We start from the raw sequence: 288,358 nt of genomic DNA, 5'->3' as shown, positions 1-288,358 counted from the left end.
TTCACAAACATCTTCAACGCTTCAGACATCGAGGCTGCTGTCCTCACCAGAGGACATGTATTGAAGGTGAGAGGGGGTAGGTTCAAAGAGGATGTGAGGGATAAGTTTTTTATTCAGAGACTGGTGGATGCCTGGAATACGTTGCCTGGTATGGTGGGAGAGGCAAGTACATTGGAAACTTTTAAGAGATGTTTAGATAGGTACATGAATATGAGACATAGTGTAGGTAGGAGGGATTCGTTTGGGGTTTTTTAAATTTACATTTCAGCTGATTTGGCACAACGTTGTGGGCTGAAGAGCCTGTTCTTTTGCTGTATAGTTCAATGTTCTCTCTGCCTTAAATCAGCCAACATCACCCCTGTACCAAAAAACTCTACACCTTCAGAACTAAACAACCACCACTCAGTGTCCTTGTCGGCAATCGCCGTCTGGTGCTTTGAATGGCTGGTAATATCAAAAACTCCATTCCTGCCACAATGGACACTCACCAATATGCTTACCGATAGACCCACTCTACAACAGATGCCATTACATCTGTCATGCACCAGGCCCTGACACACCCGGAAAACAAGAACACTTATGTCTGAATGCTGTTTCTGGTTTCAGTTTAGCGTTCAACCCTATTGCCTCACAGATCCTGGTGAACAAACTGCTCCTTGTTGGTCTAAATATACCACTGGGTGTTGGACAGACCTCAGTCAGGATGCACATCCGCTTCCCCCTCCCCATCATCCTCAATGTGGGTGCCCCCCAGGGCTGTGTGGCTGAGCCCACTGCTGTACACATGACTGCACGACCAAACACCCGTCATCAATTTCACCGATGGCAAGTCAGTGGTGGGGTTCATCACCAACAGCAATAAGGCATCCTACAGTGGGGAGGTGGAAGAAGTCAAGGCCTGGTGCCAGGCAAATAATCTCTTCCGCAATGTCAAAGGAGATTGTTATCAACCTCAGGAGAACTTACACCACTCACACCTCTCGTTCCATTGGTGGCACAGCAGTAGGGACTGTGAACAGTCTCAAACTCCTGGATGTGCACGATCTTTCATCGTACCAGAACACGTCCAACATGATCAAGAAAACTCACCAACACCTCTGCTTTCTCAGGAGGCTGAAGGGAGCTGGACTATGCACATCAGCACCCACAACCTTCCACAGATGTTCAGCAGAGAGCATCCTAATGTGTTGCATCACTGCGTGGTAACTGCACTGCGGCAGACAGGAAGGCATGACAGTGGGTAGTCAAATCTGCCAAATGCATCTTCAGTAACAGCTTACCCACCACCACATATGCAGATAGGTGCTGGAAAAAAGCCAGCTATATCATGAAGGACTCCCCCACCCCCACCCTGCTCATGGACTGTACGTCTCACTCCCAATAGGGAGAAGGCTGCATAGCATCCATGGCGGGACTGCCCAAGTCGAAAACAGTTACTTTCCCCAAGCAGTAAGGCTGAGCAACGCCTCTTCCCACTCACCCACTCCTCTACAACCCCCACCACCACTACCTTATCATTTCCTGTCCGAGTCACCTTATGTACAGCCACACCTGCACCTAGTGTCACTTTATGGCCATGCAATCAATCTATGTACTGTATATAAACTACCTTCTGCTTTTATATTTATATGTGTTTTTATCGTTATGTTCTTTTTCTTGTGTGCTTTTATATGGAGTAACAATTATGTCATTCTCTTTTGCATTTGTGTACTGGAAATGACATTAAACAATCTTGAATCGTGAATCTACAGTCGCGTGCAGGCCCTTCAGCTCACCGAGAGTGCTGATATTTTAACCTACCCCACAATCAATCTAACACTTTCCTCCCACACGGCCCATCTTTTTCTTTCATCCATGAGCCTATGGAAGAGTTTCTTAAATACCCCTAATGTATCGGCCTCTACAACCACCCGTGACAAGACAGTCCACACTCCCACCATTCTCTGTGTAGAAATGCTACTTCTGATATCCCACCTGAACGTTCCTCCAATCACCTTGAATTATGTCACCTGGTCATCTGGAAACAGGCTGTCCAATCTACCTATGTCAGTGTCGCTGGACTCAGCAGGTCAAGCAGCACCTGTGGAGGCAAATGAACAGTCAACCCTTTGAGCCTAGAACCCTCCTCAGGTTTCAGGAAAAACACTGATCCAAAACCTCGTCTGTGTATTCCTCTCCATAGCTGTGCCTGCCCTGATGAGATCCTCGACATTTCATGTGTATCGATCAAGATTTACAACATCTGTAGAATCTCTTTTGTCTCTGTTGGTGAGAGGTAGGCAACAGTACTACTTGTCAGATCAAGTTTATTGTCATTTAACTGTGTACATGTTATACACATGTATACCCTCTTCTCCGTGGATTGTCACCTTGTCATGGTGGAGAAGCTTGTGTGGTCCTGTGATCCCGAGAGCAATGCCGTCTGGAGCTATGCTCCTGGTTGGGTCACCCATGGCGGTAAGGTCGAGGGTGAGGTCCCTGACAAAGAACAATCCAACCAAGACCTCAACGGTGGAACAGGCGGATGAAGTTACTTCGAACTCAACGGCTGGGAAGGCGGATGAAGGCTGCAACAAATCCATCAGCTCCAATCGTCGTGGTTTCCATGCTATTGGAATAAGTTGGTTGATTTGTGAAGTTTCGTGTGCTTCTTGGAGTGCAACATCAAGTACACGTTAAACAAATACACGCATAGGCATCTTCACTCTGTGGGCCACTTCTCCAGAATGAAGACCATCATCCTCGACCTCGAGAGATAGCCATGACAACCATCAAATGAGACAATGTTTCTCCGGACCAGTGTAAAGCACAGGAGTACAGATAACACACAATAACTTAGGAAAGTGAGAATTAAATCTACAAAATGAATTACGCGTGGGTAGACAAAGTAAAGTGCATAAATTAAATATTGTAGAATACAGTACAAATTATCTGGAAATACTTCACATGCGATGATGCAGGGAGTTCAGAATTCTAATGGCCTGAGGGAAGAATCTGTTTCCCATTCTGACCGTTTTTGTCTTTGTGCATCAGAGTATCCTGCCTGATGGTACAAAGTCAAAGAGGATGCTGGCTGGATGAGTGGGATCCATAATAAAAATAATAATAAAAAGTTGAAAGAGTGTGGAACATGAACAAAGTATATATGGGTAATATCTACAGCTGGTGTCATCCCAAAGGCACTATGCAATTGCATTAAACAATATTTATTCACAAAGCCACCATACTAAACACCACTAGAATAGTGCAAATGTTCCTAACCATCGACAAATCAGAGTGATTGGCTAAGCCCGTACTTCAGGTTTTACCAGCCTGAGCTGAGAAAAAACAAAAATAACAATAATAATATCTTTCTGCAGTCCTTAGTGTTTGTGTACCATAATTGTTTCTGGAGCATAGAGTCAGAGAGAGAAAGGAAAGGATTGAGATTGTGAACCAGTGAATAAATGCTTTTGACTGTACAGTATAAAATGATTATCCACTCTTTATCTAATAGCTGTGTGCAAGCTGCTGTTACAGTTCCCTGTGTTAGAATGAAAGCACTTCACTGGGTTCTATATAAACGCAAATCTATAATCTGACTAGTAACTTATTTCTTTCCTGACAGCCTTTTATGAAAGACTGCAGCTGAATTATCAGACCATTTAACTCCGCAATAAATGACACCTTCTGAAAGGGCCAAGGGCTTAAGGCATTGAAAAGGAATCAATCTGCGAAATTATATATCAAACACGAGTTTACAGGGCTGTTCAGTGGAGTCAGATCCACCCACACACGGCAACTTCGTGACAATTTTTTTCAAAATTGTGACAAAAAGCCTGGTTATAAATATTGTCAGAGTCTGCCTCCATTCCTATCTTTCCTATGATTTGCCTCTTTGACAGAGCCCAATATCAAAGCAGGACTTACAGCAAAACTCTCCTGCTTTGAAACAAGTATTTGCAGGGACCAGGAGCAACAGACAACCTGCTGAGGGGACTCAGAAGTCGAGCAGCCTCTGGTAGAGGGATGGGGAAGTTGGGGGTTGGGGGAGAGGAGCTGTCGATGTTTCAGGTTGAAGCCCCCAACCAGGAACTGCATGCATATAAATTACGAACAGGAAGATACTACTTAGTCCCTCTAGATTGCTCCAGCATCATTGGCTGGTCCAATTGTAATCTCCATTCACATAGTTTAAGAAGCAGCTTTCTCCCCCCTCATGTTTCCTTATGACAGTGAAGCAGGCCATTCAGCCCATCGAGTCAATGCTAGTCCAACAAGTCCACCACTTATTTCTTGGTATCCTGTGATAAGATTATGAGATAGATCGATAGACAGACAGATAGAAAGACAGTAGACAGAATAGATAAATGGATAGATATACAGATAGATAGATAGATAGATGGATAGATAGACAGATAAATAGATGGGTATATAGATAGGTAGATGCATAAGTAGGTAGATAGATTGATAGATGCATAGATAGACAGAGGGATATACAGACAGATATATAAATAGAGAGACTGAGACAGACAGGCAGAATAGATAGATGATGATGATGATAATGATGATGATGATGATTAAGATGATGATGACATCCATCTGTCTCGAAGGACAATGGATAGCAGCACTGGAGAGACTTCTCCAGGGCACAATCCTGGGCAGAGGGTATGGAGATCCTGAGATGCCCAGTTGTCAAGATTCCTTCTTGGCCTTACTGGTGTAGTCCAAATGAAAATGAAGCAATATGTTTGGCACAATCTTGGTTACAGTAGCTGCTGGAAGGATGTTCAGTGATGTCCAGCTGCCTTAGGGGTTCTACTCCAGATTTGCTGTCTGGATTTACTCCTATAGCCTTCGTCTCTCCCATGGCTGCCCACAAGGCAGTGGGGCTACTTACTCACAGCAGGGGATCTAGTTCATGAGCACCAGGGTGTGTCCACACACTGTTGGGCCTGTCTGCTACGTATGTGGGGACTAGAGCTTCTTCCCATCCTCTGAAAGGAGTTCAGTTTCCGTGCGTCCCCAGCAAGGAGGCACTACATGAAGCTGGCTGTAGGAGAGGCTGTGTACTCGCAGGGAGAGACCTACACATTCAGCTGTCCTTTTCACGAGACTGCTAGCCAGTTGTGGAAGCTGAAAGTTAGAGTGACAAGCACTCCCCACTACACTACCACACTAGATGTACCACAACAACTATTTGACACAAGATAGATAGATAGAAAGACTGAGGCGGGAGGCAGAATGGATAGATTGATAGACAGACAAATAGATCGATGGATAGACAGATGGACAGATGGATAGATGGATAGACAGACAGATGGATAGATAGACAGATGGATAGATGCATAGATAGACAGATGAATAGATGTATAGACAGACAGACAGAGCAGCACACAGACAGGCATTCATAGAGTAGACAGCTGGTATCTTTTTTCTAGGGTCAAAACATCTCATCCTAGAGGGCTGCATTTAAAGTGAGAGAGGTTAAGTTCAAAGGAGATGTGTGGGGGAAAAATTTTTACACCAAGAGTACTGGTGGTGGAGGCAGATATGATGGAGAAGTTCAAAAGATTATTAGATGGGCACTCGAAAGTGTAGATTGTGGGGGAATATGGACATTGTCCAGTCAGAAGGCAGTCATACATTCAATTGCAACATTGTGGGCTGTAGGGCCTGTTCATTTGCTGTACTGATCAGTATTCTATGTTTTCCCTCTCAGATTCTACCCCATCACCCACATATTAGGGAAAATTTACAGTAACAATTAAGCCACCAACCCTACATACCACATGCGCACAGGGTGAAAGTTGCAAACTCTGTCCTGTAACAGTGTAGCAACACACAATCTGCTAGAAGAGATGTTCCCAGCCTGGGGTTCATGGATAGCTCGCTTGATGGTAGGGATCCATGGCATAAAGAAGTTTGGGAACCTCTGTGCGAGAGGAACTCAGAAGGTCGATCAGCATTTGTGGGAGGGAAAAGAACTGTCCAGATATTGTGTTGACTGCATCAAAGTTCAAAATTCAAAATTCAAAGTAGGTTTATTATCAAAGACGGTGAGACAGACATGCAGAATAGGTAGATGGATAGATAAACAGATGAATAGATCTGTATACAACCTGAGATTCATTTTCTTGTGGGCATACTCAATAAATCCATAATAGCATAATAACCAAAATAGAATCAATGAAAGATCGCACCAACTGGAATGAGAATGGAGAGGAGAGACTACATGTATAAAGAAGTGAGGGGTAAATTATTATTGACACACATACCAAGGTACAGTGAAAAAGTTTCTTTCGCATGACATCCTTACAGACCACTGCTTACAACAGTGCATCAAGATAGTACAAGTGACCTTACAAACGTGTTCAAAGTGTTAAAAATCACAAAAGGCTTTGATAAGGAGGATGAGAGTCTAAATCTAAGGGGAACTGATTTAGAATGAAAATGGAAAGATTTGAAAGGGATGCAGAGGGTGGTGAGTATGTGGAACGATCTGCCAGAGGAAGTGGTTGAGGCAGGTACATCAGTATTAATGTAAAAAAGCACATGGAAAGACACAGTGGCATGCAAATATTTGGGCTCCCCTGGTCAAAATTTCTGTTACTGTGAATAGCTAAGCGAGTAAAAGATGAACTGATTTCCAAAAGGCATAAAGTTAAAGGTGACACAATTCTTTAATATTTTAAGCAAGAAAACTTTTTTATTTCCATCTTTTACAGTTTCAAAATAACATAAAAGGAAAAGGGCCAGAAGCAAAAGTTTGGGCACCCGGCATGGCAAGTATCACAGCTTGTAAACACTTTTTGTAGTCAGCTAAGAGTCTTTCAATTCTTGTTTGGGGGATTTTCACCCATTCTTCCTTGCAAAAGGCTTCTAATTCGGTGAGATTCTTGGGCCGTCTTGCATGCACTGCTCTTTTGAGGTCTATCCACAGATTCTCGATGATGTTTAGGTCAGGGGACTGTGAGGGCCATGGCAAAACCTTCAGCTTGCGCCTCTTGAGGTAGTCCATTGTGGATTTTGAGGTGTGTTTGGGATCATTATCCTGTTGTAGAAGCCATCCTCTTTTCATCTTCAGCTTTTTTACAGACAGTCTGATGCTTGCTTTCAGAAATTGCTGGTATTTAATTGAATTCATTCTTCCCTCTACCAGTAAATGTTCTCCATGCCATTGGCTGCAACACAAGCCCAAAGCCTGATTGATCCACCCTCGTGCTTAACAGTTGGAGAGAGATTCTTTTCATGAAATTCTGCACCCTTTTTTCTCCAAACATACCTTTGCTCATTGCGGCCAAAAAGTTCTATTCAAAAGGTTCAAAGGAACATCTAAACAAGCCTGATGCATTTTGGAAACAAGTCCTGTGGACTGATGAAGTTAAAATAGAGCTTTTTGGCTGCAAGGTGAGGCCTCACCAGTGCCATATAAAGCCTCAGTATCACATCCCTGCTCTTGTATTCTAGACCTTTTGAAATGAATGCTAACATTGCATTTGCCTTCCTCACCACCAATATTTCTACAAGTGAACCTTTGAGGTGTTCTGCACAAGGACTCCCAAGTCCCTTTGCATCTCAGATTTTTGGATTTTCTCCCCATTTAGAAAATAGTCCGCACATTTATTTCTACTACCAAAGTGCATGACCATGCATTTTCCAACATTGTGTTTCATTTGCCACTGTCTTGTCCATTCTCCTAATCTGTCTAAGTCCTTCTGCAGCCTTCCTGTTTCCTCAACACGACCTGCCCCTTTGTATCATCTGCAGTCTTGGCAACAAAGCCATCTATTCCATCATCTAAATCATTGATATACAACGTAAAACCACGGGATCTAGATTTAAGGTGAGAGGGAAAAGATTCAAAGGGGTTTGAGGAAGTAGATTTTCACACAGAAGGCAGTAGAGATGTGAAATGAGCTGCCAGAGGAAGTGGTAGAACTGGGTATGATTAAAATGTTTAAAAGATATTTGGCCAGGTTCATGGATATGAAATATTTAGAGGCATATGGACAAAAGCAGGGAAAACTAACTAACTAACTTGGGATAGCATGAATAAATTGGGCCAAGGGGCCTGTTGCTGTGCTGTATAACTCAATGACTCAATAACTTGGAATCTGGAGCAATGCACAGAATATTGGAGGAACTCAGCAGGTTAGGCAGTGACTGTGGATGGAAATAGATTGCTGACATTTTGGGCTCAGACTATTCAGTCCAATAGGCTACACAGGTCAATGAGATGGGTAAGTAGGTTTCAGAAATGCGTGCTTTTATTGGTCAAGGCATGAAGTTCAGAAGTCAGTAGGTTATGTTGCAACTTTATAAAACCCTGGTTAGTCCACACCTGGAAGATTGCATACAGTTCTGGTCACCCCACTATAGGAAGGATGTTGAGGCTTTGGAGACAGTGCAGGAGAGGTTTGCCAGGATGCTGCCTGCTTTAGAGGGTATCTGCCATCATGAGAGGCTGAATAAACTTGGGATGTTTCCTCTGGAGCAGCGGAGGCTGAGGGAAGATCTGATGGAGGTTTATAAGATTATGAGAGGTTTAGAGGTTTATAAGGTTGGATAGAGTAGACAGAGAGTATCTTTTTCCCAGTGTGGAATTAAAATGGGTGGCCACTGGGAGATCCCACTAGTTCTGGCCACCCATTTTACTTCCCCTTCCTATTTCTATTCTAATATGTCCATCCGTGGCCTCCTCCACTGTCAGAATAAGGCCACACTTAGGTTGGAGGAACACCTTATATTCCATTTGGGTTGCCTCCAACCTGATGGCATGAACCTCAGTTTCTCAAACTTCCAGCAATGCCCCGCCCCTTCACCATTTCCCATTCCCTTGTTCCTTGCTCTTGTTATCTCCATGCCCACCTATCACCTCCCTTTGGTGCTCCTCCCTCCTCTTTACTTTTACTTCTTTTCCATGTCCTTCTGTCTCTTTCACCAATCAACGTCCTAGCTGTTTGCTTCATTCCTCCCCCTCCAAGATTCATCTATTGCCGGGTATTTCTCTCTCTCCTCCCAGCACCTTTCAGATCTACTCTTCAGCATTTTCTCTCCAGTCCTGCTGAAGGGTTTCGGGCCCAAAACGTCAACTGTACTTTTTTCCCATAGATGGTGCCTGGCCTGCTGAGTTCCTCCTACACTTTGTGTGTGTTGCTCATATTTCCAGCATTTGCAGATTTTCTTTCGATTGTGGGCTGAAGGGGCTGTTTCTGTGCTGTACTGTAAATAAAGGTTGATATGCATAAAGAGGGAAAATTAGCCTATCAGGTAGGATGAGGAGGGAGAGTGGGGCAACGGTCTATGGCTATGTGCTCAGATTCAGAAACTCATTGACAATGTGAAGCAGAGTTAGTTCGCATGCAGAGGAGGGCAAAGGTGGGGCGGGGGGGTGGTATCAGCAGGAAACAGGAGCGGACATGGTCAGGAGCACTGCAGTCATGTTAGGATCAAAGAGATTAGCTGGCCAGCCTGCAGCAGAATGAAATTGACAGGATTAATCAAACTGGAATAAATGGGGAGAAAGAACTGAGGTGAGTCATCGTCTCATATCTCCACACTTCCGTCCCCCTTGAGAACTGAGCAAAGACCAGGAAGGAAGATTAACCATTGAGCAGGATACAACATGAAGGCTCCTCCACAACCACTACCAGCTGCAGGCAGGAGGGTAGGTAGGCTCCAGGAGGTGGAGACTAAACCATCATAGGATACAGGAGCAGAATTAGGCCAGTCAGCCCATTGAGTTTGCTCTATATGCACTCCTGGCTGAATTTTTTAACCCTATTCTCTCCATTATCCTTATCCCCATGACGAGTCAAGAACCTGTCTGTCTCAACCACACTCTGTAGCAACATATTTCACTCATTCACCTTCCTCTAGCTGAAGGAATCCCTCTTCATCTTGGTTCTAATGGGATGTGCCTTTATCCTGAGTCTGTGCCCTCACCCACTGGTGAAAACATCCTCTCCATGTCCTGTCTACCCGGGACTTTCAGTATCAGGTACGTTTCAATTAGGTCCCCCCTCCACCCCCATCCATCTAAACTCAGCAAGTACAGACCCAGAGCCATGAAACATTCTTCAGTTGCTCCTCAATCCCATCACTGGTGCTCTCCTCAAAGCTTTAGGAGCATAAGAATAGGGAGCAGAATGGGGATACTTGGCCCCTTAAGTTTGTCCTCCCTTTCACACGATCAGGACTGATCCTTCACCCTGAACCACTATCCTCAAACCCTGATACCTTTAATGTCCAGAAGTCTACTGATCTTGTCTAAAAGGAAATTTACCAGGATGCTGTCTGGATTAGAGGGCATGATTTCTGAGGATAGGTTGAGCGAGCTAGGGCTTTTCTCTTTGGAGTGAAGGAAGATGAGACAACTTGATAGAGGTGTACAAAATAATGAGAGACATAGATTGAAAGGATAGCCAGAGAAATTTTCCCAGGGTGGAAATGGCTAATATGGGGGGGAGGGGGGACATAATTTTAATTCTCTCCTATGTCTTATGGTCCTATGGTCTTACAGAGACCAATTAACATACCTTTGGGATTTGGGAGAAAACTGAAGGTACCTGGAGCAGATATATGGGGGGTGGGGGGAAGATATCAGTTATTAAAATTTTTACACAAAGAGTGGAAATACCCTGCCAGGGGTGGTGTAGAGGCAGTTACGCTGGGGGCATCTAAGAAACTCTTAGATGGTCGAATAGATGAAAGATAAATGGAGGAATATGAGATGGAAGGGTTAAATTGATCTTAGAATAGGTTAAAGGGTTGGCATAAGATTGCAGAGTGAAGGGCCCGTACTGTGCTGTAATGTTCTGTGTTCTAACAGCTGAACCTCCTCAGTAGAGAATGCCAAAGGATAATCACACTTTCAGTTCAGAAGTGTCTACTGATCTTGGTTGTAAGCAACATACCCCATATTTTGTGTCCCTTGTTCCTAAGCTCTGAAGACAGGGCGGCACCTTCCTGGCATCCTCCCCATTAAACCCTTCAAGAATCTTTTAAAGTTTCAAAGTAGCCTTTCCTCTTATTCTTCTTAAGTCTTGAGAACACATTCCAGGTCCAGGCAATGCTTCCTTGTTGAACATACCCACCATCTCTGGAACCGGTCTTGTGGGTCTCCACTGGTGCTATCTCAAACGCCAATACACCCTTGCTTTGATAAGGACACAAATTCTCAAGGTGTGATCTCACCACCTGCTTTGAAAGTAATTCAGAGAAGGTTTGAAGATTAAGAGTCTTATGAGAGAAGTTTGGAATATGTCCACTGGGGGTTAAAGGAGTCGTGAGGGCTTATTTTGAAGCATTGAGATCCTAAAATGGCAACACATACAAAATGTTGGAGAAATCCAGCAGGTCAGGCAGCATCTATGGAAATAAGTAAGCAGTTGATGTTTTGGGCTGAGACCCTTCTTCATAACTCAAAAGGAAGGAGGAAGATGTCAGAATAAAAAGGTGGGGAGGGGGAAGGTGATAGATGAAGCCAGGTGGGTAGGAACGAGAAAGGACTGGAGAAGAAGGAATCTGATGGGAGAGGAGAGTGGATCTAGCAGCAAAGAAGGGAGGAGGGGATCCAGGAGGAAGTGACACCACGTGAAAAGGGATAGAAAGCCAGAGAAAGAATTGAATAGTGGGGGGGGGGGAATTATTTTACTGGGAGGAGAAGTCAATGTTCATGTCATCAGGTTGGATGTTACCCAGACAGAACAAAAGGTGCTGCTCCTCCACCCTGTGGGTGGCCTCATCGTGGCACAAAAGGAGGCCATGACTGACATGTTGGAATGGGAATGGGAATCGGAATTAAAATGTTTGGCCACCGGGTAAGTTCTGCTTTTAGCAGATGGAGCAGAGGTGGCTGATAAAGAGAACTTTCGTCAGAATCACGAAAATTGGAAAATCCCCTCAAATTCCTAATGAAGTGTAGCTGCTGGCACGCCTTCTTCATGATTGCATCATTATTTTGGGCACAGGTTAGATTTATCCACCTCTAACAGGACCACAACCTTATTGTGGTTTGGAGGCTTGCATGCCTCAGTGACTCAGAGAACTATGTTGCTGGAGTCAGGGCTTTATGCTTCGGCTCTTGGCAGGGTCACCCAGGCCAAACAGGTCAAAGGGCAGAGCTAGACTAAAAGTGGTCTACTGGTCTTCCAGGTGAGGGGTTCAGCTCAGGGCTAACAACCCTGACTGGTAAAATGAAATTGTTATGGAACGAGCAATGAAGAATCCTTCTGTATCTGTGTGTGACAGTATTCCTGAGTCTCTGCCTGGGATTTACATGATGGACAGCAGTGAAAACCAGGATGAAGATACTGGTACAATGAGGAAGCCCTGAAAACCACCAAGACTAAAATTAATTTTGATGGCCAAGGACAGACAGTGATGGAGGACCTTCATTGTTGTCCTAAGTGTAAGTGCCGTAACAGGCAGTAAGTAAGTAAGTAGACTAACCCAACACTGTATGTCATTGGAATGTGGGAAGAAATCAGAGCATCTCATGAAAACCCACATGGTTATAAGGGGGAACATACAATCTCCGTGCCTGCGCGCGCACGCATGCGCACACACACACACGGCATAAGAGGTCAGTCTGAATCAAACCTGTTTCTCAGGAACTGTGAGGCAGTGTCTCTACCTGCTGACCACTGTGCCATGCTCTAGATAGGCAAGGGGTTTAAAGGTTAATGTAAAGACAGGACTGCGGTGTTAAGACTGCAACCAGTTTGGCCACAGCCCAACAATATCAGTGAGCTACTGCTCCTAATCTGAATGTCCAAAGCTTATGCTTTGGTGTGGGGACAGAACCCACAGGGCTCAGAATGGAAATCCTGTTTTGCATGGCCTTGAGTACCTCCATACCATCCACACAAAAAACGGGATCTCCGGGTAGCCACCCATTTCCATTCTACCTCCCATTCCCATTCTGATATGTTAGTCCATGGCCTCTTCTGCTGTCCGGATGAGGCCGCACTCAGGTTGGAGGAGTAACACCTTATATTCTGTCTGGGCAGACTCCACCCTGATGGCATGAACATCGATTTCTCGAAATTCCAATAATTACCCCTCCCTCCTTCGCCATCCCCCCATTCCTGCTTTCCTCTTACACTTTCCCTTCTTACCTGCCTATTATTTTCCTCTGGTTCTGCTCCTCTTTCCCTTTCTTCCATGATCTTCTGTCCTCTCCTGTCAGCTCTCCCCCCTCCAGTCCTTTATCTCTTCCACCAATCAACTTCCCAGCTCTTTACTTCACCCCACTACACCCTCCCCCAACCCGTTTCACCTATCACCTTCTTCCTCCACTCCCGTCTTCTTATTCTGACCTATTCACCTTTTCTCTCCAGTCCTGATGAAGGGTCTTGGCTTGAAACATCGTCTGTTTACTCTTTTCCATAGATGCTGCCTGGCCTGCTGAGTTTCTCCAGCATTTTGTGTGTTGCTTTGGATTTTCAGTATTTGAAAAGTTCTCATGTTTGTAGCTATCAGCCCAAGAGGAGGTTCCTATTACCTGGGTACCTGTAAGGCTGGTAAGTTAGTAACCAACTGCACAAGGCGGCCGAGTTTATATTTAATGCAGCAAATTGTAATCTGGAAGGGTCTGCTGGGAGGAACAGGGAGGTGCATTCAGAAGTTTCTCTCACAGGATACTGGGGAAATTCATTCAAAAGGATACAATAGAATGAACGGCGCGTGGGAGGAAGATGAACTCTGCCTGTCCCTTTAGGCAAAAAAACTACTGGTGTATTTTAGCAGATCTGCTCAGCTTCATAGAAACATAGAAACATAGAAAATAGGTGCAGGAGTAGGCCATTCGGCCCTTCGAGCCTGCTCCGCCATTTATTATGATCATGGCTGATCATCCAACTCAGAACCCCGCCCCAGCCTTCCCTCCATACCCCCTGACCCCCGTAGCCACAAGGGCCATATCTAACTCCCTCTTAAATATAGCCAATGAACCGGCCTCAACTGTTTCCTGTGGCAGAGAATTCCACAGATTCACCACTCTCTGTGTGAAGAAGTTTTTCCTAATCTCAGTCCTAAAAGGCTTCCCCTTTATCCTCAAACTGTGACCCCTCGTTCTGGACTTCCCCAACACCGGGAACAATCTTCCTGCATCTAGCCTGTCCAATCCCTTTAGGATTTTATATGTTTCAATCAGATCCCCCCTCAATCTTCTAAATTCCAACGAGTACAAGCCTAGTTCATCCAGTCTTTCTTCATATGAAAGTCCTGCCATCCCAGGAATCAATCTGGTGAACCTTCTTTGTACTCCCTCTATGGCAAGGATGTCTTTCCTCAGATTAGAGGACCAAAACTGCACACAATACTCCAGGTGTGGTCTCACCAAGGCCTTGTACAACTGCAGTAGTACCTCCCTGCTCCTGTACTCGAATCCTCTCGCTATAAATGCCAGCATACCATTCGCCTTTTTCACCGCCTGCTGTACCTGCATGCCCACTTTCAATGACTGGTGTATAATGACACCCAGGTCTCGTTGCACCTCCCCTTTTCCTAATCGGCCACCATTCAGATAATAATCTGTTTTCCTATTTTTGCCACCAAAGTGGATAACTTCACATTTATCCACATTAAATTGCATCTGCCATGAATTTGCCCACTCACCCAACCTATCCAAGTCACCCTGCATCCTCTTAGCATCCTCTTCACAGCTAACACTGCCGCCCAGCTTCGTGTCATCCGCAAACTTGGAGATGCTGCATTTAATTCCCTCATCCAAGTCATTAATATATATTGTAAACAACTGGGGTCTCAGCACTGAGCCTTGCGGTACCCCACTAGTTCCTGGGCATGTGTTTCTTTTCGCGCCTTGTGGGGCATCAGGTATCATTTTTGCCGTTTCTTTAGCATTTATCTTTTTTGTCACGAGGTCGAGTTGCTAGCTTGACGCTCAATCCAGCATGGATGGAAAGCGTGCAAGGAGCCGGCCGGCTTCGAATTCGAGATTTGTCTCTCAGTCCGGTGCTGATGCCACTACACAATCGGCCGGCTTTCCTGAGGTCCACTGCTCACCCCCAATCTAGATTAGGGCCTTATTATACTGTTATTTATAGGAGGTTTTATTTTGCGCGGTAGACACAGAACGCTGTCTTTGGTCCTGAAGTCAGGACTGTGATCTCCGTTCTCCGTTGCTTTGAATCAAAATTGCTCGTGTCTTTCCTTAAAGATCCTATTATCATCTCGGGGGCCAAGGCTGGAATTGTATCGGCAGTGACGTCAGCGTGTGCGTACGTCCAATTGATCGCAGTTCCTCTGTTCTTTTCAAGGGAGGCTTCAAACCAATAGCTGCAAAGCCAGATTACAACACTGGCCTCTGGTGCCTTTGTAATTTCTCAGCTAGGCATCCTTCGAACCAATTGTGCTCTGAAGTGCTTTGTTTAGCTTGATGTAAAATTAGTTGAATGATCACTTATATGACAAGCCGATGATTGATGTATTGTGTTGAATTTGTAAAAGCCTTTAAGAAATGGTTTTGAACAGAAAAATGCATTGATACCACGCTTTTGAAATGCAATGTGGTGTTTGTAGTGCAGAGCTTTCTGGACGCTGCTCAGCACATCACAGAAGCCAACCTCCCCTCCATGGGTCCTATCTACACTTCCCACTAGCTCCATATAGAGAGATTGGACATGCAGAGGATGTTTCCTACACTGAGGGAGTGTATGCTTCAGAATACAAGGACATCCCTTTAGAACAGAGAGAGAGAGTAATTTCTTTAGCCAGAGGGTGGTGAATCAGTGGAATTCATTGCCAGAGACATCTGTGGAGGCCAAGTCGTTGGATATTTTTAAAGCAGCGGTTGGTAGGTTCTTGGTTAGTAAGGGTGTCAAAGGTTACGGGGAGAACGCCTGGAGAATGGGGTTGAAAGGGAAAATAAGTCAGCCATGATCAAATGGCATAGCAGGCTCGATGGGCCAAATAGCCTGATTCAGCTGCTATGCTTTATGGTCTTATTAGGTTGATGACACGTTGAGTGTTGAGGAAGGCATGAAAAGTAGTATTGAAACACACATTTAATACAGAAATTAGACATATTTTATCGGTTTTGAGTTTTACCCAATGAGAAGAGTCCATTCGGCCAATTAAGACTACACCTGCTTGCAGAGTATACACATTATACAACTGCTGTTTCCTGTAATATATTCTCCCTTTTGGTAGAAGGGATAAAAGCATAGACTGTTTTCTAAGTGGGGGGGGGGGGTTGAATTCAGAAATCTGAGATGCAAAATCTGAGAGTCCTTGTGTAGGATTCCCTAAAAGTTAACTTACAGATTGAGTCAGTAGTAAGAAGGCAAAAGCAATGTTAGCATACATAACGAAAGAAATACAATATTTAAATATTTATTTATTCAATCATCCCTTTATGTATGTAAATATAAATTTGTCTATTTATTTATCTATCCATCTATCTATTTCTATCTATGTATCTGTTTCTTTCTTCCTTCCTTTTAATACAGTGCAGAATAGGCCTTTTCAGCCCTTCAAGCCACGCTGCCACCCAGCAACCCTCGATTTAATCCTAGCCTAATCATGGGACAATTTACAATGACCATTCAACCTACCAACCGGTAAGTCTTTAACATATAAAAGCATAAATGTAATGCCATGGATTTATAAGGATGTTTAAGACAATGATTCTGAGAATGAATCATCCATAACCATACTTTAACCTTTAACAGTTCTTTTACAATGTTAGTTATTCTTTATAATTCTTGAATATTGATGTTTTGTTGCATGTCACGCCCTCACCAACACTCTACAGCAAATGCGTAATACTAGTCAATCTATATGGTGAATAAAGTTGATCCTTTATCCCTGTATTATGCACACATACAGCACACCCACACAAATGCACACAAAGGAAGATGGGAGAGAGGAGGTGGGAGAGAAAGAGAGGGAGAGAGAGAGAAAGAGAGCGAGAGACAGACAGAGAGTGGGGGAGAGAGATATGGAGAAAGAGAGAGGGAGTGTGTGTGTATGTGTGTGGGGGGAGAGAGGAATAGAGATAAAGAGAGAGAGAAATGTGTGTGTGTTTGAGAAAGAGACAGGGAGATAGATAGATAGATAGATAGATAGACAGAGAGAGAGAGAGAGAGAGAGAGAGAGAGAGAGAGAGAGAGAGAGAGAGAGAGAGAGAGTAAACTGAATGCAGAAACCCAAGGAGCCTCATAAGCTTCATGAAGTGTCAAATGATTAATAGTTAGTCATCTCCCAGGCCAGCTGCTGTTACTGAATGTTGATGAAAATCACTGAAGGAGTTGGCTTTCGAGCACGAAAGAGACAACAGGGAGTCGCTGATTGAAAAATCCAAAACAAGCCCAACAGGAATAGGTGAAGATCAGGGAAATAACACAACACCACAGCAACCATTTAAACTATACAATGATTCTTGAAAGACAAATGTGGGTGCATTGCTGTTATGTACAATGAATCCACATTGGTTCCAGAGAAATTGAGTTATTGGGTCTCTCTCTTTCTCTCTCTCTCTCTCTCTCTCACACACACACACACACACACACACACACACACAAACACACACAAACACATACACATGCACGCATGCACACATAGTTTTCTGCCAACGTACCAATGCTGACCATCAAGCAAATATACTGTATATTTTCCAAAACTTGGTCCAGACAGATCAAAGTTCAAAGGTTCAAAGGAAATTTATTATCAAACTATATACATGTCACCAATAGTACCGTATTTAATTTTCTTTCAGGTACTCACAGTAGAACAGAGAAATACAATAGAATCTATTTAAAGAACTACACACAAAGACTGACAAATAACCGATGTGCAAAACGAGACAAACTGTGCAAATAATAAATAAATAAATAAATAACACTGAGAACATGAGTTGTAGAGTCCTTGAATGTGAGTCTCTAGGTTGTGAAGTCAGTCTAGTGTTGTGGTGAGTAAAGTTATCCACACTGTTTCAGTAGCCTGATGGTTGTAGGGTAATAATTGTCCTGAACCTAATGGTGGTGAGGGACCTAAGGCTCCTGTACTTCCTACCCAGTGGCAATAGTGAGAAGAGAAGAGAGCATGGCCTGGATGGTAGGGATCCTTGATAATAGATGCCTAAGGGTTGTGAGAGTCTGTTTCCACCGCTTCTTCAGGCAAACTCTTCCAGATTACAAGCAACTTCTCCCGGTCCCCTCCAAACCTCCTTGCCCTTACACTTGAAGACTGGCTAGAACAAAGGTTTATTGTTCTCATGTGTACCGAGATATAGTGAAAACTCTTGTTTCGTAATCAGATTTTGTCACATGTACACCAGAACGTCGAGTGAAATGCGCCATTTGTGTTAACAACCAACACACCCAAGGATATGCTGCAGGTAGTCCGTAAGTGCCGTCACACAATCCAACACCAGTATGCCAAAGTTCAAAGTTCAAATCAATTTAGTATCTAAGTATGTGTATGTGACCATATACTACCCTGAGATACGTTTTCTTGCAGGCATTCACGGTAGAACAAAGACATACAACAGAATCAATGAACCGTACACACAAAACCCGACAAATCACCAATGTGTAAAAGAAAACAAAACTGTGCAAGTAAATAGATAATCCTGAGTACATGAGTTATAGCATGCCCGCGGTGTTTAACACAACACAAGCAGCAGCACAATAGCAAACAAGTCTCTTTCTCACCTGTCCCACCCTCTTCTCTCATACACACAGGCCTCCAACCAAAGGACAGGCTGCCTTCGGGCCTCTGGTCCCCGGCATCCTAAGCTCACGCTTCCATTCCATTCTGGCAGATCGTGTAATTACAGTGAGGTTGAGGCCTCCGTCGGTCAGGGTCAAACCATTGCATTCAGTCATCCAGATACGCAAGACTGGGCAGTACAATTTGGAGAGCAAGCTATTGCCCACGTAACAAGCTCCTCCTCTCCGCGCATCTGGTGAACCCAAAAGAACGGCATACCCCAATATAGTTTAACACCTGCAACGTCGCAGGAGTTGCCAGTCAGCGTTGAACTCAAAGTAGAGCTGACTAAGAGACTGCAGCTCCAGATTTTTCCCTCGGGGTTTACTCCCGAAGACTTCCCCATGAGTGGATGTAGAGGCAGGGCAGCGGAGATTTGAGAACAGAGTTTTCCTTCTCCAAGATGAGCTGTCAACCACGGCTGACGAGCCCTATCTGCCCAGAGCGATTGGCTGTAAGGCGTCAGTAACCCACCTTTGTACCTTATCCTCAGCAGAAACAGTTTTGCAGGGCTTAGTAGCTAAGCCACGCGTAAATGCCTGGAGCTGGACTGGGTTGTCAAAGGCTATTTGAGGTGCACGCCATTGCGGGTATTTATTAGGTAATGGGAGCTCATCCCCACTACCCCGCCCGGTTTACATCGAGGTAGCAAAAAGAAAACAGAATATAGTGCTGCAGATGCAGAGGAAGTGCAGTGCAGGTAGAGAAATAAATTGTAAGGGCTGTAACGAGCTAGAGTGGGAGATCGAGAGTTCAGCTTTTGGCCTCTAAGAGATCCATTTAAGAGTATGATAACAGTGGAATCAAAGTTTTTAGCCTGGTTGTACATGTTTTCAACGTTTTTGTACCGTCTGTCCGACGGCAGAGGGAAGACGAGAAAATGACTAGGTTGGGAGAGGTCCTTAATTATGTTGGCTACTTTACCGAGGCAGTGGAAAGTGTAAACTCGTGCCCCGTGGTTTTAGACACCTATGCCTTGGATAAAGTTTCTTGCCTCTACTCAGTATTATTCGTGCACCTGACGCTTGTGCCACAAAGGGAAAAATGGATTAGCTAAGGTCTCAAATATAGTTTGTAAAGTATGTGTGTGAGCAATTCATACTAGAGGAGAGAGAATGGGCGGAACATAAAGGGAAATAACATAGCAAACAGGAAATGGGAGAGACCTGAGGGTAGAGAACGAGAAGAGGAGGAGTAAAGGTGAGCTTCAGAGAGAATGAGAAAGAAAACGATGCTGAAAAGAGAGAAAGTGGGCTAAAGCGGAAAGAACAGAAGAGCGAAGGGGAAAGTGAGAAAGAAATGAGGACACGGGAAGAGGGGTAAACTGTATGAGGGGAGGCAAGGAGAGAAATGCAGGCAAAGGAAAAATGAGGAAAACAGAAATAAAAATATAATTGGAGGGACGGTAGAGGCGGGGAGGTGCGACTGGGTAGTATACAGCGGAAGACAAACAGTGGGAAAGAGGTACAGAATGGTGGAGAGGAGAAAACACTGAAAGAAAAAAAGCACGGGAAAGAGGGAGAAAGCGAGAAAGAAATGGGAATAAAATGAGCCGAGGGAGGGGAGAAAAAAGGAGAGAAAACAATGAAGAAATTGTCAGTAGGAGGAAGGGAGTCGAGAGGAGAGACAGAGTGGGGCGGTGTTAACTTGACAGAGGGAAAATTAAGGTGCTGGGATCCACTGTTGCGTGCGGCAGATTAAGCTTAGGGCAAGATCGGAACTCAATTCCTGTTTTAATTTTGTTCAAAAGAAACTTTGCTGATTGCGGCCTCATTTCCGGTTCGAGGTTCATGGACTCCACAAATTGCTTGCATTGTCATCAATTGCTTCTCATTTTGCGTCCAAGAGCTCAAACTGAAGTAGAGTTCATATTTGTGTAATGAAACGTCACATATCATTTTCAAAAAATCTTGATAGGGTGCGTGTTGTGGGGAGGGAGCGAGTGCGGCGGGTGTTGAGGCCAGTGAATTCTGTCTGTGTGTGCCGCCAGTCACTGCGCTCTCCGTGGTGCTGAAATGTCGCTCTCCAAAGAGCCGAAACGGCAGATGCTGGAAATCTGAAATAATATACAGTATACATAATATTTCAGTTTTACGGTATACGACCTGGCCCTCGCTAACCACGGCTCTTTAAAATATGTGGTCGTTTGCCAGAAATCGATCGTCGCCTTTTATTAGCATTGAGGGGAATATATTTTAAAAATCCAACACACCACCACTATTAGTGTTTACAAATTGTTCAGCAAACGAAGCGATGGCATTTCCGAAAAAAATCCTTAAAATACACTCCTTAAGTCAGGGGCTTTCTACGATGGTGAGAACCTCCTAAGAATAAAATTTGTGTGGGTTCTGAAATCGCTGGCAGCCCTTCAAAATGAGATAAAAGGCTCGAAGCAGCACGAAAATAAGTGTGAGATTAACATCCGAGAACCGGTGTGCAATTCGGAAGGAGGTTGCCTGTGCCTTCCAATACAAATGATTTTTAAAAGAATCTAAACAAACGTGAATGGGACCAGGAATATGTCAATCAAATGTTGACGCACATAGTCTGTTTCTCATCCCAAAACGTCCCCCAGACGAGGCGTAGAATCTCTCATTTCCCCAATTTCCCCACACAGTAATTTATAGAACGGTAAAACGATTAATCTTTAAATGTTTACGGGTGGAGAGGTCGATTGAAGTCAAAAATATTGTTTATGCCTGCAAGGGTACTTATGATACGTAGATTATATAGTATGCTTAATATTATTTGTCATATATGAATGTATTAATACATATCGCTACATAGTACCATTATCTACTGTATATAGAACACACACACACACACACACACACACACACAACAAAGAACATATCGGCATATCATTTAAAAATCTTAATTTGTCCTATCTAGGCAGACCCTTCGCCATAATTGCATGCATACATATAAATGTATTTTGTCCATGTATCTTTTTGAATTAATTAGCTCAGACGTGATTAAGACCGTTTACGCATCGAAGTGATCATCGCTCATCGCTAACAATAACCTTCTAGAAACATCACCTATTAATGTTGAAAAATGTCCTTAAGCATCTGAATGTTTTGATGTTTGGATGTATCTGATCAATCTTTCACTTTATTTTTCATAGCGTTGAGTTGTCCAACCATCTATCATTCCCTTCTCTCCAGAACCGGTTTGTACTGAAAATTTAACTTGCATTAAAATTAATGCATGTCAATATATACAAAGCATCTTCCCCAACCCCCACCACTCCCTCCCTCTAAGTGAATGGAGCGGAGTTTCATTCATGAGTTTCTGGACTGCGGTGATTTCCAGAGCAGAGGCTGGGAATGAATGAACCGCTGACGTCAATGCAAGATGACGTCATAGTCACATGGTGCTCCCAGAAAGGCATAAAAGCGTCGGTCGCTGTCCGAGGTGCTGAAAGCGAGAGGCAGTGACAAGCCAGAGAAGAAGGCATCCTCTGGACCCAGACTGCCATCTGTTGTATCCAAGACATCGACGAGTCAGGGTAAGAGAGACCTCAGGCTAACACTACATTAACAGAACAGACTTCAACCTAGTCATTAATTCGTTCAAATTCAGTAGTTTGCCTGTGAGTCGATGTTCATATTTCAACAGCGGTGGTTGAAACGAAGCAGGTTAACATCGTCGGTAGGATCGGAGATACATGAAATTCGCGTCCATTGCGATGCACAATTAATTGTTTGGGCTATCATCGGGGGTTTGTCTGAAACCTTGTAATTTGTTAGTGGTCAAAATTGATATTCATTTGGATTCAGATCTGTGTGTGTGTGTGTGTGTGTGTGTGTGTGTGTGTGTGAACAATTTAAATTAACATATATCCATAGAATAATTAATGAATATATATATCGATATGCATACTATATACTGTCTTAATTAATTATATTAAACCATCATTCGATAATTCATCTTAAGATATTCCAGTTGAAAAACAATGTACAAAATATATAATTATTCGATACCACCACAGGAATGACTATGTAAATGAGGTTCTCGCATAATCACGGTTCATTAAATGTATTATTTAGTATGTTCATATGATTGCATTTTCAAATTAGTTACAATCGTGTCTATAAAGGCGGTGTCAAACCACTGGTAATTCAATGCGGGTTGCAATCTCAGGATCAAAGATGTTTTATTTAACCTGGCACTGTGTTCGTTCCGAGATGCTATTGCCTGTAATCCTACTAACAGTGAATGACAATGAATTGCCTTTACGTCTGCGGAACGAGGAAGGGGGAGATCCCTGGAAGACACATTCCGGTTGAAATAAGCGCAGCGAGACTTGCAAGCAACGCAGATGGGATTTCTCGTTTACAATCAGCTTTGAATTGAAATGCGGTCAAATGCAATTTAGTCCCGTTTTATCCTTAAAATTTCGAACATACGGTAAATAGATGGGGCGGGGGACAGCAGAGAGAGAGAGAGAGAAAGAGAGAGAATAGAGAGAGGGAGAAAGAGAGATGGGGAGAGACAGAGAGACAGAGACGGAGACAGAGACAGATACAGAGAGAGGGGGAGAGACAGACAGAAACAGGTATAGAGATAGAGGCAGAAACAGAGACAGGGACGGAGACAGAGAGACACGCACAGAGAGAGAAACAAAAATACATAGCTGGATAAATAGATGAAAAGAGAAAGATAAGAATGTGGTAGATAAAAAGGAGATATAGATAGATAAAAAAAACGATATACGGATGGACCAATACTGATAGACATAGGGATAGTTAGTTGGTTAGATCGATAGATAGATAGATAAGCAGATAGATAAAGCCAGAAAGACAAAACAGAAAGGCAGCTAAAAGGAGATCAATAAACAGAAATATATCGAAATAAAGAAAGAATGAGCGATAGGGAGGTAGACAGACAGACAATCAGATATAGATAAAAAGCCAGGCAGATGGGTAGCGAGACAAAACCACAACCAATTACAAAAACGAAAGAAGCATTATGATGGCGCTGGACACGTTGCTTGGGCTCAGTGACTGCCCTGAGAGTGCTCCCTCAGTCCTTTTCAAATAATCCCTCGTCCTCCACACCCCCCTCCCGCCCACCCCTCCCTATGCTAACGTGCATTATCCGGAATGAAAGTAACGGGAGCCGCCGTTGTGAGGTGAGTGTCAGAGAGGGATGCGGAAAGCCAGCGCAGTCACCGCTCGGTGTGAGTGCCCTGCCTGTCGGCTGCTGCAGGCGGGAGCCGCCCATCTTACAGTGCAGTTTTGGAACTCTCGGCTCCTACCGCCCCATTCATGAATCCCGGGGTTGCCGTGACAACCTGGGAGCTGCAGACGTGGGCACGAGACTCGAGGCTGCAGCTGAATTAATTGTCATGGTAACAGCTACATCAATTCTGCAGTCGCCACCCCTGGCCACCGCTGTATCGGTCTCCCCACGCAACGCATTAGGACTTCACATTAAACCGCGGGGCTTTCATTAAAAATAAACAAGCCTTATTTTTGCTATTTTTAGACCTCGAGCAGCCGTCCTTTTTTCTGCAACAAGGCGCCCCCGATCCATCTCTGATCGTAGCTGAACACTCCCGTCTATAGCGCAAAGGTTACTGAAGGAATCACGGCCACCCGGCAGAAGTTCTAGTGGTCTCACGGGAAAAGGTGGGGTGGTATATCTATGACTGGACGTGCAGTTAGAGTTGGACTCAATCTCTCTCTCTCTCTCTCTCTCTCTCTCTCTCTCTCTCTCACTCACACACACACACACACACAGGCGAAGACAATCATACACACAGAGACAATCACACTTTCACATAAGCAGATGCCAGCACACAGACCTGCATTCGCCAATGCGCGTCCGTGCACACGCGCGCACTCAAGCGCACGACTCGCGCTATCGTGGACTCAGATGAGCACACAGGGAGACTGATTCACACACAAGCACAGATGAACGCGACACGCACAAATATACCCGTGTAAATACAGGCTCGCGCAAGTACGCGACAGGTACAAATTCATCAACATACACACAGTGATACATGGAAATATATAGTGTATTTTCACGCATGCACACAAGCGCACTAACTACATACATACACGCACATATATGCAAAATGCTCACGCGTGAACACGCGCGCACAAGTACATATGAGCACAGAAGTGAAAACTGATACACACGGGCATACAAATCACGCGCACAAACACACACATAGTGTCTCAACCTCTCACTCTGTCTGTCTCTCTCTCTCCCTCCCTCCCTCCCTCCCTCACACACGCGCGCGCGCGCGTACACACACACATAGATACTAAAGGCAAAAAGACGTGTACTGACGTATTTACACAGAGGAAACCGCGAGAAGAGAGACATGGTCGAGTGTGGAATACGGAAACATAAAGTGATACACCCAGAGATACACACACGCGCAGAAGCACAACGCACAATGCACACACACACACACACACACACACACACACACACACACACACACACACACACACACTGAGGCAGGGTGACGCACCCACTTGGTATGGTTCTAGTTGGGCACATTGGGGCAGAGCAACCGAGAACCCGAGGACAGCGGGCTCTGTCATCGAAGCGAAGATGAGGCGCACACAAAGAAAACCAGACAAGAGAGGCAAGGATTTCATATACGGAAGACAAAACAGGAGATGTGCGTATGGCGAATTAGAGGAGGGGTTGTGTGTGTGTGTCTGTGGGATGGGGGAGATAAAACAAAACATGGAATTCTAGGGAGAATGAATGGACAGCTATCTTGTCCCGCCCATCACATGTCGTTTGTCCCTTTGCTGTTTGTAACTCAGTCCCGTTTACATTACACATCCACTCCTATCATCTGTTAGGTATTTTTACGAGTTTGTCGTCCTCTCGTTTGCTTTAATACTTGTTTCATGCTGTATGTCTCAGCCTCTCAGAGTCCCTCCTACCTCTGGCTGAGTTTGCTTCCGCCTCTCTCTTTCTCCTTCTATCCCTTGTATTATCTACCGCCCCCCCCCCCATCTATAGACCTGCATCGTTCCCACGCTTCCTTTCCTCCTTTCATACCCTCTCTCTCACTATCTCTTGTTCACTTTGCCTCTCTCTCATCTTCGCTCTCTCCACCTTGTTGCCTCCTGTCTATCTCTCTGCTCCTTCTCCCTCCAATTTCCCCCTCTCTCTGTCTCACTTGTTCACTCTCATTCTCTCCCTCTCTTTCTCTCCTTTTGCTATCTCCCTCTCCTACTTTGTTCACTCTCCTTCCCCCCGCACTCTCCTCTCTCTCTCTCTCGCTGCCTCTGTCTTTCTCTTTTACCATCTCCTACTCTCTACCTTTCTCCCTTGCTTGCCCCAGCCTCTCCCTCCCACACCCACTCTCCTCCTCTCTCTCTCCCTCTCTTTCTATCTTTTCTCTCTCCCTCCCCATCTCTCCCTCTCTTTTGCTCTCTTCCTTTCTCTACCTTACTCCCTCTCCCACCCACTTCCTTCCTCTCTATCTTTTGCTCTTTCCCTCTCTCTACATATCTCTGCCAGTCTTTCTCCTCTTTCTGAGCTCACCTGATTACAGTAATGCACCTGGATTCCTTTCTAACTTCAGCCCGCCTTTGACCTTTCCCATTCCCTCAACCCTCCAGTCTCGTTATCTCTGCAATATTTTCCCCACATACCCTCTGCTTCTGCCTCCCTGCTTCCACTTAACTCACCTGTTCATTGTTTTTCCCTTTTTCTTTACCTGTGCACCTCTCTCTTTCTCTTCTTAGTTCTGGCCACCTCTTGATGTTTCTCTCTGTCTCACTGCCATTGCTCTCTAATAATATAAGCTTAACATCTCTACTTTAGCAGCCACAATATCACGATTGTGTTTCCAGTGTTCTGATCTAACAATGGAAGTTCATATCCCACCACAACTACAGTGGCATTTCAATGCACTTAAAACCTGACTGTTGTAAAAACAAACTTAGATTTATAGATTCCCATGGTAAGAAAACAGATCTTTTGACCAAACTGGTCCATGCTGACCCAGACTGCCATCTAAGTTGTTCCAATTTAGCCATGTTTGACTCATATACCTCTAAAGCAGGAGTTTCCAATGTTTTTTTTATGCCATGGACCAATATAATTAAACAAGGGGTCTGTGGACCCCAGTTTGGGAACCTCTGTTCTGAATAATTCCTATCCTCATACCTGTCCAAGTACCTGTTACATGTTGTTAATGTACCTGCTTCAATCACTTCCTCTGGCAGCTCGTTCCATATACTAAACACTCCCTGGCTGAAGAAGTTACCACTCAGCTTCCTATTAAATCTCTCTCTTCTCACCTTAAACCTATGCCCTCTGGTTCTTGATTCCCTGCCCCAGGAAAAGACTGTACGAAGTTTTCCTATAAGTTAAACTCCTCTCCCCTCATTCTCCTGCCCTCCAATGAATAATGTCGCAGTCTGTTCATCCCCTCTTTATAACTCTGTCCCCCAAGTCCTGGCAAAATCTTTGCAAGTCTCTGCGGAGCTTCTTCCACTTTAATGACATCATCATTATGTGCCATGTCATATGACGTAGGCAATCATGGTGACCATGATTGTTCTTGGCATTTTTTTTCTACAGAAGTAGTTTGTCATTGCCTTCTTCGGGGCAGTGTCTTTACAAGACGGGTGACCCCAGCTATTATCATAGATTGTCTCCCTGGCGTCAGTGGTCACATAACCAGGACTTGTGATATACACCGGCTGCTCATATGACCATCCACCACCTGCTCCCATGGCTTCACGTGACCCTGATTGGGGTGGTGGAGTGGGGCTACACAGGAGGCTCGTGGAGGGAAGGAGTGCCTTACACCTCCTCTGGTAGAGATGTATTTCCATCCTGCCACCCCTTTCCTATGACAGGGTGACCGAAATTGAGCACAATATTCCAAATGCAACCTCAACAACCTGGCACATTAAGATAGGTAAATCAATCTTTTGTCAGCTCTAGACCTACATGTTTTTCTTTTAATTGCCCCCCCCCAAGACTTAGCCCTACAAACTACTCTTTTTAGGGGGTAATTAGAAATGGGCAATCAATGCTGGTGTAATCAGTGATGTCCAATTCTTGAAATAGGAATAAATAATACAATAATCTTGCCCCGATTACATATGTACATAATTGGATAGAGCAGAAATATTGGAAATAACCAATGGGTCAGGTAGCATCTGTGAAGAGAGAAACAGTTTACGTTTCAGACACATACTCTTAAATTTCAGAGAAAGAGTGGATTAGTGGAGGAAACAGTCCACACCCAATACATACACCTTTTCTCTCCAGCTTACCATCGCATTCAATGTCTCCGATTCTTTTGTTCACCACAGAGGTTCCTGACCTGCTGAGTATTTCCAGCACTCTCTGATTTCATTTCACTTCTTTGAAATTTCCTCTCATTCTGATGAAAAGAGCTGAAGCATTAACCTTTTCTCTCTCCACAGATGTTGCCGGACCTGCTGAGCCTTTCCAACTGTTTCATTTTTGTTTCTGGTTTCCATCATCTGCAGTTTTTCTTTTGTTTCTTTTCTCTCTGTTCAATTGAAAAACAGAATGATTGGTTGCCAGAAACATCACCAGCTCACTTGCCTGTATCTTTCAAACTTCTGATAGAACAGACATTTGATTGGCTGACCAATTATGACTCTTACTCTGCTTAAAGAGAAGCCACCTTGGGGGAATGGGGACAAGATGCTTGAAAGGTTTTAGTATAGCTGAGTATTTTATAGTCAGCATGGAAGAGGTGTGCTGAAGGGCCTCTTTCTACGCTCCATCATGCTGTATTTAATGAACACCTTTACTCCTCAAGTTGGCGCGGCAGGTAACATCACTTTCTCACAGCCTCAACGACCTGGGTTCAATCCCAACCTCCGTCTCTGCTGCTATGTGTGCAAGAGAGAGCGTTTGTGTGTGTGTGTGTGTGTGTGTGTGTGTGTGTGTGTGTGTGTGTGTGTGTGTGGAGTGTACACATTCTCCCTGTGACCACATCAGTTTTCCCGCCGGTTTTCCAGTTTCCTCCCACATCCCAAAGATGTATGGTTTGTGAGGATAATTGTCCACTGTGAATTACCCATGATGCAGGTGAGTTCTGGGAGGATCCGAATGGAGTGGATGGCCAAGTGAGAGACAATGGGTTTCAGAGAAGTACTTGAGGGAAGTTACTTAATAGTTTTCATTTGAGAGCTAGCATGGATCAGATAAAGTGAATGGCACCTTTACATTCTGTAAGGTAATACTAAAGAATGTATAAAGCCTATTCATCGTGTGTCTCCAATCTGCAATTCTTCACCCGCATTCCTGTTTATACAGAAAATGGAGATCATATAGAAGCATAATAACACTGGTGTTGTCACGAGGGGTGGGGGGCAGAGGCTGGAATCTGGAACAGCATTCAATCTGCTGGAGAAACTCTGTGGGATTGAGCAGTGTTTCCAGGGGGAAAAGAAACTGTCAAAGCTCTGAATCCTGATGCAAGGTTTCGACCCTAAATGCTGACATCTCCTTTCCTCTTGCAGATGCTGTATAATCGACTGAGTTCCTCCAGCAGATGTGTTTGTTAGTGCTGGGAGTTTGATGGACTCAGTGGGCTGGTGGGCCTGGATGCATACAGTAATAGTTTGACAAAGCACAGTGTCATACTGTTATTATAGTAAAACAGAGATAGAACATCTGAATTAGGAATGTAATATAGTATATCTGTGCACAACTCCAATATGTAAGAAATTAACGTGTACACCATAGAGTAACCTTAACAGGAGAAAATATCTTGAAACTTTCCCTTTACAGGTGAAATAATCCATTCATATGTCAATGACAGCTTATTACCGAGGATAATAGCCATAGAGCATAGGGCCAAGAGAGACGGGGCAGAATTAGGTCATTCAGCTCACTGAATCTGCCCTGCCATTCAATCATGGCTGACTCTTCTTTCCAATCTTAGTCCCTCACCTTCTCCCCATAACTCATAATCCCCACTCCCCACCAATTAAGAATCTTTGCCTAAATACGCCCAATGACTGGCTTCCACAGCCTCTGTGGCAATTAATTCCACTGGTTCTCAACCCTATGGCTGAACAAATTCCTCTCCATCTCAGTTCCCTTGATTCTGAGGATGTGCCTTTGGATCCTAGACTCTCCCACTGATGGAGATATCCTCTCCACATCTACTGTATCTGGACCTTTCTGTATCCAGTAGGATTCAGTGAGATCCTCCTCATTCTCTGAATTCCTTTGAATACGGTCCCAGAGAAATCAAATGCTCTCTTATTTCCATGATCATTCTTGTGAACATCCTCTGGACCTCCTCCAATGTCATCACAGTCTGCCTTTGATATGGGGCTGCCAAAGTGCTCACAATATTCCAAACGTGGTCTGGCAAATGCATTACTGGGTAGCACAGTAACGTAGTGGTTAGTGCATTGCTTTACATCAGAGCTCATTTCCTCCGTGGTCTGTAAGCACCTTGTATGTAGTCCCGATGGCTGCATGGATTCCCCCCCCCCCCCCCCCGCCACTCCATCCACACACACATCCCAAAGGCATACAGGTTAGGGTTAGTAAGGTGTGGGCATGCTATGTAGGTGCCAGATTGTGGCAACACTTGTGGGCTGCCCAGCACAATCCTCACTGATTTGACCTGACCAAACAATGCATTTCACTATGTGTTTCTATGTAAATATGACAAATGAAGCAAACCTTTTAATCTTCATAAAGCCTCAGAAGTATGTCCTTGGTACAAAACGTAGTGGACTCGGCCCTGTGCATTACGGTTAAAGGCCTCCCAACTATTGAGCACATCTACATGAAATGCTGTTGCAGGAAAGCGGCATCCATCATTGGAGATGCCCACCACCCAAGCCGTGTCTCTCTTCTCACTGCTGCCATCAGGTAGAAGATAAAAGAACTTCAGGTCTCACACCACCTGGGTCAAGAACAGTTATTACCCTTCAAACTTCAGGCTCTTGAACATAAGAGGATAACTACAGCCATTTACCTCACCATTGAAATCTTCCCACAACCAGTGATCCCACTTAAGGATCTTATCTCATTATCTTGTTCTCTTTATTTATTGCTATGTATTTACATTTGCATTTGCACAGGTTGATCATTCATTGAGCAAGTTATTATTGCTATTCTTTAGATTTATTAAATAATGAATGAATATCACAGTTGTACATAGTGACATATGTGTAGTTTGATGATGAAATTTACTTTGAACTTTGAACTCTTATGTTTCCCTCCTCTAGGAAATGAATGCTAGCATTGTTTTTTGCCTGCTTTAATGATCAGTACACATCTCATCTCTTCTACTTTGTCTTTATCTTTTATCTGCAGTTCCCTCCTTCCCCATCTCCCAAGTCAAGATGATTTGGTCATTTCATTCACCAGCTCTCGTGGTCTTTACCATCACGCTACTATTTCCAAAATCTGCCGATAGCACACCGCTTGCATTAGACAGGCATGAGGAACAGTCACGCCAGGCCAAAGCCCAGGAGGGAGGCCAGATCGCTCACTCCCATCAAGTGCCAAGTGGGGCCATGTCCACAGAAGATGCAGGACTGCCTCAGGGTCAAGTGGAGACTGCAAAAATGTATCAGATTAGGTCGGTGGCTGCGTCACGCCCAGGCACCCCGCGGGACCTGGGTTATGATGAAGATGTCTTCAGGGACATGGATGCCAAGGCATTGGCTACCATTATTCTGCAGGCATTGAAGGTGGATGGGGAGAAGGAGGAGTCTGAAGAATCAGAACATCGGATCTACCAGGGCTTTCCACAGAAGGACAGGGGAAACACTGAGGAGAATGTAAAGAGTAGGACTCGGGTGGCCAAAACCCAAAGGCAGGACAACTCTGATGACAGGGAGTCGGATGAAGACAATGAAGACACGTTGGCTCCTCGGAACCTGGAGAAACTGGAGTCTATGCTACAGGACTTAGAGAAGTACAACTCAGCTACCAAAAGAGAGAGGTCCAATGAAAGTCAAAAACTCCGTGGAGCCAAGAACGAGGATTCCAAAGAGAATGATGTTTTGAGGGAGCTGGATGCATTTGAAAAACTGGTCGAGAGAAAGCAAGGATACTCTGATTATGAGAGCGCAGAAGATGGGAAGAGTAGGACAAGATACCATGGCCAAGACCTGGGTGGTGAAGAGGCTGGAAGGAAGAACAGGGAAGAAGATCAAGCCAAGGAGATGGCATCAGAGTTGCTGCTACAATATCTGTTGAAAGGGGATACCAGTCAAGAGGAGGAGCCTCGCCTGGAGGAAGAGGCAAAGAAGAGTGGGGCAGATTCTGGGCAAGAAGTGGACAGCGCATCCGAGGAGAAGAGGTCGGATGAGGATGATGATGAAGACATCGACCCCCAGACTATAGACAGGCTGATCGAGATCTCCAGCAAGCTTCATCTGCCGGCGGATGATGTCATTGACATCATCAATGATGTTGAGAAGAAAAGGAAAGACTCGATGGAGCGGGTGGAAAGCCGGCACGGGGGATCCAGGCGGAAATTCCGACCCGATTTGCGGGACAACAGCCTGGTGCCCCACTACCGAGAGGACAAACCGAGATACCGCTCTGGCAATGACCTCACCCTGCAAGACCTCCTGAGCGCTGAGAATGCATTGGATTATGATGGCTTGTCCTTTCCCATCCCTAGAAGGTACCGACCCCCGCAAAACTCTTACCCCAATTACATCCGCCCTCGGACATACCAACAACGCCACCGCCCCTACTATTACCTGCCAGTCTTTAAGAATGAAGATTATTATGATGATGACTCCCAGGACAAGGAGGAGGAACTGGAAAATTACATTGAGAAGATCTTGCTTAAACACCCGGAGGTATTCCAGTAACACAACCGCCAGGGTATAAATTGGTGGTCTTTTAACCCCACCCCCTCCTATATTTTTTTTTAATTTTCTTGTCTGAAGTACCTTTTTTTGTTGAGGTTTGTGCATGTCAGGTAATGTGATGACATACCCCCTGACACTGTGTGCATGGAGATCCAATTTGAAACACATGCATCATATCATATGTCGCGTCCTCCCCATTATGTTCTATAAAACAGGAAGGGCAGTCGGTTGCAGAGTCCAAATCTGATATTTTTTGCACCAGATAATATTGGGCAAGTTTCTGTACCATTGCTTGCACCAGATACTGGGGTGACCTTAAAAAGGTGACAGTCTCGTTAGAAGCTGTGGCGATTTATACACTGGCCCAAGCGCAGGTTTCCAGGAGATCAAAGGTTTGCAAACCTTGATGTTATTGGGTCATTAAAGGGGTGACCGGAGTTGGGGGGCACTACTCTTTCCATCTTCCTTACGTCTGAGACTGTCTACTGCCTCTCTCCCTCCCCCTCCTAATGCTCAGAAGTTCTGATCTAGGGTTCCAACTTGCAACTTCCTCCATCCGTCCACCACCCCAGATGCTGCATGACTTGCTGAGTCTTGCTTCATACAGAAGTGACTTGTTGCAACAAGTGACCTTGAAGCCTCTGAGCTCAGTTCAGAAGGAGATGAGGAGATGGGGTGGGGAAATGGGAGAGGAGGGGGAAGAGAGAGCTGGGTATGGAGTGATCCAAATTCCTTGGTCAAGTCCCAACTCCCCAGGAGAGGTTTATTGGATGGAATGGCTTATAGAAGTGACAATTCAGCTAACTAAGAATCCTATATGTCCAGTACTACCAAACTACTCTTAGTTTACCCGAGTACCAAAACCGATGAGGAACAAGTATTATAGGGAGCTGCAGCTCTCGGTGATGTCCTGGAAAACTTGGGAATGGAATGTTAGGTTTTCAGTATCTCCTGAGTCCATTGGCAGTGGACCAGGCATATCAATGAAAGGATAGGCCAACTTGCGTTCACTTTCCCTCTCCCCACAATCTTGCATCAACCCTCATTCCCGGTAAATGTTGGTGAAACCACGTTGCAAGCAATTGGGCTAAATCCTCCCACCCTGCAGTAATATTTTGTTTACAATCATGAGGAAGACCAGGGGTAATACTAGCCATGTTCTGTAGCTGAGCAAAACACTAATTCAACACAAGAGAAACGGACTGGTTACCACCTTCACCCAGGGTGTATGCGTGTTGTCAAAAGGGGATCAAGATGGTCAATTTAGTAAGCAAATTCTAGCTTCTGGGTTTATAACCCCAGATTAGCTTGTATCCTGAAAGTTGTGCCAAAATTGGAACCTATTAACACACACACACACACACACACACACACACACACACACACACACACAGCTTGCACAGGATGGTTGGTAAGAACATAGAACGGAGAGCAGAACAGTACAGTACAGATCCCTGGCCCATGATATCATACCTACCTAACCCATCACCCCCCGCCACCCCCGGAGCATATGTCATTGACCACAGCTGCCCAGAGTCCTCTGCCAAATTGTTCCCAAGTGTAACCCATCTAGGCGAAGATCCTCCCTCTCCTAGGGATGGGGTCTTTAGAATTCCTGATACCATTTCTGTAGCTCTGAGCTTTTAAGGGATGGGGTTTCTGGCCTCATGTCCAGTCCTCCTCCTTTCGCAGCCTGGCTTGGAACCATCCACGGCGAGAGTTTCACGATATTGTGCTGACCTTTTAACCTACTCTAAGATCAGTCTAACCCTTTCCTCCTTCATATCCAATATATGCTTCAGAGGATGCTGAGGGGAGAGCTAAAATGATGAGGGGGATAGATAGGCTGGATGGTTTTAAGAAGGGGCACTGGAGATTTAGAGAAGGGGAGGATTTTTCTCTCCACAGAAGCTGGTTAGAGTTTGGAACTGCAATATTAGCAGCAATATTTTGCTTCAGGTCTCCAATGAAATCACGGTCGTCCTCAATATGTTCAATTTTCACATGAGTCTGGGTCTTCTTGGTAGTCTGCAAACATTTTTCTGATGGCGATTTTGAACTTGGCTTGATCTGTCTCTATTTCCATGAGTTTAGAGGGTGGTTCCTGAAGAAGTTGTGGAGGCAGAGACTGGCATCATTTAAGAAGCATTTGGGCAAGGGCTGAAATCGCTAAGATGTAGAAGGCTCAGATAAATGGCTTACTGGAGATAGGCAGTGTGGGCATTGTGGGTCGAGGGCCCCCTCTCTCTCTCTGTGCCACACAATTCAGTCAATGTATGAACACCTGGAATTCTCTATCCCGGAGGGTTGTGAAGGCGTGCTCACTCAGAGGTGTGTGAAGTGGGGATAAATCAACAGTTGGGAGAACTGGGAATGGGAGTCTCAGAGAACCGGAACACAAGGGGGGGTGAGGCCCGTGGCAGATCAGCCACGGTGGTGGGGCAGGCTTAAGTTGCCGAGTGGCCTACTATTTTCTATGTTCCCTTGTGGCCTGATTATGCGGATAGAGTCCATGAAAGGGTGGGGAAAGGGAGAGCTAATCGTCAACTATATTACATGCTCACTCCCTCATCAGCCCACTGCCCTGACACAGTCCTGTGTAGTAGCTGAATCTACTGTCAGTTGAAAGACGGTCGGTGAAGCTAGGACACAATCACAGCTGGAAGGTGCTATAAAATGACGGAGCAAAGAAAATGTTCGTAAACTTATTTTGATTATGAAATATGAGCCCAGCACAAACTGTGACAAGAAACCCTAAGCCAGAATACAATTCGCATCCTGTTGGGGATCTATCTCAGTGTCATGTACACCGTATGTTTTTATAGGACTGATTCACACAGGGGCTTAGGATGCACTTCTGAGATCCGATCAAGGTGCGGAAAGGGGGGGGGGGCTGAGTATTTGATGCGTCTGAAACAGTTCCGCCGCCGCCTAACCCTAAAGGGGCCAAGTCCAATTTCGCGAGGTTAACTGGAATAAATCGATCCGATGGCTCAGTTTTTGCATCATAGAAGGCAGGAGATTGGGGCTGAGAGGGAAATGGATCAACCACGATGAGATGACGGAGCAGACTCGATGGGCCAAATGGCCTAATTCTGTTCTTATACCTTACGGTCTTCTGGTCTTATGTACCAAACGCCCAGTGACTAAAAGTGCAGGATATTGTGGACGCTGGCATTTGAGTAAAACTCCGTATCTATACAGAGAGAGGGTTAACTTTCAGGTCAAAAGACTTTTCCACCTCTATAATATCGAAGTGCTGTTACGGAAAGAGTTCTTTCGTCAATGACTATGTATTGTACATCGTTCCCTCAGTGGGATGAACCCAGTATGTTTTACTTTTGGAAACTTTGGGACAATGTTTTCTCATGTTTTCTCTCTCTCTCTGAGATGCCCGACCGACTCCCGCTGACGACGCGAAGGGCAAGGCGAACAGGCAGAAGAGGGGAGCTGTTGGGAGCGGGGAGGATTACGCGCGTTCCATTGTAAACCTTTTCAAGTCCGTTTCTTGAAGTGTATTCGAGTCTGTTTAACTATTTGAAGAAAAAAAAATATAGTCTTTTGATGTAGCAGTACCTGATGTCTTTTTCCATTCAAAGTCGATCTTGTAAATAGCACGGCGGGGAGGGCGGGGCGAGAGGTTCAGTACTAGTTTTGCTATGAATAAAAACTCATATTTTATTCAACGGTCCGTCTTTTTCTTGCCGTTCCGACGGAGAGCGATGACGGCAGCTCCCCTTGTCAGCGCGGGACACTGACCGCAATCGCCTCGTACGGTTTGCCGAGCTCTGGTATTGAAATTTCGCCGGAGAATTGATTCAGTTGAGGAAATATCTTATTGCGGAATTAGTATCTAGAGGGACGTCGGGAATTTGTTACATACCGGGTACTTCAGGGCATTCACGGATCCGATACACACACACAAAAAAAATCAAACGCACAACTGTATTTGAACTTGGTGTTGTGGGGCTTCAGGATTCTGTACCTCCCGCACGATGGTGGCTGTGAGAAGATGGTGGAGAGAACTCGATGGGCCGAATGGCCTAATGCTGTCCCTATATTTTAAGCCGTAAATAGAATATCAAAAACGCAAAATACAGGGTTTTATTTATTTATTTATTTATTGACATCCTTCACGGAATAGGCCCTTCGGGCCTTTGAGGCGCGCCGCCAAGCACCCCCCTGATTTAATCCTAACCTAATCACGGGATAATTTACAATGACCAAATAGCCTGCCAGCTGGTACATTTTCGGACTGTGGGAGGAAACCGGAGCACCGCAGGAAACCCACGCGTTCACGGGGAGGGTGTACAAATTTCTTACAGGCAGCTGCGAGAATTAAACCTGGGGCTCAGGTACTGTAAAGCGTTGTGCGAACCACGACGCTACTGTGCCGCCCATTTTAAAGAAACGGACGGAGAAATAGTAGAAAATCTTCGCGACAAGCGATTCTGCCGGTGTTGGAAATCTTGGGCAACACAGCAAGCCCGGTAGCATCTATGGACGGAAATGAGAGAAAAAAGAAGAATGTTTCGGGCCGACTGGATGAAGGGGTCGATCCAAAACGTCGACTGTTCATTTCTCTCCATAGGTGCTGCCCGAACTGCCGAGTCCCTCCGGCAATTTACGTACGGGTGGTATAAAACCACTCATATCAGGAAATGAACATATATTAGCAGTCACATACAGGATCTGGGCATTATTGATCCAGAGAATCGCATTTCCCATCACTGACTCATACGTTCCGAAACTTGTTTTTGCGGCGGTAGTGCAGCGCGAGTAGATAAAATTACTACATAATACAAACATAAATACCTGCAAAATAAATAGATTTCAGGGAAATTGATACTGAAAGGGAGTGCTATTTTGAATCCATTTCGTGGAATAACGGAGGGACATGGAATCTAATTTTACTTATGGACCAGAGGCACAGCGTCAGAATAGAGGGAGGTCCGTTTAGAACGGAGGCGAGAAGGAATTTCTTTAGCCAGAGGGTGCTGAATCTGTGGAATTCATTGCCACAGGCGCCTGAGGAGGCCAAGTCATCGGGTGCAGTATATTTACGGCGGAGATTGATAGATCAGGGCATGAAGGGTTACGGGGACAAGGGAGGAGATTGGGGATGAGAGGGAAATGGATCAGGCGTGATGAAATGGCGGAGCAGACTCGATGGGCCAAATGGCCTAATTCTGCTCCTATGGTCTTGTGGGCATTCAGGAAAGGATACGTCGATTACACGGGGGCTACACACGGAAACAAGGTGTAACAAACAATCTGGGGCAGGAATTCAGTGGAGCTCAGCCCGAATGCGGGAGTTCGACTTGAAACGTCGAAAATTCCCATCTTCCCCAGATGCTGCTCGACCTGCATTGTTCATCCAACAGATTCCTTGTTGCTTCCGATTCCAGCGTCTGCAGTCGCTTGTGTCGCTGTAGCACCATCCGCAGAACTTAAAGAATACTTCACATGCAAGAAAACGAATATGCAATTATCCCACACATACAGGGACAAAGGAAATAGAATCTGATCGACAAGGAAGTGGATTTGGGAGCTGTCACATACAGGGCACTAAGCAGCGAAGAGAGTATTAAGCGCTGATTCCATCGCACGTAATAAATGGAATATTTTGCCACACTGTGAAATTTGTTACATGCAAGGAGATTCTCATATCGGTCGCAAGAGGGGAATGAGCATGATTTTTGTTATAGTTCAGAAATATAGCGCGGCCCAGCGCGACGCACCACCCAGCAACCCACCTATTTAACTCTATCTTAATCACGGCACAATTTACAATGACCAACTAACCTACCAACCGGTAAGTATTTGGACTGTGGGAGGAAACCGGAGCACCCGGAGGGAACTTGCGGTTCACGGAGAGGACGGAATCGAACTCCGAGTAGCAGTACAGCACGGATATAGGCCCTTCGGCCCAACATGTCCATGCCAACCACACTGTCAACTCATCTAGTCCCAATTTCCTGTGTTCGGCTTATAACCTTCAAACCTCCGCCCCTCCACCTACCGATCCAAGTGCTTCTTAACTGACACTGTTGCATCTGCCTCAACCACTTCCAGCAGCCGCTCGTTCCATACACTCGTTATCCTCTGTGTGCAAAAGTTTCCCCTCAGGTCCCCTTTAAATCTTTCCCCTCATGCCCGAGCTTTAGTCTCCCCTATCTGGGGAAAAGAGTGTCACCGCCCACCTTATCTATGCCTCTCGCAATGTCTTATTATTTTTATTTTTATAGATACAGTACAGCAGCAGGCCCTTCTGGCCTATGGGTCTGCAGTTCACAATTGCACCCCATGTCACCAATTCACCTACTAACTGGTATGTCGTTGGACGGTGGGAGGAAACCAGAGCACCCAGAGGAAACCTACATGGTCATAGGAAGAACATACAAATTCCTTACAGATAGCGGTGGAATGAAATCTGGGTCGTTGGCACTGTGATAGCATTATGGCCGCTTCGAGAAGGTCGAACCTCATTCTCCTGTGTTTCAAGACTGGCCAAATTCGCCATATAACGCGGGCCCCGTAGCCCTGGCAACTTCCTTGTAAAGTTTTCCTGCATTCTTTCCAGTTCAGAATCAGGCTTAATATCACCTGCATATGTGGTGAAATTTGTTATGTGGCAGCAGTACATTGCAATACATTATAATGAAAACTGTGAATTACAGTAAGAAGTGTATGGAGTCATGGAGTCATAGAAAAAGCACAGCTCAGAAATAGGTGCTTCAGCCCATCTAGTCCAGGCTGAACCTTTTCAACTGCTTAGTCCCATCAGCCTGCACCCAGACCATAGTCCTCCATACCCTGCCATCCATGTACCTATCCAAACTTCTCCTAAAGGTTGGTTGCACACACCACTTATGCTGGCAGCTCATTCCACACTCTGAAGACCATCTGACTGAAGAAGTTTTCCCTCGTGCTCTCCTTAAACTTTTCACCTTTTGCTCTTAACCCATGACCTCCACCTAACCTCAATGGAAAAAGCCTGCTTGCATTTATCCTATCTACAACCCCCGTGATATATATATTAAAAAGTTAAACTAAATAAATAGTGCAAAAGAGGAAAACAAAGTGGCGAGGTAGTGCTCATAGGCTCAAAGTCCATTAAGAAATCTTATGGCAGAGGGGAAGGAGCTGTTCCTGAATCTCAGAGTGTGTCACCAGGTTCAGACGTGGCCCAAGTGCGGAGTGAGAGACACAGTGGGTCGATATTTCACAGACTTTAATGCAAACAGTGTTGAAGGGAAAAGAAAACAATAAACGCTAGGCCAAACAGGACTTTTAGTTAAAACTGTCAAATGGAAAATGAAGCTTAAACTGCGGCTGAAAAGAACTAAGAATAAAATGAATGCCGCTAGGCTTCAGAGTCAGTTGACCTGACAGTCCAATTTCTCAGGCAAGGTCAAATACAAGCAGGCAGCAAAGCAATGCTGTGTCCAAGTCTCAACCAATACTACAACGGAATGAATGGAGTTAATGAAATAATTAGCTGGCACATGCATATTCACAAGTGTAAATTGTTGTATCTGCTGCGGCACCAAATCTGTAGTTGTGACAGAGTGTGTGCCTTCAGGCTCCTGTACCTCCTCCCTGATAGTAGCAATAGGAAGCGGGCATGTCCTGGGAGATCATCATGATCATCATCATCATCATCAGGTGCCGTGCCCAGTTTGAGCTTTGACCGCCATGGCCCACACACTCCTGTTTCAGGTCAAGTGGATCAATTCATTGGTATTCATTTCCAATTCTCTGGCTGCTGTCTCCATCATCATTTGTCTTTGTCTTCCTCTTGCTTTCTTCCCTTCAATCTTTCCCATGATTACCGTGCATTCTAACTCCTCTTTCCTAATCACATGTCCAATGAAGTTACGTTGCCTTTTCGAGACCTCATACATTATTTCTCTTTTTGTGTTTGCTCTGTTCATGACATCCTCATTAGATATTCGTTTTGTCCTTGATATTCTTTGCATCCTCCTCAGAAACCACATCTCTGCTGCTTCAATTCATTTCCTCATGTTACTAGATATTGTCCACCATTCTGAGCCATATAACATAACTGGGAGTTAGAGGTCCTTAATGACGGATAGCACCTTTCTGAGGCATCGCTCCTTGAAGATGTCCTGGATGCTGGGGAGGCCATTCTGAGTTTACCAGGGTAAGCTGTACATAATCGTCCAAGTGGGACCTCGCCAACGACTTATGCAACTGCAACATAATCACCAGTGTCATTTCTGGAATCAGTAAACATAATTGGTGTTGAAAAACACTCAGCAAGCCAGACAGTGTCTGTGGAGGGAGAATCAGAGAGAGATAATATTTCAGGTTGAAGACAGTGAGAGCAAATGTTTCTAACATTTATTTTTTACATCCAATGGCCTTTTGGGGATTATGCACACTGAATTGATTAAACATAATAAAAATAGGATTTAGGAAATGTCATGCACAAGGGAATGTGTGAGGGTCATGAACGAACTCACCAACTTCAGCAATTAAAATAAAACTAAAGCTTTATTACAGAAATTAACAAGAGAAAAAACTGACAAGATCTCAGTCAAACTGCAGAATCTTGATGAACTGAAGTCACTCCGAATACACAGAAGCACTTGTTCTCAGTGAGTTTTGGATGACAAGGAACTGCAATGACCCAACGAAGAGGGGTTGGCGTGCCTCCACTGAAGTACACCCTGGAGCACATAGGAATTCCCAACATTGACAATACCATGCTGAATAATTATCCCGAATTGAATAAAAGTGATTAATACAGAGCGGGTTTAACAATCCGTAATGATCCTAAATGAGATGCCTGCAAAACAATGTGAAAACCCAGAGCGAGTGCAAAGACAAACAATCCAAGGACAACGCAGACCAATGAGGTGACATTGAGAAAATACAGCTCACATACTAACTGACAAATAAAAACTTTTCTTAAAAATAATCTCTGACTGTGACAGAATAAATATAAGGGATCCTTTAGCACTAGACAATGCTAGTGGGATTGGGAAGTGCGGAGGGATTTAGAGGCTGAGGTAATTAGAGAGACTTTGATGTCAGGCAGGGGTGGTGAACCTATGGCACGCATGCCCAAGATGGCACATGCAAAGATTTTGTTGGCATGTGGCATGTAATGCTGCCCCTCGATTATTTAGATTCCACTAATGATATCAAAAAATCCACACTGATTATCTTTACTGCCAAATGAAGCAGCAAATGGCTTTTTACAAGCCAAGAGCAGTGAGATGGTTTCACAGGAAATGCCCCACACCGGCTAGGGACCAGCTAGATGGTTGCAAGAACATGTTGGATAACACGTTTTGAAATGTTTGCAGACCTGATGTCCACATCGGTATTTGGATGGTGAACAGTTGGGTCAGTTGCCATTGATTTCACTCTGCTGCTCCAGTTCCATCCACAGTCCAAAGACGTACCGGTTAGCTGGTTAATTGGTTATTGTAAATTGCCTTGGGTTAAATTGGGGGATTGCTGGATGGTGTGGCTTGAAGGGCCAGAAGGGCTATTCCACACGGTACCTCAATCAATAAATAAATGAATATTTTTTTCCTTCTGCCGTTTGTGAGTGAACACCGAATATTAAACGATTGTAATAGTAAATACTGCATGTATGTTAGTGTTGTTATGAATATTCATGAGTCATTGTTTTCCTTGTTCTTTTATAAATATGCATCAAAGCTTATAATTTTGTATTCACATTTTTACATTATGTGTGAGGTACAATAACATGACTATTTAGAAATTATGTTATTTTTCAATTGTCTTTTTAAAAGATTAATGTTAATAATTTTTGAACAGGTTCTCTAAAATGTTTCATTTATTTCAATTTGTCTTTGTCATGTTTTTGTTAAGAGTATAACAATGAATACAGGTACTGTAAATAAGCAACAGGACTCCTCCTTTTTTCTTAAAATGTCCATAACATTGTAACTAATTTATTAATTAGTGATAATTTTTGCTCAAAATTACCATGGCATGAAATAGAATTTTTGAGAAGATTATCAGCAATTTGGGTATTTGACTTACTGCCCGTTACGCTGCTGGTATTTATGTCCTCTATCTCTGTCTGTCCATAGCACTGCACACAAATATAGAAGGATTTTTCTTTGCTGCTTCTGTAACAATTTTGTTTTACCAGTCAGGGTTGTTAGCCCTGAGCTGAACCTCTGCACTGGTAGGATCGATGGACCAGTCTTAGTCTGCCCTCTACCTTTTGACCTGTTTGGCATGGGTGACAACCAAATGCCAAACCATAAAGCCCTGACTCCAGTCAACATCACTCTCTGGGTCACTGAGGCACGCAAGCCTCCAAACCCAACGACACGCTTGTGGTCCTCTTGGAGGCAATTTGGGCATAGCCTCGCAGAAAAGGTTCACCACTCTTGACTGGCAGACTTCGCTGTTCCTTTGTGGGTATTGGGCAAATCAATATGGATTGTGCTGTTCATGGCACAATGACCTAGAAAACAGTGCTGTGGCTTCAATCCTAGCCATGGGCATTATCTGCGTGTGTTTCCCCAGTTCTCCATATCACTCACCCCACCTCCACACCTCAAAGTACAAAGTAAATTTTATTATCAAAGTAAATATCTGTCACCATATACAACCCTGAGGTTTGTATTCTTGTGGTTATATCAACAAATCTCTCGAACAGTAACTGTAACAAAATCAGTAAATGACCGCCAAACTAGACCTTTCAACTGGAGTGCAGAAGACAACACTGTGTGCAAATACAAAAATAGTAATTAATAATAAGAACATAATAATAAAACTTAATAATAATACATAAATAAGCAATAAATATTTTAAAACATGAGAGGAAGAATCGTTGAAAGTGAACCCATTTCAATGATGGGGCGATTGGAGTTGCGTGTCATTATCCCCTTTGGTTCAAGAGCCTGATGGCTGAGGGGTAATAACTATTCTTGAACCTGGAGGTACAAGTCCTGAGGCTCTTGTACCTTTATCCTGATGTCAGCACTGAGATGAGAGCATGCCCTGGGTGGTGGGAGATCCCTGATGATGGACGCTGCATTCCTACAACAGTGTTTCATGTAGATGTGCTCAATGGTTGGGAGGGCTTTACCCATGATGGAATGGGCTATATCCATTACGTTTTTGTAGGATTTTCTGTTCAAGGGCATTGGTATAACTATATCGAGCTGTGATGCTAATCAATTTACTCTCCACTACAATATCAACAGAAGTTTGTCGACATAAGGATCATTTGCAAGATATCAATAAGATTGAAAGAGGATAGAGAAAATTTACAAGGATGTTGCCGGAACTTACGGAGCTGAGATATAGGGAAAGAGTAAATAGGTTTGGAATTTATTCCCTGGAGCACAGGAGAATGTGGGGAGAACTTACAGAGGTATACTAATTTATGATGGGTATAGGAGGATGATGGGTGGTGGAGTGGAGATATATCTCTACCAAAGGAGGTGTAAGGCACCCCTTTCCTCTGCTAGACTGCTGGCCACCCTTGGGTGAGGTGTAGCACCTGCTTACACCCCCCGATCAGGGTCACGTGAAGCCATGGGAGCAGGTGGCGGATGGTCGTATGAGCAGCTGGTGCATATCTCAATCCTGGATACACGACCACTGACGTCAGGCAGACAATCTCTGAAGAGTATTGATAATGGCTGGAGTCACCCGTCTTGTAAAGACACTGCCCAGAAGAAGGCAATGGCAAACTACTTCCGTAGAAAAATTTGCCAAGAACAGACATGGTCATGAGACCATGATCACCCATGTCATACAACACATAATGATGACGATGAATTACATTCTATAAATCCACCTTCTTGTTCTTTTGTAATCCCTGTGTGGATCATCTTGTGGCATTTTGTCCTCACCCACCTCCCTGCCCGTGCCCCCCCCCCCACCTCCAACCCTTTGAATCAGAGTGTCCTTTAATTAATAACTTTGTTATCTTCTGGATACAAGTGGAGGTGTTTACCCTGATTGATCAGCAGATGCCAAAATGGTTACAGTGGAGAGGGAGACCATTCAGCCCATTACAACTATGTTTGCTCACTCCTACCTCAATTCCAAAGTTCCATCAACCCCAGTGCTTTCGCCAAAACTTTGTAAAATAACTTCTGGCGATGTCCAATCTACCCTTTAAGGGAAATTTGCCTGCAGCACATCTGCAGGCAATGCCTCTTGGATTTTTTCAATTTATTGAGTTACAGCGCAGATTGGGCTCTTCCGGCCCTTCAAGCTGCACTGCCCAGCGATCCCCTGACTCAATCCTAGCCTAATAATGGGACAACTTACAATGACCAATTAACTTAACAACTGTGGGAGGAAACCAAAGCACCCGGAACAAACCCACGTGGTCGCAGGAAGAACGTACAAGCTCTGTGCAGGCGGCAGTGGGAACTGAACTTGGGTCTCTCTTACTGTAAAGTGCTGTGATTCAAACCCCACACTGCATTAAAAAAAACTTCTTCTCATTCCCATAACCTCCAGTGATCAGTTTCTCCACTTAGTAGTACTGAAACTTGGACACCGTAGTCCGTCCAGAACCAATGCGCAAATTGTGGGACCACTTTGTTGAAGACCTTGGCTCATGGCAGCAGGGATGTCCAGGTGGCCCATCCTTTCAATCCCACTTGATATTCCCACACCGACACAACCGTCCACAGCTTCCTTTACTGCCGGATCAAGGTTAAATGCGAAGTAAAGGGACAGCCCCTCATATCCACCTGCACAGTCTCTAACCTGGCAGTATCAATGTCAAACTCTCAAGTGTCTGGTAACCTCTCCCCTTTTCTTTTCTTTTTGCTCATGATCCAATTGACTCCCCCCACCCATCATCCTCTCCCTCCCCCTCCCCATCATCCTCTCCCTCCCCCTCCCCATCTGCCCATCACCCACATTCCCCTCTTATCGGTCCCTCTCCCTACCTCCCTCCATGCTCCACCTCGCTTCCTATCAGATTCTATCTTCTTCCGCCATTTATCACCTCCACCTATCACCTTTCTGCTTCTGACCTCATTTCAACTATTCCCCTCCCTCATAGCCTGGATCTTCCAATCACCTGGCATATTTATTAATTTAATTGTAATGTAGCGATCTTGCACTGTACTGCCACCACAGAACAACACATTTCGTGGCATCATGTCAGTAATAATAGACCTGATTCATACAGACCATACATATCAGTGCTTTGAGGTAGTACAAGGGCAGAAGGGGATGGATTCCATGGAGGGGATGCAGGTTTTTGTGTTGTGCAGAGCTGTCGCCACAACTCTCTGCAGTTCCTTGTGGAGCTGTTGCCATAGCAATCTATGAATCATTTGGTTATGATGCTTTCTAGGGTGCATTGATAAAATTAGTGCAGGGCAAAGGTCGCATGCTGAATTTCTTTAGCCTCCTGAGGAAGTGGAGCTGCTGGTGTGCTTTCTTGACTGTGCGTCAATGTGGTTGTGCCCATCTAGACTAATTCTGTTTATCAGAACCTGGTACATTGTGTTCTCTGCCTTGGCAATTCAGATCAGAATCAGAATCAGGTTTCTGAATGCAAACATATAATTGTGAAATTTCTTTTGTGCCAGCAGTGCAGTACAAGACATAAAAATCACTACAGAGTAGTAATTTACCGATCAGGGTAGTTCTTATGTGGTGAGCGGTAGGTGTGTGGCAGAACAAAGGGATCTGGGAATACAGATCTATAATTTGATGAATGTGGTGTCACAGGTAGATAGGGTTAAAAAAAATGTTTTTGGCACGTTGGACTTCATAAATCAAAATATTGAGTTCAGGAGATGGCATGTTATGTTGAAGTTGTATAAGATGTTATTGAGACCTAACTTGGAGTATTGTGTGCAGCTTTGGTCACCTGCCAATAAGAGACATGTAAATAAGGTTGAAAGAGGATATTGCCAGGTCTGGAGGACATGAGTTATAAGGAAAGATTGAATACGTTAGGACTCCATTCCTCGGAAGGTAGAAGATTGAGGGAAGATTTGATACAGGTATACAAAATTGTGTGAGGTATAGATAGGGTAAAAGCAAGCAGGTTTTTATCACTGAGGTTGGGTGGGACTACAACCAGAGGTCGTGGGTTAAGGGTGAAAGATGAAAAGTTTAAGGAGAATATGTTTAAGGGTATTCCCTTGGACCTTGAAGGAGACTAGTGTTGAAATTGCAGGGGCCCTGGCAGATATATTTAAAATGTTGGTATCTACAGGTGCGGAGCCGGAGGATTGGAGGATAGCTCATGTTGTTCCGTTATTTTAAGAAGGCTCTAAAAATAATCCAGGAAATTATAGGCCGGTAAATTTGACGTCGGTAGTAGGTAAATTATTGGAAGGAGTACTGAGAGATAGGATCTACAAGTATTTGGATAGACACAACATGGCTTTGTGCGTGGTAGGTCATGTTTAACCAATCTATTAGAGTTTTTCGAGGAGGTTACCAGGAAAGTGGATGAAGGGAAGGCAGTGGATGTTGTCTACATGGACTTCAGTAAGGCCTTTGACAAGGTCCCGCATGGGAGGTTAGTTAGGAAGATTCAGTTGCTAGGTATACATGGAGAGGTAGTAAATTGGATTAGACATTGGCTCAATGGAAGAAGCCAGAGAGTGGTGATAGAGAATTGCTTCTCAGAGTGGAGGCCTGTGACTAGTGGTGTGCCACAGGGATCAGTGCTGGGTCCATTGGTATTTGTCATCTATATCAGTGACTTGGTTGATAATGTGGTAAATTGGATCAGCAAATTTGCTGATGATACAAAGATTGGAGGTGTAGTAGACAGTGAGGAAGGTTTTCAAAGCTTGCAGAGGGATTTGGACCAGCTGGAAAAATGGGCTGAAAAATGGCAGATGGGGTTTAATACAGAAAAGTGTGAGGTATTGCACTTTGGAAGGACAAACCATGTCATAGTGGGGGCATTGGTGGCGGACTTAAATGCAAGACACAGACACTGAATTACTAGGAACTGGAAATGGCTAGAGACTAGAGTAGGGATGTGACTCTATGCAGACTAGGAGCTGGGACAAGAACACAGATTTGAGCTAGGACTTGACTAGGAAAGCGGGACCTGGATGAGGAACTAGGAACCTGGACAAGGACTCCGAGCCAGAGACTGGACAAGGACCCGAAACCTGGGTCTTGACTTGGGCTCAAACCCTGGATCTAGGTGAAGACATGACGAGGCTTGGGTTCCTCGAGGCATGAGGGTACTTCGAGGTTTTGGTATGGACTCCGAGCCAGAGACTGGGCAAGGACCCAGAACCTGGGACTTGACTTGGGCTCAGACTCCAGAACTAGGTGAGGATTAGACATGGCTACAGGATGACAAGAGGCAACAGGACTGGATGTAAGACTCCTGGACAGGACAAGGGAACCCCAGCACAGGACGAGGGAGCCCCAGCACCGGGCTGGGCAAGGTACTCCTGGTCTGGGCGAGACACATGGACAATATGAGAACACAAAGCCATGGCTTGGACAGGACAAAGTTCTTGGATCGTAGCAAGGACTGGATGAGACCCCGAAGCCTTGACTTGGTCGAGGGAGAGACAGGGATGCAGAGCCTTGGTCTTGGCAGAACAAGAACATGGAATACAGAGCCGGGACCCCACCTTGGAAGCAGGACGTAGGGCCGGGACTCATACACAGAACACAGATCCGGGACCCCTCCTTGGCTACAGGACATAGGGCTGGGTCTCATTACACAGAATGCAGAATACGACGAGATGGCTCCCAACACAAGGCAGCGGTAGTCGGCCGGACCTACCTAGTGAAGGTGTGGATACAGACAGTTCCCAACACTAGGTAGCGGCAAACGGCTGGACCTACCTAGTGAAGATACGGACACAGAGACAGTTCCTTATCTTGCTCCGGCAATTGAACTGGAGAGCAGTGCTGGCGAGGGTTACAGGCGAGGCAAGGCTTCAGATGAGGCGAGGCAACAAAAAGAAGGGGAAGGGGAAGGGGAGGGGAAGGGGAGGGGAAGGGATTGGATTGGATTGGATTGGATTTGGACAGGAACAATCTAGCAACCAGAGGCTGAATCCTGAAGCTATTTATGAAGCCAACACAAACGAGAATCAGCTGCCTCAACAGAAACTGGGGAAAACCCGAAAACCTGGAATAAGGAACATAGACCAGACCGTGAACCAGAATGCTGATTCCACGGACCGGACCGTGACAAACCAAGGTAGAACATACAAGGTAAATGGTAGGGCACTGATGAGTGCAGTAGAACAGAAGGATCTGGGAATACAGATACAAAATTCCCTAAAAGTGGTGTCACAGGTAGATAGGGTCATAAAGAGAGCTTTTGGTACATTGGCCTTTATAAATCAAAGTATTGAGTATAAGAGTTGGAATGTTATGGTGAGGTTGTATAAGGCATTGGTGAGGCCGAATTTGGAGTATTGTGTACAGTTTTGGTCACCAAATTACAGGAAGGATATTAATAAGGGTGAAAGAGTGCAGAGAAGGATTACAAGGATGTTGCTGGGACTTGAGAAACTGAGTTACAGAGAATGGTTGAATAGGTTAGGACTTTATTCCCTGGAGCGTAGAAGAATGAGGGGAGATTTGATAGAGGTATATAAAATTATGATGGGTATAGATAGAGTGAATGCAAGCAGGCTTTTTCCACTGAGGCTAGGGGAGAAAAAAACCAGAGGACATGGGTTAAGGGTGAAGGGGGAGAAGTTTAAAGGGAATTTTAGGTGGGGCTTCTTCACACAGAGAGTGGTGGGAGTGTGGAATGAGCTGCCAGATGAAGTGGTAAATGTGGGCTCACTTTTAACATTTAAGAAAAACTTGGACAGGTACATGGATGAGAGGTGTATGGAGGGATATGCAGGTCAGTGGGACTAGGCAGAAAAATGGTTCGGCACAGCCAAGAAGGGCCAAAAGGCCTGTTTCTGTGCTGTAATGTTCTATGGTTCTATGAGGGGAAACCTCTTCACTCAGAGGGTCCTGAGAGTGTGAGACCAGCTGCCAGTGCAAGTGGTGCATGTGAGCTCGATTACAATGTTTAGGAGAAGGTTGGATGGTGAGGGTTTGGAGGGTTATAGTCTGGAAGATTGATGAGACTAGGCCTGTTAAATGGTTTTGCAGAGACTAGATGGGCCAAAGAGCCTGTTTCTGTGCCGTACTTTTCTATAACTCTATAAGTTACAAAAAAAAAAGTTCAAGAGAGGACTAGTGTGTTGGTATTAATGGGCCCATGGACCATTAACACCATTAATCTGATGGCAGAGGTGAAGAAGCTGTTCCTAAATCACTGAGTGTGCACCTTCAGGCCCTTGTACCTCATCCATGATGGTAGTAATGAAAAGAAAGCATGTCCTTAGTGATAGATGCCATTTTCATGAAGGTCAATAATGGATGCTACCTTCTTGAGACGGGTGATGGGGTGGAGATATGTCTCTACCAAAGGAGGTGTAAGGCACTCCTTCCCTCTGCTAGCCTGCAGGTCACCCTTGGGCAAGGTGTAGCACCTGTTTAGCCCCAGATCAGGGTCCTGTGAAGCCATGGGAGCTGGCGGTGGCTGGTCGTACGAGCAGCTGCTGCATATCACAAGTCCTGGTTATGTGACTGCTGATGCCAGGTAGACAATCTCTGAAGAGTATTGATAATGGCTGGGGTCACCCATCTTGTAAAGACACTGCCCAGAAGAAGACAATGGAAACCACTTCTGTAGAACAATTTGCCAAGATCATGGCCATGGATAGAGGACCACGATCATCCACAACATTGAACACGGTGCATAATGATGATGACCTTCTTGAAACACCCACCTTTTGAAGATGTCCTTGATGGTGGGGAGAGTTGTACCTGTGATGGAGATGACTGAGTCTACAACCCTCTGTAGTCCTTTTCGAGCTTGTGCATTGGAGCTTCCATACCAGACAAGATGATGCAACCGCTCAAATCCACTGTACTTCCTTAGAAATTTTCTGGAAGCTTTGGTGGCATGCTAAGTGTCCTCAAACTCTTCATGAAGTACAGCAGCTGATGTTGCTTCTTCATGATTGCATCAATATGTTGGGCTCTGAGATGTTAATGCCCTGGAAACACCTCACCCTTTGCACTGCACACTGACCTAGTGAAATAAATGGGGTGGGGTGGATGAAGGGCTGGAATTGAATTGATGGGATGAATGGACCCTCTTCTATATGGTCCTGAAATATGGACACTGCTTCCCAACCTTTTTATGCCATGGTCTCTTGGGAGCCCCTGTCTTAAATGCTCTGAGAGTCTTTGCTTCCATCAGCCCCTCAGTGTCTTACAGGCTTCAATCATCTTCCATTTGAAAATAAAAGAAATCTTCAAATCCCCCCCTAAATATCATATTCCTCACTCTAAACCAGGGGATCCCAACCTGTGGTTCATGGACCCTGAGGTTAATGGAATAAAAATGGTTAGGAACTCCTGCTCTGAACAAAGCCAGCTTGTTTTAGACATCTCTGTTAGAGGGAAAAGTTTCTCATGATCCACCCTACAAATGCCCCTCGTAGGTTTGTACAGCTCGGTCAGGTCCTCTGTCAGCCACCGTGGAAGATGTCCAGCCTATCCACTCTCTCTTCATACTTGGTTCATCCTGGTAAATCTTAATGTTCAGAGTGGGGCCCCTACTCTTAATAATTTTAGTTTTTCGTTTCTTCGTTATGTGCCATGTCATATGACGTGGGCAATCATGGTCTTTCCATGACCCTGATTGTTCTTGGCAAATTTTTCTGCAGAAGTGGTTTGCCATTTCCTTCTTCTGGGCAGTGTCTTTACAAGAGGGGTGGCCCCAGCCATTATCAATACTCTTCAGAAACTATCCGCCTGGAGTCAGTGGTCGCGTAACCAGGACTTGTGATATGTACCGGCTGCTAATACGACCATCCACCACCTGATCCCATGGCTTCACGTGACCCTGATCGGGGTGGGAAGGCTGAGCAGAAGCTATTATTTACTTACTTAGAAATTCAACACTGTAAAAGGCCCTTCCATCCCAGCAAGCTGGGTCACCAATGACACCCATGTGACCAACTACCCTACTAACCTGCTTGTCTTCAGTGTGTGGCAGGAAACCAAAGCAGTCAGAACCTTCAGAAGCAGTAGACTTGAACCCATGTTGCTGGTGCTGTAATCGTGCTATGCTATCCACTACACTACCGAACCACCCTATCTTGAAGTCACTGCTATAGTTTGGGGAAATGTGGCAGTCAGATGTGCACAGCGAGGTCCCACAAAGGCAAGCTGAAGTTTATTGTCACGGGTACAAACGTCATAAAGTTTGCAGCAGCAATACAGTACACTATAAACATAAATCAACATAAAACTTAAATTTACATAAATGATTGATAACTTTTACAATAAAATAAACATACAGACACTAGGTCAACTTGAGAGAGGAAAAGAAATGCAGTCCGAAGTAGTGAGACCCAGGTAATGATAGGGCTTTCCAGGTTGGTTCAAGAACCTGTGGTGGTGGGGAAGAAGCTGGTATTGTACCTGGAGATGTGGGTCTTCAGGCTCTTGTATGTCCTGCCACTCAAGGGAATGGAAGAATGTGCAGGCAGAAGAGATTTTGTCTAATTTGGCGTTGTGTTTAGCACAGACATTATGAGTGGAAAGTTCTATTTCTGTGCAGTACTGTTGTATGTTTGTTGAATTGCCTTCCAGAAGCACCAGCCTTGAGAGATTTCTCTCCACTCTCCAGCAGAACACGTACCTACCCTTTCGCCTTGTTCACCCTCAGTGGTTTCCCTTTCCCTTCTTGTCTTCAATAAAGTATTGATCAAAATTCATTCCCACGGACTTTAACTGGAACTGCCCCTTAACATGACCATAAGAAACTGCAGAGTTGTGGTCACAGTTCAACACTTCACAGAAACCAATCTCCCCTCAGTGGACTCTGTCTACACTTCTCACTGCCTCAGTAAAGCAGCCAACATAATCAAAGACCCCTCCATTATCCCTGGCCATTCTCATGTCTCCCCTCTCCAACTGGGCAAAAGATACAATGGTGCAATGAGTACTTCAGGGCTGATGGGGGTGTCAGAGAGCGTGGGTGCCAAGAACAGCTGAACTGGTTAAGTGTTGTTTAATGACAGTCGTTAATCGTTTAGAGTTCATTCTGTTTTTCCCAAGCAACTCAGTCTTTGTAATGTGGTCTCCTGGTGCTTTCTAATAAGCCTGTTAAAGGATTCTGCATTACTTGTATTAATTAAGTGGATGCCTGATTAGTGCGAATCACTGGTTTCTAGTTTTGAGAACGTTACTTCTTGCAGTGTTGGGCAGCCGAGCCATTGGTGTTCTTTTGGAATTATTATGAAAATTGCCGTTTCTACAACAAGAAACTTTCCTCTGCACCTGGGTTCTGATATTGTCACGCACACCGTGACACAAAAACCTAAAAGCACATTCCACTAGGCTCAGGGACAGCTTCTACCCTACTGTTATAAGACTATTAAATAGTTTAATGGCATGATTAGATGCACTCTTGACTTCACAATCTACCTCATTATGATCTTGCACTTCGTTGTGTACTTGCACTGCACCGTAGCTGTTACACTTTATTCTGCATTTTGCTATTGTTTTACCTTGTTCTACCTCAGTGCACTGTATAATGATTTCATCTGCATGAACAGTATGTGAAACAAGTTTTTCAATGTATCACTATATCAAAGAAGGCATGACAGCAGATATATTTCGTTAGGAATTTGTAGGGGTTTGATATGTCACCAAAGACTCTTGAAAATTTCTACAGATGTACCTTGGAGAGCATTCTATACACACAAAATGCTGGAAGAACTCAGCAGGCCAGGCAGCATCTATGGAGAAAACAGTCGACATTTCAGGCTGAAACCCTTCCAGCATCTGCAGATTTTCTCTTGTTGGAGAGCATTCTAACTGGTTGCATCACTGTCTGGTATAATGAAACCTCTTTACAGGACTGGAAAAAGCTGCAGAAAGTTGTAAAATAAGTCATCTCCATCATGGGTCGAGCCTCCATAGTATCCAAGACATCTTCAAGGAGTGACACCTTAAAAAGATGGCATCCGTCATTAAGGACCCCCATCACCCAGGACATGCCCTGTTCTCATTATGACCATGAGGAAGGAGGTATTGGAGCCTGAAGCCACACACTCAGCAATTCAGGTACAACATCTTCCCCTCTACAATCTGATTTCTGAATGGATGTTTAACCCATGAACTCTACCTCAGTATTTTTTTTCTCTTTTTCCACTACTTATTTAATTAAACTTTTTAAATACATATACACACACACAATTCTCACTGTAATTTACAGTTTTCATTTTTATGTACTGTATTACTATATACTGCTGCCGTATAACAACAAAGTTCACGATACATGCTAGTGAAATTAAATCTGATTCTGATTCTAATAACAAATCAATTCCAATTCCAGTTTCATTAGCTTATTTGGTCTCGCCCTATCGAGGATATTCCCATTGTGCTACCCATCCCTCCTCCCACTCTCAGTGCAATTTAAAACTAATTTACTTTCTCATGTTTCCAGTCCTGACAGAGGGTCCCTAACCTGGAATATCAGCCGTTTTCACTCTCCACAGTTGCTGCCCAACTTGTTGGATGTTTCTAACATTATCTTTTAGCCAATATCCCACCTAATATGTGATATATAACACATGTCAACCACAACAGGTTGACCCGTCCTGATGAAGGGTCTCGACCCAAAATCTTGACCATTTATTCTCATCCATAGTTGCTGCCTGACCCGCTGAGCCCCCCCCCCCCACAACACTGTGTGTATTCTTCTCCCTCTATAAATAAGCCAGCTTTATTCAGGAGGTCCAGTTGAGTGCACAGGGCAAGATTTCTTGCACTCTCTTCTGTTCCAGTACACTTCACTCTGTTTGCACATTCTCCCTGTGACCATGAGGGTTTCCCCTGGGTTCTCCAGTTTCCTCCCACACCCCACCAATGTCCACATTCGTAGGTTAAATGATCCCCATTGGAAGGAAGTGATGAAGAGTCTTGTCCTGAAACATCAGCTGTTCATTTCCCTCTATAGATGCTGCCTGGCATGCTGAGTTTCTTTAATTTGTATTTTTTATTCAGTTACAGTGTGGAATAGGCCTTTCTGGATCTTTGAGCTGGACCTCCCAAGCAACCTCGGACTATTGCAGTTTAACCCGAACCTTATCACGGGACAATTTACAATGACCAATTAACCTAAACTGTGTGCCATTGGACTGTGGGAAAACCCACACATTCCACAGCAAGGACATATTGAGTCTCCTTACAGAGGACACTGGAATTGAACTCCTAACTCCAATGCCCCGATCTATAATAGTGTCACATTAACCACTATTTTATTTATTAATTTATTGAGATGAGTGCGGAACAAGTCCTTCCAGCCCTAATGTACACCAACCCACCAATTTAATCCTAGCCTAACCACAGGACAATTTACAATGACCAATTAACCTGCCAACTGGTACGTCTTTAGACTGTGGGAGGAAACCCAAGCTCCTGGAGGAAACCCACACGGTCACAGGGAGAATGTACAAACTCCTTGCAGGTAGTGTTAGGAATTGAACCCTGGGTCGCAGACACTGTAAAGCGTTGTGCTAACCACTATGCTGCCACGCCACCTCATGGTACAATGGTGTCCATCGTTTTGTGTGTGGGTGGGACGCAGATCCAAAATAAGAGGGGAAAGGTTTAAAAGAGATCTGAAAGGTAACTTCTTCACACAGAGGGTAATAATTTCTTCAGACTAAGGGTGTGGCTATGGGAACTCAGCTACGTCTGCCTCTTCGTTGGTTATGTGGAACAGTCTGTGCTCCAAACCTATTCTGGTACTGCCTGACGACTACATTGGTGCTGCTTCCTGCACCCATGCTGAGCTCGTCAATTTCATCGACTTTACTTCAAACTTCCACCCAGCCCTCAAATTCACTTGGTCTATCTCTGACACTTCTCTCCCCTTTCTCGATGTCTCGGTCTCCATCTCTGGAGACAGACTGTCCACTGACATCTTCTACAAGCCCACTGACTCTCATAACTACCTCAACTAAACCTCTTCCCACACTGCCACATGCAAAAATGCCATTCCCTATTCCCAGTTCTTCCGTCTCCGCCACATCTGTTCCCAGGATGAGGCTTTCCGTTCCAGGACATCTCAAAAGTTCTCTTCCTTTAAGGATCGTGGTTTCCCTTCTACGGTGATCAATGATGCCCTCACCCGCATCTCCTCCATTTCCCGCACTTCAGCCCTCACCCCATCTTCCCGCCACCACAACAGGGACAGAGTTCCCCTTGTCCTCACCTACCACCCCACCAGCCTCCGAATCCAGCACATTATCCTCCGCAACTTCCGCCACCTTCAACAGGATCCCACCACTAAGCACATCTTTCCCTCTCCACCCCTCTCCGCTTTCCGCAGGGATCGATCCCTCCGCGACTCACTTATCCGCACGTCCATTCCCACGGATCTCCCACCCGGCACTTATCCCTGTAAGCGTAAGTGCTACACCTGTCCCTACACCTCCTCTCTTGCCACCATTCAGGGCCCCAAACAGCCCTTCCAGGTGAGGCAACACTTCACTTGTGAATCTGTTGGGGTCATCTATTGCATCCGGTGCTCCCGGTGCGGCCTCCTCTACATCGGTGAAACCCGACGCAGATTGGGGGACCGCTTCGTCGAGCACCTCTGCTCCATCCGCCACAACAGACAGGATCTCCCGGTAGCCACCCAGTTCAACTCTGCTTCCCACTCCCATTCAGATATGTCCATACATGGCCTCCTCTACTGCCATGATGAGGCTAAACTCAGGTTGGAGGAGCAACACCTCATATACTGTCTAGGTAGTCTCCAGCCCCTTGGTATGAACGTAGAATTCTCCAACTTGTGGTAATTCCCTCCCCCCGCCATCCCTATTTCACATCACCTCCCTCATAGTTCTGCCTCCTTCTACTACTTCGCATTGTTCTCCTGCCAATCACCTCCCTGCTTCCCCTCCCCCACCCCTTTGCCTTTAAAATTACTGTCTTTTTCAACTACCAGCATTCTTCAAACCCTCCCCAAAGCTCTTCCTTCAGTCCTGATGAAGGGTTTTGGCCCGAAACGTCGACTAATCTTTTCAACTGATGCTGACTGACCTGCTGAGTTCCTCCAGCGCGTTGTGAATGATTACTTACTGTGCTGCCAGAGGAAGTGGCCAAGCAGGTACAATTGAAACATTTAAGAGGCATTTAGATAGGTACGTGCAGGAGGGAGGCTTGGAGGGTTATGTTTCGATCATGGGCAAGTGGACCTTGCAGGGGTGGATGGTGTGGTCAGTGAGGACCAGTGGGGTGGTGTTACTCTATGACAAAATAATCTGCCATCCTTATCTGGTTTGGTCTATGAAAGAATTGAGACCTGTCAATGTAACTGGCTCTTAATTGTTTCTTCTCAGTGGCTCAAGTGCCATCAATGAAAAGTTGCAATGATACACAATGACGCATTAACAAGGCTTTTGAAAAAGATGCAGAAACCTTTCAGGGGGATATAGAGAGGCTAAGTGAAAGGGCAAGAACATGGATCAAGTATAATAAATCCAAGCTTGCAAATGATTCCTGAGTCACTGCTCTGAGAGAAGAGTGCAGACATGCAGGACATCCAATCTATAGTTCATGTAATTCCATATGGTGTAGAAGCAGAATATCTTGCCCCCTGACTCTGTGTACTGGTAATCAGGGCTACAATGAGGTTGTATAGAGATATAGATCATCTAGGTCAGGGGTTCTGAAGCTGGGGTCCATGAACCCCTTGCTTAATGGTATCAAGTCCATGGCAGAAAAAAGGTTGGGAGCTCCTTGTCTAAGTGAACATATCCTTATATGGTGGCGAATAATACTATAATAATAATATAAATATATGAAATGCAGTGGAGAGAGAGAGGGAGAGAAAGAGAAAGAAGAGACTTGAGGAGTGGGTCTACAGGCTCCTGTACCTCCTGCCACTTGAAGGAATGGAAGGGTATGGGCTGTGTGCAGGCAGAAGAGATTTAATTTAATTTGGCATCGTGCTTGGCACAAACATTCTGGATGGAAAGGTCTATTCCGGTGTTGTACTGTTCTATGTTTGATGAAACCCCTTCCAGAAATGCCAACCTTCAAAAATGATCCTCCACTCTCCAGCAGAACATCCTCCTACCCTCTAGCCTGGTTTGCCCTCAGTGGTTTCCCTCTCCTTCCTCGCCTTCGATAAGGTATTGACCAAAGCTCGTTTCCACAAACTTTAACTGCCTCTGCCCCTTAACGTGACTGCAAGAATCTGCAGAGTTGTGGACACAGCTCAGTACTTCATGGGAACCAGCCTCCCCTCTATGGATTTTGTCTACATTTCTTGCTGCCTCAGTAAATCAAGCAGCATAATCAAACACTCTTCCCAATCGGACATTCTCTCTTCTCCCCCTTTCCATTAGGAAGAAGCCTGAAAGCACATACATTTTGTTCAAGGACAGTTTCTACCCCATGTACCACCAGGTCAAGGACAGCTTCCACCTCACTGTTATAAGACTATTGAACGGTTTCCTAGTATGATGGACTTCACAATCTACCTCATATGATCTTGCATCTTATTGCCCACCTGCACTGCACTTTTTTTGCAGCTGTTATGCTTTATTCTGTGTTATTATTGTCTGACTTTGTCCTACCTCACCGTACTGTTGATGATTTGATCTGTATGAAGAGTATATGTGACGAGAGGCCTAGGCGAGGATGGTAAGGACCCAAGTGCTGGAGTATCCGAGACTAGAATTGAGACGCAATATTGAGACTAAGACGAGAACAAGGTTCTTGACTAGATTCTAGACAGAAACCTGACTAGACTAGCTGAAAATACAAATGAGACAAAAATTCTAAATGCATTCACAGACCAAGCCAAAGTTGAGCTGACGATTGAGCCCCGAATCTGAGTTCAAGTGCTCTTTAAATCTTGGTGCCAAAACATGGCCGCCAATTAGTGGAATAGGCCAGAATCTTTAAGGGGACTGTTCCAGCTATCATTGGAGCACCTAAACCCTGGAGGCTGGCACAGTAGGGTGCATACCATAACTGTATACAAGACAAGCTTTTCATTGTATCTCAATATATGTTATAATACTCAGCCAATTCCAATTTCATTAGCTTATTTGGTTTCACCCTATCGAGGATATTCCCATTGTGCTTTCCATTCCTCCTCCCACTCTCAGTGCAATTTAAAACTATCTTGTTTTCTCTCATTCCCAGTCTTGGCAGAGAGTCTCTGATCAGAAACATCGACCTTTTATCTCTCTCTCCATAGATGTTATTTGACCTGTTGAATATTTATAACATTTTTAAAACTAATATCCCACCAATTGTATGACACATCCGAAGCAGCAGTTGGTATTGCAGTAGGCAGGGATTTAATTGTTTTCTGGGATTGCTTTTTACAAGGATGGTGACAATGTGTAAAAGCAGGGTGTGAATGTAACCAGTTCATATTTAGCTGAGCATACTTGGCAACAAGGGATCATCCTCTGTAGCTACAAAAAACTGGTCAGGATTTCAAATCCATGGATCCACCTCCACCCAACCCTTGTCTCTATAAATAAGTCAACTTTATTCAGGTGGTGCAGTTGAGTGCGCAGGGCAAGACCTTCTCAAGGGCAGCTAGGGATGGGCAATAAATGCTGGCTGAGCTGGTGATGTCCACATCCCGTAAACGAACGAATGAATGAATGAATGAATAAATAGATAGATAGATAGATAGAAACATACATACATACATACATAGCATGCTTTCTTGCACTCTGTTCTACTCCAGGACACTTCACTGTGTTTGGACATTGCTCTGACCACATTGGTGGGATGTGGGAAAAAAATTAAGGCATCTGTTAGTCTTGTGAGACCATGGATCTGCGCCTGGAAAGTCTTCACTCTCCAGGGTGCAGGCCTGGGCAAGGTTGTATGGAAGACCAGCAGTTGCCCATGCTGCAAGTCTCCCCTCTCCATGACACCAATGTTGTCCAAGGGAAGGTCATTAGGACCCATACAGCTTGGCACCAGTGTCATCGCAGAGCAATGTGTGATTAAGTGCCTTGCCCAAGGACACAACACGTTCCCTCGGCTGGGGATCGAACTCACAACCTTCAGGTAGCTAGTCCAATGCCTTAACCACTTGGCCACGTGCTCACATAGGGATGTGGGAAGAAACTAGAGATCCTGGGGGAAATCAGTGTTCATGTTGGTAGACTAACTTCTGTTGTAAATTACCCCGAGGGGAAGGAGGTGATGAGGAGTCCAGGCCTGAATCATCTGCCTTTCTTTGTCTCTATAGATGCTGCCTTACAGTGAGTTCCCCCAAGCAGTTTTTTTTCCTGTGGGGCACAGATACAAGTGTAGAAGGGAGAGATTTTAAACAGATCTGAAAGGTCACTTCTTTACAGAAAAGCTAGTGTGTTCTGTGTTCCTTAAGGTTGTTATAGCCAGGAGTGATAGTGAGGGTAAACTCCAACTACCTATTAAATGCTCCCAATGGTGTGCGACTCAAATAGCCTCTGACAACCAAGTCCAGCTCCCAGCCCTTATGTCTGGCCACAAAGCCCAGCAGAACCATTTCTACTGACAGGAGAAGGGAAAAGGCAGGCTACTGGTACCTTAAAACCAGTTGCTTCAGGCAGATGGGGCTTGTCAGCCATGGTAGACAGTTCATCTAGGAGAAAGAAAGCTCTGATCTTAAACCTCTGCTGCCTTGCAGCTGTACCCACTCATGGGGAATACTTCAAGAGTAAACCCCAAGGGAAAATTCCAGAGCTGGAGTCCCTAAGGCAGTCTTATGTTGAGTTCAATGCTGACCGACAACTCCTGTGATGCTGCTGATGCCAAACTGTATCAGTATCCACTGTTCCTTTGAGTTCATCAGATGCATGGTGGGGTGGGGGGGCTTGCTACATGAGCAACAGCTTGTTCTCCGTATTTTACTGCCCTGGCTTGCGCATCTAGACAGCTGAGACGCAACATTGACCAACCCTGACCAACGGAAGCCTCAATGTGTCCTGGAGTGAACGGTCAGAGGAAGTGGTTGTGGCAGGTACTGATGCCATATTTAAAATACATTTGGATAAGCACATGGAGAGAAAGGGCTTGGATGGTTTTGGTCACCAAATTACAGGAAGGATATAAATAAGGTTGAAAGAGTGCAGAGAAGGTTTACAAGGATGTTGCCGGGACTTGAGAAACTCAGTTACAGAGAAAGTTTGAATAGGTTGGGACTTTATTTCCTGGAGCGTAGAAGAATGAGGGGAGATTTCATAGAGGTATATAAAATTATGATGGATATAGATAGAGTGAATGCAAGCAGGCTTTTTCCACTGAGGCAAGGGGAGAAAAAAAACCAGAGGACATGGGTTTAGGGTGAGGGGGGAAAAGTTTAAAGGGAATATTAGCGGGGGGCTTCTTCACACAGAGCGTGGTGGGAGTATGGAATGAGCTGCCAGACGAGGTGGGAAATGCGGGATCTTTTTTAACAATTAAGAATAAATTGGACAGATACATGGATGGGAGGTGTATGGAGGGATATGGTCCGTGTGCAGGTCAGTGGGACTAGGCAGAAATGGTTCGGCACAGCCAAGAAGGGCCAAAAGGCCTGTTTCTGTGCTGTGGTTTCTATGGTTACCGGCTGAAAGCAGGTAACTGGAACCAGCAGGGGAAATGTTGTGGTTGGCATGGCCCAGTTGGGCTGAAGGGCCTGTTTCCATACAGTATCACTGTATGACAGGATAATCCACCTTCCTTATCTGGTATGGGATATGAATGAAGTCAGACCCATCAATGTAATTGGCTCTTAACTGCGTCTTGGGACTTGTTCCGATGGGACGGGTTGCACCTGAACCGAAGGGGGACTAACATCCTTGCGGGAAGGTTTGCTAATGCTGTTCCGGGGGCACGGTGGCGGGGGGGGGGGGGCTAAACTAGATCTGCAGGGGGAGGGGAACCAGAGTGTTTGAGCAGATAGTGAGGAGGAGGAGGATAATAGTCATGCAAGAACTGCAAGTATAGTGTATGGAGTAAAGCCAGATCTAACACACAGAGGGGCTTTGAGGAAAGAGAAGCAGAATAAACGGTGTAAAGACAGTAAGGTAGAAGGGCTGAAATGTGTGTACCTCAATGCAAGAAGCATCAGGAACAAAGGTGATGAACTGAGAGCTTGGATACATACATGGAATTATGATGTAGTGGACATTACAGAGACTTGGCAGGCACCAGGGCGGGAATGGATTCTCAGTATTCCTGGATTTCAATGCTTTAAAAGGGATGGGGGGGGAAGGGGAGGAGGGGTGGCATTACTGGTCAGGGATACTATTACAGCTACAGAGAGGGTGGGTAATGTAGCAGGATCCTCTTTTGAGTCAGTATGGGTGGAAGTCAGGAACAGGAAGGGAGCAGTTACTCTATTGGGGGTATTCTATAGGCCCCCGGGCAGCAGCAGAGATACAGAGCAGCAGATTGGGAGGCAGATTTTAGAAAGGTGCAAAAATAACAACGTTGTTATAATGGGTGACTTTAACTTCCCTAATATTGATTGGCACCTGATTAGTTCCAATGGTTTAGACTGGGCAGAGTTTGTTAAGTGTGTCCAGGATGGATTCTTGTCACAGTATGTTGACAGGCCAACTTGGGGGAATGCCATACTAGATCTGGTATTAGGTAATGAACTGGGTCAGGTCACAGGTCTCTCAGTGGGTGAGCATCTGGGGGACAGTGACCACCGCTCCCTGGCCTTCAGCATTATCACGGAAAAGGATAGAATCAGAGAGGACAGGAAAACTTTTAATTGGGGAAGGGCAAATAATGAGGCTATAAGGCTAGAACTTGCGGGAGTGAATTGGGATGATGTTTTTGCAGGGAAATGTACTATGGTCATGTGGTCGATGTGAGGGATAAATTTGTCCTGGTGAGGAAGATAAAGGATGGTAGGGTGAAGGAACCATGGGTGACAAGTGAGGTGGAAAATCTAGTCAGGTGGAAGAAGACAGCATACATGAGGTTTAGGGAGCAAGGATCAGATGGGTCTATTGAGGAATATAGGGAAGCAAGAAAGGAGCTTAAGAAGGGGCTGAGGGGAGCAAGAAGGGGACATGAGGAGCCTTGGCGTGTAGGGTAAAGGACAACCCCCAAGGCATTCTTCAATTATGTGAAGAAAAAAAGGATGACAGGAGTGAAGGTAGGACCGATTAGAGATAAAGATGGGAAGATATGCCTGGAGGCTGTGGAAGTGAGCGAGGTCCTCAATGAATACTTCTCTTTGGTATTCACCAATGAGAGGTAACTTGATGATGTTGAGGACAATATGAGTGAGGTTGATGTTCTGGGGCATGTTGATATTAAGGGAGAGGAGGTGTTGGAGTTGTTAAAATACATTAGGATGGATAAGTCCCCAGGGCCTGACGGAATATTCCCCAGGCTGCTGCATGAGGTGAGGGAAGAGATTGCTGAGCCTCTGGCTAGGATCTTTATGTCCTCGTTGTCCACGGGAATGGTACCGGAGGATTGGAGGGAGGCGAATGTTGTCCCCTTGTTCAAAAAAGGTTGTAGGGATAGTCTGGGTAATTATAGACCAGTGAGCCTTATGTCTGTGGTGGAAAAGCTGTTGGAAAAGATTCTTAGAGATAGGATCTTTGGGCATTTAGAGATTCATGGTCTGATCAGAGACAGTCAGCATGGCTTTGTGAAGGGCAGATCGTGTCTAACAAGCCTGATAGATTTCTTTGAGGAGGTGACCAGGCATATAGATGAGGGTAGTGCGGTGGATGTGATCTACATGGATTTTAGTAAGGAATTTGACAAGGTTCCACACAATAGGCTTATTCAGAAAGTCAGAAGGCATGGGATCCAGGGAAGTATGGCCAGGTGGATTCAGAATTGGCTTGCTTTCAGAAGACAGAGGGTCGTGGTGGAGGGAGTACATTCGAATAGGAGGGTTGTGACTAGTGGTGTCCCACAAGGATCGGTTCTGGGACCTCAACTTATTGTGATTTTTATTAACAACCTGGATGTGGGGGTAGAAGGATGGGTTGGCAAATTTGCAGACGACACAAAGGTTGGTGGTGTTGTAGGTAGTGTTGAGGATTGTCAAAGATTGTGGAGAGACATTGGTAGGATGCAGAAGTGAGCTGAGAAGTGGCAGATGGTGTTCAACCCAGAGAAGTGTGAGGTGGTACACTTTGGAAGGATAAACTCCAAGGCAGAGTACAAAGTAAATGGCAGGATACTTGGTAGTGTGAAGGAGCAGAGGGATCTGGGGGTACATGTCCACAGATACCTGAAAGTTGCCTCACAGGTAGATAGGGTAGTTAAGAAAGATTATGGAGTGTTAGCTTTTATAAGTCGACGGACAGAGTTTAAGAGTCATGGGGTAATGATGCAGCTCTATAAAACTCTGGTGAGGCCACACTTGGAGTACTGTGTCCAGTTCTGGTTGCCTCACTATAGGAAGGCTGTGGAAGCATTGGAAAGGGTACAGAGGAGATTTACCAGGATGCTGCCTGGTTTAGAGAGTATGCATTATGATCAGAGATTAAGGGAGCTAGGGCTTTACTCTCTGGAGAGAAGGAGGATGAGAGGAGACATGATAGAGGTATACAAGATATTAAGAGGAATAGATAGAGTGGACAGCCAGAACCTCTTCCCCAGGGCACCACTGCTCAATACAAGAGAACATGGCTTTAAGGTAAGGGGTGGGAAGTTCAAGGGGGATATTAGAGGAAGGTTTTTTACTCAGAGAGTGGTTGACGTGTGGAATGCGCTGCCTGAGTCAGTGGTGGAGGCAGATGCACTAGTGAAATTTAAGAAACTACTAGACAGGTATATGGAGGAATTTAAGTTGGGGGGGATATAAGGGAGGCAGGGTTTAAGGGTCGGCACAACATTGTGGGCCGAAGGGCCTGTACTGTGCTGTACTATTCTATGTTCTATGTTCTAATTAACCTATGAAGCCATGCATCTTTGGAACGTGGGAGGAAATCAGAGCACCTGGAGGAAACCCAAGAAGAAGATAAAAGCTGTTCACTGACAAGACAACGGTGCGAATTGAACCCTGGTCACTGGTGCTGAAATAATGTTACACTAACTGCTACAATACTGTGTTGGCCCATAAAACAATTTAATTTAATATTTAGTGAGGTAAGAGGAAAATTTAGAGAAACCCACACAGTTACAGGAAGAACGTGCAAAGTCCACAGTATTGGGGTCAGGATTGAGTCCAGGTTTTTGATGCACGGAGACAGCAATCCTAGCAGTTGCGCCACTGCGGTGCCTGAATATCTTGCCCGTTGACACTACGGAGTGGTACTGACTTACTGACAGTCCATTACGCTGCTGGTGTTTAGAGCAACGATGAAGCTCCTCCATCTCTGACGATGATCAGAGCTTCCTTCATCATGTCAGAAGCTTCCTTTCAGTTTTCATTACTGTCGGTCACACAAGTCCCAGGTGAAGACTCAGGAATATCGTCACACTCAGATATAGAAGGATTCTTCATTGCTGTTTCCATAACAGTTTTGTTTTACCAGCCAGGGATGTTAGCCCTGAGCTGAACCTCCGAACCTGGAGGACCAGTGTATCACTCTACCCTTTGACCTGTTTGGCGTGGGTGACCCTACCAAGAGCCAAAGCTGACTCCAGGCAACATAGCTCTCTGGGTTACTGAGGCTTGCAAGCTTCCAAATGCTATGAAAAGGTTGTGGATGCAGCAGTAATGGGGGCTAAAATGAGGTTGTAGAGCAGGAGTTCCCAACCTGGGGTGGCCACAGACCCCTCAGGTAATGGTAAGACTCGATGGAATAAAAAAGAATTGAATTGACTTTATTTCTTACATCCTTCAAATACATTAGGGGTAAAAATCTTTACGTTCAAATGTGCAACATGCAATTACAGTGATTTATAATAAATATTATGTACAACAGGATAGTCAATATAACATAGAAATACAGTAGCGTCAGTATGAATTAAGCAGCCTGATGGCCTGGTGGAAGAAGCTGTCCCGGAGCTTGTTGGTCCTGGCTTTTATGCTGCGGTACCATTTCCCAGATGGTAGCTACTGGAACAGTTTGTGTTTGTGGTGGCTCAGGTCTCCAATGGTCCTTCAGGCCCTTTTTACACACTTGTCTGTGAATGCGGTGAATGGTGAGAAGTTCACATCTACCAGATGCACTGGGCTGTCTGCACCACTCTCTGCAGAGCCCTGCGATTGAAGGAAGTACAGTTCCCATACCAGGCAGTGATGCAGCCAGTCAGGATGCTTTCAATCAGGTCCCTGTAGAAAATTCTAAGAATTTGGGGGGGGGGGCCATACCAAACTTCTTCAACTGTCTGAGGTGAAAGAGGTGCTGTTGTGCCTTTTTCACCACACAGCTCGTGTGTACAGACCACGTGAGATCCTTGGTGATGTTTATGCTGAGGAACTTAAAGCTGCTCACCCTCTCATCCCCAGATCCAGTGATGTCTATAGGGGTTAGCCTGTCTCCATTCCTCCTGTAATCCACAACCAACTCCTTTGCTTTTGCGATGTAGCAGGGTCCAGGCCTCAGAGCATATCATAGCAATTGAACTGGAAGTTTGGATGTTGATTTAGGCGCCCAGCCACAATGAAAAGCTCAGGGTGTCAGGGCCTAAGGTGAGGGATGGGCCAGTTCAGCTCGCTGCCACACGAAGAATACTCAGCTCTACACTGAACTATGGGACTCTTTTTGTGGATTTCAGCTCAGAATGCTATCTGCTTGTATTTTTGTTTACATTATCTGTTTTATTCTCTCTACACATTGGGTGTTCAATGGGCCTCTTTTTTTGTGTTCCTTTGTGTTTCTTTGTTTCATAGCTGCCTTTAAGGAAATAAATCTCAAGGTTGTATAATGTATACATTTTGTTTTGTGTGCCATACTCTGCCAGAGCCTAGGCGACTGCTTTTTCAAGTGGTTGTCTTCGAGGAAAGATACATACTTTGAGAATAAACATGCTTTGAACTTTGAAAGGTGTTGGAGAAACTCAGCAAGTTAGGCAGGATCTATGGAGAGAAATGAACAGTCAATCTGTTGGGTCGAGATCTTCATCAGGACTGCAATTAGAACAAAAATAAACTCCAGCTGCATGCAGTCTGCATTTTCTATGTGAGATTTATACCATCTAAAAAATATGTGCTGGTTAGGAAATTAATTAGCCATTCTAGTCTTATGTCAGCTGTGTAGGTGTGTGGAGGTATATGGGAAGAATTGATGGGAATATGGAGAGAGTCAGAATCAGATTTATTACCACTGACATACACTCAGTGGCCACTTTATTAGGTACACCTGCTCATTAATGCAAATATCTAATTAGCCAATCAAGTCAATGCATAAAAGCATGCAAATATGGTCAAAAGGTTCAGTTATTTTTCAGACCAAACATCAGAATGGGGAAGAAATGTGATCTAAGTGGCTTTGACAGTGGAATGATTGTTGGTGCCAGATGGGGTCGTTTGAGTACCTCAGTGATTGCTGAACTCCTGGGATTTTCACACACAACGGTCTCTAGAGTTTACAGAGGATGGTGTGAAAAACAAAACTAAAAATCCAGTGAGCAGCAGTTCTGTGGGTGCAAACACTTTGTTACTGGGAGAGATCAGTGGAGAATGGCCAGATTGGTTTTAAGCTGACAGGAAGGCGATAGTAACTCAAATAACCACACATTACAACAGTGGTGTGCAGAAGAGCGTCTCTGAATGCACAACATGCCAAACCTTGAACTGGACGGGCTGCAGCAGCAGAAAGCCACACTGGATTCCACTCCAGTACCATCATGAAGAAAGGACAACAGCACCTCTAATTTCATCGAAGTTTGTGAAGATTTGGCATATCAAATGGATGGGTTACAGCAAGAGAGGACCTTGAACACTTCGTTGCCACTTCATTAGGTACAGGAGGTACCCAATAAAGTAGACACTAGTGTGTGCAGTGAAATATGTTGTTTGGTGCACAGTACAGTGCAAGATATAAACATTGATAAGTTACAGAAACAGTGTAAATAACAAATAACCATGTATTCTTTATGGGTCATGCACTGTTCTTTCCATAAGTCTGATGATGGAGATAGGAGATGTGATGGATACAGATACGGTTTTACTATGTGTTCTGGCAGAGACATGGGGGCAAAGTGATCTGCTTCTACATCTGAGGAAATACATGAAACTTACAATGCATGTGCAAGATCATCACCTTACGCCATTGAATTCTTCTGGTCATCTCCTCCTCACGAGAACAGTCAGAGCTAACACTGAGAGAGGTGGGGCATACTTTGAGTTCGAGTTGCACACAGTTACCAGGCCAAAACTTGAAACTGAGTCATACATTTGTGATATTGGGACGAGTAGTCAATGTTGTGCTGTATGGTGTGGGTGATTATGGTCTTTATGACCATGACTGTTCTTGGTAAATTTTTCTGCAGAAGTGGCTTGCCATTGCCTTCTTCTGGGTAGTGACTTTAAAGATGGGTGACCCTAGCCATTAACAATTCTCTTCAGAAGGTGTTGCTCTGTTGGTAAAAAATTAAATCAAATCATTAGAAAGAGGTGACATAGGGTGGGAAGGTGTTGAATCATTGTGGATGGGGCTAAGGAACTGCAAGGGTAAAAAGACCCTGATGGGAGATAGAAAATTCAGGCCAAAAGTGTGATCTTACAATTGTCGAGGGGGATTTCAATATGCAGGTAGATTAGGAAAATCAGTTTGGTGCTGGATCTCAAGGGGGTAATTTCTAGAGTGCCTACAAGATGCATTTTTTGACCAGCTCATGGTTAAGCCCACTAGGGGCTCAGCTATTCTGGATTGGGTGTTGTGCAATGAACCAGAATTGATTAGAGAGCTTAAGGTAAAAGAACCCTTAGGGACGAGTGACCACCCTGAAATTTGAGAAGGAGAAGCTAAAGTCAGATGCAGCAGTATTACAATGGAATAAAGGGAATAATAGAGGCATGAGAGGAGAAGTTGCCCAGCATTGATCGGAAAAGAACACTGGCAGGGATGATGGCAGAGCAGCAATGGCTGGAATTTCTGGAAACAATTCGGAAGGCACAGGATATATACATCCCAAAGAGGAAGAAGTATTCTAAAGGCAAGATGACACAACCATGGCTAACAAGGAAAGTCAAAGCCAACATAAAAGCCAAAGAGAGGGCATATAACAGAGCAAAAATTTGTCAGAAGTTAGGGGATTAGTAATCTTTTAAATACCAGAGGGCAACTAAAAAAGTCATTAAGACAGTAAAGATTGAATACAAGAGTAAGCTAGCCAATAATATTTAAGAGGTTACCTAAAGATTCTTTAGTTACATAAAGTGTAAAAGAGAGCTGAGAGTGGATATCAGACTGCTAGAAAACAATACTGAAGAGTTACTAAGGGAGACAAGGAACTGGCAGAAGAACTGAATAAGTATTTTGCATCAGTCTTCAATGTGGAAGACACTAGCAGTATGGTGGATACTCCAAGTGTCAGTGGTCATGAAGTGTGTGAAGTTTCCATTCCCAGGAGAAGGTTCTTAAGAAACTGAAAGGTCTGAAGGTATGTAAGTCACCTGGATTCGATGGTGTGCATCCCAGGCTTCTGAAAGAGGTGGCTGAAGAGATTGTAGAGGCTCTAGCAATAAACTTTAAAGAATCACTCAATTCTGGAATGGTTCTGGAAGACTGGAAAATTGACAATGTCACTTTCCTCTTCGAGAAGGGAGAGAGGCAGAAGGAAGGTAATTATAGGCCAGTTAGTCTGACCTCAGTAGTTGGGAAGACATTGGAATCAATTGTAACGGATGTAGATTCAGGGTACTTGAAGGCACATGATAAAATAGGACGTAGTCAGCATGGTTTCCTCTAGGGAAAATCTTGCCTGACATATCTGTTGGAATTTTTTGAATAAATAAACAGCAAGATAGACAAAGTTGATGTTGTGAACTTGGATTTTCAGAAGGCCATTGACAAACTGCCATGCATAAAGCTGCTTAACCTGGTACATACCCTTGGTTTTACGGGGAACATTGTAGCATGGATAAAGCAGTGGCTGATTGGCAGAAGGCAAAGAGTGGGAATAAAGGGAACCTTTTCTGGTTGGCTGCCAGTGACTAGTGGTGTTCCACAAGGGTCCATGTTGCAACAGATTATTTTCATGTTATATGTCAATGATTTGGATGATGGAATTGATGGTGTTGTTGCAAAGTTTGCAGGTGATACAAAGATAAGTGGAGGGGCAGTGAGCTTTGAAGAAGTAGAGAGGCTACAGAAGGAGTTAGATTAGGAGAATGGACAAAGAAGTGGCAGATGGAATACAGTGTAAGGAATTGTACTTTGGTAGAAGAAATGAAAGGGTTGACTATTTTCTAGATGGAGAGTAAATACAAAAATTGAGATGCAAAGGAACTTGGGCGTCCTTGTGCAAGATTCCTCAAAGGTTAATTTGCAGGTTGAGTCTGTGGTGAGGAGGGCAAATGTGATGTCAGCATTCATGTCAAGAGGACTAGAATATAAAAGCAGGGATTTAAGGTAGAGCCTTTACAAAACACTGGTGAGGCCTCACTTGGAGTATTGTGAGCAGTTTTGGGTGACTAATCTTAGAAAATATGTGCTGAAGCTGGAGAGGCTTCAAAGGAGGTACAGGAAAATGGTTGTAGGATTAAACGGCTTGTCATATGAAGTGTGCTTGAGGGCTCTGGGCCTGTATTCACTGGAATTCAGAGGAATGAGAGGTGACTTCATTGAAACCTATTGAATGGTGAAAGGCCTTGATAGAGTGGATGTGGAGAGGATCTTTCCTATAATGGGAGTATCTAAGACCAGAGGACCCAACTTCAAAACAGAGGGACATCCTTTGAGAATGGAAATGGGGAGGAATTTCTTTAGCCAGGGAATGGTGCATCTGTGGAATTCCTTGCCAGCTGTGGAGGTCAAGCCTTTATCTATATTTAAAACAGAGGTTGATAGATTCTTGATTGATCAGGGCATGAAGGGATATGGGTAGGGGGGAGAAGGCAGGAGGTTCGAGCTGAGAGGAAAGATCTATCAGCCAAGATGAAATGGTGGAGCAGACTCGATGAGCCTAATGACCTAATTCTGCTGCTATATCTTATGGTCTAAACCTTGTGTAATAGCATGGAACCACTTACCTAAACATTGTGTGGAATCTAAATGTTGTGTAGTATCATGGGATCATTTAACTAAACGTTGTGTGGGGCCATTTTTCTAATCATTACTTGAGACCTAAACATTGTGTAGTACCTTGGGATCATTTACCTACCTACCTACCTAAACATGCCAGCATAGAGTGCCCACAACTCATACATCTTTGGAATGTGGGAAGAAACTGAAGCACTCCGAGGAAACCCGAGGTCACGGGGAGAACACACAATCTCTGTAAATCCAAGGACATAATTCTGCCCAAAGGAGGAAATTAGGCCAATCGGACCATCAAGTCTGCTCCACTATTTAATTATGGCTGATATATTATCTCTCTCAACCACATTATCTTGCCTTCTCCCTGTAGCTTTCCTTCCAGACAGTAGCGGGAATGAACTTTGTGTTCGCTGGTGGTGGAAATGCTGTCCTTTAGGGAAGAGATTACAATTACACAGGCAGACAGCGGTCAGAACTGGAGCTACCCAGGGATCTCAGAAGGTGGCAGAACGTAACAGAGATGCTACATCAGAAACATCAGCTGACACCGACTTCCCCGCAGGGATCTTAATGTTACAAAGGTCGCTTTCAAATAATCAAACATAGTTAATGAGAGCACGCCCCACTGGTTGGATTTCAGAGTGACACCAACTCCCATGGTGTGTGGATATTATTTATCAGATTGAATGATGTTCCTGCAAGCTTGTAGGGGCCCAACCTCTCGCAGGCAGGCTGCCGTGAGGAAGACACCAGACTACCAGGCACACACTCTCAAGTGCTGCTGTTGGAAATACACTCAGCGGCCATTTTATTAGGTACACCTGCTCGTTAATGAAATTATCTAATCAGCCAATCATGTGGCAGCAATGCAAGGCATAAAAGTGTACAGACATAGTCAAGAGGTTCAGTTGTTGTCCAGACCAAGCATCAGAATGGTGAAGAAATGTGATCTAAGTGACATTGATCATGGAATGTTTGTTGCTGCCAGATGGGGTGGTTTGAGTATCTCAGAAACTGCTGATCTCCTAGGATTTTCACACACAACAATCTCTAGAGTGAAAACACAAAAAAAAACACATGCAGTAAGTGGCAGGTCTGTGGGTGAAAACAGTTTGTTAATGAGAGAGGTCAGAGAGAATGGCCAAACTGGTTCAAAGTACATTTATTAGCAAAGTGTGATTACATTATATTATACAACCATGAGGTTTGTTTCCTTACAGGCAGCCACAAAACAAAGAAAACTGAAAGAGCCCATAAAAAAAAACTGTCAAACACCCAATGTGCAGAGAGAGAAAGAAAAACAAATTGTGCAAACGATAGAAGTAAGCAAATAGCATTCAGAACAAAAGTGAGTTCATAGACATGCAGCCCAGAGTAGCGGGAGCAGGCCACAGCCTCAGCTTCAGTTCAACGCAGAGCCAAGTAAGAATTGGCCCAACCCTCTCCTGTGGTCCTGATACCCTGCCTTTTCAATCCATCTGGCCCGGCGTTTAAATTATCCTAACACTGGGTCATTTCTCACCTTAAAACATGGGCCCTGTCACATCAATACACTCTGGGCCTAGACCTGGAATCTGCTGCCACGTTTCGGCCTGTACCCAACCTTTCCAAATCAGACTGGTGCTTAGATCGATCAAACTTTACTCTCGGTTTAGGTGAACGGGCCTAGAATCTGCCTCTCCTCTGCTCTGTCCGTTCATCCCGACTTTGCCTCGCACCTGCACACTTCGTCCCCTGACTCAGCTTCACCTTCATTAACCTCTCCATTGTTTGTGGTGATTGTTTACTGTAAAATTTTACCAGAAAAAAAGTTATTAATGAAGTATTTACAAACATCATATTCTTTGTTTTGTTTGCCACCGATAAGTAGTCGCTGGGCTTCAGCAGCACAATCTTAAAGTGGAAGCTGACAGTAAGGTGAGATCAACTCCAATAACCACACATTACCGCAGTGCTGTGTAGAAAAGTATCTCTGAATACACAAAATGTTGATCCTTGAAGTAGACAAGCAACAGCAGTGGAGGACCACAGACCCACACTCAGTGGCCACTTTATTAGGTACGTACCTCCTGTACCTAATAGAGACTATGAGTGGATGAACAATTAATTCCTCTCACAGTATCAAAGCAGTGCCCAGCCTGTCAAGTCTTGGAGGAAGTGCAGCAGCCATTTTGCACACAGCAAGCTCCCGTAGCAGAAATGACTGGCTGACTGTTTCAGGTGATACGCGAGCGTCGTCGAACAACAGCAGAACAATTCTGCCAAGGCCGCACTCTCCCAGTACCACACCAGGAGTGAAATTATGCACCAATTATGCAACAGGAATGTAGCGTCCATCATCAAATACTCTCACCATTCTGGCTATGCTCTTTTTTACCAATACCTTTGGGCAGGAGGTACAGAAGCCACCAGGTTTAAGAACAGTTATTACCCTACAACTACCAGGTTCCAGGGCTGGTGTGGATAACTTCACTCACCTCCACTCTGAACTAATCCACGACCAACAGACTCACTTACAAGGACTCTTTACAACATCATATTCTTTTATTTGCAGTTTATTTTCTTGATTTATTTTGCACATTGAATTTTTTTGACAGTCTTGATTCGTTTATGTATCATTTTTTTGTAAATTCCATTATACTTATTTTTCCTTGTAAATGCCTGTAAGAAAGTGAATCTTAGGGCTGTATATGGTGACATACGTATAGTTTGATAAATGAATTTACTTTGAGCTTTGAACAGTAGTTCTGGAGCAGGAACTGAAGTTTAAAACAGAGTGCATCACTGGTTACATCAACTTCTGTGTGGACTGCAATGTTCTGACAAGAACTGTCCTTTGTTATTCAAATAACAAGCCATGGGTGACAAAGGGCATTAAGGACATCCTGAACGCTAAGAAGAGGGCGTTTAGAGATGGAAATAGGGAGGAGCTGATGGCAATACAGAGGGACCTGAAAGCCAGGATCAGGGAGGCTAAAGACAGGTACAGGAGGAAGCTTGAGTGGAAACTCCAGCAGAACAACATGAAAGAGGTCTGGAGGGGGATGAGGACCATCACTGGGTTCCAACAAAGGAGCAACAGAGGAGCTGAAGGCAGTGTAGACAGGGCCAGTTTAACCTGTTCTTTAACAGATTTGACATTGTGGCCCTTGTCCATCCCCCACATGATTCATCTGTTGTCGGTCCCCAACCAACACATATTCCACTCTCCCCTCCTACCCCTCCTCACAGTCCCCCACCCTGCTCTTATGACTATACCCCTTCCCCACACGAAACCACCACGGTGGGCTTTCACTGCTGAACGGGTGAGAAGACAGCTGAAACGTCTCAACCCAAGCAAGGCGGCAGGCCTGGATGGTGTCAGTACCAGGGTGCTCAAAGCCTGTGCCCCTCAGCTATGTGGAGTACTTTGCCGTGTCTTCAACCTGAGCCTGAGTCTCCAGAGGGTTCCTGTGCTGTGGAAGACGTCCTGCCTCGTCCCTGTGCCAAAGACGCCGAGCCCCAGCGGCCTCAATGACTACAGACCGGTGGCATTGACCTCCCACATCATGAAGACCCTGGAGAGACTTGCTCTGGAGCTGCTCTGGGCTATGGTTAGGCCACACTTAGATCCCCTCCAGTTCGCCTACCAGCCCCGACTAGGAGTTGAGGATGCCATCGTCTACCTGCTGAACTGTGTCTACGCCCACCCTAGACAAGCCAGCGAGCACTGTGAGGGTCATGTTTTTTGACTTCTCCAGTGCGTTTCACACCATCTGCCCTGCTCGGCTGGGGGAGAAGCTGACAGCGATGCAGGTGGATGCTTTCCTGGTGTCATGGATTCTCGATTACCTGACTGGCAGACCACAACATGTGCTTGCAACACTGTGTGTCCGACAGAGTGATCAGCAGCACTGGGGCTCCACAGGGGCCTGTATTGTCTCCCTTTCTCTTCACCATTTACAGCTCGGACTTCAACGACTGCCAGAGTCTTGTCATCGTCAGAAGTTTTCTGATGACTCTGCCATAGTTGGATGCATCAGCAAGGGAGATGAGGCTGAGTACAGGGCTACGGTAGGAAACTTTGTCACATGGTGTGAGCAGAATTTTCTGCAGCTTAATGTGAAAAAGACTAAGGAGCTGATGGTAGACCTGAGGAGGGCTAAGGCACCAGTGACCCGTTTCCATCCAGGGGGTCAGTGTGGACATGGTGGAGGATTACAAATACCTGTGGATACGAATTGACAATAAACTGGACTGGTCAAAGAACACTGAGGCTGTCTACAAGAAGGGTCGGAGCCGTCTCTATTTCCTGAGGAGACTGAGGTCCTTTAACATCTGTCGGACGATGCTGAGGATGTTCTACGAGTCTGTGGTGGCCAGTGCGATCATGTTTGCTGTTGTGTGCAGGGGCAGCAGGCTGAGAATAGCAGACACCAACAGAATCAACAATCTCATTCGTAAGGCCAGTGATGTTGTGGGGGTGGAACTGGACTCTCTGACGATGGTGTCTGAAAAGAGGATGCTGTCCAAGTTGCATGCCATCTTGGACAATGTCTCCCATCCACTACATAATGTACTGGTTGGGCACAGGAGTACATTCAGCCAGAGACTCATTCCACCGAGATGCAACACAGAGCGTCATAGGAAGTCATTCCTGCCTGTGGCCATCAAACTTTACAACTCCTCCCTTGGAGGGTCAGACACCCTGAGCCAATAGGCTGGTCCTGGACTTATTTCATGGCATAATTTACATATTATTATTTAATTATTTATGGCTTTATTACTATTTATTTATGGTGCAACTGTAACGAAAACCAACATTCTGAGCCATATAACAAAACTGGATAAACGTAATATTTCAGTACTCTAAGGCAGATTGTCATGCCTAATTTAGTATCTGTCAGTTATACTCTTCATTCTCATAAGGGTGTCTTTTGCCATCCCGATTCTTTTTTTAATGTCCAAGTTGCACCTGCCATCTGATGTCACCCAGCTTCCTAAGTAGCAGAAGTTCTGCACTTGTTTTATGTCTTCCCTGTTTATTCTCAGCCTGCAGATAGGATTCTCCTTCTTTTTAGATATCACCATACATTGTCTTTTTGCAATTGATAGATAGACCCATTTTTGCACTTTCTTCAACAATTATATCAATTAAGTTTTGTAGTTCTTCCTCCATACTTGCAATTAACAGTGTTATCTGCATATCTGAAATTATTGATGTTTTCACCGCCAACTTTGATTCCCAAGATGTCTCTTATTTTTTGTAATATTGTTTCACTGTACACATTAAATAAATCAGGGGAGAAAACACACCCTTGTCTGACGCCTCTCTTGATTTTCGTAAACTGACTCACTTCTCTATCTATTCTTACAGCGGCAGTTTGCTCCCAGAACAGATTTCTGATTAGGTGGAGGTCTTTCGAATCTAGATCTAGAGTTTCCTGTAATGTTTCAAATAACTTATTGTGTTTCACTTTATCAAATGCTTTTGTGTAGTTGATAAAACAAACAAATCTTTTTGCACTTGAATAGCTCGTTCTGATAGTATTCTTAACAGCAATATTGCATTTCTTGTACCTTTGTCTTTCACAAAGGTACATACACATTGTTACATATTTTGATAATAAATGTACTTTGAACTTTGACATGAAGGTAAGGAGAAGGGAGATATTCTCATTTTTCTGTCCATTCTTCTCCCCATCTTCATAGCAACTTGAAACTAACTCCTTTTGGAAATGGAATATTAACTGTCTTATGCATCTAGATAGAGTTTTAAAAAAACTTCTTGTATGCCATCCCTACAGATCATTTCATTACAACTGTGTATTGAGGTAGCTCAAGGGCAAAGAATAACAATGCAGAATAAAGTGTTATAGAGAATGTGCAGTGAGGGCAGATAATAAGGTGCAGGATCATAACAAGGTAGATTGTGAGGTCAAGAATCCACCTTATCGTCCTACTTAATCATCTTATGGGGTGGTGGGGGAGGGGTTGGAATAAGAAGTGTCTTTGAGCCTTGTGATACACATTTTCAGGTTTGTTTCTTCTACTTGATGAGAGAAGCATGTGGAAAGAGGGCAGGCCTTTGGGATGTAGTCCAATGTCCTTGTAGGACCAAAAATGATTAGATGGACCCTGTTTCAGAGCCACAATTATAATGGAGGGAGTGCTATGAGTTATCCACAGAGACCTCAAAGCCACTGAAACTTGGCACTGTAATAGACTCAAACAACAGGAATTCTGCAGATGCTGGAAATTCAAGCAACACACATCAAAGTTGCTGGTGAACGCAGCAGGCCAAGCAGCATCTATAGGAAGAGGCGCAGTCGACGTTTCAGGCCGAGACCCTAGACGCCTGTGATCACTCGAGCTGGATATGATGTTCTCCTGAGGGGTTGTTTATTGGTGGGTTTTCTGGTGGCTGTAAAGGCCGATTATGGCTCCACATGACCCATGTCAAGGGCAGAGGAAGCCTTTGATTATGCAGGCTGTTTTACTAAGGCGGCGAGAAGTATAGATAGAGTCATGGAGGGGAGCCTGGTTCCTGTGATGCACTGCGCTGAATCCCACAACTCTCTGGTTTCTTGCTGTGTTGGGTAGAGCAGTTGCCGCAACAAGCTGCTTCTTCAGTTTTCCAGTTCTGACAAAAGGTCTTCGACCCAAATCATTGGAGGCTTTTATCTCCAGTGTTGCTGTCTCATCTGCTGTGTTTCCAACATTTTTTTTAAATCTCTGGATTTGGACTTCTAGTTAATCTTGGAGATAATGTAGTACCTACAGAGCCTGATTTGAGATCCAAGTCACTTAGCGTCATCTGCACAAGTCCATCAGAATCAGAATCAGGGGTAATATCATTGGCAGAGGTTGTGAAAATTTGTTAACTTTACAGCAGCCGTACAATGTAATACATGATAATATAAGAAAAAAACTGAATTACAGTAAGTATATATACATACATATATTAAATAGTTAAAACAGGTAGTGCAAAACCAGAAATAAAAAAAAAGTGGTGAGGTAGTGTTCATGGGGTCAATGTCCATTCAGAAATCTGATGACAGAAGGGAAGAAGCTGATTCTGAATCACTGAGTGTGTGCCTTTAGGCTACTGTACCTCCTCCATGATGATAACAATGAGAAGAGGGCATGTCCTGGGTGGTGGGGATCCTTATTGATGGACGTCAGTTTTCTGAAGCACCACTCCTTGAAGGTGTCTTGGATACTATGGAGACTAGTACCTGACTGATTTTACAACTCTCTGCAGCTTATTGTGATGCTGTGCAGAAGCTCCGCCACCTCCCCCGCGGGCCCCCCCCCCATATCAGACGATGATGCAGCCAGTGAGAATGCTCCCCAGGGTATATCTGTGGAAGTTTGAGTGTTTTAGGTGACAAACCACATTTCTCAAACTCCTAATGAAATATAGCTGTTGTCTTGCCTTCTTTATATCTGCATCAATATATTGGGACCAGCTTAGGTCCTCAGAGACATGTCCATGTATGCACAGGTGCAATGAAAAACTTACTTGCAGCAGCACCACAGGCAGATAGCAGCATTCACGAGAAAACAATTATTTTTACAGGAAAGAACACAACTAGAACAAAATAAAGATTACCACATGTACATCAAAACATATAGTGAAATGCATTACTTGCATCAGCAACCAACATAGTGTGACAATATGCTGGGGGAAGCCTGGATGTTCTACCATGCTTAAGACACCAATATAGCATGCCTAAAACTCACAAACCCTTACTAACCTATATGTGTTTGGCATGTGGGAGGAAACTGGGGCACCAGGAGGAAACCCATGCAGTCACGAGGAGAACGTACAAACTCCTTACAGACAGTGGCGGGAATTGAACCCAAATTGCTGGTGCTGTAAGGTGTAATATTAACCACTGCGCTACCATGTCGTAAAAAAAGTGGTCAGTGTTGCTAAACAGTAGTGATTGTCATTTGTCAGTTGGTTCAAGAACCAATTAGTTGAAGGGAAGTAGTTACCCTTCAGCCTGGTGTGGAACGTCAGACTTTTGTACCTCCCGCTCAACGTTACTGAAGATGGCATAGCCTGGATGGTATCATCCTCACATCTGAACCTGCCCTGCAATAGTCTGAGGGAATTTGATGGGGCAGTATTGAAGGAGCTTTACTTTCTTTGTCTAACCTGTTTGTGAAGTGTGTTTGGTGGGGCACTGGAGAGCCTAAGGCAATGTTGAGGATCCTTACCGCTCATCCCCCAATCTCATTGACACACTACCGTCAGGAAGGAGGTGCAGGAGCATCAGGACTAGGACTAGGTCTGCCAGACTAGTTTCTTCCTGCAGGCTCTGAGACTAATGCATACTCGCCACCACCAAGGTCTCAACAGGAGAATGAGCTGTTTACTGTTTACCTGTGCAGCACACTACATGCATTTTGGATATACATATATTATTTTGTTTTAAATTCTGTGTGAGATATATAACTGTATGCTCACTGTGCTCTGCAGCATATTGTTGTGCTTGGTTGCATATACTGTACATACAGTCAGACGACTAGAAACTTGAACAAGTGGAAATACCATTAAGTTAGTTCAAGTTAAGTCAAGTTAAGTAAGTTGTGAACTTAGCTCTATCATGGACACTTACCTCTACAGTATCCAGGATCTCTTCAAGGAGCGGTGCCTCAAGAGGGTAGCATCCATCATGAAGGATCCCCCCCATCACTCAGGACATGCCCTCTTCTCATTGTTACAATCAGGGAAGAAATACAGGAGCCTGAAGGCACACACTCATGATTGAAGGAGAGCTTCTTCCCCTCTACCGTCAGATTTCTGAATGGATATTGAAACCATGAACACTACCTCACTACTTTCTGATTTTCATTTTCGATGGCTCAACGGTTCTATTTAATTATCCGAGAATGTCTACAGCATTCAACCTAAAATTCTTACTCTTCGCAGACATCCACAAAACAGAAGAAAACCCCAAAAGAATGAATGACAGCAAACATTAGAACCCGAAAGCTCCCTCCCCTGCACAAGCAGCAGCAAAGCAACAACCCTTTCCCGGCCCCCTCCTCCTCATTCCAGCAGGAAGCATCAGTGCCCACCATCCTTCAAGCAAGCAACAGCAAAGCCCCGAAGAGAGACCATAATCTGCAGTCGAACTGTACACCCAACAGTTCAACATGCCACAGGCTCTCTCTCTCTTCCACTTTTGCACTACCTACTTAATATGTATATATTTACTTACTGTAATTCAGTTTTTTCTCTCTTTTATTATGTATTGCATTGTACCTCTGCTGCAAAGACAAATTTCATAGCATATGCTGATGATATTAAACCCAATTCTGAAGATGGCACCCAGCTGTGGTATCTGTCAAAGTGGTTTATTTATTTATTTTTTAAAGGCTTTTTAGATTCATTGGGATAGTTATGGGGTCAGAGAGGGTGTTAGGTGTCTGATTCTGGTTTAGCGACAGTGATTTGGGGGAATCAGAGAATGGGCTGGAATCTAAGAGTCCATTCCGTGTTCATAGATGTGGGATGCTGGGCTGACAGAACAGCAAGTTTAATGCTTGGTGCTCCCGCCATCCCCACCCCACACAGGTGAGCGAGTTGTCAGCGTGTTCTGGGATGGGAACTCCTTCTGGATAGGGCTGGTGACCTCCTAGGTATGCGAGTTGGAGAGACAGGAGCTGAGGCCTAGTATCTTGGGTCCCATCATCGGGGAGTCGAGAGTTCAGGTCCTCACTCATCATTGTCAATGAGTCCTACAATGATACTGAAGCCTGAAGTTTGACTAGAAGGCAAAAAGTTGTGGCCTGATTGGCAGAGCCCTGATTCTGTAAATCTCTGCTGGGGAAGCCAATGGTGTAATGTCTGCATATCCACGAGTCAGTTGGAGCCTAAAGGCTGAACATGGCCTGTCCTGGGCTTAGAGACTGTGTACGATGGTGGGTGGGAGGCAGGAACAGGGCTTGTTTTGTTGGTTGAGATCTGTGTTATTCTGCTGAGTACCGTGGACATGGTATGTTGACGACTCCTCCAAGAGGACCACAGCCTTGACTTGGTTTGGAGGTTTGTGTGCCTCAAATGGCCCAGAGAGCTAGCTTGGCTGGAGTCACCGCTTTACGTTTTGTCTCTTGGTAGGGTCACCCATGCCAAACAGATCAAAGGATTGAGGTCAGACTAAGAGTGGTCCACCGGTCCTCCAGGTTTGGGGGTTCAGCAGAGGGCTAACGACTCTGACTGGACAAACAGAATTGTTACGGAAACAGCAATGAAGAATCCTTATACATCTGAGTGCAACGGTATTCCTGAGTCTCCATGACTGACAGTAGTGAAAACCAAGAGGAAGCTACTGCCGCGATGAAGAAAGCCCTGAACATCGCTAGAGATGGAGATGCTGCCCTCAACACCAGTGGTGTAACGGGCAGTAAGGAGTAAGAGGATGTTGACGTCAGAATGTGGCAACACTTGTGGCCCGCCTCCAGCACATCCATCGGTGTGCTGGTTGTTAACGCAAACAACGCATTTCACTGTATGTTTCGATGTACATGTGATAAATTTGCCAAACACATTTCATTAAATTAAGAAGACACGATGGTTAAATAGGAATAAGAACACTGATGCATGAGCTGTACCTGTTTAATGTTTAATAAATAAAACATCAAATTTCACAGATATACTGTACATGAATATCTTCACTCCACAATAGTCCAAAAATAAACATTCAAAATTCCAGATAGAAGAGAGGTATGGATTGATTAATCTGAAATCTGACATCAATCTGACTGCAAAGTCAGTGGTAGTTAAGTGTGCAACATGCAGTTGCCTGCACTGAGCTCTCATTAAGTCACTTCCAAGATCTGGCTACACTGGCTTCAGTGAAATTAACTGTCAGAAAGAGTGTACAAAATCATGACAAATTTCAAATCTAGTTACTCTCCTCTGCCTCAATTTCTTATTTAAGGCAGTCCACAGAACCTTTCCAGCACAGGAGGCATTCCTGTTAAGTTCTGCCCCCTCAGCATCCTCCCACCACCTATGAAGTCTCATGATCCAGGGTAGCTAGTTCAAAGCCCACCACGGCATCTGGGTAGCTTAAACTTAGTTAATTAAACTACCAATCATTAAAACCTACATGATTTACCAATGTTGCTTAGGGAAGGGAATTTGCTCCCCTTACCCGATACAGGCTCTGAACCCACAGACGTATGGACATTGTTCCATCAGTCAATGAGATCATGGCTGTTTTGGCCTTTGTCCCAACTGCACTGTGCAGTTTGATCCTGACCAGCCCTGCAGCCCAAAAGCCCTTCTCTCCCTTGAATTAACCTGCTGCTGCTTGGGTGGAGAAAGTCCACAGGCTTTACAGTCCCTTGAAGAAATTTCCCACTCCTGTCTAAAATAGGCAACTCATCATCCTCAAATTACCTCCTCCCAAGGGGAATCAATCCTCTGGGATTCGTCCTCCCATGTCTTTCATTCCCCTTAAAGTCCAATGAATGGGCTCTGCTAAGTAATGAACAAGCTCAGTCTTCTAGTTAATTTTGTTCACAAGTCAGACTCGACACAAAAATCTCTCAACATGGTAACTGGAACTCCCCTTGTATTGAACGGTACCAAAGCACACAAGACTGATAAGAAAGACCTAACAATGAAGACAGGCAAGAAACTAATTCAGCCATCGGGCTTTTGAATTTAATATAATGGGAGTTCATTTGGATGTCCATATTCATAGCCTGAAGATGGCCTATAATCAAGTTATTTCCTCCTCAGGCAACCCCTTTATTTCAACAATGCCCCTGATTCTTAGATGTCCCTTAAACAGAGCAGTAAGCTCAAAAGTCCTATGCCATTTAGGAAGGCACCCATCTCTCTCAAATGAATAAAAGGAGATGCAGTCGCCAGAATGAGACATCAAACCAGCATAAGGTGGTCAACACAAAGGGATTTCGTCATATCCTAGACCGGAGGTTCCCAACATTTTTATGCCATCGACCCCTACTGTGAACTGAGGCGTCTGTGGACCCCGGGTTGGAAACCCCCGTCCTGGACCTCAGTGATGTGGGATTTCAGGTAAAACAAAAAAAAAATGCAAGCTCTCTTCTTAAATGGATGTGGCATCAGGTTTAGTATTTTTTTTACAAAAACAGGAATGTGAGTTGTACAAAATGTCAGTTTTCTTTAAAATGAAGGGACATCAGTTTTGAAAGGTCACATAGTGCTAGTCATGTGATTTCATAACTTCTTTTGCTGTTATTGTTGACTGGCTAATGTCAGGTTGGATGAGGAGAGGAGAGGACAACCTTGTGGCATGGGAAGGGACAATTCCTAAGTGTGTGCCTCTGGAGATATCCGAGAGGTCACGGAGGAAGTGGATTTTGCCTCTCTTGAATCCAAAGGGTGACTTGCAAAACACACAAGATGGTTTGTCCTAAAGTGAGTTATGGGAAGTTTGAAAGGAGCAGATGCTCTCCGATGGGTGGGCAGGACTTAACCTTCTGATAGCTACACCCATGTGCTCTGTCTACTGATCTGTCTGTGGCTGAAGGTCAAAGGATGTACTCTGTGGTGTAACTGCAAGGACACTGTAAAAATGCTGGTAGGCTGTGCAAGCACACAGCTGGGAGAGCATACCTGCCGAGTTGGAGGCCTTTATCGATATGTGATTACAAGCAAAACTAACAGAAAAAAATGCACTCTCTCATCTTAAGTGGACATGCCAGCAGAAGTGTAGAATTTTTACAAAAAAGGAGCATCAGGTAATCTGGATCAAATTACTTTATACACTGAGCAGCCAAGATGGTCCCAGCAAAGGACAAGATGTGGCTTCAATGGGTGGCAAATGCACGAGTTTGCAACAGTGTAGGGGAGACCCTGATTCAGTTTTAGACAAAAGATACAAGGTGAAAGCAGAGCCTGTGAAAGGAAACTTGATGGACACTGACTAATGTAGGGCTTCAATAAAAGAACTGAGGAGATTGCTGAGGTATTCAATGGGCCAAGTGGTCTCTTCCTGTGTTTTTACCATTCTCAGACCATTCTATCCCTGCCAAATGTAGTGTTGTTGTAACCTACAAAACATGGTAGCCAGGTAGTGCTGGAACAGACAAATGTAACAATGAATGATCTAATGAGAATGGTTCAAGCAGCTCCGCCCATGCAGTGAGAACAAAACCCCATCCAGCTCACTCAAAGTATTTAAGCCATCTTCAGATGATGTTACACTGTAGTCCCTCTCACCCTCTCATACACACAAAGATAGACACAGACAGACACAGAGACACACAGGGGGAGGGAGAATGACACCCTCATCATTAAAAAAAAAGCAAAACCAAATCCCACATAAATCAACTGGAAGATCCCCAATTGAGCATCTCACCAACTGTTCAAACTACAGTAATTATTTGATCCTCGATTTTCTGTCTCCATGCGCTTAAAGAGTAAATATTATGTCTCCCTTCCCCTTTCTGGTGATATAGATCCCAGCAAAAAGTTCTACCTAAAGGTTTGTCAAAAATATTTCGCATAGATATACAGTCCTGATTGGCACAGTGTTTGGCCAGACTCTTGTCAATTATTTTGCCATTAACATGCCGGTATACTGGTCAGTTCTGCTCAACAACAGAACTCCCTTCCCCATCCCATACAGCCACTCCATTATCTTCACCCCACCCACCCCGGATCAGTTCTCTCCATTAATACTAGTCAGAGAGAAACACAAGGAAATGGGCCCTTCAGCCCATCCAGTTTACACACTCAACCAATTAATTCTACATTAATTTTAATATTTATTCTCCCCACATTCCAATCAATGCCCCCCACCCCAGACTCTACACCTCATCTACACACTGTGGGAAATTTACCAAGGTGAATTAACCTTTCGACCTGCACATCTCTGCGATGGGGGAAGCCCACATGCTTATGGGGAGAACGTGCAAACTCCACACAGACAGCAACAGAGGTCAGGATTGAACCCAAGGTCTCTGGCGCTGTGAGACATCATTCTATCTGCCACTGTGGAATGTAGCGGGTGGCTCCTGTATTACTGACAGACGGAGAAAGGGAATGGGAACGTCATTCCTCACACCTTCTATAGGATTCCCATGCCCACAGGCAAACACTTCAGAAACACTGTTGAGGCTAGTCAGTGGAAGTGAAATCAAGGAAGTGTGAAAACCCCTTCCATTGTTTTTTTTTGTCACACTCTGGAAAATGTATACAAGAAAATAAATTGGCTTTAGCATTAGCCTCTTCACTTATGGAGTACTTGAGCAAGGATTGAAAATCCTGTGTATGGATCTGTAATAAAACCTCCAGTCCTGGTTTTACATTCCCCAAATCATCTCTCCCACTGATCCAGTTCGGGATTTGCATCATTCCCCAATTAACTTCTCCCAGTGATCCATTTCTGGTTTTACATATTCCCCAATTGACCTCTCCAACTGATCCAATTCAGATTGCACATCATTCCGCAATAAACCTCTCCCACTGATCCAGTTCTGGTTTTGCATCATTCCCCAAATCACCTCTCCCACTAAGAATCCAGTTCTCCTTTTGTGTCAGACTCTAAACAGCTTGACCTACTAGAGAATCCAGCTAGGTTTCAACACCTTCCCAAATGAAGGGCCTCAACCTGAAACACTGATTGTCCATTTCTCCCCATTGATGTTGCCTGACCTGCTGAGTTCCTCCAGCGTTTTACGTTTTGCTCCAGATTTCAGCATCTGTAGTCTCTAGTAACTCCAACACTTTCCCCACCTGCTTAATCCCACTACAGATCCGATCCTGGTTATGTGGCATCCCCCAAATACACCTGCTCGTTAATAGCACCAACACCTTCTCCAACGTCCTCTGCTCCGGTCCTGGTTTTGTACTATCCCTTCCCACTAATGACAATAACCCCAGTTTGCCCCCACCCCAGTCTTGGCTGCCGCATTTTCTCCAGCTGTGGGTGCAGAGCAGATCGCTGGCTCCAGGTTCTCACTATCTGGAGAGCTGGATGAAACCAGAGGTTGGGCGAGAGGGTATTTGGGGGTGCAGATTTCGATCATTTATTTCAGACAGACAGCGACGCCAGACAGTCCAGATTACGCAGTGTTTAGTGTTTTTTTCCCCTTTGCCTCCCCCCACCCTAACTGAGCAAGATGTCCCTTTTAAAGTCCGCAGCGAGCTAAGCCAAGCCCATCTCCTCCAGAACACTGCGAGGCGACTCATCGTCCTACAGACAGAAATAGAGATCAGATTAAAATCCAATTTAACACAACCAGTAAAGTGCCATTTGTAATTCAGATTCATTTATATACTATATCATGTACACACTGAAACATATAATGAAATGCATCATTTGCATTAACAGCCAGCACAATGTAAGGATATGCTGGCAGCAGCCCACATGTATCACAACCAATATAATAATTAGTATCATTATGTGATGTACTGTATGACGAGGGTGATCATGGTCTCATGACCATGATTGCTCTTGGCAAAGTTTTCTACAGGAGTGGTTTGCCATTGCCTTCTTCTGGTCTGTGTCTTTAAAAGCCAGGTGACTCCAGCCGTTATTAAAATCAGAACCTACTGAAGGGTCTCGGCCCAAAACATTCCTCCAGTATTTTGTGTGTGTTGCCACAACTTATGGTCTCACTTTCCAGAACTCTACAACACACACTAAGTGTGAGAGGAACTCAGCAGGTCAGGCAGCATCTATGGAGAGGAATAACGCATCAATGTTTCAGGCTGAGACCCTTCTTCAGGCTGAAATGTTGATTCTTTATTCCCTGGATCTCCAGCACCTGCAGAATCCCTTTTCTTTACCTCTTCAACTCTTGTTCTCAGTATGTTTTTTCACACAGTTTGTCAACTTTTGCAGATTGATTGTCTATCAGTCTTTGTTTATGTATAGTTTTTCATAAATTCTATTGTATTTCTTTATTTCCCTCTAAATGCCTGCAAGAAAATGAATCTCAGGCTAGTATATGGTGACTTATGTGTACTTGGGTAATAAATTTACCTTTGACTTTTGAAAACTTGTTTAATACTGAAACTACCTTGTTTTGATCTTGTACTTTATTGTTTACCTGCACTGCACTTTCTCTGTAGCTGTTACACTTTATTCTGCAATTGTTTAACCTTGTTCTATCTCAATGCACTGTCTATGAAGCAAATGCGATGTTAGCATCCATTTTGAGAGAACTAGAATATAAACGCAGGGATGTAACGCTGAGACTTTATAAGGCACTGGTGAGGCTTCACCTGGTATATTGTGAGTTCCTTATCTAAGAAAGGGTGTGCTGTCATTGGAGAGGGTTCAACGGAGGCTCATGAAAATGATTCCAGGATTGAAAGGCATATTATATGAGGAACAATTACTGGCTCTGGGTCTGTAGTCACTGGAATTCAGAAGAACGATGGGTGACCTCACTGAAACCTTTTGAATGTTGAGGTTAGCATTCATTTCGATATAGTGGATGTGGAAATGATGTTTCCTGAGGTGGGGGAGTCTAAGACTAGAGGACACAGCCCCAGAATAGAAGGGCGTCCTTTTAGAATGGAGATGAGGAGGAATTTGATTATCCAGAGAGTGGTGAATCTGTAGAAATCGTTGCAACCAGCAGCTGTAGAGGCCAAGTCATTGGGTAAATTTAAGGTTGAGGTTGATTGATTCTTGATTGGTCAGGGCATGAAGGGATATGGGGAGAAGGCAGAAGATTGGGGATGAGAGGGAAAATGGATCAGCCATGAAGAATATGGCAGAGTCAATGGTCTAATACTGCTCCTACCGTACATCTTATGGTCTCATAGTCTAATGACTTGATCTGTATGAACAGTATGCAAGACAATCTTTTTATTTCAGTACACGTGACAATTGTATAGGAAAATAAGCTATCTGTGATCTTATTGGTGTTCTGGATAAGAAGTATAAGGCAATGATAGCAAGTTTGCAGATAACACTAATTTAAGTGGTGTCAATGACAGTGAAGTTGGTTATCAGGATTCATGGAGGGATCTTGACTTGCTGATTAAGTGGGTCAAGAAATGACAAATGGAGTTTAATTTGACCAAGTGTGAGGTGCTGCTTTTTGCCAAAGACAAATGACTGGAGAGCGTTCACAGTGAACGGTGGGGTTCTGCGATCTGTTTCTACAACAGAGGAACCTAGGACTACAGGTATATGGTTCCCTGAAGCTGCATCACAGGTGGACAGGGTGGTGAAGAAGACCACTGGCACAATGGTCTTCAACACTGAGTATAAAAGTTGGGAGGTTATATTGAAGCAAGACGCTGGAGGAATACACCAGGTCAGGCAGCATCTATAGAAATTAATAAACAGTCAACGTTTCAGGATGAGACTCTTCTCTAGAACTGAGCAGGAAGGGGGAGGATGCCAGAGTAAAAAGGTTGGGGGTGGGGGGGAAGGAGGATAGCTATAAGGTGATAGGTCAGGTGGGTGGGGAAGGTCAATGGCTGGAGAAGAAATCTGATAGGACAGGAGAGTGAAGGGAAGGAGGGGACTCAGGGAGAAGTAGTAGGTAGGAGAGAAGAAGTAGGGCAGAGTGGCGAATAGAGGAAGGGGCGGGGGGGGCGGGGAAGAGGTGATTTTTTTTTACCTGAAGGAGAAATCAATATTCATGCCATCAAGTTGGAGGCTACCCAGACAGAATATAAGGTGTTGCTCCTTTACCCTGAGGGTGGCCTCATCTTGGCACAAGAGGAGGCCATAGACCAACATGTCAGAACGGGAATGGGAATGGGAATTAAAATCTTTGGCCACAGGGAAATTCCGCTTGTGACATATAGAATGGAGGTGCTCGATGAAGCGGTCCCCCAATTTACGACAGGTCTCACCAATGTAGAAGAGTCTGCATCAGGAGCACCAGGCACAATAGATGACCCCAGCAGATTTGCAGGTGAAGTGTTGAATGGAAGTTGTACAAGATGGTAGTGAGGCCGCATTTGAAATGTTGCATTCAGTTTTGATTACCCTGCTGTTAGAAGAATGCCATTAAACTGGAAAGAGTTCAGAGAACATTTACGAGGATGTTGCTGGGACTTAATGGAGAGAGGTTAAGCTTCAGTAAACTTAGTTGGTAATTTAGTCAAAGAATTCCTATATAGATCTGCAAACCATACAAGACAGTGCATGATCCTTCATTAAAACCCAAGGCAGGTATCTTCTCTATGGTGCTAACACACTGCTACATATCCTCACCATTCTGTTTACCATCACAATTATGATCAAGGTAAAGGAACCATGAAAGAGCTGATTTTGTAGAAAGGCATCATCCACATTCTCATTAAGACGAAGACTGTGTAGGCACTGTAATTTAATTGGTGGTGACTGAATGTCTTGGACCCAATTTGTACTGTAATTCTATTGTAATAATATTTAACTTTTAACTGTCTCCTTGCCTTTAAAGAAAAAAGAAAAATAGTCTTTGTGTGTGAGAGAGAGAGAATAAGGGAGAGTGTGAGGATGAGAGTGTGGAAGGAGGGTGGGGAGTGGAGGGGTGGCGCAAGGGGTTTGAGAGACTTTTTTTTTTCCAGTTGTTGTTGCCGTTAATTGTGTGGTGACACTTGCAGGCTGCCTCAGCACATCCTTGGGCTTGTTGAAATGAACAGCATAGCATAGTATAGGTCCTTTGGTCCACGATGTTATGCTGACCTTTTAACCTACTCTAAGATCAACCTAAACCTTTTCTCCCACACAGCCTTCCATTTTTCTTTCATCCATGTGCCTACCTAAGAGTTTCTTAAATGCTCCCAATCTATTTGCCTCTGCCAATAACCCTGGCAGAGCTGGTGGTGGTAGCCCTGTTTGTTGAAGCAAACAATGCAATTTATTATATGTTTCAATGTACAGGTAATAAATAAATCTGAATCTGAATCTGAATCTGCTCTGAGGTGGATCACATGCCCAGAGGCAATGCCTCAGCAGTGCAAAATGGGCTTCACATCGTTCTGACAGTCTCCAACCTCTGGCAGCAGCCGGACTGACCAGCATTTCCAGCATCCCTGTTCCCTCACCTCCCCACTGGCGCCACGACCACACTTACCTCCTGCATGAGATCAGCCTGCTCGATGGCCTTCAAGACATTCTTCTTCGAAGTATCCTGAATCTCTCCACCCATGATAAATTCATCCAGAATGAAGTAGGCCTTCTCAAAGTTGAAGATTATATCCAGTTCACACACCTGGAAAGTGACAAGTGTATGGCAGCAAGGTGAGACTAGTATTCCAGGTGAGGGGCATTACCCCTGCCATCAGGAGTTCAAATCCCACCACGACATCTAGGGCAACTAAGTAATTAAAAAAAAGCTTTATTTGTTCAATGGTTCATGGGTTCAATTCTTCAATTTATTATCAAAGTATGTCTGCAGAATACAACTCTGAGATTTCTCTTCTCCAGGTAGCCATAAAATATGGAAAACCATAGAAGTAGTTGAAAGAAAGACATCAAACCCGCCTGCATGAAAAGAAAAAGAAACAAAAACTTGCAAACTCCAAACCCGCCCCCCCCCCCACAACACTTCCCTCGCACAAAAACTAACAGATCACCCATATGGAGAAACAAGATCAAACCCCTAACCCCCCAGTCCGCTAATTGGCAGCATGAAAAAGAGCATTGAACTGAAAGAGGTCAATATGAACTACAGTCCAATCTACAAATCTCAGAATTTTGATAACATCTCTGAGAGCATCATGACCCGGCGGCCTCTCCGAGGGCAGTGACTCGAATTAGTACCTCTCCAAGTGAAGTGACTAGAACCAGCAGCCCTTCATGTCACATGTACTTTGAAATATACAGTGAAATGTATTATTTGTGCCAACGACCACCAGATACTGAGGATGTGCTGTGGGCAGCCTGCATGTGTCATCTTGCTTCTGGCACCATTGTAGCACGCCCACAACATATTAATGCTAACCCAAACGTTTTTGGAATGTGGGAGGTAAATGAAGCACCTGGAGCCCATGTGGTCGCAGGGAGAATACACAAACTCCTTACAGACATCAGCAGGAATTGAACAAAATCACTGTCCTTTAAAGCATTACACTAAGCACTATGCTGATGTGCCACGCTTTCTGGGAAGGACCAATGACTCCAGACCCACAGCTGTGAAGTTTGGAGACCACCATAATCACCTTCTCCAAGTCACCATGGGAAGGGACAACACATACTGGCTTCATGCAGGACAGATACATTCAGTCAGTGAATACAGAAAACATACAAGTTAGGGGCGGTGAAATACTGGGGACCTCAGTTTCTCCACGCAACTAACCCCTGACAGCTACCAGACACAGCATGGGAAAGTACATGGAACTATGATGCTATGGCTATTACTGAGGCTTGGCTGTTACACGGCCAAGTATGGCTTCTAGATGTTCTGGGGTTTAGATGTTTCAAAAAGGGACAGGGAGGGAGGTGAAAGATAAGGGGAGTAGGGTTGCTAACTCAGAAAGGAAGGACATTGTGGAGGGATTGCCTACTGAGTCAGTGTGGGTAAAAGTCAGAAATAAGAAGGGAGAAATCACTCTATTGGGACTGTTCTATAGACCCCACAACAGCAACGGAGGCACCGGAGAGCAGATCGAGAGACAGATTTTGGAGAGGTGCTTAAATAATAGGGTTGTTGATATGGGAGGCTTCAACTTCCCTAATATTGATTGGCACCTCCTTTGTGCAAAGGTTTGGATGGGCAGAATTTGTTATGTGTGTCCAGGAAGGATTGCTATCACAATATGTAGACAGGCTGACAAAAGGAGAGGCCATTCTGGATCTGGTGCTAGGTATTGAACTAGGTTAGATGTCAGATCCCTTGGTGAGTGAGCATCTTGGAGACTCTAACCACAATTCTCTGACCCTTACTATAACCATGGAGAGGGATAGGAGCGGATGGTATGGGGAAGTTTTTAAATTGGAGGGAGGAGATTTATGATGTTGTTAGGTGTGAACTTGAGAGCATGAAATGGAAATCGATGCACTCAGGGAAGTTCACAACAGAAAACGTGGAGGTTGTTTAGGGAGCATTTGCATGGGAGCATCCAGATAGGTTTGTCCCACTGAGGCAGGGAAAAGATGGCAGCGTGGAGGAACCATGGTTGATAAGAGATGTGGGACCTCTAGTCAAGAGGAATAAAGAAGCTTACTTAAGGTTTAGAAAGCAAGGATTAGATGGAGCAGACTCTTGAGAGTTAAAAGGTAGCCAGGATGGAGCTTAAGAATGGACTTAGGAGAGCTAGAAGGGAGCATGAAATGGCCTTGATGAGTTAGATTAGGGAAGAACAGGAGGATGACTACAGTGAGGGTAGGACTGATCAGGGATAGTAAAGGGACCATGTGCCTGGTGTTAGATGAGGTAGAGGAGACCCTTAATGAAAACTTTGCTTCAGTATTCATCAGTGAGAAGGACCTTAACATTTGAGAGGACAGCATAAAGCAGTCTGATATGTTGGAACATACCGACGTTAAGCAAGAGGATGTGCGGGAACTTTTAAAAAACATTAGGATAGACAAGTTCCCGGGGCTGGACAGGGTATACTCAGGTTACTGTGGGAAGCAAGGGAAAAGATTGCTGAGCTTTGACAATGACCTTTGCATCCTCACTGGCCAAAGGAGCAGATTGGAGAGAGGCAAATGGTATTCCTTCCTTCAAGAAAAGAAGCATAACCCTGGGAATTATAGACCACCAAGTCAAACTTGAGTTGTGGGCAAACTATTGGAGAAGATTCAGAGATAGGATTATGAGAGGCAGGTCATGCCTAATGAGCTTGATTTAATTCTTTGAGGATGTGATAAAGCACACTGATGAAGGCAGAACAATAGATGTGATGCATAAGGTGTTTGATAAGGTTCCCCATAGTAAACTCATTCAGAAAGTTGTGAGGCATGGGATCTAGGTAAAGTTGGCAGGGTGGATACAGAACTGGCTTGTTCATAGAAGACAGAGTGTGGTAGTAGATGGAATGTATTCTGCCTGGATGTTGGTGACCAGTGGTGTCCTGCAGGGACCCCTGCTCTTTGTGACTTTTGCGATTGACTCAGATTACGAAGTGGAAGGGCGGGTTAATAAGTTTGCAGTTGACACGAAGGTTGTGGCATTGTGGATAGTGTAGGAGTTTGTCGCTGGTTACAATAGGACATTGACAAGATGCAGAGCTGAGCTGAGAAGTGATAGGTGGAGTTCAAGCTGGAAAAGTGTGAAGTAATTCATTTTAGAAAGTCAAATTACAAGGTTAATGGCAAGAGTCTTAGTGGTTTTGAGGAACAAAGGGATCCCTTAAAGTTTCTGTGCAAGTTGATAGGGTTGTGAAGAAGGCATATGGTGTATTGGCCTGCATTAGCCGAGGGATCAGGTCCAAGAGCTGCGAATAATCTGGCAGCTCAATCAACCCTGGTTAGACCACACTTGGAATTTTGTGTTCAGTTTTGGTCACCTTATTATAGGAAGGATGTGGAAGCTTCAGAGATAGTGAAGAGGATATTTACCAGGATGCTGCCCAGATGACAGAACATGGCTAATGAGGAAAAAATGAGTGTATTAGGGCTTTTCTCTTTGGAGTGAAGGAGGATGAGAGGTGACTTAATAGAGGTGTACAGGATGATAAGAGGCATAGACTGAGCAGATAGCCAGATATTTTCCTCAGGGTGGGAACAGCTAATATCAGAGGGCACAGAGGGCATAATTTTAAAGTGATTGGAGGAAAGTTCAGGGGAAGGAGTTCGTCAGAGGTAAGATTTTTTTACACTAGAAGTAGTAGGTGCATGGTACACCCGACAGTGTTCGAGATAGAGTCAGATATGTTAGAGATGTTTAAGAATCTTTTAGATAGGCACAGGGGTGATACAAAAATAAAAGGGAGGAGTGGCTATGCAGGAAGGAACAGGTTAGATTGAGCTTAGAGTAGGTTAAAAGATTGGCATCATGTGCCGAAGGGCCTGTACTGTGCTGTAATGTTCTATATTCTATAAACCAGTACGTTGAAGCAGAGTACGTTACAGTACCGAGTTTCGCTGACTTTGAAGTCTCTCAGGACACCCCAATTCAGTCCCTCCATTATAATTATGGCTCTGAAACAGGTGATTTTGGTCCTACATAGTCACTGGACTACAACCCAATCACCTGCAATCTTTTCACATGATCGTCCCTCCCATCAGGCTGTTGCTGTTGTTCCTTTCCACACCTTGGGTGGCAGCCTTGCAGTTTCTTTAGCATTTTTATCTGTTTTTTACGAGGCCGAGTTGCCAGCTCAATGCTCAACCCAGCAGGGATGGAAAGTGTGCAAGAAGCCGGCTGGGTGCAAACCTGGGACCAATCGCCTAGAAGTCTGGTGGAGATGCCACTACACCACTGGCCATCAGGTAGAATGTATAAAAGCCTGAAAGCACGTACCGTCAGGCTCCAGACAGCTTCTGTCCTGCTGTTATAAGACTATTGAATAGTTCCCTAGTATGATAAAATGGACTCTTGATCTCAATCTATCTCATTATGGCCTTGTGCCTTATTGTCTGCTTGAATTGCATATTCTCTGTAACTAACACTTTATTCTGCATTCTGCTATTGTTTTTTTCCCTTGTACTACTCAATGCATTGTTGTAATGAAATCATCATGTGCAAAACTTGGTGAACTGGTTTATTATTGCCACGCACCAATCTAGGGCGGCAAGGTGGAGATACATCTCTAACAAAGAAGGTGTAAGGCACCTTGTCAATGTCCCATTGTAACCAACGACAAACTTCTACACTATCCACAATGTCACATACAATTCCACTGTATGTGTGTGTGTGTTTAGGAACGGAGCTTTTCTTGCTGGTGTAGTTTTGTGGCTTGTTGTATTCTGTGTTGTTCTGCTGAGCATTGTAGGTATACTATGCTGGCACTGGAATGTGTGGCAACACTTGCAGGCTGCCTCCATCACACCCTGGGGTGTGTTGGTTGTTAATGTAAACAACACATTCAATTGTATATTTCAATGTAAAGGTGAAACATAAAAATGAATCTGAAATCAGTACTCTACTTTTCTATGTTCTCTACTGAGTAACTGTGTCCCTTTGTACCGGCTCCTGTAGTACAGCTAACTGAGTCAGCAGCACCCACTCCAAGCGGTAGAACAACAGACACAGAACTACTTACACTGCCGAAATATTTGTCTAGAAGCTCCACGTAACGGTGGATGAGCTCCAAGGTCAGGAGTTCATTGTCTTGATCTTCAATTGCACAACAGAAGTACAGACTAGCATACCTGGACAAAAAATGTCAATATTTAGTCATAGTCATACTTTATTGATCCCGGGGGAAATCGTTTTTTGTTACAGTTGCACCATAAATAATAAATAATAATAAAACCATAAATAGTTAAATAGTAATATGTAAATTATGCCAGTAAATTATGAAACAAGTCCAGGACCAGCCTATTGGCTCAGGGTGTCTGACCCTCCAAGGGAGGAGTTGTAAAGTTTGATGGCCACAGGCAGGAATGACTTCCTATGATGCTCAGTGCTGCATCTCGGTGGAATGAGTCTCTGGCTGAATGTACTCCTGTGCCCAACCAGTACATTATATAGTGGATGGGAGACATTGTCCAAGATGGCATGCAACTTAGACAGCATCCTCTTTTCAGACACCACCGTCAGAGAGTCCATTTCCATCCCCACAACATTACTGGCTTTACGAATGAGTTTGTTGATTCTGTTGGTGTCTGCTACCCTCAGCCAGCTGCCCCAGCACACAACAGCAAACATGATCGCACTGGCCACCACAGACTCGTAGAACATCCTCAGCATCTTCCGGCAGATGTTAAAGGACCTCAGTCTCCTCAGGAAATAGAGACGGCTCTGACCCTTCTTGTAGACAGCCTCAGTGTTCCTTGACCAGTCATTTAATCATTTATGAAGCATTTCTAAAGAGAAATATCTTTATTGTCATTGTTGTGGAGCAATGAAACACAGTTTAGCGGCTCAACGTTTGCAGCATGACAAAGAATATATTCATAAAATAAACTCTAAAACCTCAGGAGTGCAGTCCAAAATTAATAATATATGGATGGTGGGGTAGGACTATTGCACACCTGCCATTCCTGGAAGTGTGATGCATTTAGCTGCCGCTGTCTTAGGAGGGGGGCAGGAGAAGGGAAGGGGGTGTTTTACATTTCACTGCTTGTGGGTAGAAGCTGTTAAGGAGTCTCCTTGTTTTCATCCCTAATGCTCTGTATCTCTTCCCAGAAGGTAGAGGGGAAAACAGGTGATGTCCAGGATGAGTGGGATCCTTTGAAATACAAGTAGCCTTCTTTTGAAGTCTGCCAGTATAAATGTCTCTGAGGGAGGATAATGTGCCAATAACCCGCTCTGCTACCTTCACCACCCGCTGCAAGTCCTTCCTGTTCTGTGCAGCTGGCAAACCACACTGCACAGCGATACGTCAGGAGGCTCTATAGTTGTCCAATAGAAGTTGATCAGCAGGTGATGAGGGAGGAGAGCGTGCTTTAGCTTCCTTAGGAAGTAGAGCCTCTGTTGGGCCTTCCCCACCTGATAAGAGATATGGGTAGTCCAGGTGAGGTCAGCCGAGATGTGGACGCCGAGGAACTTGAAACTCTCTACTCTCTCCACCTCTTTCCCGTATATGTGCAGAGCAGAATGCTCGACGCGCTTTGATTTCCTGAAGTCTACTATCAGCTCCTTGGTTTTTGTGATGTTCAAGTCCAGGTTATTATGACAACACCATTCTGTCAAATGCTGTACGTCCTCCCTATAGGCTGTCTCATCACAGTCTGATATGATACCTATTAGGGTGGTATCGTCAGCAAATTTGACAATGGTGTTGGTGGAGTGAATGGTAGAGCAGTTATGGGTGAAAAAAGAATAGAGGATGGGGCTGAGAACACACCCCTGCTGTGTACCGGTGTTCCATCTCTTTTTTCCCCCACTTTCTTACATACAATCATTACAAATCTATGTGCCTATTTGTACGGACATATATATAAATGCATACACATTCATTTTTTGGTTTTTGAGGAGGATGCAAAGAATATCATGGACATCTAACAAGGATGTCATAAACAGAACAAACACAAAAAGAGAAATAATGTATGAGATCATGAAAAGGCAACGTAACTTCATTGGACATGTGATTAGGAAAGAGGAGTTAGAATGCACGGTAATTATGGGAAAGATTGAAGGGAAGAAAGCATAAGGAAGACAAAGACAAATGATGATGGAGACAGCAGCCAGAGAATTGAAAATGAATACCAATGAATTGATCCACTCGACCCGAAACAGGAGTGTGTGGGCCAAGGCAGTCAAAGCTCAAACTGGGCATGGCACCTGATGATGATGATGATGATGATACACATGAAACTAGGTGTGTATAGATAGTCATACCTGCACATAACATACAAGAAAATATACACTTGCACATACATGTGCATTCTTATACTTTTGCCTCTACATACACTTGTATTCCTCCAAGAGGACCACAACCTGTTGTTGGGTTTGGAGGCTTGCATGCCTCAATGATATGGAGAACTAAGCCGGCTGGAGTCAGGGCTTTATGCTTTGGCTCTTGGTAGCGTCACCACTACCAAAGAGGCCAGACTAAGAGTCGTCCTTTGGTCCTCCAGGTTCAGGGATTCAGCTCAGGGCTAAGAACCCCGAATAGTCAAAAAAAACTGTTATGGAACCAGCAGTAAAGAATCCTTCTATCTTGACAGTGTAGACAGACAGAGAAGGAGGACCTTCACTGCTGCCCTAAACACCAGCGGTGTAACAGGCAGCAAGTTAGTTAAGTAAATACACTTGTGTTGTGGATTGTGGACTCTCACATTTCTGATGAGTTCTAGTTTTCTGGTCGCTCCTATTTTTGATGCTAGTTTGAGTGATTCTGAATCGGGGTGACTTGCTGAGCTGAACTCAAATATGCCTTTTGACTATGTCTTTCCTATTCTGTGTTTCCACTCATTTGTTTTGTTGCCATTTGCACAATTTGTGTTTCTTTTAGTGTGTGGGAGGTGGGGTTGATGCTTTTCTTTAAACTGGTTCCCTGGTTGTCCATGGGGAAGATGGGTCTTGGTTGTACACTGCATACACACTTTGATAATAAACGTACATTGAACTTGAATTGGACACTTTCTCCCTTTGGTTAGATTTCATATATATATATTTTTTTGAACTTAGGAGATCAGTATAAACTGTGTAGTCTGAGTTGTGAGGTAGGAAACATCAATTAAAAAGGAGAAAGGGTACTTGCAAATGGCCGGCATGAAATGGTAACAATTGTAGATGGCCAGAATAAGACAAAAAGAAAACACAAACCAATCCTCCTGAATTATACAGCAAGAAATTGTCCTTGCAATTTATTCTTCAGTAACTGGAATTACTCAGTGGTCAGAATAAGCCTTGCACAAAATAAAATTACTCAAAACATTGTAAACACAAGAAAATCTGCAGATGCTGGAAACCAAAGCAACTCACACAAAATGCTGGAAGAACTCAGCAGGTCAGGCTGCATGTATAGAAAGAGTAAAAAGTCAACATTTCAGGCTGAGACCTTTCTTCTCATCATGGATTGATGATTGGTTATCCATCATATCTGATGACGACAGGAAACCCGTGTGGCAGTGTTTTGTTTAAAGCGGAAAAGCCATTGCACTGGGGCAGTTTCACTCTCTCGGCCATGGAAGTCTGGGTCCGATGCTACAAGTAGTCATCACATCTGGGGGCTTCAGTGGTTGACCATGACGTCTTCTGTGCCTTGCCATGCTCTTCACTCTCCACGATCCTTTGCAGAACTGCCTTCCTGGCCGTTGAATCTCACTGTTAATAGCACTGGATGCCTAATGCCCTTGCTAACAAGAAATGTAACCAGACTTCCTAAGTAGGCAGAAACAGGAGTGCTGCAACTTAGAGCAACAAACAAAACGCTAAAGGAACTCAGTCAGGTCAGGCATTACCTATGGACAGCAGGGAATAAATGTGCCGATAAAGGGTCTCAACCTACATGTTGATTGCCCCCTTCCCTCCATGATAGTCCTGCTGAGTTCCTCCAGTGCTTTGTGCATTGGACCAGAATCTGACCTACTGAGCTCCTCCAGCATTTTGTGTGTGTTGCTCAAAAATTTCTACTAACTTTATTGTGAGCATTCAATTGCTCTACACTGCTGCACCAAGCTACTTGATCCCTGGCAGAGAAACCGATAGATTTCAGTGTTCCGGAGTTAAGCCTGGTTTATACTTCTGCGTTAACTGGACGCCATAACCTACGCAAGTGGCCTACGCACGTTGTGAGCATTTATACTTGTGCGTTGGTGTGTCTGCGTCGCTCTGCAATTCGCGCACGTCACGCATGCAGACACACCTGCCCGTGCAAGGCTTCATGGTCATAGTAGTCTTTCTCGGGGTAAACAAGGAGCGAGCATCTTTTTTCGTAAAAACGAAATGTGTCCTCCATAATTTCAGAGGTCTGTAAAGCTTTATGGAAAGCATTGCAGCCAGAGTTCCTTCCCTGCCCTTCAGTCGCCCAATGGGAAGCTACTGCAGCGTAGGAGGAAATGCGATGCTATCAAGTGGACCAATTACAGTTCTTACGGTCTGTGTTGCCACGACGTGCGGTTACATTTTGGGAGAGGTGCGCGTTGCAGCAACGCAGGCTCTCCCATAGAGATATGCGTCGGCTTTGCGTAAGGTTTGCGGCAACGCAGTACCTATGGCGATGCGTTGAAGCAGAAGTAAAAATCAGGCTTTAGTGAGGAAGAAAGTTAAAATCAGTCAGTATAATGGTTTTTCACTTTTTTGAGGCCCAACATGAAAATGAGTCAGTGCTGAATAGCTTTGGCAGTCAAGGTTACAGTGTTATAAGTTAAGATTAGCTTTATTTGTCACATGTACAGTACTTGTACAAAAGTCTTTAGCACATACATATACTATATAGCTAGGGCGCCTAAGACTTTTGCACAGTATCATACATGGAGCAGAGAGTGAATTTGTAAATCTGGCGGGAGCAAAGGATGTTGCGAATGGCAAGGGTGGAGCACTGCGGGACAGGTATGGAACAGGTGGCAGAGAAGGAGTGCCAGGGGCAGGGAGGTGGTGGCACAGGTACAGGCACACCCAGCCCTAAGACACCAGGGAAGGTCATTTGAATCCAAAAATGGTTTATTGATCATTACAGAATGTCCCTCTGGTTCTTCCCATTCCCTCCCCCTTTTCCCAACTATGATTCTCCTCTCCCTGCTGCCTTCCCTCTCTCAGTCCACAACAGAGACCCATATCAGAATCAGATTTTTCATCACTCACATATGTCATGAAATTTGTTTGGCTTTTGGCAGCAGTACAGTGCAAAACATAAAATTATCACAGTAATAGCTAAATATATGTGCCTAAGACTTTTGCACAGTACATGTACATCAAAACCTACAGCGAAATATGTTGTTTGCATCAAATCAAATCAGCTAGGATTGTGCTGGGCAGCTGCCAAGTGTTGCCATGCTTCCAGTACCAACACAGCATGCCCAGAAATTATTAACTCTAGCCATCTTTTGGATATAGGAGAAAACTGAAGCACCCAGAGGAAGCCCACATGGTCACAGGGTAAACTTACAAACTGGTACTGTAATAGCGTTACGCTAGCTGTTACTACCATGTTGCCTCACAATGTTGAGAGTGGATATCTGGTTTGTGCAGTATTGAGAGGGCATTCCATGGAGTTACAGAGGAAGAGATGAAGTCCTGGGATCAGAGGAAGAGAGATTAAAGATTTATTTATCACCGATATTGCAAAACTCTTCACAGCATTTAAATTGTTGTAGAACTTGCCATAGCCAAACAACTACCTGCCCTTCTTTGGTCTATCACTTGTCACCACTCCCTAGTGCACCAATCACCTCAGACCCCCAACTCACTACTACCCAATCTCCTCATTGTACTGGCCATTGCCCCTCTCCAGTCTTAGTCCTGATGCAGCGATTTGGAAAGAGAATACGCCAGCAAACAACATGACCAAGGGCGACATCCTCAAGACAGTTCACAGAACGCCTTCTTTCACTTCTTGTATGTCATGGTTCTGCTGCTGTTGGAATCTGTGATATCCATTTTGGTGGTGCGTTTTTGGGCTGATTGAGCGATCTGGCACTTTGCTGTCTCTGAGAGGGCTTTGAGCAGCCTGAAGCCAAGAAGCCTGGAAATGGGGCATGAGGCTTTGAGCAACTCCATTTTTTGCCAATCTTGCCCATTAGAGTGTCAAGGAACATTGAAATTACTGAGGTGAGTGCAGAAGGTGAGCAGGTGTTCAGCGCCATCTACCAGCCTCTCGCTTGCTGCTGCCCAAGGAAGGTGTCTGCGTACGATGTTCTCTCTCTCTTTCTCACTCACTGCTCCTGAAGGAAAGTCCCTGCGTCCAAATGGTCTCTCTCCCTCAATGCAGTTGAAGGATGTGCCGGACCTCTGGGTCTTGGCTAAGGTTTAATTGACATGGTGTGTGGATTGGACTCTGTAGTTCACATTATGATGTGCCTCTGGTTGCCCCTTTTTTGTTGCTATTTTGGGGGGGATTTTGTTCGTGGCAGCCTGCAGATAATGAACTGAGCTGAACTGAATATGCACTCTTTGATTTTGTGTTTTATATTCTGTGTTATTTGCTAATATTTTTTGTTGCCATTTTGTGCAATTTTTTGCGCAGGGGGGGGTCTGATACTTTTCTTTGAGCGGGTTTCATGGTTTTTCTTTGTTTCATTGCTGTCTGTGGGAAGGCGAATCTCAGGGTTGTATACTGCATACACTCCTGTCAACCAGGAGCAGTAGCAATTCCTTTTCTCCCATAGGTAATGCTTGACCCTTAGTCGATGCTTAGTAAGGGTGACAAAGGTTACGGGGAGAAGGCAGAAGAATGGGGTTGAGAGGGATAATAAATCAGCCATAATCGAATCGGTTGAATGGCCTAATTTTGCTCCTCTGTCTCCTGGTCTTATCAGATTGTGTTGATTCAGAATGCCATTTGCTTGGATGAATCTCTCCAATATTCCTGCTGGAATCAGCCACCTTCTACCCAAGGGAAGGGGCAGAGCGGGGCTTCAGATTCCTGTTGCCCTAGAAAGACAGCACCTCGGACAGCACAGTGCTTGCTCGATGCTGTTCTGAGAGCTCAGATTGGGCTGTGCAGTGGAGTGTTTGTACAGGGGCACAAACCCACGAACCTGAGGAGGAACAAGACCACAAAGGGGTGCAAAAGAAGACGAGGAGTGGTGGGTGGAGCACAGGAGCTCTGTGCTACAAGTTGAGCACACTGAACGCTCAGCCTGTGAAAGCTCTGCCAAAGTACAACTTAAAATGAAATGCAGAAATCAATGCTAGTGGAGCAATTAGGATGTACTTCCCATCTCTGTCAAGCTTTGCTGCTTCCCTTCAAATCCCCTGCTGGGACAGAAAAGCGCCACAGGCAGAGATAGATATCACTGTCTGATCAATAATTGCTGGAAAGATGTGGTTAGAATTTCCTAACTGCTGCACAGCAAAGCCAAACCTCCCATCTCGCTCTGACATAGATCCAGACCAAGGCTGTTGTCTCCTGGAGATGGGTACACAACCAGGCTGGGGCCGAACAACCCCTCGAGGACCTGGCTGAATTGCATCTTAACTTCAGCTACCCACCTGCCAGTTTAATACCCCCAACTCCCCAGGTCTATTTGCTTGATTTCAGATTGTCACAACCCACTGGATGAAGAGCAGCTTCCTGACATCTGGTGTGACACAGTGGCAGTGTGGCTAAAACTACTGCCTCATAGCTCCAGTGATCTGGATTCAATCCAGACTTCTGAAGCTTTGTGTGGATGTGTGAGTGCATGGACCAACAGGTTCAAGAAAAGAGAGAGTGAGAAAGAATGAGTCAGTGAGAGAGTATTTTAGAGCGAGAGAGACGGGGGGGGGCAGAGAGCACATGCACAAGAGAGGGACGGGGGGGACGGACAGCAGTTTCAGAGTGTAAGAGAGAGAATTTGTTGAATGACTACGAGATGGCTTTTTATAGCAGCTTGTGCTCGAGCCTACTTGGGGAAAAGGCCATCTTAGATTGGGGGTTGTGTAATAACTCAGATCTTATTAGGGAGCTTCATGTAAAGGAACCCCTAGGAGGCAGTGATCTTAATATGATTGAATTCATACTGCAATTTGAGAGGGAGAAGCGTAAGTCATATGTATCAGTTTTGCAATGGAATATAAGGAATTACAGAGGCATGAAAGAGGAGCTTGTCCAGGTGGATTGGAGGGGGATACTGGCAGGGATGAAGTTTCTGGGAATATCTCACAAGGTGCAGGATAGATATGTCCCATAGAAGTAGTTCTCAAATGGCATGGCTAAGCAACCGTGGCTGACACGGGAAGCTAAGAACTGCATAAAAGCCAAGGAAACAGCACATAATGTGGCAAGAGTGAGTGGGAAGTTCGATGATTGGGAAGTTTTTAAAATCCAACAAAAGGCAACTGAAAAAGCTATGAGAAGGGAAAAGATGAAATATGAGGGCAAACTAGCCGATAATATAAAGCAGGATACTAAAAATGTTCTAAAGTTATATAGAGAATAAAAGGGAGGCAAGAGCTGAAATTGGACCACTGGAAAATTATGTTGGCGAAGTAGTACTGGGGGACAAAGAAAATGCAGATGAACTTAGTAAGTACTTTGCTTCAGTCTTTACTGTAGAATACACTAGCTGCAAGCCAGAGGCCCGTGAGTGCCAGGGAGCAGGAGTGAGTGCCATTGTATTACAAAGGAAAACGTACCAGGCAAACTGAAAGGTCTTAAGGTGGATAAGTCATCTGGACCAGGTGGACTGCATCCCAGAATCCTGCAAGAAGTTGCTGAAGAGATAACAGATGCATTGGTCATGATCTTTCAAGAATTTCTTAATCCTGGCATGGTCCCAGAGATATGGAAAATTGCAAATGTCACTCCACACTTTAAGAAGGGAGGAAGACAAAAGAGAGGAAATTATAGGCCAGTTAGCCTAACCTCAGTAGTTGGGAAATTGTTGAAGCCCATTATTAAGGGGAATCCTGCCTGACAATCCATTGGAATTCTTCGAAGAAGTAACAAGCAAGGTGGACAAAGGAGAGGCAGTGGATATCATCTACTTAGATTGTCAGAAGGCATTTGATAAGGTGCCTCGCATGAGGCTACTTAACAAGATAAAACCCTACAGTGTTACAGGAAATGGCTGATGCAGGACACAGAGAATGGAAATAAAGGGGGCCTTTCCTGGTTGGCTGCCAGTGACTAGTGGTGTTCCTTAGGGTTCAGTATTGGGACTGCTACTTTTCACATTGCTTGTCAATGAGTTAGATAATGAAATTGATGGCTTTGTGGCAATGTTTGCAGATGATACAAAGATAGGTGGAGGGGTAGGTTGTGCTGAGGAATCAATGTGATTGCAGCAGGACTTAAGACAAATTAGAAGACTGGGCAAAAAAGTACCAGATGGAATACAGTGTTGGGAAATGTATGATAATACATTTTGGTAAAAGGAAAAGTATAGACTATTATCTAAATGGGGAGAAAATTCAAACATCAGAGGTGCAAAGGGACTTAGGGGTCCTTGTGCAAGACTTCCAGAAGGTTAATTTACTAGCTGAGTCTGTGGTAACAAAGGCAAATGCAATGTTGGCATTTATTTCAAGGGGAATAGAATATAAATGCAAGGACATAATGCTGAGTCCTTATAACACACTAGTCAGGCAGCAGTTGGAGTATCATCAACAGTTTTGGAATGTTTCCTCTGGGGGGGGCATGCAGAACTAGAGAGCACAGCCTCAAAATTGAGGGATGACCTTTTAGAACAGAATAAGGAGGAATTTTTTTAGCCAAAGAGAGCTGACTCTGTGGAATGCTCTGCCACAGACTGTGGGTATATTCCTGATTGGTTGGAGCATCAAGGGATATGGTGAGAGGGCAGGTGTATGGGGTTGAATGGAATCTGTGATCAGTCGTGATGAAATGGCGGAGAGACTCGATGGACTGAATGGCTAATTCTGCTCCTATGCCTTATGGTCTATTACTCTGAGTTAAAGAAAACAACATCTCTCCTTCTGCCATTCACTTTTAAAAGCATGTCCTCTGGTATTAACCACTGCCGTCCTAGGAAAAAGGTGCTGGCTATCCATTCCACCTAAGTATGCTTCTTATAATCCAAGGGACCTCTATTCAGTCACTTCCCATGCTCCTTCACTCCAAAGAGCAAAGCCTAAGCTTGCTCAACTTTTTCCTCATAAGATGTGCTCTCTAATCCAAGCAGCATCCCGAAGGAGGATCTTGGCCTGAAACGTCAACTGTTTACTCTTTTCCATATATGCTACCTGACCTGCTGATTGCCTCCAAAATTTTGTGTGTGCTGCTTTGGATTTCCAGCATCTACAGAATTCCTGTTTTTAAGCATCCTGGTAAATCTCCTCTGCACGCTCTCCAAAACTTCCACATCCTTCCTATAACACGGCAACCAGAACAGAACATAATATTCCAAGTGTGGCATAACAAGAATTTTAAAGACCTGCAACTTTCTTGTAAAGATTGTGTTTAATTTAAACATTATTAGATACACCTGTACACTCACTCACAATACAAATATCTAATCAGCCAATCATGTGGCAGCAACTCAATGCATAAAAGCATGCAGACATGGTCAAGAGGTTCAGTTGTTGTTCAAACCAAACATCAGAATGGGGAAAGAAAGTGATCTAAGTGACTTTGACTGTGGAACAATTTTGGTGCCAGAAAGGGTGGTTTGAGTATCTCAGAAATTGCTGATCATCTGGGATTCTCATGCTCAACCGTATCTGGAGTTTACAGTGACTGGTGCAAGAAACAAACAAAAAAAAAAATCCAATGAGCGGCAGTTCTGTGAGCAAAAATGCCTTGTTAATGAAAGAGGTTAGAGGAGAACGGCCAAACTGGTTCAAGCTGACGGGAAGGCGACAGTAATTCAAATAACCCACACGTTACAACAGCAGTATGCAGAAGAGCATCTCTGAATGCACAACATGTCAACTCTTGAAATGGATAGGCTACAGCAGGAGAAGACCATGAACATATACTCAGAGACCACTGGATTTGGGGGGGGGGGGAGAGAAACTTCATCTAGTAGTCATCTGTGCCTCCTTGTGGAACCTTCATACCTCTGACTGCTACACCATCTTACTCATAAATTGGATGCTCCAAAAATGATCTCCGGGACTTGATGTTGGCCTCCCTTCACTGAAGCCTCTTCTGCCAAAACCTCCATTCTCCACTCCAATTCTGTCCAGTCACACAATGGCTGCTCTGCTTATACCTGACTTTACTGGCCTTTGCCAATTGACGAATCATTCAATCTGATCTCAAACTGAGCAGAAATTCTGACAGGCCCCATTTGCTTTTTAATTCTAGGGCTACTCATACAGGTAACGACACCTGTGATCTCAAACTGAGGAGGAAAGTCTGATCTCAAACTGAGTGAAAAATCTCTTTGTGAAATACAGTTGCTGCCTCTCCTCAGAGCCTGACACTTCTCAACCAGTAGAAGGAGTCTCTCAGCAGTTTCCCTTAATAATGGTACAAGTTTCAAATAAATCTGCTGTGTACATGTAACTCGGTTGAAAGCAGTACAGTTGTCCCTCGGTATCTGCGGGGGATTGGTTCCAGGACCTCCCGCGGATACCAAAATCCGCGGATGTTAAGTCCCTTATATAAAATGGCGTAGTATTTGCATATAACCTACACACATCCTCCCGTATACTTTAAATCATCTCTAGATGACTTATAATATCTAATACAATGTAAATGCTATGTAAATAGTTGTTATAATGTATTGTTTAGGGAATAATGACAAGGAAAAAAAGTCTGTACATTTTCAGTACAGACACAACCATCGTAGCTCTTCTGGGAACGCTGATACTGCCTCAGCATCAGCCGATGCCAATTCTCCCGTGATCTTTAAGTTCTTTAGGCTATAGCGCTTTACATAGCTGGCCAGCCATCCCTTACTAGCCTTAAACTCCTTCCTCTCGCTCACAACACAAGTAGCGAACGAACGAGTCGCGAGGCAAACAATGCTCAAACAATGAGTGCTGGAGAGAGACTGAGCATCTGTGAAATGGCGGGAGGCTACAGCAGGGTATGCCTACACATCACTTCATTCGTGTGGATTCAGCATAGTGCTCGGCACGCAGCAAATTCAAGTTTTGCTTTTTGGAACTTTCTGGAACTTCTTTTTTCCGAATATTTTCAATCTACCATTGGTTGAATCCGTGGATGTGGAACCCGCAGATACGGAGGGCTTACTGTACTGAAGTCACAGGTTTTAAGAGGAACATTAGGTGAGCTATTGGATGTGTAAATATTGACTAATCATGCAGAGAAAGAAGTTGAAACCTAACATTGGGTGACGAGAAATTTCAATTTGGTTCATTAGTGCCTTTCAGGGTCTGAAATCCACCATCCCTATTTCGTGCAATCAATACAGGACTCCAGATCTGTCAACTTGTTAACCCCACATTTGCAATGGACCATAATTGCTGTTACTGCCACTAAAATAGATCTGCTGAAAATAGGTTCCTTAAGGTTCTTATTGCCAAGGGTGATAATGGGGATAAGCTCCCACCACCTATTAAATGCTCCCAACAGCGTGCACCTCAAATAGCCTCTGACAACCAAGTCCAGCTCCTGACCTTCATGTGTGGCTTAGCTACTAGGCCCAGTGGAACTGTTTCTACTGACAGAAGAAGGGGCAAAGGTGGGTTACTGGCATCTTAAAACCAGTCGCTCCAGGCAGATGGGACTCATCAGCTGTGATTGGCAGCTCACCTAGAAGGAAAGCATTCCAAGAGAAAGCTTTGGGAGTAAAACCCAAGGGAAAAAGATCCAGAGCTGGAGTCCCTAAGGCCGAGTTCAACACTGACTGGCAACTCCTGCGATGCTGTTGATGCCAAACTGTGTTGGTCTCTGCCGTGTCTTTGGGTTCACCATATGCAAGGAGAGCAGAAGCTTGCTACATGGGCAACAGTTTGCTCTCCATGTTGTATTACCCTGGCTTGTGTATCTAGACAGCTAGGTCAGAACATCTAAGGTCGACACTGACCAACAGAGGTCTCTTAAAATCAACATCCAACCCATGAATAAACTAGGAACTTTACAATACAGGAACAGGACTTTTGCCAATAACATCTGTGCCAAGCATGACACCAAATTGAACTAATCCCTTCTGCTTGCATACCCCTCCATTCCACTATATTAACATGCCCATTTAAAAATTTCTTGAACGCCACTGTTACAGCTGCTTCCACCGTCATGTCGATGGCCAATTCCAATGTAGTGCAACACTTATAGCTCCAGCGATAACTGATTTGAGTTCCGGGTGAGGTTCCTCCAGGTGCTCCAGTTTCCTTGCACATTCCAAATGACGTATGGTGAGGGTTCATAAACACGAGAAACTCTGAAGATGCTGGAAATCCAAAGCAACACACACAGAATGCTGAAAATCAGCAGGTCAGGCAGCATCTATGGAAATGAATGAACAGTCAATGTTTTGGACAATTTAAATCCCCGACCAGTTAGATTGAAAAGGCATGACCAGAGATGCGGGTCAGACCAATTCTGCTCGCTACTCCGCAACATTTACTGGGCCCTGTGCTGAACTGAGGCTGAGGCTGAGACCTGCTCCGGGCTCCACTATCTAGGTACTCCAGGCAGTTTACCGGGCTCTGTGCTGAACTGAGGTTGACACTGTTGTCTGCTCCGGATGCCCTGGGCTTCATGTCTGGAGACTCACTTTCACTGTGAATGCCATTTGCTTACTTTTATTGGATTTGTTCGTCTGCACATTGGGTGCTTGACGGTTTTTTTAAATGGGTTATTTTGGGTTTCTTTGCTTTGTAAGGAGATGAATATCAAGGCTGTATACTTCATACATTCTTTGATAGCAAATGCACTTTGAACTTTGAAATGACTGAACAGTTATCCAAGTGGTTCATTCACTAATATTCATTGGGAAGTACCGATGAAGGGTCTCAGCCTAAAACATTGACTGTTTTTTTCCCTTCCATAGATGCTACCTAACCCCAAGTTTCAAAAGCAGTTTTTCTGTGCGTTACTCTGAATTTCCAGTATCTGCAGAATCTTTGTATTTATATCTTGCTCTGATATTCTAGCTCCATCAAAATGAATGGGGATTAGGAGGTTAAAGTCGGGCGAGGGTCGATGTTCCCTCTAAATTTTAGTAGTCAGTGTGCGCAAAAATCTTATGTTGTGCAAATTTTTTTCCTGTGACAAAAGTATGTGCACACTGAATGCACACATGGGACAATTTATGTAGGTTTACAAAATATTTGACATAAAACTGCACAGAATAACAACAAAATAACATACATATTTAAGTCACACACACAAAATGTGCTGGTGAACACAGCAGGCCAGGCAGCATCTGTAGGAGGAGGTACAGTCGACGTTTCGGGCCGAGACCCTTCGTCAGGACTAACTCAAAGAAGAGATAGTAAGAGATTTGGGAGGGCGAGATCCGAAATGATAGGAGAAGACAAGAGGGGGAGGGATGGAGCTAAGAGCTAGAAAGTTGATTTGCAAAAGGAATATGAGGCTGGAGAAGTGAGAGGATCATGGGATGGGAGGCCTAGGGAGAAAGGAGGAGGGGGAAGCCCAGAGGATGGGTAAGGAGTTATAGTGAGAGGGACAGAGGGAGAAAAAAAGAGGAAAAAAAGGGGAAAGAAAAAAAATCTAAATAAATAAATAAAGGATGGGGTACGAAGGAGAGGAGGGGCATTAACGGAAGTTAGAGAAGTCAATGTTCATGCCATCAGGTTGGAGATAATTAATTTTTATCATATTTAAGTCAGTCCATTATTTTTTCTCTCCTGTCTTTGGCATTTACCCATTCTTTGTAAACTCTTTCTTGACTAATAGAACTTCTATCCCATTGATAGCTTTGATTCTCATTAACATATCCAAATGACATTCACCTAAATGGTTTCTCAGCTTGTTTTTGAGTTGATTTATTAGGCTAAAACCTTGTTCACAGTCCGCGCTAGATGCAAGAAAGGTTCCCCCAATGTCCATCAACTGTGCAAGGTCGCAAAACTGTTCATTTTGAAGTACAAATGCCACCATTTGAGCAAAGTTTGAAATCGGTTTGGATTTAATTTTTTCTTGCACGGAAAATTTGAAATCATTAAACTGTCAAACTATTACAATATTTTCAGCTAGAAAATGTTGATATTTTAGACATAAGGCATTAACTTGTTCATCACCAAATGTGAAGTCACAATCTACAATTGCTGAGAAATCAAAAGCTGGCAATTCTTGTACCTTAACTTTGATCTCTTCTGGGTTTGATAGTTTTCGCTCTCGCTCATCTGCACTCAACCGTAACATGTGTAGCACTCCTGTAACGGGTAATGACGGGTTCTGTTGCCTGAGCTTTTGTACACCATCCAAATGCGATTTACTTGCCAAATGACGCTTCAAAAAGTCAAGTTTCCAAATATCATCCCACTTCTTTCCACTAGCAAATTTTCCAGCAACTTTTGCATCACGACAATACAAACAGATAACTCCAGTTTCCAAATCATACATAAATATGTCTCATAGCTGAACGTTCATGACCTCATGAGCTTTTGGTATAACAGTTTCTACTATTTTGTTAAGCCATTCAACTTTAAACAAATTTGCAGTTCTTTTGAATTCGACATAGTGAGTCAATATTTTTTCCTATAAAAACTTAGTAAGCGATCTACAGGATTTGAAACAGATCTTTGCAAACTTTATGATATGAACACTGTCCGCCAAACATGGCTGCTGCCGTGATGCAGCTGTACAAACCGGAACAGGATAGGTGAGGTGACGTAAATTAGTGACGTGCATTGTGGTATTTGAAAAACCGACTAACTAGTTAACAGAAACAGTTAGCTAAAAGATATTTTTAATAAGTATAATTATTAACTACTACATTATTTTAGGTAACTAACCTTTTGTGCACACATTAATTTCTTTTGTGCGCTGGTTGAAAAACGTGTGTGTGCGCACACGCGCGCAGCTTAGAGTGAACTATGGTGGGGGTTCAATCAGTTTTTAGCCTACTATCCAAAAATATGCTGCATGACCTGCTGAGTTCCTCCAGTATTCTTTGGATTTCCAGAGTCACTTGAGTTCATGAACCACTATCCCTACCTTACCCGAACACAGCTTCTCACGTACAATTCAGGCATTGAACTCAAGATCCTCACCACCCAGTCAGTGACTCCAGACCCAAAAAGGTAGTCAATTTCCCACCTCCAAAACGGCCTACTAGGTTGCTGAGCACACGGACAAATAAACACTGGCAATAAATGCAACGACGCCCACTGCTCATGAATGAGTTATTGTAGCAACAAAAAAAATTCTGCCTAAATTTAGTACCACTGACATACGTTGTGAAATTTGTTTTTTTGTAGCAGCAAATACATAAAGCTATAAGCTACAAGAAGAAATAAAAAAAAACAGTACAAAATCAGTGCAAAATAATGAGGTAGTGTTACTAGATCATTCAGAAATCTAATGCCGGAGGGGAAGAAGCTATTCCCAATCTGCGCCTTCAGGCTCCTGTACCTCTTCCCGAATGGTAGTAATGAGAAGAGGTGGTGGGAGTCCTTAATGATGGATGTCACTCATTCAGGTATTGGCTTTTGAAGATTGTCCTTGATGGTGTAAGTTCAGCCAGCTCCATCATGAGTACTAGCCTTTACAGTGTCGAGGACATTTTCAAAAGGTGATGCCTCTAAAAGGCGGCATCCATCATTAAGGACCCTTACCACCCAGGACATGCCCTCTTCTGATTGGCACTGTCAGAGAGGAAGTACAAGAAACTGAAGACACTCATTCAATTCTTTAGGAACATCTTCGTTCCCTCTGATCAGACGAAGGAACAGTCCATGAACACTATCTCACTACTTTTTCTCTCTACTTGCACTAGTTATTTAATATTGTAACATATTTCTTATTGTAATTTATAGTATTTTCATGTATTGCACTGTACTGCTGCTGCAAAACAACAAATTTCACGAAATATGTAGGTGATATTAAACCTGATTCTGCTGCTAAAGGTGGGGAGGCCAGTGCCCATGATGGAGCTGGATGAGCTTACAACCTTTGGCTTTTTCTGAGCGGCCCTTGCAATGACCAGTGTTGCTTGGCAACCCAAATTTAACACCGCAAGACACAGGACCACAATTAGACCATTTGCCCATTGAGTCTGCTCTGCCATTCCACCATGGCTGATCCATTTCCCTCTCAGCCTCAACCTCCTGCCTTCTCTCCGTATCCCTTCATGCTCCGACTAATCAAGAATCTATCAAACTCTGCCTTAAATATACCCAATACCTTGTCCTCCACAGCCACCTGTGGCAACGAATTCCTCAGATTCACCACTCTCAGATTAGAAAGAATTTCTTTCGCCAATGTTCTAAATGGATGTCCCTCTATCTGAGGCTGTGTCCTCTGGTCTGAAGACTCCTCTACTATGGAAAACATCCTCTCCACATCCACTCTATTGAGGCCTTTCAGCATTCGATAGGTTTCAATGAGGTCCCACTCTTTCTTTGGAATTCCAGTGAGTAGAAGCCCGGAGCTATCAAATGTTCCTCATACGAAAAGCCTTTCAATCCCGGAATCATTTCTGTGAACCTCCTTTGAACATTCTCCTGTACTGTATCAGCACACCCTTTCTTAGGCAAGGGGCCCAAAAAGGAAACGGGAGGAGAAGATGGCGGCGCGACGCAGCTCACAGCAGCCACTCTGGTGGTGATGTCTGTTATTTGTCAAGCAGGGTGCCGTGCACAATCCTGATTTGATGGAGACGGACGTGATAGCACGGAGGAACATCTGGTGAAACTTCTGAAATGCCTGCTTCACTGCTGCTACCACTGTGTGGTCCAGAATCTCCGGAGAAGAAGGTCCCAAGTCCTTGGCTTTGCTTGTTGCTCGGTGGCCGGGGCAGGGTGGAAGCGCTCGGCAGAGGATGGTGCTCGGAGAGGCTGTGTCGGAGGGGCTGGTCGGTAGCTCGGAGTTTTCGGACGGACTCAGAGTCCACTGCGGTGGGTGCTTCCAATGGTGCTACATCGGCAAGTTTGCGGCGCTTGGAGGTTCGTGGCAGGGAGAGTTTCTCCCTTCTGCTGCCTGCGTGAGATGATGAGTCTATCGGGACTTTGAGATTTTTTTTTACAGTGCCCATGGTCCGTTCTTTATCAAATTATGGTATTGCTTTGCACTGTTATAACTATATGTTATAATTATGTGGTTTTGTCGGTTTTAGTCTTGGCTTGTCCTGTGTTTTCTTGTGATATCAATCTGGAGGAACGTTGTATCATTTTTTAATGCATGCATTTCTAAATGACAATAAATGAGGACTGAGTGTCCTCATAATCTAAAAAAAAACTTCTCATAATACGCCAAGTGAGGCCTCAACAGTGCTTTAAAAAGCCTCAACATTACATCCTTGGTTTTATATTCTAGTCCTCTCAAAATGAATGCCAACATTGCATTTGCTTTCCTCACCACAGATTCAACCTGAAAATTAACCTTAAGGGAAACCTCCACAAGACCTCCCAAGTCCCTTTGCACCTCAGATTTTTGAATTTTCTCTCCATTTAGAAAATAGTCTACGCTTTTATTTCTTCTACCAAATGCACAACTGCCAAAGGCTAAATAAGTAATCTGAAGCTGAGATTGCAAATTAATTTACTGTGTCAGTTTACACTTTACTCCACATTGTGCCCAGGAAGCATTACAGAAAATCAAGAGGATTCACTAACAGAAAGCTTGCACAACGTAATCCATTTACCGAATGCATCCAAGCAAAGCCAAGCTTTCTTTCTGGCCATTAATGTACGAGTTTACAAAGCAGTAACCTTACTACCGACATTCATATTGGGCTCAGTGTGAGGCAGGTTTTAATTTCAATTGCAGGAAGAATGCTGTAGGGGTGAGGGGGAAAGAATGGAACGTGAGTGAGAAAGGTAAGGAGTTTTACAGGGATGGTTCAGGGGCAGGTGGAAACAGAGGTCACAAGAGGAGCAGGGGGGTGGTAGATGAGGTAGAAATCTTTTGTGGGAAGGAAGAGAATTTTTTTTAAACTATGAGAAGCATATTTAGGATAGACAGATGGTATCTTTTCTCCCAAATTCGGGCATGCTTTTGAGATGAGACGAGGAAAGTTCAAAGTTGTAGGGCTTCGTGTCTGTGAGCTCCGTGACGTTTACTCCGCTATGCATTGAATTGAGGCCAAGGCTGTGGGCCTGCTCTGGCTGTTCTGGGCTTTGCGTCTGATGTCTCACTTTCGTTCTAAATGTTCTATGTTTACTTTCATTGTTTGCATAATTGCTTTTTTTCCTCTCTCTGCACATTGGGTGTTCATCGGTCCTTTTTTTAATGTTTTGTTTGGGTTTCTTGTTTTGTGGCTGCCTGTAAGGAGATGAATCACAAGGTTGTATAATGTAAAAATATTTTGATAATAAATGTGCTTTGAACTTTGACGTGTGTGGCAACTGTTTTTTTTAAACAGAAAGTGCTAGGTTCCTCAAATGCAGGGATGGTAATGGAGGCAACCAAGACAGTGTCATGTTAATGGGAATTTATTTTTCCCCCTGGAGTGGTAAAGGCTAAGGGGAGACCAGATGGAGGTAGAAAAGTTATGGGGGAAAAGAGGAGAAACGTTTATAAAATTATGAAAGGCAAAGTAGAACACTGGCAAAGTGGTTTAGTGTAATGCTGTTACAGCACCAGTGACCCAGGTTCAATTTCACCACTGGCAGTAAGGAGTTTGCATGTTATACTCATGACTGTGTGGGTTTCCTCCAGTTTCTTCCCACATTCCCACAGATGGTTAATTGGGCACACGGGTGTAATTGGGCACTGCAGGCCCATTGGAAGGGGCCAAGTCTCTAAATAAATAAAGATAAAGATAGCTCACATCTCTCCCCAACCCCCAGGGTTGAAACGTCTAATATGACATGGTATGCAAATAAGGAGAGGGGGTTAAGTTCAAAGGAGGTGTGTGGGACAAGGTTTGCTTTATGCAGAGAGTGGAGGCTGTATATAGAACGCATTGCCAGGGGTGTTGGTGAAGACAGATTATGATAGAGGTGTGTAAGAGGCTCTTAGATATGGACAGGAATATGCAGAGCATTGAGGGATAGAGACCATGCGCAGCCAGAAAGGATTAGTGTGACTGCCTAAATACTTCTTAAATGCTGCTATTGTGTCTGCTTCCACTATCTCTCCTGACAGCACGTTCCATTCTCTGTGAAAAGACTTGTTTTGCAAATTTCTGTTAAAAATGTTCCCCCCTCACATTAAACCTCTGCTTTCTAGTATCTGATACTTCCATCCTGGGGTGGGGTGGGGGGGTGGGTGGGCAAACTCTTGACTACAGTCAGTGGTCACTGTATTAGGTATCTCCTGCACCTCATAAAGTGGCCACTGAGTGCATGCTCATGGTCTCCTGCTGCTGTAGCCCATCCACTTCAAGATGCGATGTGCTGTGCATTAAGAGATGCTCTGCTGCACGCCAATTTCATAACCTGTTATTATTTGAGTTATTGTCACCTTCCTGTCAGCTTGAACCAGTCTGACCTCTCTCATTAATAAGGCATTCTCGCCCACGGAACTGCCGCTCTCTGGATGCTTTTTTGCTTTCACACTACTCTCTGTAAACTCTAGAGACTGTTGTGTGTGAAAATCCCAGAAGATCAGCAGTGTCCGAGATACTCAAATCTACCCATCTGGCACCAACAATCACTCCACGGTCAAAGACACTTTGATCACATTTCTTCCCCATTCTGATGTTTGGTCTGAACAACAACTGAACCTCTTGACTATGTCTGCATGCTCTTATGCATTGATTTGCTGCCATGATTAGCTGATTAGATATTTGCATTAACGAGCAGGTATACAAGTGCACCTAATAAAGTGGCCGCTGAGTGTATCCACTTTGTCAATGCCTCGTAGAATTTTTAAAGAACTTCTTTCAGATCTCCCCCACCCTCTGATGCTCCAGAGCAAACAATCCAAGTTTGCGCAGCCTTTTAATAGTTAATTCTCTCTCCTCCAGGCATGTCCTGAGGTGAATGAGGCAATGGATACAGAAGCTTTAATCATTTAGCTGCCTACTTCCAGGCAAGCAGGGAGAATTTCATCAGACTTCCAACCTGTGGATGGAGTTAGGAAGTGAGTCACTCACCACAGGGTAACCCAGCTTCTCATTTCCTCTTGTAATCCAAGCAATAACGTACCTTGTATTCAATAGTGACCATCTCCTCCTCCGCAGAACACTAATCGATGTTGGCAGGCTGAGTGATTCAGATGATGCTGAGCTACATCCTAGGATGAGCTTGGACACATGAGCAGTGATACAACCTGGGATCATCAAGTGTTTTGGGTCTTTCAACATCAGACACCCACTCCCAGGTGACTCAACCAGAGCTGATTAAGGCCTGGCTTGCGTCCCAGCAGCATTGGTCCACGAGTCACACCTCTTGATCCACAGCCATCTGGAGGCTTGCTCATCAGCTTCTGTGCTGGTCTTGATGGCTCTTCTCTTTGCAGCCCCTGTTATGCCAAGGTGAGAGTAGGTTCTGCAGTGCAAGCAACCAGCAAAACCCCTAGACCCCACCTCTATAGGCTCGCATTGTGCCCTCTACCCCTGCCCCTGGCACTGTTCTACAAGCTCCTGGTAAATGGCTTTCTTACACTCAAACACCTCCTCAATCAGACTTCCCAAAGAACAGTCAGTATTACCATGACCACCTGCTTCAAGGTTTCTGACAGAATCACCATGTCAGGCCTCAGGGATGATGATGTGATGAAGTCAGGGAACTTGTATAGAATGAAAGAGAAAGAGGGTCAAGGATGGAAAAGATCATTTTAAAGAAGGGAATTCAGCCTTTTGATCACTTGTATCTACTCCATCATTCAGAATTTGAATCATGTTTATAATCACTGACATACATCATGAAATTTGTTGTTTTGTGGCAGCACTACAGTGCAATACATTTAAAAAATGATGTTACAATAAGAAACACTAAAGAAATAAATAAGTAGTGCGAAAAGAGGGCAAAATAGTGAGGTAGTGTTCATGGACCGTTCTGAACTCTGATGGCAGTGGGAAAAATGCTGTTCCTAAACTGTGAGTGTGTATCTTCAGGCTCCTGTACCTCCTCCCTGATTGTAGTAACTAGAAGGCATGTCCTGGGTGGTGCGATTCCTTAATGATGGATGTCGCCTTTTTGTGGCATCGCCTTTCTGAAGACGTCCTCAGTGGTAGGGGAAGCTGGTGCCAAGATGGAGCAGATTGAGCTTATAAACCTCCACAGCCTCTTTTAATCCCGTGCAGTGACCCATCCATAACATACAATGCAATCCGTCAGAATGATCTCCAAGGCACGTCCGTAGAAATTTGCTGAAGTCATTGGTGACATACCAAATCTCCTCAAATCCTAACGAAGTATTGTCGCTGGTGTGCATTCTTCATAATTACATCAATGTGCTGGGTTCAGGACAGTGCCTACCATTTAATAGGATTGTGGTTCATTGTTAACTTTCATGTCACTTCCCTGCACTACCCCTCTATTCCTTAAATATCTGAAAATCTATCAGTCTCTGTCTCGAACAGACTGACCCTGTGTATCCTTTTGGGTGAAGATTTCCAATGGCTCTGAATTGCCAATACTGTTTTTCGATTTGTTTTCAAAAGATCACTATTCGTTCTTGCCAATTCAAAAGTCATGTAGATTTCATTTACTTCATCTTCAGTATTGCCCTCAGCATTATCAAGCAACCTCCCATCCGTCCCACAATCTCTCTGACCTCCTACCATCAGGCAGAAGGTACTGCAGTATAAGATAAGGACTCTTATGCTAGGAAATAGCTTCTTCCCCCAGGCTGTGAGACTTCTGAACATCCAGCTATTGCTCGGTACACATTATTATGATGGCGCCAGTAGCATTATATGATCAGACATAATACAACCTCCTATAGGAGGTTGAATTAAGCCATTCAGCCCATCGAGTCTGCTCCACCATTTCCTCATGGCTGATCCATAGCCCTCTGAATCCCGTTCTCATGTCTTTCCCCTTTCACGCCCTGGTTAATCAAGAACCCATCAACCTTTGCCTTAAATGTACCCAGTGACCTGGCCTCCACAGCTGCCTGTGGCAACAAATTGCACGGATTTATCACCATCTGTCTGAGGAAATTCTTCCTCATATCCAAAAATGTGCTATTGTATATGGTATTATACACAAAAGTATATGATAGTAAACACAGTATTGTATATTTAACATGTTGTACATATATATGCACTTTGTCAACTTGTACATCTACAATTTTTTTATTAACTGTTAATTTTATTTTATGTGCTGTATGTGCTATTTGTACTGTGCTTTGCACCTTGGCCCAGAGGAATGTTGTTTTGTTTAGCTATATACAAGTATACAGTTGAATGACAATAAACTTGAACTTGATCTTGCCCTGTACAACAAACCAAGGAATCAATCCAATTAAGATTTACTGTTTTCCCTCTATCCTTCCTTCGGCAGAGAGAACTGATATACAGGACACACCATATGCAGTTGCACCAGGCTTCTACAATAGCTACAGAAACTATTCTTAGAGTCAAACAGCAAAGAAATATGTTCGAAACATAGAAAACCTACAGCACAATACGGGCTCTTCGGCCCACAAAGCTGTGCTGAACATGTCCTTGCCTTAGAACTACCTAGGCTTATCCATAGCCCTCTATTTTTCCCAGCTCCATGTACCTATCCACAGTCTCTTAAAAGACCCTATTGTTTCCACCTCCACTGCCGCCGCCAGTAGCCCATTCCATGCACTCATCACTCTCTGCGTAAAAACTCTTATCCCTGACATCACCTCTGTACCTACTTCCAAGCACCTTAAAACTATATCCTTTCATGCTAGCCATTTCAGCCCAGGGAAAAAGCCTCTGACTATCCGCACGATCAATGCCTCTCATTATCTTGTACACCTCAATCAGGTCACCTCTCATCCTTCATCACTCCAAGGAGAAAAGGCCGAGTTCACTCAACCTATTCTCATAAGGCATGCTCCCCAATCCAGGTAACATCCTTATAAATCTCCCCTGCACCCTTTCCACATCCTTCTTGTAGTAAGGCGACCAGAATTGAGCACAATACTCCAAGTGTGGTCTGACCGGGGTCCTATATAGCTGCAACATTACCTCTCGGCTCTTAAACTCAATCCCACGGTTGATGAAGGCCAATACACCATATGCCTTCATAACCACAGAGTCAACCTGCGTAGCAGCTTTGAGTGTCCTATAGACTCGGACCCCAAGATCCCTCTGATCCTCCACACTGCTAAGAGTCTTATCATTAATACTATATTCTGCCATCATATTTAACCTAACTAAAATGAACCACCTCACACTTATCTGGGTTGAACTCCACCCCGTCACTTCTCAGCCCAGTTTTGCATTCTATCAATGTCCCGCTGCAACCTCTGACAGCCCTCCACACTATTCACAACACCCCTAACCTTTGTGTCATCAGCAAATTTACTGACCCATCCCTCCTTTTCCTCATCCAGGTCATTTATAAAAATCACGAAGAGTAGGGGTCCCAGAACAGCTCCCTGAGGCACACCACTGGTCACTGACCTCATGCAGAATATGATCCACCTACAACCACTCTTTGCCTTCTGTGGGCAAGCCAGTTCTGAGATAGAATTGTGCTCACTGTCTCCAAAATGCTTTCCCACTGAGAGACCTGACACTTGACCAGGTTCATTTCCCAATACCAGCTCAAGCACAGCCTCTCCTCTTGTAGACATCTGCATATTGTGTCAGGAAACCTTCCTGAACACACCAAACAAACTCCACCCCATCTAAACCCCTCGCTCTAGGGAGATGCCAATCAATATCTGGGAAGTTAAAATCTCCCACCACAACAACCCTGTTATTATTACACCTTTGCAGAATCTGTCTCCTTATCTGCTCCTCCTGTTACTAGTTACTATTAGGTGGTTTGTGAAAAACACACAGTAGAATTATCGACTGCTTCCTATTCCTAACTTCCACCCACAGAGACTCTGTAGACAACCCCTCCATAACTTCCTCCTTTTCTGCAACCATGACACTATCCCTGATCAACAGTCCCACTCCTCCACCTGTTTTGCCTCCTTCCCTGTACTTTCTGAAACATCTCAACCCTGGCACTTGAAGTAGCCATTCCTACCCCTGCACCATCCAAGTCTCTGTAATGGCCACAGAGACTTCAGCAGAACTGATCCATGCTAACCCAGATGCACAAAGCTAGTCCCATTTGCCCATATTTGGCCCTTTGCTATTCATGTACCTGCCCCATTGTCTGTTAAAAGTCATTATTGTACCTTCCTTAGCCATTTCTTCTAGCAGCTCTTTCCACACCCTTTCTCTTAAATGTTTCCCTTTCACCTTAAAGCTCTGCCTTATAGTTCCTGATTTCTCAACGCTGGGAAAATAGTCTGTGTTCCTTCTCCCTTGTTACCTGGGAGGGGGGGGCATGGTACCAGAGCAGTTAGTGTAATGCACCGGCTACAAGTTTGTGGCTCGGTTCCCTCTGCCGTCTATAAGGAGTTTGTACTGCTCGTAATCACGAGGGTTTCCTCTGGGTTCTCCAGTTTCCTCCCACATTCCCAAGACATATAGGTTTGGGGTAGTGAGTCATGGGCATGCTACGCTGGCGTGGATACCTGGTGACATTTGTGGGCTGCCGAGCACAACCCTCACTGATTTAATCTAATGCATGTACATGTGACAAATACAGCTAATCTCTCCATGCCCCTCATGGTTTCATACAGCTCGATAAAATCACCTCTCAGTTGCCTATGTTTCAAGTCCACACCTGGCCAATCTTTCCCTGGAACTCAGTCTCCCCCTCTCAATGAGACCATAAAATATAGGAGTAGAATGAGGCCATTTGGCCCATCAAGTCTGGTCCGCCATTTAATGACGGCTGATCCATTTTCCCTCGCAGTGTTAATCTCCTGTCTTGTCTTCTCCCCATAATCCCTTATGCGCTGACTAATCAAGAAACTATCAAACTTTGCCTTCAATGTAGCCAATGACTTGGCCCCCACTGCTGCCTGTGGCAACAAATCGACAGATTTACCACTCTGTGGCTAAAGAAAATCCTTCTCATCTCCATTCTAAAAGGACTCTTCTCTGCTCTGAGGCTATGTCCTCTGGTCTTAGATTCTCCCACCCCAGGAAACATCCTCTCCACATCCACTCCATCGAGGCCTTTTAACATTTGATAGGTTTCCCCTCATTCTTCTGAATTCCAGTGGGTATAGACCCAGAGCCATCAAATGCTCTTCATATGACAAACCTTTCAATCCCTATGATTCAGTCTTGTACATACCCCTCTTGCAATAAAAGCCAGCTTTCAAACTGCGTGTTGAACTGGTGTATGAAATGATTCATGTGAAAGGACGCCCAGAACTCTCTGAACACTACACATCATTTAAAAAAAGAGTCTGCTTCTATTTTTTCATCTATGTTCGATGACCTCACATTTTTCCATTTTATTTTTCACTTGTCACGTCCTTGTCTATTGAAGCAGATTTTCCTGGAATCTAAACATCTCTCTACACTTTCCCCATAGATCACACTGCCACCTAGCTTTGTATTTTCAGTAAACATGAATCTAATACACTCAAATAAATCATCTGAATATTGATATAGATTGAGAAGAACTGGGGTCAATTGCAGTACCCCATTGAGTCTCCCAACAAATTGGACCCAGTAGTTATTATTCTCCATTTTAGTTATAGAGTCATAGAGGTACAGCATAGAAACAGGCCCTTCAGCCCACCTAGTCAATGCTGAAAAACCATTAAAACTGCCTACTCCCAATGAGCTGCACCGGATATAGCCCTCCATATCCCTACTATCCATGTAACTGTCCAAACATCTCTTAAACGTTGATATCGAGTTCACCTGGACCATTTGCGTTAGCAGTCCATTCCACACTCTCAGGACCCTCTAACTGAAGAAGATTCCCCTCATGTTCCCCTTAAACATTTCACCTTTCACCCTTAAACCATGACCTCTGGTTGTAGTCCCACCCAATCTCAGTGGGAAAAACCTGCTCACACTTACCCTGTCTATACCCCTCATAATTTTATATACCACTATCAAATCTCCTCTCAATCTCCTACTTTTCAAAGAATACAGTCCTAAACTACTTAATCTTTACTAATAACTTACATCCTCCACACCTGGAAACATCCTTATATATTTTCTCTGCACTCTTTCCACCTTGTTCATATCCTTCCTGTAGATGACTAAAACTGCACACAATACTCTAAGTTAGGCATCACCAATGTCTTGTACATCCCATCTCCTGTACTCAATACTTTGATCTATGAAGGCCAACGTGTCAAAAGCCTTCTTTACAACCCTATCAACCTGTGTTACAACTTTCAATGAATTATTGATCTGTATTCCCAGATCCCTTTATTCTATTGCATTCCTCAGGGCCCTACTGTTCATGTGTAAGACCAACTGAAGTGCAAAACCTCACACTTGTCTGTATTAAATTCCATCTGCCTAAATTGCTTTGAGATGTCCTGAAGAGCAAGCCCTTGCAGCCAAGGCAACACCCACCAAATGCTGGAAAAACTCAGCAGGCCAAGCAGCATCTATGGAAAAGAGTAAACAGTTGACATTTTGGGCCGAGACCTTTCTTCAGGACTATAAAGGAAGCAGAGAAGTCAGAGTAAGAAGGTGGGGGAGGGAGAGAGGAGGAAGAAATACAAGGTGGCAGGTGCTAGGTGAAACCAGGAGAGGGCAGAGGGTGGTGAAGTAAAGAGCTGAGAAGTTGATTGGTGAAAGAGGTAAAGGGCTGGAGGAGGGGAAACTGATACGAGAAGATAGAAGACCATGGAAGAAAGGGAAGGTGATGGGCAGGTAAGAAGAGAGAGAAACAGGAATGGGGAACGGTGAAGGCAATTACCGGAAGTACGAGAAATCGATGTTCATGCCACCAGATGGGAGGCTTCCCAGTCGAAATACAAGGTGTTGCTCCTCATCGCAGTAGTCGGAGAGGCCATGGGCTGCTATGTCGGAGTTGGAATGGGAAGTGGATTTGAAATTGGTGGCTATCAGGAGATCCAGTGGAAATGAAATGGCTGGCTACAGAGAGATCCTTACAGTCGAGCAGAATATGTGCAGGGCAATGCAGTGTGTTCTGTCATATACTATGTAGATACAAAAGGCTTCGGGAAATCAGAAGGGGACTCATTTGCCACAAGATACCCAGCTTCTGATCCACTCTGGTAGCTAACAGTATTTAAGTGACTGGTCCATTTCAGCTTCTACTTATAATAACCATCCATATCTGATAGTTTCTTACCACACCTTGACTGAAAGAGAGTGAGGAGGGGAGAACTTCAAGCCAGACTGAAACCCTGGGGAATGAAACTTCCTCTCCCCAGTATCTTGTTAACAAACGTACAGTCACTGAAGAATAAGACTGAGGACCCAAGGACCAAATTGCTATACCAGAGGCAAATGAGGAACTACTGTATTCTGTGTTTCACGGAGACATGGCTCACTCTGGACTTGCCAGATATGGGCTTCGCAACAGAGTAGATGGACCGGACTGCTAATTTGGAGAAGGTTGAAGGTGGAGGTCTGTGTTTCAAGATAAACTCTTTGTAGTGCTCCGATGCAATGGCCCCTTGTCCCTTACCCCTGACCTGGACCATCTAATGATTAAGTGCCAACTGCTCTCCTTACCAAGAGCAGTCTCTGTGATCCTGACCTCAGCTTACATACCACCAAAGGCAGATATTACGCACTTTCAAGATATATTGAGTGCAGCAATTAGCAAGCAAGAAACAGCCTACCCTGACACCTTTCAAATAATAGTCAGAGACTTCAATCAGGCCCGGTGGTTGGGGACCACTGTACTAGATCAGTTCTAACACAGTGCTTTGTCATGAAACATCAACAATTCTTTCCCTCCCATAGATGCTACTCGACCTGTTGAGTTCTTCCAGCAGATTGCTTGTCGGTGATGGTGATGTGAAATACTTGTGGGACATTAACATAAGGAGTATTCATTAATAAATCCATTTGGGAATTCAGGAGAAGATTATTTGCTTTACCCCACCCACTGAGCAGATGTACATGAAACTCTGTTGCAGGAAAGTAGCGTCTATCATCAGAGACCCCCACTACCCAGGACAGGAGCCACAGGACTCACACCACCAGGTTCAGTAACAGTTATTACCCCTCAACCATCAGGCCCTTGACTCAAAGGAGATAACTCACACAACTTCACTTACCCTGTCATTGAAATGCTCCCACAACCTCACTTTCAAGGACTTGTCATCCCCTGTTCTCGATATTTATTTATTATTATTATTATTATTATTTCTTTTTGTATTTGCACAGTTTGTTGTCTTTTGTACACTGGTTGAATGCCCAAGTTGGTACGGTCTTTCATTGATCCTGTTATGGTTATTTTTTGAAATAATTGAGTATGCCTGCAAGAAAATGACTCTCACAGTTGTATATGGTAACATATATGTATTTTGATAATAAATTTACTTTGAACTTTCATAATGTATAGTTCACTCCCTCAGGAACTGATTTATTTGTATGGAGGAAACAATAAACACAATGAAAATGCTGACAATACGCTGAGATGTAAAGGATTGGAGGAGTGAGGAGTTTAAACAATAGGACAGAGAGGCTGAGCCGGATGTTCTGTTCCTGAGGATGTGTGATGATTAGCACAATCGGGACCCACCTCTTGTAAACAATCTTCAGGTCCTTCCACTCTAGAAAGCTGCACATCTTGGGCTTGCGGCCAAGCACTATCTGCATCAGCTCTCGCCCGAGCTTCTTCTTCTCCTTCTCCGACATGGCAATGTACCACTTCTGCAGCCTCAGCTTGCCCTGCCGGCTGAACAGCAGCATGAAGCGCATCTGTGGATCCAGAGCAGGGAGAGAGAAGGTGAGCCAGCGGCGGACACGAAGGTTAAACAAGAATGGGTGGGTAGGGCTAGTTCTCATTTCAAGTTTGAGTTCTGTTTAAACACATATACGCACAGAGGCAATGAAAAACTTAGTTGCAGTAGTAGCATCACAGCAACATATGCCCTTGAATGGAAAATCCTACAAAAGTAGTGGATATGGCCCAGTCCATCACAAGTAAAGCACTCCCAACCACTGAGCCATCTACATGAAATGCTGTCGAAGGAAAACAGCATCCATCATGAGGACCTCCACCACCACCCAGACCATGATCTCTTCTCGCTGCTGCCATCAGGAAGGTGGTACAGGAGCCTCAGGACTCACACCACCAGGTCCAGGAATAGTTACTATCCCCTCAACCATCAGGCTCTTGAACCAAAAGGGAACAACTTCACTTGCCCCATTATTGACATTCTCCCACAACCAATGGATTCACTTTCAAGGATTATTCATCTCATGTTCTCGATATTTATTGCTCATTTATTTATTATCATTATTTCTTTGTTGTGTATTTGCACAATTTGTTGTCTTCTGCTCTCTGGTTGAACGCCCACATTGGGCGGTCTTTCATTGATGTTATGGTTATTATTTTATGGTTTTACTGAGTATGCCCACAAGAAAATGAATCTCAGGTTTGTACTGGTGACATATATGTACTTAGATGATAAATTTACTTTGAACTTTGAACATAACTACGCTTCTTATAAGACCATGTGACAGTATGCAGAAGGAAAACATAAAGTTTTTTTTACAAAATGGATCACAATTAGAACAAAATAAATCCAGCTGAATCCAAAGTGATCAAAATGGTTATAGTCTTGCTAAGCTGTGGTGTTTAAGGTTGTGCTGGTTGGTTCAAGAACCTAGATTTATTTATTTGTTTAGAGATGCAGGCATAGAACAGGCCCTTCCAGCCCAGTGAGCCGCACTGCACAGCAACCCACTGATTTAACACTAGCCTAGTCACAAGACACTTTACAATGACCAATAAACCTGCGAACTGATACGTCTTTGGAGGGTGGGAAGAAACCAGAGCACTGAGAGGAAACCCATGCGATCATGAGGAAAACGTACAAATGTCTTGCAGAGAGCGCTTGAAATTAAACTCCAAACGTCGAGCTGTAATAGCGTCATGCTAACCGCTATGCTACTGTGGCAAATGGAAGTAGCTGTTCTTGAACCTGGTGGTGTGGGACTTCAGACTTTTGTACCTCTGCCCGATTATCATGAGCCCCACTGGCCTTGCACCTGTATTTGTTAATTGTCATCTTATTTAGAGTCATTAAGCCCTTGTGCTTTCTGTTTAAGGTTGTCAATTTTATTTTGACTGGCACGGGTTTTCCACGCCTGTGATTATTTAAAGCGGGCTCCCAATTCGCACTTACAGCTGTCTCTGTACGCACTTTTCAAGAATGATTTGTCTTGCAGTGTCACTCGATCAAACCACCAATGTTCAGTTGGAATTCTGATGAAGAAACTCTTGTCTCTGTCTCAACATGGGAGTTTGTTGTTCCTCTCCACTGTTCTGTCATCTGTCAGTGCACACCAAAGAGATCACATCGCCCAGCTGCTGGCAGTCTTTGATGATGGATATCAAGTGACTCAGGGCCAAAATTTATCCCTCATGCTGGGCTACTAAACACATGTAATAAGCTTTTTTAAAATTCAAAAATGAAACAAATATTTTATTGCATTGAAATACTGCGTGGAATAGGCCCTTTCAGCCCTTCGAGCCACGCTGCCCAGCAACTGCTGATTTAGTCCCAAGTGAATCACAGGACAATTTACAATGATCAATTAACCTAACAACCAGTATGTCTTTAACTTTGGGAGAAAATAGGAGCACCCAGAGGAAACCCATGCGGTCACAGGGAGAACATACAAACTCCTTACAGACAGCACAGGGAATTGAACCCAGATCGCTGATACTTTAAAGTGTTGTGCTAACCACTATGATGCCATGCCATCCCATTGGATAATTATATTGGATATTAATAAACACAAGAGACCCTGCAGATGATATTGGATAACCTGAAATAGGAACAGCATGTTTAATACCTCAGGATGAGCCAAGCAGTTTTACAGAAAATTACCAGGTTGCAATGCAAAGGGGAGAGACTGCAGATTCTGGAGGAAGGGAAAAAAATTAAGTTCAGGAAGAACCCAGTGTGTCGGGCAACATCTGTAAAGGGAAGTGACCATTCAACTAATCTGCATGAAGGGTTTCAACCTGAGACGTCGACTGTCAATTTCCCTCCAGAGATAATGCCTGATTTTGGTTCGGTACTCTCTGTTCCCTCAGAGTTCATCAGGAGACAGTATTGAAGGCAGCATGGTAGCATGGTGGTTAGTAAAAAGCTTTGCAGTAACCAGTTGTCAGAGCGGGGTTCGATTCCTTCCACTGTCTGTAAGGAGTTTGCACATGCATTTCCTCTGGTTTCCAAAGACCTATGATAGAGTTAGTGAGTCTTGGGCATGCTATGCTAGCACTGGAAGCAATGGCAACACCTGTGGGCTGCTCAGCACAATCTTCACTGATTTGATTTCACACAAAATATCACATTTAAGATGTTACATCATAAGATATAGGAGCAGAATTAGATCATCTGCCCATTTCATCGATTTTCCCTCTCAGCCCCAATCTCCTGCCTTCTCCCCATATTCCTTTATGCCCTGACTAATCAAGAATCCATCAATTCTTCAATATATCCAATGATTCGGCCTCCATAGCCGCCACCTGTGGCAACAAATTCCACAGATTCACCATTCTCCAGCAAAATAAATTCCTCCCTATCTCCGTTCTAAAAGGACACCTCTCTACTCTAAGGCTGTGTCCTCTGGTCTTGGACTCCCCTCCACCATAGGAAACATCCTTGCCACCCCTACTCTGTCGACTGTTTTTGGCTGTATGTTTAGATGCACATGTGACAAATAAAGCTAATCTTTCTCTTTAGGCGTGTTACCTTTGTCTCCCTTCCCTGGGAGTGTTTACAAAATACCGCATGAAATACTGTTTACAGCTCTGGTCACAGGATGGAAGTGAGTGCACTGGGAAGAGGGCAGAGGGATTCTCCTGGAGAGGATTTAGAGGACTTCAGTTAGGGGGAGATATTTCATAGACTGTGCTTGTTTTTCCTGGAGCAAAAGAAGCCATGGGACAGGGATTTTTTATGCCATGAACCAATACCATTAAGCAAGGTTGGGCCCCCTGCCATGTGGTGACCTTGATGGAAGCATATATAATTATGAGAAGCGTAGATAGGATCATTATCATTATGAGCCGTGTCATATGACGTGGGCAATCATGACTGTTCTTGGCAAATTTTTCTACAGAAGTGGTTTGCCATTGCCATCTTCTGGGAGTCTTTACAAGACGGGCGACCCCAGCCATTATCAATACTCTTCAGAGATTGCCTGGTGTCAGCTGTCACATAACCAGGACTTGTGATCTGCACCAGCTGCTCATACGACATTCCACCACCTGCTCCCATGGCTTCACATGACCCTGACTGGTGGGGAGCGGGGAGAGCAGGCTACACCTTACCCAAGGGTGACCTACACACTCGTGGAGGGAAAGAGCGCCTTACACCACAACCACATTTGGTAGAAGCATATCTCCACTCTTCTTATTTTCTAAATTCGGCACAAACTAGATGGGACAAAGGGGCTGTTTATGTGCTGTAGTGCTCTACGACCCTATGGCAAAGAGGTCAGTAGGTACACTGTGGACCAAAGGGACTGTGACACTTTGATCAGGATGTACTCCATGCTGAACATGTCCTGTCAGTGCTGACAGGACGGTGGAGAGCGAGCTTCATATTTTTGACGTTAATAACAACACAAGGTACCTTACGTTAAAGACAGGACAATCTCAAAGGTCCTTAACAGAGTCAAATTCATGTCTATTCACAAGGCTCATTACAAGGGAAATATTAACTCGCTGCCTGATCATTTATTGTTGCAGTCAAGTCTTAAAAGTTGTGCTGGGTACAGATAATCAGAAAATCATCCCTGCCCTCCAGGATTTACTGAATCAGTAATGGAATCTGTTCTGTGAAGCTAATATGTAACTCGCTCTGATTGTCACATTTATAAGCTGCAGCAAGTGGAAAACAATTGGACCTCAGGAGGTGGTTATTCAGCCCATCAAGTCTATGCCAGCCCCTAGCAGAGAAATACGTCCTATTTTACATCCCAGTTTCTCACATCAACCTGCCCCCTTTCCCCACATCCCTCATCTGGTTTCAACCATCACCCACCAGCTTCTCAAAGCAATCCTCCCTTCCCCACCCACTCACCTAGTCTCTCCCATCACCCACCAGCTTCTCACAGCAACCCTTCCCTTCCCCAACCCCTCACCTATTACCCACCAGCTTCCCAACCCTTCACCTATCACCCACCAGCTTCTCACAGCAAACCCTCCCTTCCCCACCCTTCACCTATCACCCACCAGCTTCTCACAGCAAACCCTCCCTTCCCCAACCCCTCACCTATCACCCACGAGCCTCTCACAGCAAACCCCTCACCTATCACCCACCAGCTTCTCACAGCAAACCCTCCCTTCCCCAACCCCTCACCTGTCACCCACCAGCTTCTCACAGCAAACCTCCCTTCCCAACCCCTCACCTATCACCTACCAGCTTCTCACAGCAACCCCTCCCTTCCCCAACCCCTCACCTATTACCCACCAGCTTCTCACAGCAACCCCTCCCTTCCCCAACCTCTCACCTATCACCCACCAGCTTCTCACAGCACACCCTCTACTCTGCTTTCACATCCACTCACCTATCACCCATCAGCTTCTCACAGCAACCCCCACCCCTTCCCCTCACCTGGTCTCATCTGTCACTCACCAGCTTCTCACAGCAAACCCATCCCCTTCCCACCCACTCACGTGGTCTCACCTATCGCCTACCAGCTTCTCACAGCAATCCCTCCCTTCCCCACCCACTCATCTTCCCCCTCACATGGTCTCATCTATCACCCACCAGCTTCTCACAGCAACGCCCCCTTTCCCACCCACTCACCTGGTCTTACCACCAACTTATCACCTACCAGTTTCTCACATGAAGACTGCTCCTCCCCTCCCTACTAGTCTCACCCATCACCAGGCAGCTTCTCCTCTCCTCAAACCTTCTTGATCTGGCTTCTGCTCCCTTCCCTTCCAGTCTTGATGAAAGCTCTCAGCCCAGAACTGTTTATTCCCCTCCACAGATGCTGCCTGACCTGCTGATTTTCTCCAGCATATTTGTGCGCGCTGCTCTGTAAATTATTCTCTTTTTAAGATTCTGTCTAATTTGCTTTCAAGTCTCCCATTCCATTTCCCTCCCTCCTACAGGCTGTGAATTCCAGTTCATATCATGCCTTGATATAGAACAAAGTTTTCCTCACATCCTCTTGTATTTTTTGCACTGAATTTTAAATCTGTGCCTCTGGGCTCTCTAACCATCTGCTAATGGGAACGACTGCAAACCAATCATATGCACCTTCATTTTTATTTTACAAAAATACATTACAAATACAAACCACCACAGTATTCTTTTGCTTCAGAGAGATTAGTCAGTTGCTGTGTACAGAAGAGTGAGGTAATTGGAAACACAAGTCCGATTTAAGATGGCACTGGTGAATCTCAGTGGTTTCTGGCTGGTGAGCAATGAACCAAGGAAAACAACCAAATACTTTGTTAATCACTCTTTTTCTGGCAAATGATCATCACAAACAATAAGCCTGTAACTTCCCTTTCGACTTAGAGGCAATTTGATGTGGCAGAACCGTGGCGAGGTGAGCTTGTTGCCAAAAGCGAGGAAGACCCCTCCCACTGACCTTCCCCCTCACCTGGTTTCACTTATCACCCACCAGCTTCTCACAGCAACCTCCCACCTCCCTTTCCCACCTACTCACCCGATTGATTTAAACGCCGGGCCAAATCAGAAAGGTTGGTTACAGGCCGAGTCTAAGCAGCAGGGTCCAGGCATCAGAGTGCATTGAAGCGACTGAACCCAATGTTTGGATGATGATGTAAGCACCGGGTCAGATTGAAAAGGTCAAGGTGTTGGGCCCAAGGCGAGGGATGGGCTGGTTCAGCACACTGCTCCACTCTGCGCTGAACTAAGGGGCTGGGCACGGACTCTTTCTGGATTTCAGTTCAGAATGATATTTGCTTATGCTTATTGTTTTTTTTCTCTCTGCACATCAGGCGTATTGACGGACTTTCTTTTTAATGGGTTCTTTTTGGGTTTCTTTGTTTGGTGACTGCCTGTTAGGAGACAAATCTCAAGGTTGTATTATGTATACATACTTCGATAATAAATGTACTTTGAACCCGCCGCATCATTGATAATGCAACTTATTTCATCATATCACTGTCAGGTTTCTGTCTCTGGTTGGGGAGGGAGGGAGAGAAATAATAAAAAAAAGATCAAGCTTCATGGCACATCTTACTAATGATGTCACATTGTAGTGAAATTTAAACTACCTGTAACACCATATTCAAAGATTTACGGACCTCCGTTCTACACTTTTTACTACACTACCTCAGTACCCCACCATTCACTGTGTAAGACCTACCCTGATTTGCCCACCTAAAGTGCAAAACCTTACACTTGTCTGCATTAAATTCCACCTACCATTTTTTTCAGCCAGTCCAGATCCTGCTGCAAGCTTTCATAGCCTTCTTTGCTGTCCACTATACCCCTGATCTTGGTGTCACCTGCAAATTTGCTGATCAGATTTACCACATTAAGTACTACAGCACAGAACCAGGCCTGTTGCTAGGCCAAACTGCTATTCTTCCCAGTCCCATTGAACCATAGCTAGACCGCAGCCCATCATGTAATTACTCAAAATTCTCTTAAACAAATTGATCCTGCATCCACCATTTTGCTTGCAGCTCGTTCCACACTCACACCACCTTCTAATTAAAGTCCCCCCTCAGGATCTTCTTAAGTATTTCACCTTTCACCCTAAACTTATGACCTCTAGTTCTAGACTCACCAATCTGAGGGGAAGAAGTCTGCATACATTCACCCTGTCAAAACTCTTCATAATTTTGTATACTTCTATCAAATCTCCCTTCATTCTCCTACACTCCAAGGAATAAACTCCTAACATATTCAACCTTACAACTCACATCCTCAAGTCCCAGCAACATCCATGTGAATTTTCTCTGTACTCTTTCCATCTTTTTGATATCTTTTCTGCAGGTAGGTGACCAGAATTACACAAATACTCCAAATTTGGCCTCACCAACATCTTATACTACTTCAACACAACATCCCAACTCCATTACACAATATTTTGGATTTATGAAGGCAAATATGCCAAAAGTTCTCTTTATGACACTATCTACTTGTCACGTCACTTTCAAAGAATTATGGATCTTTATTCACTGTGCAAATCCTACCCTGGATTTTCCTCCCAAAATGCAACACCTCGCACTTGTCTGCATTAAATTCGATCTGCCATTTTTCAGCTCGGTTTTGCAGCTGGTCCAGATCCTGCTTAAGCTTTGACAGCCTTCCTCATTGTCCACTACTCCCCCAATCTTGATGTCATCTGCAAATTTGCTGATTCACTTTACCAGATCATCACCTAAATCATTGATACAGAAAACAAAAAAAAAACAATGGAGCAACATTAGCTATTGTTCAGTCTTCCGGAACCTCTCCAAATGACTAAGGATGTTGTAAATAGCTCTGCCAGGGCCTCTGCAATTTCTGCACTAGCCTCCTACAAAGCTCAAGGAAACACTGTCGGTCTCTGTGGTCTTATCCACCCTAATTTCAAAGTTTAAAGCAAATTTATTATCGAAGTACATATATGTCAACATATACAACACTGAACAACACACATCAAAGTTGCTGGTGAATGCAGCAGGCCAGGCAGCACCTCTAGGAAGAGGTACAGTCGACGTTTCGGGCCGAGACCCTTCGTCAGGACTAACTGAAAGAAGAGATAGTGAGAGATTTGAGAGGGGGAGGGAGAGATCTGAAATGATAGGAGAAGACAGGAGAGGGAGGGATGGAGCCAAGAGTTGGAAAGTAGTTGATTGGCAAAAGGGATATGAGGGTGGAGAAGAGAGAGGATCATGGGACGGGAGGCCTAGGGAGAAAGAAAGGGAGAGAGGGGCCCAGAGGATGGGCAAGAAGGAGAGGGAGAGAGGGGCCCAGAGGATGGGCAAGAAGGAGAGGGAGAGAGGGGGAAGAGGGAAGAAGAAGAAGGAGAGGGAGAGAGGGGGAAGAGGGAAGAAGAAGAAGGAGAGGGAGAGAGGGGGAAGAGGGGAGGAGGAGGAGGAGGAGGAGGAGGAGGAGGAGGAGGAGGAGGAGGAGGAGGAGGAGGAGGAGGAGGAGGAGGAGGAGGAGGAGGAGGAGGAGGAGGAGGAGGAGGAGGAGGAGGAGGAGGAGGAGGAGGAGGAGGAGAAGGAGAAGAAGAAGAAGAAGAAGAAGAAGAAGAAAATAAATAAATAAATAACAGATGGGGAGGTGGGGCATCAACAGAAGTTAGTGAAGTCAATGTTCATGCCATCAGGTTGGAGGCTACCCAGACGGAATATAAGGTGTTGTTCCTCCAACCTGAGTGTGGCTTCATCTTTACAGTAGAGCAGGCCGTGGATAGACATGTCAGAATGGGAATGGGATGTGGAATTAAAATGTGTGCCACTGGGAGATCCTGCTTTCTCTGGCGGACAGAGCGTAGATGTCCAGCAAAGCGGTCTCCCAGTCTGCGTCGGGTCTCGCCAATATATATAGAAGGCCGCATCAGGAGCACCGGACGTAGTATATCACCCCAGCCGACTCACAGGTGAAGTGTCGCCTCACTTGGAAGGACTGTCTGGAGCCCTGAATGGTGGTGAGGGAGGAAGTGTAAGGACATGTGTAGCACTTGTTCTACTTACAAGGATAAGTGCCGGGAGGGAGATTGGTGGGAAGGCATGGGGGGTACGAATAGACAAGGGAGTCGCGTTATGGAGCGATCCCTGCGGAAAGTGGGGTGGGGAGTGGGAGGGAAAGATGTGCTTAGTGGTGGGATCCAGTTGGAGGTGGCGGAAGTTACGGAGAATTATATGTTGGACCCGGAGGCTGGTGGGGTGATAGGTGAAGACAAGGGGAATCCTATTCCTAGTGGGGTGGCGGGAGGATGGGGTGAGAGCAGGTGTGCATGAAATGGGAGGGATGCGTTGGAGAGCAGAGTTGATGGTGGAGGAAGGGAAGTCCCTTTCTTTAAAAAAGGAGGACATCTCCTTCGTCCTGGAACGAAAAGCCTCATCCTGAGAGCAGATGCGGCGGAGATGGAGGAATTGCGAGAAGGGGATGGCATTTTTGCAAGAAACAGGGTGGGAAGAGGAATAGTCCAGGTAGCTGTGAGAGTCCATAGGCTTATAGTAAGCATCAGTAGATAAGCTGTCTCCAGAGATACAGACAGAAAGATCAAGACGGGGGAGGGAGGTGTCAGAAATGGACCAGGTAAACTTGAGGGCAGGGTGGAAGTTGGAGGCAAAGTTAATGAAGTCAATGAGCTCAGCATACGTGCAGGAAGCAGCGCCAATGCAGTCATCGATGTAGCGAAGGAAAAGTAGGGGACAGATACCAGTATAGGCTTGGAACGTGGATTGTTCCACAAAGCCAACAAAAAGGCAGGCATAGCTGGGACCCATATGGGTGCCCATGGCTACACCTTTAGTTTGGAGGAAATGGGAGGAGACAAAGGAGAAATTATTAAGAGCACCAGCCTCCGGGTCTAACATATAATTCTCCGTAACTTCCGCCACCTCCATCGAGATCCCACCACCAAGCACATCTTTCCCTCCGCCCCCTCTCTGCTTTCCGCAGGTATCGCTCCCTATGCGACTCCCTTGTCCATTCGTCCCCCCCATCTCTTCCCACCGATCTCCCTCCCGGTACTTATCCTTGTAAGCAGAACAAGTGCTACACATGCCCTTACACTTCCTCCCTTACCACCATTCAGGGCCCCAGACAGTCCTTCCAGGTGAGGCAACACTTCACCTGTGAGTCGGCTGGGGTGATATACTGCGTCTGGTGCTCCCGATGCGGCCTTCTATATATTGGCGAGACCTGACGCAGGCGGGGAGACTGTTTTGCTGAACAGCTACACTCTGTCCGCCAGAGAAAGCAGGATCTCCCAGTGACCACACATTTTAGTTCCACGTCTCATTCCCATTCTGATATGTCTATTCACGGCCTCCTCTACTGTCAAGATGAAGCACACTCAGGTTAGAGGAACAACACCTTATATTCCGTCTGGGTAGCCTCCAACCTGATGGCATGAACATTGACTTCTCTAACTTCCGTTAATGCCCAACCTTCCCTTCGTACCCCATCCATTATTTATTTATTTTATTATTATTAATGTTCTTTCTCTCTCTCTCTCCTTTTTCTCCCTCTATCCCTCTCACTATACCTCTTGCCCATCCTCTTGTTTTTCACCCCCTCCCCCTTTCTTTCTCCCTAGGCCTCCTGTCCCATGATCCTCTCATATCCCTTTTGCCAATCAACTGTCCAGCTCTTGGCTCCATTCCTCCCCTTCCTGTCTTCTCCTATCATTTCGGATCTCCCCCTCCCCCTCTCGAATCTCTTACTATCTCTTCTTTCAGTTAATCCTGACGAAGGGTCTTGGCCCGAAACGTCGACTGTACCTCTTCCTATAGTTGCTGCCTGGCCTGCTACGCGCACCAGCATTTTTTGTGTGTGTTGCTTGGAATTCCAGCATCTGCAGATTTCCTCATGTTTGTATTTTCAAATTTGCTTTGCTTTACTCCATTGCTTTGCAAGTGGAGGTACCGATTGTACTGTTTCTGAGAACTGGCAAACGCTCAATGATCACCTTATTAGATGCAGGAGTGGTCTTCTGTTGTTGTAGCCCACCCACTTCAAGGTTCAAAGTGTTGTGTGTTCAGAGACATGCTACTGCACATTACTGTTGTAACGCATGGTTATTTAAGCCACTGTCGCCTTCCTGTCAGCTTAAACAGTCTGGCTATTCTTTTATGACCTCTCTAATTAACAAGGTGTTTTCGCACACAGGACTGCCACCCTCTAGCTGTCTTTTGTTTCTTGCACCATTCTCTGTGAACACGAGAGCAGGGATTTTATGCCATGGACCCTTACCATTAACCGAGTAGTCCGTGGACCCCAGATTGGGAATCCCTGCTCTAAAGACTGTTATGCATGAAAATCCCAAGAGATCAGCACTTTCTGAGATACTCAAACCACCATGTCTGGCAAAAACATTCATTCAAAATAACAGATCACATTCCTTCCCCATCCTGATGCTTGATCTGAATAACATCTGAACCTCTTGACCATTTCTGCATGCTTTTATGCACTGAGTTGCTGCCACATGATTAGCTGACAAGATATTTTCATTAACCAGCAGGTGTACAGGTGTACCTAATAAAATGGCCTCTGAGTTTATACTGATTTGGTCTTAACTGGCAGATTTCTTGAACTAACTAGTACAACTCTAATCTCTACCTCAATATAATAACACAGGCCACTTGGCACTTCAAGGGGCTTTTTGTTTTTGTTCTAATTATAAATTGGGGCAGCACGGTGGTGTAGCAGTTTGCACAATCATTTTACAAAGACAGCGATCATTCATTGCGGTTCAATTCCCACTGCTGTCTGTAAGGAGCTGTGTATTCTCTCCAGGACTGTGTGGGTTTCCTCTGGAAGCTCTGGTTCGCTCCCACATTCCAAAGACAACGTTACAGTTAGAGGTAGTGCGTTGTGGACGTGCTATGTTGGCGCCAGAAGCATGGAGACACTTGCAGGCTGCCCTCAGCACAGTTGCTGATTTGATTTGATGCAAACGATGCATTCCATTGTATGTTTCAATGTACACGTCAAAAATAACACTGATTAGAGCCAGGTTTATCATCACTGACACGTCATGAAATGTGTTGGTTTGCACAGTAGTATAATGCAATACATGAAGCACACAATGCATTATAATAAGAAACATATATAAAAGAAATTAAATAAGTCTGGAGTATTGCATACAGTTCTTGTCACCCCACTATAGGAAGGATGTTGAGGTTTTGGAGAGGGTGCAGAAGAGGTTTACCAGGATGCTGCCTGGTTTAGAGGGCATGTGCTGTCATGAGATGCTGGACAAGACTGGGTTGTTTTCTCGGGAGTGGAGGAAGCTGAAGGAAGATCTGATAGAGGTTTATAAGTTTTTTTTAGCGTGTCGCACTGGACAGTCAGCCATTCTTTCTGGCGCATGGTGTCAGGACGGGTCTCCTTTCGGATTAACTGGGTCACGATAGGAACGTTCCTGACTCGACCCTTTTTTTTTCCACGAGGCCGAGTGGCTAGCTCGACACTCAACCCGACACGGATGGAAAGCGTGTTCAGGGGGGGTTGCCCGACTTGGATTCGAACTCGGGAGCCTTCACTCCGGAGTCTGGCGCTGATGCCATTGCGCCACCAGCAGGCTTTATAAGATTATGAAGTAGACAGGAAGTATCCATTCCCAGGTAGAAATGTCTAATATCAGAGGGCATGCATTGAAGGTGAGAGGGGGTAGGTTCAAAGATGTGAGGCATACATTTTTTTTTACTCAGAGAACGGTGGATGCCTGGAATGTACTGCCTGCTACACTGGCAAAGGCAAATACATTAGAGGCTTTTAAGAGATGTTTGGATAGGCACAAGGATGTAAGGAAAGTGGGGGATTATGGACATGGTGTAGATAGGAGGGATTAGTGTTTGGGGTTTTTAAAAATTAACTTTTTAGCTGATTCGGCACAAACCTGTGGGCCAAAGGGCCTGTTCCTGTGCTGTAGCTCATCTGATGCTATGTGCCTGTGAGGCTGATGTAAGTAAATTTTTCACTGCACTTGTACATACATGGACTTATGCAGATGGCAATAAACTCAACTTTGATTTTGATATTATTGAACATTATGTAGTTACTAGGCTACAACAAGTCAAAGGTATATTGTATTTGAGTGAAAATCTTGTTCTGGTTTGGACAAATTAATTTCATGACCTCAATATCCTAGCGTTAATCAGTAACATTTAGTAATTTACCATTGGCAGGAGTTCACTGAACTTGACATTTTTCTCATAGAGGGACTAGAAGTGGAGAGAGTGAGCAATTTCAAGTTCCTGGGTGACAATATGTTTGAGGATCTAAGCAGGATCAATGCCAATACAAAGAAGATTAACCAGTGGCTATATTTTATTGAGAGTTTGAGGAGATTTGCAAATGGAGAGCATTCTAACTGGCTGCATCACAGTCTGGTATGGAGGGGGTGGGGTGGTTGCTACTGCACAGGATTGTAGTAAGCTGCAGAGAGTTGTGAACTTAGCCAGCTCCATCATGGGCACTAGTATCCAGATAATCTTCAAGGAACAATGCCTCAGAAGGAACCCCCATTATTAAGAACCATCAACCAGGACATGCCCTCTTCTCATTACTACCATCAGGAAGAAGGTACAGGAGCCTGAAGCCACATCCTCAATGATTCAGGAAAAGCTTCTTCCATCCCATTCCTGAATGGACATTGAATCCATGAACACTACCCCACAGCTTTCTTTTTGCACTGCTTAATCCAACTATTTAATATACACTGCATGTACTTACTATAATTCACAGTTTTCTTTGTTCTATATTACTGCCGCAAAGTTAACAAATCTCACAACATATGCCATTGATATTAAATCTGATACTGACAATCAAAACATTGGTAACAAGATGGAGAACTCTGAACTTTAAGTGCCATATACTCCACAGAGACAAATCACCTCCAAGGTAACCTGATTCTTACACTGACCTTCCCCAAGGTGAAAGGAAAATGATCAAGGACTCTTGGTTTTGTAACATCCATCCATCCCCTAGGTCAGTGTTGAAAATTTGGTCATTAACAGAATCATGAACAAGGGTACCAACATTAACAAGCAGATGCACTGGCAGTCCTGTGTATTTACAAAGTAATTATAATTACTGCTTGATTATTGTCCCCACAGGTCTACACAGTACAGTGCAAAAGTCTTTGGCACATATATAAAGCTAGGGTGCCTAAGACTTCTGCACCGTACTGTACTTGTCAACTTGGAGCAGAAACCGAGTTTGTAAATTTGGTGGGAGCAAAGGATGTGGGAATGGTGAGACTGAAGTGCTGTGGGAGGTGTGTGGGACAGGTGACAGAGAAAGTGTGCTGGGGCGGGTAGCATGGATGCAGTCAAGGTCAGTTTATTGATCAATACCAGAAGTCTCTCTGGTGTTTCCCACTTCCTCCCCACTCCCTTCCCCTTTTATCAACAATGATTCCCCTCACCCTGCCCCCTGCCCACTCTCAGTCCACAATAGCTATATATGTGCCTAAGACTTTTGCATAGTACTGTACATCGAAACATGCTGCCAATCTACGCTGACTTTTAAAGCTTTGCAATCCTCCAGCTTCTCACTGTTTTAAAACAATATTGTATGCCCTCCTTTTTGTTTTTATGCTTTCTTTGAATTCCCCTGTCAGCCACTGTTGCCTCAACCTCTCTCTAGAATGCTTCTTCTTCTGTTTTGGGATGAACCGATCCCGAATCTTCCAAAGTGATTCCAGAATACACCAGCCATTGCTAATCTGCTGTCATCCCTGCTAGTGTCCCCTTCCAATTAGCTTTGAGCAGCTCCTCCTTCATGTATCTATTGTTATATTTACTGCACTGTACTACCAAAACATCTTATCGTCTCTCTCAAATGTCAGGGTAAATTCTATCATATTATTTTCTAAATGGACAGAAAATTAAAAAATATGAAGTGTGAAGGGACTTGGGAGCCCTTGTGCAGTATTCCCTAAAAGTTATTTTGCAGGTTAAGTCAGTGGTGAGGAAGGCAGCTACATCTGATCCTGCATTTGCAAGTTCCACTCAGATTCTTCTTAAATATTTCACCTTTCACCCTGAACCTAAGCTCACAAACCTGAGGAGAGAAAGCTTACATACATTCATCCTACCCATCATCATCATGTGCTGTGTCATAAGGCATTGGCGATCATGATTGTTCTTAGAAATTTTTTTTTCCCAGAAGTGGTTTGCGATTGCCTTCTTCTGAGCAGATGGGTGAACCCAGCCATTATCAATACTCTTCAGAGATTAACTGAAGGAAGAGTGAGTAAGGGATTTGAAAGCTGGAGGGGGAGGGGGAGATGCAAAATGATAGGAGAAGACAGGAGGGGGAGGGATAGAGCCAAGAGCTGGACAGGTGATAGGCAAAAGGGATACAAGAGGATCTTGGGACTGGAGGTCCGGGAAGAAAGACGGGGGGAGGGTGACCCAGAGGATGGGCAAGAGGTATATTCAGAGGGACAGAGGGAGAAAAAGGAGAGTGAGAGAAAGAATGTGTGTATAAAAATGAGTAACAGATGGGGTACGAGGGGGAGGTGGGACCTTAGCGGAAGTTAGAGAAGTCAATGTTCATGCCATCAGGTTGGAGGCTACCCAGACGGAATATAAGGTGTTGTTCCTCCAACCTGAGTGTGGCTTCATCTTTACAGTAGAGGAGGCAGTGGATAGACATGTCAGAATGGGAATGGGATGTGGAATTAAAATGTGTGGCCACTGGGAGATCCTGCTTTCTCTGGCGGACAGAGAAAGCAGGATTCCATCTGGGTAGCCTCCAACCTGATGGCATGAACATTGACTTCTCTAACTTCCGCTAAGGCCCCACCTACCCCTCGTACCCCATCTGTTACTCATTTTTATGCACACATTCTTTCTCTCACTCTCCTTTTTCTCCCTCTGTCCCTCTGAATATACCTCTTGCCCATCCTCTGGGTCACTTCCCCCCTTGTCTTTCTTCCCGGACCTCCTGTCCCATGATCCTCTTGTATCCCCTTTTGCCTATCACCTGTCCAGCTCTCGGCTCTATCCCTCCCCCTCCTGTCTTCTCCTATCATTTTGGTTCTCCCCCTCCCCCTCCAACTTTCAAATCCCTTACTCACTTTTCCTTCAGTTAGTCCTGACGAAGGGTCTCGGCCTGAAACGTCGACTGCGCCTCTTCCTATAGATGCTGCTTGGCCTGCTGCGTTCACCAGCAACTTTGATGTATGTTGCTTGAATTTCCAGCATCTGCAGAATTCCTGTTGTTTGCTCTTCAGAGATTGTCTGCCTGGCGTCAGATGTCACATAACCAGGACTTGTGATGTGCACCGGCTGCTCATACAACCATCCACCACCCGCTCCCGTGGCTTCACGTCACCCTGACTGAGGGGCTAAGCAGGTGTTACACCTTGCCCAAGGGCAACCTGCAGGCTAGCGGAGGGAAGAGAACCTTACACCTCCTTTGGTGAAGATATATCTCCACCTAGCCACCCAATCTTATTAATTAACTACTTTTTTAAAAACCCTTACATATTCTTACTTGTTAGTCACCTGTGCCTTCTTGCCCAAACCTTTGAAGCAAAAGCCTCAATGTACTTATGTAGTGAAATTATCAATATGGATTTCAGTATTTTGGTACATCCGACAATAATAAGCTAACTCCAGTTCAAACGTTCTTGTTTTTCTTTTTTGCAGTTGAAGATTTAAGTGTTTGAAAGTTATATCCAATTAAATGAAGCATTGTCAACTCAAAGTATTGAAGTAAATGATGTCATTGGGACCACTGAAACTGTATTGAGTTACCATTGATCTTAAGGGGATAAATTGTGACAAACACAAAATGCTGGAGGAACTCAGCAGGCCAGGCAACATCTATGGAGAAGAGTAAACAGTCAATATTTTGGGCCGAGACACTTCATCAGGACTGGAAAGGAAGGGGTGAAGTCAGAGTAAGAAGGTGAGGGAGGGGAGGAAGAAGTGCAAGGTGGCTGGTGAGAGATGAAACTGGAAGAGGAGGAGGGGGTGAAGTTATGAGCTGAGAAATTGATTAGTGAAAGAGATAAACAGCTGAGGGGGGGGGGAGGTAGGCCATACAGAAGGTGTTGCTCCTCTAACCTGAGTGTAGCCTCATCACAACATTAGAAGAGGCCATGGACAGGCATGTCAAAATGGGAATGGGAAGTGGAATTGAAATAGGTGGCCACAGAGAGATCCTGCTTTTTCCTGGTGGAAATGTGATGTACTTTGAGTTTTGGAGGCCTCTTCTCCCAAGAGTGTCTCGAATACGATGTTGGCTTGGGTGCTGAATAAAGACTTGTATATCACCAACTTCAGAGTCTCCTGGTGACTTTTTTCAGTCACAACACATCGGGACCACATTCCTCTATGTTTTTTCCAATTCATTCTCTGTTCAAATGCCTCCTAAACCCACTAATTGTACCTGACTCTACCACCTCCACTGGCAACGTGTTCCAGATATCAACCCCTCACCGTGCAAAAGAACTTTTTCCTCAAATCTCCAATAAAACTCTCTTCTCTTTCCTTAAACTGAGATGGAAACACCAATGCCCAGGAATGGAAAAGGCTGCAGAAAGTGGTGGATAGAGCCCAGTCTATCACAGGCAAAGTCCTCTCGACCATTGAATCCACTTACATGGAGCACCGTCACAAGAAAGCAGTATTCACCACCAGACCCCCACCATCCAGGCCATACTCTCTTCTTTCTGTTACAATAGGGCAGGAGGTGTAAAAACCTGAGGTCCCACACACCAAGTTTAGGAGCAGTTATTCCCCAAAAGCCATCAGGCTCCTGAACTGTGTGAATAACTTCAATTTGGTTCAGATTGCTGTTGCTTGCTTTCTTTGTTTGTGTGACTTGTGTTTTTTTTCCTCATCCTCTGCACATTGGGTGTTGGTCAGTCTTTTATAAATTGGATTCTTTGGGGTTTATTGCTTTGGGGCTGACTGTAGCAGACAAATCTCAAGGTTATGTAAAGTATACATACTCTGATAATATAAGTGCTTTGAACCTTCCAAAGATGTAGGAATAGAATTAGGCCAATTGGCACATTGAGTCTGCTCCACCATTTCATCATGGCTGATCCAATTTTCCTCTCAGCCCCAATCTCCTGCCTTCTCCTCATATCCCTTCAGGCCCTGACCAATCTATCAACCTCTGCCTTAAATATACAGAAAGACAGCTTCCACAGCTGCCTGTGGCAAAGAGTTCCAGAGATTCATCACTCTCTAGTGAAAGAAATTGTCCCACATCTCCATTTTTTTCTTACTATCGGGGTACTTATTGTAGTTTAAATGGCTGTTGTGTGTTCTTCATGCTGGATGGTGGAGTCCTGGGAACCCCAGAGTCTCCTGGGGAACTACATCTGTGTGAAGTACATCCAGCTGCAACTCCTTGAAGACCATTTTAGGGATCTGGAGCAGCACCTGGATGACCTATAGCTTCTACAGGAGTGTGAGGAGATCATCAATCAGAGTTACAGGGAAATAATCACCCTTCAGTTGCAGGAGATGGGTAGCTGGGTGACTGTCAGAAGGAAAGGGAAGGTGAATAAGCAGTTAGAGCAGAGCATCCCTGTGACCATTCTCCTCAATAATAATTATACCATTTTAGTTACCGTTGTGGGGGATGATCTCCCAGAGGAATGCCACAGACTTCAGGTTACTGGCACTGAGCATGGGTCTGTGTTGCAGAGGGAAAGAGGGAGAAGACGGGAGCAGTAGAGATAGGGAACTCAATACTCAGGGGAACAGACAGGAGATTTTGCGGACGTGAATGGGACACGCAGATGGTATGTTGCCTCCCAGGTGCCAGGGTCAGGGATGTCTTGGATCGCGTCCACAACATTTTATAGCAGCCAGATGTCTTGGTACACATCGGTACCAATGACATAGGAAGGAAAACCAAAGAGGTCCTGACGAGAGAATTTAGGGAGCTAGGCAGAAAACTGAGAAGCAGAACTTCCAGAGTAGTAATTTCTGGACTGCTACCTGTGCCACATGCTAGTAAGGGTAGAAACAGGACAATCTGGCAGATAAGTGCATGGCTGAGAAGCTGATGCAAGGGGCAGGGCTTCAGGCTCTTGGATCATTGGGATCTCTTCTGGGGGAGGTATGACCCGCAGAAAAGGGACGAGTTGCACCTGAGGGCGGCCTTTATTTTCATGGGCAAGTTTGTTAGAACTGTTGGGGAGGGTTTAAACTAATTTGGCAAAGGGATGAGAACCAGAGTGAAGGGACACAGGATAGGATATATGATTTTAAAAAAGCAAAGATAGCATGCAGTCAGACTGTCAGAAAGGGCACGTAGATGATAGGACAAAAATGCAGCTAGTAGGTGAATATCAGGGTATTAGGGATGCAGAATCAAAAAGGGTAGCAAATACAAAACTCAAAGTGTCATATCTCAATGCATGGAGTAAAAGAAATAAGGTGGATGATCTTGTTGCACTTTTACAGATTGTTGGGTATAATGTTGCCATCACTGAATTGTGGCTGAAGAATGGTTGTAGTTGGGAGCTGAACGTTCAAGTTTACACATTGTATCAGAGGGATAGGAAGGTAGGCAAAAGGGATGCCATAGCTCTGCTGGTAAAGAATGGCATCAAATCATCAGAAATATGTGACATATGATCAGAAGATGTTGAATCTCTGTGGGTTGAGTTAAGAAACTACAAAGGTAAAAGGACGCTGATAGCAGTCATATACAGGCCTCCAAACAGTAGCTGGGATGCAGACAACAGAATACAACTGGAAATAGAAAAGGCATGTCAAAAGGGAATATTATGATAATCATGGGAGACTTTAACATGCAGGTAGATTGGGAAAATCAGGATGGTAATGGATATCAAGAGAGTGAATTTGTAGAATGCCTATGAGATGCCTTTTTATAGCAGCCTGTCATTGACCCTACTAGGGGAATACTGGACTGCGTGTTATATAACGAACCAGAGGCGATTAGGAAGCTTAAGGTAAAGGAAACCTTAGGAGAGGGTGATCACAATATGATTGAGTTCAACTTGAAATTTGATAGGGAGAAAGTCTCATGGAGCAGTAAGTGGATTAAAGGAAATTACAGTGGTATGAGAGAGGAGTTGGCCAAAGTAAATTGTAAAGAGATGCTGGCAGGGAAGACAGCAGGGCAGCAATGGCCTGAGTTTCAGGGGAAAAAAATGAGGAAGACAAGACATAGGAGCAGAATTAGCCCATCTGGCGCATTGAGTCTGCTCCGCCATTCAATCATGATGATCCTTTTTTTTCTTCTCCTCAACCCCCAGGAACTTCTCCTCATAACCTTTGATGCCATGATGAATCAAAAATCAATCTCTACCTTAAATACACCAAACGACCTGGCCTTCACAGCTGCATGTGGCAACAAATTCCACAAATTCACCACCCTTTGGCTAAAGAAATTTCTCAACATCTCTGTTTTGAAAGGGCGCCCCTCTATCCTGAGGCTGTGCCCTCTTGTCCTAGACTCTCTCATCATGGGAAACATTCTTTCCACATCTACTCTGTCCAGGCCTTTCAACATTCAAAAGGTTTCAATGAGATCCCCTATCATCCTTCTGAATTCCAGCGAGTACAGGCCCAGAGCCATCAAACATTCCTCATATGATAGCCCTTTCATTCCTGGAATCATCCTTGTGAACTTCTCCTGGACCCTCTCCAATGCCAGCACATCTTTTCTAAGATGAGGGGTTCAAAATTGTTCACGATACTCAAGGTGAGGCTTCATCAGTACCTTATAAAGCCTCAGCATCACATCCTTGCTCTTGTATTCTAGACCTCTTGAATTGAATACTAACATGGCATTTGTCTTCATCACCAACTCGACCTACAAGTTAGCCTTTAGGGTATTTTGCACAAGGACTCCCAAGTTCCTTTACATCTCGGATTTTTGGATTTTCCTCCCCGTTTAGAAAACAGTCTGCACATTTATTTCTACTACTAAAGTGCATTTTCCATGCATTTTCCAACATTGTATTTCATTTGCCACTTTCTTGCCCATTCTTCTAAACTGTTTTAAGTCCTTCTGTATCCTACCTGTTTCCTCATCACTACCTGCCTCTTCAAGTGCAGGATAGATATATTCCAAAAACAAAGAAATACTGACATGTCAAAGCAGTACAACCATGGCTGCCAAGAGAAGTCAAAACTAGTGTAAAAGCAAAAGGGAGCATACAAGAAAGCAAAAATTAGCAGGGAGTTAGAGGATGGGGAACCTTTTAAAAAACCTGCAGAAAACAACTAAAAGAATAATTAGGGGAGAAAATATGAAATATGAAAGCAAGCTAGTAAACAATATCAAGGTGGACAGAAAAAGGCTTTTCAAGTATAAAAAATAAAAGACATGAGAGTGGATATGGGACTGTTAGAAAATGAGGCCGGAGATACAAATAATGGGGACAAGGAGATAATAGGCATCCATTAGTCTCATGAGACCATGGATTTGCACCTTGGAAAGTTTCCAGGGCGCAAGCCTGGGCAACATTGTATGGAAGACCAGCAGTTGCCCATGCTGCAAGTCTCCCCTCTCCACGCCACCGATGTTGTCCAAGGGAAGAGCATTAGAATCCATACAGCTTGGCACCGGTGTTGTCGCAGAGCAATGCTCAAAGACACACACACTGCCTCAGCCAAGGGTCGAACTAGCGACCTTCAAATCACTAGACGAACGCCTTAACCACTTGGCCACGCACCAACACACAAGGAGATAGCAGACAAACTAAATGAGTATTTTGCATCAGTCTTCACTGTGGAAGACACTAGCAGTGTGTCAGGTGTTGAAGTATGTGGGAAAGAGAAGTGAGTGCAAGGAAGAAGGTGCTCAAAAAGCTGAAAGACCTAAAGGTGCATAAGTCACCTGGATCAGATGAATGCACCCTAGGGTTCTGAAAGAGGTAGTAGGAGAGATCGTGGAAGCATTAGTAATGATCTTTCAAGAATCACTGGACAATGGTTCCAGAGACTGGAAAATTGCAAATGTCACTCCACTCTTTAAGAAAGGAGGGAGGCAGTAGAAAGGAAATTATAGACCTGTTAGCCTGACCTCAGTGATTGGGAAGATGTTGGAGTCAATTGTTAACGATGAGGTTATGGAGTACTTGGTGACACAGGACAAGATAGGACAAAGTCAGCACGAGTTCCTTAAGGGAAAATCTTGCCTGATGACAAGTAGGATAGATGAAGGGGACATAGTGGATGTTATATATTTGGACTTTCAGAAGGCCTTTGACAAGGTGCCACACATGAGGCTGCTTACCAAGTTAAGAGCCCATAGTATTCCAGGAAAGTTCCTAGCATGGTTAGAGCATTGGCTGATTAGTAGGAGGCAGTGATTGGTGGAGGAGCAGGTCATGTTGAGGAAATAGGAAGGCTGCATAAGGGCTTAGACAGATTAGGAGCATGGGCAAGAAAGTGGCAAATGAAATACAATGTTGGAAAATGCATGGTCATGAACTTTGGTAGAAGAAATGAATGTGTACACTATTTTCTAAACGGGGAGAAAATCCAAAAATCTGAGATGCAAAGGAACTTGGAAGTCCTTGTGCAGAACACCCTAAAGGTTAACTTTCAGGTTGATTTGTGGTAAGGAAGGCAATTGCAATGTTAGCATTCATTTCAAGAGATCAAGAATACAAGAGCAGGGATGTGATGCTGAGTTTTTATAAGGCACTGGTGAGGGTATTGGGTATTGCGAACAGTTCTGTGTTCTTTATCTAAGAAAGGATGTGCTGGCATTGAAGAGGGTTCAAAGGAGGTTCACAACGATGATTCCAGGAATGAATGGGTTAGCATATAGGAACGATTGATGGCTTTTGGCCTGTATTTGCTGGAATTTATAAGGAAAAGAGTAGATGTGGAAAAGACGTTTCCCATGGTGGGGGAGTCTACGGTAAGAGGGCACAGCCTCAGGATAGAGTGCCGTCCATTTAAAACAGAGATGTGGAGAAATTTCTTTAGCCAGAGGGTAGCAAATTTATGGAATTAGTTACTGCAAGCAGCTGTGGAGGCCAGGTTGTTGGGTGTATTTAAGGCACAGATTGACAAGTTTCTTGATTGGCCATGGCATCAAAGCTCATGGGGAGAAGGCCATGGAGTGGGGTGGAGGAGGGAGAGAAAGGATGAGTCATGATTTAATGGCAGAGGAAACTCGATGGACCAACTGCCCTAATACTGCTCCTATGTTTCATCATCTTATGGACACATCTCTATTCTGAGGCTCTCTTCTCTCCTCTAGAATGCTCCCACCATAGGAATCATCCTGCCCACATCCACTCATCAAGGCCCTTTCACCATACGATAGGTTTCAATGAGGTCACCTCTCATTCTTCTGAATTGTAGTAAATACAGGCACAGAACCATCAAACGCTCTTCATATGAGAAGCTATTCAATCCTAGAATCATTTTTGTGAAGCTCCTTTGAACCCTCTCCAGTTTCAGCATATCTTTTTTAAGATAAGAGACCCAAAACTGCTCACAGTACTCCAAGTGAGGCCTTACCAGTGCTTTATAAAGTCTCAACATTACATCCTGCCTTTTATATTCTGGTCCTCTTGAAATGAATGCTAACATTGCATTTGCCTTCCTCACTACTGACTCAATCTGCAAATTAACCTTTAGGGAATCCTGCACAAGCACTCTCAAGTCCTTTTGTGCCTCAGTTTTTTGTATTTTCTATCCATTTAGAAAATTGTCAACCCTTTCATTTCTTCTACTAAAGTGCATGACCATACACTTCCTGACACTGTGTTGCATTTTTTGTCCATTCGTCTAATCTGACCCAAGTCCTTCTGTAGTCTCTCTACTTCCTCAAAACTACCTGCCCCTCCATCTATCTTCATATCATCTGCAAACTTTGCAACAAAGCCATCAATTCCATCATCCAAATCATCGCCATATAACGTAAGAAGAATTGGTCCCAACACAGACACCTGTGGAACACCACTAGTCATCGGCTGCCAATGAGAAAAGAATCCGTTTATTCCCACTCTTTGTCAATCAGCCACTACTATATCTTCGCTAGAATCGTTCCTGTAATACCAGGGACTCATAGCTTGTTAAGCAGCCTCATGTGTGGCATTTCTGAAAATCCAGGTACACAACATATTTTGTTTATCCTGCTTGTTATTTCTTCAAAGAATTCTAACAGATTTGTCAGGCAAGATTTTCTCTTGAGGAAACCATACTGACTTCTGCCTATTTTATCATTTGCCTCCAAAGCTGCTACGCAGGTTGACTCTGTGGTTAAGAAGGCATATGGTGCACTGGCCTTCATCAATCGTGGGATTGAGTTTAGGAGCTGAGAGGTAATGTTGCAGCTATATAGGACCCTGGTCAGACTCTACTTGGAGTACTGTGCTCAATCCTGGTCGTCTCACTACAGGAAAGATGTGGAAACCATAGAAAGGGTGCAGAGGAGATTTACAAGGATGTTGCCTGAATTGGGGAGCATCCCTTATGAGAACAGGTTGAGTGAATTCGGCCTTTTCTCCTTGGAGCGACAGAGGATGAGAGGTGACTTGATAGAGGTATACAAGATAATGAGAGGCATTGATCATGTGGATAGTCAGAGGATTTTCCCCAGGGCTGAATTGGCTAGCACGAGAGGGCATAGTTTTAAGGTGTTTGGAAGTAGGTACAGAGGAGATGTCAGGGGTAAGTTTTTTTTTTTGCACAGAGAGTGGTGAGTGCGTGGAATAGGCTGCCGGCGGCGGTGGTGGAGGTGGAACCGATAGGGTATTTTAAGAGACTCCAGGATGGCTACATGGAGCTTCGAAAAATAGAGGGCTATGGGTAAAGCCTAGGTCGTTCTAAGGTAGGAACATGTTTGGCACATCTTTGTGGGCCAAAGGGCCTGTATTATGCTGTATGTTTTCGATGTTTTTATGTTTGCTGTGAGATCTTATCCTTAATAATCAACTCCAACATCTTCCCAACCACTGAACTCAGATTAACAGGCCTATAGTTTCCTTTCTTCTGCCTCTCTCCCTTCTTGAAGACTAGCGGGACATTTGCTATTTTCCAGTCTTCCAGAACCATTACAGAATATAGTGCCTTTTGAAAAATTATTATTAATCCCTCCACAATCTCTTTAGCCAGCTCTTTCAGAACCATAGGGTGTACACCATTTGGTCCAGGTGACTTATCTACTTTTAGACTTTTCAGTTTCCCAAGAACCTTCTCTCTAGTTATGGTACCTTCACGACCTGACACCTGGAACTTCCACCATATTGCCAGTGTCTTCCAGAGTGAAGAATTTTGCAAAATACTTAGTTAGTCCGTCCACTATTTTGTGGTTCCCCCATTACTACTTCTCCAGCATTGCTTTTCAGTGGTCCAATATCCACTCTCGTCTCTCTTTTACACTTTATGTATCTGAAAATACTTTTGGTAAAATGTACAGGTTAGTTGGTTGATTCGTCACACAGGTGTAATTGGATGGTGGAGGTTCATTGGGTCACAGGACCAGTTATCATGCTGTATCTAAAGGAAATAAAAACGTAAAAGCACAGTGGTGGAAAGTTTGTGGCCCTAGAGCTCTGTGATTGGAGGTGGTCCACAGGGATCCCTACTGTTTGTGATGTATATAAATGACCTTGATGAAACTGTAAAAGGATGGGTTAGTAAGTTTGTAGATGATACCAAAATTTGTGGAGCTGTGAGTAGTGTAGAAGCCAGGCAAATAATACAGCACAATATAGATCAGTTGCAGATATGGGCAGAGAAATGGCAGATGATGTTTAACCCAGATAAATGTGAGGTTTTACACCTTGGTAGGGCAAATGCAAAGAGAAAATACACCGTTAAGTGCAAGATCCTTAACAGTGTTGCTGAGCAAAGAGATCTTGGGATCCAAATTCACAGCTCCTTGAAAGTGGCTACACAGGTCAATAAGGTGGTTAAGGCTTATGGAATGCTTTTATTAGTCGAGGCATTGAGTTCAAAAGCCAAGAGGTTATGTTGCAACTTTATAAAACTCTGTTTAGGCCACAAATGGGAGTATAGCGTACAGTTCTGGTCACCCTACTGTAAGAAGAATGTTGAGGTTTTTCAGAGGATGCAGAAGAGGTTTACCAGGATGCTGCCTGGTTTAGAGTGCGTGTGCTATCATGAGTGGCTGGATAAACTTGAGTTATTTTCTTTGGAGCACTGGAGGCTGAGGGGAAACCTGATAGAGGTTTATTAAATAATGAGAGGCATAGACAGAGTGAACAGGGTTTCTGTCTTTTCCAGGATTGAAATATCTAATACCAGGGTATATGCATTGAAGGTGAAAAAGACTAAGGAGCTGGTGGTGGACCTGAGGAGGGCTAAGGCACCGGTGACCCCTGTTTCCATCCAGGGGGTCAGTGTGGACATGGTGGAGGATTACAAATACCTGGGGATACGAATTGACAATAAACTGGACTGGTCAAAGAACACTGAGGCTGTCTACAGGAAGGGTCAGAGCCGTCTCTATTTCCTGAGGAGACTGAAGTCCTTTAAGATCTGCCGGATGATGCTGAGGATGTTCTACGAGTCTGTGGTGGCCAGTGCGATCATGTTTGCTGCTGTGTGCTGGGGCAGCAGGCTGAGGGTGGCAGACACCAACAGAATCAACAAACTCATTCGTAAAGCCAGTGATGTTGTGGGGATGGAAATGGACTCTCTGAAGGTGGTGTCTGAAAAGAGGATGCTGTCCAAGTTGCATGCCATCTTGGACAATGTCTCCCATCCACTACATAATGGACTGGTTGGGCACAGGAGTACATTCAGCCAGAGACTCATTCCACCGAGATGCAACACAGAGCCTCATAGGAAGTCATTCCTGCCTGTGGTCATCAAACTTCACAACTCCTCCCAATAGGCTGGTCCTGGACTTATTTCCTGGCATAATTTACATATTATTATTTAATTATTTATGGTTTTTATATTGCTATATCTATACTCTATTCTTGGTTGGTGCAACTGTAACGAAACCCAATTTCCCTTGGGATCAATAAAGTATGACTATGGTGAGAGAGGGTAGGTTCAAAGAGGATGTGAGGGGTAAGTTTTTTTTTACTCAGAACGGTGAATGCCTGGAATGCACTGCCCCGTATGGTGGTAGAGACAAACGCACTGGAAGCTTTTTAAAAGATGTTCGGATAGGCACATGGACGCAAGGACATAGACATGGCATAGGTAAGAAGGATTAGTGTTTGGGTGTTTTTGATTTGCTTCTTAGCTGGTTCAGCACAATACTGTGGGCTGATTGCCTGTTTCTGTGCTGTACTGTTCTATGTTCTATCGTCGCTAACAACATCAAAGTTACTCCCTGTCATAACACTTCAGGAAGGACGTGAAGGCTTTGAAGGGATACGAGAAAACTATTCACTAGAATTGTTCCAGAGAAGGAGAATTTCAGTCATAGGCTTACCACATCTACAAGCTCTCTAATACTTTCCTATTGACCAGTAACCAAAACCATGCACATTATTCCAGCTGTGGTTAGCGTTTCAGAACATCCTTGCCAATAAAAACAAGAATTCCATGTGTCTCATTAAATGCTTTACTTCTTGCTTTGCTTGCTATGGTTTGGATTTATTTTGCTTATTCAATTAACTGGAGAGAGAGGCAAAGGGGTTTAGAGTGGGAATCTCAGAGCTCGGGGCCTGTGCATCTGAAGAACACCCACTGACTGTGAACGAATGCATATGGTAATGATCCAGAGGACAGAATTGGAGTTAGAGATATTTTTATTTGCAAGATTAAGGAGACTGGAAATGATTAAAAGTTGGGGGGGGGGGTGCCTTGTTGGGTTTGAAAATGAAAAAATGTAAATTTAAAAATCGAAGTTTGGAGGAAATCAGAGACAGCACCAGTCACAATGTATAAGGGTGGAGGAGAGGAGATTAAATATGTCATAAACACAATGTGCAAGACTGGAAAAGACAGCAGAAATTTGGATGAGCTCAGGTCCATGGAGGATGGAATTGAGGAGTCTCAAGAGTACTTCGGAATAGCCAGACTGCAGAAGGTCTTGAACAAAAAATTTTTAAAGTGTTAAATGTGACTAGGCATGAATATGCAAAGCAGTGCTGGAAATAGTCAGGCTTCCGTCTGTCACATTCTCAACCTTGAAAGTGAACTCGCAGCGTGGTCCGAATAGTGTTAAACAGCCTGACTGCATCACAAGCGCCTCGAGGAACAAGGAACTGGGACAAAGAAACTATTTTTGGTCTCCATCTCACAGGATGCAAGGCTATTTGATTTATTGCTGATGTCACTTATAACCGGAGGAATTCAGCAAATCAGGCAGCATCTATATAAAGGAATGTCTTATGAAAAGTTGATATTTTGGACTGTGAAGTGTCTTGGCCTGAAATATCGACAGCTTATTCATTTCCATGGATGCTGCCTGACCTGCTCAGTTCCTCCAACGTTTTGTGTGCATTATTCTGGATTTCCAATATCTACAGAATCTCTTGTGTTTGTCACTTATAGCTCACTAGTGGGCTCTTTCACTAAAGGAGTCCAATTCATTTGCCCAGTGGCCCAGAGAGTAGACATGACAACCTTGTACTGGCTGAAGCCTCAGGGAGGGAGAATGCCTTTGATTTCAGCCTGTTCTTACAGAGAAGTTCAGGGGAGGGTGGTAGGATGAATGGTTTGCCTATAACATAGGGGAAAGTTTAAACCAGCTCGATATGGGATCCAGAACCTCAAAAGGAATTCAGGAAAAGGAGAAGCAGAAAGGGAAGTTAGAATGGTAGTTGGTGAAATAAACACAATACATACATAAAACTTTGGAGGAACTCAGCAGGTCAGGCAGCATCTATGGAGAGGAATAAAGATCGATGTTCTGGTCTGAGACCCTTCACCAGGACTGGAAAGGAAGGGGGCAGAAGCCAGAATAATTTGAGGGGGAGGAGTACAAGTAGCCAGATGATAGGTGAGACCAGGTGAGGGGGAAGGTTGGTGGATGGAGGGAGGCAGGATGAAGTATGAAACTGGGAGGTGATAGGTGGAAGAGCTGAAGGACTAAAGTAGAATTAATCTGATAGAAAAGGACATTGGACCATGGGAGAAAAGGAATGAGGGGAACGAGAGGGAGGTGACGAGATGGAAAAGGGAAGGGCTAGAGGGGAACCAGAATGGGGAATGGAAAAAGAGAGAAGGAGAAGGAGAAAGTTAGTGAAACTGACAGTTTGAGAGGTGTTGGCTCTCCATCCTGAGTTTGCCTACAACATAACAATAGAGGAGGGCGTAGGAATGCGAATGGAAAGCCAAATTGAAATGGCAGCCACCGAGAGATCCTGCCTTTTTGCAAAGGTTGAAAGTGCTCGAGATAAATGGCAAAATCAAAATCAAGCAAGGAGATGTCAATGAGGGATACAGCAGAGAAACAGGGCCTTCAGCCCGAGTCTCTGGTGACCTTCAATCACCCATTTACTTTCATCCCATCTTACTCCCCTCCTCCCCCATATTCCCATCAACTCTCACCAGGTTCTATTCCTCATGCAAACACCAAGGGACACCTTACAGCGACAAGTGAACCCATCGACCCCACATATCTTTAGGATGCGGCAGAAAACCAGAGTACCTGGCGGAAACCCACCTGGTCGGATTCAGAATCAGAGTCAGGTTTAACATCACTGGCATGTTATGAAATTTGTTGTCTTTGCAGCAATACAATGCAATACATGCTAAAAACAGAAAAAATATATAAAAATTACAGTAAGTATATATTAAATAGTTAAATTAAATAAGTAGTGCAAAAAATGTAATGAGGTGGTGTTCATGGGTTCAATGTCCATTCAGAAATCGATGGCAGAGGGGAAGAAGCTGTTCCTGAATCATCGAGTGTGTGCCTTCAGGCTTCTGTACCTCCTACCTAATGGTAACAATGAGAAAAGGGCATGCCCTGGGTGATGGGGATTCTTACTGATGAATTTTAATGCCACCCTTTTTGAAGCACTGCTCCTTGAAGGTGTCCTGGATACTACAGAGGCTAGTACCCATGATAGAGCTGACTAAGTTTACGGTACAACTCTCAGCACCTTACTTATCCTGTACAGTAGCCCCTTCCCCTCCATCCCAGAGTGTGATGCAGCCAGTTAGAATGCTCTTCATAATACATCGATAGAAATTTGCAGTCTCTTTTGGTGACATACCAAATCTCAAACTCCTAATGAAATGTTGTGCCTTCTTTGTAGCTGCATCCAGATTAGATCTTCAGAGATATTGACACCCAGGAACTTGAAATTGATCACTTTTTTCCGCTCCTAATCCCCCTATGAGGACTGATGTGTATTCCCTCGTCTTCTCCTTTCCGCAGTCCCCAATTCAGTTCATTGGTTTTACTTATACTGTGTGCAAGGTTATTATTGCAACACCACTCTACTAGCTGATATAGCTCACTCCTGTATGTCCTCTGTCACCATCTGAAATTCTGCCAACAATAGTTCATCAACAGTAAATTTTTAGATGGCATTTGAGCTCTACGTAGACTCACAGTTATGGGCACAGAGAGAGAATATGAACAGGGAGAATGTGCAAACTCCACACAGAGACAGAGGTCAGGACTGAACACAGATCACTGGAGCTTTGAGGCAATGGTTCTATTGGCTGTGTTGCACAAGTGGGTTAAGATACAGAAAAACATTTAAAGTGACAGAATTCAAGGAGCAACCATCTAGGCCAGAAATGGTTTGTTAGACTTTATTACAAATAGGACTATTTCCATGAATTGACACAACTTACTGCAATTGATCCAGACCTTGGTGACATCACCATTGTGGTACTAAGTACAGTTCTGTTCTCTTAACCCAAGAAAGGATGTACTTGCGACAGAGGAGTACAGTAGAGAAGCTGTCACCACTGTAGTCAGTAGCAACAAGGAAAATGCTTAGCAACACACACAAAATGCTGGAGGAACTCTGCAAGTCAGGCAGCATCAATGGAGAAAATTGAACAGTGAACTTTCTGGGCCAAGACCCTTCATCAGGACTGAAAGGGGCCCATGATGAAGAGTCTCAGCTGGAAATCCCAACTGTTCATTTTCCTCCATAGATGCTGTCTGACCCAATGAATTCCTCCAGAATTTTAAATGCACTGATTACAAATGACAATGTTACTTAAAACCAACTTAAGCTCTCCTTTGCCAATTCAGACGAAGGACTTTCAAACTGAAACAGTGACTGTTTCTTTTTTCACAGATATTGGCTAACCTGTTGAGCATTTCTCATACCTTCCATTTTAATTTCAGGTTTCTGGTATTGGCAGTTTCGATGGAAGTGAATAAACAGTTCTGTTTAATGCCCTTGAATGGAAAGTCCTACAAACGCAGTGGATACGTTCCAGTTTACCAAGGGTAAAGCCCACCCCAACATTGAACTCATCTACATGAAGCGTTGTTGCAGGAAGGCAGCATCCATCATCAGGGACCCCCACCACCTAGGTCATGCTCTCTTCTCGTTGCTGTCATCAGGAAGAAGGTCCAGGAGCCCCAGGTTCACCAAGTTCAGGAACAATTATTATCCCTGAACCATCAGGCTCTTGAACCAGTGAGGATAACTTCAATCATCTTCACTTGCCCCATCATCGAAACGTTCCCAGAACCTATGGACTCACTTTCAAGCAGACTTCATCTCATATTCTCAATATTTATTGCTTATTTATTTATCGATTTATTATTATCTCTTTCTTACTGTATTTGCAGTTTGTTGTCTTTTGCAGACTGGCTGAACGCCCAAGGTGGTACAGTTTTTCATTGATTCTATTATGGTTATTATTTTATTATGGAATTATTGAGTATGCCAGAAAGAAAATGAATCTCAGGGTTGTATATGGTGACATACTTGTACTTTAATAAATTTACTTTGAACATTAAACAGTCAAAGATCAAGATCCTTAATCAGGACTGGAAAGGAAGGAGGAAGAAGCAAAAATAAGAAGGGGAGGTGGGGTGGTCCTTTTCATCCATCAGCTCCCAGCTTCTTACTTCATCCCCCCTCCCCCACCAACATGACTTCAACCATCACCTTTTAGCTTGTACGCTTTCTCCTTCCCTCACCTTATTCTGCCTTCTTCACAGCCACCACTCACTTTTGCCCACACTGGGCCAGAACATGTGGATCCCGTGTCAGCATCTACAGTTATCTGAGGTCTGCACTATGACTAACATTTTTATAAGAGAACACAGACTGAAGGAAGGCAGCTTTGAGGTTTGGTGAGGGTGGGTGGATATGACAGCTGGAAACAGAATCTCTTCAGAAGGCATGAGAAATAAACTAGGGCATAACAGTAATTCCCACAGCCCTGTCTTAACACAGACAAAGCAACATAATGTGCTTCTAATAACCACAGATTCTTATTTGGTCTCAGCCTACCATAAATACTTCCTTTGTTCTACCCATTCGCTTCTCCAACTCTTAATGAAAACTGATTTTTTCTTTTTTTAAAAACAATTTGGACCCAAAACTCTCTCTCTCTCTCCCCCCCCCTCCCCCTCAGATGCTACCTGATCTCCTGTGTTCTTCATTCAACCTTGGAACAACTGGACAGTGAAGATGCAAACATCAGGATGCTCTCCAATCATTAAAGCTCAGCAAACAATACTATTATCCCCACAAAACTAATCAATAAACTTCAAGACCTTTGCCTTAACACCTCCTTTTGCTACTGGATCTTCAATTTCCTCACTTGCAGACAGTGAATTTATATTGGCAGCAACATTTCCTCCACAATCTCCATCAGCACAGGTGCACCACAAGGCTGTGTGCTTATTCCCCCCACCCCCTGCTCTACCCACTTTCTACTTATGACTGTGAGGCTATGCACAGCCCCAACACCATATTTAAGTTTGCTAATGACACCACTGTTGTTGGCAGACTGAAAGGTGGTGACAAATCAGCATATAGGAGGGAATGAAAATCTGGCTGAGTGATGCCATAACAACTACCTCTTAATGCCAGTAAGACCAAGGAGATGATTATTGACTTTAGGAAATCGGAGGCTCATAGGGCAGTCCTCATCACTGGATCAGAGTTGAAGAAGGTCAGCAATTTTAAATTTCTTGATGTTATCTTTTCAGAGGTTCTGTCCTGCTTCCAGTATGTAATTTCCATCATGAAGTAAGTATATTGTCTGGTGGCATCACAGCTTGGTATGCAAATAAAAATGCGTTTTAATGGAAAATCCTACAAAAAGTAGTGGGCACCTCCCAGTCCAACACTGGTAAAGGCCTCATCACCACTGAGTACATCTACATGGAGTGCTATTGTAGGAAAACAGCATCTAGGACCACACTATCCAGGCCATGCACTCTTCTCACTGCTGCCATCAGGGAGGTGAGCCTCAGGTCTCATACCACCAGGTTCAGGGACAGTTATTACCCCTCAACAATTATGCTCTTGAATCAGTGGGGATAACTTCAATCAACTCCACTTGCCCTATCATTGAAATGTTCTCAGAACCTATGGACTCATTTTCAAGGACTCTTCATCTCATCTTTTCGATATTTATTGCTTTTTTTTAATTATTATTATTTCTTTCTTATTGTATTTGCAGTTTGTTGTCTTCTGCACACTGGTTGAACACCCATGGTGGTGCAGTCTGTCACTGATTCTATTATGGTTATAATTCTATTATAGATTTATTGAGTAGAACATAGAAATCTACAGCACAATACAGGCCCTTCGGCCCACAATGTTGTGCCGACCATGTAACCTACTCTAGAAACTGCCTAGAATTATCCTACCGCATAGCCCTCTATTTTTCTCAGCTCCATTTACCCATTTAAGAGTCTCTTAAAAGACCCTGTTGCATCCGCCTCCACCAGTGTCCGCAGCAGTGCATTCTGCACACCCACTACTCTCTGTGTGAAAATCTTACCCGACATCCCCTCTGTACCTACTTCCAGCACCTTAAAACAACACCCCCTCATGTAAGTTACTTCAGCCCAGGGGAAAAAGTCTCTGGCTACCCACAAGAATAATACCCCTAATCATCTTATACACCTATCAGGTCACCTCTCATCCTCCAAGGAGAAAAGGCCAAGTTTATTCAACCTATTCTCATAAGGCACACTTTTGGGTATCTCAGGGTTGTATATGGTGATATACTTGCACTTTAATAAATTTACTTTGAACTTTAAACAGTCAACATTTCGAATCGAGATCCTTAATCAAGGCTGGAAAGGACGGACAAAAACGACAGAATAAGGAGGTGGTGAGGTTCTTCAACTTATCACCTCCCAGCTTCTTACTTCATCCCCCCTCCCCCACACATCTGACTTCACCAATCAGCTTTTGGCTTGTACTCCTTCTCCTCCCCTCACCTTATTCTACCTTCTTCACAGCCACCACTCACTCTCACCCTCACTGCACAGAATATGTGGGTCCCGTGTTGGCCTCTACAACTACCTGAGGTCTGCACTATGACTAATATCTTTATAAGAGAACACAGACTGAAGGAAGGCAGCTGTGGTGAGGGTGGGCGGATATGGCAGCTGGAAACAGAATCTCTTCAAAAGGGATGAGAAATAAACTAGAGCACAACAGTAGTTCCCACGCCCGTCTTAACACAGACAAAGCAACATAATGCGCTTCTAATGACCACAGTGTCTCAACTGGTCTCAGCCTACCATAAATACTTCCTTTGTTCTACCCCATCTCTTCCCCAATTCTGTTAATGAAAATTAATTTTCTTTTCTTTCTTAAAAACCATCTGGACTCAAATGCTACCATGATCTCCTGAGTTCTTCACTCAAACCTGGAACATCTGGATAGTGTAGATGCAAACATCAGGATGCTCTCCACTCAATGAAGCTCGGCAAACAATACTATCATCCCTCAAAACTAATCAATAAGCTTCAAGACCTTTGCCTTAATACCTCCTTGTGCAACTGGATTCTCAATTCTCTCACTTGCAGACAAGCAGTGAGTTGGATTGACAACATCTCCTCCACAAGGCCATGTGCTTATCCTCCTGCTCTACTCACTTTCTACTTATGATGGTGAGTCCAAGCACAGCTGCAATACACACATCTACATGGAGTGCTGTCGCAGGAAAACAGCGTCTAGGACTACACTATCCAGGCCATGCTCTCTTCTCACTGCTGCCATCAGGGAGGTGATACAGGAGCCCAGGATTTACAACACCAGGTTTAGGGATAGTTATTACCCCTCAAACACCAGGTTCTTGAACCTGAGTGGATAACTTCACTCAGCTTTACTCAGCCGCTCACGAAACGTTCCCACAACCTATGGATTTACTTTCAATGACTCTTCATCTCATGTTCTCAATATTTATTGTTTATTTACTTACTTATTATTATTACTTTTTCTTTCCTTTTTGCACTTGCATAGCTTGTTCTCATGTACATTAGTCGTTTGTCCTGTTGGATGCAGTTTTTTCATTAATTCCAGTGTGTTTCTTGTAATTACTGAGTATGCCCACAAGGAAATGAATATCAGCGTAGTATGTGGTGACTTATATGTACTTTGATAATAAATTTACTTTGAACTTTGAACTCTGACTCTAACATTTTCCGTTTTCAATTCCCGTCCCTCTTCACCTGGACTATGTCAAGAACCCATTTTTATTAACACAGTTACGATGACAGCTTTTATTAATTAGAGCCAAGAGCACTACATCACAGAAACAGGCCCTTCAGCCCAAATAGCTCATGCCAAACTGTTATTCTGCCTAGTCCCATCAAATCGTATAGGCCTTCATACCCCTCCCATCTGTGTACTTAAGTGTTGAAATTGAACCTGCATCTCCTCCTTCTGCTGGCAGCTCATTCTATACTCGCACCACCCACTGAGTGAAGAAGATCCCTCTTACATCTCCCTTAAATATTTCAGCTTTGAGCCTTTACATATGACCTCGTGTTCTAGTCTCACCCAACCTCAGCGGGTAAACTTGCTTGCATTTACCCTGCATAATTTTGTATACCTATATCAAATTACCCCACATCCCCCTTGGGTTACCAGGTGTCAAAGACAGGACTGGCATTTACTGCCCATCTTTAATGGCCTCTTGAGAAGGTGACACTGAGCCAACTTCTTGAACTACTGCATGTATTTGTAGAAAAGACAACAGGGTATTGTAATGTAAATTTATAACAATTTGACTATATTATTGTGTCAAATGGGTCATGTTATACAAAGATCTGAGGAAGCATAGGGTTCAATACATACATACACATATACATATGTACACATACATGTGCAGACACATATGCATATGTACATGTGCATGCACATGTATACATACACACACACTCAGATGGACATATACATATACACAAATATAAATATGATGTATATTGTAGCAGCTACTGGAACAAACCAACACTGCTTAGAGACTAAGTGAGGGGCAGAATTAATCCTGTATGACACACTTTCCAATCCAATAACAAGGCTCCAAAGTCGAAGAATACTTCTATCTTTTATTCGGATACTACCAAAACAAACAATCTTGAAGCAATAAAAACTAATGAAACTAAAACTAGCCACATAAGAAAATAACGCAGACACGAGAAAACTGCAGGTGCTGGAAATTCAAGCAACACACACAAAAAATGCTGGTGGAACGCAGTCCTGATGAAGGGTCCCAGCCCAAATCGTCGACTGTACCTCTTCCTATAGATGCTGCCTGGCCTGCTGCGTTCACCAGCATTTTTTGTGTGTGGTACATAACAAAATAAACAGTTTCAGCATATTAAACGTACTTAAAGCTTTCTTCAACATAATTAAACTAACTTGAGATTTTAAATGTAATTAAGTTGTCAACAAAAAAAACATCACCCATAGCTCACAGAACTAAAGATAAAAGCATGAATACGTAACTAAAACTAGCCGCATCTATCACATCTCCACCCATGTGACTACCATAATAAACTTGCAACACAAAACAAATAGAAAATAGATAGCTCCTAAATATATACAGACATACACACATACACGCACAGATACACACGCATATTCAAATATTATATATTTTTTAAAAATTTATTGAGATACAGGGCTGAATCAGCCCTTCCGGCCCTTTGAGGCACACCGCCCAGCAATCCCCAATTTAATCCCAGCCTAATCAGGACGATTTACAATGACCAATTGGCCTACCATGCTGTAGGTCTTCAGATCGTGGGTGGAAACTGGAGCACCCAGAGCAAACCCCCCACACAGTCACAGGGAGAACATACAAACTCCTTATAGGCAGCAGCGGGATATGAACCCGGGTCACCTGCACTGTAAAGTGTTGTGCTAAGCACTACACTACGAGTTGCCCACATGGTGGATGCCATCTCCCTGGCTCTACATTCAGGAGGATGCCATTTGACCGCTCTTTAGGATTTCAGCCCTCCATCTCTGGAGACTGTTAATATCCCTCTGGAATATCTGCTTGCATCTAATTCTGGCTTCCTGATCATCAGCCATATTTAATTCTCTCACTGAATGCCTGGGTGGAAGGTCAGCTTGGCAGGAATACACTGGTGGGAGAACTTCATCAGGCACTACTTACAAGAATGTGAGCTGGGTGCACGAAAATGGGATTGGCCTGAATAGCCTGAGTCATAGCTTTCTTTCGCTGTCTCCAGTGCTCAAGTGAGTGAAGACAAAAGGACATGGATTAGTAGAAAGAAAGCTCCTTTATTTATGTTCATCAAGCTGTGGGTGTGTGGGTGGGAGGGAGGAACACTGCTTTTTTTCTGCAGCTGTTTAGTTGCTTGCTGTGTTCCATATTGTCCTGCCAAGCATTGTAGGCCTGCTGTGTTGGTCCCAGAATGCATGGCCCCCAGCACGCACCCTATGGTTCTATGTACATGTGATAAATAAATTTGAACCTTGACATGTTTATTGAAAGAATTTAAGATATTCCTGGGGAGTAAAATTAACTACCTTCTCTTTATGGTAATGCTAAATTGGGAAGTTCTCTCCCAAGACATTCCCTAAAACCTCGCCCTTTTACCAAGGTTTCAGCCACTTGTCCCAATATCTCTCTGTGCAGCTGTGTCGAAGCAATTTGCTCAATAATACTCCTGAGAAACACTGGAGTTTTCTGCTACATTGAAGATCTGGATTTTTTTGAAAAACAGTCAACAGTGCATGACATTCATGAGTTACATCAAGGGAATGACAGGCAAAAGTTCTGAAGAGCTTATTAGAACACAGATTAAAGTCAGTTGGAAGACCATGATCGCCCACAACATGTAATGATAATGATGATTTCACCATCATTATTCCAAGGAGAACCTCAGACGTATTTTTAATGCATTTGACGAGTCCAGGCCAGACCCAAGTTTCAAGGCCTGTCTGTGTGTTTGGGTGGGTTGTCGGGAAAGAGGAATGGGTTTGTTTTGCTATTGCTGTCTTTTTGCTTTCCCTTTACTACTCCTTTTCGTTCTGCTTATTTAATTTATTTTTATGTATATTTCACTTTTTTATTACAACTGATAGTGTGATATATAAAAAAAATAATCTAGGGTATCCAAGACTTTTACTGTACTATTTTTGTCAACATTCAACAGAAAGCATTATTGTAAATGTGGTGGGAACAAAGGATATTGGGAATAGCGAGGGTGGAAGGGTGGAGATCCAGTGGAGAGGTGTGGGACAGGCGGCAGAGAATCGCTGAGCATGGGTGGGGCTGACGCGAGTACAGACATCAGGGAAGGTCATTTGATTCCAAACAATTGGCTTATTGACCATTACAGAATATATCTCTGGTGCTTCCCACTCCATCCTTTCAACCTTCCCTTTTCCCAACCATGATTCCCCTTTCCCTGTCCCCTTCTGACTCCCAGTCCACAACAGAGACCCACATCAGAATCAGGTTTATCATCAATCACATACATAATGAAACTCATTTTGTTTTGCAGCAGTACCGCAGTGCAATACATAAAACTACTACAGTACTCTGTAAATGTTTTCGGCACCCTAGCTATACGAGACCTTTCGTAGGAGCAGAATTAGGCAATTCAGCCCATCAAATGTGCTGAAGATTTTTGCACAGTACTGTATGTCAGTGAAAATAAACCTGCTTCTGATTCTGTTTTGTTGCTGTTGTGTTGATCTTGCTGCTGCCGGTGTAATCCCACTGAACACTGAGAGCACGTTCTGTTTACGCTGGAACGTGTGGCGCCACTTGCGCCTCCTTAGGTTGTGTTGGTTGTGTACACAAACGATACACTTCACTGTATATTTTTATGTTCATTCGTTATGTGCCTTTGTCATGTTCTGATGTACATGTGACAAATAAATAGATCAGCGAAAGGCATTGATGGTGCATGTCAGAGAGTGCCACAGAGCAAACTGAGGAAGGCAAAGGGGGAGGGGGTTCAAATTTGTTTTAGATCAAGAAATGATTATCAGATCAAATCCTGCATAAAACAGTTGTGATGAATGATCCTTTTCTGTTCAACAGGCACAATTTAATTCGATGTTACTCAAGAGGAACTAGCATTTAATTCAATTCTGAAGTAAACTGTTTTAATTGTGTTGGGTAATTACTGTAATTAAGCAATTGGTATGTTGCTACTGGTACCTTCTTTTGTAAACAATGCCAAACCAACTAGCACAAGGATATTTTCATGAATTTTTTGCCAATCTACCTTCAAGAGAACCACAAACTTTTCATGACGTTTGAAGGCCTGTGTGCCTCAATGACCCTGGAGAGCTATGTCGGGCTTTATGCTTTGGCTCTCGGTAGGTTCACCTATGCCAAACGTCAAGGGGTAGAGGACAGACCAAGACTGGTCCACCGGTCTTCCAGGCTCGGGGGTTCAGCTCACGGCTAACAACTCTGACTGGTAAAACAAAACTGTTACAGTCCGTGGGAGAATGCTGCTGACTGGCACATTCTGGCTGCAGGAGTACGTGCTGAGGGACGCGCTGAAACTTGGTGCAGCCACCGCAAGGGCCCGGTGGAGAAGGACCACAGGTTAGGGTTCTTCTCCCGCTGGAGTGGGAGGGATCAGGTGGCGGAGAGTATACCCCTCAACAGTGGTGTGGGAAGGTGAACCAACAGATTGCCACGTGAGTGGCTAAAAGTATGGATATGTAGAGACCATAAGGGAAACATATGTAAAGGATTGAGAGTCATTGAATGGTTTATTATATATAATTTTATTTTTGAATAAAGTATATTTTGAGAGGATGCCGGATGGAAGTGTGTTAATAATGCTAAGGGCCCTTAGAAGTTATCCACTTTGGTTCAAGGGCCTGATGGTTGATGGTTAATAACTGTTCCTGAACCTGGAGGTGTGAGCCCTGAGGCGCCAGTAGCTTCTTCCTGATGGCAGTAGTGAGAAGCGAGCATGTCCTGGGTGGCGGGAGGGACCCTGATGATGGATGCTGCTTTCCATCAGCATTTCATGTGGGTGTGCTCATTAACAACCATCACAGTCCGTAGATATGCTGAGGGCAGCCCACAATTGTTGTTGTGCTTTGGGCCTGAACATAGCAAGCCCAGAATTTACTAAACCTAACCCTTAGGTCTTTGGAGCATGGGAGGAAAGCAAAGCACCTGGAGGAAACCAGAGCAGTTATGGAGAGAATGTACAAACCTCTTGCAGTCAGCAGGTGGGAACAGTAGCCCAATCACTGTTTTAGATGTTATTGTCAAATCTATCTCAGTACATGTGACAATGGGTGTATGGGGTGACCAGAGAGGGATTGCACCTCCTGTGTAGGGGCTTGTATGGGTAGCTTGCTCAGCTTTGGTCCTCACCGGACTCTCAACCCTCACCTGCGACAGCAGCTACACCCTGAAACACCGCTTCGCCAGGTGAGGGTAGCTGGCGGCCTCATACCCCGGTGAGTTAGGGACATGCCCGTCCAAGTGTGTGAAATCAGCTCCGGCAGACTGGGCGGATGAGATTTACAGTGAGACCCAATGGCCAGGGAGGCAGTACTGCAACGCCACATGGAGCGTGAAGGGCAGGACAAGGCACAGAAGACATCATGGTCATCCACTGCGACCAAGGAAGACCCCAGTTTGTGACGCTTGCTCATCCAAACATCTGACTTCAGCGGTCAAAAGAGTGGAACTGATCCAGTGCAACAGTATTTCCACTTTAAAAACTCTTCCACACAGGAATGGAGAGTGATGTGGATGTGAAAACTGATGGATCTGGAAGTGGAGCCACTGCTATTGCTTTCCTTCGTTGTCAGGCAACGATTACTGCTGTTCGGCATCTCTCCTCCAGGTTGTTGTGAGCAGTTCTAACCTACACTATACTCTTCCTCTATACTACATTGGGTTATATATACCAGATTCAAGAACAGCTACTTCCCTTCAACCATTCTGTTCTCGAGCCAACCAGTAAACTCTACTTAGCAAAACCATGAATACTTGGATCACTTTGCACTAAAATACACTTTTTTTTGTTTTAGTCATGTTCGTTCTTGTTAAAAAAGTGTATAATTTATGTTTAAAACATATTCTGGAGGAGCTCAGGAGATCAGGCACCATCCATGGAAATGAATAAAAAGTCGATGTTTTGGGTCAAAACCCTTCATCAGGGCTGGAAAGGAAGGGGAACTCTATTATTTTCCATAGATGCTTCCTGAATTGCTGAGTTCCTCCAGCATTTTGTAGGTCACTCTGGATTTCAAGCTGCTGCAGAATCTCTTGAGTTTATAATTAACGTTTAACATGCTTGTTAGGTTTCTTAAGGTTATTATAGCCGAGGGGTGGTAATGTGGACAAGCTCCTACAACCAATTAAAACTCCCATTGGCGTACATCTCAGATAGCCTCTGACAACAAAGTCCAGCCCTTGGCCTTCACGTTTGGCTTAGCTACCAAGCCGGGCAGAACAGTTTCTTCTGACAGGAAAAGGGGCAAAGGCAGGTTACTGACACCTTAAAACCAGTTGCTTAGGGCAGATCGGGCGTGTCGGCCATGGTTGGCAGCTCATCTAGGAGAAAGTAAACTCTGATCTCAAAACTCTGCTACCTTGCGACTCTACTCACTCAAGGCTTTGTGAGTAAGCCCCAATGGAAAAATCCAGAGCTGGAGTCCCTAAGGTAGTCCTACGTTGAGTTCAATGCTGACTGGCAACTCCTGCGATGCTGTTGGTCTCTGCAGTTCTTTTGGATTCATCAGATGTAGGGCAACAGTTTGTTCTCCATATTGTACAGCCCAGGCCTGCATATCTAGATATCTAGAATGCAACGTCCATGGTTGACCCTGACCAACAGCGGCCTCAATTTGTGTTTGTTTCCCTTGTGAATGCTGCTTATCCGATGCTACATGTCTGTGATGCTGCTGCAAGCAAGTTTTTCACTGCACCTATGCACACATGAACTTGTGCAGATGACAATAAACTTGACCTTGACAATACCTAGTAGTAAGCCCAGGGCTAATGTGCTTCCTGTATTTTGAAAGCATCTCATCGAATTAAGAGTTGATGTAGATACAAAACAAATCAAGTGTTTTGGGGCAAAAATCTGCAAGAATCTGTTTGTACAGAAGATTGGGAAGCTGCCAGCATTACTTGAAATCAGGTTGGATGGGTTTTTTTTTGGTTGGGGGGGGGAAGAGGGGAAAGTAGAAGAGAAAGGATTGAGGTGGTGCAGAGATTGATCAAGTGTAATGGAAACAAGTGTACTGTGAGCATTTCTGGGCCCCTTACCTAAGAAAGGATGTGCCTCATTGGATAGGGTCCAAAGAAGGTTCATAAGAATGATTTTGGGAATTCCTTGGTTAATGACAAGGGTCCCTGTCATAAAAAAGGTTGGGAACCCCTGGGTTAGATGAGAAGTGTTTGTTGCATCTGGGCCTGTACTCGCTGGAAATTAGAAGAATGCTGGGAGGAATCTTATTGAAACCTATTGAATATTGAAAGCAACACACACAAAATGCTGGAGGAACTCAGCAGGTAGACAGCATCTATGGAAATGAATAAACAGTCAACTTTTCAGGCCGAGGCCCTTCTTCAGGACTAGAAAGGCCTGCATAGAGTGAACGTGGAATGGATGGATCCTATAGTGGGAAGACTAGAACCAGAGGGCACAGCCTCAGAATACAAGAATGTCCCTTTAGAACAGACACAAGGAAGAATTTCTTTAGCCAGAGGGTGGTGAATCTGTGGAATTCATTGCCACAGACTGGCTGTGGAGGCCAAGTATATTGGATCGATTTAAAGCACAAGTTGATAGGTTCTTGATTAGTAAGGGCATCAAAGATTATAGAATGAAGGCAGGAGAATGACATTGTGAGGGGAAAACAAATCAGTCACAATCAAATGCAGAGTAGACTCTGAGGGCAGAATGGCCTATTCTTCCCCTTTGTCTCATGACGTTAATTCCAAGGCAAGAATATCTTAAAGGAAGGAGGCCAAAAAGGTGTCCAGAACTCCAAGAGTGGCTTTGAGCACCTGTATGAGCTGCACTGACATGATGGCAAGGCAGGTATTTTACCTGAGGGGAAGGGCAGAATCTGATAACGCCGTAACTTAAAAAAATGTAATCCAGCGAAAGACGAGAGGTGCCATTTCCTAATTCAATGTGACACAAAAAAATCCCCAAAGAATTCAGACGTTTCCCTAAATTCAACTGGACCACTAACTGTTCCCTTCACGTGGCCATTAATCAGATACAAGTGGAAGGGACCATTGTACCTTTGCCAGCTCTGTGATAGGGCTGTGTCCATACAACCTTGCTCTATTGTTCCCTATCAATGCAGGTCGGTGATAAGATGCTGACAATCTCCTCAGCACGTCACTGACAATCAACGCAGGTGCACATCAGGGAAGCATGCTTCGCCCACAGCTCTACTCTCTCTCTTTCTCTCTACACTATTGATTCCCCTCCACAGATCCTGCCTGACCTGCTGAATTCCTCCAGCATTCTTACAGCAGAAGATACAGAGTTGAATAGGCCTTCTGGCCCTTTGAGCAGTGCCACCCAGCAACTTTCGATTTAACCCTAGCCTAATCACAGGCATTGACCACAAACTGGTGTACCTTTGAACAGTGGGAGGAAACCAGAGCACCTAGCTGCAACCCACAGTCCCAGGGCGGACGTACAAACTTCTGACAGAATTGAACTCCGAATTCTGACTCCCTAAGCCGTAACAGTGTCGCGCTAACCACTACACTACTGTGGCGCTCCGCTTTGTGTGTGTTGCCCTGGATTTCCAGCACCTACAGAATCTCTTATGTTTATGAGTTGACATATCAAGGCGCTATCCATTCAGACAGAATACCTTCTATGCTGCATCGATAAAAATTGGTAAAAGTCAATGGGGACATGGCAAATTTCTTTAGCCTCCTGAGGAAGTCGAGGCAATATTGCTTTCTCAGGAGTGTGGAGACTGAGGGGACATCTGATAGAAGTTTATAAGATTATGAAATGCAAAAATAGAAGAGAGAGAGAGAGAGTTCAAATAGGGCATGTATTTAAGATGAGAAAGAGTAATTTCAAAGGAGACGTGGGGGCATTTTTTTTAAACACAGAGTGGCAGGTACCTGGAATGCGCTGCTTGTGGTGGTAGTAGAGGCAGACATTAGAAATTTTTAAGAGACATTTAGAACAGCACATGAATGGAGGGGGAGGTTGGAATTAAAGGATATGAGCATCATGCAGGCAGAAGAGATTAGTTTCGTTGGCCATTTGATTACTAATTTAATTGCTTCAGCACAACATTGTCGGTCCGAGGGCCTGTTCCTCTGCTGTACTTGTCAATGTTCCATGATTCAATTGTATTTCTTTACTCTAATGTAAATGCTTGCAAGAAAATCATGACATATACAGTACATTATGTGCAAAAGTCTTGAGCAGATTTTTTTTTTAAATCGGTGAAGATGCTTTCAAAAATAATGAAAAGGTTCTAAGCGTCAAAAAATTTACTATAAAGAACAGTAAACATTACAAAAACTAAATCAAATCAGTATTTGGTGTCACTAGCCTTCGCCTTTAAAACCGCATCAATTTTCTTAGGTGCTCTGTCACTCCATTTTATAAGGAAATTGGCTGGTAGGTTCTTTGAAATTTCTTGGAGAACTTGACAGATTTTGACCATCTGACTTGCAGGGGTCCCCAACCTGGGGTTCTCAGACACCTCAATTAACGGTAGGGGTCCATGGCATAAAATGGTTGCGAACGTCTGCTCGCTTGCTTCTGTCTCTCCAGGTAATCCCAGATGGCCTAGATAATGTTGGGATCAGAGCTCTGTGTAGGGCATACTATCTGAAACCATACAAAAAAAAACCCTAGGTGCCCAAGAATTATGCATGCTGTACATACTTTGAGAATAAATTTACTTCGTACTTAGAAGTTAATAAAGGGAAGGAACTGTTGAATAAGAAGCAAATACCAGTGAGGTTTTGTAAGCTGAGTGCACATAACATGCTCAGACGACAGACTTTAGCAGTAAGAGCTTGCATTGCAAAACTTAAGAGAAACAAATTGCAATAATGGAAACATGGGACTGTAGCAAGATGACCACAACATTGGAAGTGTTTTTGCACAAATTAGCAGCTTACATTTAGTGGCCACTTTATTAGGTACACCTGTTCGTTAATGCAAATATCTAATCTGCCAATCATGTGGCAGCAACTCAGTGCATAAAAGCATGCAGACAGGGTCAAGAAGTTCAGTTGCTGTTCAGACCAAATATCAGAACTGGGAGGAAATGTGATCCAAGTGAATTTGACCTTTGAATGGTTGTTGGTGCCAGACCGGTTGGTTTGAGTATCTCAGAAACTAATGATCTCCTGGAATTTGTATGCACAACCGACTTGGGAGTTTACAGTGAAAAACAAAAAGATATCTAGTGAGTGCAGTTGTATGTGTGAAAATACCTTGTCAGAGAGACGTCACAGGAGAATGGCCAGACTGGTTCAAGCTAACAGAAAGGCAGCAGCAACTCAAATAATCACACGTTACAACAGTGATGTGCAGAAGAGCATCTTCGAATGCACAACATATTGAACCTTTAAGTAGATGGGCTACAGCAGCAGCAGATCAAGGGCATACACTCAGTGGCCATTTTATTAGATACAGGAGGTATCTAATAAAGTGGCTGTTAAGTGTAAAGCAAGGGGTAGAAATAATCTAGAACTCCTGCTTGCAAGAGTCAAATGCAGCCTTCATGAGGTAACTGGATAAGCACTTTATGATAAATATTATAGGGCTGCAAGGAATGAGTAGGAGAATGGGACTTTTCAGGTGCTTGCAAATCTTGAGCAGCATACATAAAATGCTGGAAGAACTGATCAAGTCAAGCAACATCCGAGGAGTCAGTGTTTTGGGCCAAGACCCTTTACTGGGACTTAAAGTGGGAAGAATAAAGAAGCCAGAATAAGGTGGGGGAGAGGATGGGATGTAGTACAAAAATGAAACTGTTTGATTGTCTGTTTGAAAATCAGCAAGGACTCAGTGGGCTGAGTGGCCTCCAGCTTGGCTAAATTCCACAGAGGGAAGTAAAGGAAAAAGTATCTGGCTACTCTCTCTTTTTCTCGCTTCCTCAGTCTCCCTCTCAAAATCCTGGTGTCTCCTTTCTGTCTTCCTTCTCCATTCCCTGAGTCTTCCATACATGACCCTGGGTCATTTTCTCTCCTTTCCCTTTGCCTCCTATCATGTCTCTCCATCTCTGCAATCCAGATGATTCCAAAAAGAGGAATCTTTTATTGAGGAGATAGAAAGCTTAAGACAGAACATCCTTGTCTTCAGGGATTGAGAGCACAAGAGCGACAATGAGACCAAATTTGAGACAGATAATTTACGTATAAATTTTTATCTGAATTTCAGATAAAATTCAGATACTGGAACCTGGAGCAATAATCAGAATGCTGGAAGAATCCAACAGTTCAAGCAGCAACTGTGGGAGGGAAGAGTTTCAACCTAAAACATTGATAATTCCATTTTTCTTCACAGATGTTGCTCAAACCAGAGTTCCTCCAGCATTTCATTTATTGCTCTAAATTTAATCAACGTATTTTGGTTATCCCCTGTGTTCCACTCTTTCCTTATTTGACTGCTTACATTGTTCTGATGAAGAACAACAGAAACTCAAACAGGATCTTATTCTCCACCTAGGCATAGTACAGTGCTTTGAATGCAACAATGCGCTCAGCAACAACTTGCCATTTCAAGCTGCATCAAACCCGGATGGTTCTTCGTGGAACGTGACCAATCTGGAATGTTAACGTATGAGGAATGTTTACGTCTCTGAGTCTTTACTCGATCAAGTTCAGAAGGATGAAGGGGAACCTCATTCAAACAGACTGTTAGGGGGGTGTTCTGAAGTTAGGGTATACAGTATAGCAAATACTAACTTCAGCAACACACATAAAAGTTGCTGGTGAACGCAGCAGGCCAGGCAGCGTCTCTAGGAAGAGGTGCAGTCGACGTTTCAGGCCGAGACCCTTCGTCAGGATTAACGAGACGAAGGGTCTCGGCCTGAAACGTCGACTGCACCTCTTCCTAGAGACGCTGCCTGGCCTGCTGCGTTCACCAGCAACTTTTATGTGTGTTGCTTGAATTTCCAGCATCTGCAGAATTCCTGTTGTTTGCGTTTTTAAACTAACTTCAGCAACCAATTTTGAGACCTGAATATGGATTGTGGATTGAATTCAAAATACAGCTCGGAATAGTAAATTGCAAACCAGGGAGTACACACTTACTGACATATGTCTGCATGTGCATGAATACAATCAACATCCCATTGTATGAATGGGACTCGAGACCACAGTAATAAACACTCATTTTGGGTGTGCTGGTGGGAAGATCCAGGGATTTGAAAACTATGTGCAACTCAAAAGAAGCATACAACAGGAATTCTGCAGATGCTGGAAATTCAAGCAACACACATCAAAGTTGCTGGTGAACGCAGCAGGCCAGGCAGCATCTCTAGGAAGAGGTGCAGTCGACGTTTCAGGCCGAGACCCTTCGTCAGGACTAACTGAAGGAAGAGTGAGTAAGGGATTTGAAAGTTGGAGGGGGAGGGGGAGATACAAAATGATAGGAGAAGACAGGAGGGGGAGGGATAGAGCCAAGAGCTGGACAGGTGATAGGCAAAAGGGGATACGAGAGGATCATAGGACAGGAGGTCCGGAAAGAAAGATAAGGGGGGGGAGACCCAGAGGATGGGCAAGAGGTATATTCAGAGGGATAGGGGGAGAAAAAGGAGAGTGAGAGAAAGAATGTGTGCATAAAAATAAGTAACAGATGGGGTACGAGGGGGAGGTGGGGCATTAGCGGAAGTTAGAGAAGTCAATGTTCATGCCATCAGGTTGGAGGCTACCCAGACGGAATATAAGGTGTTGTTCCTCCAACCTGAGTGTGGCTTCATCTTTACAGTGGAGGAGGCCGAGGATAGACATGTCAGAATGAGAATGGGATGTGGAATTAAAATGTGTGGCCACTGGGAGATCCTGCTTTCTCTGGCGGACATCCCACCACTAAGCACATCTTTCCCTCCCCCCCTCCCCTGCATTCTGCAGGGATCGCTCCCTACGCAACTCCCTTGTCCATTCGTCCCCCCCATCCCTCCCCACTGATCTCCCTCCTGGCACTTATCTGTGTAAGCGGAACAAGTGCTACACATGCCCTTACACTTCCTCCCTTACCACCATTCAGGGCCCCAAACAGTCCTTCCAGGTGAGGCAACACTTCACCTGTGAGTCGACTGGGGTGATATACTGCGTCCGATGCTCCCGATGTGGCCTTTTATATATTGGCGAAACCCGACACAGACTGGGAGACCGCTTTGCTGAACACCTACGGTCTGTCCGCCAGAGAAAGCAGGATCTCCCAGTGGCCACACATTTTAATTCCACATCCCATTCCCATTCTGACATGTCTATCCACGGCCTCCTCTACTGTAAAGATGAAGCCACACTCAGGTTGGAGGAACAACACCTTATATTCCGTCTGGGTAGTCTCCAACCTGATGGCATGAACATCGACTTCTCTAACTTCCGCTAAGGCCCCACCTCCCCCTCGTACCCCATCTGTTACTTATTTTTATACACACATTCTTTCTCTCACTCTCCTTTTTCTCCCTCTGTCCCTCTGAATATACCTCTTGCCCATCCCCTGGGTCCCCCCCACCCTCCTTATCTTTCTTCCCGGACCTCCTGTCCCATGATCCGCTCGTATCCCCTTTTGCCTATCACCTGTCCAGCTCTTGGCTCTATCCCTCCCCCTCCTGTCTTCTCCTATCATTTTGTATCTCCCCCTCCCCCTCCAACTTTCAAACCCTTACTCACTCTTCCTTCAGTTAGTCCTGACGAAGGGTCTCGGCCTGAAACGTCGACTGCACCTCTTCCTAGAGATGCTGCCTGGCCTGCTGCGTTCACCAGCAACTTTGATGTGTGTTGCTCAAAAAAAGCATAATGAGGGCACTGTAACTATAGAACTTGCCCCATTACCTTTGTTCATTAATATAAAAACGTGCTGTAATGTTGCGTCAGATAGTCCCTCCCACTCTCTCTGTCTTGTAACTCCAAAGTTTACGTGTGTGTCCTGACTACTTTATATCTACCAACTGCATCTCTCCTGTGATTTTATTCACGTTACAACACCCACTGAATAGTGAGAAGCCTGGATAGAATGGCCAATGCCCCCTCCAGCATTGGTAGTACCTTTAGCAACTCTGGGCAGTGTGTACGTGGACAGAACGTTTCCATTAGTAGGAGAGTCTAGCATCTGAGGACAGTCAGAATAAAGGGCGTTCCTTAAGAACTGAGATGGGGAGGAATTTCTTCAGCCAGAGCATGGTGAATCTGTGGGATTTGTTGCCACAGAGGACTGTGGAGGCCAGGTCATTGGGAGTATTTAAGGCAGAGACTGATTGTTAAGGAGTGAGGAGTTATGGGGAGAAGCTGGGAGATAAATATCAGCCATGAAAGAATGGTGGAGCAGACTCAATGGGTTGACTGGCCAAATACTGCTCCTGTACTTTGTCTTATGGTTAAATTTGTTTTTCTATCTTTACAGATGCTGTCTGATCTGAGGAGTATTTCCACCATTTCCTTTTTCTTGTGGTACCAAGCAACTGCTGTGTTTCACAAACAAGAGAAAGTCTACAGATGCTGGACATCCAGACCAACAAAATGCTGCAGGAACTCAGCAGGTCAGGCAACATCTAGGGAAATGAATAAACAGTCAATGTTCTGAGCCAAGGCGCTTCTTCAGGACCAAAAAGGAAGGGGGAAGATGCCAGAATAAAAAGGTAGGGGAGGGGATGAAGGTAAAAGGCTGGAGAGAAGGGTGGACCAGAGGAAAAAGGAAAGGAGGAGAGGACCTAGAAAGAAGTGACAGACAAATAAGTAGTAAAAGGCCAGAGTGAGGAATAAAAGAGGGGAGGGAGAGGATTTTGTTTTTAAATCAGAAGGAGAAATCGAACTTCATGCCATCAGGTTGGAGGCTACAACGACAGAATACAAGGTATTGCTCCTCTACCCTGACTTCATCTTGGCACAAGAGGCAGCCGTGGATTGACATGTTAGAATGGGAATGGAAATCAGAAATAAAATGTTTGATCACTGGGAAGTTCTGCTTTTGGTGCATGGAGCGGAAGTGCTCAACAAAGCAGTCCCCCAACGTACAATGGGTCTCACCAACATAGAAGGAGGCTGCATTGGGAGCACTGGACACAGTGGATGATCCCAACAGACTCATAGGTGAAATGTTGCCTCACCTGCAAGGACTGTTTGGAGCCTTGAATAGAGCTGAGGGAGGAGGTAAATGGGAACTGCAGTGCTGCTTTGAATCTTACAGTTCTGACTCCATTATTTTCTTTTCTCCCTTTTCTGTTCTCATTTTGTTTCCTTCTTGCATTTCTTCAAAACGGATTAGTTGTCATTAACAACGTTTCCCACTTGTGTTATTTATTCTGTGTCAAAACCCCACCCTTTCGCAGATAATTCCTTTGTTCCCACTCCACACCTCTCCCTTCTTTACAATTTAAAACATGTTTGCTTTCTAATCTGATCGAGATAGAGCAATATTTGTTTCCCTTTCCACAGGTGCTGCCTAACCTGCCCAGTAGTTCCCGTTTTCTTCATTTTGATTTTAAAGCTATTCCACACAGCATTTTAGCAATAGGTCAGCACAGTGCACCAAACAGCCAGTAGTGCCACCACCTCACAGTCCCAGCAACCCGGGTATAACCCTAACCTCCGCAGCTGTCTGCGCCGAATTTGCACGCTCTCCCTATGGTCACATAGATTTCCTTCCAGGTCCTTTGGTTTCCTCCAACATCCTGAGGATAACTGTATGGTGCCCCAGGTTTGCAGGTGCATGGAAGAAGCAGGCAGGAAATTACTTATTTATTTGGATACAGCGTGGAAGTGGCCCTTCCAGCCACACCACCCAGCAATTGCCCAGTTTAATCTTAGCCTAATCATGGGACAATTTATAATGACCAATTAACCAGCTCACCGGTATGCCTTTGAACTGTGAGACGAAACTGGAGCATCTGGAGGAAACCCACACAGTAGCGGGTAGATTGTACCCGTTACAGGCAGCGGCGGGAATTGAACCTGGGTCACCTGTACTATAAAGTGTTGTGCACTACACTACTGTGCCGCCCCATGAGAAGGTGGCCATAAGACACAGGAGCAGAATGACGACATTTGGCCTGTCAAGTCTGCTCCGCCATGCTATCATGTTGGAGAGGATAATGATTAAAAAATTACATAAATGGGTGTTGGATAGTCCGCACTGATTCAGTGGGCTCAAGGGCTTGTCTCTGTGCTGAGAATATAGAACAGTACAGCAGAGGAACATACCCTTTGGCTCACAATGTTATGCTGAACCAATTAAATTAGTGCTCCAATGGCCAGCTAAATTAATCCCTTCTGTCTACACAAATGTCCAAAACCTTCTAGTTCACTCACATTCATTTGCCCATCTGAAAGTCTGTTAAAAATCCCTAATGCAGCTGCCTCTACCACTACCCCAGGCAGCACATTCCAGGCACCCACCACTCTGTAAAAAAAACACATGAATCTATAAATAGATTAGACTTCACGTGGTTCAATATCAGAGTACATTACAATCACTTACTATCCCTTCATGCAAATCCAATTTAATTTGCAAGGCCAGTTTTTCCTTTTGTAAACTCTGTGCACCCTGAAGCAATTTACAAAACAATTTTCATTTAGAAGTTACATTTAACATTTCTTTTAAAATGTTAAATTATCAAGCAAAGTAGGATACGAGGCCATTTAAGAAAAGCTTGGCAGAAGAGGAATCTTTTATTGAGTTATAAATTCGATGATGAAGAGCTTAAGTGGGTTTCTTTGGCTTCAGGGATTGTCAACAAGACAACAATTGAGTTCAGTTGTTACTAAAAGGCTGGAATTCGAGGTGTGTTGAAACCAGGATCAAAAGTAGGTTTAATACCACTGACATACATCATATAATTTATTTTGTAAACTATAAATTACAATAAACAATATATATCTTTATTAAAACATACACAAAGGAACAACTAACTATATGTGGTGCATCGGGTGGCAACTTTGCCATCTCTTTAGCATTTGTATGTTTACAGTATTACATAGAACATAGAATAGCACAGCAACAGTACAGGCCCTTTGGCCCACAATGTTGTGCCAACCCTCAAACCCTGCCTCCCATATAAGCCCCCACCTTAAATTCCTCCATATACCTGTCTAGTAGTCTCTTAAACTTCACTAGTGTATCTGCCTCCACCACTGACTCAGGCAGTGCATTCCACGCACCAACCACTCTCTGAGTAAAAAACCTTCCTCTAATATCCCCCATTGAACTTCCCTCCCCTTACCTTAAAGCCACGTCCTCTTGTATTGAGCAGTGATGCCCTGGGGAAGAGGCGCTGGCTATCCACTCTATCTATTCCTCTTATTATCTTGTACACCTCTATCATGTCTCCTCTCATCCTCCTTCTCTCCAAAGAGTGAAGCCATAGCTCCCTTAATCTCTGATCTTAATGCATACTCTCTAAACCAGGCAGCATCCTGGTAAATCTCTTCTGTACCCTTTCCAATGCTTCCACATCCTTCCTATAGTGAGGCAACCAGAACTGGACACAGTACCCCAAGTGTGGCCTAACCAGAGTTTTATAGAGCTGCATCATTACATTGCGACTCTTAAACTCTATCCCTCGACTTATGAAAGCTAACATCCCATAAGCTTTCTTAACTAGCCTCTCCACCTGTGAGGCAACTTTCAGGGATCTGTGGACATGTACCCCGAGATCCCTCTGCTCCTCCACACTACCAAGTATCCTGCCATTTACTTTGTACTCTGCCTTGGAGTTTGTCCTTCCAAAGTGTACCACCTCACACTTCTCCCGGTTGAAACTCCATCTGCCACTTCTCAGCCCACTTCTGCATCCTATCAATGTCTCTCTGCAATCTTCGACAATCCTCTACACTATCTACAACACCACCAACCTTTGTGTCATCTGCAAACTTGCCAACCCACCCTTCTACCCCCACATCCAGCTCGTTAAGAAAAAAGATATATATATATATTATATTTTACATAATATGTTTTTATATATTATATATAATATATTATATTTTAATATATATATTAGCAACTTGGCCTCGTAATATATACGTATCCATTAGACCAAAACTCTTGGTTCTGTGCCACAATCAACTTTCTTCAGCTATACACCAGTGAGGAATACTGTCTCTTGAGTAAGAGGTTGTGGCTTAAAGTCCCACTCTTGACCATGCCTGCATGCTTTTTTTGCATTGAGCTGCTGCCACATGATTGGCTGATTAGATACTTGCATTAACATGGTGTACAAGTGTACTCAACAAAGTGACCACTGACTGTGGGTATACTTGTGCATGTGGCAATAAACTTAACTTTAACCCAAACATTCCTCAGACCTCATGACAATAAGCTTGAATTTTGATTTTATCTTCCAGTCATCCATCAGTCAATGCTTTGAATGCAATCAATAACTGAGGTAGAGAATTCTGAAGGTTTACCACCTTCAATGAAGAAACAACTCATTTCAGCCTTGTGTCCTCGTCTTTATTTTGAAACAAAACTTTTTACTCCTCAGTCCAGGGAGAACAATATCCTTACATCTGCCCTGTCAAGCTCTCTTAAGAACTCTCAAAGTACAGTCAAAAATGACTTCCCTTTTATGACCACAAACACAAGAGATTATGCAGATGCCGGAAATCCACAGCAACACACACACACACACAAAATATTGGAGGAACTCAGCAGGTCAGTCAGCATCAATGGCAGAGTTTAGGGCCAAAGGGGACAGCCTCAGAATAGAAGAATGTCTGTTTAGAACTGGGATGAGGAGGAATTCTTCAGCAAGAGAGTGGTGAATCTGAAGTCATTACCACAGACACCAAAAGAGGCCAAATCTTTGGGTATATTTACAGCAGAAGCTCATAGGTTCTAGATTAGTCAAAGGTTAGAGAAAGATAGCAGGAGAATGGAGATACAAGGGATAATAGATCAGCCATAAAGGAATGGAGTAGACCTGACTGGCCAAATGGCCAAATTCTGCTATGTATTATGGTCTATTTTCTTGAGTAATGCCTCCAAGAGGACCACAACCTTGTTGTAGGTTTGCATACCTCGATGACCCAGAGAGGTATGTTGGCTGGAGCCAGGGCTTTATGCTTTGGCTTTTGGTGGGGTCACCCACGGCACACAAGTCAAAGGATAGAGGCCAGACTAAGAGTGGTCCTCCAGGTTCAGGGGTTCAGCTCAGGGCTAGTAATCCTGACCGGTAAAACAAAATTGTTGCAGAAACAACAATGAAGAACCCTTCTACATCTGTATGCAATGGTATAGATAGACAGATATGGAGGACCTTCACTGCTGCCCTGAACGCAACAGCATAATGGGCAGCAAATAAGTCTTGAGCAATGCACAATAAGTGCTGGAGGAACTCAGCACATCAGGAGACATCCATCCCCTATTTTTTCTCCATTTCTGAAACACTGAAGCCACATTTGCTACACTGTAATCCACAGGAAGCATTCCAGAACCATTAGAATTTTTAAAGAATTTACACTCTAAAAATATCTGTCAAAGAAGTCCTATTTCTTTGAAATAGGTCATCAAATAGGCCACCTCTTTCAAAACGCTGGAATAAAAACCACCTTAATAAAGGATGACATTAATATAGCAACTAGGACTGATCTTGATTTGGGATATTGTGGTCAGATGCAGTTGCTTTCCTAATTTGTTACCTTGGCCTTACAATCTATCTTGTTATGGTCTAGCAACCTGCAAAGCACTTTTTCTGTCACTGTAACGCTATTCTGCATTACAGTATTTTCCCTTCCTTTCCAGTTCTGATGAAGGGTGCAAGTCCGAAATGTTGACTGTTTATGCACTTCCATAGACGCAGACTGACCTGCTGATTTCCTCCAGCATTTTGGGTGTATTGCTTTGGATTTCTAGCACCTGCAGACTTTCTCATGTTTACACAGTTTTGAATCAACGACTAACACAGTCGTTGAATCTATCTGCACAGCCCCAACTCTACCACAGCACCGAAACATCAGAGATCACCGCTTCCACTACCATGGATTTCTCTTTGAATGTGTCTTTTACTTTTTGCAGAAAGGTCTTCCTTTGGAATGATATTTGCTGTGATGCTGCTGCAAGCAAGGTTTTATCGCACAATACTTTGCCATAGTTGAAGTATTGTGCAATAAACTCAAAAAACTTAATTGGTATAGAATTAGAAGCAAATTGGGTGGATTGGAGCAGCAAGATGGAGAGAAAATATTGGTACAAGTTTTGTATAGTTCTACGCAATCTATGGAATAGTATGAATTGACACGTTTTGGACTAAGAACCTTCTTCAGGACTGAGAGGGAAGTGGGGGGTGGGATGGCTGCCCAAACTAAAAGGTGGGGGGGGGGATGGGAAAGAGGCTAACTGAAAGGTGATAGGTGAAGCCAGATAGGTGGGAAAGGTCAAGGGCTGGAGAAGAAAGAATCTGATAGGAGAGGAGAGTGGACAATAAGAGAAAGGGAAGGAGGAGGGGACCCAGGGGAAGTAATAGGTAGATGAGAAGTAGTAAAAGGTCAAAGTGGGGAGTACAGGAAGGGGTGGAGGAAATTTTGTTCACCAAAAGGAGAAATCAATATTTATACCATCAGGTTAGAGGGTACCCAGACAGAATATGTGTTGCTCCTCCACCCTGAGGGTGGCCTCATCTTGGCACAGGAGGCCAAGGATCAACAGTTCAGAACGGAAATGGGAATCCTGAGTCCCACTTGTGACAGATGTTGAGGAGGTGCTCAACGAAGCAGTCCCCAATTTACGCGACGGGTCTCACCGACGGAGAGGCCACTGCTTCAGGAGCACCAGACACGACAGACAACCCAGCAGCTTCACAGATGTAATGTCCCCTCACCTGGGAGGACTGTTTGCAGCCCTGAATGGAGGTGAGAGAGGTGGTGTATGGGCAGGTGTAGTACCTAGGCTGCTTGCAGGGATAAGGCTTGGAGGGAGGTTAGTGGAGAGAGGCAAATGGACAAGGGAATCATGGAGAGAGTGGTCCCTGCGGAAAGCTGGGGGTGGGGGTGGGGGGGAGGTAAAAGTATGCTTAGTGGTAGAGTTCCTTTGGAGATTGTGGAAGTTATGGAGAATAATGCGTTCTTCTGGTTATCATAATGTATGACAAGGAAAAGGAAGCAAATTTATGTATATTGTAACAGGGGTAACACCGTGGTCATTTGAAGATTACAATAAACATTACAAAGTAAATTAGTATCTGAAGTGGAGTGGAAAATTTCTGGAATGTATAAGAGTTATGTGGGTGGCGGAGTGGAGATAAATCTCTACCAAAGGTTTAAGGCGCTACTTCCCTCCTCCAGCCTACAGGTCACACCTGGGCAAGGTATAGCATCTGCTTAGTACCCCGCTCCCCTCCTCCGATCAGAGTCACATGAAGCCACGGGAGCAGATGGTGGATGGTCATACGAGCAGATGGTGCATATCACAAGTCCTGGTTATGTGACCACTCACTGACGACAGGCAGACAATCTCTGAAGAGTATTGATAATAATTCAGAAAACGTATAGCTTGGGTTCTTCACTGTTGGGTTGAGCTGTTCTGCCATTTCAGCATACGTGCAAACGTTTCATCACCATACAAGTAGACACCATCAGTGTGTTGTTAATTGTGGTATGTCCTCCGAATACTTGGCCTTTATATACTTATCAATCAGCTGATCGGTAATCCTTTCGGAAACTCAGCTGTGATGTGGGGAGGAAATCTTATTGCTGATTGGTTGTGTGCCAAATTTAATGCCAAGATCGGAGAACAACTCAACCCAGAATTGATAATGGCTGGGGTCACCCGTCTTGTAAAGACACTGCACAGAAGAAGGCAACGGCAAACACTTCTGTAGAAAAATTTACCAAGAGCAATCATGATCATAGACTACGATCACTCACCTTATACGACATGGCACATAATGACGATGATAATTGTTAATAAACCTCATACATAACATAAGGAATATGTATGTAAAATTATAAATTTGGTGCATCTTTTTTTTTAAAAATCAAGAAAATAACACACTACTGTCAGTGAGATCTTTGTTGCTGCACTAACAATGACAACTAGTTTATATCCGGCTTGTATTTGGGTGTTTTGAAAGCTATCACGTAGCAATACTTCCATCGGTCAGTGTACTCCAATAATGCTGGACAACAAAGATTTGGATTTTGGGCTGCTGATCATGAAAATCACTATTAAATTTCTCCATCACACATCATTTTTATGAAATCGTCTCTATTGGTTATTCCAGTTCATAATTCAAGTCAGAATAACTGATGCCAAGATTAAGGAAGGCATTTTTGTTAGCCCACAAATCAAACAAATGACAGGCAATTCAAAGATTGAAAAATCACATGGAAGGCATTCAAGGATGTTGTTGAAAACATTCTTGCCAACTACAGAGCACCAAATTATGTGCAGCTAGTTGACAACATACTTCAAGCATACAAAACCATGAAGTGCAATATGTCACTAAAGATTCATTTTCTGCATTCCCATTTAGTCTTCCTCCCTGCAAATCTTGGCAGTGTCAGTGACAACCATGCTGAAAGGTTTCACCAGGATATTGTGGTCAAGGAAAAACGGTATCAAGGCAACTGAGTACAAACGAAAATCATTGCCAGAACATTTTCAGTTTGGTTGCAGCAAAGAATCAGCACCATTATACAATTAAACACATTATATTCAATAAAAGTTAACTTCTTGTTTCTCCAATTTCCAACATGATACAAACCATCTGAAATTATATTTGTGTCCAGCCTCAAGCAATCCATCATAGACAAAAGAAATTTCTGAGGAAGCAACAGATTTTAAAAAAAGTTGCCAAATATAATCTTGGAAAGAGACCTACTGAAAAAAGTGGCAATAACATGATAGATTTTTATAGTATGTTGAAAAGTGGTGTGTCTAGATCAGAAAACAGGATGTTCAACCTGAATAAAGGAAACCATGAGGGTACAAAGGGCAGGGTGGCCATAGCAGACTGTGAATTTGCATTAAAAAGCTGATGTGGATAGAAAATGGCCAGCACTTAAATTGAAAGTACTTCAATTGCAACAAATATGGGTACATATTCCTTTGAGATACAGAAACACAGCAGGTGAAGTGGTTCAAACATAGATTGCAGGACAAGTTAAAGAAATATCCAATTAAAAGGAAGTTATAACCAAAAACAAGCTTGTGAATTTGGAGCACCTTAGAATTCATCAAAAAACAACCTAGTATAAAGAAAATTTACTAGGATGTTGCTGGGCCCGAAGGACTTGAGTTATAATAAGATTGAATAGATTAGGACTGTATTCCTTGGAATGTAGAAGATTAAGAGGATATTTGATCGAAGTCTACAAAATTATGAGGGGTATAGCATTAATGAATGCAGGATTTTCCTAATGAGGTTGGGTAGGACTACAACCAGAGGTCATGGGTTAAGGGTAAGAGGTGAAAAGTTTAAGGAGAACATGAGGAAATTTCCTCACTCACTATTGAGAATGTGGAATGAGCTACCAGCACAAGTGGTGTAGGTAAGCTCAATTTTAAAATTTAATTGAAGTTTGGATAGGTACATGGATGGCAGGGGTATGGGATATGGTCCTAGTGCAGGTCAATGGAAGAAAGCAGTTTAAATGATTTTGGCATAGGTTAGAAGGGTCAAAGGGCCTGTTTCTGTGCTGTAACCATATAACCATATAATTACAGCACTAAAACAGGCCATCTCGGACCTTCTAGTCCGTGCTGAACTCTTACTCTCACCTAGTCCCACCGACCTGCACTCAGCCCATAACCCTCCATTCCTTTCCTGTCCATATATCTATCCAATTTAACTTTAAATGACAACATCGAACCTGCCTCAACCACTTCTGCTGGAAGCTCGTTCCACACAGCTACCACTCTCTGAGTAAAGAAGTTCTCCCTCATGTTGCCCCTAAACTTTTGCCCTTTCACTCTTAACTCATGTCCTCTTGTTTGAATCTCCCCCATTCTCAATGGAAAAAGCCTATCCACGTCAACTCTATCAATCCCCCTCATAATTTTACTTCTACCAAGTCCCCCCTCAACCTTCTACGCTCCAAAGAATAAAGACCTAAGTTGTTCAATCTTTCTCTGTAATGTAGGAGATGAAACCCAGGCAATATTTTAGTAAACCTCCTCTGTACTCTCTCAATTCTATTGACATCTTTCCTAGAATTCGGTGACCAGAACTGCACACAATACTCCAAATTTGGCCTTACCAATGTCATATACAATTTCAACATTACATCTCACTTCTCTATAAATCTAAAGATGGATAAGGGGAGAAAAACTAAAATACTGGGAAATACAATCATTATACAAAACAGGAAATAATATGAAATAAGTAACAATTGTGGGTCTCTTAAAGACAGAGACCAGATAATTTGTAGCAGGAAATAAAGTGATAGAAGAATTAAATAAATACTCTGTACCTGTCTTCACAAAGGTCATTAAAAAAACTGCCATAAGGGAATAAAAGCTCCAGAGCAGGTGAGGAGATAGATTAGTGAAAACAAAGTGTCTGCAGCACATGCCCACCATAAAATTCACAGCGTTATCCATCTGGACAACTCTGACAGTATCTTCAACAACCACGATCTCTTGTCATTAGAAAAAAAAACACAGGCAGCAGATGCACGAGAACATCATCGCCTACAGATTCGCCTCGCAAATGTCACTACACTGCCTTTTGCCTTTCCTTTATGGCCAGTGAAATCCGGAATCTCCTTCGCCAACAGCGCCGTGGGGGCTTACCACAGGTCGGACCGGGACGGCAACACCTTCTCAAGGGGCATTTAGAGCTCAGAACCAAAAAGCTAACTTTGCAGCCCACAAATTAATAGTCAAAATAAAACAAAAATAGGATTAAAAGGTAAAGGAGATGTTCCGGTCTTAAAACTGGCATCTTCCACTTTCTGACTTCTGCCTTTGAAGCCCAAATTGTCAAAAACAGAGAAATAATTGTAAATAACGCGAAAGCAGGGGCATAGCCAATGCACTGGGTCCAGGTAGTGAGGCACCTGGTGACGTCACGTGCCCTCACCTGGGTTCAGGTGAGCAGAAGCCGGAAAGCGACGGCTGCTCTCTCGCACATCCTCCTTTTTTCCCCCTCATCACGCCCTCACGGTTTAAGGGTTCTTACCATAGTGGCGATGTGCGAACTACTATCTCGACCCTCTGCCTAGCGTTGTCCGTTAAAACCGACCCTAAAACTTGCCCGGTCCTCTGCCGCTCCCGCCGCCTCCTCTCTGGTGTCACTCAGCCATCCTAAGCCGCGCATGCGTTGCGCCATCCTGCCCTCGCCCGGGCTCGGCTCTCTCCGGAAACTGTCGTCAGCTCCGAGTGCTGGACACGAAGAAGCGAAGCTGCGGCTCGGTTCTTTCCGGAGCGTTCGCAAACGTCAGCCACACGGCAAGGAGCGCAGCGCATACGCGCATCACGCCTTTAGACTGTTTCCGAACGCCCCAGCGCGCTTCGACTCGTGGCCTCAGCCGATTGCACGAACCGCTCCTAACAAGGCAGTCACGGCCTTGTTCCTCTGCTCTCCGAGAACGTTTCGGGCTTTTTCGGTTACCTTCGGCTCTTTCCGATCCTCTGGTCCACGGCGTTGGGACGTCGCATGCTGCAGTTCACCGGGAATGGTTGCCGTGGCAACAGCGGGCTACGCTAACAATGAGCACCTCTTTATCTCAAAAAGAAACACAAATATAATATAATTTTCCTGCTTTTGAATAGGTTCCTTCTCTTACCTGACTTTAGCTACATACCTTATGATTGGATGTGTCCAATCTAGTGCAAAGTTGATCCCAATCGAGACTGCCTCTACTGCTCATTGTTTGACCAATACTCATTGGATTTTTCGAGAAAATATCTATTTTTAGGACCTTAGGGTCACCAGGATTTAATTTCTTTATTGCTCCTGAGAAGATGGTGGTGAGATGCCTTGTGCTGTTGGGAAGGAAGTGCCAGTTTTTCAGTTCAGTGACAGAGAACATGGAACAGTACCAACCCTTCAGCTGACGATGTTATATCAACCTTTTAACTAACTCAAGATCAATTTAATGCTTCCCTAACAATTAAACGCTTTCCTAACTTATTTGTCCCTATCCCTCTCCGATGCTATGGTAAAGGAGGTAGAATTGTGATCACTATCTCCAAAATGCTCTCCCACTGAGAGATCTGACACCTGACCAGGTTCATTTCCCAATACCAGATGAAGTACAGCCTCCCCTCTTGTAGGCTTATCAACTATTGTGTCAAGAAACCTTCCTGAACACACCTAACAAACTTCACCCCATCTAAACCCCTTGCTCTAGGGAGATGCCAATCAATATTTGGGAAATTAAAATCTCCCACCATGACAACCCTATTATTACACCTTTCCAGAATCTGTCTCCCCATCTGCTCCTCTATGTCCCTGTTACTATTGGGTGGTCTATAAAAAACACCCTGTAGAGTTATTGACCCCTTCCTGTTTCTAACTTCCATGCACAGAGATTCAGTAAACAATCCCTCCATGACTTCTTCCTTTTGTCTCGGATCGGGTCCTGAATATTCTAAAGGGGGAGGGTGAGCAGCCAGTTGTCGTGGTACATGTTGGTATCAATGACACAGATAGGACAAAGGAGGAGGTCCTGAAGAGAGATTTCCAGGAATTAGGAAGGAAGCTGAGAAGCAGGACCTCCAGGGTAGTAATCTCGGGATTGCTACCTGTGCCACGTGCTAGCGAGGGCAAGAGTAGTCGGATCAGGCAGATGAATGCCTGGCTGAGAGACTGGTGTAGGGGGCAGGGCTTCAGATTCTTGGATAATTGGGATCTCTTCTGGGGGGAAGTAATACCTGTTCAAAAAGGACAGGTTACACCTGAACCCGAAGGGGACCAATATCCTGGCAGGAAAGTTTAATAGAGCTGTTAGGGAGGGTTTAAACTAATTTGGCAGAGGGATGGGAACCGGAATGATAGAGCGGAGGAAGGGGAAAACAGAAATAAATCTAGATAGTGAGCAGTAAAGATGTCAGGAAAGACAGGCAGGTGATGGGGCAAATGTGTATCCATTGGGATGAGTTGCAGTGCAATAAAGTTGCAGTGAAATCAAATCAAAAAGTATCAAATACTGGTCTTAAGGTGTTGTACTTAAATGCACGCAGCATAAGAAATAAGGTGGATGATCTTGTTGTACAGCTACAGATTGGCAGGTATGATATTGTGGCCATCACTGAGACCTGGCTAAAGGATGCATGTCTCTGGGAGCTGAACGTCCAAGGATACACGGTGTATCGGAAGGATAGGAAGGTAGGCAGAAGGGGAGGCGTGGCTTTATTGGTAAGAAATGATATTAAATCATTAGAAAGAGGTGATATAGGATCGGAAGGTGCAGAATCTTTATGGGTTGAGCTAAGGAATAGCAGGGGTAAAAGGACCCTGATGGCAGTTATTTATAGGCCTCCAAACAGCTGCAGGGATGTGGAGTACAAATTACAACTGGAAATAGAAAAGGCTTGTCAGAAGGGCAGTGTTATGATAATTGTGGGGGATTTTAACATGCGAGTAGATTAGAAAAATCAGGTCGGCACAGGATCTCAAGAGAGAGAATTTGTAGAATGTCTGCGAGATGGCTTTTTAGAACAGCTTGTTGTTGAGCCCACTAGGGGATCGGCTGTACTGGATTGGGTATTGTGTAATGAACCGGATGTGATTGGAGAGATTGAGGTGAAGGAACCCTTAGGAGGCAGTGATCATAACATGATTGAGTTCACTGTGAAATTAGGAAAAGAGAAGCTGAAATCTGATGTGCCGGTATTTCAGTGGAGTAAAGGAAATTACAGTGGCATGAGAGAGGAACTGGCCAAAGTTGACTCGAAAGAGACACTGGCGGGAAAGACAGCAGAGCAGCAGTGGCTGGAGTTTATGCGAGAAATGAGGAATGTGCAAGACAGGTATATTCCAAAAAAGAAGAAATTTTCGAGTGGAAAAAGGATGCAACCGTGGTTGACAAGAGAAGTCAAAGCCAAAGTTAAAGCTAAGGAGAGGGCATACAAGGAAGCAAAAATTAGTGGGAAGACAGAGGATTGGGAAGTCTTTAAAACCTTACAAGAGGAAACCAAGAAGGTCATTAAGAGAGAAAAGATTAACTATGAAAGGAAACTAGCAAATAATATCAAAGAGGATACTAAAAGCTTTTTCAAGTATATAAAGAGTAAAAGACAGGTGAGAGTAGATATAGGACCGATAGAAAATGATACTGGAGAAATTGTAATGGGAGATGAGGAGATGGCAGAGGAACTGAACAAGTATTTTGCATTAGTCTTCACTGAGGAAGACAGCGGATACCGGACACTCAAGGGTGGCAGGGAAGAGAAGTGTGCGCAGTCACAATTACGACAGAGAAAGTACTCAGGAAGCTGAATAGGCTAAAGGTCGATAAATCTCCTGGACCAGATGGAATGCACCCTCGTGTTCTGAAGGAAGTAGCTGTGGAGATTGCGGAGGCATTAGCGATGATCTTTCAAAAGTCGATAGATTCTGGCATGGTTCCGGAAGACTGGAAGATTGCAAATGTCACTCCGCTATTTAAGAAGGGGGCAAGGAAGCAAAAAGGAAATTATAAACCTGTTAGCTTGACGTTGGTGGTTGGGAAGTTGTTGGAGTCGATTGTCAAGGATGAGGTTACAGAGTACCTGGAGGCATATGACAAGATAGGCAGAACTCAGCATGGATTCCTTAAAGGAAAATCCTGCCTGACAAACATATTACAATTTTTTGAGGAAATTACCAGTAGGCTAGACAAGGGAGATGCAGTGGATGTTGTATATTTGGATTTTCAGAAGGCCTTTGACAAGGTGCCACACATGAGGCTGCTTAACAAGATAAGAGCCCATGGAATTACAGGAAAGTTACATACGTGGATAGAGCGTTGGCTGATTGGCAGAGAGTGGGAATAAAGGGATCCTATTCTGGTTGGCTGCCGGTTACCAGTGGTGTTCCACAGGGATCAGTGTTGGGGCCGCTTCTTTTTACATTGTACATCAACGATTTGGATTATGGAATAGATGGCTTTATGGCTAAGTTTGCTGACGATACGAAGATAGGTGGAGGGGCCGGTAGTGCTGAGGAAACGGAGAGTCTGCAGAGAGACTTGGATAGATTGGAAGAATGGGCAGAGAAGTGGCAAATGAAGTACAATGTTGGAAAGTGTATGCTTATGCACTTTGGCAGAAAAAATAAACGGGCAGCCTATTATTTAAATGGAGAAAGAATTCAAAGTTCTGAGATGCAACAGGACTTGGGAGTCCTTGTACAGGATTCCCTTAAAGTTAACCTCCAGGTTGAGTCGGTAGTGAAGAAGGTGAATGCAATGTTGGCATTCATTTCTAGAGGAATAGAGTATAGGAGCAGGGATGTGATGTTGAGGCTCTATAAGGCGCTGGTGAGACCTCACTTGGAGTACTGTGAGCAGTTTTGGTCTCCTTATTTAAGAAAGGATGTGCTGACGTTGGAGAGGGTACAGAGAAGATTCACTAGAATGATTCCGGGAATGAGAGGGTTAACACATGAGGATCGTTTATCCGCTCTTGGACTCTATTCCTTGGAGTTTAGAAGAATGAGGGGAGACCTCATAGAAACATTTCGAGTGTTGAAAGGCATGGACAGAGTGGATGTGGCAAAGTTGTTTCCCATGATGGGGGAGTCTAGTACGAGAGGGCATGACTTCAGGATTGAAGGGCACCCTTTCAGAACAGAAATGCGAAAAAATTTTTTTAGTCAGAGGGTGGTGAATCTATGGAATTTGTTGCCACGGGCAGCAGTGGAGGCCAAGTCATTGGGTGTATTTAAGGCAGAGATTGATAGGTATCTGTGTAGCCAGGGCATCAAAGGTTACGGTGAGAAGGCGGGGCAGTGTGACTAAATACGATAAAATGGATCAGCTCATGATAAAATGGCGGAGCAGATTTGATGGGCCGATTGGCCTACTTCTGCTCCTTTGTCTTATGGTCTTATGGTCTTTTCTACAGCCGTGACACTATCTCTGATCAGCAGTGCCATGCCCTCACCTCTTTTGCCTCCCTCCCTGTCCTTTCTGAATCTTCCATAGCCTGGCACTCGGCCCTTCTAGTCCGTGCCGAACGCTTACTCTCACCTAGTCCCACCGACCCGCACTCAGTCCATAACCCTCCATTCCTTTCCTGTCCATATAGCTGTCCAATTTAACTTTAAATGACAACATCAAACCTGCCTCTACCGCTTCTGCTGGAAGCTTGTTCCACACAGCCACCATTCTCTTGAGTAAAGAAGTTCCCCCTCATGTTACCCCTAAACTTTTGCCCTTTAACTCTCAACTCATGTCCTCTTGTTTGAATCTTTCCTACTCTCAAAGGAAAAAGCTTATCCACGTCAACTCTATCTATCCCCCTCATAATTTTAAATACCTCTATCAAGTCCCCCCTCAACCTTCTACGCTCTAAAGAATAAAGACCTAACTTGTTCAACCTTTCTCTGTAACTTAGGTGATGAAACCTACATTCCTGCCCCTGAACTATCCAAGTCTCTGAAATGACCACAACATCATAGTTCCAAGTACTGATCCACGCCCTAAGCTCATCCACTTTGTTCATGATGCTTCTTGCATTAAAATAAACACATCTCAAACCATGGGTCTGAGCACATCCCTTTTCTATCACCTGCCTCCCTCTCGCATTGTCTCCAAGTTTTCTCTGTTTGTGAGCCAACAGCCCCTTCCTCCATCTCTTCAGTTCGGTTCCCACACCCAGGCAATTCAAGTTTAAACTCTCCCTATCTCCCCAATAGCCTTAGCAAACCTCGCTGCCCAGGATGTTCGTCCCCCTTGGATTCAAATGCATCCAATCCTTGTTGTACAGGTCATGCCTGCCCCAAAAGAGGTCCCAGTGATCCAGAAATCTGAATCCCTACTCCCTGCACCAATCCCTCAGCCACACATTTATGCTCCACCTGACTCTATTCCTATACTCAGTTTCGCGTGGCACAGGCAGTAATCCCAAGATTCCTACTTTTGAGGTCCTGCTTCTCAACTTCCAAAGTGTATTACTTCAGATTTTTATGAACTGAACTCCATCTGCCACTTCTCAGCCTAGTCCTGCGTCCTTATCAATGTTTTGTTGTAACTTATGTCAAACTTCTACCTATCCACAAAACTGGCAACCTTTGTGTCACTTGCAAACATAGTGACCCACCCTTCCACTTCTTCATCCAAGTTATTATCTGGTCACCAACCTCCAGGCAGAATACACTCAAAGTTCAGAGTAAATTTAAGCAGCCCGCAACATGTTGCCGTGGTTCATCAGTGCCATCTTGGAAGAGATCGGCATCTGTTTCCAACTCTGCCTTCTGTGAGCAAGCCGTTTCTGATTCCAAGCAGTTTAGTTTCCCTGAATCCCATGCCTCCTGACTTCAAAATTTCAAAGGTTCATTTTAATACCAGAGAATGTATACAGCATACAACCTGAAATTCTTACTCTTCACAGACATCTATAAAACAAGAACCCCAGAGAATGAATGTTAGAAAGATTGAAGCCCTCATCCCCTCCCTTCACACAAGCAGCAGCATTTCTCCTCTATCTTACCAACTAAAGCATCGAGCAAGATTGAATAAGAACAAGAGTGGAAGATGAGTGGGTGAGCAGCACCATCTGCCTACGTTTGATTGGTCTATCCCTCATTCTCACTGGCTGCTGCCAGAGGAAGATGCCTGCATTTGACTAGTCTCTCTCTCTCTCTCTCTCTCTCTCTCCCTCTCTCTCGCTCTCACTCGATGGTGCCGGATTCTTGGGTCTTGGACAAGGTTTAATTGATGTGGTTTGTAGTTTGCACTCTCTAGTTCATGTTGTGATGTGTTTCTGGTTTCTGCTTACACCTTTTTTTATTGCTATTTTGTGCAACTTTGGGGAAGATTGCCTCTGCAACCTATGATGGTGTTAAATGACCTAAACAAAAAATGTGGTTTGATGTTTTACATTCTGTGTTTTTCGCTCATTTTTGCCATTTGTGCCATTTGTATGCACATTGGGTGTACTGTCTGTGGAGAAGACAAATCTCAGGGTTGTATACTGCATACGTACTTTGATGAAAAGTGTACTTTGAACTTTTGAACTGTTGATGTTGTGGGCTGAAACCCTGCATTAGGACTGAGATTGGAGAGGGGAATGGCCAATAAAAGGAGGGAAGGAGAGGGGTGAGGCAAGGGGCAGAAGTGATTGGTGGGATGAAAACTGATGGGTAGGTTACACTTGATAGGGAGGGGATGAAATGGTAGAGGGGGAGAGGGGAAGAAGGGGGACAGTGGTAGGTGGATGACAGATGGAGGCAAAGAGAAAAATATAATAGGAAGATGGAGTGAGGTGGGAGGAGGAGAGAAGTAAATGTTGGAGCTAGCTACTGCAGGGAGATAAGCAAAAGCACTAAGGGTTAAACCAGCATTTCCCAATGCCTCTCTTAGGCATAATATACTTCTCAGCATCCCCATAGTATAGAAACAGGTCTACCATATGCTGACATGAGAAAAATGATTCTGCTTTAAATTTTTATTTGTCTTTTATTCAGCACCTGTGCACTGTACAGCAGCTTCAATATCAATGTGATCCTTGAGCTTGATGGTTTTTAGCAAGAGTTGAAATATCTGGTTCAACTTGTGACAGCAAAAGCCTTAAGTCCCCACACGTAACAATGTCAAGCCGTTTCTGTTTTTTCAGAGTATGTGGTTCACCGAAGCCCCTTTCAACAAGGTAAGAGGATGGAAATGCAATGAAGAGCAGTTTGGATCTTCTCCAAAGACCAGGACATTTTGTACGACAGTGTAGCCACATACCACAAAAGCTGACATTTTTGAGAAGCATTTTTGCTTCTTCATCATTCTGAATTTTGATCATTTCTTCTTGCAAGCTTCCTTCCTGTTCTTCCACCTTACAAAGAAATGGATTAACTACCCAGGCCAGATTTTCCAGATCATTGAAATCTCTTCAGTGACTGCAGGTGTAAGCAGTACTCTTGCAAATCACTGTCTGTGAAAGAGAGTGCCATACTTTCCATGCAGGGAAGCTGTGAGGACATTCTTCTCCCACTGTCTTGCTTATATATTTTCAATTTTCTGATAAAAGTGGACACTGCACTTTTTGCCTGGATTAAATTGAAATTATCACCCTGCGGTTTCATATTTAGTATGTTTATTTTGTCATATAAGACTTCAAACCTACTAGTACTGTGCCCCCTTCCAGCTCTGCTTCCCTCCCTGATGAGCTCAATTACTTCTACGCTCGCTTTGACCGAGAGAACAAGGAGGTCACCCTCAAAGCGGATCTCCCACCTGGTGAACTGCCTCTCTTACTTTCTACCTCTGATGTTTACGCCACCCTGAACAGGGTGAATGTACAGAAGCCAGCTGGAACGGGTGGAATACCTGGCTGTGTGCTCAGAGTCTGCGCGGGGCAATTGAGTGGGGTCTTCACGGACATTTGTAATCTGTCCCTGGCCCAGGCAGTTGTCCCCACAAGCTTCAAGATCGCCACCATCATACCAGTGCTGAAGCATTCCACTGCCACGGGCCTGAATGAATTCTGTCCAGTTGCACTCACCCTTATCATTGCAAAGTGCTTTGAGAGACTGGTTCTATCACATCTGAAATCCTGTCTGCCCTCTACCCTGGACCCCCATCAATTTGCCTATCGCACCAACAGGTCAACAGAGGATGCCATCTCCACGGCACTTCACTCTGCCCTGACCCACCTGGACAGCCCCAACTCTTACTTGTTCATTAACCTTAGTTCGGCATTCAATACTGTGATCCCCTCCAAGCTGATCGCCAAACTTCGCCAGCTTGGTATCAGCTCATCCCTCTGCAATTGGACCTTGGACTTTCTGACTAACAGAGCCCAATCAGTTAAGTTAAACAACCTCTCCTCCTCCACTCTCCCCCTGAACACCGGCGTGCCTCAAGGCTGTGTGCTGAGCCCTCTTCTGTACTCCTTTTTCACCTATGACTGCGTTCCTGTACATGGTTCTAACTTCATAATCAAGTTCGCAGATGACACCACGGTGGTTGGTCTGATCAGAGGGGACGAGGTTCAGCACCTGGCTGCGTGGTGTGCTGACAACAATCTGGCCCTTAACACCCAGAAGACCAAGGAGATCATTGTGGACTTCAGGCATGCCAGAAGTCACACTCATGTCCCCATCTACATCAACGGAACAGTAGTGGAGCATGTATCAAGCTTCAAATTCCTTGGTGTCCACATTTCCGAGGATCTCACCTGGTCCCTGAACTCCTCCATCCTGAACAAAAAGGCGCAACAGCGGCTTTATTTCCTGTGGAGAAAGCTCACCTCTGTCCCAGGACACTGGCGGACTTTTACCGCTGTACCATTGAGAGCGTACTCACCAACTGCATTTCAGTGTGGTATGGCAATTGTTCCGTATCGGACCGCAAAGCACTCCAGCGTGTGGTGAAAACTGCCCAGCGGATTATTGGCACCCAATTGCCCACCATTGAGAACATCTACCACAAACGCTGCCTGGGCAGGGTGAAAAGCATTATTAAGGATGCATCTCACCCTAACCATGGACTTTTTACTCTCCTCCCATCCAGTAGGTGCTACAGGAGCCTCTGCTCCCGCACCAGCAGGCACAGGAAGAGCTTCTTCCCTGAGGCTGTGACACTGCTGAACCTCTCATCACAGCACTAGGCAGTATTGCACCGTATTGTACTGTCTCAGTACTTTTATATTTGTGTGCTGTAGCACTTTTTTTATTCGCAGTTATTTTGTAAATAACACTATTCTTTGCATTTCTGGTCAGATGCTGACTGCATTTCATTGGGTTTTTATCTGTACTTGGCACAATGACAATGAAGTTGAATCTAATCTAATCTAAATTGGCTAGGTATGCCACATCTCCATGTAAAAGTTCAATCTTATTTCCCAAGCACTTGTCAACTTTGAGCAAAAATTCGACCACAGTGTCAAAAAGATCAAAGAAACATTTTAAGCAGCAGCCTTTTCTCGGCCAACGCACTTCAGTGTGAAGAAGCAAGCATTCAAACTCTTCATCATTACCTTGGCATAATTCGATTTAATAGATGAGTTTTGATTTTGTTGATAGCAGATATTACAGGAATCATGCTTGAAAAATGTCATTGGCTGAAGGTTTTGGCTGTGAGATGTTGACGATGCACAATGGATTGCAAACAGGCTTGGAATTTCTTTTTTCATAAATGCCACTAAACCAGCATGGCAACCTGTCATGTATGGTGTTCCATCTGTTGCACAAGAAGCCATGTTCCCAATCAGAATAACTTTACCCTCAATACACATTTTGAACCTGTCATAGATTTTCTGTTGATAATTGTTTTTAACTTTTTACAAAGGAGAATCTCTTCATAAACTTCCATTTTTGGTAAACCATAGAAATGTTAGTAGCAATGCCTCATTGTCTTGCACAGTTGACTCATCCAGTTGTATCCCAAACTCTATTTTTTGTAGCTCTGTGCATAGTTAATACTCAATGTCTTCACTCATTTCATCAATATGATGAGCTACAGAGTTATTACTCAGAGGAATTGATTTTAAAATACTGGTATCCATTTTGAGAACAGTGATGAGCTCTTCTGATACAGCAGGCTTTACTAATCTTTCACCAATTGTATGAGACTTTGCTATCATTTTGGAAATGTTATAAAAAGCAATGGGACCACTATCAAGGTTATTTTTAGCTTTCTTGGCAAATGTCTGGAGTGTGTAACGCTTTACAAAATGCTTCTTTCATCTTCTGGAACTAAATATACCATAAGTAGCCTTTTCAGAGTGTCTTTTACAGAAGCGTTCCTGTAATCTTGCTGGTTTCATGGCTTCATTAGACAGTACAGTATTGCAAATAAGACACATGGGGCATTGCTGATCTGATGGGAACAGAATAAATCCACACTCCAGGTGTGTAACATTGTATTGATACACTTTCTGTAGTTTCTGTTTCTTAGCAGGATTAGAATTCAGGGCTCCACCACTGTCAGACTCACAGAGATCATGTTGTATGTATTTATCCATCATTAACGGGACTAAATTAAAAATTAACACCAACTAGGAATGCCTATCGGATGTTGGTGATGACAGAGAGTTGATATGGTTGAAACAAAGGAACGGCGAGGTGAAGATAAAGATGATGATAACAGCGAAAATCATGTTGACAAGGATTCAACCTGAAATAAATATATACTGTATATATTTAAAAGGTTATATTAAATAAAAAGATTTTAAAAAGTAGTGAGGTAGTATTCATGGGTTTAATGTCCATTCAGAAATTGGATGACAGAGGGGAAGAAACTATTCCTGAATTGTTAGGTGTGTGCTTTCAGGTTCCTGTACCTCCTCCCTGATGGTAGCAATGAGTATCAGGTATGCCCTGGGTAATGCAGGTTCTTAGTGATTGATGCCACCTCCTTGAAGATGTCATGGATACTAGGGAGGCTGATGGAGCTGACTGAGTTCAAATGGTTCTAATTTAATATCAGAGAATATGTACAGTATACAACTTGAAATTCTTACTCTTCACAGACATCCACAAAAAACAGAGGAGAGCCCCAAAAGAATGAGCAACAGAAAAACATTAAAACCCCAAAGCCCCCTCTCTCCCCTCCCCTGCACAAGAAACAGCACAGCATCAACTTAACCCCCCCAACTCATTTTAACGGAAAGCATCAGCGCCCACCACCAGCAAGCAACATCAAAGCTCTCAAAGAGAGATCATGATCTGCTGTCAACAAAAACTATTGCTTACTTGACAGTTTGACATGCCACAGGCTCTGCCTCTCACTAACAAAGGACAGAGAGATGTCATCCATTTCACTGTGAAAGGGGATACCAACAGACAGTTGCTGTTATGGTGTTACAACCTATCACATCACTTTTTATTCCTAGATTCTGCAACTCAAGAATCAGCAGCAAATTCTCCCACCATCTAGGGAAAAAGAAAGAGAGAGCAATTGCTCAACTACAGAGACTTCTGTCCGCAGCATCTGCTACTGTGAAATTCTCCTGTTCCTTCTCCGTCACGTTCCTTCTTTAGTCAGTGGCACTGGCCTGGAACCAGTCACCCACAGGGCCGCACCCCTGAGGCGTGCGTCTTCCAGCCGCTCTTGGAGAATGTCGGGAAACGGCCAGTCATTGAGCTCCAGGAGCAGGAACTCATCTGCCATGGAAAACCGCAGTTTGAATACAGTTGCAGATCATGGACTTCGATGGAATCCCAGCCACATTGAAAAGGAAAAAAGAGACTTTACAGGGAGGAATTTAAGCTGTTTCCATAGATGAGCTCAAAGAGGCATGGTACATCTGTGAAAATTTGCAAGTGTCTTTGGTGCCAGACCAAATCTGCTCAAACTACTAATGAAATATAGCCACTGTTGTGCCTCTTTGTAACTGCATCGCTATGCTGTATCTTTAGAGATATTGGAACTTCCACCAGCATTGTGTGTGTATGTGTGTTGTTCTGGATTTTAAGGCATTTTCAGAAACTGCTGTGTTTAGACAAAGTACTGGAATCTGATAAGTAAGGGAGGTGATAATAGGAACCACTAAGGGAGAAGTGAATAGCAGATAGAGCCAGAATCAGAAATGGTGGGGGGGGGGGGGGCCTGGGTGTAAATTACATGCATGTTTGTGTTTATCTATTTATTTATTTATTTGTTTGTTTGTTTGTTTACTGTGATACAGCATGGAATAGGCTCTTCTGACCCTTCAAGCCTTACCACCCAGTGATCCCCAAATTAATCCTAGCCTAATCACGGGACAATCTACAACGACCATCTAACCTACTAACCAGTATGTCCTTGGACCGTAGGAAGAAACCAGAGAACCCGGAGGATACCTACGTGGTCACGGGAGAACATATAAACTCCTTACAGACAGCAGTGGGAATTGAACCTGGGTTGTGTTGCACTATCTACTATGTAGTGGATGGACAGAGCCATGAGGAGGATGGGAAGTAGATGGGTGATGGGGTGGACTATATCAGGGGGTTTGGAAAGGAGTCATAAACAAAAAGATTGGAAAGAAGGTTGGGGGAATATCTCACCAGAGGGGAGGGTTACCTAACACTGGAAAACTTAATATTCAGGCCATTGGGGTGTAGATGACAAATCCATTCCTACTGTCTCCCTAACATTTGCTCACATGCAGAGACTGTTTGGAAATTGGGCATTCATAGCCTAGGGAGGACCTCTACTGCCACTCCAATAATAAGAACAGAAATTGCTGAAAATACTCAGCTGGTCAAGCAGCGTCTGTGGAGAGAGGGGCTGTTAACATTTCAAGCTGAAGGTCCCTTAATCAGTAAGGGTTAGTGTAACACAATTACAGGTCCAGTTCGGATCCAGCTGGCTCCTTGCATGCTTTCCATCCAGGTTGGGTTGAAATGGCAAGGTTGCTGCCTGATGCCCCACAAGTTGTGGAAGGGAATAAAAACAACTGTAAGGAGTTGATACGTTCTTCCTGTGGTACAGATCCTACCCTCTGTATCGCCCTCCAAAATGCCTGATTTCTCTCGGAATTCTCAGAATTCCTACCCCTTTTCTATTGAACTATGACAGGATAGTCATCACTAGTGACTTCAATGTTCATACCTGATCTGTCAAATTCAAATTCTGTGGGTTTTCGCTGGGTACTCTGATTTCCTCCCACATTCCAAAGACACATGGGTTAGTAGGTTAATTGGTCACATGGGTGTAATTGGGCAGCAAGCAGTGATTTGGTCAGAAGGGCCTGTTACTACTTTCACCTTACTGTCCACCAGTTCTGTAAATGTTACCCATCCTTTTCAGACCATTGTCACTGGAAGAGCCCCCAGATTGAACTATCGTATCAAAGATAACAGAAATAACCTTCTACTCTTAAAATCTATCTCTCTTGTTAAGACCATAAGACATAGGAGCGGAATTAGGCCATTCAGCCCATCGGATCTGCTCCGCCATTCCATCATGGATGAACCCAGACCTCATTCAACCCCATACACCTGCCTTCTCACCATATCCTTTGATGCCCTGACCAATTAGGAAACGATCAACTTCTGCCTTAAATATACACATGGACTTGATATCCACCACAGTCTGTAGCAGAGCATTCCACAGATTTACTATTCTCTGTGGGTTTCAATGAGATCCCCCTGAATGCTTCTAAATTCCAGTGAGTGCAGGCTCAAAGCTGCCAAACTCTCCTCATATGTTAACCCCTTCATTCCCAAAATATTCTGGACTGTCTTCAATGACAACACATCCTTTCTGAGATATGGGGCCCAAAACATCTGACAATACTCTAATTACAACCTGACTAGTGTCTTATAAAGCCACAGCATTATCTCCTTGCTTTTATATTTTATTCTCCTTGAAATTAATGCCAATGTTGCATTTGCCTTCTTTACCACAGACTCACCCAGTAAATTAACCTTCTGGGAGTGTTGCATGAAGTCTCCTAAGTCCCTCTGCACCTCTGATGTTTGAACCTTCTCTCCATTTAGATAATAGGCTGCACTATTGTTCCTTTTACCAAAATGTATTATCATACATTTCCCAACACTATTCCATCTGCCACTTTTTTGCCCACTTTTCCTATCTATCTAAGTCTTGCTTCAATCACATTGCTTCCTCAGCTCTACCTACCCCTCCACATATCTTCAAATCATCTGCAAACTTTGCCACAAAGCCATCAATTCTATTATCTAAATTATTGATAAGCAATATGAAAAGCAATGGTCCTAATACTGACCCCTGAGGAACATCATTAGTCACTGGAAGCCAACCAAAAAGGCTCCTTTTATTCCCACTCGCTGCCTCCTGCCTGTCAGCCATTCCTCTATCCATGCCAGTATCTTTCCGTAACGCTACAGGATTTTATCTTGTTTAGCAGCCTCATGTGTGCACCTTATCAAACACCTTCTGAAAATCCAAGTAAATGATATCTACGCCTCCCCTTTGTCCACCCTGCTTGTTACTTCCTTGAAGAACTCTAATAGATTTGTCAGGCAATATTCCCCTTTGCAGAAACCATGCTCACTTTGACTTATATATCATTAGTCTCCAAGTACCTCGAAACCTCGTCCTTAGCCACTGAGGTTAGGCTAACTGGCCTATAATTTCCTACCTTTTGCCTCCCTCTCTTCTTAGAGTGGAGTGACATTTGCAATCCTCCAGTCCACCAGGACCATGCCAGAATCAAATGATTCTTGAAAGATCATGACCGATGCATCTGTTATCTCTTCAGCAAACTCTCTCAGGACTCTGGGATGTAGTCCATCTGGTCCAGGTGACTTATCCACCTTTAAGTCCTTTGAGTTTGCCTGGCACTTTTTCCTTTGTAATAGCATTGGCACTCACTCCTGTCCCCAACACTCACAGACCTCTGGCACACTACTAGTGTCTTCTACAGTGAAGACAAATGCAAAGTACCCATTAAGTTCATCTGTCATTTCTTTGTCCCCTATTACTACCTCACCAGCATCATTTTCCAGTGGTCCAAAATCAACACTCACCTCCCTTTTACTCTTTATATAACTGAAAAAAACTTATTGTATTCTGCTTTATATTTCTGGCTAGTATACTCTCATAATTCATCTTTTCTTTTCTTATAGTGTTTTTAGTTGCCTTTTCTTGGATTTTAAAAGCTTCCCAATCATCCAACTTCCCACTCACTCTTGCTACCTATATGCCGTTTCCTTGGCTTTTATGCAGTCCTTAACTTCCCTTGTCAGCCACGATTGACTACCCCTGCCATTTCAAAACTCCTTCCTCTTTGGATCGTATCTATTGAACTACTCCCAGAAACTTCAGCCACCTGTGCAATACATAATAATAGAAAATAACCTGTGAGTTACACTAAAAAAATATACAAACCCCACTTCCAGAAAAGTTGGGATATTTTCCAAAATGCAATAAAAGCAAAAATCTCTGCTATGTTAATTCATGTGAACCTTTATTTAACTGACAAAAGTACAAAGAAAAGATTTTCAATAGTTTTACTGACCAACTTAATTGTATTTTGTAAACATACACAAATTTAGAATTTGATGGCTGCAACACACTCAACAAAAGTTGGGACAGAGTTAAAATAAGATTGAAAAGTGCACAGAATATTCAAGTAACACCAGTTTGGAAGACTCCACGTTAAGCAGGCTAATTGGTAGCAGGTGAGGTATCATGACTGGTGTTACATGCTCAAGGAGATCTGGGTTTTTTTGTGAGAATGATGTAATGGTCTTTTGGAGGTCACCTGATGTGATTTTCCCACCAATGTGAGGTCACGTGATGACATGTGCCCCGTGACTATATAAGGGTCGACCCAGGTGACGCAGTTAGTTTTGGAGTTTGTAGATTTCCAGGTAGAACGTGTTGTGCATCCGTTTCTGTTGTGTGTTTGTTTTTGTGACGCAGTTTCATTTTTAAAATGGAAGGTGCGTTCTCTTACAAGATATTGTATTATTGAACTGGAAATTTGTAGCTGGAAGTGCCAATTTACTCAATTCCAAGAGTTTTGAAGGGAGAGTGAAGAATTCATTGAAGTGAAGGATCAAGAGAAGTCAGCATCGTTTGGCAGTTTAATAAAGAATCAACCTTATTGAGTCTTCGTTGGGGAAGTACCTGCATCGAGATAACTCTTGCCAGAAAGAGCGAAGAGTTCATGCAAAAAGGTGCTCTCTCTCTCTATAAAGGAATTTAAGGTCAATCGATTTAAACTGTTTATTTTCAGCATCGGGAATCCTGTGGACAGAACCAGCATTAAAGGTGCGTCTGTGAAGAAATCCTTCCCCAGAAAAGTCTCTCCCAATTGAATGTGTAAATCTGTTGGACTTTTGAAGTTATCGCTTTAAGAACTATATCTGACTGTATCGCTTTAAGAAATGTTTCCGCATTTAACGCTTTAAGAACCAGAGCCGAGTGGAGTTGATGAACGGCTGCATACCTGTTTAACCTCCGGTTAAAGTTTTCCTTTGTTCTTTTTCCCTTATCGTTTATACGTGTTTAATAAATATTTGGTTGTTTTTATAAAGCCTGTCTCGATTAATATTCATTGTTGCCGGTTACGTAACACTGGGTATAAAAGTAGCGTCCATCAAAGGCTCAGTCTTTGCAAGCAAGGATGGGTCATGGCTCACCCCTTTGTGCCAAAATTCGTGAGAGAATTGTTAGTTCAAGAGGAACATTTCTCAACGCAAGATTGCAGGGAATTTAGGTCTTTCAACATTTATAGTACATAATATTGTGAAAAGATTCAGAGAATTCAGAGACATCTCAGTGCATAAAGGGCAAGGTCGGAAACCACTGTTGAATGCGCGTGATCTTCGAGCCCTCAGGCGGCACTGCCTAAGAAACCATCATGCTACCGTGACAATTATAGCCACCTGGGCTCGGAAGTACTTCGGAAAACCATTGTCACTCAACACAGTCCGTCGCTGCATCCAGAAATGCAACTTCAAGCTGTATTACGCCGGGAGGAAGCCATACATCAACTCTATGCAGAAACGCCGGTGAGTTCTCTGGGCCCGAGCTCATCTCAGATGGACCAAAAGACTGTGGAACCATGTGCTGTGGTCAGATGAGTCCACATTTCAGTTAGGAAAAACGGGCGTCGAGTTCTCCGTGCCAAAGATGAAAACGACCATCCAGATTGTTATCAGCGAAAGGTGCAAAAGCCAGCATCTGTGATGGTGTGGGGGTGCATCAGTGCCCATGGCATGGGTGAGTTGCATGTATGTGAAGGTACCATTGACTCTGAGGTGTATATTAGGATTTTAGAGAGACATATGTTGCCATTAAGGCGACGTCTCTTCTCGGGACGTCCATGCTATTTCAGCAGGACAATGCCAGACCACATTCTGCACGGGCTACAACAGTGTGGCTTTGTAGACACAGAGTGCGTGTGCTTGACTGGCCTGCTGCCAGTCCAGATCTATCTCCTATTGAGAATGTATGGCGCTCATGAAGAGGAGAATCAGACAACCGAGACCACGGACTGTTGAGCAGCTGAAGTCTTTTATCAAGCAAGAATGGATAAAATTTTCAATTGCAAATCTACTACAATTAGTATCCTCAGTTCCAAAACGATTAAAAAGTGTTATTAAAAGGAAAAGTGATGTAACACAATGGTAAGCATGCCTCTGCCCCAACTTTTGTTGAGTGTGTTACAGCCGTCAAATTCTAAATTTGTGTATGTTTACAAAATACAATTAAGTTGGTCAGTAAAACTACTGAAGATCTTTTCTTTGTACTTTTGTCAGTTAAATAAAGGTTCACGTGAATTAACATATCACAGATTTTTGTTTTTATTGCATTTTGGAAAATATCCCAACTTTTCTGGAAATGGGGCTTGTATATTAAATAGTTAAATTAAATAAGTAGTGCAAAAATAGAAATAAAAAGGTGGTGAGGTGGTGTTCATGGGTTCAATGTCCATTCAGAAATCTGATGGCAGAGGGGAAGAAGCTGTTCCTGAATTGTTGATTATGTGTCTTCCAGCTTCTTTGCCTCCTTCCTGATGGTAGATGAGAACGCAGTTTGACCTTGTGATCGCTGGTGATTTCAATGTTTATATTAATGATCTGTCAAATGCAAACTTTATGGCAGCTGAATCCATGAACTTTATCTTACCCAGCATGTCACTGAGCTCAACAATCGATTTGGAAATACGCTTGACTTAGTAATGACAGTAATGACAAAAAGGTTAAATATTATTATTAGCCGTCTGATACCACTATATCTGATCGTTTATGATGCCCTCCTGCCTGTAACCAAGACCACAAACGAAATTACAGTTAAAAAATGGTTTCTTGATGCTGCAACACAACTTAAATTCTCTGAGTTGTCTAATTTATCTTAAATTATGAGAACACTCAGTCCTCTTTTATTGTGATTTAGAAATGCATACATGCATTAAGAAATGATACAATGTTCCTCCAGAGTGATATCACAGAAAACAGGACAAACCAAAGACTAACACTGACAGAACCACATAATTATAACATATAGTTACAGCAGTGCAAAGCAATAGCATAATTTGATAAAGAACAGATCGTGGGCACAGTAAAAAAAAAGTCTCAAGTCCCGATCGACTCCCGAGTCCCCGGTAGCAGGCGGCAAAAGGGAGAAGCTCCCTGCCATGAACCTCCAAGGCACCGACAACTGCCGATGCCTTGGAAGCAGCCGACACCAAGTCCGTCCATCCGAAAACTTCAAGCCTTCGACCAGCCCCTCCAATACAGCCTCCTGAGCGCCATCCTCTGCTGAGCACCTTCAACCTAGCCCCGGCCGCCAAAACAAGCAGAGCCGAGGATTCGTGGCCTTCTGCTCCGGAGATTCCGGTTACCACACAGTAGCCGCGGCAGCGAAGCGGGCATTTCAGAAGTTTCTCCAGATGTTCCTCCGTACTCTCACGTCTGTCTCAATCAAATCAGAATTGTGCACAGTCCCCTACTTGACAGATTACAGATATCATTCACCGGAGAGGCAGCGTGCGCCGCCATCTTCTCCTCCTCCTCCCCTACAATCCCTGATCTATACAATCTAAATTACTCAGTAAGTGAAATGGTTGATTCTTTCAACAATAACTTGACATATCTATTAAACTCAGTGGCCCCAGTTAGGGTAAAAGAAATCACTTAGTAAAATGTCACCATGGTGAAACGATTCCATTCACGAACTCAAGAGGTAATGCAGAATAGTCGAGAGAAAATGGAGGAAAACAGGGCTAGAAGTCCACCATAACATTTACAAGGAAAATCTAGCCTCCTTTAATGCTGCTATAGACTCTGCAAAAAGAGCTCAGTCTTCCAAGATTATTACAGAGAATAGCGTCGATTCAAGTATATTGTTCTCATCTATAAACCGATGGTTGAACCCTGCCCCAAACTATAATGTCAAGCATCTATCACAAAATGTGAGGAATTCACAATTTGTTTTAACAACAGTATTACTTCTTGTAGTGACAGTATAGTTACAGGTAACCCCGATAGCCAACTTCATAAAAAGACAGCAACCATGTCAAAATTACAAGCATTTCTGATTCCGAACTCTATAAGATTGTAACAAGGAGTAAACCATCTACTTGCTCATCCCTACACATAGAGGTGTTTTTCGGAATGACCACTTTGATTGTTTGGCCAAAAAAGCTGTTAAAATCCATCTGCGAATATAGACCTTCCACTTAGCAAATCCGAAACTAAGGGATTGGTGGACCTAAGAATTTGGGGATTATGGCAAGTCTAGTGGAATAATGGGCGTAAGGGGAGACACCTTTACAGAATACTTAAAACTGTTGGATTGACGGGAGAAGGAGGTAAGACAAGAGGGAGGAAATTACATTGACTCGACTATGCTTAGTTATTCCTTATATCTTGTGGAAAACATCACCCTGGGGTGTGTAGGTTTTGTCATTATTATGAAACAGTTGAACGTATTCTTTTACAATGTGAAGCATCTAAGGTTGAAAGAAAGCAAATACAGGCTGCACGACTAGCTTCGGGGCTGACAGTTTTCATTTAAAAATCTTACTAAGTTATGGAAGTGACTTTAATTTAATTCACAATATTGTCTTTTGTTATTTAAAATCTATAGGGCTTTTGGGGTAATTTAGTTTTCAGTTGATAAAGAACTAGTAGGGGTTTTATCTCCCAACTCACTACACCACACTCCAGTCCAGTTGGTGATGGTACTGCCCCTTTAAGTTGAACTGCCAACTGCTGTTAAAAATCAGAAGAAGAAGATCTACTTGCTGTCTCAACCCTGTTCTTACCACATTTTTAAGGACTCCTTTAAAAGTGTTTTCTATTCAGTTAGAAAAATTACTAACACATCCCTTGAAACAGAAGTTTTTCCAGGTGCCTTCAAAATTGGAACTGTTAAATCCCTACTTTAAAAAGCCAAATATTGATAGTGAGATACTAGTTAACTATAGGCCTATATCAAATATTCCCCTCCTGGGCAAGGTTCTTGAGAAAGTAATTTTCAACCAACTCAATAACTTTCTAAATGAGAACAACAGTCTAGAAAAGTTTCATTTAGGTTTAAGAGGAAACCACAGCACAGAAATGGCTCTTACCAGAATTGTCAGAGGCCTTAGGCTCAGGACTGATGCCAACAGGGTCTCAGTTCTAATTCTCCAGATGTAGTGCTGCCTTCAACACAATTTACCACAATATTCTCCTAGATCACCTTGACAACTGGGTTTCACTCATATATCTTAGAGAGAATTTTTATTGTCTGTTTGGGAGACCAGTTTTCTAAAAGATACGATGTACCTTTTGATGTCGCTCAGGGAAGCTGTTCTTAGTCCCCCCCCCCCCTTCCCCTTACATGTGCTTCCCTTAGGAGATATCATTAGAGAGCAGGAACTTGATATCCACAGTTATGCAACTGACACACAATCGTATATGCAAATACGAGGAAATCTGCAGATCCTGGAAATTCAAGCAACACGCATAAAAGTTGCTGGTGAACGCAGCAGGCCAGGCAGCATCTCTAGGAAGAGGTACAGTCGACGTTTTGGGCCTAAGTCCTGACGAAGGGTCTCAACCGAAACATCGACTGTACTTCTTCCTAGAGATGCTGGCTGGCCTGCTGCGTTCACCAGCAACTTTTATGTGTGTTGCCACAATTGTATATCTTGGTTGAGCCTGATAATGATAACACCCTATCTTCTCTGCCTTCCAATATGGCGGCAATAAACTATTGTATAAGTAATACTTTTCTAGAACTAAATGAAGATAAAATTGAAATACTTTGGTTAGTCTAAAGCCAAAAGAAATAAGTTCTTGGGCACTTGGCTCCCCTTGAAAATTCAGAAGTAACCAGCCTGAGTATTATCCTTGATGCAAATTTGAATTTTAAATCCCAGATAAACAAAGTGACCAGAGAAGCATATCTATACTTCAGAAATATTGCAAAGGTACATCTGTTTCTGTCACATAATGATGCTGAGAAACTAATTCACGTCCTTATATAGAATACACCAGATTACTGCGATGCACTTTTTACTGGCCTTCCAAACTAGTCTATTGTCAAAATTCAACTGCATTCAGAATTCAGCTGCTCGTCTTTTAACTAAAACCAGGGTAAGGGAGCACTCTGCATTGGAAATGATTGAGAAATTATTTTAAAGTTCTCTTACTTCTTTTTAAAGCTTTCAGTGGTCTGGGACCAGAGCATATCACAGAATTGTTTTCGTTTTATAATCCTGCTCGACAGAGGGAGAAAAAGGAGAGACAGGAAAAGAATGTGTAAATGAATAAATACAGAATGGGGTACGAGGGGGAGGTGGGGCATTAGCGGAAGTTAGAGAAGTCAATGTTCATGCCAATAGGTTGAAGGCTACCCAGATGGAATATAAGGTGTTGTTCTTCCAACCTGAGTGTGGCTTCATCTTGACAGTAGAGGAGGCCGTGGATAGACATATCACTTTCCTTTTTCTTTTTCTCCCTCTGTCCCTCTCACTATACGCCTTGCCCATCCTCTGGGCTTCCCCCCTCCCCCTTTCTTTCTCCCTAGGCCTCCTGTCCCACGATCCTCTCATACCGCTTTTGCCAATCAACTGTCCAGCTCTTGGCTCCATCCCTCCCCCTCCTGTCTTCTCCTATCATTTCGAATCTCCCCCTCCCCCTCCCACTTTCAAATCTCTTACTAGCTCTTCTTTCAGTTAGTCCTGATGAAGGGTCTCGGCCCAAAACGTCGACTGTACCTCTTCCTAGAGATGCTGCCTGGCCTGCTGCATTCACCAGCATCTTTTATGTGTGCTGCTTGAAATTCCAGCATCTGCAGATTTCCTCGTATACATACATATTTTCAAGATTTTCTATTCTTATTTCCTATCTGCAGCATCTGCAATTGTTTTGCTCTTCAATTAGTTTCACCAGGATTCCAAGGATTTTTGAGGTGGTTAGTGAAGTCAAAGGGTGACTTGAAGTTTCTGTCACAGATGGGACAAGATGTGTTTGACAAGACAAGTAGCTGAGGTAAAGGACTGAGGTTCTCACCATCTTCCTGAAAGAGCTTCTGAGGAATTATCATTAGTGAGGAAGGTTTTGCAATACTCTTGTGAAAACCTCAGAGTTCAAAGTTCAAAATAAATATATTATCAAAGTAAGTAAATGACACCATGGCTCCTTAACGTATACCCGGGGCGGGGCGGTGGGAAGGGGTCGAGTGGTAATGACCGTAAGCTCCCATTACCTAATTAATGCTCCCAATATCAAGTACTTCAAATAGGAACAATCAGCAGCCATGGACTCCTCTAAGAAGCTGCCTAATACTATGAAAATTGAAATTATAAAAAAAAAGTACTTCAAATAGCCTCTGACAACTAAGTCCAGCTCCTGGCCTTCATGTGTGGCTTAGCTACTAAGCCCTGTGGAACCATTTCTACTGCTAGAAAAAAAAGTAAAGGCAGGTTACTAGCATCTTAAAGCCAGTCACGTTGGGCAGGTGGGGCTCGTCAGCTGTGGTTGCTGTCTCATCTAGGAGAAGGAAAACTCTGATCTTAAACCTTTACTGCCTTGTGGCTATACCACTCGTAGGAAGGCTTTGGGTGTAAACCCCAAGCGAAAAATCTGGAGCTGGAGTCCGTAAGGCAGTCCTACATTGAGTTTGGCATTGACTGGCAACTCCTGCAATGCTGTTGGTGCTAAACTGTATTGGTCTCTGTTATTCCTTGGGGTTCATCAGATGCATGGAGAGGGTAGGTTTGCTACATGGGCAACAGCTTGCTCTCCATATTGTACTGCCCTGGCTTGCGTATCTAGACAGCTAGGGTGCAATATCTATGGTCGACCCTGACCAACTGAGGCCTCATATGACACACATGTTACCTGAGATTCGTTTTCTTGAAGACATTCACAGTAGAACAAAGAAATACAATAGAACCAATGAAAAATTAGACCCCAACAATGACTTAAAAACAACCAATGTGTAAAAGAAGACGAACTGTGCAATACCAAAAATACAAATAATAATAATAGTTAGATAATACCAAGAACATGAGTTGAAGAGTCCTTGAAAACAAGCCCATAGTTCACGTTCGATGGTCGGTTTAGTGTTGCAGTGAGCGAAATTGTCCACACTGGTTCAGCAGGCTGAAGGTTGAAGGGCAATAACTATTCCTGAGCCTGGTGATATTGGACCTAAGGCTCCTGTACCTCCTTCCCAATGGTCGCAGTGAGAAGACAGCATGGCCTGAATGAACATACAACATAGAAATCTACAGCACATTACAGGCCCTTCAGCCCACACTGTTGTGCCGACCATGTAATCACCTAGAATTTTCCTAGGGCATAGCCCTCTATTTTTCTAAGCTTCATGTACCTATCTAAGAGGCTTTTAAAAGACCCCATTATATCCGCTTCCACCACTGCCGCTGGCAGTGCATTCCGTGAACCCACTACTCCCTGTGTGAGAAACTTACCCCTGACATCCCATCGGTACCTATTTCCAAGCACCTCACGTTAGCCATGTCAGCCTTGGGAAAAACCCTCTGGCTACCCACATGATCAATGCCTCTCATCATCTTATACACCTCTATCAGGTCACCTTTCATCCTCCGTCGCTCCAAGGAGAAAAGGCTAAGTACATTCAACCTATTCTCATAAGGTATGCCCTCCAATCCAGGCAACATCCTTTTAAATCTCCTCTGCCTTCTCTCTATAGAATGGTAGGGTCCTTGATGATGGATGCTTCAATGATGGTGTGGGGGAGGGGGCTTTTCCTGTGATGATTTGGGTTGTATCCACCACTTTTTGTAAGCTTTTCTGTTCAAGAGCATTAGTACTTCCATACCAGGCAAAGATGCAACAAGTCAGGATATTCTCCACCAAATATCTGCAGAAGTTTGTCAAAGTTTTAGATGATATCTTGAATCTGCACAGACTCAGAAGAAAGTAGAGACCTTTTGCCGTGGTTTCTTTGAAATGGCAGTTACATGCTGGTCCCTAGTACACATGGGTCCACAACAACCTATTACATCAACGCCCAGTATGGAAACAACTGTGCTCAGGAATGGATACGGAAAGTGCTGGATACAGCTCATTCCATCACAGCAAAAGCCTTCTCCGCCATTGAGCACATCTACAAGGAGTGCTGCCACTGGAAAGCAGCGTCCATCATCAAAGACCCCCACCATCCAGGCCATCTCCCTTCTTGCTCCTACCATCGGGCAGGAGGTATAGAAGCCTTTAGTTCCACACAGCCAGGTTCAGGGACAGTTATTACCCTATATAACCAACAAGCTCCTGAACTGAAATATTTTAAAGAATTAGCTTCATAAAGGTAAGCTTAATTTGTCGAAACAAACAGTAAAATGCACGTGTCAAGACAAATCGGCGATGATTGTGCTGGACTGACCGCAAGTGTCACCACACATGCGGCACCAACATAGCATGCCCTAACTCACAGGGCTTTAGAAGGTGGGAGGAAACTGGAGCACGTGGAAGAAACTTGCGTGGTAATAGGGAGAATGTAAAAAAATTCTCACAGACAGCGGTGGGAATCGAACAATGATCCTTTAGCTGGAACACCATAAAGCATTGCTCTGAGCAAAACACTACCCAGCCACTCTAAGGAGCTGGGGAATGAGAAGAAATTTCTGATATCAGCAACTTTCAGGGTTCTCCCCAACATTTCTCCATTGACAGAGCTCAGAGCAGAGTGCCTCGTTTAGGAGTTTTACATTTATCCTGCAGGTGATGTGGTTCTCCCATTGGGAACTGGGTGAGTGTGATTAGAGCCTCAATGCTTGGGAATTTGCCACAGGATTGGATAATGCCTGTGATTCACAATGCCATTAGTTCTCCTCTCCAGTTTAAGATGATGTTACAGAAGGTGAGCAACAGCTTACTGGTAGTTTAAAAGGCAAGAAATTTGACTAAAAACATCATTAATAACACCTTTGCTGAAGTAAATTGTGGTAAATTGCCACTGCAAACAACAAAGAGGCAAGCAAATGTGAAACTAAATTGAAGGGATGAGCTGTGCTGGTGTGTTGCAAAACCGAAGCAAAACATGTTCAAGACGGGGTCATGGAAGGAGTTGGAATGAGCAGTTAGAGGAGGAATTGAGATGGAGGAGTTCCTATGCCCATCTAACTAACACAGGTGCGAGGTTGGATTGCTCTAAGCACTGAGATGATGGAATGGTCGAGAATGGCTTCAAGTTAGATGGTGAGGTCTAGGCCCAGAGCATATTGCTGGGCAGTGATGTATAGGCCTGCAGTGGGGCCCTGGTCCTAATGCAAGGCACAATCTGCTGTTTGGACAATTTAAACACCAGCCCAGATAGACCAGAAAGGCAGGGTGTTGGAACTGGAGATAAGGGTTAGGCCAGTTTTATGCTGAGGCTGTGAGACTGCCCCAGCTTCAAGTCTGTGAGCTTCGTGACAATTTGCCGCACTAATACGATGAACTCAGACTGAGGCTTTGGGCCTACTCCGGGCTGCTCCGGATTGAAGGACTCAATTTGGTTCAGAATGCTGTTGCTTGCTTCCATTGTTTGCAAGATTTGTGTTTTTTTTCTCTTTCTCTGCTCACTGTCTGTTTTCTTTTAATTGGGTTCTTTTGGATTTCTTGCTTTGTGGCTGCCTCTAAGCAGACAACTCTCAAGTTTAAATAATTTATTCATGCTTTAGTAATAACTGTACTTCGAATCTCTTACCAATGGATTTACAGCAGGTGTTCCGAACCTGGGGCTCATGAACCCCTCAGTTAATGTTAGGGGTCTATGGCATTAAAAAGGTTGGGAACCCCTGATTTAGAGGATTTCAAAGAACCTGGATTGGTGATAATTGTCTAGTGCTCTGGGATGCCGACTACAGGTAACCTTTGTCTCCGACGATGTGGACTTTATTTCTCAGAGAACAGGATACTGAATGATGACCTTATGGAGATAAGGGGCAGCGGTAGGGTGAATTTTTTTTATTCAAAAAAAGGAAATCAAAACCTAGAAGACATAGGTTTATGGTGAGAGGGGATAGACTTTAGAGAAGATTAACAAGAGAGGTTAGTTTAATTTGCCACATGTACATCGAAACATTGAAGCGAAATGTGTTGCTTGCATCAATGACCAGAAAAATCTGAGGATGTGCTGGGGACAGCCCACAAGGTTGCCTTGCTTCTGGTGCCAACACAGCATGCTCACAACTTGCCAACCTGAACCCTAATGTCTTTGGAATGTGGGAGGAAACTGGAGCACCAGGAGGAAACCCACACAAGCTGCTTACAGACTATGGAGGGAATTGAATGCTGTAATAGTGTTATGCTGACTGCTATATGACCACACAGAGGGTAGTGTGTATAGGAAATGAGCTGCCAGAGGAAAACAGCTACAGTAGCAACATTTCAAAGAGTTTTGGGTAGGTTCATGGATAAGAAAAGTTTAAAGGGATATGCACCAAATGCAGGCAGATGAGAATGCATCTGGGCTCTGGAATGCATCTTGGTCAGCATGAACAAGTTGGGCCAAAGGGCCTGTTTTTGTACTGTAAACTTCTATGACTCCTTCAATTTCTGTTGTGAATTTTCCACTCTACAAACCTAATGTACTGCACACAAAATCCCAGGTTTTATCCTGAGCTTGGGTGTTCTCTGTGTGGAGTTCGCAAGTTCTTCCTTTGACAGCATGGGTTTCTGATGGATGTGCATATTTTGCTTTACATCTCAAAGATGTGCTGGTAGATTCATTGGTTACCAAAAATTAACCCTCTGTGGTAAGAGCAAAGGAACCAGTGGTGAGTTCAAACTTCAAAGTAAACTTATTATCAGAGAATGCATACTGTATGTCACTATATACTACCGTGAGATTCATTTTTTTGCAGGCACTTTCAGCAAAAAATAAAGAAATTCAATAGAATGTATGAAAAACCATACATAAACAAGGACCAACAAAGAACCAAGGAGAAGAACAAGACAAGAAGAGCCATTAAATAATACTGAGAGCCTGAGCTGTAAAGAGCCTGTAAGCTGTGGAATCAGTTTGGAGTTGTGGTCAATGAAGTTATCTATGCCAGTTCAGGAGCCTGATGGTTATATAGAGTAATTACTGCCAAGTGCTGGTGAAGAAGGAATCTGAGAGTGGACCAAGAGAAAGGGAGGGAGGTGGGGACCCAGGGGGAAGTAATAGGCAGGTGAGAAGAAGTGAAAGGTCAGAGTGCGGAATGAGGGGGAGGGGGAGGAATTACTCTTCACTGTGTATCTGTAGAAGTTTGTCAAAGGTTTTGGTGAGGTGCCGAATCTATGTAAACTTCTAAGAAAGTATAGTTGCTGCGGTGCCTTCCTTGTGATGGGATTTCCATGCTGGTCCTTGGATAGATCCTCTGGTATCTTATGTTACGTACCCCGTAACTGGGTTGCCAAACCAGCAGAAATGGATCACTCAGTTGGAGTCTGGATTACTAAAACTAAGGAGGTTTTATTAAAGAAACAAGCAACACAGTACTCTAATCGAAAGGATAATAAATGCAACAGTTCAGCAATGATAAACACACATGTACACAGAATTAAGATAACAGAATCAATCAAGCTCTATCGTTGTCTAGGGGTAAATGACCAGTTTCAAAGTGACGCAAAGTTCAGTTCAATTTAGTTCAGTTCAGTTCGCAGTAATCGCTGCCGTGGCGATGGACAGTGGGGGGAAGGAGAGAGAGCGCAAAACGGATGAATATTCAAACAGCTTCCACACACAGACCTTTGCAGTCAACTTTCGGGCGAGTCCTTTATGATGTCATCTGAGGTCACCGACCGTAACCCCCTCCGTTTCCAGATACAATCGTTTCTCTGCAGTGAACCCGGCACCCAGGCAAGGGTGGACACACACCAGGTTCCCGCCGATCGTGCTTTTCCACCCTGTGCGTCTATGGCCTGGTCCCACAACCGGCCTTCCAAAACTTCCCACCGACTTGTGAGAGACGCACTGCTTCCAGGGTCTCATTACCTCGGGTGTCGTGTGTGTCCTTCCTTAGCGAACCTGTCCCTTTTTATCCCCTTGCTGGGGTATCACCTGTCCATCACTTCAAACAGTTCAGGGTTCAAAGGGGGAGCCGCTCTTGACAGCTCTCCTTCCGTTACTCTCTCCCGTCCCTTCATTAACATCTCCAAATACTGCTCCATTGTTTTCCTTATCTCTCTCTCTCCTGAAGACAGGTGGCAGACCAACTGCTGATCCCATTGGTGCCAGCACCGGACAGCTAACATCTTAATCTATGTGTAGTCTTGTCACAGTTAACACCAAGGTACTTAAAGCTAATGACCCTCTCCGCTTCCCCAAATGAGCTGATGGGCTTGTGAGAGACAATAAGAACTTTGAACTTTGAGTCGCAGGGGACAAAGGAAGGGGGATGCAACGAATGGGATTGCTTTGCTGGGACCCAGCATGTTCTCCTGGGTGGTGTTGTTGTGTGAATGATGTCACCAGAGAGAAGTACTGGCAGTCATGAAACAGTCTCTTTATTTGACAAAATAAGATACAGTACAGCAGGCATCATATTGGAGACCATTTCAGACCAGGGGCTCTGCCTGGCCCAACACTACACGATATGTTATATGCTAAAGATCAAAGGACAATTCAGACTAAGATCAAAGGACAATTCCATATTTACAATGCTTCCTTTGAGATACATGTAACAGTTCCAAATGCCTGGATCTTCACACCATCACATCTCCCCGTTTACATCTATATTGCAGACACCCAAACACACACAAATAACAAATTTACGTAACACACACAAAATGCTAGTGGAACTCAGCAGGCCAGGCAGCATCTATAGGAAGAGGTACAGTCGACGTTTCGGGCCAAGACCTTTCATCAGGACTAACTGAAAGAAGAGATAGTAAGAGATTTGAAAGTGGGAGGGGATGGGGGAGATTTGAAATGATAGGAGAAGACAGGAGGGGGAGGGATGAAGCTAAGAGCTGGAAAGTTGATTGGCAAAAGGGATACAGAGTTGGAGAAGGGGGAGGATAATGGGACAGGAGGCCTAGGGAGAAAGAAATGGAGAGGGGAGCCCAGAGGAAGATGGAGAGAAGGCAAGGAGTGATTGTGAGAGGGACAGACAGAGAAGAAAAAAAGGGGGAAATAAAAATAAATAAGGGATGGGATAAGAAGGGGAGGAGGGGCATTAACAGAAGTTAGAGAAATCAATGTTCATGCCATCAGGTTGGAGGCTACCCAGATGGAATATAAGCTGTTGTTCCTCTAACCTAGAGTATGGCTTCATCTTTACAGCAGAGGAGACCGTGGATCGACATATCAGAATGGGAATGAGACGTGGAATTAAAATATGTGGCCACCAGGAGATCCTGCTTTCTCTGGCAGACAGAGTGTAGATGTTCAGCGAAATGGTCTCCCAGTCTGTGTTGGGTCTCACCAATATATAGAAGGCCGCATTGGGAGCACCGGACGCAGTATATCACACCAGCTGACTCACAGCTGAAGTGTCGCCTCACCTGGAAGGACTGTCTGGGGCCCTGAATGGTGGTGAGGGAGGAAGTTAAGGGCAGGTGTAGCACTTGTTCCACTTACGAGGATAAGTGCCGGGCGGGAGATCGGTGGGGAGGGATGGGGGGGACGAATGGACAAGGGAGTTGCGTAGGGTGCGATCCCCGTGGAAAGCAGAAGGGGGGGGGAAGGAAAGATGTGTTTGGTTGTGGGATCCCATTGGAGGTGGTGGAAGTTACGGAGAATTATATGTTGGAGCCAGAGGCTGGTGGGGTGGTAGGTGAGGACAGGGGGAACCCTATCCTTAGTGGGGTGGTGGGAGGATGGGGTGAGAGCAGATGTGCGTGAAATGGGAGAGATGCGTTTGAGAGCAGAGTTGATGGTGGAGGAGGGGAAACTCCTTTCTTTAAAAAGGAAGACATCTCCTTTGTCCTGGAATGAAAAGCCTCATCCTGAGAGCAGATGCGGCAGAGACGGAGAAATTGCGAGAAGGGGATGGCATTTTTGCAAGAAACAAGGTGGGAAGAGGAATAGTCCAAGTAGCTGTGAGAATCCGTAGGCTTATAGTAGACATCAGTAGATAAACTGTCTCCAGAGATAGAGACAGGAAGATCAAGAAAGGGGAGGGAGGTGTCGGAAATGAACCAGGTAAACTTGAGGGCAGGGTGAAAGTTGGAGGCAATTTAAGTCAGCATTGTCTGTTCTTCCAATTAACTTGGTTCACAGTCCTTAGGAACCCGTTGATCAGAGCTACATTTTAGATTTAATCCAGAGTTCATATTTGAATCTGAAGGCTAGAGGCTGAAGTCAGTTAAAAATATTTGCTGCAGATTTGCTAATCCCAAAAATCACTCTAACTAGTTGCACATCTCAGAGCCGCTGTCCTGGTAGCACCTTCTGAAATCCCTTGCAGCAGAAGTTTTTCGCAGAACGAGGTTTGCCTACAGCATGTTTCTTCCTTTTTGAAATGCAGCGTCAGTTGCCTTCAGCCTGTGCTGTTGTGTGAATGCAAGAATCAGGCTATTTATAACCGTGGTATTTTGGTACTTAACAACTTTTAACTGCTGCATCAAAGATTAGCATGCATCATGGAACAAATAGGTGGACAATACCCTCACCCAAAAAAATCATGAACGTATGTTAAGTTAAGTTTATTCTCATTTAACTGTATATATAGAAACCGTCAAATGAGACAATGTTATTCTGAACCAGGGTGTAAAGCACTGCAGTGTACATAACACATAACACTCATAGCACTTGTGAAAGTAAGGATGAAAGATGCACATAAACAAATTAAAGTGCATAAATTAAATATTGTAAGGTGTAGAACAGATTAACCAGTGACACTTCAAATGCGATGTGTTAGGGAGTTCAGAAGCCTAATGCCCTGAGGGAAGATCCTGACTGTTCTTGTTTTTATGCATCAGAATCTCCTGCCTGATGGTAGGAAGTCAAAGGGGATGCTGGAAGGATGGGTGGGATCCTTGACAATACTAAAGGCAGCGCACCTGATAAATGTCCTCGATGGGTGGTAAGGAGACTCCTGTGATGCTCTCAGACATTTTCACAGTCCTTTACAGGGACTTCCAGTCTGATGCTCGGCTGCTCCCAAACCAGATGGAGATGCAGTTTGTCAGGATGCTTTCAATGGTGCTCCTATAAAATGCAGTTAAAATGGTGGGGGGTGGGGGACGGAGTGCGGGGCTCACTTTTCTCAATCTCCTTAGGAAATGGAGATGTTACTGTGCTTTCTTGTTCAGGGAGGTGATATCGAGGGACTAGGTCATCTGTGATGTGATCTCCCAGGAACTGATGTGAAAGCAACCTCTCAGGCCACACTTCGCCTGTGCTAACAGAAGGAGCGTAGATAGATTTAGCAGGGAGAAGCTATTTATTCTTTGGATGTTCAGTACTTAGAACATAGACAGTACAGCACCTGAACAGGCCCTTTGGCCCATAGTATTTGTGCTGATCAGAATCACAATCAGGGTTAATATCACTGGCATATGTTATGGAATTTGTTGTTACACAGCAGCAGTACATTGTAATGCACAATAATTAGCATCCTCCACAACATCATAGAAATAAAAATTGTAAATTACAGAAAGAAGTATATGTATGCATATATATTTTAAAAGTTAAATTAAATAGGCAGTGCAAAAAGAGAAAAGAAAGTAGTGTTCATGGATTTGATGTCCATTCAGAAAACAGATGGGAGAGGGGAAGAAGCTGTTCCTGAATCGTTGAGTGTGTGTCTTCAGGTTCCTCTACCTCCAAGCATGAAGCCAAATTAAATTAATCCCTTCTGTCTCTATGTGATCCATATCCCTCCATTCCTTGCACATTCATATAAAACATCGGGGCAGACTTAGACCATTCAGTCCATCGAGTCTACTACACCATTCAGTCGTGCCTGATTTATTTTCCTTTCAACCCCACTCTCCTGTCTTCTCTCTATAACCTCTGACACCCTTACTAATCCTATCAACCTCTGCTTTAAATATATCCAATGATATTATTGTTATGTATCTGTGGCAATGAATTCCACAGATTCACCACCCTCTGGCTCTAGAAATTTCTCCTAATCTTCACTCTAAAGGGACATCCTTGTATTTCGAGTCCGTGTCCTCTGGTCCTGGACTCCCTCACAACAGGAAACATCCTCTCCACATCCACTCTATCTAGGGCATTCAGTAGGGGTTCCCCTCAAAAAGGTTAGCTCCGATCCTGCCCTACACTACTGGAATATGTCCTCTCCCCATTTAGGACCCTTCTTTGAGCATCAGCATCATCCCTTTTCTCAGCCATTCCCATAGCTCTTAATTGGCCAAACTCCAGCCAAACTGCAAAGCGTTTTACCCAGCAGCCCTGGCATGTGGTGTTTGGCTAGGCAGAGCCTCTTCAATGCCACTATCATATCTGTTTCCAATACCACTCCTAGCAGGACATTCCAAGCACATACCACACACTGTATAGTGACGTCTCAATAGAGTGGATGTGGAGAGGATGTACCCTATGGTGGGAGAGTCTAAGGTCAGAGGACACAGCCTCGGAATAGAGGGGTGTACTTTTAGAACGGAGATGAGGAGGAATTTCTTCAGCTAGAGCGGAGTGAATCTGTGGATGCCAAGACATTGGGTATATTTACAACAGAGATTGACAGATTTTTGATTAGTCAGGGCATGAAGCGATACAGGGAGAAGGCAGGAGATTGGGGCTGAGAGGGAAAATGGATCAGCCATGATGAAATGGCAGAACAGACTTGACGGGCCAAATAGCCTAATTCTGCTCCTATGGTTTCATGGTATTAAAAAAGCCTCTCTGACATATCCCACCTAAATTTATACCTCACCCCAACCCAAATACGCCTTAAATCCCCTCTAGTCTTCAGCTTTTATATATACCATGGGAGATAGATTCTGGCTACTTCCCCATTCATAGCTTTTATAATTGTATAAATTTCAGTCAGGTCTCCCCTCAGTCTCCAACACAGTCTCCAGAGAAACAATCCAAGTTTGTCTAACCTTAGGCAATTGAAGCATAGCAGAGAGGAAGATGAGATTTTTTAATATTATGTTCTTGCAAGGATATTGAAAGCAGGTTGTGTCTTCAAATTGGATTTGGACAAATACTTGAGAAAAAAATTGTAGGACCACAAGAACAGACAAAATTAGGCTAACTGGTCATTCTCTCTCCCTTCTGCTCCTCACATCTGGCAAAAGGTACAAAAGTCTGAGATACCTACCAGCCAACCTCAAGTCAGCTTTTGTCCGGCTGTTATAGCACTATTGAATGTTTCCCTAGTATGAGAAGATGGACTCTCTTCCTAACTTAAATAACTATATGCTGATTATGGGTGGTGATTTTAATTGTTGTTTAAATCCTTTGATACATAGATCCAAGTTTAATCAAGCACTTCCGAATAAATCGGCTACCCTTATTAACTCTTTTATGACTGACTCTGGAATCTCAGAAATTTGGAGATTCTTATATCCGAATGACAAAGAGTTCTCATTTTTTTCACATGTACATTAGCACTATTCAAGAATTGACTACTTTCTTATTGACTCTCGATTAATTCCTTTTGTTACGGGTTGCGAATATGATTCTATTGCTGTTTCTGACCATGCACCATTGAAATTATTTATTAACTTAAGGGATAAATCTACTAATTCTAGACAACGGCAATTTAATACCACTTTTCTTCAAGATTCAGATTTTGTTAGGTTTATTGATGAACAGATTAAGTTTTTCTTTACAACGAATTCCATGGATGATATTTCCAGTGGGACACTCTGGGATACTTTTAAAGCATATATTCGTAGACAAATTATTTCATACACTGCTGGACTAAAAAAGTGAACTAATAAGGAAATACTTAAACTGGTCGACAAGATTAAAGAAGGTAATAAGAAATATTCTATAGCTCCTAATCAAGAACTTTATAAACAGAGAGTTGAACTTCAATTGGAACATAATCTCTTATTATCATCTTCGGTGAAAGTCATTTAATCAAAACTAAGAGTCAATTTTATATACATGGTGATAAAACTGGGAAACTTTTAGCTAATCAATTGAAATCGGCCTTGGTTAAATGACAGATTCTTAAGATTCGTAAACAAGATGGCACTTTGACAGTTGACCATGAAGAGATTAATAAATCCTTTCAAGAATTTTATACCTCCCTATATCAATCAGAATTTCCTGATACTCCACTATAATGCATGAATTTTTTAAGAAACTGAATATTCCAAAATTATCATCTAATGAACGTTCAAAACTAGATGTACCCATTACAGTAGCGGAAATAAAGAATGCTATTTTTTCAATGAACTCAGGTAAAGCACCTGGTCCAGATGGATTTACAGTAGAATTTTTAAAATTTTTCTCAACTACACTAACTCCTTGGCTATGTAGTGTTTTTAGGGATGCAGTGTCAATAGGTAGATTACCACAATCTTTTTATCGAGCTTCTATTTCCCTAATTCTTAAAAAGGATAAGGATCCTACTGAATGTGCATCTTATAGGCCTATATCTCTGCTGAATGTCGATTCTAAGATTTTTTCTAACATATTGGCAACGAGATTGGAGAATATATTACCCCAAATTATTTCTGCTGATCAAACTGGATTTAGTAAGTGAAGTTGTCACCTTTGGTTTAAGAGCCTGCTGGTTGAGGGGTAGTAACTGTTCTTGGACCTGGTGGTGTGAGTCCTGAGGCTCCTGTACCTTCTTCCTGATGGCAGCAGTGAGAAGAGAGCATGTCCTGGGTAGTGGGGGTCCTGATCATGAATGCTGGTTTCCTGCGGCAGCTTTGTGTCGATGTGCTCAGTGGTGAGGATTGAACAATAAACTGGACTGGTCAAAGAACACTGAGGCTGTCTACAAGAAGGGTCAGAGCTGTCTCTATTTCCTGAGGAGATGAAGGTCCTTTAAGATCTGCCGGACGATGCTGAGGATGTTCTACGAGTCTGTGGTGGCCAGTGCGATCATGTTTGCTGTTGTGTGCTGGGGCAGCAGGCTGAGGGTAGCAGACACCAACAGAATCAACAAACTCATTCGTAAGGCCAGTGATGTTGTGGGGATGGAACTGGACTCTCTGACGGTGGTGTTTGAAAAGAGGATGCTGTCCAAGTTGCATGGCATCTTGGTCAATGTCTCCCATCCACTACATAATGTACTGGTTGGGCACAGGAGTACATTCAGCCAGAGACACATTCCACGGAGATGCAACACAGAGCGTCATAGGAAGTCATTCCTGCCTGTGGCCATCAAACTTTACAACTCCTCCCTTGGAGGGTCAGACACCCTGAGCCAATAGGCTGGTCCTGGACTTATTTCCTGGCATAATTTACATATTACTATTTAACTATTTATGGTTTTATTACTATTTAATTATTTATGGTGCAACTGTAACAAAAACCAATTTCCCCCAGGATCAATAAAGTATGACTATGACTAAATAAACAACATGGAATCCAGAACCTGTAGAGAAAACACTGGTGTTAATGCTTTAAGTGTACCCTTTCATCAGAAATGCTCATGGAATTATAGGAAAGATATTGGAATGGGTGGAGCATTGGTTGATAGGCAGAAAGCAAAGGGTGGGAATAAAAGGATCTTATTCTGATTGGTTGCCGGTTACTAGTGGTGTTCCGCAGGGGTCGGTGTTGGGGCCGCTTCTTTTTACAATGTATATCGATGATTTGAATTATGGATTAAATGGTTTTGTGGCCAAGTTTGTGGGTGACACCAAGGTAGGTGGAGGAGCAGGAAATGTTGAAGAAACGGAAAGGTTGCAGAGAGACTTAGTCAGTTTAGAAGAATGGGCAAAGAAATGGCAGATGAGATACAACGTTGACAAATGTACGGTTGTACATTTCAGAAGAAGAAATAATCGGGCAGATTATTATTTAGATGGGGAGAAAATTCAAAAATCGGAAGTGCAAGGGGACTTGGGGGTCTTCGTGCAGGATACCCTAAAGGTTAACCACCAAGTTGGATTGGCGGTAAGGAAAGCGAATGCTATGTTGGCATTCATTTCAAGAGAAATAGTGTATAAGAGTAAGGAGGTGTTGATGAGGCTCTATGGGACATTAGTGAGACCTCATTTGGAATACTGTGTGCAGTTTTGGGCCCCTTATCTTAGAAAGGATATACTGATGTTGGAGAGAGTTCAGAGAAGATTTACGAGGATGATTCCTGGAATGCAGGGGCTAACATATGAGGAGCGTCTGTCAGCTCTTGCATTGTATTCATTAGAGTATAGAAGAATGAGAGGGGATCTCATAGAAACGTTTTGAATGTTGAAAGGGTTGGACAGAGTAGATGTGGAAAGGTTGTTTCCCTTGGTGGGTGAGTCCAGGACAAGAGGCCATAGTCTTAGAATTAGAGGATACCCAGTTAAAACAGAGATGAGGAGAAATTTTTTTAGCCAGAGGGTCGGGGATTTGTGGATTCGTTGCCACAGATGGCTGTGGAGGCCCGATCATTGAGGGTGTTTAAGGAGGAGATTGACAGGTATCTTACTAGTCAGGGTATCAAGGGATATGGGGAAAAAGCCAGAAATTGGAACTAGATGGGTGAATAGTTTAGCTCATGGGGGAGCTGCGGAGCAGACTCAATGGGCCGAATGGCCTACTTCTGCTCCTTTGTCTTGTGATCTTGTGAATAATTTAATAGTAGTTTTCAACTTGACAGTTCTCTCCAATACTAACATTAAGGTTGATACTCATTCGTTCATTATGTGTTGTGCCTTATGATGTGGACGATCATGGTCTTTCCACATTTTTTTCCACAGAAGTGGTGTACCATTGCCATCTTCTGGTCAGTGTCTTTACAAGCTGGGTGATCCCAGCCATTATCAATACTCTTCAGAGATTGTGTGCCTGGCGTTTGTGGTCGCATAACCAGGAATTGTGATACGCACCGGATGCTCAGATGACCATCCACCACCTGCTCTCATGACTTTGTGTGACCCTGATCCAAGGGTTACCTGCAGGCTAGCGGAGGGAAGGAGTGCCTTACACCTCCTTTGGTAGGGTCATATCTCCACCCCAATGCCCAAAGTTTGATATTGCAATCCGAAAAAAGGCTGTGAATACTAGATGGATGTGTTTACAGTTTCTCTCACTGTTTCTGATGTATCTGGCACATTACCTTGACAACAGCGATGTAAAGAGAGATGACTGCATGCATAAACTCTTGTGAAAAAGCTGTTCTATTTACAAAGGATGCCACAGACAAGAGTAGGATTTTACAGCCTGTGGGAATGGGAAACACATCACTTCGTGTGGCATTTCAGTCTCTACATATTATCTCCGTCTTTATCAGATTCACTTCCTTTCGTTCTGAGCATGATCTGGTAATTTTCAGAACAGACTTATAAACCTCAGCTGTGAAGGAGCTTGGGTTGAGAGGGTAAACAGTTTTAAGTTCCTCAGCATCCACATCACTGAGGACCTCACGTGGTCTGTACACACTAGCTGTGTGATGAAAAAGGCACAACAGCGTTTCTTTCACCTCAAGACGGTTGAGGAAGTTTGGTGCCTTATGATGTGGGCGATCATGGCCATTCCATGACTATGATTGCTCTTGGCAAATTTTTTTCCACAGAAGCCAAATTCTAAGAGCTTTCTACAGGGGCACAGTTGAGAGCATCCTGACTGGCTGTATCACTGCCTGGTATGGGAACTGTACTTCCCTCAATCACAGGACTCTGCAGAGAGTGGTGTGGACAGCCCAGCGCATCTGTAGTTGTGAACTTGCCCTGATTCAAGACATTTACAAGGACCCGTGTGTAAAAAGAGCCTGAAGGATCATTGGGGACCCGAGTCACCTCAACCACAATCTATACCATCCACGAAACGGTACCGCAGCATAAAAGCCAGGACCAACAGGCTCCGGGACAGCTTCTTCCACCAGGCCATCAGACTGATTAACTCACACTGATTTGAGTGTATTTCTATGTTACATTGACTGTTCTATTTGTTATAAATTAATATGATTATATATTGCACATTAAGACAGAGATGTAACGTAAAGAGTTTTACTCCTCATGTACGTGAAGGGTGTAAGAAATAAAGTCAATTCAATTCAAAGTGAAATGATCAGCAGCTACTACACATAGTGGCCACAGTACCTCCTGTACCTAATAAAGTGGCCACTGAGTGTATGTTCGTGGTCTTCTGCTGCTGCAACCCATCCTCTTCAAGGTCTGACGTGTTGTGCATTCAGAGATGCTCTTCTGCACACCACTGTCATAATGTGTGGTTATTTGAGTTACTGTCATCTTTCTGTCAGCTTGAACCAGTCTGGCCATTCTCCTCTGACCTCTCTCATTAACAAGGTGTTTTCACCCACAGAACTGCCACTCACTGGATATTGCAGCATTGCATTGGAACTGCTGTATCAGACCATGATGCAACCGGTCAGGATGCTTTATAGGAGTTCGGCAGAGTGTTCAGTGACATCAACTTTAAAGTCAGCATCTTTAAATTCCTCAGTGTTACTATTTCGGAGGACCTGCTCTGGGCCCAGCACATAAGGGTAATTATGAAGAAAGCACGGCAGCACCTCTACTTCCTTAGGAGTTTGTGAAGATTCAGCATGACATCTAAAACTTTGACAAACTTCTATAGGTGTGTAGTGGAGAGTATATTGGCTGACTGCATCACAGCCTGGTATGGAAACACCAATGCCTTTGAATGGAAAATCCTACTAAAAGTAGTGGACGCGTCCCAGTCCACCATGGGTAAAGCCCTCCCCACCACTGAGCACATCTACACAAAGTGCTGTCACAGGAAAGCAGCATTCATCATCAGGGATTCCCACTACCCAGGACATGCTCTCTTTTCATTGCTGCCACCAGGAAGAAGGTACAGGAGCCTCAGGACTCTTGAACCACTATGTTCAAGAACAGTTACTACCCCTCAACCATCAGGCTCTTGAACCAAAGGGGATAACTTCACTCAACTTCACTTGCCCCATCACTGAAATGTTCCTAAACCTATGTACTCACTTTCAAGGACTCTTCCTCTCATATTCTTGAGATTTATTGCTTATTTATTTATTATTATTAATTCTTTCTTTTTGTATTTGAACAGTTTGGTGTCTTTGACACATTGGTTGAGTGCACAATTTTTTGTGTGGTCTTTCATTAATTCTATTATGGTTATTATTCTATTATGGATTTATTGAGTATGCCTGCAAGAAAATGAATCTCAGGCTTGTAAATGATGACATACACGTACTTTGATAATAATTTGATAATAACTTTATCCTTTGACGTGCCAAACCTCCTTAACCTAAGAAAGAAAGACACTGGTGCACTTGCCTTATGACTGCATCTATGTGCTGGGCCAACACGGGATAGCGTAGCAGTTAGCAAAACACTGTCTCTCTATTTTCCTCTCTTTATTATTTATATTTCTTACTGCAACTTATAGTATTTGTATGTATCGCAATGTACTACAGCCAAACATTAGATTTCACATATATTGGTAATAATGAACCTGATTCTGATTCTGATTACAGTGGCTTCAATTCCCACTAGATCCCAGTGGATGGTAGGGCACTGAGGAATGTGGTAGAACAAAGGGATCTGGGACTATAGGTCCATAATTCATTGAAACTTATTTCACAGGTAGAAAGAGAGCTTTTGACACATTGGCCTTCATAAATCAAAGTACTGAGCTGTTACGTTGAAGTTGCATAAGACGTTGGTGAGGCCTAATTTAGATTAAATTAGATTAGATTATGAAGACACGCAGTCCTCTTTTATTGTCATTTAGTAATGCATACATTAAGAAATGATACAATATTCCTCCGGTGTGATATCACAAAACACAGGACTGAAAAACAGAAACACTGAAACACAGACTGAAAAACTAACAAAAATCACATAATTATAACATATAGTTACAACAGCACCACAATACCATAACTTGATGAAGAACAGGCCATGACACAGTAAAAAAGTTCAAAATCTCTCAAAAGTCCCACATCTCACGCAAACGGGAGAAGGAAGAAAACTCTCCCTGCCATGCCCGACCACAGTCCGACTCTGAGTTGTCCAAAAACTTCGAGCTCTGATCAGCCCTCTGACACTGAGTACCGAGCACCATCTCTATCTGAAAGCTTCAACCTCAGCCTCAGTTGCCAGCAGCAGGCAAAGCCAGTGATTTTGGGGCCTTCCCTCTGGAGATTCTTGATCGCACTGTAGCAGCATTTCAGAAATTGCTCCAGATGTTCCTCTGCTTCTCACGTCTGTCTTCATCAAATCAGAATTGTGCATGGCATTTTACTTACAAATATGATACCATTTCACCGGAGAGGCTACACGTGCTGCGTCGCGTCGCCATCTTCTCCTTCTGCCTCCAATACTGCAGTTCTACCTACAGGAAAGATGTAAATAGGGTTGAAAAAGTACAGAGAAAACATACAAGGACTTTGCTGTGTCTGGAGGACCTGAGTTATAGATTAAATAGGTTAGGAATTTATTCCTTGGGATGTAGAAGATTGAGCGGAGAGTTGATAGAGGTGTACAAAATTATGAGGGGTATAGTTAGGATAAATGCAAGTGGGCTTTTTCCACTGAGATTGAATGGGACTACAACCGGGGGTCTTGGGTTAAGGGTGAAAGGTGAAATGTTTAAGGGGAACATGAGAGAAACTTCTTCACTCAGAGTGGTGCATGCAAGATCGACTTCAATGTTTAAGAGAAGTTTGGATAGGTACATGGATGTCAGGGGTATGGAGGGATATAGTCCGGGTGCAGGTTGATAGGACGAGCAGCTTAAATGGTTTGGTATGGACTAGATCAGCTGAAGGAGCTGTTTCTGTGCTGTACTTTACTCTGACTTTATGACACTGTCTGTCCATTCTGCCCCATACCATGTGAGTTTCCTCCAATATTCTAAAGGACGTGTGATTTAGTAGTTTAATTGGTCACATGGATATAAATGGGCAGTGTGGGCTCGTTAGGCTGGAAGAGCCTGTAATGAATAATGAAAATGAATCAATAGATAGATAAATAACAAGAATTGGGTGACACGGGGCTTGCTGGGCTGGAAGGGCCTGTTTCAGCATTTGGGAGACCGGTCGTATGGATCTCCCGGCTGCTAAAGGGCACATTTCAGCAAGGGAGATGAGGCTGAGTACAGGGCTATGGTAGGAAACTTTGTCACATGGTGTGAGCAGAATCATCTGCAGCTTAATGTGAAAAAGTCTATGGAGCTGGTGGTAGACCTGAGGAGAGCTAAGGCACCGGTGACCCCTGTTTCCATCCAGAGGGTCAGTGTGGACATGGTGGAGGATTACAAATACCTGGGGATACGAATTGACAATAAACTGGACTGGTCAAAGAACACTGAGGTTGCCTACAAGAAGGGTCAGAGCCGTCTCTATTTCCTGAGGAGACTGAGGTCCTTTAACATCTGTCGGACGATGCTGAGGATGTTCTACAAGTCTGTGGTGGCCAGTGCAATTATGTTTGCTGTTGTGTGCTGGGGCAGCAGGCTGAGGGTAGCAGACACCAACAGAATCAACAAACTCACTCGTAAGGCCAGTGATGTTGTGGGGATGGAACTGGACTCTCTGACGATGGTGTCTGAAAAGAGGATGCTGTCTAAGTTGCATGCCATCTTGGACAATGTCTCCCATCCACTACATAACGTATTGGTGGGCACAGGAGTACATTCAGCCAGAGACTCATTCCACCGAGATGCAACACAGAGCATCATAGGAAGTCATTCCTGCCTGTGGCCATCAAACTTTACAACTCCTCCCTTGGAGGGTCAGATACCCTGCGCCAATAGGCTGGTCCTGGACTTATTTCCTGGCATAGTTTACATATTACTATTTAATTATTTATGGTGCAACTGTAACAAAACCAATTTCCCCCGGGATCAATGAAGTATGACTATGACTATGACTATTTTGCTGCCATCTGTGAACTCAGTTCGTGAATGTGTTTAAAGACGGTTGTTCAGATACAACCCTGCCGTAACTTGGCGATGATCTGTACTTCCATACTGAATTTATGTATTTTTATACACTTGCCTTCTTCTAAATTTTGGATTCTATTTGCTTATTAGATTAGATTATGAGGACATGCAGTCCTCTTTTATTGTCATTTAGTAATGCATGCATTAAGAAATGATACAATGTTTTTCCAGAATGATATCACAGAAACACATGACAAACCGAATGAAAAACTGACAAAAACCACATAATTATAACATATAGTTACAACAGTGCAAAGCAAAACCGTAATTTGTTAAGAACAGACTATGGGCACGGTAAAAAAATCTCAAAGTCTTTCGAAAGTCCCATCATCTCACGCAGACGGTAAACCTCCAGTGCTGCAAACTTGCCGATGCAGCACCCTGGAAGCATCTGACCACAGTCCAACTCCGAGTCCGTCCAAAAGCTCTGAGTCTCCGACCAGCTTTCCGACACTGAGCACCGAGCACCATCTCTGCAGAGCGCTTTGACCCCAGCCCCGGCAACAGGCAATAGGCAAAGCCGAGGATTTGGGGCATTCCCCTCCGGAGATTCTCGATCGCACAGTAGCAGCGGCAGCAAAGTGGGCATTTCAGAAGTTTCTCCAGGTGTTCCTCTGTGCTTCTCACGGCTGTCTCCATCAAATCAGGATTGTGCACGGCCCCCTAGTTAACACATACGATATTTATTATATATTGAGATACAGTTCAATATAGTCCCTTACAGCCCTTCAAGCTACGTCACCCAGCAATCCCCCGCTCTAAAGCTAGCCTAATCACAGGACAATTTACTATGACCAATAAATCTAACAACCAGTACATTCTTGGATTGTGGGAGGAAACCGGAGCACCTGGAGGAAACCTATGTGGTTTTGGGGAAAATGTGCAAACTCATTACAGACAGTGGTGGGAATTGAACCCAGATCACTGGTACTGTAATGTGGTGTGCAAACCACTACATTAGTGGGCCACCCATAATGTTAGAATCACAATGTTATAATAGAAATCGGCAATATGCACAAAAATAGAGTGGGCGTTGGAATGTTATTTTAGGAAAATCTTACTTTAGTGTGAATATTTGGAGAACTTCCCAAAAGTCCCCGCAGCAGGCTGGTCCTGACATTTAATTATGGGGGTAGGGCTGTGTGGTTTTAATGGGGGTAGGGCTGTTTTTATGGGGGTAGGTGTGGTTTTATGGGGGTAGGACTGTGTGGTTTTAATTATGGGGGTAGGGCTGTGTGGTTTTGTTTCAGAGGATGTGTTTAATTATCCACTTTGCCACACATTTGTTTTCAGGGTGGAGGAGCTGCGTTTTAATTGTAAGGTAAAAAGAACTGTTTGTTCACAAGAACACAGATGAATAACTTTACCAGAAGCAAGATTTCCTGAAGATTTGCAAAGAAAAGTTAACTGTGCAAACTCTTCTTTGATGTTATGCTTCGTAACTTTTGTTGGCTCTGGTCCTGTACTCGCTGGAGTTTTGAAGAATATGGGGTAAATCTCATTGAAACCTATTGAATACTGAAAGGCTGGATAGAGTAGACATGGAGAGAATGTTTCTTATAGAGGGGGAGTCTAAGACCAGAGGAACAGCCTCTAAATTGAAAGAGGTGCCGTTAGAACAGGGATGAGGAGGAATTTCTTCAGCCAAAGAATTGAATTGAATTGAATGATCTTTATTGTCATTATACATGGGTACAATGAAACTCTGTTTGGCTTCCTCTCAAGCAATTAAATAAAGCAGTAGATAAAAACAAGACAGTAGTAGAAAAACAGTATTAAATAGAGAAGTAACAGAAAATAAGTTGCAGCAGCACCAGAAGATCACAGTAATGCACAAAGTGCCATTAGTGGAAGTATTTGAGTCTTTGGGTGTGCATGTGTGTGCTGACAGTTTCAGTCATTGTTCTGTGGGAGTGGTGTGATGGAGGCCACAGCTCTGGGATAGAAGCTGTTCCTCAGTCTTAATTGTTCTGGCTTTTAGTGTCCTGAACCTTTTGCTGGGCGGCAGCGGGTCAGACAGGGAGTGGCCGGGGTGTGTGGTGTCTCTGGTTATGCTGATTGCTTTCCTCCTGAGTCTGCTGGAATAGATGGTGTCCAGTCCTGGGAGCTGCATCCTGACAATTCGCTGGGCCGCCTTCACCATGCGATGCAGGTCTTGTCGCTCAGCGGCTGTGCAGCTGGCATACCACACTGTGGCGCTGTTGGTCAGGATGGTTTCAATTGAGCTTCTGTAGAAGTTAAGCAACAACTTTTGTTGGAGTTTGGCCTGTTTCAGCTTTCTGAGGAAGAAGAGTCTTTGTTGTGCCTATTTTACAAGCAGCGAGGTGTTGGTGGTCCATGTCAGCTGTTTTGACAACATAACTCCAAGGAACTTTAGGTTTTCCACACTTTCCACTACCTCTCCACGTACATGGAGGGGGGTGTGTACTCTGTCCTTCGATCTCCTGAAGTCAATGATCATCGTTTTTGTTTTAGGAGGGTTAAGGACCAGGTCGTTGTCCTTACACCAATCCGTCAGATGATCCACCTCAAGCCTGTAGGCTGTTTCATCCTCGTCCGAGATCAGGCCGACCACTGTGGTATCGTCCGCAAATTTAATTATGGAGTTGGAGGTGTAGATGGGGGTGCAGTCATGTGTGAAGAGTGTATAGAGCATAGGGCTCAGCACACAGCCCTGCGGGGTGCCTGTTTTTAAGATGAGGGTGGTGGAGGTGTGCTGACCAATTCTGACTTGCTGTGGTCGGTCTGTGAGAAAGTCCATGACCCACGAGCACAGGGGGGAACCAAGGCCAAGAGTGTACAGTTTGCTGACCAGTTTATGGGGGATGATTGTGTTCAGTGCAGAACTGAAGTCCGCAAATAACATCCTCACATAAGCGTTTGGTTCCTCTAAGTGAGTCAGAGCAATATGGAGGGCTGTTGTGATTGCATCCTCTGTGGAGTGGTTTGCCCGGTAGGCAAACTGGTGTTTGTCTGGATCAGGTGGGATTATAGCCCTAATGTGTGAGCGCACAAGTCCCTTCAATCACTTCATGGCTATGGGTGTCAGCGCTACAGGGCGATAGTTATTCAGGCACCTCACAGCTGATTTTTGGGGCACTGGGATGATGGAGGAGGTTTTAAGGCATGTTGGAACAACAGCTTGTTGCAGTGAGAGGTTAAGTATACTTGTAAACACCTCAGCAAGCTGGTCGGCACGTGCTTCCAGTACCCGGCCGGGCACTCCGTCTGGGCCAAAGGGTGACAGGTCTGTGAGATTCATTGCTACAGCTGGTTATGGAGGCCGAAGCATTGGCTTTACTTAAAGCAGACGTTGATAGTAAAGGCACCAAAGGTTCAGTGGAGAGGCGGGAGAATGGGGCTGAGGGAGATAATAAATCGGCCAAGGTGGAATGGCAAAGCAGATAAAATAGGCTGAGTGGCCTAATTTTGTCCTATGTCTTATCGTCTTCTGGTCTTATAATGAGCCAGGCCACTTATTCACTTCTTCTCTAGGACTGCCCGTTGCTGTGTACGTACATTTTTCAAAGCACTAAGTTCAACGTTCGAAGTAAATTTATTATCAGAATACGTTTACGTTATGGCGGCCGGTGGTGTAGTGGCATTGGCACTGAACTTCGCGGAGAGTGGTCCGGTGTTTGAATCTGGCCAGCTCCTTGCAAACTTTCCACCCGTGCTGGATTGAACATCGACGTAACAACTCAGCCTCATAAAAAAATGGACAAAATGCTAAAGAAACGGCAAGGTTTCCACCCGATGCTCCTCAAGGCATGGAGAGGAATAATGCTTATGTCACCATATATGTACTGTCCTGAGATTCATTTTCTTGCAGACATTCACAGCAACACAAAGAAATACAGTAAGAAACTGCATACACACAAAGACTGTTAAACAACCAATGAGCAAAAGACAAACTGTGCAAATATAAAATAATTTTAAAAAAAACAGATAGACAAGACTGACACAGGAATTGTAGAATCCTGGAAAATGAGTCCATAGGTTGTGGGGTCAGTTCTGTGCTGAGGTGAGTGAAGTTATCCACACTGGTTCAGGGTCCTGATGGTTGAAGGGTAGTAACTATTCCTGAACCTGGTGGTGTAGGACCTAAGGCTCCTGTACCTCCTTTCTGATGGCAGCAGTGAGAAGAGAGCATGGCTTGGCTGGTGGGAGTCCCTGATGATGGATACTGCTTCCTTGTGGCAGTGCTCCTTGTAGTTATGCTCAATGATGCCTGTGATGGACAGAGCTCAGCATTTCGCAGTGGTTGGCCAGACTATGGTTGGAGTCTTCAAGAAGATGTGAGCAATGAGGCTGCCTGTTTTTTTCCCAGTTGCATAGCCAGTGTAATTTTACAAAATATCTTAATATCAGACATGATCAGTAATCACTAGCATATAGCAAAGATTGTGATGAAGTATCCATCTAGTGCACTTCCACCAATGTGTTCAGAAATTAAGTGTCATCCCCTGAAGAGTCATCCAGATCCTGATCGACGGTGTGGATCTGTTGCTCTTCATCCTTGTTTGCCTCAAAAATGTGATATTGGGCAAGAACATAAGACAGAGGAACTAAACATGGTAATGCAGTCTTCAGTCCTGTTCCACCATTGAATAAGATTAAGCCTGATCTTATTTTGGCCACAACTCTAAGGCCATAAGACATAGGAGCAGAATTAAGCACTTGGCCCATTGAGTCTGCTCCGCCATTTCCTCATGGCTGATCCATTTCCCTCTCAACCCCATTCTCCTGGTTTCTTCCTGTAACCTTTCATGCCATGACTAAGCAAGAATCTATTAACCTCTGCTTTAAGTACACCCAATGACTTGGCTTCTACAGTCACTTGTGGCAACAAATTCCACAGATCCACCACTCTTTGGCTAAAGGAATCCTTCCTCATCTCCGTTCTAAACGGTCTAATCTGAGGCTGTGCCCTCTGATCCTAGACACCCCCTCCATAGGAAACATCCCCTCCACATCCACTCCACCCAGGCCTTTCAACATTCAATCAATTTCAATAGGATCCCTCCCCATTCTTCTAAATTCCTGTATCTCTAAATAAATAAATATGAGGTGTGTTTGAAGTCTCTGGGCTTGTAACTGCTGAAGAATGATGAGGGATCTCATTGAAACCCATCGAATTTTGAAAGGCTTAGATAGAATGGACATGGAGAGAATGGTTCTTTTAGTGCGAGAGTCTAAGACCAGAGGACACAACCTCAGGATACAAGAATGTCTCTTTAGAACAGAGAGGAGGAGGAATATCTTTCGTCAGACGGAGGTGAATCAGTGAAATTCGTTGCCACAGACGGCTGTGGAGAGCAAGTCATTGGGTATATTTAAAGTGGAGGTTGACAGATTCTTGATAGGTTACAAGGAAACGGCAGGAGAATGTTGAGGAGGATAATAAATCAGCCATGATAGAATGACAGAGCAGCCTCAATGGGCTGAATAACCTAATTCTTCTCCTAAATTATATGGTCTTGAATTCCCTCCCTCTAATTCTCTGCCTCACACATTGCTCCTGCAGGAAGTTCTTCAAACCTCACCTCACTGATTAAACATTCAGTCATCTGCCCTGAAGTCTCTCCCTCTCTGTGGCATGTGTCATATTTTGCAATGATTTTGTTCAATGATGCTCCTGTTAGTTTCCATGGGTTACTTCATTACTTTTAAGGAATCTTTTAAAACTAGCTGCCAATGTTTCAAGAAGGAGCAAACATTTTACTAGTTTAACCATAAGACGATAAGACATTGGAGCAGGTTGAGAAAAACACTTCTCTGTTCTCCAATAACTTTCATGTTTATAAGGGAAGAAAAACAATTATGTTTTTAGAATCAGAATCAGGTTTATTATCATCGACATTTGTTGTGAAGTTTGTTATTTTGTGGTACTGCTGTTAGCACGTGGCCAAGTGGTTAAGGCATTGGACTAGTGATCTGAAGGTCGTGAGTTCGAGCCCCAGCCGAGGCATGTGTTGTGTCCTTGAGCAAGGCCCTTAACCACACAGTGCTCTGCGATGACACCGGTGCCAAGCTGTATTGGCCCTTGCCCTTCCCTTGGACAACATCGGAGTCGTGGAGAGGGGCATGGGCAACTGCCGGTCTTCCATACAACCTTGCCCAGGCCTGCGCCCTGGAGAGTGAAGACTTTCCAGGCGCAGATCCATGGTCTTGCAAAACTAATGAATGCCTTGTTAGCCATGGCAGAATTAAAATATTGCAATGCTCTGGGGTGTGGGAGGGTCGACAGCCCATCCCTGCATTTCTAATGACCAATGCTGTTTATTGTTCTGGCGTTAAAATGCTTTTCTGGGATTATGGTGGGAAGTTCCAGTTCATTTATTGTTAAATTTTTGCTTGAGTTAGACAGTTATTCGCTTGTGTATTTGTGAGTCACCCTAATCGGGTATGAGACTGAGCTGTTCTCTCTCCAGGTCATGGTGTTCAGTCTGTTTTTGTGTTAATCACAAAAAAACTGTTGTTCAGTTTAACGAGCTTCCTCTTTGTCATTATGAACTAAATGCTCGCCGCATTGGTGTCAGGAGTGGGATCCGAAATTGACAACGAGATTGAAGCTACAACATCGAATAGAGTGCCTTAAGACCTGGGGAATAAGACGAGGGACTGAGCAGTATGCCTCCCCTGCACCCCGGGCTCGTGAAGACGCTACCCGGCGGAGGACCTGGGATCCGAGTATCGTGCTTTCCCAAGGAGCCTAGACAGTGCAAGCGTCTCCAGGCTCTCCAATCCGGGGGACACGGCAGAGCACACCACCAGCCTACGTCACGACCTGCGCCAGGGAACCCAAGATCCCATACTCATGAGAGGATGGGCACCATGGCAGATGCCGCTGGAGCAAAAGGGAGACCAATGGGCCTCGACCATTAGCACCACAAAATCCACCCTGAAGCTCTTCAGATACAATGGTACCAGCCGCCTGGAGCCTCATCTGGCGCAAGTCAAACTTGCCGCTTGGCGTAACGGGTGGAGCCCCTTCGCGACAGCAGTGCACCTTCTCCTGGCACTGGAGGGGTATGACCTGCGGGCCCTCCTCACCCTGAGCAGTGTCACTACAGGGCCCTTGTAGTGTCACTGGAGCGGCGTTTCGAGCAGAGGCCGTTGGCGCTAGTAGTGCAGCAGACAGCGGGGTATGGGAGAAAACTTGGGTGCGCTCACAGCAGATCTCCATCACTGTGCTCGGCAAGGCTACCCCCCATTTTCCTCCCATGGCCCAGGACGAGCTTGCCTTCCACGCTTTTGTAAAGTTGCTGACACCGGAGCGCTCTTGGCAGCTTGTTGGCCTGACGTCACCATTATCACTGGCCGAGGCGGAGAGGGCAGAAGTCCCAGCATGCCGCGAGCCCGGGCCTGTGTCACCGAGGCAGAGGAGGGTACAGATGAGGAGGAGCCCATGAGACAGGTCCGATCAGACTGCGCCGCAGGCCGCAAAATGAGCTCTGCTACTGGTGTGTTTTGCAGGCCATCTTTTTCCCAGGACACCACGGCACAGCTCGGTGCAGCACACCCCACAGCGACCCGATGGAACCAGGGGCAAGCAGGAGTGGCGGCTCCTTAGGTGACAGCCGGCGGCAACCTCCCCACCGTGGACACAGCGAGCCGGTGAGCGACCCTGTGCTGGCTCGGGTACAGGGATGGCTGAGTGTGTGACGATGGCCAGAGTGGGCAGAAGCCTTCAGATCCCCACTGCCCTATACTGGCAGTGTGGATTGCTGGAGGGGTGTGATGGGCTGCTGTTCCAGTGGTGGCAGTCACCCGATGGTGACAGACATCTCCTGCAGCGGGGTTCTGCGCCATGCTGCTGCGGCCGGTGTATGGGTGTGTGGGGCCCGGCCATTTCGGGGTTACAGACTTTGGGCAGGCTGCGTGAACCCTTCTACTGGCCTGGGTACGGGCAGGATGTGGAGCTGTTCATGCACTGCTGCAATGCTTGCAAGTCCCAGAAGGGGGCCAGGCTGCCAGTTTAGGATGCCAATGCAGCAGGGGCATTGCGTCTTTCCAGCCACTGGGAGACGTGCTGTACTGCACCTCTGATGTGGTATAGTGGGTGGGATGGTCTGAGTGGCAGCAGACAGTCGTGCTGTGCTGCGACTGGCTGGGACCATGTCAACCCCTGGCCACCTCCGACCCAGTGAGGCTGAAGGAAGAAAGTGGCACTCTGGGTGCCCTGCCTCTTGTCTCAGCAAACTGAGCCTCCCCCTGTGCGGGGAGTCCTCCAGAAACCCCCAGCGCCCCAGCCGGCAGCGTTGACCACCACCAGAACTTTTGGACTTTGTTATGGATTCTGGTTGCGATGAACGGCTGACTTCTCATGTGGGTGCAGTGTGAGGGTCCGGAGGGGGGCCTGGTTGACAGCCTGCCCCGTGCTGTTTATTGTTCTTGAGTTAAAGTGCTTTTGTGGGATTACGGTGGGAAGTTCAAGTTCACTTATTGTTCCATTTTATCTTGGGTTATACAGTTATTTACTTGAGTACTTGTGGGTCACCCTAACTGTAACCAGGGTGCGTGATGATCACCTACGCAGTCTGTATGAGACTGAGCTGTTCTCTCTCTGGGTCATGGTGCCCGGCCTGTTTTTGTGCTTATCACAAGAAAATGGTTGCTGAGTTTAGTGAGCTTCCTCTACTGATATTATGGACCAAATGCTCACCACAATATGGAAGAAATTGGCAAACTCAAATGTTTCAAGGACAGTGGAAGCAGACAAACCAATTATCTTTGTTCTGCCATGTGCTTGGGAATGGAGGCTGCCATTATGTGGATCTGTTTTATGTTCCTCCATTTTGTGAGCTGACGTTGCTTGGCTTGATCAGAGTAGACACATTGATGCTTCAGGTCATTTGCTGGACTGGGAATAATTTCCAAATAAGAAATTATTTGTGAGGTGTTCTTTGATATAGCATGCAAGTTTGCGAATGTTGGGGCCCTGTGCCTGCCCTGAGTGATTGGAGATGGTTACTGAGAAGAACAAGAGCTATAAATTATCAGTTGTCACTTCTGGATCAGAGCCAATAAAAAGTGTTAAAGGTCAATCATGTGACATATAGCCTGTGACACTGGAATGCAACTTTTGAATTGGTAAGGAAAGTGGAGCTTTTCAGATACATGATAAGGATAACTTTCTTCAGAAACCCACCATCACAAGGAAGAACCCCAATGCCAGGAGCTGGGAAAACAGAAGATCGATCATCTGGCCAACGGAGGTCCCCCTATTTCAGCGTTATAAGTTGGAAAAGTGGTCTGAGTGAGTAGACCATAAGACAATAAGTCATCAGAGCAGAAGTAGGTCTTTTGGCCCATTGAGTCTGCTCTACCATTCAATCATGGCCGATCCTTTTCTCCCCTCCCAAGCCCCACTCCCTGGCCTTTTCACCGTAACCTTTGATGCCATGTCCAATCAAGAACCTATCAAGCTCTACCTTAAATACACCTAATGACCTGACCTCCACTGCTGCCTGTGGTAACATATTCCACAAAGTCACCACTCTGGCTAAAGAAATTTCTCTGCATCTCTGTTTTAAATGGATGCACCTCTATCCAGAGGATGTGCCCTCTTGTCCTAGATTCATCCACCATGGGAAACACCCTTTCCACATCTACTCTGCCCATGCCTTTCAACATTTGAAAGAGTTCAGTGAAATCCCCTCATCCTTCTAAAGTCGAGCAAGTACAGACCCAGAGCCATCAAATGTTCCTTGTATGATAACCCTTTCATTCCCAGAATCATCCCTGTGAACCTCCGCTGAACCCTTTTCTAGCAGTCCTGTATCCAATCTCATCTCTCTTTTATTTTTTACATACGTGAAAAAGCTTTTACTATCCACTTTAATATTGTTTGCTAGCTTGCTTTCACATTTCATCTTATCCCTCCTACTGATTCTTTTAATTGCTCTCCGTAGGTTTTAAAAGCTTCCTCTATCTTCCCACTAATTTTTTCTTTGTTGTTTGCCCTTCCTATTGCTTTTACATTAGTTTTGACTTTCCTTGTCAGCCACAGTTGTACTGTTTTGCCATTTGAGTACTTTGTTTTTGGAATACATCTATCTTGCACCTTCCTCATTCTTCCCAGAAGCTCATGCTATTGCCGCTCTGCTGACATCCCTGCCACCAGCTCTTTCCAATTTACTTTGGCCAGCTCCTCTCTCATACCAGTGTCATTTCCTTTACTCCACTGAAGTACTACTATTTCCCCATCAAATTTCAAGTTGAACTCAATCATATTGCGATCACTGTCTCCTTAGGGTTCTTTTACCTTAAGTTTCCTAATTGCCCAATTATATTACTTAACACCTAATTCAGTATAGCTGATCCCCTAGTAGGCTCAATGACAAACTCCTTTAAAAAGCCATCTCATAAGCATTCAGCAAACTCACTCTCTTGAGTTCCGTTACCAACCTGGTTTTCCCCGATAGATCTGTATGTTGAACTCTCCCATGACTATCATAACATTGCCCTTTTGACATGCCTTTTCTATTTCCCGTTGTAATCTGTGGTTCATATCTCATCTACTGCTGGGAGGCCTGTATATAACAGCTATCGGGGTCCTTTTACCCTTGCAGTTTCTTAACTCAACCTACAAGGATTCAACATCTTCTGATCCTATGACATATCTTTCTACTGATTTGATGCCATTCTTTACCAGTAGAGCCACCCCACTACCTCTGCTGACCTTCCTATCCCTCCAATATAATGTGTAACCTTGGACATTCAGCTCCCAACTACAAACATCCTTCAGCCATGATTCAGTGTTGGCCACAACATCATACCCAACAATCTGTAAAAGTGCAACAAGATCACCCACCTTATTCCTTATACTCTGTGCATTGAGATATAACACTTTGAGTACTGTATTTGCTACTCTTTTTGATTCTGCATCCCTAGTGCACTGGTACTCACCCTGCTGGCTGCAATTTTGTCCTATCATCTGCCTGCCCTTCCTGACAGGCTATATTTACTTTTTTACCATCTGTCCTATCCTTGGCACGTGGCCAAGTGGTTAAGGCATTGGACTAGCGACCTGAAGATCGTGAGTTCGAGCCCCAGCTGAGGCAACATGTTGTGTCCTTGAGCAAGGCACTTAATCACACATTGCTCTGCAACGACACTGGTGCCAAGCTGTATGGGTCTTCCCTTGGACAACATCGGTGTCGTGGAGAGGGGAGACTTGCAACATGGGCAACTGCTGGTCTTCCATACAACCTTGCCCAGGCCTGCGCCCTGGAGAGTGAAGACTTTCCAGGCGCAGATCCATGATCTCGCAAGACTAACAGATGCCTTTTTGTTTTATTATCCTGAGTCCCTTCATTTTGGTTCCCATCCCCCTGCCAAATTAGTTAACCCCCCCCCCCACAGCTCTAATAAATCTGCCATGAGAATATTGGTTCCCATCTGGTTCTGGTTCAGGTGCAACCCTTCCCTTTTGTACAGGTCATATCTCCCCCAGAAGTGATCCAAATGATCCAAGAACCTGAAGACCTGCCCCCTGCACCAGCTTCACAGCCACACACTTATCTGCCAAATCATCCTGTTTCTACCCTCACTGGTATGTGGTACAGGCAACAATCCAGAAATTCCTTCCCTGGAAGTCCTGCTTCTCAGCTTTCTACCAAGCTCCCTAAATTCTCTTTTCAGGACCTCTTTGCTTTTCCTTCCTATGTCATTGGTAGCAATATGTACCAAAATTTCTGGCTGCCCTCCCTGCCCTTCCAAAACGCTGTGGACATGATCCGAGACATCCCTGACCCTGGCATCTGGGAGGCAACATACCATTCGGGTGCCCCGTTCATATCCACAGAATGTCCTAACCTAGTGAGTTTCCTAACCTAGTTCCCTTAATGAACAATCAACAGTGCAGTTCCTAAAAATTACTATAAATCACAATAAAATTAAATAAATAATGGAAAAGAAGGTTGTTTTAGCTGGGGGTGGTAATGAGATTAAGCTCCCACTACCTATTAAATGCTCCCAGTGGCGTGCACCTCAAACAGTCTCTGACAATCAAGTGCAGCTCCTGGCCTTCACGTGTGGCTTAGGCTACTGGAGCCTGAAATCCCGTAGCATCGGACAGATGGGGTTCATCAGCCGTAGTTGGCAGCTCTTCTAGGAGAGGGAAAACTCTGATCTCAAACTCCAATATCTTGCGGCTATACACACTCATGGGAAGGCTTTGGTGCATCCAGCGGTGAAAATTCAGAGTTGGAGTCCGTAAGGCTCAACATTTGCTGGCAACTCCTGTGATGCTGTTGGTGCCAAACTGTATCAGTCTCTGCAGTTCCTTGGGGTTCATCAAATGCATGGAGAGGGAGAGCTTGCTATATAGGCAACAGCTTGTTCTCCATATCATCCTGCCCTGTTTTGCGCATCTAGACAGCTAGGACAACGTTCTGCATCTGCTTTCAATCCTGTGCAGGGAATTCTGACTGTAGCAGTGAGAGACTGAAGATGTGTTTGAACACTCTCACAGTTTGATGTGCACATGTTTTCACTACTTCGACTGGTAGGTACTCCAATGTGAGGGTTCACTTTCTCCAAATTTCTACAGATGTACAGTGGAGAGCACGTAACTGGCTGCATCACCTTCTGGTATGGTGTGCGGGCTACTGCACAGGATCGAAATAAGCTGCAGAGAGTTGCAAACTTAGTCAGCTCCATCGTGGCACTAGCCTCCATATTAACCAGTCCAAGGAGCAATGATTCAAAAAGGAGGCACGATCATTAAGGACTGCCATCACCCAGCTCATGCCCTCTTCTCAATGCCACCATCAGGAAGGAGGTACAGGAGCCTGAAGGCACACACTCAACAATTCAGGAGCAGTTTCTTCCCTTCTGCCATCCGATTTCTGAATGGACATTGAACCCATGAACACTACCCCATTACTTACTAATTTCTATTTTCGCACTACTTGTTTTATTTAGCTTTTTAATACATATTTACTGCAACTCACATTTTATTTCTCTATTATTATGTATTGCATTGTACTGCTGCCGCAAAGACAACTAATTTCACACATATGCCTGATTCTGGTGTACATTAAAACGTACAGTGAACTGCGTTGTTGGCGCTAACAACCAGTGCAACAAAGAGTGTACGGGGGGCATTCCGCAGGTGTCGCCACACATTCTGGTGCCAACATAGTGTGCCCAGAATGCCTGGCAGAGCAACACAGAATACAACAAAACAACAGTAGCCTTTCCTTCCTCCCATCCGTGTTCCACTCAGTTAATAATCTGATTTCATAAGTATATAAGAAATAGGAGCAGAAGTCAATGCAAAAATCTATCCAACCTTGTCTTAAGTATATTTACTGAGGTAGCCTCCACTGCTTCATTGGGCAGAGAATTCCACAGATTCGCCACTCTCTGGGAAAAGCAATTCCTCCTCATCTCCGTCCTAAATCTACTCCCCCGAATCTTGAGGCTATGTCCCCTAGCTCTAGTCTCACCTACCAGTGGAAACAGCTTTCCTGTCTCTATCTTATCTACCCCTTTTGTAATGTTATATGTTTCTATAAGATCTCCTCTCAGTCTTCTGATTTCCAGAGAGTACAGTCCCAGGTGACTCAATCTCCCCTCATAGTCTAACCCCCTCATCTCTGGAATCAACCTGGTGAACCTCCTCTGCACCACCTCCAAAGCCAGTACATCCTTCTTTAGGTAAGGAGACCAGAACTGCATGCAGTACTCCAGGTGTGGCCTCACCAGTACCCTGTACAGTTGCAGCGTAACCTCCCTGCTCTTAAGTTCAATCCCTCAAGCAACGAAGGCCAACATCCCATTTGCCTTCTTGACAGGCCGCTGCACCTGCAAACCAATCTTTGAATAAAATTGGTTTGAATAAACTTTATTAAGATATTCTATGTTCTATGTTCATGGAAAGGCGGGCATTAATAGATAGATTTTGGAAAATTAAATTTGAATTCCACCAAACCTTGGTGTATTGGAAAAACATGTTGGTCCTTATTATTTAACCACACTATAGTTCCTTTTCAAAAATACTCAGAATATTTATACACTGTTTCATGTGTAACAAAAAACAGATGGTAGATGTGTGCAACAATAATTCCAGGTCCTTCTTGTGGCTACACAGCAGGAAGATGTTATGTTTCCTGCACAGCTGTTGTATATTAGACCCAGGATCGAACTTCAGAGATGTTCACACCCAGGAACTTGAAACTGTTCGTCCTTTCCACTGCTGATCTCTCGATGACGACTACACTTCAATGACTGTTGAACTTCATCAGCAGTTTGAGGAGAGTTAGTGCCTCACCAAAAACTAGCAAATTTCTACCGATGTACCGAGAGCTTTCCAACTGGTTGCCTCACCGTCTGGTATGGAGGGGCCACTGCACAGGAGTTGCAGAGGGTTGAAAACTCGGCCAGCTCCATCGCAGGGACGAGACTCCCCTGCATCAAGGGCATCCTCAAAAGATTCTGCCTCTAAAAGGTGGCATCCATTATTAAAGCCCCCCCAATCAAACTTTTCTTGTCTGCAAGGCTTTCAGTGCAAATTTTATTGTTTGCCCAATTCGATTTTTTTCCTCTTCTGCACAATGGGTGTTTGTTGTCTTTTTTATGGGAGTTTTCTGTTTTTTTTGTTTTGTGGCTGCCTGTAAGGAGACAAATCTCAAAGTTGTATAATGTATACATACTTTGATCATAAATGTACTTTGAACCCAGGACATGCCTGTTCTCATCACTACCATCAGGGAGCAGGTACAGGAGCCTGAAGACAACATTTTAGGTACAGCTTCTTCCCTTCCTCCACCAGATTTCTGAACGGTCCATGAATACGTGAACACTGCCTCACTATTTTTGCTTTCTTTTTGCACTACCTACTTAATTACTTTTTAAAATATAAATATATCTTACTGTCTTTATAGTTTGTTTTTATGTATTTCAATGTACTGCTGCTGAGAAACATAGAAAACCTACAGCACAATACAGGCCCTTCAGCCCACAGAGTTGTGCCGAACACGTCCCTACCTTAGAAATTACTAGGCTTACCTATAGCCCTCTATTTTACTAAGCTCCATGTACTTATCCAAAAGTCTCTTAAAAAACCCTTAAAAACCACAAATTTCACAACATAGGTCAGTGATATTAAACCTGTTTCTAACACATGAAGATTTGGCCATTAACACTGATTCCCTTCCTCTCATGCCCCTTGCTTTTATTGAGTTAGGCTGATGAAACAAATGTGGGCTGCTTGTTTTATTGCTGAATCTCAAGAACCACATCCTATTCACCAACCTCATCCGGTCTGCCACCAACCTCCTCATCATCAGCCAGAAGATTAATTTGTGCCCTGTCAGCTTTGCATGTCTCCAGTTTGCTTCTGATCCAGAGCATTGCTTGGCTCAGAGTCACGGAATCCTACAGAACGGAACCAGGTTCATCACCTTACCACAATGACCTTCTTTCATTGCTGTAGTTTAAATGGTTCAATTTAATATCAGGGAACTTATACAGTATGCAACCTGAAATTCTGACACTTTGCAGACATCCTGGAAACAAAAAGTCCCACAGAATGAATGGAAAAAAAAATCAGAACCCCAAAGCTCCCTCCTCCTCCCACACACAAGGTGCAAACCTCTCCCTCCGCCATCTTACGCCCGAAGAAGCACCGATTTCCCCCCACCACATGCAAACCATAGCAAAAGTCCCCCAAAGAGACTCTCATCTGGAGTCCATCAAAAACTACAGACCATAACCCAGCACTTAGGTATGTCAGACAGGCTCTCTCTCTCTTTCTTTCTCTCCCCCTCTGAGGGAGTGAGAGGTTCCTCCTGCAACAATGAGACCAGAGACTAATAACTTGTTCCGATGTTGCAATCTTCTGTGTTGCTTCTCCAAGTCTCGCGGACCAACCAGCCATCAAAGGAGAGAGAGAGACAGATAGTACAAGTACAGAGACCTTCTTCTGACAGCAGCACGCACCACATTTTGCAAAGAACTGGGTTGTCTATGGGGCTGCTTCCCAAAGGCGCACATCTTCCAGGCCGTTCCTGGGGATAGCAAAGTGTCAAACTGCACAGCAGCTCTGAAAACCCACTGCTTGCAAAGAACTGTAGTTTGAGCAGTAGATCGCAGACTCTGACCGAACCCCAACCACTTCGAAAAGTGTACAAAGACACGAGGGAAGAAGAATAAGCTGTTTCTTGGATGAACTGGAAGAAATCGCCTGGGTCTGCAAAAACCACTGACGCCATCTTTAGTAACTCTATTCTTCAAGAATATTATGGCAAGCGCTGTGACTGAACCCAGACGCGGAGGAACGGCAGACTACCACGTCGGGACGGATGCAACAGGTCATACATAGGAATTCCAACAGAACATCGGTGACATGACTGAATGACACAGTGAGACAAATCATTCTTCACACGACAACCCCACCATGAGCCCTAACCGGGGGTCCAGATTATATAATCACAGAATGCAGAAAGCCCATGCCAGTCACAATTAACTTGACAAGATTAAACAGAGGGCACAAGGGCTTAATGATTCTAGTTAAGACAAATAATTAACAAATCGAGGTGCTTGAGAAATCCAGAAGCCCAACGCTCTATGGCAACCCACAGGGCTCATGACAAAGACCCAATCTTCAGACCCCTCTGTGAGTTTTAGTCATGTTACATCTATGATCTGAACAGCTTTTCGATGGTCCCTCAAACTTCAGGCCTTCCCACATCCTCTCACTGACACCACAAGCAGGGTTATGACTCGTGGGTATCAGGAAAGTTCAGATATGAGAAAGATGAGGAGGAGTAGCTTATACAATCCCTCAGGCCTTTAATAAGGTCCAATTAACATTCAATAAGGCCACAGAGTGTCTGATCTTTCCCTCAGCTCCACTTCCTGTTTCCCAGAATCCTTTATTCCACTGTAATCTAAAATTGTGTTTACCTCAACCTTGACTATTTTAATGATACAGCCCCCAAAGTCTTCATTATCATCTTCACTGTACAGAAGCCTGAAGACCCACACCGCCAGGTTGAAGAACAGCTACTTCCTTCAACCAGTCAGTTCTTGAACCAACCTGCACAACCCTAATCTGTACTTCAGTATCGAAAGACACATAAAATAGAGTCTCGTAGAGACCAATCCCTGAGGACAGTGGAGAGTCGGGGTGGGGGAGGGAAAGGTGTGTTTGGTGGAAGGATCCTGTTGAAGGTGGCATTGGTTATGGAGAACAATGTGCTGGACGTACAGTCTCATAGGGGTGATCGGTAAGGTGGTGGTAAAATGGGGTGAGAGTAGATGCCTGGAAAACAGATGAGTTCCGAGTGAGAATAGCCTTATTGTAGAGGAAAGGAAACACCATTACTTGAAGCAGGATGCTCTGGAAAAGAAAACCTTATCCTGAGAACAGATGAGGTGGTCACACACAAGTTTCTACAGATGTACCGTGGCTGCACCACTGTCTGGTATGTGTGGCAGGGGAGGGTCACTGCAGAGGATTGAAAGAAGCTGTAGAGTTATGAACTCAGTCAGCTCCATCATGGACACTAGCCTCCATAGTATCTAGGACATCTTCAAGGAGCGGTGCCTCAAAAAAGGCAGCATCCATCATTTAGGATCCCCATCACCCAGGACATGCCCTCTTCCCATTGCCACCTTCAGGAAGGAAGTAGAGAAGCTTGAGAACAGACCACTCAGTTATTCATGAACAACTTCTTCCCCTCTGCCATCACATTCTAAATGGACATGGACACTACCTCACTACTTTGTTGCACTGTTTACTTAATTTAACTATTTACATATGCACTCACCTTAATTCACAGCTTTTTTATTGTTATGTAATGCAATGTCGTCATCGTCGTCGTGGCTATCCCTCGAGGTCGAAGATGATGGTCTTTGTTCTGGAGAAGTGGCCCACAGAGTGAAGATGCCTGTGCGTGTATTTGTTTAACGTGTACTTGATGTTGCACTCCAAGAAGCACACGCTACTTCACAAATCAACCAACTGATTCCACGACGATTGGAGCCGATGGATTTATTGCGGCCTTCATCCGCCTTCACAGCCGTTGAGTTCGAAGTAACTTCGTCTGCCTGTTCCACCGTTGAGGTCTTGGTACAATGCAATGACCGCTGCCGCATAACAACAAATTTCACAACATATGCTGGTGAAATTAAACCTGATTCTGATTCTGATGGAGGAACTGAAAAAGAGGAATAGCATTTTTACAATTGAGGTATAATCAAGACAGCTGTGAGAGTCAATAGGTTTATAAAAGATATCAGTCTAACAGAGAAGTGAGTATCATTTAATTCTTAATTCATTCCTTTAATTCAATCTTATTGCCTGATATTTTTTGTCCTCTCCATCTTGGTCCTTATCCCAACAGGAACAGGAAAAGGCAGGCAGGTAGGTGGAGATAAGTCCATGGCCAGATCAGCCATGATTTTATTGAACGGCGGAGCGGGCTTGACGGACCAGATGGCTGACTCCTGCTCCTATTCCTTATGTTCTGTTACCTATCTACTATGTCCAGGTGCTTCATAATTTTAACTCATTAAGCTCTCTTATGCCAAGGAGAACAAATCCAACATATGTAATAAAATTTCAGCATCCCTGCAATCATTATAGTAAATCTCTTTTACATTATATCTAAGGCTAATCATCATCTTCCTTCATCATGTCAGTAGCTTCCTCTCAGTTTTCAGTAGTGACAGTTCATGACAGTACTCAGTCATGCAAGTCCCGGTTGGAGACTCTGGAATACGGTCGTACTCAGAAGGAGAAGGATTCATCATGACTGTTTCCATAACAATTTTGTTTTATCAGTCAGGGTTGTTCGCCCTTAGCTGAATCCCTGAACCTGGATGTCTGGTGGACCGCTTTGTATCTGGCCTCTACCCTTTGACCTGTTTGGCATGGTTGACCCTACCAAGAGCCAAATCCCTGACAACATCGCTCTCCAGGTCGTTGAGCCACCCAAGCCTCCAAACCAAAAGACAAGGTTGTGGTCCTCTTCGAGGATCTGAGGCCAACGTTTCTCCCAAAATGCCCAGAGTTCAATTCCATTAACTGGAAAATCATAACAATTTGTAAAGCAGAATTTTAGAAATTACTCTGAGATCTCTGTTATTTGTCAGACTAATTTGTCTTGTTATGAATCATTCCTGGACGTCTTGAGAGATGAGATAAGATGTGAAGTAATTACTTATCTCTCTCATACCCCGTTTTCATGCTTGTTATCTTCTCCCTCTTGCTCCAAGTGTCATTATCGCATATAACAGAGCAGTAATAAGAGTTAATTAAACAAGATGGTTGCAGAGCTGCTGTGAGCGGGGAAGCGCAGTGTCCATTTAATGAGGTATAATGTAGGGTATGTCTGTTTGATTTGACAGTGAACAGTGCAGAATATTTTTCAGGACTTTTTCTGACCCTTCTGAGCCTTATTTGCCATTTAGTAAGGTCCCAATTTATCTGATCTTCACTCTCAGCTTCTGTTTCTTGGCTGCTCTGTTAATAATTAAAGTCTTCAAGTTCATTGTCACATTCACAAGTACTGGTGCTATGAGATACTTAACTGCAGCAGCATCACAGGCACAGAAGCACCATTCTCCAGAAAAAAAAACATGAATTAAGCATAAAGTGCACAATTAGAATTTTAAAAAATCTATCTTAGTGCAATGTGATTGAAGTTCAAAGTCCAAAGTAAATTTTATTACCAGAGTACGTATACTGTACGTCACCACATACAACCCTGAGATTCATTTTCCTGTGGGCATACTCAACAAGTCTATAGAATAGTGACTGTAAACAGGATCAGTGAAAGATCAACCAGAGTGCAGAAGACAACAAACTGCACAAATATAAATAAACAGCAATAAATAACGAGAACATGAAAATAACAAGATAAAGGGTCCTTAAAGAAGGATCATTGGTTGAGGGAGTATCTTAATGGATGGGCAAATGAGTGTACCTATCCCCTTTTGTTCAGGAGCCTGATTGTTGAGGGGTAGTAACTGTTCTTGAACCTGGTGGTGTGAGTCCTGATGTACCTTCTTCCTGATGGCAGTAGTGAGAGGAGAGCATGACCTGTGTGATGGATGCTGCTTTTCTACGACAGTGTTTCAGGTAGATGTGCTCAACGGTTGGGTGGGCTTTACCCGTGATGTACTACGCTGAACCCACTACCTTTTGTAGGATTTTCCATTCAAAGTGTGGACCCTTTTCACTGGCCCGTATGTAAACTTGATTCATTGGTCGGCTCTGGTAACAGCCACTTGACAGTGGTGAGACGGCCAGCTTTCAGAAACAATGTATGTCTAGGGTCGGTATGATTTGGGGGTCAACCAAACAGGAATGTTGTGATGTTTCAAATAAAGAAACCTCAATTTGAGTGAATGCAATGTAAATAAGACCATAAGACGTAAGAGCAGAATTAGGCCATCTGGCCCATCGACTCTGCCATTCAATCATGGCTGAGCTTTTTTTTAATCTCATCCTCAATCCCAGTTCCTGACCTTCCCCCCACCGTAACCTTTGATGCCATGTCCAATCAAGAACCTATCAATCTCTGCGTTAAACGATCTGGCCTCCACAGCTGCGTGTGGCAACGAATTCCACAAATTCACCAGCCTCTGGCTAAAGAAATTTCTCCGCATCTCTGTTTTGCAGGGACGCCCCTCTATCCTGAGGCTGTGCCCTCTTTGTCCTAGACTCTCCCACCATGGGAAACATCCTTTCACATCTACTCTGTCTAGGCCTTTCTACATTCAAAAGGTTGCAATGAGATCCCCCCCTCATCCTTCAGAATTCCAGTGAGTACAGACCCAGAACCAACAAATGTTTCTCATACGATAACTCTTTCATTTCTGGAGTCATCCTAGTGAACCTCCTCTGGACCCTCTCCAATACCAGAACATCTTTTCTTAGATGAGGAACCCAAAACTGTTCACAATACTCAAGGTGAGGCCTCACCAATGCCCTATAAAGCCTCAGTGTCACATCCCTGCTCTTGTATTCTAGACCTCTTGAAATGAATGCTCACATTGCATTTGCCTTCCTCACCACTGACTCAACTAGCAAGCTAACCTTTAGGGTGTTCTGCACAAGGACTCCCAAGTCCCTCTGCATCTCAGATTCCTGGATTTTCTCCCCTTTTAGGAAATAGTCCGCACATTTATTTCTACTACCAAAGTGCATGACCATGCATTTTCCAATATTATATTTTCATTTATCACTTCTTGCTCGTTCTCCTTATCTGTCTAAGTCCTTCTGCATCCTACCTGTTTCCTCAACACTACCTGCCCCTCCACCAATCTTCATATTATTTACATACTTGTCAACAAAGCCATCTATTCTATTATCTAAATCATTTATATACAGCATAAAAAGAAGTGGTCCCAACACTGACCCCTGCGAAACACCACTAATCACCGGCAGTCAACCAGAAAAGGATCCTTCTATTCCCACTCACTGCCTCCTACCAATCAGCCAATGCCCTAACCATGTTAGTAACTTTCCTGTAATACTATGAGCTCTTAACTAGGTAAGCAGCCTCATGTGTGGCACCTTGTCAAAGGCCTTCTGAAAGTCCAAATATACAACATCCCCTTTATCTATCTGACTTGTAATCTCCACAAAGAATTCCAACAAGTTTGTCAGGCAGGATTTTCCCTGAAGGAAACCATGCTGCCTTTGTACTATCTAGTCCTGTGTCACCAAGTACTCCATCACCTCATCCTTAACAATTGACTCCAACATCTTCCCAACCACCACTGTGGTCAGGCTAACTGGTCTATCATTTCCTTTCTGCTGCCTTCCTCCTTTCTTAAAGAGTGGAGTCATATTTGCAATTTTCCAATCCTCTGGCACCATGTCAGAGTCCAATGATTTTTGAAAGATCATTTCTAATGCCACCATAATCTCTAACATTACCTCTCTCAGAACCCTAGGGTGCAGTTCCTCTGGTCTGGGTGACTTATGTACCTTTATGTCTTTCAGCTTTTTGAGCACCTTCTCTCTTGTAACAGTAACTGCACCCACTTCTCTTCCTTCACACACTACAACATCAGGCATACTGCTAGTGTCTTCCACAGTGAAGACTGATGCAAAATACTCATTTAGTTCATCACCATCTCCTTGTCCCCATTATTATTTCTCCTGCCTCATTTTCCAGCGGTCCTATATCCACTCTCCTTCCTCTTTCATTTTGAACATACTTAAAAAAGCTTTTACTATCCACTTTTTTCCTTTCTAATGATTTTTTTTAGTTGCTCTCTGTAGGTTTCTAAAAACTTCCCAATCCTCTATCTTCCCACTAATTTTTGCTTTGTTATATTCCCTTTCTTTTGCTTTTACAATAGTTTTGACTTCCCTTGTCAGTCATGGTTGTCCTATTTTACCATTTGAGTATTTCTTCATTTTTGGAATACACACGTCCTGCACCTTCTTCATTTCCCCAGAAATGCACACCATTGCTGCTCTGCTGACATCCCTGCCAGCTGCTCCTTCTAATTTACTTTGGCCAACTCCTCTCTCATACCACTGTTATTTTCCTTACTCCATGGAAATTCTGCCACACCAGACTTTACTTTCTCCCCATCAAATTTCAAGTTGAACACAATCATATTGTGATCACTGGTTCCTAAGGGTTCTTTTAACTTAAGCTCCCCAATCGGCTCCTGTTCATTACATAACACCCAATCCAGTACAGCTAATCCCCTAGTAAGTTCAATGACAAACTGCTCTAAAAACCTATCTCTTAGGCATTCAACAAACTCACACTCTTGAGATCCATTACCAACCTGATTTTCCCAATCGACCTGGATGTTAAAATCTCCCATGACTACCATAACATTGCCCTTTTGACTCACCTTTTCTATTTCCTGCTGTAATCTGTGGTCCACCTCCCAGCCACTGTTTGGAGGCCTGTATATAACTGCCATCAATGCCCTTTTACCCTTGCAGTTTCTTAACTCAACTCACAAGGATTCAACATCTTCTGATCCTATGTCACATCTTTCTACTGATTTGATGCCATTCTTTACCAGTAGAGCCACACCACCCCCTCTGCCTACCTTTCTGTCTCTCCGATATAACATGTAACCTGAGACATTTATCTCCCAACTACAACCATCCTACAGCCACAATTCAGTGATGGCTACAACATCATACCTGGCAATCTGTAATAGTGCAACAAGATCATCCACTTACTTTCTTATACTACGCGCATTTAGATACAACACATTGAGTACTGTATTTGCTATCCTTTCTGATTCTGCATCCCTCATGATTTGATACTCAGCCTGTTTGCTGCAACCAAGTCCCATCACCTGTCTGCCCTTCCCGACAATCTGACTGCACGCTATCTTTTTTACCATCCATCCTTTCCTGACTTCCTTCACTCCAGTTCCCACCACTCCCACCCCCCCCCCGCCAATTTAGTTTAAACCCTCCGCAACCAGTTCTAACAAACCCGCCTACGAGAATGTTGGTCCCCCTTGGTTCAGGTGCAGCCCGTCACTTTTGAACAGGTCATACCTCCCCCAGAAGAGATCCCAATGATCCAAGAACCTGAAGCCCTGCCCCCTGCACCAGCTTCTCAGCCACGCATTTACCTGCCAAATCATCCTGTTTCTATCCTCACTGCACAAGTAGCACAGCCAACAATCCAGAAATTACTACCCGGGAGGTCCTGCTTCTCAACTTTCTACCTAGCTCTCTAAATTCTCTTTTCATAACCTCATTGCTTTTCCTTCCTACGTCATTGGTACCACTATGTACCAAGACATCTGGCTGTTCCCCTTCCCTCTCCAAAATGTTGTGGATGTGATCTGAGACGTCCCTGACCCTGGCACCTGGGAGGCAACATACCATCCGGGTGTCTTGTTCACGTCCACAGAATCTCCTGTCTGTTCCCCTCACTATCGAGTCCCCTATCACTACCACTCCCTTCTTCTCTCTCTTTTCCCTCTGCAACACGCTCAGTGCGTGTAACCCGGTCACTGTGGCATTCTCCCAGGAGTTGATCCCACACAAAAGTATCCAAGGCACTGTACTTGTTTTGAGGGGAATGGCCATAAGGGTGCTCAACTCTAACTGCTTATTTCCATTTCTCCTGACGGTCACCCAGCTACTCGCCTCCTGCAGCTTTGGGGGTGACTACTTCCTTGTATCTTTGATCAATTGCAGTTATGTGCTGGGTCCAGGACATGGTGGTCGTGGTCATGATGTTGCTATAATAAGATTATGGTTAGGGCTGTGCCAGTTAGTTCAACAACCAAATGGGTGAAGGGAAGTAGCAGCTCCTGAACCTGGTGGTATGGGACTTAAGCATTCTGTACCTCCTGCCCAGTGGTGGCCGTGGGAAGATGGCATGGTCTGGATTGTGTTGATGGTCAGCTTGATGCATCCTCTCATTAATAGGGCATTTTCACCCACAGAATTGCCACTCAGTGCATGCTTTGTTTTGTTTTTTGCACCATTCACCGTAAACTCTAGAGACGGTTGTGTGTGAAAATCTCAGGAGATCAGCAGTTTCTGAGATACTCAAACTACCAATCAAGATGGTACCTGGATTTGGATTTGGACTGTGGACTATGGACTTTTTTCAGTCCTATAGTTTTAATAATCTGTGTTTTTGCCTGTCTTTTTTATTTTTGTGTGGGCGAGGGGAATTTGGGGATCGATGTTGTGGCGTTTTTGTACTGAGGGAAGGGATTGATGATCATGCTGTTGTTCCTTTTTTTCTTGGTTTCATGGCTACCTGGAGAATAAGAATCTCAGAGTTGTATACTTTGATAATAAATGTACCTTTGAACCCAGTCTGGCACCAACATTGTCAAAGTCACTTAGATCACATTCCTTCCCATACTGATGTTTGGTCTGAACAACGATTAAACTTGGGCCGTGTCCACATGCTTTTTTGCACTGAGATGCAGCCACATGACTGGCTGATTAGATATTTGCATTAATGAACAGGTGTACGGGTACACCTCATAAAATGATCACTGAATGTAGTTTTTCATAAATTCCATTGCATTTCTTTATTTTTTTGTAAATGTCTGCAAGAAAACATATCTCAGGATAGTATATGGTGACATATACTTCTTCTTCTTAAGCCCATAACCCCTACTGGGGCATAGGCCGCCAGCAGCAGTTCGCCAGAGTCCTCTGTCACAGACCAGTCATTCAAGTCCAGGTGTAACCCATCTATATACCTTCGAAGTGAAGATCCTTCAACTCCCAGGGATGAGGTCTTTGGAGCCACTGATGGTGTTTCTGTAGCTCTAGGGTTGCTAGCTCCATGCCAACCCCTCCTCCTCTCGCAGCTGGGCTTGGGACCATCCATGGCGGATATATACATACTTTGATAATAAACTTAATTTAAACTTTGAACTTTGGAGTAAAACTGGATTCAGCTGAAATCACAGCAAAGTGTATGTTTGAGACAGCGGGTGTTTTCTCTTCCTCTAGTCACTTGGTTCCAAACTCTGGCTGTTCAGGTATCAGATCAGATCAGGTTCATTTATTTATCACATGTACATTGGAACTCATAGTGAAGCGCGGCGTTTTGTTCTAGTGTCTTTTTTACAGCTACCAATGAGCAGAAGTTGCCTGAAGTCCCAAATCATCAGTTTCAAGGACAGCTACTTCCCTTCGACCATTCAGACTTACCAGATACTACGTGAGACCACACTCAGGTTGGAGGAGAACCACCCTATTTTCCACCTGGGTAGCCTCCAACTGATGGCATGAATATCGATCTCTCAAACTTCCAGTAATTGCCCACCACCCCTCCTTCACCATTCTCATTCTCATTTCCCTCACCTACGTTATCTCTTTCCCGCCCATCACTTCCCTCTGGTGTTCCTCCCCCTTCCCTTTCTTCCATGGCCACTGTCCTCTCCTATCAGATCCCCACTTCTCCAGTCCTGTATCTCTTTCATCAATCAACTTCCCAGCTCTTTACTTCACTCCTCCCCCTCTCCTGGTTTCACTTATCACCTACCACCTTGTACTTCTTCCTCCCCTCCTCCCCCCACCTTCTTACTCTAATTTCTCCTCTTTTTTTTCCAGTCCTGATGAAGGGTCTTAGCCCGAAATGTCAACTGTTTACTCTTTTCCACAGATGCTGCCTGACCTGCAGAGTTCCTCCAGTATTTTGCGCATGTTGCCCTGATACGATGTACCTATAATGTTGCTGCACTAAGTTATTCATTGCACCCGTGCATACATGTAAGCATTTTTTTTTGTGATATGTACATCAAAACAGGCAGCGAAATACATTGTTTGTGTCAGTGACCAACACAGTCCAAGGATTGTGCTGGGGGCATCTGGCATCAACACAGCATACTCACAACTCACTATTCCTTACCCCAAACCTTGCATCTTTGGGATGTGGGAGGAAATGAAAGCACCCGTCAGAAACCCAAGCAGTGACAAACAAGGAGAATGTACAAGCTTCCTGGGGAACAGGAGAATGAGGGAAGATTTGTTTGAGATATACAACACCATGAGGGTATAGATAAGGTAAATGCAAGCATACATTTTCCACTGAAGTTGGGACTACAGGTCCATAATTCATTGAAAGCCGCGTAACAGGTAGATGGGGTCATAAAGAAAGCTTTTGGCACATTGCCTTCATATATCAAGGTACGGAGTACAGGGGATGGGGTGTTATGCTGAAGTATAAGACATTGGTGAGGCCTAATTTAGAGTATTTTGTGCGGTTCTGTTCACCTTCCTACAGGAAAGATGTAAGTAAGATTGAAAGAGTACAGAGAAAATTTTCAAGGATGTTGCCAGAACTGGAGAACCTGAATTATAAGGAAAGATTGAGGGGAGATTTGATAGAGCTATACAAAATTATGAGGGGTATAGATAGGGCAAATGCAAGCAGGGTTTTTTCACTGAGGCTGGATGAGACTAAAACTAGAGGTCATAGGTTCAAAGTGAAACATGAAATATTTAAGGGGAACCTGGGGGATATCTTCTTCACTCAGAGGATGGTGAGAGTGTGGAACGAGCTGCCAGCAGAAGGGGTGGATGTGGGTTTGATTGCACCACTTTGGAGAAGTTTGTATAAGTGCATGGGCAGGAGGAGTATGGTCCAGGTGCAGGTCAATGGGACAAGGCAGAATAATAGTTTGCCACTGACTAGCTGAGCCGAAGGACCTGTTTTTGTACTGAACACTCTATGACTATGATTCTAGACTCAAGGGGCTACTGATGCTGGGACCTGGAGCAAAGACAAACGATAGCTTGAGGAACTCTGCGGGCTGAGACCTGATGTGGAATCTTGACCTGAAATGTCAACCATTGAACCCATGGGAGCTGAGTTCCTCCAGCAATTTGTTTTTCTGTCCTCATCACTGTCCCATCTGAGGAGTGATTTCAGTGAGACGCTCTTATCCTCTTGTGCAATTATCTTGATGTTGGGCTATGTTCAGGAAAGGAAATGAGGCACATCTACTGTTTATTGTGTACTTACCTAAATAATGAGTTACATATGGGGAAAAACATCTGTGTGGCATCCCTGCCATTTCTGTGTGTATAACCTGGATATTGGGAAAATTCTCATTAGGGAAATACCATCACAACTCCAGCTAAACTCAAACAACAGGAATTCTGCAGATGCTGGAAATTCAAGCAACACACATCAAAGTTGCTGGTGAACGCAGCAGGCCAGGCAGCATCTGTAGGAAGAGGTGCAGTCGACGTTTCAGGCCGAGACCCTTCGTCAGGACTAACTGAAGGAAGAGTGAGTAAGGGATTTGAAAGCTGGAGGGGGAGGGGGAGATACAAAATGATAGGAGAAGACAGGAGGGGGAGGGATAGAGCCGAGAGCTGGACAGGTGATAGGCAAAAGAGGATACGAGAGGATCATGGGACAGGAGGTCCGGGAAGAAAGACAAGGTGGGGGGGACCCAGAGGATGGGCAAGAGGTATATTCAGAGGGACAGAGGGAGAAAAAGGAGAGTGAGAGAAAGAATGTGTGCATAAAAATGAGTAACAGATGGGGTACGAGGGGGAGGTGGGGCCTTAGCAGAAGTTGGAGAAGTCGATGTTCATGCCATCAGGTTGGAGGCTACCCAGACGGAATATAAGGGGTTGTTCCTCCAACCTGAGTGTGGCTTCATCTTTACAGTAGAGGAGGCCGTGGATAGACATGTCAGAATGGGAATGGGATGTGGAATTAAAATGTGTGGCCACTGGGAGATCCTGCTTTCTCTGGCGGACAGAGCGTAGATGTTCAGCAAAGTGGTCTCCCAGTCTGCGTCGGGTCTCGCCAATATATAAAAGGTCACATCGGGAGCATCGGACGCAGTATATCACCCCAGTAGACTCACAGGTGAAGTGTTGCCTCACCTGGAAGGACTGTTTGGGGCCCTGAGTGGTGGCCCATTCAGTAAGTCTATGTGTATGCTGTAGCTCATCTACTCATTTCCATTCACTGGATTTCTTTTTTTGTGCATTCAGAGATGCTCTTTTGCACACCACTGGAGCAATGTGTTTATTATTTGAGTTACTGTCGCCTTCCTGTCAGCTTGAACATGTCTGGCCAATCTCCTCTGACCTCTCTATTTAACAAGACATTTTCACCCATCCTGTCAGCTTGAACCAGTCTGGCTGTTCCCCTCTGACCTCTCCCATTAACAGGGTATTTTTGCCCATAGAACTGCCACTCACTAGATGTTTTTTTGTTTCTTACACCATGCTATGTAAACTCTAGAGACAACTGTGTATGAAGATCCCAGGAAATCAGCAGCTTTTGAAATGCTCAAACCACCCTGTCTGGCACCAGCAATCATTCCATGGTCACTGTCAGATTTCTTCCCCATTCTGATGTTTGTTCTGAACAACAACTGAACCTCTTGACCATGTCTGCATGCTTTTATGCATTGAGTTGCTGCCACATGATTGGCTGATTAGCTATTTGCATTAGCGAGCAGGTGTACCTAATAAAGTGGCCAGTAAGTGTATGCTGCAACATTTGTTGCTTTGTGGCAGCAGTACAGTGTAATATATAAAATATACTATAAATAACTTCCTCTTCTTTTTGTTTTATGGCAGTTGGCACCCAGCTTAATCAGCTTAATGGTGCATTACCGCCACCTTCTGCTTTGGAGTGTGCAATAGAATCCCTTCACACACACACACACACACACACCCTAACCTACACTTTATCCTCCCATCTTTGGCCATCCTAGCTTATTAGCTATTCCTGGTTATCCATCATATCCTATAAAAAACCCTTGTACCCGTTAAGAAAGCTAAAAATACCCTGACCTGTGCTCTCTCACCCATGCCCAGCAACCCTTTTAATATGAATTCCTGCACACCCAATTCCCTTAGATTAATTCTCATCATCTTTCTCTGTATCCCAAACTTCCTGCAACTCAGAACTACATGTTCTACTGACTCCTCTTCCTGACATTGCTCACACAATCCTGTCTGGTGTTTCCCTATCATTTTCAATGTTTTGTTTAATGCACAGTGTCCCAGCCTTAACCTAGTCCACACAATTTCCTCTCTTCTGTTTCCATTACCTACCCGAGTAACTGCAATACTCTTTTGTATTTGATATAAATGCCTCCCTTTCCCCTCTCTGTCCCATCTTTCTTGCCACATTTGCTTGATTTTTTTTCCCAGATTATGCACTTAATCTCTGCTTTACTGATACGAATGTGAATTTCTATATTTTCTTTCTTTAACACCCTCTTTGCTAACTCATCCACCTTCTCATTCCCCTTCACCCCTACATGTGCTGGAACACATTGAAATTTTACCTGAGCTCCCTGATTGGCAATTCTTGTGACTGACTGAAGGACTTCATAAAGTACATCTTGCTGACTGTTTGAGTGAAAAGACCCTAAACTTTCTAGAACTGAGGATGAATCTGAGCATATCAACACTTTGACTTGTCTAGCTTTCTGCACCTATCACAACACAACCAACACTGCCAGCATCTCCACTGTATACACCCCTAATTTATTAGATGTTCTTCTGCTGATTCCAATTTCTTTTGCTGGAATAGCCACCCTAAACCCTGTCACTCTTGTTTCAGGTTCCTTAGCACCATCCATATAAATCTGAGTATAATCACTATACTTTTCCATCACATGACAGTTAAATGCACTTATCAAATCAGTTTTATATTTTCCTTTCCTTTTTACCTCTAACAAATGCCAGTCTATGTCAGGCCATACAAGCTTCCATGGAGCTACAACCGGATAAACTACTGAAGGACTTAATATTAGATCAAACACTCCACATTCTTTAGCAATATCATTCCCTACCCGACTAAAGTTAATCCCTCTGAAACCTCCCATTTTCTCAGCACTCCTGCAACACTCCTTTTGCAGGGTGAGAATCATTGTTCCCCTGCAAATTAGCCCAGTAGTTTGCCATCAATTGTATTCTTCTTAGTTCCAAAGGCATTACTCCCATTTCTACCTGTAGAGCTGACACTGGTGATGTTTTAAAAGCCCCAGTGCACACTCTCAAACCCTGCACCTGAATCACATCCAGTTTCCTTATAAGAGACCTAGCTGCTGATCCATATGCTATATTTCCATAATCCAATACTAAAGCCACATACATTCTCTTCAACACTGAACAACTTGCTCCCCATTCCCTACCAGTCAAATATCTCATCACATTTATTACTTTTTTACATTTCTCCTCAACTTTGCTGATATGGTCTGCCCATGTTAATAATGAATCAAATATAACTCCCAGAAATTTAAATGATCCAACCCTTTCTAATTCAATCCCATACATCCTCAACTTCTTCCCTACCTCAATTTTTTTCCTGGTGAAAAATACAGTTTGAGTTTTTTCTACTGAAAATCTACATCCCCAATCATAACCCCACTCCACCATTTCATCAATTGCTCCTTGTAGTTTCCTGATTATATGCTCCATGTGCCTGCCTCTTTTCCACAAGGCCCCATCATCCGTAAACAGTGACCTACCTATATCCACTGGTACCTTTGTGAAGACATCATTAACCATAATGATGAAAAGTAACAGGCTTATCACACTACCTTGAGATGTGGCATTTCCCACTATGTATTGCTTTGATAATTCTGATCCAATCCGAACTTGAATTTTTCTTACAAACGAAAATCTTTAATCCAATTAAAATCCTCCCACCAACTCCCATCTTGTGCAGTTTAATTAACAATCCTTCCTTCCACATCGTATCATAGGCTTTTTCAATGTCAAAAAACACTGCAACTACTGATTCTTCATTTGCCTGGGCCTTTCTTATTTCAGTCTCTAACCTTATCACTGAGTCCATGGAATTCCTTCCCTTCCTAAAACCACTCTGATAACTTGCCAGCATTCCCCTCTTCTCAAGCTCATACGATAACCTTTCTGTTACCATCCTTTCCATTATCTTGCATATGTTTGATGTTAATGCTATTGGTCTGTAGCTAGTGGATTTTGATGGATCCTTGCCAGGTTTCCTTATTGGAATTGCTACTGCTTCTTTCCATGCACTTGGTAATCTTCCCTCCTGCCGCACTCTGTTATAAAAATGCAGCAACTTCAAGAGCACTCCTTCTCCTAGACTTTTTTTAGCATAACATAGCATATCAGATCTTTCCCTGTGGAGGTTGGTCTCGATCTCTTTATTGCTCTCACCATTTCTGCCAATGTAAATGGATCATCAATTATATCATCAGTTTTTTCCCTCCTGTTTAACATACCTGGGTGTTGACTCATTGTTCTTTCCCTTCTCCTTCTCCCGTCTTCAGACAAATTTTCTGAACTGAGTATCTGTGAAAAGGACTTGGCCATGATGTCAGCCTTATCCCTACTGGAGACTGCTGTTTCTTCCTCAGAAATCATTACTGGATATTCCCATTCCCTTCTATCTCCCCCATCCTCTTAATCATTCCCCATACCTCTCCCACAGGTGTTGTTCTTCCTATTTTGTTACAAAAACTCCTCCAACTTGCCCTTTTAGCTTGATGTGTAGTTCTTCTCCCTACTGCCTGCGCCTTCTTATAATGAATCAAATGCTGCATATTATGGGTTATTTTAACTAGCCTGAATGCTCTATTTCTGTTTGTTACAGCCTGACAACATTCCTCTGTCCACCATGGTACCAGTTTTCCATTCATCCTTTTTTTACTCCTGGGTATAGATCCTTCTGCTGCCATAATAATTGCTGAAGTCACCTGACTGTTTAATTCATCTATATTTCCAGAAATGTTAATCTTTGTCAATGCTTCTTCACTCTGTGACAAGAATACACATAGATTAAGATGTAGCTGTCCTGTGCTGGCACCAGTGGGATCAGCAGTTGGTCTGCCACCTGTCTTCAGGAGAGAGAGAGATAAGGAAAACAATGCAGCAGCATTTGGAGATGTGTAATGAAGGGGCGGGAGAGAGAGTAACAGAAGGAGAGAGCTGTCAAGATCGGCTCCCCCTTTGAACCCTGAACTGTTTGAAGTGATGGACAGGCGATACCCCAGCAGGGGGATAGAAAGGGACAGGTTTGCTAAGGCAGGACACACACACGACACCCGAGGTAACGAGACCCTGGAAGCGGTGCATCTCTCACAAGTCGGTGAGAAGTTTTGGAAGGCCGGTTGTGGGACCAGGCCATAGATGCACAGGGTGGAAAGGCACGATCGACGGGAACCTGGAGTGTGTCCACCCTTGCCTGGGTGCCGGGTTCACCGCAGAGAAACGATCGTATCTGGAAACGGAGGGGGTTACGGTCGGTGACCTCAGAGGACATCACAAAGGGCTCGCCCGAAAGCTGACTGCGAAGGTCTGTGTGGAAGCCGTTTTGAATATTCATTCGTTTTTTGCTCTCTCTCTCCTTCCCCCACACTGTCCATCTCCCACGGCAGCGATTACTGCGAACTGAACTGAACTTTGCGTCACTTTGAAACTGGTCATTTACCCCTAGACAACGATAGAGCTTGATTGATCCTGTTATCTTAATTCTGTGTACATGTGTGTTTATCATTGCTGAACTGTTGCATTTATTATCCTTTTCATTAGAGTACTGTGCTGTTTGTTTCTTTAATAAAACTTTCTTAGTTCTAGTAATCCAGACTCCAACTGAGTGATCCATTTCTGCTGGTTTGGCAACCCAGTTACGGGGTACATAACATAAATGGGGTTCTCGTCTGTGATTTTGAACGCTAAATTTGGGACGGAGTAAATTGATTGGGTCAAAATTCCCGAAAGAAAGAAAAGACAAACAGCAGAAATGGAGGCTGAGGAAATTATAAAGGCGCCGACCTTGGAGGCATTAGAGGATACCAGGAAATCGGAATTGGTAGCTGTGGCCAAACGGTTGAATCTTGCTAAGGGGAAGTCGACAATGAGGAGAGAGGAGATACACAGAGCTATCGTAGAGCACTATGTATCTAAAGGTGTGTTTCCCCAAGACGAGCTGGAGGTGGTGTCTATTGAAAAACCTACTGGAGATGCAGTACAGGTGCAGCTTGAAAAACTGAGACTCGAGCACGAGTTCCGGGTACGGCAGTTGGAGCGAGAAGAGAAGGAGAGAGAGTTAGAAAGGCAAGAGAAAGAGAAAGAGTTAGGAAGGCAGGAGAGAGAGAGAGAGAGAGAGAGACAGTTGGAGAGAGAAGAGAAAGAGAGGCAATGGGAGCGAGAAGAGAGAGAGAGGCAGAGGGAAAGGGAATTTGAGCTGGAGAAGTTAAAGATAAGGGCAGAGCAGGGGCTTGTGCCGAACCAAGGTGGAGGGTTCCGGGTGACCGAGGAGGTTAGGCTGGTTCCCCCATTTGACGATACTGACGTGGATCGGTACTTTCTCCATTTCGAAAAAGTTGCTACAAGTCAGGACTGGCCGAGGGATAAGCGGGCTGTTTTGCTTCAGAGTGTACTGAAAGGGAAAGCCCAACAAGCTTACTCAGCTTTGTCTGCGGAAGATGCCCAGAGGTACGAGGTGGTGAAAGAGGCCATCCTCAGGATTTATGAGTTGGTCCCGGAGGCATACCGGCAGAGGTTCCGGAATGCGAGGATGCAGTGGGACCGCACGTATTTAGAGTTTGCCCGTGAGATGCAGACATATTGTGAGCGTTGGTGCGCCTCGAAGGGGGTAGAGGGGGATTATGACAGACTGCTACAGCTGATCCTGATTGAGCAGTTTAAAGGTTGTGTCCCTGAGGGTATGGGACCCTATGTAGATGAGAAAGAGGCAGCCACGTTAGCCGCAACTGCTAAGTTAGCGGATGAGTATGCGTTGACGCATAAAATGAAGTTTTCCCCGAGTAAAGGCTACCAGAAGGGTAGTCAGGACGGCGGGGAGAGTCCGCCAGAAAAGTCAGGAAGTAAACCGGGGACTAGTGAGAAGGATAAGGTAGACCGGGAGCAGTCTGGTAGGAAGTCTTCTGGGGTCGTCTGTTATAATTGCGGGAAAGTCGGACACTTTGCGTCCAGGTGCTTTGCCCCAAAGAAGGAGACGGGAAAAGGAAAAACGGCGATTTTGACTGGCTGTATCGAGCTGATTAATGAACTGCTAGGACAGGACAGGTCTGCCAAAGTTCAGGAAGGGCGTGAGAGGTTTATCTCGGCCGGATTGGTGTCAGTGAAGGAGGGGTTAAAACCAGTTCCAGTGCGGATCTGGAGAGACACGGGAGCATGTCAGTCACTGATACTGAAGAGTGTATTAGAGTTTAGCTCAGAGACCCAGACTGGGGAGGTCAAGGTCAAAGATATTGGGGAAGGGACAGAGGCCGTCCCTTTGCACCAGATACACTTACAAAGCAACCTGGTCTCTGGACTAGTCACCATCGGGGTGAGGCCCGAATTACCGATGAAAAGCGTGGAAGTCTTGCTCGGTAATGACCTTGCCGGGGGAATTGTTTTCAAAGCAGTGAGATTGACAGGTCAGCCTGCCAGCATTGAGGCCCCACCCATGGACTCACAGGTTCATCACGGCACCACAGTAGTAAATTTAGCTCAGACGTTTCTGCCAGCCTTGTATGAGAAGAGGGTAGAAAGTGAAAAGAAGGAGTGTAGTGAAACAAGAGGTAGTGAGGGAGCTGAGACAGACTTAGCATTAGCCAGGAAGGAATTTGTGCAGGCGCAGGTGCGAGATGAGGGGCTGATGGTTTTGGCAGAGACAGCTCTCTCTGACGCAGAATTAACAAGGGAACCAGTAGGCTATTGTGTGGAGGAGGAAGTGCTAAGGAAGAAAGGGAGACCAAGTACCGTACCTGCAGATGAGGAATGGGGGGTGGTGCAAAAGAGTTATGGGGATGAGATTTTTAACCTGGCCCACAAAGTACCCCCCGGTGGACATTTTGCGGTGCTGAAGGAAACAGTTGGTGGAATCATGAAAGAGGTTTACCGGCTGCCCAGGAGGAAGGATGTTATTGATTATGACCGACACGAACTGAGACGGTCACAGGCTTTTGATATGCTAACAAACCTAGTCGGTGTTAGCGTGGAAGTCAATGAAGCTAGGGTCCCCCTGATAAGAGAAAAAAAACATTTTGAAAAGATGAGTATGATATCGACCAGGTGGGAGAAGGCTATTGTTTTGGCCAGCTCTGCTGATAAGGTCTCTCCCTTAATCCCCGAACAAAGCGACTCTTTAGGAGAAGTAATTAAATGACTCGCACACGTGTGTTTGATTGTCCTGAGGCAATGCAAAGAACTGGGACGTTGGGTGGTGCTTGTTACACTAGTCAGCCTAGTGAGCAACATCCCTATAGAATGAGTAATTCAGTGACTAAAGGGCTGACGAACACAGAGGTGTGTATTGGTGATGTAATACGGCTGTCTGAAGCCAACTTGATAGTGAACCTTGAAAAAAATGAGTTTGGCCACACGAAGGTCACTTACCTGGAAATTGTGGTGACACAGGGGCAGCTGGCAGCGATGCAAGTTAAAGTGCGGGCTTTCTTTGACATCCCAACCCCGACAGACAAGAGGGTCCTCAGAAGGCTCTTGGAGATGGTGGGGTACTGTAGGAGGTTTTGCAATAACTCTGCGGTTACTACCCCTCCCCCTCCTACTAAGCCCTTGCGACAGAAAACTAAGTCAGAATGGGACGACCCTTGTTATTGTGGTCCGGGACGAAACCAAATGAGAGGTTACATTGATCGCAATTCATCAGTGTTTTTGGCCACTATGAAGTTTGCTAAGTTGGAGCCTGGTCTAAGGGATTATTAATAACACATATAAAAGGAAAAGAAAATGTGATGGCTGACTGTCTGTCAGGTGTTGACAGCTTCAAACTCGCTGTACTAGCCAAATAGCTGATAAAGATGTATATTTGTGTGTGTATCAAATAATGTATTCATGTTTGTAATTTTTACCCTGGTAAAAACCCTTAAAGGTGGGAGGTGTGACGAGAATACACATAGATTAGGATGTTAGCTGTCCTGTGCTGGCACCAGTGGGATCAGCAGTTGGTCTGCCACCTGTCTTCAGGAGAGAGAGAGATAAGGAAAACAATAGAGCAGCATTTGGAAATGTGTAATGAAGGGACGGGAGAGAGAGTAACAGAAGGAGAGCTGTCAAGATCGGCTCCCCCTTTGAACCCTGAACTGTTTGATGTGATGGACAGGCGATACCCCAGCAGCGGGATAAAAAGGGACAGGTTCGCTAAGGAAGGACACACACACGACACCCGAGGTAACGAGACCCTGGAAGCAGTGCGTCTCTCACAAGTCGGTGGGAAGTTTTGGAAGGCCGGTTGCGGGACCAGGCCATAGACGCACAGGGTGGAAAGGTACGATTGGTGGGAACCTGGTGTGTGTCCACCCTTGCCTGGGTGCCGGGTTCACCGCAGAGAAACGATCGTATCTGGAAACGGAGGGGGTCATGGTCGGTGACCTCAGAGGACATCACAAAGGGCTCGCCCGAAAGCTGACTGCGAAGGTCTGTGTGGAAGCCGTTTTGAATATTCATTCGTTTTTTGCTCTCTCTCTCTCCTTCCCCCACACTGTCCATCTCCCACGGCAACGATTACTGCGAACTGAACCGAACTAAATTGAACTGAACTTTGCGTCACTTTGAAACTGGTCATTTACCCCTAGACAACGATAGAGCTTGATTGATTCTGTTATCTTAATTCTGTGTACATGTGTGTTTATCATTGCTGAACTGTTGCATTTATTATCCTTTTGATTAGAGTACTGTGTTGCTTGTTTCTTTAATAAAACTTTCTTAGTTCTAGTAATCCAGACTCCAACTGAGTGATCCATTTCTGCTGGTTTGGCAACCCAGTTACGGGGTACGTAACAACTCAACTTCTGGAACTTTGCCCAATCTGCTTTTCCAAACACCCACTTTGGGATTCCACCACCTGGTCTTACTTCAACTCTTTCACCCTTTGAACATAAAACTGGGTAGTGATCACTGCCTACTGCTAAAGCAGTCCAAACTCCCCAGTTCCTAACTCCAGCCAAGTTATTAGACACTAACGTAATATCTAACACTGACTCAGTTCCTGTTGTTATGTCTATCCTTGTTCCTCTGTCATCATTCGTATACACCAAATCCCTTTCTTCCATCAAATCTTCAATTACTTTTCCATTTGAATCAGTAATCAGATCTCAAAAGTCCTGGGTATCACTCTAAACTGCAATTGGTGATGAGGCTCTGATTGTGGACTTTCAGAGCTTTGGGGAAAGTGGAGTTACCCCTTTGTCATTCATTGCTCCCAGGGCCACTCTGACCCGGAACGCTAGCACCTGCAAGGGTTCCTGCTCAGGATAGGAGCGAAGGCCAATGGCAGATCCGGCAGGTTCAGTAACTGAACTTATGATGGAGAAGGCGGATGAGCTAGGACCTCAAATGTCAACGACTATAGTATAGTATAGAATAGTATATTTACAATTGAAGTAAGGAATAGATTTCAAAGTCTAGAAATAGAATCTGTTGAAGATGATAGCAATCATGTAGAAATGAAATTTAACTCTTTAAAGGATGCCTTGGTAGAATCAGCAAAGTCAGAGATTCCTAAAAAAGAAAAAAAGCACAAAGAGTAAATGGATGACAGATGAAATCAAAAATCTAATAGAAGAAAGGAGACGGAAGAAAGCAAGCCCTATAGAATATAAGTCCTTAGATAAAAAAGTTAAAAGCTTATGTCAAAAAGCCAAAGAAGAATGGTTAAACCAGGAACGTGAGCAAATAGAAAGAATTTCTATTACTGATCCAAAAAGGTTACATCAACAAATCAAGAATATCACTGGTACAAAAGCTCCTCTGCTCTTCAGGTGGATGTTTGCAAGTGAAGGATGGTACCATTAGCATGTAAAAAGATGAGGTTATGATCAGATGGACTGAGTATATTCAGGAATTGTTTGAAGACAATCGAGGCAAAAAACCAAAAATTAAGAAAAACATTGAAGGTCCAAGTATTTTAAAAATTGAAGTTCGTAACGCAATAAATAAGATGAAGAAAGGAAAGGCAGCAGGTCCCAATGAATTAGTAATAGAACAAATTATCACCTTGAAGATTATGGAATTGAAAAACTTACTGGTTTAATCAATGACATTTATGAGACTGGAATAATAACAGAAGAGATGAAAAAATCAGAATTTATCACGCTTCCTAGGAAAGCTGGAGCAATAGAATGTGGATTGCATAGGACCATAAACTTAATGAGTCATATCACCAAGATGTTTCTAAGAATTTTGATGACAAGAGCTAAAAGTAAGATACAAGCTGAAGTAGGTAAAGAACAATGTGGTTTTGTGAAAGACAAAGGTACAAGAAACGCAATATTAATGTTAAGGATACTATCAGAAGAAGCTATTCAAGTGCAAAAGGATTTGTTTATTTGTTTTATCGACTACACAAAAGCATTTGATAGAGTGAAGCACATTAAGTTATTTGAAATATTACAGAAAACTCTAGGTCTAGATTCAAAAGATCTCCGCCTAATCAGAAATCTGTACTGGGAAGAAACTGCCGCTGTAAGAATAGATGGAGAAGTGCGTCAGTTTACAAAAATCAAGAGAGGCGTTAGACAAGGGTGTGTTTTCTCCCCTGATTTATTTAATGTGTACAGTGAAACAATATTACAAAAAATAAGAAACATCTTGGGAATCAATGTTCGCGGTGAAAACATCAATAATTTCAGATATGCAGATGACACTGTGTTAATTGCAAGTATGGAGGAAGAACTACAAAACTTAATTGATATAATTGTTGAAGAAAGTGCAAAAGTGGGTCTATCTATCAATTGCAAAAAGACAGAATGTATGCTGATATCAAAAAGAAGGAGAATCCTATCTGCAGGCTGAGAATAAATGGGGAAGACATAAAATAAGTACAGAACTTTTGCTGTTTAGGAAGCTGGGTGACATCAGATGGCAGGTGCGACATGGACATCAAAAGAAGAATAGGGATGGAAAAAGACACCTTTATGAGAACATGATGGCAGAATATAGTATTAATGGTAAGACTCTTGGCAGTGTGGAGGATCAGAGGGATCTTGGGGTCCGAGTTCATAGGACACTCAAAGCTGCTGCGCAGGCTGACTCTGTGGTTAAGAAGGCATATGGTGCCTTCATCAACCGTGGAATTGAATTTAGGAGCCGAGAGGTAATGTTGCAGCTATATAGGACCCTGGTCAGACCCCACTTGGAGTACTGTGCTCAGTTCTGGTCCCCTCACTACAGGAAGGATGTGGAAACCATAGAAAGGGTGCAGAGGAGATTTACAAGGATGTTGCCTGGATTGGTGAGCATACCTTATGAGAATAGGTTGAGTCAACTTGGCCTTTTCTCCTTAGAGAGTTAGAGGGTGAGAGGTGACCTGATAGAGGTGTACAAGATGATGAGAGGCGTTGTTTGTGTGGATAGTCAGAGGCTTTTCCCCAGGGCTGAAATGGCTAGCATGAGAGGGCACAGTTTTAAGGTGTTTGAAAGTAGGTACAGAGGAGATGTCAGGGATAAGTTTTTTTACGAAAAGAGTGGTGAGTGTGTGGAATTGGCTGCTGGCGACGGTGGAGATCACTGGGGAGGGACAAATGGATAAGGGAGTCATGTAAGGAGCAATCTCTGTGGAAAGCTGAAAGTGGGGGGAGTGGTTGGAGGAGGGAAAGCTGTGCTTAGTGGTGAGTTCCTGCTTGACATGGAGGCTAGTGGGGTGATAGATGAGGACAAGAGGAACCCTATCCCTGCTGGGGTGGAGGGTGGATGGGGAGAGGGCAGTCGTGCACGAAATGGAAGAGATCCAGTTGAGGGCTTGATGTTGAAGGAAAGAAAGCCCTTTTCTTTGAAGAAGGAGGGCATCTCATTTTTCTGAAATGAAAAGCCTCATCCTGAGCACAGATGTGGCAGAGACGGAGGTATTGAGATAATGGTATGGCAGTTTTACAAGTGATAGGGTGGGAAGAAATATAGTCCAGGTAGCTGTGAGAATCAGTGGGTTTATAAAATATATTAATGGATAAACTGTCTGCAATAGTAGAGACAGGGAGATCAGGAAAGGGGAGAGAGGTGTCAGAAATGGGCCAGGTAAGTTTGAGGACAGGGTGGAAGTTGGAGGCAAAGTTGATGAAGTCAACAGGCTTGGCATGGGTGCAGGAAGCAGCACCAGTGCAGTCATCAATGTAGTGTAGGATAAGTTTGGGAGTGATACTGATGAAGGCTGGGGCATGAACATAGACTGTTCCTAGTGGCTGACAAATAGCTGGGGCCCATGCAAGTGCATATTACTACACCTTCTGTGTTAGGGAATTGGGAGGAGGCAAAGGAGAAATTGTTGAGTGAGGACCAGTTCTGCAGATGGAGGAGAGCGGTGGTGGAGGGGAACTGGTTGAGTTTGGTGTCCAGAAAGAAATGGAGAGCTTTGAGGTCTTCCTGATGGAGAATGGAGGTGTGTGGGACTGGACATCCATCATGAAAATGAGATGATCAGAATAAGGAAACTTGAAATCATTGAAAAGTTCAAATGCATGTGTAGTGTCATGGACATTGGAAGGAAGGGGGGACCCAGGGGGGATAAAACAGAGTCAAGGTATGCAGGTATAAGTTCGGTGGGGCAGGAGCAAGCAGAAACAATTGGTTTACCTGGACAGATTGGTTTATGGATCTTGGGTAGGAGGTTGAAATGGGAGATGTGGGGTAAGGAAACTATGAGGTTGGTGGCAGCGAATGGGAGATCACCAGAGTTAGTCAGGTCAATGATGGTGTGGGTGAAAATGACCTGGTGCTCTGTAGGGGGGTCCTGTTCAAGGGGTAACTAAGACAAGGTGTCTGTTGAATGGCCTCAATAGAGTAGATATGGAGAGGTTGTTTCCTATGGTGAGGGAGTCTAAGACCAGAGGACATAGCCTCAGAATAGAGGGGCATCCATTTAGAATGGAAATGAGGAGGAATTTCTTTAGCCAGACGGTGGTGAATCTGTGGAATTCATTACCACGGTTAGCTGTGGAGGCCAAGTTATTAGGTATATTTAAGGCAGAGGTTGATAGATTCTTGATTAGTCAGGGCATGAAGCGTTATGAAGAAGAAGGCAGGAGATTGGGACTGAGCGGGAAATGGATCAGCCATGATGAACTGGTGGAGCACATTCGATGGGCCAAATTACCTAATTCTGCTCCTATATCTTATAGTCTATATAGAGAGAGCAGGGGAGGAGAAAGGAAGGATAGAGATAGAGGAAGGGAGGAGAGTGAAAGAAAGAAAGAGAGAAAAGAAGAATGGAAAAAGATGGTTATCCTTTAGCATTGATCAGCTGATAGAAGCTGTGAGACTGACTATTCTTTGAACACTGTGGTTGTCATGAGCTACGATAAGCCTTTGGCAATACTCAACCTTTACTGGTGACTGACCTTTGTCTATGTTTTACCTTCAGCCATGCTTGATGTTTTAGGAAGGAATCAAGCAGAATGACTGTATCTCACAAGCCAGATGTTGCCCACGTACAGAAAGACTCACACCTTTGACTGTACCAACAGCCCAACTTACATTGACATTTTCCAGTCTGCTTGACTGGGGCCCATATTCTGGAGTCATCTGAGACAAACAACTCCAATTGTTGGTATCAAGGACTTGCAGGGGAAGATCCAGCATGGAAACAGTTCCTTCAGCCCCTCGAGTTTGCATGGACCATCACCCACTTACACCAATCCAACACCAGTCCCATTTTTTATTTTCCCACCCACCCCAACCTCCGCAGATTCCACTCATTACCTAGTAGCCAATTAACCTACTGACCCTGCTCACCTTCCGACCATGGAAGGAAAGCGGAACTTCCAGGGGAATTCCTGGCAGTCACGGGGAGAAGATGCCAAGTCCACATCAACAACAGATGACCATAAGACCATAAGACAAAGGAGCAGAAGTCGGCCATTCGGCCCATCGAGTCTGCTCTGTCATTTTATCATGAGCTGATCCATTCTCCCATTTAGTCCCTCTCCCCCGCCTTCTCACTGTAACCTTTGATGCCCTGGCTACTCAGATACCTATCAATCTCTGACTTAAATACACCCAATAACTTGGCCTCCACTGCTGCCCGTGGCAACAAGTTCCATAGGTTCACCACCCTCTGACTAAAAAAATTTCTCCGCATTTCTGTTCTGAATGGGTGCCCTTCAATCCTTAAGTCATGCCCTCTCGTACTAGACTCCCCCATCATGGGAAACAACTTTGCCACATCCACTCTGTCCATGCTTTTCAACATTCGAAATGTTTCTATGAGGTCTCCCCTCATTCTTCTAAACTCCAAGGAATACAGTCCAAGAGCGGACAAACGTTCCTCATATGTTAACCCTCTCATTCCCGGAATCATTCTAGTGAATCGGCTCTGTACCCTCTCCAACGTCAGCACATCCTTTCTTAAATAAGGAGACCAAAACTGCCCACAGTACTCCAAGTGAGGTCTCACCAGCGCCTTATAGAGCCTCAACATCACATCCCTGCTCCTATACTCTATTCCTCTAGAAATGAATGCCAACATTACATTCGCCTTCTTCACTACCGACTCAACCTGGAGGTTAACCTTAAGGGTATCCTGTATGAGGACTCCCAAGTCCTGTTGCATCTGAGAACTTCGAATTCTTTCTTCATTTAAATAATAATCTGCCCATTTATTTCTTCTGCCAAAGTGCATAACCATACACTTTCCAACATTGTATTTCATTTGCCACTTCTTTGCCCATTCTTCCAATCTATCCAAGTCTCTCTGCAGACTCTTTGTTTCCTCAACACTACTGGCCCCTCCACCTATCTTTGTATCATCAGCAAACTTAGCTACAAAGCCATCTATTCCATAATCCAAATTGTTGATGTACAATGTAAAAAAGAAGTGGCCCCAACACGGACCCCTGTGGAAAACCACTGGTAACCGGCAGCCAACCAGAATAGGATCCCTTTATTCCCACTCTCTGTTTCCTGCCAATCAGCCAATGCTCTATCCACGTATGTAACTTTCCTGTAATTCCATGGTCTCTTATCTTGTTAAATAGCCTCATGTGTGGCACCTTGTCAAAGGCCTTCTGAAAATCCAGATATACAACATCCACTGCATCTTCCTTGTAATTGGTAATTTCCTACTGGTAATTTCCTCAAAAAATTGTAATAGATTTGTCAGACAGGATTTTCCTTTAAGGAACCCATGCTGAGTTTTGCCTATCTTGTCATATGCCTCCAGGTACTCTGTAACCTCATCTTTGACAATCGACTCCAACAACTTCCCAACCATCAATGTCAAGCTAACAGGTCTATAATTTCCTTTTTGCTTCCTTGCCCCCTTCTTAAATAGCGGAGTGACATTTGCAATCTTCCAGTCCTCCGGAACCATGCCAGAATCTATCGACTTTTGAAAGATCATCGCTAATGCCTCCGCAATCTCCACAGCTACTTCCTTCAGAACACAAGGGTGCATTCCATCTGGTCCAGGAGATTTATCTACCTTTAGTCTATTCAGCTTCCTGAGTAGTTTCTCTGTCATAATTGTGACTGCGCACACTTCTCTTCCCTGCCACCCTTGAGTGTCTGGTATACTGCTGATGTCTTCCTCAGTGAAGACTGATGCAAAATACTTGTTCAGTTCCTCCGCCATCTCCTTATCTCCCATTACAATTTCTCCAGCATCATTTTCTATCGGTCCTATATCTACTCTCACCTGTCTTTTACTCTTTATGTACTTGAAAAAGCTTTTAGTATCCTCTTTGATATTATTTGCTAGCTTCCTTTCATAGTTAATCTTTTCCCTCTTAATGACCTACTTAGTTTCCTTTTGTAAGGTTTTAAAAACTTCCCAATCTTCTGTCTTCCCACTAATTTTTGCTTCCTTGTATGCCTTCTCCTTTGCTTTAACTTTGGCTTTGACTTCTCTTGTCAATCAGGGTTGCATCCTTTTTCCATTCGAAAATTTCTTCTTTTTTGGAATATATCTGTCTTGCACCTTCCTTACTTCTTGCATAAACTCCAGCCACCGCTGCTCTGCTGTCTTTCCCGCCAGTGTCCCTTTCCAGTCAACTTTGGCCAGTTCCTCTCTCATGCCACTGTAGTTTCCTTCACTCCACTGAAACACCGACACATCAGATTTCGGCTTCTCTTTTTCAAATTTCACAGTGAACTCAGTCATGTTATGATCACTGTCTCTTAAGTGTTCCTTCACCTCAATCTCTCTAATCACCTCCGATTCATTACACAATACCCAATCCAGTACAGCCAATCCCCTAGTGGGCTCAACAACAAGCTGTTCTAAAAAGCCATCTCGCAGACATTCTACAAATTGTCTCTCTTGAGATCCAGTGCCGACCTGACTTACCCGATCCACTCGCGTGTCAAAATCCCCCACAATTATCGTAACACTGCCCTTCTGACAAGCCTTTTCTATTTCCTGTTGTAATTTGTAGTCCACATCACTGCAGCTGTTTGGAGGCCTATAAATAACTACCATCAGGGTCCTTTTACCCCTGCGATTTCTTAGCTCAACCCATAAAGATTCTGCACCTTCAGATCCTATATCACCTCTTTCTAATGATTTAATATCATTTCTTACCAGTAAAGCCACGCCTCCCCCTCTGCCTACCTTCCTATCCTTCCGATACACCGTGTATCCTTGGACATTCAACTCCCAGAGACATGCATCCTTTAGCCATGTCTCAGTGATGGCCACAATATCATACCTGCCAATTTGTAGCTGTACAACAAGATCATCCACCTTATTCCTTATGCTGCGTGCATTTAAGTATAACACCTTAAGACCAGTATTTGGTACTTTTCGCTTTGATTTCACTGCAACTCATCCCAATGGCTACAAATTTGCCCCATCACCTGCCTGTCTTTCCTGACATCTTTACTGCTCACTATCTTAGATTTATTTTTGTTTTCCCCTTCCTCCGCTCTGTCATTCTGGTTCCCATCCCCCTGCCAAATTAGTTTAAACCCTCCCTAACAGCTCTATTAAACTTTCCCACCAGGATATTGGTCCCCTTCAGGTTCAGGTGTAACCTGTCCTTTTTGGACAGGTCATACTTCCCCCAGAAGAGATCCCAATTATCCAAGATTCTGAAGCCCTGCCCCCCGCACCAGTCTCTCAGCCATGCATTCATCTGCCTGATCCTACTATTCTTGCCCTCGCAAGCACATGGTACAGGTAGCAATCCTGAGATTACTATCCTGGAGGTTCTGCTTCTCAGCTTCCTTCCTAACTCCCAGAAATCTCTCTTCAGGACCTCCTCCTTTGTCCTATCCATGTCATTGGTACCAACATGTACCAATGACGTCAGGTTTGAAGCTCCAGTTCTCTGAGAAAGCAAATTTACAAGTCAAACCACTGTGCTTCTCTAAACATATGTTAAGTATAATAATTTCAATATTCCAAAACAAAATTACGAGCAAATCTGCAAATGCTAGAAGTCAAAAGCAACACGTACAAAATGCTGGTGGGAATCAGTAGGTCAGGCAGCATCTATGGAAAAGAATAGATGCAGGAAATCCAGTGTCACCAAAATTCTCTCTAAACTTCAATGGGAACCACCTGAAAATCAACATATTAAACTATGGTTAATTTTCATTTTCAGAGAAGATCACAACTTCACTCCATCAAACATCCAAATTTGTCACAAGGTCAGTTCAACTCGACAGCAAACTGGACCTCACATTTTGGAAACTCTTTCATTCAATAAGATTTGCTACCAGTACTCCCTCTACCCAAGATCAACAAGAGAGCGGAATCTTCTGCCATCAGACCTGCGCAGTATTTCTGACATTAATATTTTTAAAGATAGAATCAATCAAATAGATTTAAGGGATATAGTCAAAAAAGCTTATTTTACAATTTAACTCCCACGCCGTTCACACCAATTGCGCGTTATAACAGCCGTCCGGCAGTGCTTGCGCAGTACCAAGCAGAAACAGAAGCAGAAGGATAAACAGTCAGGCTGAGACCCTTCTTCAGGACAGGAAAGGAAGAGGGAAGATGCCAGAATAAAATGTTGGGTTGGAGGGGAAGGAGGTTAGCTGGAAGGTGATAGGTGAAGCCAGGTGGGTGGGGAAGGCCAAGGGCCGGAGAGGAATGAATCTGATCGGACCATAGGAGAAAGGGATGAAGGAGAAGTCCCAGGGGGAGGTGATAGGCATGTGAGAAGATGTAAACCATTAAAGTGGGGAATAGAGTATGGGGGGAGGGGAAACTTGTTTACCGGAAGGAAAAATTGATATTCATGCCATCAGGTTGGAGGTTACTCAGACAGGATATAAGTTGTTACTCCTCCACCCTGAGGATGGCCTCATCTTGGCACTAGAGGAAACCATGGACCAGCATGTCAGAATGGGAATGGGAGTGGGAATAAAAATGTTTGCCACAGGGAAGTCCTGCTTCTGTCAGAAGGAGCAGAGGAGCTGGACAAAGCAGTCCCCCAATTTACGACTGGACACAATAGACAGCCACAGCAGATTCACAGGTGAGGTGTTGCCTCATCTGGAAGGACTGTCTGGGGCCCTGAATGGAGGTGTATGGGCAAGTGTAGCACTCAGGGATAAGCAGGGAGAGAATCAAAATCAGAATCAGAATGAAATTTATTATCACTGACATTTGTCATCAAAGTTATTGTTTTGTGACAGCAGTGCAGCGCAATACACAAAAAAGCTATAAATTAAAATTATATATATATAACGAATCAAGAATGTCACTGGTAAAAAGCTCCTCTTTTCTTCAGGTGGATGTTTGAAAGCAAAGGATGGTATCATTATCATGGAAAAAGATGAGATGATGAACAGATGGACTGAGTATATTCAGGAATTGTTTGAAGATGATCGAGGCGAAAAACCAGAAATTAAGAAGAACATTGAAGGTCCAAGTATTTTAAAATCTGAAGTTTGTAATGCAATAAATAAGATGAAGAAAGGAATGGCAGCAGGTCCTTATGAATTAGTAATAGAACAAATTATCACCCTTGAAGATTATGGAATTGAAAAACTTACTGATTTAATCAATGACATTGATGAGACTGGAATAATACCAGCAGAGATGAAAAAATCAGTATTTATTACTCTTCCTGGGAAAGCTGGAGCAATAGAGTGTGGATTACATAGGACCGTAAATTTAATGAGTCATATCACCAAGATTCTTCTAAGAATTTTGATGACAAGAGCTAAAAGTAAGATACAAGCCGAAATAGGCAAAGAACAATGTGGTTTTGTGAAAGACAAAGGTACAAGTAATGCAATATTACTGTAAAGGAGACTATCAGAACGAGCTATTCGAGTGCAAAAAGATTTGTTTGTTTGTTTTATTGACTACACAAAAACATTTGATAAAGTGAAGCACAATAAGTTATTTGAAATATTACAGAAAATTCGATCTAGATTCTTAAAGTGGTAAATTCAAACACGGTTCTTAGAATGGTAAATTTGAAAGTCCAAGAGATTTATACACTCAATTAGAAGAGAATTTCCTGAAGTAAAGAATTCCTCAAGACACGACGTCACTGCCGATCCCAGCCGGATCCTGCCTTGTCTGCAGGATTCACGACGACGGAAATAAAACGGTTTAAAGGCACTGACCTTTCCCTCTGGATACTAGATACTGCACAGCCTTTTCTGCTGCTTTTAGCAGAGGCTATCTCATGCAGATCACTCTCCAATAATATTGAAAAGATACATCAACAAACCTGGCAGCGATTGGCTAGATTGCCGGCCCAACACTTTTTTACCTTATAATAGAACATAAAACTCCGTTTTAAATCAAAACAGCATCATAAGGCAAATACGCAGTGGAGCAGAGTATCTGGCTGACGTTCTAACTGGAAAACTAAACTCTGTCTAACTCTTCTTCTTCTTCTTCTTCTTCTTCTTCTTCTTCTTCTTCTTCTTCTTCTTCTTTGTTTTATGGCATTTGGCAACCAGTTTTTCAGTGCATTACCGCCACCTGCTAGACTTGTGGTGTTCCAACCAAATTTAGACAGTCTAGTTCAGCCTACAGTTCTCTGTTAGCATCACTCTGTAGTTGCAATTCCTCGTGAATGCTTAATGCGCTCATTAGATAATGTCACAATCTGCTATTCTTCCCTAATTTTGTCATATGTTTTTATGTAGTTGCATTACCTCAATTTCATTGATTTCATCCACATCACTTGTAAGACTAAAATCGTCTTGTTAAAGAATAGTAATTATCGTACATTATACTTTTAAAATTGCTGTTTTTCCAAGTCTATGTGCTTTTTCAGGTTTTCCTTTTCTTGGATCGTAGCCCGCAGTTGCTTACTGAGACCTAGGATTTCTTCTTCATTTGCTTCCATGTTTTCACTTTATAATCTGAATGTAGATAATTCACTTTGCAACAAATTCCTTTTCCTTTTGTATCCTTGTAATAATTTCCTCCATTTTCCAATCTCTTTCCAACTCACTGTTGTTCTTGTCGGGTACTTCTATTTGTTGCTGGAGTTCTGCACATTTACCCTGGGCTTCAACCATAAAATCTGAGGATTTTCCTTAAGTTCTGAAACATATTTCTTAAATTCTTGACCATTTGCAATAAATATACTGCCATTAAGATTCCATCTCTCCTGCCTGTGAACTGTTGGATCCTCCATTCAGCGTTTCTTTGACTTCTTCCCACCTAATCCCTTTAATACCAAGATACTTTTCTGCAGACTTGACGATAATTTTAATTTTCTCAGTTCTTTTCCCTGTTTGTGCTGAACAATTAATTTCATCCACCATAAAAAGTATGAAATCCTTTCTCCTCATTTTGGTCTCGGCCCAAAACGTCGATAGTACCTCTTCCTAGAGATGCTGCCTGGCCTGCTGCATTCACCAGCAGCTTTTATGTGTGCTGCGTAATAGTGTATCCTTATTTTTCATATTACAGCCCTCACAATCCACCAGTTTATTATTCCCTGTATTTGTTTGGTTGACAGCCTTTTTTTCAGCGAATTCTTTCACTGCCTCTGCATAACTGATTCCTTGAGTTAACTTTACATATTGTATCTCAGCCACCTTCTTGCTATAAATGCACCTTCGATAAGCTGCACTGTGTTCCTCGCCACAATTGCAGCATTTCAGCCTAGCTCCCGCTTCACATTTCCCATATTCATGTTCTCCATCGCATCTCCCACATCTTTGTTTTCCTCTGCAGACCGCCGCAATGTGCCCAAATTTCTGACAATTATAGCATCTTAAAGGCAGTGGTATATATATTCTAACCACATAACACATATGCCCTAAGTAAAAGTTAGTCGGCAATCTTTCTTCGTCAAAGTTAATCATTACCGATAAACTATCACACTTTTTCTCATTTCTTGTAACTTTCAAACATTTGGCCTCAATAATTTTTGCTCCTTTTATATTCTGTTTAATCTCATCCATAGTAACTTTTGTTGGTATCCCCGAAATAACTCCTCTAGTCCACTTTCTATTGTTGGGTATTGAGCATTGGACTTCTTTGCTGTCTATTTTACACAATCTTATCACTTTACCTTGCTGAGCACTGTCCCGACAAATCACTAATAGCGATCCATTTCGTAAAATCTTTGCTCTTTTAATCTCGCCTATAATTTTGTTGAGAATCTTTGTCAAACGAACCGGGTTCCAATCACCAAAAGACGCCCCGTCTTCGCTTAGTTTTATAATTGCTTTAATCTCATCTTCTTTCCATTGTTTTGCTGTCCTGTTTTGATCATCCGCTGACTCCTCAGAATTTGATATCCCATACCTCTGCTTTCTTTTCTTCCTCTTTCCATTCCGTTCCTCTTTCCCGCCGACCTCCATCTCTAGTTCACTTCCACTCTCGCCAAAAACTTCCTTCAACAGCTTGGCTCTTTCCTTGATGTTCTCTCTCTCCGCCATTTTCCAGTCAGCCGTCTCAAGCCACTGCTTCCAACACACACTCAATCTCCTCTCGACTCCTCCTGACCAGCCACCGCCAACCAGCCCAGCTCCAGCAAACCACCCTAAACTGCATCACCCCAAGGGTCTCCTTTTATACCCGTGGTGAACACACACGTGACCTCACATTGGCAGGAAAATTACATCAGGTGACCTCAAAAAGACCATTACATCATGCTCATCGGCTACTCAATTACATCATGGTCATAAGACAGTCACAAGATATCAATGAGGTATGTAACAAAGGTGATATCCAAAAAGAAGGAGAATCCTATCTGCAGGCTGAGAATAAACAGGGAAGACATAAAGACATTAGTACAGAACTTTTGTTACTTAGGAAACTGGGTGACATCAGATGGCAGGTGCGAATTGGACATCAAAAGAAGAATAGGGATGGCAAAAGACACCTTTACGAGAATGAAGAGTATACTGACCAATACTAAACTAGGCATGACAACCCGCCTCAGAGCACTGAAATGTTACGTTTATCCAGTTATGTTATATGGGTCAGAATGTTGGACAATATTTAGTAACATGAGGAAATGAATTGTAGCAGCAGAGATGTGGTTTTTGAGGAGGATGCAAAGAATATCATGGACAAAACAAATATCTAATGAGGATGTCATGAACAGAGCAAACACAAAAAGAGAAATTATGTATGAGATCATGAAAAGGCAACGTAACTTCATTGGACATGTGATTAGGAAAGAGGAATTAGAATGCATGGTAATTATGGAAAAGATTAAAGGGAAGAAAGCAAGAGGAAGGCAAAGACAAATGATGATGGAGACAGCAGCCAAAGAACTGGAAATGAATACCAGTGAATGGATCCACTTGACCCGAAACAGGAGTGTGAGGGCCATGGCAGTCAAAGCTCAAACTGGGCATGGCACCTGATGATGATGATGAATCGGATCCCCCCATATTGTGCTGTGAGCATTGAAATCTGCACTCCACACTACTTAATGTCTGTTTTGTTCTTGTATCCTTAATAGGCTGTCCAAATCCAACCTTTTACATGGATTGTAGTAGTTAATTATAACCACTCCCTCCCCTCTCTCCCACACTTCCGCCACTATGTATTCCTGATCATCTCCTTTTTCCAGTACCCTATATGGCATACCTTGCTTGATTAACATAGCACAACCCCCTCCTCCCCCTAGATTTCTATCTTTCCTTATCATTGTGTACCCATACACCACAAAGTATAAAGTTGGTTTCAACCAAGTTTCTTGAATACACACTACAACCATTTCTTTAATAAAGTGCTTGAATTCCTGGCTATTGGCCAGTAAGCTCATTGCAAAAGGATCACCATAATTAGTATTAACCAACCCATGACACTTCCTGGCTTGACTGATTAGTGAGGTTTTCCCTCACTTCCTTCCATGTCAGTCCTACTAACCCTAAATGGTTTACTGCTGCTTTTACCACCAGCTGAATTTTGTCACTTTTTGACTTTACCTCAACCGACTATTAATCACCCCTGCAATGAATGTTACTAGAGCCTTTTTGTCTACATAAATCCTGTCATTTGTTCTTCATTGCATCTCTCGTATCCCTATTGCTCCCTGTTCATTAGGAGCATTATTGTGTTCTCTTGACATTCTTACAGCTTCTGCATAAGTGATCTTTCTTTTCACTCTTATTTCTTGAATTTTATTCTCCCGTCTCATAACCTCATACCCACTATATGCCACAGTATGAGCTCCTCCACAACTGCAGCATTTTGGTTGCACTCCTGTTCCGCACTTTCCATATTCATGATCACCTCCACATCTAGCACATCTCCTCTGCCTTTTACAGTTTTTAGCTCTGTGTCCAAACCTTTGACAATTATAGCACCTCAATGGCTTTGGCAATACATCCTTACTGGGTAACTCATGAAACCCAGGAACACCTTCCTTGGCACTCTTTCTTCTTCAAATTCAATCAATACAGATTCACTTTCCTTTTTCACTCCCTCCTTTGTTGTTTTCAGTCTTTGAACATTCATTACTTTTCCTCCTTTGATATTCCTCTTTAACTCGTCCATATTTATACTCATTGGTACCCCCATGATCACTCCTTTACATCTACTGCCATTTTGTGCTCCCACCCTCCCAGTGTATTCCACCTTGCATTTTCCTATCTCTTTTAGATTGAGTGCTTTCTCAAGTTGTTCCTCATTCGCACATCTTACCAACAGGTTGCCATCATTAAGGACTTTTGCAAATACTACTTCCTGTATCTTATTAGCCAGAGTTGTTGTGAACACAAATGGGTTAGTTTTCTTCATGTGTCCCTGAGCCTTCTCATTAAGCCTAATTATGACAGCACTTTCTCTCTGAACTTGTTCATCTTCCTCACTTCCAGAGCTCTCTCCACTGTCATTTCTTATTCTTTTATTCCTTTTGTCTCAGTTTTTATTCGTCCATCCCCTCACTATCTCCTCATTCTCTTTATTTCTCCCTTCACAATAATCCATCTCTCCCCAGCTGCCTACCTCTGATCCCGAATCCCTACCCCGCTCCTCCTCCACTCTCTTTCCCTGAACCCCGCCTCTCGCCTTGTCCACCATTACCGGACCCGCACGACCCTCTCCCCGCAATTCCCACTCCTTCCCCACTCTCTTTCCCTCAACAAGTTCCACAGCCATGTTCACACATGCGCCCTCACTATAAATAACAACAAGGAGTATATGTAAAAAAATTAAATGAGTAGTGCAAAAAGAGAGGAAATGGAAAGCAAGGCTTTCTTGCTGTCGGGAAAGGTAGCGTAGCAGTTAGTCAACATCTTGGGCTGTTGGGGTTCAGAGTTCAATCCCAGCATCCTCTGTACTTCCTCCCCATGGAATATATGCACTTCCTCCAGGTACTCCAGTTTCCTCTCACAGTCCAAAGGCATAGTATGTTAATTGGTCAATGTAAATTGTCCCGTGATTAGGCTAAGGTTAAATCGGGGATTGCTGGGCAACATGGCTGGAAGGGCCTGGTCCATGCTATATTTCTAAATAAATAAATAAAGTAATGAGGTAGTGCTCAATAGTTCTTTGTCCGTTCAGAAATCTGACGGCAGAGGGGAAGAAGATGTTCCTAAATAATGAGCAAACACGAGGAATTCTGCAGATGCTGGAATTTCAAGCAACACACATCAAAGTTGCTGGTGAACGCAGCAGGCCAGGCAGCACCTCTAGGAAGAGGTACAGTCAACGTTTCAGGCCGAGACCCTTCATCAGGACTAACTGAAGGAAGAGTGAGTAAGAGATTTGAAAGTGGGAGGGGGAGGGGGAGATCGGAAATGATAGGAGAAGACAGGAGGGGGAGGGATGGAGCCAAGAGCTGGACAGTTGATTGGCAAAAGGGATGTGAGAGCATCATGGGACAGGAGGCCCAGGGAGGAAGAAAGGTGGGGGAGGAAAAAACCCAGAGGATGGGCAAGGGGTATAGTGAGAGGGACAGAGGGAGAAAAAGGAGACAGAGAGAAAGAATGTGTGTACATAAATAAATAACGGATGGGGTACGAGGGGGTGGTGGGGCATTAGCAGAAGTTTGATATTGAGTGTGTGTTTTCAAGCTCCTGTACCTTTTCCCTAATGCCAGTAATGAGAAGAGGGCATGTCCCATGTGGTGGGGTCCTTAATGATGAATGCTGTCTTTGTTGGGCACCACCTTTTGAGGATGTCCTCAATGGTGGAAAGGCCCATGATGGAGCTGCCCGAGTTTGCAACATCCTTTAGTTTTTCTCAGTCCTGTGCATTGGCCCTTCCATGCCAGGTGCTAACAGAAACAGTTTGAATGCTCTGCACCATACATCCGCAGGAATTTCTGGTGATATACCAAATCTCCACAAACTGCCAAACACTAGGTGTGTCTTCTTCATAGTTGCATCAACTCATGCTCTCAGTATTATTTATTTACATTTTTATTTATCATTTACACAATTTGCCTCTTGCACATTGGATGTTTGTCAGTGCTAGCTATGTTTTAGTTTTTCATACATTCTCTTGTATTTCTTTATTTTCCTGTAAATCGTCTTGTTTTGTTTTAATTCGTTGTATTGGGTTTCTTTGTGGCTGCCTGTAAGAGATGAATCCCAAGGTTGCACATAGTATTCATATTTTGGTAATAGATGTACTTAGAACTTGAAATGCCTGCAAAAAAATAACTCAGGTTATTGGTGGCATATACATACTTTGATAATAAATTTACTTTGAACTTTCAAATTTAGACCCAGGGTAGTTCTTTAGAGATGTTGACACCAAAAAACTTGAACCTGCTCACCCTTTCCAAGCTGATCCGCTGATGAGGAATGGTATCAACTCCTTGGTCCTACTGGCGTTGGGTGCGAGGTTGTTGTTGTATCACCACTCAAGCAGCCAATCTATCTCACTCCTGATGAAGAGTCTCGGTCCATAACATCAGCTCTTTATTCATCTCCATAGCGGCTGCCTGACCTGCTGAGTTCCTCATTTTGTGGATAACACTCCAGATTCCAGCATCTGCAGAGTCTCTTGTGCTTGTCTCTCTTCTGTTTGCCCCTTCGTCACCATCTGAGATTCTGCTGGCTACAGTTGTGTCATTGGTGAACTTATAGATGGCATTTGTGCTGTGCCTATGATCTAAGACTTGTGCCCTTTCCAACTCTATAAACCCACTGACGCTCTTCACTTTGTGGCCAAGATGTCAGAGGAAATTTTGCATTGGTTTGTCAACATAGTGGTGTAGACTTCAGAAGAGGACACCAGAGGTCCATGAGCTTTGATTTATGGAAAGGCACAACTCTAAACTTCTCCCACTGCACTAATATGTTGGCAATCAACAGCAGAGCTTTTCCGAGAATTTAGCTGACTTCACCAGAGGATCAGAGGTGCGGAGGGTTAACAATTTTAAATTCCTGGGTGTCATTATCTCAGGAGACCTGTCCAGCACATAAGTACAACTGCAAAGAAAGCATAGCAGTGCCTTTACTTCCTTAGGAGTCTGTGGGGATTCAGCATGGCATCTAAAACTTTGACAAACTTCTATAGTTGTGTGGAGGAAAGTGTGTTGACTGGCTGCATCACAGCCTGGTATGGAGACAGCAATGCCTTTGAATGGAAAATCCTACAAAAGGTAGTGGATTTGGTCCAGCGCACCATGGGCAAGAGCCTCCCAATCATTGAGCACATCTACATGAAATGCTGTTGTAGAAAAGCAGCATCCATTATCAGAGATCCCCACCACCCAGGCTGTGTTCTCTTCTCACTACTGCCATCGGGGAGAAGGTACAGGAGCCTCAGGACTCGCACCACCAGGTTCAAGAACAGTTACTACCCCTCAACCATCAGAGTCTTGAACTAAAGGGACAACTACACTCACTTGCCCCACAACTGATGATTTCACTTTAAGGATTCTCATGTTCTCATTATTTATTGCTATTTATTTATATTTGTATTTGGACAGTTTGTTGTCTTCTGCACTCTGGTTGACCTTTCATTGATCCTGTTACAGTTGCTGTTCTATAGATTTGCTGAGTATGCCCACAGGAAAATGAATCTCAGGGCTCTGTATGGTGACATTTATGTACTTTGATCATAAAACTTACTTTGAATTTTGAACTTCGATTTATGGAAAGACACAACTCTAAACTTCTTCCACTGCACTAATCTGTTGGCGTTTAACAGCAGAGCTTTTCTGAGAATTTAGTGAACCATCTGGCTTGTTTATATCCTGATTTCAAAATCCAGCAGCAGAGACAGCTACAGCAAGTGACAGGCAGACAGAAAGGAGATGGAAGGGGAGATGTACCCAGAGGTAGAAAGAGACTGGGATAGAGACACACTGAGACACACACAGAGTAGGAGATAAGGAGAGAGAGAGAGAGAGAGAGAGAGAGAGAGGAGGGCAATGATGGGGTTTATTAAATCAGAATTAGAAGCCATAACAATCTATAAATTACAAAAATAATTGTGCAAACAACAAATGAGTAATGAGGTAGTGTTCATGGGTTCATGGGTTCATGGGTCACACACAGATCTGACAGCGGAGGGGGAGAAACTGTTCTTAAATTGTTTACTGTTGGTCTTCCGGCTCCTGTTCCTCCTTGTTGTTGGTACTAATGAGAAATGTGTATGTCACTGATGAGTTATGTTGAAGTTCCAGTATTCAGATTTCTCTCCCCAATTCCCCACTCTCTTTCTCTCTCCCTCTCTCTAGTTTTCTCTCTCTTTCTCTCTCCCTCTCCCCTATCTCTTTTTTTCTCTCATACCTCTCTATCTCTCTCACTCCTATCTCTCTTCCCCCCTCCCTTCTGCTCTCTGTCTCCCTCTCTCTCTTTCTCCTTCTCTCTCTCTCTCCTCACACTTTATAAATTCTCCATATCTTTCCAAACTGAGATAAAGATGACACGGTTTTTAAAGCAGCCATTGATGTTGCATTTGCCCAAACAGTAATTCTTCAGCATTGCAGACCACTTACACACATGGACAAAATTGACCGAACTTAACTCTTCCATCTCTAGTAATGTGGCCTTCACTAGCAGTGCTGGTATTCATGGACGACTCCTTGTTTACCAAGGACGGGGTCAGTGGGCAGTCTGCCTGAGCCATTGTTTTTGCCATGGTTTGTCACAACAGGGAAGTGAGGGAGGCCACTTCAGAGGGTAGCTAACAGACACCACATTGCTGTGGGCTTCCAGCAATAAATAGCCATGGTCGGTCACCCTCTCTACTGAACTTTGCTTTAACAGCTGTAAGAGAGTAGGTTTTAATGACCACCTTAATTTTGTTTTTATTTGTTTAGAGATTCAGCACAGTAAATGGCCCTTCTGGCCCAACGAGCATGTGATGCCCAATCACACCCATGTGACCAATTAACCCACCGAACTGAAAGTCCTTGGACTGTGGGAGGAAACCGAAGCACGTGGAGGAAACCCACACAGTCGCAGGGAGAAGGTATGAACTCCTTACGAGCAGAATTGAAGCAACACACACAAAACGCTGGGGGAACTCAGCATGTCAGGCAGCATCTATGGAAATGAATAAGCAGTCGACATTTTGGTCCGAGACCCTTCAGCAGGACTGGGAAGGAAGGGCAAAGACACCAGAATAAAAAGTTGGGATGGGGAAGAGGCTAGATGGAAGGTGATGATAGGTGAAGCCAGGTGGCTGGAAAGGTCAATTATTTTTCAACGTTACAAGCTAATTGATTTCTACGAATATAGGGTAAGGAGTCTTTATATGCAATTTAGTTTAATGTATTGACATATATAATTTTTTCCCATACTCTATATTCTTATATATAAATTAATAAAAATATTGGAAAGGAATAATACAAATATTGGAAAGGAAAGCTCACAGAAATGAACCCTGGTTGCTGATCCTGCAATAGCATTATGCTACTGTGCTGTCTACTGCAGCTGGTTCGGAGAGATTGACCCGGGATTTCAAGTGCACCAGATGTGTGTGTCAGGGGGCTGGGTCAAGGTTGGGAGTACTGGACATGTTTGAGATCTATGTGAGTTTTGAGGTCAAATCTAGATGTGAGTAGAATGGGTGGAGAGGAGGGAGGGAACCGGCAGGCATTGCCTGAGCAGGCCTGAGTTGGCTCAGTGATGTGCTAAGTGGGTGTAGATTGACGGTTCCTTAAGGTTTTTATAGCTGGGAGTGGTAATGGGGACTAGCTCCCACTACCTATTAAATGCTCCCAATGGCGTGCACCTCAAACAGTCTCTGACAACCAAGTCCAGCTCCTGGCCTTCACGTGTGGCTTAGCTACTAAGCCCAGCGGAACTGTTCCTACTGACAGGAGAAGGGGGCAAAGGCGGATTACTGGCACCTTAAAACCAGTCGCTTTGGGCAGATGGGGCTCATCACTCATGGTTGGCAGGCCATCTAAGAGAAGGAAGACTCTAATCTTAAAGTTCTGATCTTTATAGTCATACCCACGTATGGGGAAGGCTTCGAGAGTAAACCCCGAGGGAAGATCCTGGAGCTGGAGATACTGAGGCAGTCCTATGTTGAGTTCAACGCCGACTGGCAACTCCTGCAATGCAACTGGATGCCAAACTGTATCAGTTTCTGCAGTTTCTTTGGATTCATCGGCTGCGAGGAGAGGGGGAGCCTGTTGCATGGGCAACAGCTTGCTCTCCATATCACACTGCCCTGGCTTGCGTATCATGTAGACTGCTCGGACGCAATATCCATGGTTGACTGCGTCCAATAGAGGGCCTCAGCAGCAGGCTGAGATGTGATGTGTGATCGAGCATGCTGTTATGACTCATAGTTGGCTGGGGTGGAGAACAGGCAGTGAGATCAATTGGATTCCATCATGTTCACCTCCCAACCACTGTTGACATATGGGGGCATGGTGGCGTAGCCAGCTGTTAGATCGGGATTCAATTCTACGAGGATCTTATACTTTCTCCCCGTGACTACGTTGACGTCCTCAGGGTGTTCTAGTTTCCTGCCACATTCCATGACATACAAGTTAAGTGTTAGTATTACTATGCTGCCGCCAGAAGCATGGCGGTAATTGTGGGCTGCGTTCAGCACAATCTGCAGACTGGGATGGCTGTTGATGTAAGATGGTGCCTCTTGCTGTATGTTTCAATGTACAGTATTGTACAAAAGTCTTAGGCACATATATACGTAGCTAGGATGTCTAAGACTTTTGCATAGTACCATAGTGGTTTTATGTATTGCACTGAACGGTTGCTTCAAAAAGAAACCTGATTCTGATGTGGGTCTCTGTAGTGGACTGAGTGTGGGAAGGAGGCAGGGAGAATTTTGAGGTTTTAGATTATGAAGACACGCAGTCCTCTTTTATTGTCATTTAGTAATGCATGTATTAAGAAATGATACAATATTTCCTCCAGTGTGATATCACAAAACACAGGACAGACCAAGACTGAAAAAAACTAACAAAACCACATAATTATAACATATAGTTACAACAGTGCAACAATACCATAACTTGATGAAGAACAGTCCACGAGCACAGTAAAAAGCTCAAAGTCTCTCAAATGTCCCGAATCTCACACAGACGGGAGAAGGAAGAAGGTCAGATCCAGACTAGAACGGAATGGACTGGGAGGAGGGAGGAACTGGCAGGCATTGCCTGACCAGACCTGAGTTGGCTCGGTGATGTGCTAAGTGGGTGTAGGTTGAGGGGTCCTTAAGGTTGTATAGCCGGGGGTGGTAAAAACTGGTGGGAAATCAATCAAAAATTAGTGGGAAGATAGAGAATTGGGAAGTTTTTAAAAACCTACAGAAAGCAACTAAAAGAATCATTAGAAGGGAAAAGATGAAATACGAAAGCAAGCTAGCAAATAATATCAAAGTGGATAGTAAAAGTTTTTTCAAGTACGTAAAAATATAAGAGAGATGGGAGTGGATATAGGACCACCAGAAAATGAGACAGGAGAAATAATAATGGGGGACAAGGAGATGGCAGATGAACTAAATGAGTATTTTACGTCAGTCTTCACTGTGGAAGACACCAGCAGTGTGCCAGGTGTGGTAATATGTGAAGGAAGAGAAGTGGGTGCAGTTACTATTACAAGGGAGAGGGTGCTCAAAAAGCTGAAAGACCTAAAAGTACATAAATCACCCAGACCAGATGAACTGCACCCTAGGGTTCTGAAAGAGGTAACGGTAGAGATTGTGGTGACATTAGAAATGATCTTTCAAAAATCATAGGACTCTGGCATGATGCCAGAAGACTGGAAGATTGCAAATGTTACTCCACCCTTTAAGCAAGGAGGAAGGCAGCAGAAAGGAAATTATTCACCAATTATCCTGACCTCAGTGGTTGGGGAGATATTGGAGTCAATTGATAAGGATGAACTGATGGAGTACTTGGTGACACAGGACAAGGTAGGACAAAGTCAGCATGGTTTCCTTTCGGGAAAATCCTGCCTAATGAACCTGCTGGAATTCTTTGAGGAGATTACAAGTAGGATGGATAAAGGGGATGCAGTGGATAATCTCCCCTCTTATCTTTCAGGCCTTATGAAAGGGCTTGACCTGAAGCATCTAC

At 44.0% G+C, this 288,358-nt stretch overlaps 2 protein-coding genes across 3 annotated transcripts; one reads left to right on the top strand and one right to left on the bottom strand.

Moving 5' to 3' along the window:
- The first annotated feature begins 22,152 nt into the window (after positions 1 to 22,152).
- On the top strand, positions 22,153 to 36,236 carry LOC134346914 (neurosecretory protein VGF-like). The gene is made up of 2 exons (XM_063048756.1): positions 22,153 to 22,231; positions 31,039 to 36,236. The coding sequence occupies exon 2, from the start codon at positions 31,068 to 31,070 to the stop codon at positions 32,553 to 32,555; it is 1,488 nt and encodes a 495-aa protein (XP_062904826.1). The 5' UTR covers positions 22,153 to 22,231; positions 31,039 to 31,067; the 3' UTR covers positions 32,556 to 36,236.
- Positions 36,237 to 81,330: 45,094 nt separating this feature from the next.
- On the bottom strand, positions 81,331 to 185,398 carry LOC134346913 (AP-1 complex subunit sigma-1A). 2 transcript variants are annotated; one of them, XM_063048754.1, is made up of 5 exons: positions 185,245 to 185,398; positions 124,523 to 124,701; positions 94,830 to 94,938; positions 89,753 to 89,890; positions 81,331 to 85,917 (listed from the first exon to the last, which is right to left on the bottom strand). In XM_063048754.1, the coding sequence occupies exons 1-5, from the start codon at positions 185,245 to 185,247 to the stop codon at positions 85,870 to 85,872; spliced, it is 477 nt and encodes a 158-aa protein (XP_062904824.1). In that variant the 5' UTR covers positions 185,248 to 185,398; the 3' UTR covers positions 81,331 to 85,869. The 2 variants fall into 2 exon arrangements, with proteins under 2 accessions (XP_062904824.1, XP_062904825.1); XM_063048755.1 differs by lacking the exon at positions 185,245 to 185,398 and adding an exon at positions 126,135 to 126,222.
- Positions 185,399 to 288,358: the final 102,960 nt, after the last annotated feature.

This window comes from Mobula hypostoma, chromosome 5 (genome assembly GCF_963921235.1).
Source record: "Mobula hypostoma chromosome 5, sMobHyp1.1, whole genome shotgun sequence".
NCBI classification, from domain to species: Eukaryota; Metazoa; Chordata; class Chondrichthyes; order Myliobatiformes; family Myliobatidae; genus Mobula; species Mobula hypostoma.
The sequence above is the reverse complement of the archived record's forward strand: the minus strand, read 5'-3'. Positions and strand labels throughout refer to the sequence as shown.

Excerpts from the sequence above, each read along its gene's own strand:
- LOC134346913 (XM_063048754.1), bottom strand. Across the intron at positions 94,939-124,522 it reads CTGAAGATTGTTTACAAGAG|GTATGCTAGTCTGTACTTCT; the intron begins GTGGGTCCCGAT and ends TTTTTTGTCCAG. Across the intron at positions 89,891-94,829 it reads TAGACAAATATTTCGGCAGT|GTGTGTGAACTGGATATAAT; the intron begins GTAAGTAGTTCT and ends GTCACTTTCCAG.
- LOC134346914 (XM_063048756.1), top strand. The coding sequence starts at position 31,068 with ATGATTTGGTCATTTCATTCACCAGCTCTCGTGGTCTTTACCATCACG.